The following is a 288,358-nucleotide window of genomic DNA, read 5'->3' as shown; positions in this document are numbered from 1 at the left end:
ATCACTTAACCTCTCCCAGCTTTTCCTTTGCCTGTAAAGAGAGAACAAACATGAGTCCAAACATGTCCTTGGTGTGATCCAAGCAGGATCTTCATCTACCCAACACAGTCTGGATCATAGGGAAGCAGGCAAATGCAGCAGGACCTGAAGAAGAACAGCCACTGCCACCTCCTGAAGTCATGGGGTGACTTGAACAGCTCATGGATGTGTGTCCAGGTCCTTTGAACTCTTGGCTAGACCCCAGCATGGGCTGGAAGCTGGAACACCAAACAGCCTCATGCAGACCACATCAAGTAAGGTGTTTCTTGTGTTTCCTGGATCTGTCTGTGTGCTGTGGTTGTATCTATCGTCAACTCAACCAGGGCTTGTTCTGTGGCCTCAAGTCCAACTGATCTTAGAATCATAGAATAGTTTGGGTTGGAAAGGACCTGAAGATCATCCAGTTCCAACCCCCCTGCCATGGACAGGGACACCTCACACTAAACCATGGCACCCAAGGCTCTGTCCAACCTGGCCTTGAACACTGCCAGGGATGGAGCATTCACAGCTTCTCTGAGCAAACCATTCCAGTGCCTCACCACCCTCACAGGAAAGAATTTCCTCCTTAGATCCAATCTAAACTTCCCCTGTTTCAGTTTTAACCCGTTACCCCTTGTCTTATCACTACAGTCCCTAATGAGGAGTCCATCCCCAGCATCCCTATAGGCCCCCTTCAGATAGTGGAAGGCTGCTCTGAGGTCTCCACACAGCCTTCTCTTCTCCAGGCTGAACAGCCCCAACTTTCTCAGCCTGTCTTCATGCAGGAGGTGCTCCAGGCCCTGAGCATCCTCGTGGCCTCCTCTGGACTTGTTCCAACAGCTCCATGTCCTTTTTATGTTGAGGACACCAGAACTGCACACAATGCTCCAGGTGAGGTCCTGCAAGAGCAGAATAAAGGGGCAGGATCACCTCCTTCGACCTGCTGGTCATGCTTCTTTTGATGCAGCCCAGGATACACTTGGCTTTCTAGGCTGCGAGTGCACACTGGAGCCAGCTCATGTTCATCTTCATACACTTCAACCCTCTCAACCCCTAAACCAAGCTCAAACCTTGCTGAGGAGCTGGTTCACTGCCTCTGGCATTGGCACTTTGGGCAATGACTTCCCAGTGGGTGCTTGAGTGCCTTGTGTGGATCCAGCGTGTCAGAGCAGAGACGCCACAAAAGGCAACATCTTCTGGATGCAGCAGCTGTGTTTCAGCATTGAAGATGATTCTGTATCCCCATCTGGTTTATTTTAAGCAGCTCCAGGGATGGAAAGAGCCACCTTAAGAGAATGCAGCCAGCGCTATCCTGCTCCATCCACCCACAGGCTAACAGATTAAATCTTGTCCGCTTGTGCCAGCAGTCTTGCTCACTTGTTTGTCATTATCTGCAGTTTTGTTAGGCCATGGTAAAGGGAAATCAGCACAGCAAAACTTCTTTAGTTTAATAGCAGGAAAGTCAAGGAAAGAGAGCAGCAGTGGTCTGGGTCTGCTGAGGACATGTGGAAGGACAGCTCTGGAATCATAGAATGGGTTGGGCTGGGAAGGACCTTAAGATCATTCATTTCCAGTGCCCTGCCATGGACAGGGACACCTCCCATAGGAGTAACTTATGGCCATGCCTCACCTCAGTTACCTGTCTCAAGGGCTTGCACCTCCTTTTCTAATTGCAGTCTTCAAAGCTAACAGCAAATTTGGGGAAGAAACTGGGGTTTTTCTTATCTTGCACATCTCTCACCCATGCTGGGCACCAAAACTAGGATATCGCAGTGAATGATACCCTCCTTCATTCAAACTCCAAAGGAGGACGTACAGATAAGAGGTGAGCAGGCACGTTTTGCCATCACACATCAGAGCTTTCCATGCTGATATTCACATCTCTCTTAACATCCTCTCCCCTCCTTTTGTTTTTTTCCTCTTCCTGCTTTCTCCTACTTGCTTCCCATCCTGATCCAGAGAATGCATCAGGTGAACCGGACTTCATTGCTCAGAAGACCTCCGATTTCCAGATAGATGTCAAATACCAGCTTTTCCTACCCTCTCCCTATGGTGCAGGGCTAGTTTTGACAGTAACCAAAAGCGCCTCAGCCCAGAAGAGCCATAAGGAGATGCTTCAGGTTCCTGCAGCTCATGCAGACCAGCCTGGCACATCTTTGGGTCCTGCAAGGTCATCTGAGCGGGGGATGCACATGTGAAATACAGTTGTGTCTTAGAGTACATCCAACATCCTCTTGCTGGCTGCAAGCATGCTTAGGGATGATATATTGGTAGAGAAAAGGTAAAGGTCTAAGGTGGGTGTAAGTTTGGTCTAGAACCACTAAAGGGACGTTATGGAGAACATGGAGCTGGACTCTTCTGAGGGGTGCATGGGGAGGGACAGGAGGTGACAAATCCAGTGGGATGCAAGGAAAGATTTTTCACTGTTGAGAGTAGTCAACCATAGGAAAAGGGGATCAGGGAGCCTGTGGATTCTCCATCCTTGGAGGTTTTAACAGGCCTACTGGTTGTGGCCAAGGGCAATCTGCTAAGTTAGAAGATGGCCCATCTTTGATCAGAAATTGAACTGGAGACCTCCAAATCCCCCTTCCCACCTCCATTGTTCTGCAGTTCCGATTGAAGCATGTTTCCCTGGGGTCCGTCTGGATCCTTCCTGCCACAGGACCCGATCTGTGCTCTTCAGCACCTTTCCCCTCCCAAAACCCTGTGAGGAAGGGGGATCCCTCAGGGAGGCTGAGCGGTGCCAGGAGACTCATCCATGTGCACCCACAAGTTGACCTCCATGCAGCCCACCAAGCACTTCAGTAACAGGCTCCTTTCCATTAGATCATTAGAAGAACTAGTTCACCAAGTCACTTTTAATGACTCATAACAGCGCTGCTATGCAAAAGAGGATGGCAGTGGATTTTCAACTGGTCCTCTTCCCAAATGATTCATGTTGGATCCCTCACAAAGTAAGACAGGCAAAGAAAGTTGGGACTGGAGAAGAGAAGCTGTGTGGAGACTTCAGAGCAGCTTCCAGTGTCTGAAGGGGGCTACAAGGATGATGGAGAGGGACTTTTCATCAGGGACTGTAGTGATAGGACAAAGGGGTGATGGGTTCAGACTGAAACAGGGGAAGTTCAGGTTGGAGATAAGGCAGAAGCTCTTCCCTGTGAGGGTGCTGAGGCGCTGGCACAGGGTGCCCGGAGAAGCTGTGGCTGCCCCATCCCTGGCAGTGTTCAAGGCCAGGTTGGACACAGGGGCTTGGAGCAAGCTGCTCTATGGAAGGTGCCCCTGCCCGTGGCAGGGGTTGGAGCTGGATGAGCTTTAAGGTCCCTCCCATTTTGTGATTCTATAATGGTGAATTTGGCCACCCCTATCTAAGCCTGGGTGACCTTCTCAGGAGTGTGGGGTAAGTCACTGTCAGGGCTGGCAACAGGATCCAGGCATCTGATTTCCAGCGGCCTGAGATGCTACCTGAGCTGGCAGTAGGCAATTTATCTAGAGCAAGAGCAAGGCCAGGTTTAAGCCTGTTTAACTGCCTATCGTACATAAGCTTCAGTAGCACAATCTGTAAATCATCCTTTTTCACTGAAGGATAGGAAAAGCCCACAACTAAAATCAACTTTTCCCTTTCTCACCCTTCCTCAAAAACCTCACCAAATTAATAAAGAATAACCCACACAAAATTGAAGAGATGGAGCTGCACTTATCTCCAGTCTGGCAGGTAATCTATTATAGCAAATGGCTTGAAGGACCTGGAAGAGTTACACTTTTATCACCAGTGATAAGAAAAAAAAGGGACAAAAGTAGCCTCTGGATAGACTTAAACAAGGAGCATCTTGTTTTGTCTTCACAGCCCATTTAAATGTTATTACATTGAATCAAATTAATTGCCCAACAATCAGCCCATTCCTTCTATTGACCTCTAGGGACTGAAGACAATAAAAGCTTTAGTGCTTAAATCAGGCCTTAATGAAAAGATTAATGTCTTTGGGAAGACTTGCCGACTGCTGCTTGGACCACTACGCTAGGAACTGGGGTTTCACGGCTTGGCTATGCAGAGGCTGCTCTTCTCCATGTGGCTTTCCTGTGATGGGGCTTACTGGGAGCAAACGTGCTCCAGGCAGCCTCCTGCTCTTGGCTGGAGCAATCCCAATGGGTTACACTTGAACTGACTTCCCTGGATGTGTTGGTGGGTGAAGGGATGTTTTTGTCATGTGTAGGAATGCTGGAAGAAACTCCCAGAAAGTGGCTTTGACTTTTTCTTATTATTATAGTTTGATCATATTTGAGATCATTTTGAGGGTTTTTTATCATTTTTGGGGTGATTTAAACTGATTTATGCCTTTCTCCATTGCCAGAAATGTGTTTTTCCCACCCTGTCCTAGGCTGTTGTGCTGTATGGATCCATGGCCACGTCCCAGCCTCCCACCAGGACTGTGCAGCCACCACTGCTGGAGATGTTCAGGTTAGGTAAAAGGAAGAAGTTCTTTACTGTGAGCATGGTGAGGCACTGGAACAGGTAAATGGTAAATGCTCCATCCCTGGCAGTGCTCAAGGCCAGGCTGGACAGAGCCTTGGGTGCCATGGTCTAGTGTGAGGCATCCCTGCCCATGGCAGGGTGCTGGAACTGAATGATCTTAAGGTCCTGTCCAACCCAAACCATTCTATGATTCTATGACCTGGACAAGGCTGTGATCAACCAGCTCTGGGTTTTAAGCTGACCCTCCTTTCAGCAAAGGGTTGGACTAGACACCTTAGATGTCCCTCTGAACCTCATTTCTTCAATGGTTTGTGAAGGTAACCTTGTAGGGCTTGGAAACAGCAAGAAGTCCACCACGTCAAGAGTATGAAGGGAAACAAGCACACAGACTTGCATTTAAATCCCTTTGAATTTCCTCAAGATTAGCCACAAGTTCTGATTTGCTTTGATTTTTGCCTCTCACTTTACAGCCTCGACTCACAGAACTGAACTAAAACCCTTGGAACTGTTAATTGCAAACTGAGTGTCAACAGCAGCTCAGTGCAAGAAGAGTTTCAATTAAAAGCAATCTCTTCTTGCCATCCGAAGGAATGTTTTCCCTCATGGCTAAATTTGAAGTGGGGCACAAAGTGGTTGCTTGTCATTGCTCTAATGGGATCGGAGCTATTGTGTGGGAAAACTTCCTTTCACTCAGAGGCCAAGGGGCTTTTAATTTATCAGTGTTGAAAGCAGGGGATTGCTTTTTGGTATGATCTGTCCCATTTGCTTCTGTCTTCTAGGCTGTGTGTGTGAGGAGTGAGGTAGGCTGGGGGTCACATGGAGAAGACTATCTAAATTCAGAGCTGGATGGGGCAGGAATCAGTGTTTCTCACTCTCTGCCCCTCCTAGACCTCCATCCATCCCTCTTCAGGTCAATGCTCAGCCTGACTGCAGTGTTTATCCAGGTTGGTTGAGCTGAGTGTGATAATTCATGGCCAGAAGGTCCTTGAATGCCCAGAAGCCTTGGCAAGCTTCATGTGGGTTTGTGGCTGATTGATGCGGACTGCTGGCTCACCCACATGGATGGGCCACCCTAGGGCATGAATGGAAGGCTCCCAAAAGAGAAGAGCAGAAGAGGAAGAAGTGCTATGAGGGTGGTGAGAGATGTAAGAGGGGAGCTGGGTCTGGGGGCATGGGGACGGCTGCTGTCAAACCTGGTGATGTCTCTTGGGGAAGGACGGCTTCTTGCAGGAGGAAGGTCTTGGATCAGTTTCCCTCATGTAACCTGGGATGGAGACCACACAGCAGTGAGTTGCGTGATTGGATGAGAGGAAACAGCCTCAAGCTGCAGCAGGAGAGATTTAGATTGGATATTAGGAACAATTTCTTCACCAAAGGGTGCTCAGGCATTGGAACAGGCTTCCCAGGGCAGGGCTGCAGTCAGCATCCCTGGAAGTATTTGAAAGATGTGCAGATGTGGCACTTAGGGGCATGGTTTAGTGGTGGCCTCGTCAGTACTGTGTTAACAGTGGGATTTGATGATCTTAAAGGTCTTTTCCAACCTATTCAGTGTGACGGAGGATGAGGGGAAGGAATTGGAATGGTGCTTGGATGGAAGTGGGTAGTGGTGGAGACAGAGGCGTGAGGGATGAAAGGCTGTGTGCCAGCAGCAGCCAAAACATTTGCAGTCCCACTTTGATAGTAAAGGAAGACTTGACCAATAAGGTCCTGTGGCTGGCACTGCTGGGAGTAACTTGGGAGCAGGGCTATGTCCTCGGGCAAGAGCAGAGTCTGTAATTAAACCATCCTCACAGCCTTGCATCCTGCTCCCTCCCGAGCCAGCCTGGATGGCCTTGCATCAATCACTCCTCCTCATGGCCCCAAGGCACACAGTGAGGATGTAGCAGGGTGTCACCTTCCCGGCTCAGTGTAATAACCGCTAATCAAGCGTGTGGGTTATGAAGAGCATTCCCAGATTTATTTTCCTGGAAAGGTGTCTAAAACCCCTCAAAAGGAAGTGATAAAAGGCGACAGATGATGAATAAACCTCTCTTCATCACTGTGAAATGGAGACAATGATCTGCCCACTGTTTAAGGGCTTTCACGTAAGAAGTGTTGGAAGAAGGCTAAGGGGGCTGTGTCTTTGCCAGCCATTCAAAACTTGCAGATCAATTTAGGAACTAAAGTAATAAACGCTTCTTTGTGCAGGAATCCCAGTCCCCACTTTGCTCTCTGATCAGCACCGAAATGTGCCTTAATGTGAAATTAAGGATGCGAGGTTCATATCAGCAATTGGCCTGGAGCAAAACGGATTTGCAGATGCTCTCAGTTGAGTCAGGACCCTCTTCTTCATGGTTTGACTAGCTCTGCTTTAGCCATTAATAGGGATATAAGGATGATGATGCCTCCTGCAGATCCAGGGGCTGAGGATGGTGCACATGGCCAATGAGGAGCACAGGAGTCACCAGACCAAGGTTGAGGAGCCTCCAGCCCCACAGCCCATCCTCTGTCCATCTCCGCCTGGGCTTTGCTCTGCATGCACAGCATGCTTTAGGCTGTCTGTTCTGAGCAGATGTGTTCAGCATGCTCAGATCTGATGTGGCTTTGGGCATCCAAACTTGTGTTTGTCATGGTGGCAGCACAGCAGATAGCCAGCATACGGGCAGTTACATCAGTGATAAAAGTCCTGGAGGCACCAGTTGGGGCTGCGTTGGCCAAAAGAGCTGTTTGTCATGGTGGGTGGCTTTCTGGCATGCACAGAGTAGCCAGTGCTGGATAAAGTGAGACTTGCTTTGCTATAAATGTGTGATCTGGTATTTTGTTCCTTTTTGTGAGAAAGGAAACTGCTCAGGTGGGCTGGGGATGATGTAGGAACTAGAGCTGAAGCATGTACCCGATACTGAGTCCTATTGCTTTTTGTCTTACACAGTGATGCAATCTCCAATACTGTGAAAATATGAGGACAAACACTATTATTAGGGCACTTTTATTATTCTATAAACGTATTTTAATCCGTTAACCCCTTCATAACCATTCACCTCTCCCTCCCTCGGCTTTCTCATCTGTAGAATGGGGAGATGGCAGCTACAGGTTCTCACACAGGTCTTGAGACCCTGCACAGGTTACCCAAAGAAACCCCTCTTATTCTGTGCTTACATTTATTCTAGTTTTATGTTTGTTTTTTTCCTCCTCCTTTATTTAAAAGGTGCTCAGGAGATGAGCCCCACGTTAACTGCCTGAGATTCCTCTCTGTGAACAATGTGTGCATTCAGTAACACCCATCAATCACTCCTGAAGTAGGTAAAGCAAGCAGAGAAGGAGCGTTTTCATCTTCATCTGCTACAAAAGCTCCTGGAAGAGCCATGGCAGGTTGCCTTTGTGGTAAAAGACACAATGAAGTTGATAAAGAACTGCCATGCACGGCTGATGTCAGGAGGAAATCTGTGTGAGACAGATGGGGCTTGGAGCGTTCAATGTAGATAAATGATAACAGCAAAGTTGAAAAGCAAGCTGAACAGCCACTGCCTGTCCTTATGACTTGTAAAGAGGATGCTGATGGCTCTGGTAGCCTCGAGTTGCATTTGTCATGGCAGACTTAACACTGGTGTTTGGCACATTGGGCTAGGCAGAAAATGATGGGGAATTGGACAACCCTCCTGTGTGAGTGTGAAATTCAGCCCCTCATCCTTCATGTTGATCTAACCTGAGCCCCTCCATGGGCATGGTTTACAGGTCCCTACCTGTAAATCATACGAGATGTTTCTGCCTGTTGTTTTGGGCAAGATTTGGTTGTGGTTTATTTCCATCTGTCCAGTATTATCCTTCCAGCATCATCTCTCCAATGTGCTCAGACATCAATCTAGAAGCAGTATGGCACACAACAGGGAAACAGACCTTGTGCAGCAAGGCATGGACTTTCCAGTCCTTTGAATGTGCCAAATTCTCCCGTTGTCCAGGAGCTTTCCATCTGACTTGCAGCACTCTCTGTGTTACTGACTTTCAAACAGGTACCTGTGCTTGTTAGCTGATGCACAAAGGAGCTGGGAGGCCTCCTGTGAAGCCCTCATTCAAAGAGTCTGAATAGAAAAGTGAAGCTAAATAGTAACACAGTTGTTCAAGAGTCTGTATATAAAAGTGAAGTTTAATATTAAGACAGTTGTACAGGAAAAGAAACCCAAACAACAGCAAACAAACAACCTAAATCCTCTCATTTTTGTGTTCTCCAGAATATTCATTTCCTTACAACCTTCATAGGACAGCAGGATGTGATCCAGCTGATGATTCACTGCTCTCTGGTGCTCTCAGCACAGCAGTTCTGTCTGCAGGAGGTCATGGAGGTGTAAAAATATGGAGAAACAGGTGAAAATAGGATCCCTTGGGCATTCCCATGCCTAATGGTGGTTAAGCATCTTTCCATCATCTGCCTCTATATATCCTGTCCCTGTGTTTCAGAAGGAGCTGGGAGAAGCAACCACCTTCCCTTTCCCTTTCTCTTGCCTTTCACTGCTCTGTGTTTTGTTGATGTAAGTAGGACCAAGGGGGAAACACTGCAAGACCTGCTGCAGGATGGAGATCATCAAACTGCTGCCTTGAGACATGGCTTGGAGCAAGCTGCTCCAGTGGAAGGTGTCCCTGCCCGTGGCGGGGGTTGGAGCTGGAGGAGCTTTAAGGTCCCTTCCAACCCAAACCAGTCTGGGATTCTATGATTCAACCCAATGCAGCTCCTGCTAATCAGACTCTACCTGAGATAATTTGCAGGGAGTTATGAGAAGGGAAAGAAGATTTGACCCTAAGCAACCTTGTCTTGACTCCTCTGTTGTAGATGAGCTATTGCAGAGCTCACAACATCCCTGCGCATCTCCTGGCTCTGAATATGCACATGAGAGGGACAAAAAGTGGTCAGATTCTCCCATGAAACTCCCCAAATGATTATCCTGGGGAACTTTTAGCCCTGTTTTATTCCAAGCATTCATGAGTGTTTCAGTCACAGCGATACGCCATCAAGTTTTGATGTCTAACGAAGGAACAATTGTCTCTTCACTTCCCTTTCATAGCAGCTTTCAGCAACATTATCCTGCCATGTTTTGACATCTGGCTTGTCAGTGAGAACATTATCTGCGACAATATGGTTTTTAACATGAGCAAAACTTTGACATGAATCCCCTGGCAGGCTGGGCTGATGCTGCTGTGTGCAACACCCACTGCTTCCAAATAGTAAACACAACCCCGGAGCTTGGAGCCTCTGATTCCCAGACAAACTGAGATGTGCCATGTTGCACCAAGTGACAACCCTTGAACTGTGCCATGAAATCCCAGGATTCTTATGTCATAGAATCATGGAATGGTTTGGATGGAAGGGAGCTTAAAGCTCCTCCAGCTCCAACCCCTGCCACAGGCAGGGACCCCTTCCACTGGAGCAGCTTGCTCCAAGCCCCTGTGTCCAACCTGGCCTTGAGCACTGCCAGGGATGGGGCAGCCACAGCTTCTCTGGGCATCCTGTGCCAGCGCCTCAGCACCCTCACAAGGAAGAGCTTCCTTATATCCAATCTAAACTTCCCCTGTTTCAGTTTGAACCCATCACCCCTTGTCCTATGGCTACAACCCCTTATGAAGAGTCTCCAGCATCCTTGTAGTCCCCTTCAGACACAAAGCTGCCCTGAGCTCTCCACGCAGCTTCTCTTCTCCAATGCCCTCAGGTGTCTGGGGATGCTGGCAGGTTGCACACAGATGGGCACGGTGGGTTTTCCAGCTGGGATTGCACATCCAGGTCCAGCTGCCATCTACAAGCCTTCCTGTGGCCATATTTTTTCCACCAGTGGTTGTCAACCTGTGCTCTGTGGATGCAGGTTTGTCCATGGGCTATTTCCCACCCTGTGATGGACCACCAGAAGAAGACCTGTTTGCTGACCCTTGTTTATGCTCCTTGTTTTACAGGATGGTGTGTACCATACAGACATCTTCCTGCCACCATGGTGTTCTCGGACTCGCAGCCATCCGCCTCCCTCCCTGGCTTCAGCACTGCTGCCAGGAAGGATTTAACATCTCTGGTGACTTCCATGGACTCCCAGAGAGTTTCTGGCCTCCTTCCACCCCTCTCCAAGCCCTGGGCCAAGTGCAGCTGAGTTGGTGTGTTTGGTCCATTGCCACTTTATCCTGGAAGGCCTCAGCAGTGCTGGGATTTGCCAAGAACACAGATCTTGGGAGCGTCTCTGCCAAGCCCAGATGGTGCTTTCTGCTTCCCTTCAAGCTCCTACCCATGCCCTGGCCAGCACAGAGGGTGGGTGTCTCCAAATCCCTTTTTGAAGACTGCCGTAGATTCAGGCTAATCCTCTTGGTGCTCCTAGGGTAAATGTCAAACTTTGCCTCTGAAATGAAACACTTTGTGCCCTCCAGAATCCAAACTCTTCCACTGCTCTGGCTGGGAGCGCTGATCCAGCTTAGTCACAAGGGGAAGGTCTGGCTCACCTCATTTTAAACCTTTAAATACTTACTAATCTAGTCATCCAGGTCTGTCTTGTTAGTGCAGAGACAGCCAGTTCTGGAGGTGGCTCAGCTCATTTTGACATTGACTTTAGAAGGAGATGATTTGCACACCAGAAGCATTTGCTCTTCTTTATTGACTATAATGGAACTACCCTGTAGATCACTGTCATGACCAAGCATATCTCATAGCGTGGTGCAGAGTCCAGCTTTCATAACTTCCTCACCCTCCCACCTTTCTGCCCAAAGACCAGCATGGTGTCAGAGCTGCTCTCAGTACTGCCCCATGCCAACCTCTCCGTCAAACTGGACTGCCCCTTGTTGTCCCAATAGCTTGAGAAGGAAGCTGGTGGATGCATCTCCCCTGGGTCTGATGGCTGACAGTGGTCTCTTTGCCAGCCCTCTCCCACTTGGGAGTGTAGATGCATCCCTCTTCATCAGGGACTGTAGCGATAGGACAAGGGGTGATGGGTTCAAACTGAAGCAAGGGAAGTTCAGGTTGGAGATAAGGAAGAAGTGAGGGTGCTGAGGTGCTGGCACAGGATGCCCAAAGAAGTGATAAATGCTCCATCCCTGGCAGTGTTCAAGGCCAGGTTGTACAGGGCCTTGAGTGATAGGGTCTAGTGTGTGGAGTCCCTGCCCATGACAAGGGGTTGGATCTGAATGAGCTTTAAGGTCTTTTCCAAACCAAATCAGTCTGGGACTCTATGATTCTATGCTTAGGGGAGAATTTCAGGGAGAATTCCTCATTCCAGCCTCACCCAGATAACTTGGCTGAGCACCAGCCTCCCACCCCATATCCCAGATGTTGAATAGCACTACGTTTGGGAGAGAAGTGAGAACGTGTCGTTGGGGGAACACAGCTTTTCATGAGAGATTCATTCCCTCCCTTGCTGCAGTTGGAAAGTGACACCCAACAGGAAGAGAGGGAGCAGGATGCGATCCTGCAGCGCGGTGCAGTCTGCAGTTTCCTTGAGCCTTGCTTTGCTTCCCCTCATCAGAAAGTCTCCTTGGTATTCCTATACACTGTGCCAGAAGAGCAGGAAGGTCCAAACTCAAAGAAGGTCTCCATCTCCTGTGACATTTCTTGTCATGCAGCCACATGCACACAAGGTTAGAGGGGGCTGGTGCCAGCCATAAATCACCTCCCTGCTCTCTGAGTGCTGTAACCAGCTGAAATCTTCATGGTGAGATCACACAATTGTTTAAGCCCAAATCTACTCATGAGACTTTGGTCAAACCAGCTGCTGGCCCTGTCTTTACTGATTAGAAATGGGGTTTGGGGATGGATTCGTGTTCTATTTAAAACCCATGACCACAAGCTGGCCATCGAGCTCTGCAGAGAGATGCTGGGTCAAAGCTAGTAAGGAGGAAGTGAAAATAGAGTTATCTATTAAATGCCAGCCTCTTGCAGCACAGATATCTTATTGTGTGCTTCTTATTCAAATACTGAACAACTCCAACCCCTCGAGGCTTAGGTGGGTGCTGCAGGGAATGTTTGCTGTTTATGTCATGGTTTAGATGGCTTATTGGGTGTTCTGCAAGGAACGTGTGTGGTCGGCTGGGAAATGACAGTGCACCTTTTCTGAGCTCCTTCTCTCAGTTCTTAGTTTTCTTTTCCATGGATGTCATGGATGCAAGGAAAGACTTGAGGAATATGCACTAGGACTTGGTCAAGGTAGTCAAGGCAGCCCCAAGAAGGAACTTGGAGGTGGTCCACACCATCCCTTGCAACACCCCAAAATCTCAGCTCAGAGCAGAGAAAACCCTTTTTCTCCTCCTGTCCTTCCTCTTCAATCTGTTGATCTGTTCAGAGTGGGGCTGCCAGAAGGAAACCGTCTTCTTATGGACAAATTGTGGAGTAAAAAAGGTTGGAAGCAGGATGAGGCAAAATGCTACTGAAGGCTCTGCAAGAGCAATGGGCAGTGGTCCAGAGGGAGCCAAAGGAAGCTGAGTTTATCTGCCCTGGCTGCAAGGGATATGGGGACTTGGGGCCGGGGACTCCCTCCAGCCCCTGCATACAGGGATGAGAGCACTCCTGTTTATTATGGAGACAAATCCCTTATGCTCATATGGAGACATCACCATTGTAGAGCTCCTGGGACTGCATGCACCCAATTGTCACCATTTCAAGGCACCCTTTTGGATGTCTGCACAGCCAGAGGTGTCCCCCCTGTGTCCCCAGAGGGTGACATGACCCTCAAGCATAGGGTTTTCAGTTGAGGACCACGTGGGGCCCGCTGTGTGTTTCGCCCCTGTATCACATTGCCCTCCAGCGTTAGCAGACAGGAAGATTTTGTTCTGTCTGCAGCTTCTCCCACTCACCAGCCCTGAGTGTTTTCTCTTCCTAACGAGATGTGAAGGCAGGCAGGCCCTTTGCTGGTGCACGCAGCTATTCTTGGCTGCAGAAGGACTTACTGTAGCTCCTTCTAATTGCATAAGCATTTGTATAATTCATTGGCATGGATTTCATCACTGGAAGCCCAGCACATGGAATAGAAAAGGACTTATGTGTTTCCTCTCCGCCTTTTCTCTCCAGCAACTGTTCTGCAGGCAATGGGTTTAGTACCACGGCAACTCCTCTCCATTAGCGGGAAATGCTCTGGTTTATCCCATTCCTGGTTTCTTGAGGAGTTCAGGAGAAGCCTAGGAGGAATGGAGAAGGCATTTCCTCCTGCAGATTGCACAGCACATGCCTAGGAGCATCGCATAGGGAGCTAAAAGCCAAACAGCAGGAAAGACTCCCAAGGAAGGGCTTATGGAATGACACGGGTGGGTGAGGCACTGGGAATGACTCACACATCCGAAGCTTTGGGATCTCCAAACCCTATGCAAACAACAGTGAAAAACAAACCCGTGGCCACCCCTTCCTCTCTGGTGACACACTGGCTGGGGACATGTGGTACCTATTGATGCAGAGGAAGGGTGGCTCCGGGGAGACCTTATTGTGGCCTTTCAGTACTTAAATGGGCTTGTAAGAAAGATGGGGACAGGCTTTTTAGTAGGGCCCTGTAGCAACAGGACAAGAGGTAATGGTTTTAAACTAAAAGAGGGGAGGTTCAGACTAGATATAAGGGCTAAATGTTTTATAAGGAGGGTGGTGAGACACTGGTACAGGTTGCCCAGGGGGATGGTTAATGCCCCATCCCTGGCAGTGTTCAGGGTCAGGTTGGATGAGGTTTGCAGCAATCTGGTCTACCTGAAGATGTCTCAGCTTATGGCAGGGGTTGGACTAGGTGACCTTTAAAGGTCCCTTCCAATCTAAACCATCCCGTGATCCTGTAACTGCTAGGGATGCTTTTGAGGAGGAAGATGTGAATCTGCCCCTGGGGAATGTGAGAAACACAAATGCTCTTTGCAAGCTGAAGTCCAGCTTGCCTTGACCATCTCCTGTGAGTGGTGGTGCCTGCAGGGGCTTTCATCTCCAAAAGAGCATCTTTTCCCTCCCAAACAGCATATTTTCACTCCTCTCCATTGAAATTGGTCAACAGGTTGTGAAGACAAAAGCAGAGGAGAGGTGTGAGCAGGAGGGGAGCGGTAGGCACAGACACAACCCTTGTTTCCTTAGGAACCTGGCAAAAAAATACCACTGCTGGGGTTTTTTCAGTCGTGTGACAAGTTGAGACAGCCTGTTCAGTGCCTGAATGCAGCAAGGTGGTGTGCTTGAATAGCGAGGGTGCTCTGCTGCCTTCCCTTTATCACCTCCGCCCAGGATGTGGCTGTGGCAAAGCCAAGGTTACCAAAAGCCCAGACTGAACACCTCCAAAGTGATGGGAAGGTCTAAACCAATCCATAACAGACTAAGCTTTGGGACTGAACTGAGACAAAATGCTGGTAAGCTGTGACTTGCTTCATGCTTAATAGCCGTGTTAGTTCAAAGTGTTCACTCTGTTTTAAGAAACAAGCTTTCCAAATCCAAAAGCAGTGTATTTTTAGGCATCTTGGGCAAATAATTGCTGAGGAAGAGAATTGCTTGTTCTATGAAGAAAAACAAAAACTACCTGGCTCTTTTCATAGCTGCCTCCATCTAATGCACTGCCTTATGCTGGGTAGACCTGAACAACTTAAAACCCCCCTCACCAAAGATACTCATCAGTAACCTAATTACACGTGGGCTCTGGTCATTTGGTTTCTCACACTTGAAGCCTTAATGCTCTATTTTATTATTGTCTCTTTCCTTCTTAGATGCACATATTGTTGCTGGAAACAGCCTCCACAATTAGAGGGAGGATCCACATTCAGGAATAGATGTATTAATTGCAGGCTCCACGCTTGGAGCTGAACAGGTCCCCCTGAGCTGTGCCAGGCATCCAAAACACCAGGTTTGTTAATACCTTGGGTGTGCTGTAACACTGGCAGAGGGCGTGAAGGGATCTACATCTTTAACCCTCTTTTTGCCATCTTTGGGCTGATTTCATCCATCTGCTGGGGGATCGTGATTTATTTAGGGGTACAGTGCTTTGAGCTGTGGCCTTTTGTCCTATTGCGATGCTGGTGGTTTCCCCTTGGTGCTTGTTGAGGTCAGATGGAGCCCAGAGGAGCTGGTTCTGCATTTGTGTGATCTCCTACACAGCAATTTGTCATCTTCTCAGCAGAAAATGTTGCTCTCTTCCAACTGTTTCTGCTGGCTGCTGAAGAGGAGCAGATGGAAAGGTGTCTCTGTGCGTGGTGTTTCTCCCTTCCCTTGCCAGACAGCAGGTGATTCAGGCTGGAAACAGCTACAGGTACAAGAAAACAAGCTCTGATCGCATGCCCATGTTATCTCCAATGTTTACCATGGACCCTCTCCTGTCTAGAAGTTAACCTGGAGCTCATCTGGCTAAAAACTACCACCAGAGGACATCTACCGCTACACTTCCTGTTCAACTTGAAGGGAAACCTTAGAGCAGCTCCAGTGCCTAAAGGGGCTGCAGGAAAGCTGGAGAGGGGCTTGGGACAAGGGCCTGTAGGGACAGGCCAAGGGGAATGGCTTGAACCTGCCCGAGGGGAGACTGAGCTGAGCTCTTAGGCAGAAGCTCTTCCCTGTGAGGGTGCTGAGGCGCTGGCACAGGGTGCCCAGAGAAGCTGTGGCTGCCCCATCCCTGGCAGTGTTCAAGGCCAGGTTGGACACAGGGGCTTGGAGCAAGCTGCTCCAGTGGAAGGGGTCCCTGCCTGTGGCAGGGTTTGGAGCTGGATGGGATTTAAGGTCCCTTCATCACAAACCAGTCTGGGATTCTATGGCTGTTAGGAAGGCTTTTCAGGAGGAAAATGTAAATCTCACTTCCAATCCACCTGAAGACCCTATGTCATCCCACCATGTGCTGGGGAGCTCTCTTAGTGTAACCAGCACCCCTGCACTCCATTTTTTGGCCAGCTGAGCTCATCCATCCATCTTAACAGGAGCATCCGAAGTGCTGAACCTTAATAACATGGCAAGGAGAGGGATCGTGGCCCAAAAAGCAAGTCTCCCTCAAGGTGAAGGGTTGCATCATGCTGCCAAAGAGCTCACATTGAGCCCACAAAGCCCCAGAAGGAGCAGGGCAGAGATCTGACTGTTCCTCCATCTGATGGCAGCGTTTTGGAGCCCTGCATCATTTCTGGTCCCTCTATTACTCACCTCACTGCAGATATGTGATTGTCTGGGCTGAGCCATGGTTCACCCACGTTAGCACAGCTAAAGGAGCCAGCCAAGTAAAGAGCTGCTGTTTCAGCTGCTGGAGGTGGTTGGGATTGAGGTGCTGAGAGAACATTCACAGGAATGGTCCTGGCAGCACCTCCTGGGGGGATATTGACCTCTAAGAGTTGGAAATGCTGCAGGCAGAAGCCCTGTACTCCTGTGGGTGTCTTCTTCCTCCACCTACAGAGTCTCTGCTCTGTTCTGAGTAGGGCAATGGGCACAGCAAAGAGGATGTGCCACCTCCTGGTCCAGCAGGGAATGTGGGTATCTGTGGGAATGCCTCTTCTGCTGGTGTTTCTATCCCTAACTTAGCCCTGCCTCCACCCATCTCATGACTCCAAAAGCTCCCACCTTCGCTTTGTTATCTGATATGACTTAGACCTTCCTGGAATGGATCTTAAGGAAACTCACCTCCCATCTCAGGCTGGTCCTCGCACCACTGAGGTAGGAAGGAAGAGCAGATAACTCAGATAGAGAAAAAGCCAAGAGCAGGGAATTGCAGAGATTGCTGCTCTCTATTTTCCCATGATTGCAGCCTGGATGCAGAGGTTAAGTCCCATCCCTTTGTCAGTTTGCTCCATTAGCATTGGTATAGATGAGGAGCAGAGAGATGCTCCCCCAGAAGCAGGGGAAACATCAGGATGCTTTTCATGGAAGACAGAAAACGGCTTTCCTGGAGTTAAACATCAGGTTTGCTTGTTAGGTGGTGGAAGGGGGATGCTGAGGCATAGCAGATGCTAAACTCAGCTTCGTTTGGGGGCTAAAACTAAAGCTGTATTTCTGGATGATTCAATGGGAAGTGGATATAAACAGACTGTCCTGGCACCCGAAGGAGGAGTAGACAAACCTATAGGTTTGTACAGGAAATTCCTGTATACAGGAAAGCACAGGAAATCCCGAGGCAAAGACAATAAAACCCATGGGAGGAGCAAGTGAGGAAGAGAAAAGAGCAGTCACTTTCTCCCTTGGCAGCAGGTTTATGCTCATCTTTTTCCATGTGCATTTTGTGAGACCAACGCAATACTTCAAGGTCACACAGGGGAACTGGTGAGAAAGATGAGAAATTCCTGGAAAACACAGGAACCCTCCTGCCGTGTTTCTGCTTTGCCCTTGCTCCAGCAAGTCCCACGTATTTTGGGAACGCTCGTGTCTGTAGGTGTGGTGGAAGCCTCGGATTGAGTAGAAGGCAACACAAACCGAATCGACGCATTTTGTGCCCACAGAGGACTTTTGTAACCTCTGTGGGGGGAAAAGGAGGCAAAGATGTAGCTGCTGATGCAGATGAGCTCAGTGAAGATGTCATTTTGATCTCTAGCAGTGCTTAGTAAAGTTGCAAACATGAGGAAGGAGGTGGAGCATAGGATGGGGAACAACACAGTGTCCTCTGCTCACTGAGGGGCACCTTCACCTGGAATAATGTCTCTGCTCATGGAAATAGGCTTTACAGGGCCTATAAATGACTGGAAAGAGCTTGTTCCTGTGTGGGAGAGGTGTTACAGGAAAGGAGGCTGGAGATGAGGTTTGCTGTGCACTAGGAGAGTGAAAAGATCTGAATGATTTGGTCTAGGTGTTTGGGTAAGACTGAGGATAGGACTGGGCTTCTGGAAGGGACATCTTGTAGTAACACCCTTGTCGTGTACTCATACCAATCCTTGGCTTTTTAAAGGATGAAGAGATGTCCCGTTGTCTTTGGAAGCCCATTACACAGGAGGCAAAAGGCTTTGCTGGTCCGTATCTGGGGGCAGTTCTGCCAGAAGTGATGGTCTCTGCTAATGGTGTCCCATCTCATCCCACTGTAGCCCCTGGTAGGGCTTCAAATGCTTCCTGGCCACAAACATGGGGACGTGCAAATATGTGGGAATCCTCTGTGATGGATGGCAGAGTCAGGAAGAGAAAAGAGATGTCCAAAGACACTCTAACAAGCTTCCTAGGTCTGAGCTGTGGGGCAGTCAGTGATAATCCATCCGGAGAGGTTCTGATCTGATTGTCTTATTAATAATACCTTTACTAATTAACTGTGGTCTATTTCCCTGCCTCGTCTGTGGACAGATCCAACAGTGCATTAGCAAACTCTCTGGCCTCATTAATCTCCTGTTTAAAGCAAGCAGAGAGAGCAAGGCTTTGCTGTCTCACCAGCCTCAGGGGAACAGCGATCAGAGCATCCCCCAAGAGGATGCAAGGTGAATCCTTCCATGGAAAGTCCTTCTTTCCACGAGGTGCTTGCATCCACAAAAAAACGCAGCATGAATCATGTCCAAATAGAGGCTTTATGCATATTTCACAGCAAGGATGTACCTTGGAGAGAGGACAATGTTGTATCAGGTGCTGGAGGCTATTTTTGTTGGGAAGCCGCGTGGTCCCAGTCGTCAGAAGAAGAACAGCAATCACAACTCCAGGTCCCCTTTCCCTCCTCCTGTCCCAGCTCTCCTTTGTGATGCTCTGCGAATTCCCATCTACATCCCAGGACAGCCTGGCCTCAGATGAACGCCAGGGAAAGACTCTTACATAAACCTCTTCATCCATAATGGATGAACAGCATCAAAATTCCACGGCAGCCTCCGGAGCCTTTCCGGTGCCTCGCCTACAAATATCTCCAAGAGGCTAAAACCCCCCTGATTTAGCTCTGCACGTTGATTAGAGAGAAACCCGGGTGTTTGGGCTCCCTCTTGCCTAGGGATTCTCCATCCTCCAAGGGTCTTTTAATGTAATCAAGTCCTTTTTACACATGAAAGCGATGCTCGAGCCTGGGCATACACAAGTCCAGCTCTGGGCTTGCTCAGCCCTGAAGAGGCTGGATGTGAGACTGCTGTTCGGAAAGATGGTACATAAAACTACCAATGACAGGAGCTGCTGGCACTTTCCCCTATGCGTTCAGCTGCTCTTTGGTCACATAGAGGCAGTCTCATGCCTGAGATGGTCCTTTATGCTTTAGGGTGAGATGTGGGGTGAGGGAGGATGGGGATTTCAGTGCATTGCTTGACTTTGAGAGCACAGTGGAGAGTCCCCATCTCCAGATCTCTCTCTGCTGGTCAAGGTTTGTAGGTAGAGGTGCTCTCTTTTGTTAAACCAACTGTGGATAAATAAGACAGGTTCTGGGTCTATGTTGGGGTTGGAAATGGAAATAGCAGAGCTCCAAAATGAGTCTGTTTGCCTGGTGAGAGGTTTGCACCTCTGTAGGAGCAGGTAATTGGTACCAATGGAAGAGGCCATGGAGGGAAAAGGGAAAAGGATAATAGGTAAAGAAAAATGATAAGAGATGGGAGGGAGATTGTAATGAAAGATAAATTGCTGAGTTTGTGGCTTTTGGTTTCTAGAAGATATTGATTTTAGATACTAAGTTCCTGACCTTTGGAGGTGTTTTGCCTGATTGCTCCAAGCAGCAGAAGGGCCAAATGTTTCCCTTTAAAACGCATCAAGGGAAGACATGTCCCTGCTGGCTCTGCAAGAGGTGGAGCAGAGGTCCAAGTCCATGTTGTTCACATGGCACTGAGGGCTGAGTCCATGTCTGCCCGTGGGATGGGATGCCATGGGACATACATGCAGAAGGAGATGTGCAGTGACCATTTCTCCATCACTCTAAAGGCTCAGAGCATGGCTGGGATCTGGCAGGTCAGGAAAGGGAACAGGGTGAAAACCCACTGCAGATGCTGTAGAGAGCATGCTGGTCATCTGCTGCAAGTGGATGAAAACAGCCTGCCCAGTTGTGAATGGTGAACTTGGATTGAAGTAATGGGGACAGAAAGAGCCTCCTGGGCTTCATTAGCTGCTGTTCCTCAAGAGTTTTGTATCCAAGCATCCCCTTTGTCCTCTCACATCAAAATCCACTGTTACTCAGTGGTAGATCAACCATTTCCACATCCCACCACATACAAATAAGGCTGAACTTCTGTGGGTCCATCATCTTCCTCCATTCTGTTTGTTGTCTGATTGGCCTGAATAGCACAAATTTTCCCCTTGATCTCCTGGGCCATGGGCGTACAGCACTGTGCACAACAGCACTCGTATTCTCTTATTCTAGTTGTGTTTTGCAGATCTGCAAACAACCCCAAGATGCTACATGGCAGTTCAGTGCCCAATTAGAAATGCATGATAATGGTTATTTCTGTGGATTATCCCACTTCAACATCTGCAGCGATGCTGTTGGCATAACGTGCAACAGGGGGGAGAACAGAGGTTTTAGCATCTATCAGTATGCAAGCTTGAGAGTACCCAACCTCCAAGGAAAAATGTGGTTTTGCTTCCTGTGATGCTGGAACTAGATGATTGCGTGGAGATGCTGCGTGGAGACCTCATAGCAGCCTTCCAGTATCTGAAGGGGGCCTATAGGGATGCTGGGGATGGACTCTTCGTTAGGGACTGTAGTGGTAGGACAAGGGGTAATGGGTTAAAACTTAAACAGGGGAAGTTTAGATTGGATATAGGAAGGAAATTCTTTCCTGTTAGGGTGGTGAGGCACTGGAATGGGCTGTCCAGGGAGGTTGTGAATGCTCCATCCCTGGCAGTGTTCAAGGCCAGGTTGGACGAGGCCTTGGGTAATACGGTTTAGAGCGAGGTGTCCCTGCCCATGGCAGGGGGGCTGGAACTGGATGATCTTAAGGTCCTTTCCAACCCGAACTATTCTATGATTCTATGACTCTATTAGATGAAATGAGCTAGGACAGGCTGCAGGGATGGGGTGCACTCTCTCCCATAGCAGTTTGTCCATTTGTTGGTGTGTGTGGACCTGCTGCATTTGGGGCTCTTGTTAATTCATGTGCTTAATGTCAGTGCTCAGCACTGGGAGACAGTAGACCCTTGCAGTGGAACACATCTCACTTGGTTTTAGCCATCTCAATGTTAGATGCATTGTCTTGACTTGGCAGCATAAGATTAATCATGGAATGGTTTGTGTCAGAAGAGATCTTAAAGCTCACCCAGTCCCACTGGAGCAGCTTGCTCCAAGCCCCTGTGTCCAACATGGCTTTGAACACTGCCAGGGATGGGGCAGCCACAGCTTCTCTGGGCACCCTGTGCCAGCGCCTCAGCACCCTCACAGTTGGTTGGAATTGATGGGTCTTTTCCATCCTAAAGGATTCTATGATTTTATGATTCCGTGATTCTGTCTCAGCCAGATTTCCAAGCTCCTTCTGTAGACAATGGAGAGACCTTGGTATCTGCAGTGACTCAGCCCTTCCATTTTACCTGCCTACCATAGGATGAATTGCCCCCATCAAAGCCACCTCTTACAGACCATAAAGGGAATCCAGGCAACACACTGAAACTCAGTCCTTATCCTAAGTGCTGGAGTTAAGCACAATATCCCCATCAGCATGAGCAGCAGGAGCTCAGGTTGTGGTTGCTGTCAGCATCCTTTGTGTTGCTTTTGACATTTTTTAGCTTTTTCATGTGTGATAAGCACAAAACCAGCTCCTTCAGGATGTGATGCTATTGGCACAGAGGTTTGTGGGTTGCAGCCTCACTCTCCAGGACAGTTGACAAATACTTGCATAAGAGGGCAAAAGTCCCAACTTGGGATGACGTGAGTCAGGTCTTGTCTCATCTCACTCCAACGTGGCTGCAATTGTTAGAGTAGCAGCTCAGGTTTGTGGTGGTGCAGAATCTGACCCATTCCCTTGAGAGTCAGGGGCAACAGGAGATGCAACCAAAAGAGCTGATCTGGTTGTCAGAAACACTTCATGAGCTCCTGTTAATTCACCCATCACTTCAGCTGGGGAGAGCACTGCAATAGCTGAAGCGTTTTGACAGTTGGAACGTTTTAACGCACTTGAATGAAAATCCTCCAATTTTGAAAGTTCTGTTTAATTTTTTCCAAACTTTTATTTGAAAAGATCCTCAAAATACCCTATTGAAAAGGTACAAACCAAAGCGAAACGTTCCTTTAGATCCCAGGTCCTTTTTAAGCACGCGTTTCTCAGTAGTATGAAGAAACAAACAATCTGTTTTTCCCCAAGTATGGTTACAGGCACAGCTTTGATAAAAACATTTAGACCAGAAAATAGCATCAGATCCTGTAGCCTTGTGCTGGTGCCTCACTGTTGCCTGTAAGACATCAGAAGGTGGTCCATGAAGTGGATATAAATAACCCTTTCTCCCCATGCGTTCTCTCCCAGGCAGCTGGTTGGTACGTGTTGCCACCCCTGCCAGGCAGCATTGGGAGAAGGCGTCAGTGCCTAGTTAAAAGCCAAATTATAGCAACAAAATTGCAGTTTTTGCAAACCAATTAAACTGTGTTTACCTAAAAGTCCCTTTATTTCCATCCAGCCTCCCAGCAAGTGAAATTCAAGCAATCTTTACTTTCTTTCCCAAATAAAGACAAACCATTAAGCCCTGAGCTATGATGCTAACACAGGATGCGGTTACTATTGATAGCTGGATGTTAGGAGGTGTCAGCCGTGGATGTAGCTACCCCAGTTCATTTGCACCATTACAACAAAATATGCACAATACAATAAGTTCATGGCCTCCTTATTTCTTTCCATCCATAAAATGAATCAAAGAGCTGCCCTCAGCAAAATCTTAGTTTCTAATATAAAAGGTGGACACCAGAAGAGCTTGCTCACCACCCTAGTTTGGGGGCATATGAAGAAAACTTGGCTGGAAAGGCCCAGAAGACCATGAAAGATCCACGTGATGAATGTGGGCATGGGCAGCCCAGAGATGAGCACACACTTGGTATTAATAATTCAGCATCCTGCCCAGAGCTGAGGGCTTTAAAAGCCATTTAGATCTTCCTGTGACTCTTTGTCTTGATTTTCTGGGGCGCTCTGGTCCCCTAGGGCTGATGGCAGCTCAGTGTGCAGTGGTGAAGTTAAGCACTATAGAGTTTGATGCCTGCATAGACAAACCATGACTGTTGTTCCTGCGGTGATGGGTTTCTCATGGGACCTGTGCTAAGTTCTGCCTCCTGAGGCTGCAGAAATCCCCTGCAAGGGCAAATCCTTTCTGCAGCTTTAGCTTCCTGCTTTTATTAGTTTCTAATAGCTACTCCTGAGACCGGATCAGGATGAAACAAAGCTTGAGTAGTGGGTTGAAGGTTGGGGCTGAAGAAAAGGAGCTTAAATATGACAAGAGCACTGAGGTGCTGGTGGAGAGTAAGGAAGTGGGGGTGGGGCTCCCCAGAGACAGAAATCTGCATGGAAGATTGGGAGGAGGCTGCATTTGGCCAGGCAGGAGCTAAAATTCTTCCCTTTGAGGGTGCTGAGGCGCTGGCACAGGGTGCCCAGAGAAGCTGTGGCTGCCCCATCCCTGGCAGTGTTCAAGGCCAGGTTGGACACAGGGGCTTGGAGCAAGCTGCTTCAGTGGAAGGGGTCCCTGCCCATGGCAGGGGTTGGAGTTGGAGGAGCTTTAAGATCCCTTCCAACCCAAACCATTCCATGATTCTATGAAATCCATTGAAGTACTGGGAGGGCAAAATAAAGCAAACAATCCCCGTGCTCTGGTGCCTTTAACACGTGTTTTGACACAATTGCTGCCTTTTGAAATGCAGAAAGGAATAACCAGATTCTCACTGGGAGTGTGTGTTGGATTCACATGATGAGCTGTAGGATTCTCCCTCACCAGTTGTACAGAGATGAAAGCAAAAGCACTCACAATCTTTTATTCAGGAAGGCAGTAGTAGTTAACATGATTAACTGTTCCTTATGAAACACCATCCAAAGGACTGTGCTGGTTTTATGTCCAACCCAGAAATGAGCTGGTAAGTTGTTTCCATAGGCCTGGTGTGATAAGGATAGCCAAGATGGGGGCGGAGAACGTGCAAGATGTGCTCTGATACTATATCAAGAATCTTCATGAATAGCAAAGACCCAAAGGGAAGAGAGTTTACATGTAAAATTATGCATTGCTTGTAATGAAGATGTTATATAGTGCGATGGATCATTGATGTGGACAACTACAGCATCCATCACATCCAAACAAGGGCCGCTGAGTGCTCTGCGCTGCTGTATGCGGTCTTGTTTCACCTTCTCCCTGCCTTCTGGCTAGAGTCACCATTTAAAATGGCACAAAATAGGCCAATCTTAAATCTGCTGTCCCCACAGGTCTGTGGTTTTTAAGGTTGTGTAGTGGGAGTCGCTGAGGTAAACTCATTTAGTACGGAATATCTGTAAATGTGAGGAGAAATAGGGCAATCCGATTCCTTGGAGGAAACAGCTATAATTGAGAATTTGATCCAAACTTGGTCCTGAGTCCATCCATAATGTGTGAAAAAGGCCAGGAATAAACGAATGAAGTGATTAAGCCCTAAAATAGCACTCAGCAACATCCATGGGGCTTTTGATAAGGGCATGTAGGGATAGGACAAGGGGGAACGGCTTGAAACTGAGTAGATATAGATTAGATAGAGGGTAGATTTATAGGAGGGAGGCTTGGCACATGGATTTTAAGCTGTAAATTCTACATTTCACAGAGAAATGGAGAGCAGAGGAATCCCAGAGCAGATGGGGATAAAATTAGGAAGAAGTTGTTCCCTGTGAGGGTGCTGAGGCGCTGGTACAGGGTGCCCAGAGAAGCTGTGGCTGCCCCATCCCTGGAACTGGATGAGCATTCATGGGAATCTCCCACCTTTATTAAGATATGCCTGGAGGTCAGCTGGGATAACCCATAGCATTTAGAGAGCTGAACCCACACTCAGTGACTGCTTATTATTGGAGTTAACGTTCATGCCTATTTTTATGATGAGTGAGTGTAAGTAGGAACCTGAGGTAGCACAATGTGATTGGCATGGCGTAGGAGACATGAATCCATAAATCTGTGCCTAGACATAATTGCTCCAGAGTTTTTCTGTCCTTAGCTCCATCTCCACGAGCATCCATCACAGTTTCTGGGTAGTTCCCTTGAGGACTTAGAAAATCACCTGCTGTGTGCTGTGGGAGGGCAGCACTCAGGGACCAAGAATCATGAGTGAAATACAGATTCTTAGGTGGGTGGCAGAAACAAGGTCCTGTGGCAGAAAGAGACGTACTGGGCCATACTAGGTATGGTGCATCTTTTGAAGGGAGCCTAAATGTAGGTGTTTGACACCAGGTCAAAGGAAACAAGCTCCTCTGAAGGGTGAATCCTTTCTTCTTAGGGTTTATCTTTGCATAGTGTGAGATAAAGAGGAGCCCAAACCTATCGTGCTGGAGATGGTGGACTGCTCCTTCCGGGACCCATGTTTGTCCCTGGGTACCAGCTGGTTCCATGTACCAGCTCATGGCTTTGGCCATGATGTGTCAACATGTACACGAGTCAAACTCCTCCATGACATCTTAACCATCTCCAGCCTCTATCAATTGCTTTTTGTTAGGGAGCCCTGTCTCTAACACAAATACCTGGCAAGGAGCATGCAGATTTATGCTCAGTCCCTCTTTGAGGAGCACTGCAGAGCCTGCAGATTTATGGAACCTTGTAATCTCATGTGACAGATGCTCTGAAGATGCACAAAATTGGAAGGTAAAACAATGCTGATGCCAAATTGGGTGATGCTGACAGTCAGAATTGGCCAAGATTTGGCAGTGACCAACAGCAGATGATTGAGGAAGAATGTCATCATGTGGTATGGATTATAGAGTCCTCCCTCAAAAGCCCTTCAGTCTTTAGCCAATTAAGGATGTCCTGAGGATGAATAAGGCCAATAGAAGAGAAGGACATAGGAAGGAAAAATACATTTATACATGTATAAATCCTACCTGCACCACCCCATCCTCATCCTATCCCTAGCACGTAGTAGAGCAAAACCCAAGTAGTATTGCCAAAAAGACTCTATGGGGGACTCTCAAGAGACCTCTTCCCTAAGCGGGAAGCTGTCATGAAGATGCTCCTCTTTCTTTGATTTTAGGCTGGTTTTCAGTGCCCAAGGATGTGCTTGAACTGTGGAACAAGCCACCATTCTTGAGTGCTTTTGTTGGATAAATGTATGTTTGGCAGACCTGATGTGGTTAGTCCCAAAAGCTGAAGAAGCATTCCCAGCTGGTTTCATCTTCTTTAGCTGGGCTGGAGACACAGCCCTGTCCTTGCACAGAGCTATAAATTAATCTTTCTAGACAAGAAAAAGCCTGTTCCCTCCCCTGTTTTTGCCTTCCTCCCTGTAGCATTGTCTGAGATGTGAGTTGCTGTGTTGTTGTTGGTGGTTTTGTTCCTTATTGTTGCAGACCTAAACCCTCAGAGGCCAACTTTGCGCTGTAACAAGCAAAATTCAGCTGACAGGTAAAGACAGGCTTGGAGAGGAGAGCTGGGTCATATGGACTCATCTGACTCATATTGTGAGAGGCAAAAAATCTTTCCCACTCCTTTCCTGTCTCATCCTCACAACAAAACACACTCCATGGCATCAAAATGGTCCCAAGAAGTCTCTTGTCAGAGGCACCCACCATAGTAACCAATGCATTTCCCATTGGGGGACCAGCCTGTCTCAGCAGGGACACTCTGAAAGGGCAGAGCTCTATGGGCAGCAGGAGATGTCTGAAGTGGCAGGAAGCATCTGCCCTGGAGATCTGCTGGGAGCCTGTGATTAATGATGAGATGGGGAAGAAACGAGGTATCCAGAAAAGCGTGCTATGGCTTCATACATACAGAGGGGGAAGACTGCGGTGTGGTAGAACTGTGTGCATGGTTAATGTGGGAAGGCACTGGAGTGGGTGCTGAGGCACTGGAATGGGTTTCCCAGGGGGGTTGTGAATGCTCCATCCCTGGCGGTGTTCAAGGCCAGGTTGGACGAGGCCTTGGGTGCCATGGTTTAGTGCGAGGTGTCCCTGCCCATGGCAGGGGGGTTGGAACTGGATGATCTTAAGGTCCTTTCCAACCCTAACTATTCTGTGATTCTATGGTAGCCCTCTGTATCCGCATTTGGGGTGCCTGCTTGTCTACATGTGAGAACTAAGCAGCCCTGATTTCTATAGGCTTTTCCAGCTAAGATGGATACTCAACTTCATCCCTCTCCTCTTTTCTCCCTGCAGATAATCACAAACATTTTGGATCTTGGGTGCCAGCTATGACTAAAATAAGAATGTTGAGTTCATATAATCCTCTAGCCAAGTCCTATGGTCACTGATGGAGATTGCTTGCCACTAAGGAGGCATAACGATGCTAGCACCAGAGAAGCATCTCATAGACCATCACAAATATATACCATCACAAACATATCTTTTCTACCCTGAACTTTATGTGTTTTCCTGCAAAATCCAAGTTTACAGATTTCAGATTATTTTTTAGGATACTTAGAATTAGAATTACAGAAGAGTTTTAATGCAACCCATGTACCTCATGTGTTTGTGATTTCCATAAGCAGCAGGACGTCGATTAAGTTGGGTGAGGAACTGCAAATGTCCATAGAAAGCAAAGCAAGTCTGTGACAGAAATAAGGCTGTGATGGATGTAGCACGAAAGCTCATCTCTCAGACAAAGCAGCTATCATTTGGGCTAGGATACCTGGAGGAGCAAAGACTACCAAGTAGAGAGCAGCAATTGGAGAGGAATAGAGTGCAGGGATGGTGGTGAAGTGTGGCTGGGAATGGCTGTAGAGGGAGATACCTCCAGGTTGGAAAACAGAGGCCAGGAAGAGTCAGCTTCAGTAGGAGGAGACAAAAGGGATTAAAATAGGGGGAACATGGAGGCTTGGAGCATTGATAGAAAAAAACATGCTTCTTCCCAGTTCCTTTGCAACCAGAGGAACATTTTCATCCCCATTTTGCTTGTGTGCAAGCTTCTGAAAGACCTCTTCTAATAGCTGCTTTATCCCACTGCAGAAGAGACATCAAGATCCTGAATACTGGCTAAGTGCTTAATCAAGAGGAGCTGCCAGCCATGGCCAAGCTTTCAGGGGGCTTGCAAGACTCACCTCTGCAATATGCTTTTAGATTCCTGGGTGGAAAAGGCCAGGTTAAGGAAGATGCTAAATGTACCTGATGATGTAGAGCATGAACCCAACTCCTGCTGTTATGGCTCCTGCATGAGCTTAGATTTCAACCCTGAAGCTTGGCTTTTTGCAGTCCAGTAAAGAGAAGAGTTCCCTTTTGGCCACAGCTTGCTCCTGTGCTCTGTAACTGAAAGTAAGATTCTGGGCTTAAGAATTTCATAAATAGCTGCTCTCAGACACAGATAAGTAGCTGAAATCTTGCTCAAACAGCTCCAAAAATACATGGCTTCCTGCTCCTTGAGCTCAAGAGAAAGTAAACAACTTGTATGGGTGAGTAAATGAGTTTTTACCACTTGCAAAGCCCGTGTGATGGATGATTACACATCCAAAAGCAGTACCACTAGCAGGTAGAGGGAGGGGTTCTCTGCAGGCTTTTGGCCAGGCTTCCCATCCTGCTGAGGTTTTCCTTGGCATTTTCACTGGAGTTAAGCAGCTCCAGGGAAGGAGTTTCCTTGCAGCTTTCCCAAACTGATCCCGCTGGGACAGTTTCATGCTGTTGCCTGTTTGTGAGTGCCCATGTCTCCAGTTTGGGGAGGTTGTGGTTGGATGATCCTCAGGTCACCTTTTTCCAGGTGCTGGCCCATTACTGGAGTCATCTCAGCAATAGAAAGGGTCAAATCAGGCTGCCCCAAGGGTGAAAGCCTTCACTGACCCTTGCATATGGCTCTATCTGCTTCTCTTCAAAAGCTCATGAAGCCTAAGGCATGGTTATCCCAGGCAAATCCTACTGATCTCTCTAAGCCTCCTCTCTTCACCCTTGGCAGCACTCTCCTTTTTCATAAAGGGAAGGAAATAAGGAAAGCAGAAAGTGCTTTGAGAGCACCAAGGTGTAGGTTCCAAGGGCTCTGCACCATGTTCGGAGCAGCAAGAACCCTCTTTTCTGTGTCCTCACAGGGTCTATGCTGTCCATGTCACCCCAATGCTCCTATGTACACTGCTTTTCATATGCCAAAGCACTGGGATCTGTCCTGCACTGCAACTGCCCCAAGCTGGCAGGCCCATGGCACATCTCGTGTGGATGATGGATATTCATGCCTTGCACCATGAAGATGCCCATGAGACCATGGCAGGCTTTTCCCACCATGATGAAGGACCCCTTAGTACAGCTGAATTATGCACTGTCTGCTCCAGTGCCACCAACAGCTCAGAAAGATGCAATGATTTTCCCTTTCTGCCCAGTATCACACATCGGGGTCAAGGCTTCCAAGGCAATGAGCATCTGCTGAGCCTCTCAGTGTCAGTAGGAGCTGCTGGCACTTAGTCCCATTGAAAATTTGGGCCATTTATCATGACTCAGCTGAAATACAACATTAGCCAGAAAGGTAGGGCTGAGTTGGATGACTGGAGCTGTTCTGCCTTGATATTAATTCTGGCCATGTATACGATTGCAATGATACAAATGGTATTTTACAGATTGCAGCAGGCAGAGACACATACGCATCCTATTTTCACAATAGGACAGCAGGCAAAAGAAAAAGCTGGGTCATTCTGTCCCCCAGAAGATAAGGTTGGCTTCCAAGTGACTCAGGAATGTCCTAGAGATCAGCTTTATCTATTTATGTATTTATTCTGGCTCGCATCCATGAATCACTTCAAATAGCAAAGGATTTCATAATTGTAAGGAAGATGCCTTTGTGATGCCTCTGACCAGAGAAAATACATCTATTTTTGCTTGTGTCTATGAATAGGTACCCTGCTCTGACTCTCTGCATTTGCAAACCACAGATACTACTGAAAATAAGATATGATTGGCAGGTACAACCTGATTAGCATATACAAATTGCTGTGGCCTTTTTCCAAGCAATCAGTTGTACAAATGGTTTCCTCTGTCTCCTAGCTGAAAAGAAACAGAGCTATTAGGTAAGTTGAGCTTTTAAAAGAGTCAGCACAAGGCTAATGCTCACATTACCTCATTTCACACCCTTTTGAATCCTCAGCTTTTCCTGAACCCTGTCTTTTTTCCCTTCCTTGAGAAAAAGGCCAGAAGCTGTGGGTTAAGAGGTGTTTTTCCTCCCCCTAAAGAAAATCCTTTCTTTTTTCTTCTTCTTTTTTTTTTTTCACAGCTTTTCTATTTTCCTTACAGCAACTGTTTCTAAAATATTTGCTCATTGTGGTTTTCAAACAGATGATAAATTTCTGTAACAGTTTAGGTTGTGTGTATTCTAAAAACCACATCAAAATGGAAAAAGAGGCTTGCAAGAGAATGAAAACCTCCCTGATGGAAAGTGCTTCCCAGTGGGCTGGGATTATATCCCTCCCTCCATATTCAAACCAGGAATAGGTCTTGTTACATTTATGGACTGAGTATATTACTCCTTTGCTATGTTTGATAGCACCAATCATGGAGATTCAAGCCATGAGTCAAATATGCCAACCATCTGGCTCCAAACATGGGCAACCACTCCTAAACACAGGAATCTTCTGGCTTTTTCACTTAGCTTTGTGCACATTGGATCTGGAGATGGTGTTGCACCTTCTGTGTAATCCAGAGCACTCCGATGTTGTTGCTTTCATGGCAGTGAAGGTTCTCCTACTCCAGGAGCCAGAGGCTTAAGACCTTCAAGACCTCCTTGGTCTCTGTAAGCAATACAAGGGACAACAGGAGAGTCAGTGGGTCTTTCTGAGTGAAGATATCACTCCAAAGACTTTATCCTCCCCAACTTACTTACAATAACAGCAGCCCTTTGCAGAGCAGCCCATCCACATTCCATAGGCTTTGGAATGGAATAATCAGGAATCAAATACAAACACCCGGCTGAGTCCTGGCTGCAAACGTCATTAAAAGCATCTCGCAGCAGGATAATTAAATAATTCCCTTTTAAGTTTGGGACCGTTTCGTGCTTCAGACCCTGCTGGGCTGGAGGAAGGCTGGTGTGTGGGAGAGGCGTGATAGCTCTGCCTCGATGAGCTAAGTGGTGGAGAGGCAGTGAGCATCCTCCGATGAGCTCCCAACCACAGCCCTTTCCAGGCTCTGAAAGCATTCTGGCCACAATCGCTTCTTGCTTTTCCTATGCTGCCTCAGAGGTATTTTTCTTCTCTCCTGGTTTGTTCTCTGGGGGCTTAAATAAATAGAATGTAAGTGGGTGGCTGGGTGAGAGGAGGAGGCACTGTTGGGAAACCAAGCTGAGCACGGCACTTGGTGCAGGAATGATGCGTGGTGCTGCCTGTCCAAAACTCATGGGTCATTCTCCAGCCCCATTACTACAAGGGAAGGGATGGGTCCTGGCTTTGCTCCATGACCCGGGCCCATGACTCAGTGCAGAGCTGAAGCTGAAAGAATGCATAGACATCATGGGTCCTCCTAAAGGGCTCTTTCTGGCCATGACATTTTTGCCAATAGCCCAGCCAACGATGCGAAAGCATTGACAGTGGTATTTTCAGCTGAGAAAGAGATCAGTGTAGAATGAGGCAGGGCACGTAACATCACAGTGAGTCACAGAGGTGAATGTATTTCAGACTTGATTTTGGAGAGAAAAGAAGAGGTTTTAGAGGTCATAAAAAGGGAGCTTGGCATCAAAGTGCTTATGTCAGATCAGATGAAGCTGGGCGAGGCAGGCAAAGCAGGACCTCAAACTGATGCTCCTTAAGAGGCAGCACTGAGAAATTCAAGTCAGTGAAACCATCAACAGGTTTCCAAAATGCTTTATTGCATGTTGGAAAAGCTCTGAAAATGGGTACCTGGGTCCAGAATTCACTGGACAAAGCAGAGCTTTGGAAAGGCAATTGATAATATAAGGAGTATGGGTCTGGGGAAAGTAAGTGATAGAGCCCACCAGCCTTCTCCAGGCTGCCCCAGCCCAGCTCTCTCAGCCTGGCTCCAGAGCAGAGCTGCTCCAGCCCTCGCAGCATCTCCATGGCCTCCTCTGGCCTCGCTCCAACAGCTCCACGTCCCTCTTGTGCTGCTGCCCCAGAGCTGGATCAGGGCTGCAGGGGGGGTCTCCCCAGAGCACAGCAGAGGGGCAGGATCCCCTCCCTGAGCTGCTGCTCACGCTCTGGGGGTGCACCCAGCACACGGGGGGGTTCTGGGCTCAAGTGCTCACTGAAGCTGGGTCATGGGGAGCTTCTCCTCACCCAGCACCCCCAAGTGCTGCTCCTCAGGGCTGCTCCATCCAGTCTCTGCCCTCAGAGCTGCACAGATTTTAGCTCCTGGCTCCATCAGCATCAGACTCTGGGACAAGGATGATTCAGAAGTGTTGGGCCAGGAGCTTCCCAGTGCCCTGGGAGTATGAGCAAAGCACGATCCCTTGCTCTCCCAACCCATCCCTTTGACACCACCCCTTGCCATCTAGCTATAAAGCTGAGCAAATCTCTGAAGGAAGGCATTTCCCATCCTTGCATGCTGATGAATCATGGAGCACACCGTATCGGTGCATTTTGCTGCCTATGGCATCAGTAGGAACAGTACTTCTCCCCAGCATCCACAGGGATTGGCAAAGGTTGGGACCATGCACACTGATGCTTTGGTCCAGGACCTAAAGGGGCCATTTTAAGCCTTTCCTGTGGATTGCAAATGCACACTTATTCCCCTGCAATATTTAATACCTTGCTATGGATCCTGAGGAATATCTGCCCGCTTGATCATTATAATTAATAATAACACCACGCTGCAGGGAAAAAAGACTTGTCTAAATGCTTTCAATTGTTAATGACTCAGAGCCTAAGGTTTAATTCATCATATCCCCTCCCTGTTAATTAAAGGCACTCAGTCTCTCCTTGTGTCAACCAGATTAAGAAGAGGAGATGCAGAACTGCTGTTAATGCCACGGCAGGGAAATTGCATATAAGTTATCTCAGCCCAGGACACCCTGGGAACGTGGATGGTTGCAAACAGTCGTTCAGCTGACAGCAAAGATGGAACATGTGCAATGTGGTGATAAACTCCCTTCCCGAGCTTCTTAAGCCCTTTTCTTTACAACCCAGGGATTATGGCAATAGCTTGATTTCTGCTCCGATTCCTTGATAGCCAGGAATTACTTATTTTGCTGCTGTCAGACTGTATTTGCCACATGCAGTGCTTTCCTATTTTATCTGTCTCAGATATCCTGGGGTTTTATATCTAAGTTTATGGCGTTTGTGGCTCTCTTAGAAATACAACAAAGCCAGAAAGAATTGTGTTCATTAAAACTCATGTTGGAGTCTTTCAGGAGGCAGCAGAATCCAGGATCTGGTGGGATGCTTTCCAGGAAGAAAAAGGCTCAAGTGACAAAACCCAATGTATTTTGAAGCATAGGTCATTTATTTGCAGCATTGCAGACCGTAACTTTCCAGATTCTAGAGAGAATCCTTCCTGGGATCTACTTAAAATAGCACTATTAATATTCATTAATTTATTTAGCACGATTAGGGTGGAAAACAAAGTCACCTTCAATCGACAGCAACTTCCCTGCCTTCCCTCAGGATAACCTTATATATGTTTTAGTCCTCCCAGCCTTGCAGTGGTTTCCTTCAGGTGCCAAGAAGCTGTTGAGTAATGGAAAGCTTAGTCAATGTCCTCCAGGGAATACATGTAAATAAGGAAGGTTTGGCATGGGGATGGAGTGAATGCACGTTCCTGGGGAAACAAAAAGAAGTCTCAATCAAGTAATTCTTCTGGTCTTGAAAGAATTGGTGCTTTCATGTTAGGCTGAAAATACCCTCCTGGTACCTTTCTATCTCCAAAGTAGGTTGGAGATGAAAGTGGCTTTGTAGAAAGGGCTTCTCAGGAGAATTCGTAGTGGTCTGAGTTATCTCCCTCGGTCCTGCCTGGATTCTGGCAAAATTTGGGATACTTTTTTACTGAAGAAGTTAAATTCTGCTCAGGGATTTGAACCTGAGCTCAGGGCCTTGAACCTCACCCCAGGCCCCTGCTGCTAAGGGAGAACTGTGGGCCCTTTCCCCTTTAAAGGCGAAGCAAAATCACACACACAAATCAATTCATCCTTTGCTGCTTGGAGGAGAAGGAGGAATTTGAAATCTCTGCACATTGCACAAGATGCCACTTTTCCTGTGTTCCCTCCCTCCCTGCAGCAACGGCTGCTGATAACGACCTCAAACCAGCAAGAGCCCAATGCTATCAGTGGTTATTTCTGGTAGAGCAGACACAAGCTGAGGGATAAAGTGGGTTTCTCTCCTCCACCAGCCACTGGAGTGCTTTCCAAGTCCCAGGACATTGTAATCTCTAAGACCTTTTTCCTTGTCATAGCATCATAGAGTCACAGAATGGTTTGGGTTGGAAAGGATCTTGAAAATCATCCAGTTCCAACTAAACTTGGTGGTCCATCAGGTTCAGTAGTTTCAGAATAGACAAATGGGCAGAGATTTCACCTAAACATCATGTCTTCATTTCTTTTTAAAAGAGGAAACAGAAAATGGTCAATGTTTGCTCAAGTTTGAGCTGGTCTGAGAGCACGTATCTGGAGTATTGCTTATACTTACAAGTATGTTTATAGATATGCCTACAAGTCCATGGTTTGATTTGCTTTAGGTTCATTATTCCACAATAAATAGCTTTGGCTTGGAGAAAACCTTTCTCAGCAAGAGTTCAACCATGATTTGATGCTACATACCACATTTTGAGTTCATGCCGGCCTTCAGAAATGCATGTTTTGAGTGAAACCTGATGAGTACAATAGTCCTATTCAAGATGCCTCTCAGTCCAGCATTTTGCATGTGCAAAGCAAATATGGAGATGCCTGAATCAAAGAAGTGGTGAACATAACCCAGGGAGAGATCTGGATAGAGCAAGGATCTCAAAAGAGCGCCTACGGCAGAACAGTAGGTAATGGAGAAGTCAACTCTTTACGCTGACCACAAATTACAAAGAAAACTTTTCTATGGAGGCAGAGAAATCCAGACAGAAAATGAGAAGGATTTTACTAGTTTGAGGTGCTTTTCTGGGATAATGACTTACTTGACCTCAGCAAAGAGAGGAAAAAAGCCCTGATAAAGCCTCCCTAGGCTAAACATCCTCCAGAGTTAAGAGTCTGTGGCTGTTGAAGATGAAGACAGGATGAGTTATCCTGTACCCAAGTGTTTGGGACACTCCTGTGCAATGAAAGGCGTTTCTGCCTGCTCATGTATGAGCTAAACAGGGCCTCCAGCCCTTTGATCCCCATCCCACTGTCCCCCCGCATCCTCAGATCCACCACATCCCAACAGATGATGCTTCTCAGGAGGCTATAACAATGTACTCACATGTTGCATGGGAGGACAGATGGAAACCCACCTACAACCTCAGACTCAATGGTGAGCTAAAGCAACTTCTCTCTTCAAATCCATCAGTGCTTGTGCCTATAACGTGCTGCTTGGTAATTCTTGCTCCATTCTGCGTCACACTGAACACACAATTCATTCCCAGCACTCCTTACACTTCAGTGGACATGAAAGGCAGATGCTACTATCAAACAGCCCCACTAAAGCCCCCCAAACTCGAGTATCTGCAGTCATTTCAGCAAAGGGAATGCATTTTTCACAGCTGTTTTAGTTTGCTATTGGGTGCAAAAGAGGTTGAGGAGAAAGAAGGATTTCTTTAAGGGGTTTTAGATGCAAGGGGAAGATGTGAAGAATTTAAGAGATGAACAAGGTGCATGTATGTGTGTATGAGAAGCTCCAGGAGAGAGCAGCAATCATCGCTTGGGCAATGTAGTGTGATGGGGGAGCTGATCCATCATCTGCCATCATAGAAAGAAGCCAGCATGCCTCCCTCAAGCACTGCAGCCTCTTTCTCCATTGCAGAATGGCCAGTGCTGTCCAGCATGGATATGTGGGAAGAGAAGGCTGTGAAGCCTCTGTGAGGACTGCATGGACTCAGGCTGGTAAGAAGAGGGGATGGGACATGACAATTCGATGATGAGCTGATTGCCTGCCTTGGGCCAAGGATGAGCTGGGATGCAGCCTCTGAAGAGGTTTGGGTCCCGTGTAAGGATAACAAAGGTATGGATTAGGACAGTTCAGATCCTGTGTGAGGTTGCCAGAAGAATCAATACTACTGGGAAAAGGGGAGATATTCAGTTTCTTAGATGAGTTCAGCAAGCTCTGGCTTGCTTTGCCACTGCAGTCCCAGTCTCACAGCAACGTGGGCATCCCCCGGGCACAAGATGCCCATGAAGGAAGGACAGCAGAAGTCTCACCACCATTATGCAATTCTCCTCAGGCCTCTTCTGCATTTGGCTTGTTCTCTCCACTGTAAATATTCCCAGGGAAAGGGAAAACATCCTTCTTCAGGATAAACTCTCCCCTTGCAAGACAGCAAAGCACTGCAAGGCAGGGAATCTGTTGGAGCCTGGTGCTGTTGTGCCTGCAGAGAGCTTGCAGTGCCTTGGGCATACAAAGGAGAGATGACTGCTATGCATCTGTTTCAGGAGCTGCTCAGCGTCCTTCTCCTTCATCCTCTTCTGAAGCACAGGGTGAAGACTGCAGTTTTTCAATGGAAGTTGGGAGGAAAGTTTTGCTGTGGAAGGATGAAAAGTCAAGATTTCCCTGTGGAATGAACATCCCAGCTTTGAAACGCCTTTAAACTACTTTATTCTGATAATGTCTAGCTACCAATAGCAGATAGACCCATATATATTAATTTGGCATCAAATGAGTATGATTCTGTATCTATTCTAGTATCTATTCTATGATTCTATAAAACCCAGAAGCAAGTAACTTCCAAGCAGTGGTTGTCCTTCATTTCATTTATAGGGTCAGCCATTCCCAGGGGAAAACCATCCCTTTTGATTTCCCTCCCCACAACGAACATCTGCAACATTTCCTCTGAAACAGCGTAAAACCCAAGCCATTCCCAAAGGGAAACCACTTCAGGAAATACATCTTGAAGCAGCTTTAGCGAGGAAGCTCAATGAGCCGACTCAGCTCCATCACATGCAGCCCGGGGCACTCAAACTCACCACAAGGTCCCAGCACTGTGTAATTAGAAGAACATACTTTGGAATCAAGCCCAGTGAAAGCAAAGATGCACTCCTTATGTGTATTGACATCTGTTCTAGTAAAACTCCATTTTTCCTGCCTCATGGTCCTTTATCCCATATTTCTACTCACCAGCGTCCCGGAGGCAGGAAGGGGTTGTTGTAGTTTGTACAGCAAGTTAAAAGAAGATAAGGTGTTATTTTATACATGAAGGCACACATATTGCTCTGTGGTCCAGCAAAAGAAGAGAGGTGGATGAAGAGTGGAAATAAACCCTGCCAGCAGCTCAGCCACCGTGACAGGAGAAGCTTGTCTCAAGCATTTAACAAAAGCATCCAAAGGCAAGACCTTGCTTTTCAGCAATTCCTGGACCTCTAGATCAGGTAGATGGTTGGACCAGCCATTCTGGGGGTGGTCTTCTGGTCCGCAAGTCCTTTCCTAAGTTACCAGCAGTGCTGATGAGCACTTTGAATTATCTGGACATCTGCTGCCAAAACAATACAGGAGGATTATGGCAAAATCCTCATTCCCAATCACCAGGCCAAATGGTGGAGGCATTCAGACTGGTGTCTGTTGGCTTCTTCTGAAGGGTGAGGTGAGGGGTTGAGTTGCTGCTGTGAGACATGGAGGACTGCCATGGGCTTCACACTGGACTGGTCTTGGATGCAGTTTGGTGTCTACACTTGGGTCCCTTCCATCAAAAGGGACCTTGAGAAGCTGGACAGTGTGTCCAAGGGGGAAGAAGACTAATACATCTGGACAGCCAAAGCATGAGGAATGGCAAAATGAACCGGGCTAGCTCATTTTAGAAGGGGCAGGACTAGGAGGTAAGGAAAAGATCAGCTTCCCAGCAGCTAAAGCGTTGTGACATGTAGGACTGAATGTTCTTGACATGCACGAAGGAAAGGAAAGACAGAACAGAAAAAGGGGAAGAGAAAAAGAAGGATTTAGTTTAGGAAGCACTAAAGGCTGGGAAATGTTTGGAGCTTGCTGTGAATATTTAAGACCCTCTCTGGGAGCGGGGATCAAAAATAGGTTTGGAAAAAAGCTAAAAAGGAGGGCCTAAGAATATGCTCTGCTTCTGAGCAGGTGCCATAGACCTCTCCTGCAGCTCTGCATATCTCTTGTGGTGAGCACTATCTTACAAGCTCCTCATACGGACACCTGCCTTCTCCAAAAAGTAGGTGCCTTTTCTCCTTCTGCCCCATTCCAGTTCCAGCCGTATGTGTATATATATATGAAGTCATATTCATATAAGCCCATGGGATCATCTTGTTGGGATGTCCTTCAGACCTGTGGCAGCAGTTCTGCTCTCAGGATGACAGTGCTCTCCCCAGTCCTTCTCCATTTGCTGGCAAAACATTCACTGATATCTCTGCCCCTACCTATTGACTTTGGGAGGAAAATTCCAACTTTTCCAGGGCATTTTCTTGTTTGTGACCAAACCTTTCACATGATGCTAGTTTGGAGTGATCATGCTGTGGAGTCAAAATTACAGGACAAACTCCGCTGGCTCTCAGCTTGCAAAGGAGCATCTCCATCCCAGCAAGAAACCAGAGTGAACAGATGCCTCCTTTTGGGCTGTCCAGATGGCTGGGTAGCTGCAAAAGGCATAAGAAGGATCATAGCCTATGGCACCTTTCAAGGGGCCAAATTGATCTGGGGTTAGCAACGACCTTCATAAACCTATTTAATGAAAAATGCCTCCTTGCAGCAGGAGGAATCTCTTTCTGCACCTTTTCTGCCGCAGATACTTCAGCCATGGAAGCATTTTGAAGTGACAGCAGCGTGCAGTTAGCTCTCACTGCTGGAAAATCCACTTTTCCACCCCATTCTTTTTGCTTCCTAGGCAGCTTGCCGGCGGGTACCTGGCAGCCAGCTTGCGGGATGCTGCTCCTAATCGCATTAGAGGAAAAACACTTCCTTGGGACGGAGGCAGACATTGCAAATAAAGGAGAATGTGGGCTGAAAAATAAATAACCCACCCCAAGTTAGAGGTGTGAAACTCAGCACTGCAAAAAATGGCATCTTTGGTGTCCTAATGGTAATTAGACTGAGTAAAAAGAGGGTCTGGAAACGTTCAAAGAGAAGATGGATAAATGGGACCTCTGGAAGGCTTGAATCCAACCTCCTGCTCAGAGCAGGATTATCCCAAACACTGGATCATGTTGATAAGGGCTTTGTCTTAAAACCTGCAAGGATGGAGATCCCACCAGCTTTCTTTTCCAAGTCCTCTCCACATCCATAGCTCTGAATCACTGTTTCTCCTTTTAGATGAGAAATCCTTGGAGCCTGGAGCTTTCCTATCTTTACAGAGGGGCTCTGGTCTTAGCTGGCTTGTTCAGGTTCCAGTACTAACACACAGCATCACACAGTGTGGATGTTATCAGTGTGTTTGGAGGTTTTGATTCAGTGGCTTGTTGTGTCATGAAATAACTCCAAAGGCATTTAAAAATACACATAAACAGAGCTTTGGGGTATCCTAAGTTGCGTGTTTAAGTATCTTCCATATCAAATATTTCTCATTAAAAACCAATTTCAAGATGCTTTCTCTGGAAGCTTTTGAATATAAGCTTTCTTTGCTGTAAGCCAGCATTTTGCATGGGAAAAATCCAGTCATTTCAGTGGAAGATGTCCAGCCATCTCCTGTGTCGAATCTCATCTGACTGGTCCATGTGCAATAAAGTGCACACTCATCTGCAGTGAAGTGCATGTAACTGAACTGGCTCTTGCAGAAGGGAAAGGACTGGTTAACTCCCCTGCCCATGGCAGGGAGGTTGGAACTAGATGGTCTTAAGGTCCTTTCCAACTCGATCTATCCTATGATTCTATGATTCTATGAAGGACTCCAGACTATCAGAGTGGATGTGCAGAGCAAAGTTGCTCCCTGGGAAGCATCAAATGATGAAATCCAAAGATGAACAGAGCTCCTGATTGTGAGTTAGGATTCCTACAACTGAAATGAACGAAGAGGTACATGACATGGAAAAGAGAGGATTATCCTTTCACAGAGAGGTGGGAAGAGCCTCTGAAGGTTTGGGTTTGCACAGCTTGCCCGTTGGAAGTGAAGCTTCCGGATGAGTGTTTTGTGATGTGAGCAGATTCATCCTACTGCTGCACTTGAAAGGCAGATGGAAAAACCTTAGTCTGGTCACTCCTGCTTTAAATTATGCATCCTCCATCTGCTGACTCGAGCACAGGCATGCTCACACAAACTGCCACGCTTCTTAAAATAACTGTCCTGCTGCACTGGCTGCTTGAGGAGAGGTTTTATGCATCCCTGACTTGCCTCCTCCATGCTTTCTCAGCTTCTATCTCTTGCTGATGTCCCTGCAGGTGAAGGTTTGTTGTCACCCTGGGGAAAGGGAGTGGTACAGATTCAGCCAGCTCCATCCACAGGCCAAGATGCCATCATGCCAGTGATACTGCTCCCTCTTCCAAGCTGTTAGGAATTTTCCGTCATTTACTTTGACTGCCCAAAGAGACCCTGTGTCGTGATTTAAGCCCAGCCAGCATCTAAGTAGCAGGCAGCTGCTCCCTCCTTCCCTCCACCCCAGTAGAATGGGGAGGAGAACTGGAAAAACAGTAAGAACCTGTGGGTTGAGATGAGAACAGTGTAATAACTGAAATTAAGTAAAATATAATACTAAAACTAATACCAATAGTACTAATAATACTAATGATAATGATGATGATGATGATAATGATAATGATGATCATGGTGGTGATGATAATAATAATAATAGTAATAATAATAATAGGAAAAAAGGAGAGAGAAAGGAATACCACTACTCCTCAAACTGCCCCCCAAGTGATGCACAATACAATTGCTCACCACTCACTGATCAATGTCCAGCACGTCCCTGAGCACTGATCAGCCTCCCCAGGCCAATTTCCCCCAGTTTATGTACTAAGCATGACTCGCTATGATATGGAATATGGAATATAGAGTATGCAATTTGGAATATGGAATATGGATTATCCTTTTGGCTAGATTGGGTCAGGTGTCCTGACTGTGCTCCCTTCTGGCTTCTTGTGCCCCTACTCACTGGCACAGCATGAGAAACAGAAAAGTACTTGATGAGAGTAAGTGCTGCTTGAGCAACAACTAAACCATCAGTGTGTTATCAGCATTGTCCTCAGACTAAAGCCAATCACAGCCCTGTACCAGCTACTAGGAAGACAAACACCCTATCCCATCCAAAACCAGGACACCTTGCCTCCATGGTGAGTGTCTACACACAGCACCTGAAAATATCCCTGGTGGACCAAAAGCTGAGCTCTGAGTTGACTTTAGTGCTGGAAAGCTCTAACCCCTGGACCACAGCCCTCCTTATGATGGGTCTTGGCACCCTCAGGACACCACTGCAGCTACCCTTGCTTTCCCACCAGCTTGGAGAAGTAGGTTGTCTGCCTGGAGCATGTTGTCTGCCTGGAGCAGACCCAGTGGTTGGTTAGATGGGGACACATGCTGCCACATTCAGGTAATTTCCAAACCACTCGAATCCCTGCCAGATGAGCTACACCTCAGTGAACATGTTGGATTCTTTGCCTCTTTCCTCAGACTCTAAATCAATTCTGTCAGCTCCTTAATTATTTTAATTTTCCTTCACTCTCCAATCCCTCAAATACATTTTATATATAGGGCACAGGCTTAAAAAAAGCTGTGCCCTTGCCTCTGAAATATTACCAGAGAAATGTGTGTATTTCATCTCTGCCTTTCATTTTTTTCCCCAGACATTTTCTGCTTTGAAGAAGCTTGGAACAGTAATAGGTTGATGGCTACATTCCAACTCTATTGATTAACAGTGAGTGGTCAAGCTCTTCAGTGCCTGAGAATATATCCAGCAATGGAGGCAGATGAATTACTGCATTTCCCCGCAGAGGGAAGAAAAGAGGGAGGATAAAACCTACAACAGGGAGATCAAAACACCAGCCTACCCCATCTCCAAATCCCCATTGGCATGGAGTCCTAATCTGGGGGAGAAGCAATGATTATTTTAGTGGCTCAGCACAGAGCTAAGTCATTTACAAATATTGCAACTCGAGATTGTCTCTACTTTAACAAGAGGAGAGCAGAAAAGGAAAGCAAGTGGGAGCACTTTTCTACAGCTCTATGCAAAAGGTCGGTGCTGAGAATAGAAACCTCTTCCCAGCCATTGCTCTCCTCAATGGTCCCATCCTTAGTGCATCCTAGAAGAAAAGGCAGAGACTTCATGACAAAGGAAGCAATTCAGGCTGCAAGGTTTGAAGGAGCAAAGAGGTTGTCCTGATGGACAACCATGACTCTTTGTCATGGGCACAAAGAGGTCCCATGTTTTTCTCACAGGAGAATCCCTCTTTACAACATTGGAAGCTTCTGGGACCAATAGGCTGCTCCCTAACAAGACCACAGGGTCATAGGATCATCAGATCACAGGTTGGAAGGGACTTCAGGAGGTCTCCAGTCCAACCTCATGTTCAAAGTAGGTTCAACTTGTGTGGCTGTACTGAGTTGCTCAGGACTGTATATAGTCTGGTCTTGAAAACATCCAAGGTAGGAAATGACACAAGTTCTCTAGGCAACGTGTTCCACTTCTTGACAGTCGTGATGTGGGAAATGTTTCTCCTCCAGTATGTAATCTTAACTTTTATTTGACTCAAAGGAATTGCTGGTGAGTACAAATGCAAAGGGAATGTCATCAAAGCTGACTTTTCAGAGTAGGACAATGTTGTACTTTCTCCAAAAAAGAGACAGGTTTGGGATGGGATCCCAGTCTCTGGATCCCTCCAAACTTGAGGCAAGGAAGAAGAGCAAAGCTTGGATGCAAACAGAGTGGCGACTACACTCTCAGTTTCCACCACCGTGGCCCCGTATTCCTCCATCTTACTCATTGTCTGGGTGAGATGCAAGTTTGCATCAAACATCAGAGAAACCAATTTGCCTTTTAAAAGATGGAGATTATGTTGTAAATCATGACTTCTGTGTTGGGAAAGCATTTTCTTCTTCTTACTTGAATTCAAGACCTGTCCCAAGACTGAAGAACAGGTCAGTCAGACGCCATGGGTGATGATGAGCTTGGATGGATGATGATGATGATGATGATGATGATGATGAGTCAGTGAGAAGCCAAAAGAGTTTGCCACTTCTCTCTGTACATGATGCAATGGTTGGTGCTAGGGTGCATTTCTGAACCATCTTTCAAGTGGACATCCAAGTGAAGTATTCACTTGTACGTTAGGTGATGCAACACCAGCCTCCAAGGCCACTCAGAGCATTACAAAACTGCCATTTCCAATCCTCATGCAGTTAATACTTTGTGATGCTTGCTTTTCTGATATATATCATGAAACTCAGATCCTGACAGGATTAATGCACTGTAGAAAGACTCAAGACCTTCAGTGAGGCAGGGTGCTCCTTTAATACATCAACTTTATGAGCCCATGTGTGGCCAGTTTGGGAAGAATCAGAAATCTTCCCATGAAAAGATATTTAGTGAGGAAAAACAGTGACAACAACAAAATCAATAAGCAGAAAGTAAGCTGTGAAGAAAGTTTTTCATCTGCAGATTTGATGAAGTCAATAGGTGGAGGAGAGGTACTAATATTAACACAGATTTGAAAGCAATGAAGTCCAAAGGAAAACAAATCTTTGGGCAAAATAAACTTATGGAGGTTACCATGATATATATGTCCAGGCAACTAAAACACTACAAGAAAATGTAGGAGTAAAGGCATATTGTTCTTCTTTCTACTTATCTTTTGATAGGATGAGATTTAACTTACATTATCCCCATTACATTCAAGAGAATTTGCCTGGGGGTTTCATCTATTCTGCAGAGATCTCAACTGCCATTTCCAGGTATAATGTTTCCCAAAGCTTTTTTGCAATAGGAACAAATGCACCTTCTTGGAGACTGGGCATCTGAGCATCACTGTGACAGAGGGTGAATCAGTCTTGCCAACTGCTCTGACCCTTATCTTGCCTTGTTCCTCCTCAATTCTGTATTTGCACATCTACTCCCTTTTTTCCTTCTGCACATTTAAATGTAGTAACTATCATTTTAAAAGCTGTGAAAGGACTATCTATTGAAGCATGAGAAATACATAGTCTAAGTAGCTTTCCTAGTAGCAAAATTTATTATTGGTGTTAATATTGATACATACAGAAATCAATATCTGCCATAGCTCTGCATCATCTGTTATATCTCCACACTCCTCAGGAGAGCATCTGCCTGTTTCCCACATGTACTGGTACCACAGTGAGATCAGGAGCTTCAATACTCACCCAGGTGTGGGGTAACTCTCTTCAATTCTGTCCATTGATTTCAATACTCAAACCTCCATGAAGCCCTTGGGAATTCCTCATGATAGACCTAAGATTTAGATCCTATTTAAACAGATCAAGGGTAAGCAGTAAGTAGCAATAAACTATAGCCATACAGCTTCAACATCAGCAGTTGAGAAGCATCCCAGAGTACAATTTCATTGATTTTAGTGGAATTATGTCATGCATTCATTTGAGCCAAAAACACGATATATATCTCAGTGCTCCCGAAAACCCTTTTGGAATTTATTCTCCAGTGGAGGTTCCATTAAAATAAAAAGATGCCAATTTCCACCATTGATCAGAACATATTGGAACGCATTTCAGCAGAGGGATTAGGGAAGACCTCATAGAAGTGTGACCTTTGGATGTGTGGCAGAAAGATTGCTGGAAACAAGGGAACAATTGGAGAGTTATTTGCTGAGAGCACCGCGGGGCATTAAAATCACTGCATTATGGCAGGCTTGGACTGTTTCTGTGCCCTTTCCATGCAGCGAGGAGAGACTTGCAAAAGAAGCTCCTCTCAAGGAATAGGTACAGTATTTCTGCAGCCGGTGACAAGAGAGCTTTGACAGATTTTAGATCAGCTCACTGGGAGGGAACAAAGGCTGCTGAAGTGAGTCAAGTTCACTGCTCAGTAGCCATGACAACACTTCCAAGAGCTCACAGTTTAGGGAAATAAATACTGATTGGCGACACAAAGCAATCCGTTATTTCTCGTACATTATCTCTATCCATCTGGATAGCTCTGGAAGTTAAGAAATGATTGGTGGTATCCCAGAGGATGTGGTACATCACCAGTGATGTCAAAGGCAGTGCAGAGAGTCCTGTGGTCAGAACCCAGGATGCTACAGACCCATCATGCATGTCATAGAATCATGGAATGGTTTGGGTTGGAAAGGACCTTAAGATCATCCAGTTGCAACCTCCCTGCCATGGGCAGGGACACCTCACACTAAACCATGGCACCCAAGCCCCTGTGACCAACCTGGCCTTGAATGCTGCCAGGGATGGAGCATTCACAACTTCCCTGGGCAACCCATTCCAGTGCCTCACCACCCTCACAGAAAGCCGAGGAAGAAGTTAGGACCAGTTCCCTCCAGCTCTTCACTGGGACCTTCCTGGGAGGCGTTGTGGCTCCAAGGACTGCACCAGAGGAACAAAATGACCGTTTTCAGATGCCTCAAGGTAAAGCATGGGGATAGGTTGGAGTTGCTGCAGGAGATGGTTTAAGCAGAGCAGCGAGACTTCATACTGAAGAGGATGAGGGTGCTGAGGCGCTGGCACAGGGTGCCCAGAGAAGCTGTGGCTGCCCCATCCCTGGCAGTGCTCAAGGCCAGGTTGGACACAGGGGCTTGGAGCAAGCTGCTCCAGTGGAAGGGATCCCTGCCCGTGGCAGGGGCTGGAGCTGGAGGAGCTTTAAGGTCCCTTCCAACCCAAACCAGTCTGCGACTCTATAATTCTATGATATGACGGGATATCCAGCATGCTCCACCCTCCTTTCCCCTTGTTCAGCCACAGAACAGTTACAAACAGCCAGAAGACAGGAATATCATAAATGGCTGCACCTACTTGCTAAATGGAAGCATAGCTTTGCAAGTGCTTGCTTTGCAAGTCACATCTGCTCTTTGCAAGTCTATTTCCCTTCTTTCCATTCCCCCAGGAAGTTTGCTAGTGCTTTATTAGGTCTTCATTTTTTTTCCCTTCTTCATCTTTTTGGATGTAATAGCCGCCCTCCAGCTATATCTCTTTGCTTCTCATCCAGACAGCTTCTGCTACTGCTAATACCCATCTGGACTACGGCAAAGCAGAACCCTCACTGGACAGTAATGGGCCAGTGGAAGCTTCAGAGTCTCTACAGCAGGGGAAAAAAGGATTAGGATCAATAGTTGCTATGCTCAGGCTCCTTTTGCAACCCCAAACTGTGCTCAGTGGGGCAGGAGACGGGCTAATGTCCCCTGTGCTGTCCTGGAAGTGTGTCTTATCCATCCAAAGGGGGTAAGCACAGTAAAGCCATTATTCTTTTCTGGCCAGTTTCATTAAGCTGTGGCTGCCCCATCCCTGGCAGTGTTCAAGGCCAGGTTGGACACAGGGGCTTGGAGCAAGCTGCTCCAGTGGAAGGTGTCCCTGCCCGTGGCCGGGGTTGGGACTGGATGAGCTTTAAGGTCCCTTCCAACCCAAAACTATTCTATGATTGCATCAATCCACTGTCATATGCCTTTGCATTCCCACAGAAACTTCTCATTTTGTCTGCCCTGCCTCAGTGCAGTGTTGAAATTTCCTTTCCTTGTGCTGGAACCTCTCCAGATGTAACTGCGATTTCTATAGACATAAATTGTATTCACCATTATATTGGTGCAGAACGTGAATTTTTCACTAATTCTAAAGTATTTACTGGGAAGGAAGTGAACCTCACCTCTCCTGAGGAGTCAACACAATTGGCTGTCCATGGAGGTAACTCTCATCAGCACCTCAAATACTAAGGGCAGATGGGATTATTGCTTTCAGTTGTGGTGGAATCTGTGATTTCAACAGTGAGATTTATTCCAGATAGGATCAACTTTCCAAAGTTATCCATGAGTAAAAATACAGGTTTTCCACCAGTCCAATGAAAAATTCTTCTGCTCCACTCAAATTGAAGTTTGAAACTCAAACTTTGTGTTTCAAACTTCAAAACTCAAAGGTTTTGTTTCAATTTTGGTATTTTTATTATTTACTATTTATCATAATAATAAGAAAATAGCCTATTCAAGAAAAGGCACAGTTTATCACCATTATAATGTCTCTGTTGACACCATAGAGGTCAACCATCTTCAGAATCACACTGTTTTCCAAAAAATGGTGATTAATAGCTATTATGAGCACAGCCAAAGGGACTGCTCATTTATCAAACACCACCTAATGAGGAGAAGATCTAATTTCCTTGAAACCAGCTTTTTGAGGGCAGTGAACACATTAGGGCTTTTTGTACCTCTCCTTGACTTCCCACACGCTTAGACCACTGACAAAACTTGAGGTAAGCATTCACCCATACACTGGTTTGGAAGAGGGAGCATTCCTGGAACCTTCACCTTTCTGATGCTTTTATTTAGGGAACCGGGCGAAACATGTAGAAGTGGAGCTGGCAGCCTAAAAATTGCCAAACTTCTCTGTAAATCAAAATAGAATAAGGAAAGAAGGGCTTTTCTCTAGCTTGGAGGCACAGCAATAATAAAGCCTAGACCAAATAGAGGGGAATTAGCTCCTACCTTTGCTGCAGGAGGGTGGGGTGGTGAGTCCACAGCTTTGATTTGCACCATGCCAAAACCTTGCAGAGCGAAGTCATGCAAAGCCAAACCCCATGTATGTAACTTCCCTGTGTGAGACTCTCTTGGTACACAGGACATTTCCACATAGAGCAAGTGGTGAACAGAAAGGCTTGATCCTTTTAGCCACAACTGCTCATTATTTCATCTGCCTCCATCAAATCCCCTTCCCCAGCACTTGTGGCATCCAGCCTCAGATGTCTCCAATGCTTCTGGGTGCATCAACACACCAGTGAGGCTTTGGGAACTCATTGTGGGGCCCATCCCATGTTTCAAAACCCATCCACAGGCTGTGAATTGGGAACCATCTCTTTAAGGAAAATACTCCTTGAAATCCCTCCCCACGCCCAGGGCTTTGCAAACCTCCACTTACTTTTGGCATCCATCTCCAGATTGTGCCACTTGCCAGCTTAGTTAAGAAGCTGATTTGAATATTGTTTTATCACACTGTGCTACGCAGACAGCATTGAGTCAGCTTAAAACCAGCGCAGTGTGTACTGGCTCCCAGTTAATTATAGGCATAAAACATAATTTACTCCAGTGAAAGGAAATACTTGGAATCCAGAGGGCTCTTCGCTGCAGACGCCAGTTCCTGAGAAGGGTTTTGTTTTCCCCTGTTATCACATAGGGCAGGATGCTAAAGAGGGAGCTTTCTGACTGTGGGATTGCAAATCACTGATGACCGTGTTCACGCTACCCCCAGTGCATGATGGGCAGTCACAGTGAGGATGTTTTGCAGGCAGTTCTTTCCAAACAGCATTAATAGAGCCTTTGGGAAAGAAGGAAAGAAACTGCACCTTTAGTAAATAACAGTCCGTCTCTTGGTTGGGATTTCTTTGGTACCCATTCTCCCTTCAGTGGGGTCTGGCTTGGTCCCCATTGGCTGGGTTGGTGTTTCCTCCCATTTCAGCTCTCCAGGTCAATGCCCTAATCTCAGCTTTGTGTTCCCACCTGCAGTGTGCCCCCTTTCCAACCACTTGTTGCATACTGGTCACTGTCTCTTCCTCAATGTCACAGGGAAAATTATCTCCATCATAGGGATTGGGTTGCCTTCAAGTCCACCTACTAAATCTATCTCCTACTAAATCCACCTCATCACATACATCCATCTCATTCAAACACCTGATGGTCCAAGGGCTGAAGGTAGAGACGAGGGGAGACCAGGACCTTCCTTACTATAGACGTAGCTCTTGGGCACATCCCAAATACAGAGCTTAGTTATTCTGGGAGCATTTGCATGTGTGTGAGTCTGTGTCCCATTGTCCAGGAGAGGGTTTCTGGTGAGAAACCAGGTTTGGGGTTAAGACAAGAAGTTCAGGGTTGCACGGTTCAGTGTTTTCTTACCAAGAGGTTGCCTTGGATGAGAGCCTAAATACATAGAGGAAGCTGGTGAAGGAGCATGGCTAGGGACATATGGTGGGGCTGCAGCAACACCAACCCACCTTCTTCTTCAAGCTGTTATGTCTAAAACTGGTGGGAAAAGAGCAGGTATAAGATGGAGTATCTAGGGAATGGCTATTGTTGATGAGCACTGGTAGGGCTAACCTTAGAAAGGGGGAACAACTTTGTTCCCAGCAGTACTTGAGACATCTGGGAAGGGCAAGAGCAAGGTGGAAATGCTTTCCTGATATAAAAGCATCCTGCGCTCACTTCTTTCCTTGCTCATCACCACTGAATGACAAAGCCACGTGGTGTTGAGCAGATCTGGCACAGAATTTAAGTGCTTTTAGGTTTCTTCCCACCATAACACGCCCAGAACAATGGGGAGGGAAGCGAGGGGAGGATATGTCTTAATTTGTCTGGCCAGATGCTCTCCTTGAAGTTGTGATGGTGAACTTTACCCTGTCTAAACATATCCCTGGGTTCCCTCCCTGGTTCTGCTCCAGCACTGATGCAGAGGCAAGGAGAGGGAAAGCAGCTCTCCTGGATCTGTTTGATAGATGGATAGAGGGTGGCAATGAAAGGCTGGTCTGAACTCCCAGTCTTTCAGTTGCCTCCCTTCAATGCAATGTGTGCTGAAGCATGGAGGTGACACATCTTGGCCAGAACCAAAGGGGAGTCTGTGATGTCCTTATATAGATGTGCATACTTTGCTCATGCCTCTAGATCCCCTCCTCATGATTAGGTTATTAATGATATGAAAAGGAAATACTCAGTGAGTACACTATCAGAGGGTGTGTAATAGGACTGCCCAAATCTGACAACTCTCAAGACTGAGACTTCATGGGGAAACTGGAGCACTGGGTGCACTAGGGATGTGACCCCAAATCCCAGGAAACCTTTAAGAGATCCCAAAGAGAAACCAGCGTCTCTGGTCCTACCAAGCACTTCCAGCCAGACACCTTCCTCTGGCTTTAAGTGCTAAACAACCAGAACTATGGTCCTCTTCCTCACTGCCACGTGTCTGAGTCCCAGAGCATCTCTCAGAGGAGACATCTTGTATCGGCACTGCTTCTGGGTGTCTCTGGTCAGTTACACCGGGGACATGAGCAGCAGGACCAGCAGGGGAATAAAAGCACTTAGGAGAGCAATTTGGCTCTTCTTTGCCTTCCACTTCTCTTTTTTAATGTAATGCAAAGAGATGGGAAGCATTGCTCCAGGCTGGGGCAGAAAAGACCCCAAAGGGGAAGAAAAGTCACACACAATCCTTGAAGGCACAGGCAGATGCATACAGCAGCAAAAGAGGAAAAAAAAGCCAAAAATGCCCTTGAAATGCTGGTTTGTTTCTCTTGCTGTTGCTTATTTTACTGCAGAGGAGTTTGAAGTTCTCCAGTTCTCCATTTCCTGGGTGTGTTACAGGAGCAGCAGAGTTGAGATATAAGCTTTTAATGAAGTTTATGTAAATTTGGTGATACTTATATTTAGCAAAACAGATTTAGGAGTACTAATAAAGCAGCAGATGAGGCGTAGAAAAGAGCTGGCGAAGTTTTCCACCACTGTTATTTTTTACCTTCCTCCCACCGTTTCCAACAAAGAGTCTGTTTCGGTTGCTTGTTTGCCTTCAAAATAAGAGCTTTTGAAAGCCAGTTTATCCCTAAGTGCTGCTGAAGATCTTCAGCAAGTTGCAGTTTGGTTGTACCACATCACCAGGGGCAATTGAGCCTGTATTTTCTTTCATTAAAGCAAATTGAATTGTCCCAACTCCACTGATAAATCCTTGTTCACAGCATTGAGACTGACTAAAGCAAGGCCAAGCTATTTGTTAGTGCTAGTCAGACTGAAGCTGAAACAGCCTTTTCCTTTGGAAGAAAGGTGAGGGTTGGTGCAGCCACCAAGATGTGCTGGGCTTGGATGCAGAGGTCTGCATCACGGATGCTGAGGATGCAGGATGAGCCTCAGCCCTGGGGATGTGATGGATGTGACTGGGTGGTAACTGATCCTGTGCCTGTGACTAGAAGAAGATCAGGGGCCACCAAGAGAGACCCGTGATGATTATCCTGTCTAATGCAATCTGTCCCCTGAGAAAGCATCAAGTCCATCTTCAAAGGGCATGGTGGAATGATACATAGAGAAACAGTAAAATTTGTGGGTACCAAGTGGAAACACGCAGTGTGGTGGGTCTCCAGGTCCTCATCTGTTGTGTGGAAAAGCTGGCTAAATAACCATGACTATTAACCTAGCAACAGACCTGATGTGCAAAAGGTAAAAGGTCCTACAGAAATACCCAGAAATGTTCCTATTTTGCCACCTTCCTGCTTTGCATTTCGTTAACAAAATGGATAAGGTCTAAATTTAGGACTGGCATGGTCAAAGCTTAGGTTTGAGATGGAGTTTCCCCATAACCCCACTGCCCCCCCCACAATGAAACAAATCAATGCTGTTCAGGTGGCCATACCAAAACAGCAAACCCCCACATCGTTCCCTGTCCATCTCTAAAGACTAAGACAAGGCCAAATTCCTGCCAGTTGGATAGAGAGCCAACAGATGGAGGTCTTGCTTCTTGTCTGCGTGATTTAGGGGGCAGCAGACACACTGCATGGGAAAACCACAGCCACTTTCCTTCAAATCAGTATGGGTCTCCTGTTTTCCTCAGGGACCCCATTCCTACAACAATAAGATAGTCCTGAAAACTAGGAAGAAACCAATATATTAGCAAGCACTCCTGATATTTATGGCATTTATTTTTTTTTCTACAGGAACCATTGATCTGTTTTATCAACATCCACCAGGGAGCGAGCTTGTGTATTAGGAAATCAATACTGCTGAGCTGAGCTTTTTATCTAGATTTTCATAGAATCCTGGAATCCCTGGTTGGAAGGGACCTCAAGCATCATCTGGTCCAAGCTTTCCAGGCAAAGCATCACCTACACTGGATGTCCCAGCACCCTGTCCAGCTTAATTTTAACAGTGTCCAATGCTGGGGAGTCACCACTTCCCTGGGAAGATTATTCCTGTGTCTGCTTGTTCTCAATGGGAAACATTTTCCTCTTGTGTCCAGTTGGAATCTCCCCAGCAGTAACTTGTGCCCATCACCCCTCGTGTTTTATATGGGATTCCTTGTCCAAAGGGAGTCTCCATCTTATTCGTAGACACCCTTTAACTACTGGACCATGGTGACAAGCTCTCCCTGAGCCTTCTCTTCTCCAGGCTGAACAGTCCCAGCTCTCTCAGCCTTTACTCGCACACTTCCCAGCCCTTGGATCATCTTTGTGGCCCTTCCCTGGACCCTCTCCAGCCCATCCACATCTTTTTGTACAGCAGGGACCGAAACTAACCACAGTATTCCAGGTGTGGCCTGACCAATGCTGAGCAGAGTGGGGCAATGGCATTCTTATCTCTGCTTGCTTTTCTTTTTGGCTGCAAGGTTATGACATGAGGAGCAAGGAAACGTGATCCACCAAGATCCATTAATTAGGGATGCATGCTAACCAGGGCAGTTTGTTTCTGGCAGGGCTTTTGGTCATGCTGGAGCTGCTGGGGGCATCTGAGACCATCTCCTCACAGGGAAGGCTCCAAAGAAGGCTGCGTGGAGACCTCATAGCAGCGTTCCAGTACCTGAAGGGGGCATATAGGGATGCTGGGGATGGACTCTTCATTAGGGACTGTAGTGATAGGACAAGGGGTAATGGGTTAAAACTGAAACAGGGGAAGTTTAGATCGGATATAAGGAGGCAGTGAGGCACTGGAATGGGTTGCCCAGGGAGGTTGTGAATGCTCCATCCCTGGCAGTGTTCAAGGCCAGGTTGGACAAGGCCTTGGGTAATATGGTTTAGAGCGAGGTGTCCCTGCCCATGGCAGGGGGGTTGGAACTTGATGATCTTAAAGTCCTTTCCAACCCTAACTATTCTATTCTATTCTAGTCTATTTCATTCCATTATATTCTATTCCAAAGACTCAGTTCAGTGCTGCAGAAGGGGCCCATTAATGGTCTTTATTTGGTCACCTCTTCTTTGTTGTTGCTTTCCCTCCAGCCCATCTGGGAGCAACCAACAGTCCAGCTGGATCAGACACTTATGGTGTTCCCATGAGCATCTACATGGCGTCTTCCTTGCCCTGGACATGGACTCCAGGTGTTTGCAGGCATTCCAGTTTCTAACCAGTTTTTCCCTGGGGAGGAAGGGACAGCCCAAAGGAGTCAGATGGAGCTGAGTGGGCACCTGGAGGGGAGATGTGGGAAACAGGGGTGGTTCTCACTTAATCAAAGATTCCTTTGGAAGAAATAGAATCATAGAATAGTTAGGCTTGGAAAGGACCTTAAGATCATCAAGTTCCAACCCCCCTGCCATGGCCAGGGACATCTCACACTAAACCACGGCACCCAAGGCTCTGTCCAACCTGGCCTTGAACACTGCCAGGGATGGAGCATTCACAACCTCCCTGGGCAACCCATTCCAGTGCCTCACCGCCCTCACAGTAAAGAACTTCTTCCTTATATCCAATCTAAACTTCCCCTGTTTCAGTCTGAACCCATTACCCCTTGTCCTATCACTACAGTCCCTAATGAAGAGTCCCTCCCCAGCATCCCTAAAAGCCCCCTATGGACCTATAAGCCCATAGGCCCCCTAAAGGGCTTTTCCAGACCACTGGCACTCAAAGGCAGTCTGTGTGATCCCATTGCGTGTGGTGACACAGGCATGGGAAACCAAAAGCCTCTGAGGACTGATGGATTCCCAGTGTTTTGACTTAATCTTCAGCTGCAGCTTGTTTTCTTTTCAAACTGGAAGGAATCAAAATATTCCTCACTTAAGGCGCTGGAGGAGGAGCACGTTCCTGGGAAAAAAGTGCTCAGTCCAGGAACCAGCCGTGATTGCTAAATTAGGAGATTGAGACACATGGGAATCAACAAAACACCGAAGAGCTAAAAATACAGCCTGAAACACGCAGTCTGCCGAGGAGATGCAATTGCACCCTTCTTTACTATGGGCTCTAAATCAAGGAAGAAGCCTTCTGCAACCATAGACCAGACCTACAATGTCAATACCTACATAAGCCTACAATGTCAATACCTACATAAACCTACAACATCAATACCTACGTAAGCCTACGTCAATACCTACATAAAAGATGTGAGACAGCAGGAGATAGGCCAGCACAAAGCTCTCCTTAGGTATCACACCTGAGCTTTTGTGAAATTAGAAACATGGGGAAGCTGTATCTGGGACAATGTGTGACTGGAAAAGGTGAGAGGGGCTGAGCACAGCCTCTCATGGTTGCCCAGGGCCAGGCCTTGCACCTACCACATTAAAAGGGGCTGCTTGAGGCACCCCAATAAGATGTTATCCTTGTGCTAGGTCAAGTACAAGAGGCACAGAAGATGCTGCTCAGAGAAGAGATGTTGTTCTGCTCTTCTGTTGGTCATCAGCTTCATCACAAGTTGATTATCCCACTAATTGCTGACCAGGTATGTAATGCTGAGATAACAAAATGAATGAAGACTTCTCCAGCTGAGGTCTTAGAGCCTTTTATCAGTCAGTTTGTGGTGGATCAGAAGGGAAGGAGCTGGGGGATCTGGTGAGCATATTGACCAGGGGATGCTGCAGGTCACCGCATCCAGCTCCTGGTGCATGGGTGAGTCTTGTTAATCCGAGTTTACATTTTAAAGAGAGAATGGGAACTTCCAGAGAAGAGGATTTATATGCAAGGACTTAACAGTTAAATTTATTCATGGCTAAACTGAGGAGCCCAGAGTTATTAAAGCATGAAATTGTGCCAGTCAATTAAAGCGTCAATCATAGCCAGCCTCATTTAGGAGAGCTGCTTTAATCCTAAGGAAGGAACATTTGTTTGGCCTGGTGAGAGAGCACATTGACTTGGAGCTGGTTTTAGTGAAATAGCAGCTCCTCAGCTACTGTTCACAGATTTGCCACTGGTTGCTTTTATCTATTGCTTTCTGCTGTGCTCTTTCCAAGGTGACTCGTGTTATGCTCAGGTAGACACAGATGCAATTGGAGCAGGAGATGGAGCAACTCTAGTGGGCTACACAGCAAACAAACAAGAAAACCTTATTAAAGAGACATTTAAACTGGCAAATACCAGAGTTTTGGGGCATTTCTTGCTTTTAAGCGTATAATGGCTCTCCTTTTGTTTTTAATACTCACCAATTAGGTTATTCTGCTTGTCACCTCCTGCAACATGTGCTTGTTTTATTTGCCTTTAAAGCCTTTTTGTGCTTTTGAACTGAAATCCCCGAATGCTGACTGAATTAGCGGTATGTTTTTAACAAATGGTGACTGTCCTTGGGTCATAGGCATATTACAGCTACATAGACCAAGTCTCATTCTTGATCACAGTGAATGTAGAGTCAGAAGAAACATCTCCAGAGATGGTTTATTCAAAGATGAATAGAAGCCTAGGTGCTGAACATGATCTTATACTCCTTGTCCACCAAAGCTCATGAAACAGAGGCAAAACAGACTCAGGGTTGGAGGAGAGACAAAGGCTCAGGGAGTCCAACAGCTTGTTCGGGTTTGCACTGTAAGTCATAGATGGAGCTTGGTAGAGAGCCCAGGTGTCCTGCCAGCTCATTAGTACACTTCATTCCCATTGGTGACCAGCAGCAGGTATTCCACTTGGGCTGGAGGTATTTTGGACATGGGGACAGCTTGGGTTATGCTTTCCAGTGGTGAAGTAGTGATGTGAGAGTCGGCAGGGTTGGTCAGAGGAGGTGGTGGCTGACTTGCCTTTGCACTCCCATTCCCCTTCCAGTGGCAATGCTGGCTGTGTCGTGAGCCAAGAGAAAGCTTTGTGTGATTTAAGAATGAAACCCAGGCTGAAGGCAGCTCCAGACCTGTCTCTGACTGCAGTGGATCATATAAGCTTTGCAGTTATTCCTGCACCATCACAGCTTCCCATAGTGAAAGCCCTGGGCGTATCATTACGTGGTAGGAGTGAGACTGCTCACTGCAGGAGAGGTTGGCTTGTGTCTAGCATGAGGCCAGCGCACATGCATAAGCAACTACTGGGTATGTATTAAAGAGCTGTCTCTTCCTATCTGGAGGATTCAGGAACCAGGGACATTTAACACTGGGAGAATGGGTTGGGTCCCTCTCCAATGGAAACACTCAGGGTCATGCTATCAACACATCACTGTCTGTGGGACAATCCTCACATTGTTCTGCATCCTCTGAAGATTGCAAACCATTGTGTATGCATTTAAGAATCTGTAAATATAAATATATACCCATATGTATTTGTGTATGTGTTTGTTACAGCCACAGCATTGCCCAGAGAAGACAGGGGGCAACAATTGTGTAGGGTAGACACAATCACCCTGACAAGATAAGCCTTGAGCCCTAAGGTTTGGAACTGGATGAGCTTTAAGGTCCTTTCCAGCCCAAACCAGTCTGAGATTCTATGGATGTGAGCAATGGGGTGAACAAAGACTTTGTTTTATAAGAGGAGACAAAAAGTTTTTTGGCTTATCCCACTTAGAGAGTGAAAGCTAAGACATCATATGATTGCTCTCTATAAATATCCTGAGCAGGGAGTGCAAGAAGGAAGAGCTAGAAACAAAGAACCATTTCATGGGAAACTGGAAACTGCCCAGACCTCGTGGTGAAGGGATTGAGCATGGGGTGGAGAAGGGAGATCTTGGGCAACACAGTTGTGAGGGTGTGAAAAACTTCTGAAAGGGAAAAACATTGGGAAGCTTATTCTTCATAGAATCATAGAATAGTTGAGATTGGAAAGGACATCAAGGTCATCCAGTTCCAACCCCCTGCCATGGCCAGGGACACCTCACACTAGAGCAGCTTGCTCCAAGCCCCTGTGTCCAACCTGGCCTTGAACACTGCCAGGGATGTGGCAGCCACAGCTTCTCTGGGCACCCTGTGCCAGCGCCTCAGCACCCTCACACTAAAGAACTTCTTCCTTATATCTAACCTGAGCTTCCCCTTTTTAAGTTTGAAGCCATTCTTCAGCTTGCCCTTGGTAAGGCCAAGAAGGAGGTTGTGCAAGGAGGTGTCTGGAAAGTACCCAGGAGGTCCCTCCACCCCTGCCTTTGTGATGCAGATAATAGCACTTTATGCCTTGCAGGGGGCTGAGAGACTAAATTCATTGCAGAGGGAAGAGCACTGAGGTGCGACAGTGATTGGAGCATTATATATACCTGAGACAGTTACATCGAGCTGTAATTTGCAGTATAAAAACCAAGCCTATTTAATTACTAGGCTGCAGACTATTTCACCCTGTTCCCACCTACTGTGAGATATTGTGAGGGGAAAAAATAGCACATGTGCTAAGAGCTTTAATGAAAACTTTGGAGCAATGTAAGTGGGTCTCGTCTCCTTAGGCATCAAGGTAACTTTTCTTGGTACTAAGAAGAAATTGTCCAAGGCTGATTGTTTGATCTTTTGTCCAGATCCTACAGTAGAACATTTCTGTCTTCCCTTTGGCAGGAAGAACAAAAGTACTGAGTGTAAGATGTCCACATTGTTTTTCATTTTGCTGATAGATGTTTTGACAACTGAGACTTCTTGCTGTGATCTCCTTTCTTCTATCAGTGATTTTTATAGGACATTGGGGAGTGGGGAGAGAACTGAACATCCCATCAGCTGGTGCCATTGTGTCAGTTGGAATTTTTTGTGTTAAATCCCAAATAGTGCCATTTTAGCTTTCTAAAAGCTGTGATATTGAACTGTCACCAACTTAGTCCTTGTGGCATGCGAAATGGGGTGTGTGTCTTTTTAATCACTGACTTAAAGCTTTCCCCTCATTTGAACCTGGTTGGACCCTCTTAGGTCAGTTTTGACCCTCATTTATCAGGTTACTGAGACTGAATAAGCTGAATTTGCCAGCAATGAGACTTCACAACCAATGTCTTTTGGGGCAGTGCACTGTTGAAGGGAAAGCTGATGTCCCACAGACCCTCTTGGTGCTTTAGCATGGCCAGCTAAGCATTTATGCATCCAGCACATTTAAATTGAACCATGAGACTGCTTTAAATGGCCATTTCAGCCCATGATCTTGAGCTGGGCAGAAGAGGGAAAAGCCCATGTGCAGGGTCAAGATCCTCCTAATACAGAAATAAGTAGAGGTGCACCAAAGGAGACCAAACTGCTATGGGATGGACAGTGATCTTATGCATCAGCTTCACCCCAGGTCTGATCCTTTATGAGTTTACAGCAAGCACTGAAATCCTCATCATTTTCACGTTGAGTTAAAGACCATCTTATTTCTCTTTACTTTTCTGTGCCAGAAATTGCAAGATTTCTAACCCATTTTGTGGTCTGATTTTCAATGGTATCTCTGCCACAAACCATGGCAGCCCCTGTATATGTGGGATTTCTGAGTCACCAATAGCCCGTTATGCTGTGTTCTGACCCAGCTTTCCAAGGCATAGTTACAACTCTAGCTCTGACCAATTTATACACAGCCATGATAGGATCCATCCATTCAAATGCAGATCCCTCCAGTGTAGACATCTGCTCTGAGCAAGTCACTGTGGGCACAATCTGTAGTGCCTAAAAAGAAAGAGCCAGTTGGTGAAATTAATCTCACCCAGAGCAGACATCTACATTTGGTCAAGAAAATAACTTCCTAACTGTTTATTTTCCCCCACCAGTGGCAATGGGAGCATTGTGTGACAACCTCAGGTATAAGCAAGGATCAAAAATAAGGTATTTCCACCTGTTTCTATGCTCCATGGAGAATTTTGAATCGAACCTTTATGGAGTGTTTTGGTGATTCTGGATACCAGAGGTGAGTGGAGATAAACTGTGGGTCTTAGTACTGCAAGGATTTGGGAATCCATCTCTGATAGGGCCTGTGAAAGGGTAAAAGAAACTAGTTCTTTATTGAGTCAGGTTTCTATTCTTTTGAAGTATTTTTTGAAAGGAATTCAAGGAAAGAGCTAGCCTTTTATGTCTAGACACCATCCCCTATAAAGTTTAGATCCTAAAATGCTCTCCTGGCAATAGGGTGCAGGAAGGAATGACTCTGCCATGCTGTGCCGTGACCCAGAAGAAGAAAGGGAGTTTGGCCTCTTCAAAGAACTGCAGCTCATGCCCTTTAGCTCCTTTTTACTCTGCTGAGTGATTGCTGCCAAGCTAACAAAGCCCAGTTTGATTGCCTGAACTGAGCACCTAAAACCTGCAATATGGGAATGGATTCAGTCACAAGAGATGCGAGTTGAAGAGTGGGTTGTGGCTGATACATGGGCAAGGCATAGTATGAGAGAAGCTAGCTCAGATGGACAACGTGTGCATGCCAATTAGTTCATGGGGAGGTTGCCAGAAGAATATCTCCTTGGGCTTAATGTGCCCTAAATATTGCCTTGCCAAGTTATTCATCAGAGCAAGGGTTGTTTTAGGTAACAACCTGCAATGGCCTTGCTCAAAAGTTGCTGCCCCTTAGGTTTCAGAACAGCCTTTTCCTGTCGCTTATTGCAAAGTGCTACTGGAGTAGGGGAAGGCACAGTTCCCCTCCTCTTGCAGCTCTATGTGGTGATTTAGGAGGCTAGGTAATAGAATTCAAACCTAATAATGGGATCGTGTTGATGTATTGATTTACTCTCCATCTGCTGGTTGTACTGCTTTATTCTTCTCCGGGCTCTGTAGTATTACGAGCAGTTCATCTTTGTTGATACGTCTTTCTTGAAGCTTTTTGTTTTTAAAGATATATTAGTGAGTATCATAAAATGTATGTGCTATATAAAACACAGAGGCAGAAAGGTGCTGCATCATCCTGATCTCAAAACCAACACACATCCTGAATTGTTACTTACTTCATTTTTCCTCCCCTGGTCTTTGGTTCTTGCAGCATTCTCTCACAGCAATATTACTTGCTTTCTCTGTTACATCTCTGTTTCTCCTGCTAACATCTTTCCAACTGCAGATGCAACCCTTGATTCTTGCTGGAAAAGATATTACTGGGTGTTGCTTACTAGCAAACAACCTTACATTGGAAACTAGGGGGGCAAGAAAAATCTGAATTCATTTTGGAGGGACTTTGGGCTAAAAATCTGATAGTGCCAGGGATTTTCTTGTCAAGATCAGTTTTCAAAACTGTATTAAATGTCCAAGGGAGAGGAATGCTCTTTAGTGTTCCTGTTGTTAAAATAAGGACTTATTGTCATTAGACACTTGTAGTCAGCTTTCATAGAATCATAGAATAGTTAGGGTTGGAAAGGACCTCAAGATCATCAAGTTCCAACCTCCTGCCATGGGCAGGGACACCTCACACTAAACCATCTCACCCAAGGCTCTGTCCAGCCTGGCCTTGAACACTGCCAGGGATGGAGCATTCACAACCTCCCTGGGCAACCCATTCCAGTGCCTCACCACCCTCACAGGAAAGAATTTCCTCCTTATATCCAATCTAAACTTCCCCTGTTTAAGTTTTAACCCATTACCCCTTGTTCTATCCCTACAGTCCCTAGTGTTTCACCTAATTGCCAGTGTTAAAACATAAAGGAATGAGGCAGAACAGTGAAACAAACTTTAGCAAATATGTTTCCCATTGTGGTTTGTAATTAACCTTCTATTTTGGCATCCAGACGCATACCTGAGTGGTGGGCAACACAGTCTATACCTGCTGGGCATGGATGCCTCTTTGGTGACTGCACCAGAAACAGTTCTTTTTCCCAAAGCATCATGAACAGCTCTCTATAGAGATGGGCATTCCCTGTAACAATCTAATTTCCAGCTGCTTTGAAAGCAACTTCAGCCCTTGATTTGACCCTGCAGTCCCAAGCCCCTGCTCATTGCTCTTAATTTATATGATGTATTTATTTCACATTGCTGCTGTTCAGATGGTGCAACCATGGCTTCATGATGCAAGGTTTGGCAGCACTGAAGACTCAGAGGGTCTCTGCACCCTTTCCAAGCAGCCTTCCACTGTATCAGGATGACATTATGTCCTGGCCTGCCTCCAAGAGCTACGACAGCCCCAGATCTGATCCAAAGTGCTGTTTGAGTTGTTTCCCCATGGACTACTGTGCTGGCAGGGCCACGGAGGCCATGCACAGGTTGTGGAGGAGGGCTGGTGAGCCATCAGTGGTCCCCAGGTTGCTGGGTATTTAGGCTGCACCGCAGGAACAACGTGCCTGCAGGCACCTATGAACACATCAGTGTTTGCACACTGGCATTGTTCTTGCTAAAGGCTGTTGGCATTTAGATGTCTTTTGAAGGTATGACAAAGAAATGACAGCACTAAACTCTAAATAATGTCTCCAAGGATAGTCAACCAGAACCATTTTCTTTAAGCTGCATCAATTTTGGTATGTGGTTCAGACGTTTTTGACAATGCAGTGGAAATGTAGTGCTTGGAAAGAGCGTGGTTTGTTAGGAGGAATATTTCCCCTTCAGCCTTTAAGAGATGAAAAAAACCCTGTCAAAGCTCTGTTTAGAGATCCTGCAATAGTGCTTTCCATAGTAATTAAGAGGTGATTGTCCCACATACTACCATGCAACCCAGACCTGAGGGTTCAGGTCCTCATCTAGGTCTGGCCATAGTCTTGAGATGGGAAGGAGCATGGCAATATGAGACTGATGGAAACCACAGATAATCCACATGCAGCTTTGCTAGGACATTGCAGGTTCATACACATGACCTGTTACTGCTTCTCATTTAGGGAGAGCATCTTCTGGAGGTATGGCTGCAGTTCATCTGGGTCTGCTCACACCAGGCACATGACGGGAGCTGTGGCCCAAAGCTTTAGTCTGTGAGCTGAATGGCGGAGGCTTTTCACAGTCTAAAAATGTACATTGGGTGTTCAGATTGTCTGCGTTGAAACAGGAAAATCACAGCCTTTGAGCAGAGCCCTCGTGAGCTGTGCCGATGGTTTACATATTGTCATCAGATGTCTGGCGTTTGGCCAGTGTCTTCCTCTCTCTTTTCCTTATTGCTGCATTAGCAGACCACTGACCGTGATCAAAGGGGCAGAGGTGTGAAGCTAAGAGTGGCGGAGAGGCTGAAAAAGTGGCTCTGAATAGTGCAGCGTTTATACATCCTTTCTCAGGATGAGAAAGAGTTAATATTCATTATCTTTTTGCATGGGCTGGAGCAAGTGTTGCAAGTTCCCAGCTCTCTGCTGGCACCACGCACACACGCATCACACACACATTGCAGCCTATAAAGATTTGTGCTGGTTTTAATTGCTCGAGCAGCTCTTTGGCAAGTCGTGCAGCAGCGGATGAGTCCGGGTGCTGCTGTCCAAGGTCCATGTGCTTGGTGGGGGAGCAGGAGAATGTACAGTGCATGTAGGCTGCCCAGAGCTGAGAGTAGCTGGAATAGCCTGAGATGTGGCTGCCTTAGAAGGAAGCAGGTTCAGGGCTTAGACTCAGCACTTTGATGGTGAAACAGAGCAGGGTGAGCACATAAATCCTGGGGGCTGATCGATGTGTAATGCTATGAATATATCCTGACTGTCAGTGAACAAGTCTCCAGGATGCTGTTCTTGCTACCTGCCCACTCAAGTGATGCTTTACTCTAGCAGTCAATGGACATGGGGCTCAACCAATCTTATGGTTGTCATCATCCATCAAGTTGGATGTCAGACCTTCTGTTAGTGTGGGGCTGCACAGGGAGCTCCTCTTCCACCTAGGCTGGAATACCATGCCATACACAACCTCAACCTTCTCCATGTCCCATGCCTGGGGATCCTATTCATGTCCATCATCAGCAAATCCTGTCCTGGTCCAATTTCCACCACCTATAAGCTGTTTGCACCCTAGAGTGAGCTGCTCTCATGAATCATAGAATCATATTTCCAGCCAGGTTGGAAAAGACCTTTAAGATCATCAAGTCCAACCTTTACCCCAGCACTGCCAAGACCATGACTAAACCGTGTCACTAAGGGCCTCACCTGCATGGTTTGTGAACACTTCAAGGCATGGTGATTCCAGCACTGCCCTGAAACCTCTTGGGTTCACATGCTCCTTCATAGAGCCACTTTTGGGGGCTACTTTCCATAGGAGATGCTGCCTTCTCCCCTTTATTTTTAAGGGAGCTGTGATACTCTTGTCACAGGGAAGCAGATATTTCAGCTAGGAAACATGTGGAAACAACCCAGATTTGAGGTTTTGTGCATTGTAAACGGGTGCCCACCTGAATGACCAAGGGGCCAAGTGCAAGGTTCACCCAGGGAAAAGAAGTCTCGATGCAAGCAAAGAGAGCTAAAGAAAACTGTCTGTTTGCAGGGTATATCCAGCTCTTCACAGAATAAAGCATTTGTACAACATCATCTTTCAACTCCCACTTTCTTCTTGCTCTCTTCTGAAATTGTGTGTTGTACGTGAAAGATCTTGTAGTCATTTAAAGAGAGTGGGACCATCTAAACAGAGCAATGTCTGCTTCCTTCCCTGTGTGCCAGTGCTGAGAATGGCTGGAACCAGCAACCCATTGCCTTAATCATGTGCCACAATGGCAATGACTTGCCCATTCATTTGGTGTTATTGGGGTTTTGCTTAAGATCAGTGGTGCACGAGATGGAGAAAAGGAATAGAGCCAGGCAAGTGAAGCTCTTGTGTGGTGAATACGGAATGTGTCCAGATTAAAATGGCAATAAACAACAAAGGAAAAGCATTTTCTAGCATAAGAACACAGGTGGAAAGTGTTGTGTGGCCGACTGTCAGTTTTATTAGACATGCAACTTCAGTGCTTTGAGAAGGTTCAAAATAGAAGGAGCTTTTTTCACATGGCAGGTGGTAGATCTGTGGATCGTCTTGCCAAAACACTATGGATGGTAAATATTTACATGAGTTTGAGTGGGGAACTTGACAAATCATCCGAATCATAGACTACTGAAGTTGGAAGGGAAACCTGGAGGTTTCTGAACCAACGTCATGCTCAAAACGAAGACAGCTTCAGAGGTAAATCAGGTTGCTGAAGATCTCATCTAGCTGAGGTTTGAGTACCTCCAAGGAAGGAGACACCTTTCTGGGTGAGTTTGCCTCCTGCTCCCTGTAATCCCTCTCAAAATACTGGTTGGCCAACATTAGCTCTCCCCTTTAGCCTTCTCCTTGCCAAGCTCAGCAGAAGCTCTGTGACGTGCCACAGCCTAGGCTGTTACATGGGGTTGTCCATCCCAAACACAAGGTTGGGCATTTGCTTGTGGAAAACAAGAGGGATACACTGCAGCTTGCACAGAAACCATGTCTGAGCAGGGAATTTCCTGAACTAAAAGTGGTTGGATGCTTTGAAAGTAGCGGAAGGTGGGAAAAGCATATGGTCCAAACTGTCCTTGTGCCAGTATCCTTCCCAAGGCATCTCCTTATGTCTGCTGTTGGAGAAGGACTCATGGGCTGCATAGACTTTATGTCAAAGAGAACATGGAAGAAGAAGAGATTTACAAAAGCATAACTGGCCTGGAGAGGGTGGATAGGGATGATTGCTCATTCTCCTTCCTAATGCTAGGATTAGCCAGCCCTTAATGAGCTCAGCAGATGGCAGGTTTGAAATGAGTGAAGGAAAATAGTTCTTTGCTTGAAATGTAATTAAACTGTGGAACTCATTGCCTCAGGATGGCAGAGTGGGACAGACATAAAAGGTGAGAACAAAAGCACCCATTGGACGTTATTAAAGTATATGAGAGGGCTTATGGCTCAGCAAGTTGATGAACCTTTAATTGCTGGGACAAGGAAGGATACTACAATAGGTTTATCTCTGTAAGAATCTGCCAGAGGGCTCTGCTCAAGGTAAGACCCTGGTCTAGATCAGCTTCCAGTCCGATGTGTTTCAGCTATGTTAATATTACATTGGAGATTATAGAGATGCAAGGGCACAAGTGGAGATGAAGAACACAGTGGGTTTGCTGAGCTGCCTGTGCAAATCTCCAGCACTCATCTCTATCAGCCAAACCCATCCACAAAGTGCTGGCTTCAGAGAGTGGGCAGGTTTCACACTCTTTGGGTAGAGACACATGGGCTTTTACAGGCTTTTACTGCCTTGGGCTCCTCATTACATCTCAAGCTGATCTTGCCTGGCTTTGCTCAATGTCACTATGAAGAACCTCCGTACCCCAGCTGGGACAGCCATAGGGGTTTGTCAAACACTGTCTTTTCTCCCCATGTCACTTCTGCCCATGTTTCTGTGTGTATTTCCCCTGCACATGGACTGGAATAAAAACTGAGTTGAGACCTACTTGTTTTATGCCTGAATTACTCCATTTTCCTCTGCCCGAGGCTCCTCATTCTTTTCCACTGTGTTTCTGCTCCCCTGCTGCGACTCTGATTGTCCACAAAAGTTTCTCTTGTCCTCCTAAATTGATTCTTTCCTCCATGAGCTCAGATTATTGCTTAACCAGGGACTCTTACAGAGCTGATTCCTCTCACATCTCACACAGTTTGCTTGGGCACACTGTGAGTGCTAAAATCAGCTTCAAAATGGCTCAGGTTTATTTTAAACCCCTTCTTTTTCTCAGATGCCAAATGCATTGATTCCTGTCTGATTAAAAAAGGAAAAACCCACTGAGTATTTTCAGCATGATTTAGCAGCTCATCTACAAGGATCTTGACTGGCTTTAACTAAATGGGTGGTGCTCACTCATGTATGAAAAAGGCCTTGATATCTTTGGCTGCACATTGTTTAATCTAAACACGATTTCATGTTGGAGAGTTAAAAAGCAAGAGTTTAAGCTGAAATCTCACAGCTTGAGAAAATAACTACTGGAAAAACCATGCAAGCTATCTTGGTTTTTCAGGGAAATGGTTTGGTTTAATGAAGTTATACTTACATATCTTCGGAAAAAAGCTCTTGGAATTTTTACTGGAAAATAAAGCTTTGCTTTCCAACACAACTACAGCTTAAAATGAATATATAAGATAAAAAAGAAGGAAGGATGACCATTAAGACTTGAGTGATTATAGAATGGTTTCGGTTGCAAAGGACTTTAAGATCACCCAGTTCCAACCCCCTTGCCACGGGCAGGGATGCCTCACCCTAGGCCATAGCCAAGGCTCCGTCCAGCCTGGCCTTGAACACTGCCAGGGATGGGGCATTTCCTACTTCTCTGGGAGTGATAAACATTGTCAAAGAAAACATTGATTTTTAAGACAAATGAACCATTTTGCTCAATTTCTTGCTTGGAAGACGTTTGGATTTTGGATCATCCAGAATCATATTCTTTACCCTGCTCTTTTTATTCCAGAAGAACCATCAAACCAGAAAAACCAGTATTCATATGACTTCATTTAAGTTTCAAACACGGTTTCATAGGTCTTCTGCAGAACACTTTAAAGCAGTGCTGGAAATGCCATTAGAATAGGGATGTTAAGTGGAATTAAACAAGATTATGAATTTTGAAGGCAGTTGAAGAATGCTTAATACAGAAAATAAGTAAAACCCTTGCCACTGTGACTTTAGACATATAAATATACTGCAGTAGCACAAACCAGAATCCTTTGTTATGTGCTGAATATGGAATGGGCTCTCCTGGGGGCTTTCACATCCTGATGAGACAGACTGAATTAGCAGCTGCTTAGTTTTAATCCAGACAGCTCTGTCAAAAGAACACCGTTAACTCAATGGCAGGGCAGGAGCTGGGGGAGCCTCGGGAGGAATCCCTGCAGGAATCTCATGTGCCTATGGCAGGCCAGAGCCAGAGACCAGCTGCTGCTAAAATGTTGTGACAGAGATGATGGCCCAAAGTGTTTTTTGGGAGGAAAGGGGCTGTTTTTGTTAAGCAGGTCATGGCAGTTGGACCATGCCCTAGAGGCTTGTGCGGGGAATTCTGGATGGGGCTTGGAGCAACCTGGTCTAGTTGAAGATGTCCCTGCTCATTGCAAAGGGGGTTGGACTAGATGAGCTTTAAAGTTCCCTTCCAATCCAAGCCATTCTATGATTCTGACTTATTGTATGGGCTTGGAAGCAGGAGCATCATGAGACGTTGCAACCAAGCTGGGGAAGGGTGATGAGGAGCAAGAGCACCGAGGTGAACATACACTTTCAAGGAGAAGTAGAGAGGTTGTGGCAAGGTTTAGGCAGTTCATGGGGAACAGATGTGAACACAAGAGGGTGAGGGTTGGTGGGGTCTCTGGTTAGCAGGATGCAAGACCACAGGGTTTCCCAGGGACCTCACTCAAGTTTCCACTGGCAATAGCATCTGTCCTGGTCAGGATGGCAGAGGACAGGTCCCTACTGCTGGCATCCACTCTAGGCAGCTCATCAAGGCTGGATTTTGTGTTTGTCTTGGACATAAATTAGAATCCTCTGAGCACAGGGACAAGGGGACTGAGTGTGGCTGCAAGGGATGTGATGCTCTGCCTTCAACAGACAGCCTGGGGCAGGCAGCCTTGCACAAACCCAACACCAACATACAACTGTAGGTAGCAAACCATGGGAGATAGAAAGCAAGCTGTTAACCATCTTAGCAGCATCACTCACTACTCTTCAAAGAGCTCTGGTGTGGAATAACAGGTGAAGGAGAGTTCTAGCTAAACTTCTATGATCTCTCCTCATTAAGTCCTCCTTCAAATCTCTTTGTTGTCTGCTCTTTAAGCATTTGCCACTGGAGACCCATACAACAGCTATAACCACCTCCTCTGTTCCTATGTGAAATAGTGGCTGTGAGGACACGAGCTTGGGGAATATCTGGACACACTGTTGTTTCTGTGCACAGTCCCTTAGGGGGGGACTGTGCACCCTTAGAGTCCCTCTCAGTCCCTTAGGACATTTCCACTGGGCTTTGCAGCATTTTTCCTGCTGTAAATTACCAGTCTAAACTGAGGACCTTGGACATCTCTAGAGGCAGCAAGTGTTAAAAGAAACAGAACATAAATTATTCCATTTCTGGAGTCTCTATCTAAAAGAGAAGTGAGACCACAAAAGATTTCATAGGACAAATCTTGATCGCTAAGCCAAACCGTGCCAGGTGTTAGCTGAGACATCCAACAACCAACTTAGCTATGCAAGGAGGCATCATACTGCATAATGCTTCAAGAGTTGGGACTACAGCCACTCACACACTCTTGCTTGATAAAGGAAACCTATAGTGGCAGGAGGGCTAGAAACTTCTTTCCCTGAGCCTCTGAACAGTCTGGCTTTGACTAGAAAACACAGACAGGAGATGTTGAAACAACTGACCCTGTAGAGAGACATCAACTTCATATGGGCAAGGGTTTGTGGGGTTGCAAAGCAAGGTTCGCGCAATGAAGTTGGTCAGGAACAAAGAGGACTGCAGGAAGACAAGTCCCACCACCACATAGAAGTAAAGGGATGCTTTGAAATCAAAGTAACGGAAGTCTTTACACCAAAATAAGGAAACCAGACAAGCTTTTTTTTTTTTCCCTTTTTTAAAAAAAGGATACATCATTGAGTGTATTTTTCCAAGCTTGCTGGACATCGTACTGAAGCACTGTAAAGCTGTCAGAGAAATCACATACTTTTTTCTGTTGTCAACCAAAGCGTGCTTTTATGGAGTCAATTAGCCACGAATTAGGAACACACATCACTTGTCTGAGAATGAATTACCATACAACCCAGTACACATAACTGTCATTGCCCCGATGAGGAGCCTGTCAGACTTTCCTCTCCAGCCATAAAGGAAGCTTCATGTTCAGTTGTTCTGCTCTGCAAGCATGCTTCTTTCAAGTGCTGCAGTGCTACAGTGTGAGGGGAAACGGGGTCATTGGTATTACTGCTCTGACATGCAAACCTGGACATGAGCCAGCATGTAAAATGCAGTTACATAGGTGGAAAGAGTTAATGTAAGCTGGGATGGCACAAGTGCTTGGATCTACAACAGAGCCTATAGCTGCTGTGATGTTTGAGAGAGAAGTGCAGCCAATGTCATCTTTACATAGTCTATTGTGTGCCCTTCACAGACCTTAGAGCCCTTTTTGAAGGCAGAGAGCCACAGTCTGATAAAGTTTTAAGGGTTTTTTGTCTGTTTGTTTGGTTGGGAGGGTTTCTTTTCCTTTCCTTTTAACAGATGGGGAAACTGAGGCACGGAAAGGTGGTGTGACTTGCCCACAGTCGGTAGTAGACCTTGACCCCCCCCAGTCTTGCTCACAGCTTTTCAGCTCCCACTTGGGACATGATGAGAAGGGGCTGCCCACTTTGTTCTTAATGCAGTAACCTCAGCTCCTGCAAGGGCAAGGGGAAGAGATGTCACTCTCAGTGGTGGCAGGGGGGACAATGGCACGCATGGTTTCCACCGGCCCCAGGAGGCAAGAGAAGCAAGGAACCTGAAATGGAGAGGCAGGGATTTGTTGGACAGGCACTGAACAAGAGAACACGGCTCTACAGGATGCATTCGTGCCTCTCTGTGGCTTTTAGGGCCTCGTGCATGCTGGCGGCGGAGAGCCTCCTGTTGATGTTCCTGTACCTGCACCTCAGGAGGTTCCAGAAAGTAGTCCTCAAGTCTCGGTTAAAGAAAGCGTAAATCAAAGGGTTGATGAGGGAGTTGGTGTATCCCAACCAGAGCAGAGTCCTCTCCAGCCTCAGGGGCATGCAGCTGCAGCGGATGCCACAGATGAAAGGCCGAGCTGTTGACATCAAGAAGAAGGGAAGCCAGCAAAAGGTGAATGCCCCCACAATAATGCCGAGGGTCCTGGCTGCTTTCTGCTCCCGTTTGAAGATGGAAATGTTCTTTCGGTCTTGCCGGAGCAGTTTGGAGAGCGTGGCGCATTCCTCCACCGCTTTGGTGCGCTTGGAGCTGTGGTGGTGGCTCCGGTTGGAAGCCTCCAGGCAATAGACACCTTCCTCTTCATAGTGCTTGGGGAAGTTCATGAAGCGGTGCTTCTCGGCGCTGACCTTGGCTGCTTTGTAGATCCGGCTGTACATGACGAGCATGACCGCCATGGGGATGTAGAAGGCAACCCCTGTGGAGTACACTGTGTACCCAAAGTCCTGGCTGATGAGACAGACTCTTTCCACAGTGACGTTCTTGGCCCAGCCAAAAAGAGGAGGAAGAGTGATGGAGGCAGAGAGGAGCCAGACGATGAAGACCATCTTGGCCATCAACTTCCCGTTTTGTCTCACAGGGTAGGTCAGTGGCCGAGTGATCCCCAGATACCTGGAAAAAAGAAGAGCTGTAAAGGGTTAGGAGGGTTGCAATGTGTGAGTGGTGTTGGGGTGGGTTTCATGCCCAATCACAAGTTAATGCTCCATCACAAGGCAAGAAATTAAATCACCAAATGAAAGCGTACACAGGGTTGTAAAGCTGGAATATCCTCTGTAGAGCCTTTCAGCTCTCTTTCCTGAACACCTTATTTCAGCTATTCCCCACTGCTTTCTTGTACCCCTTCCATACATGATGTGTCATCTTACTGCTGAGTGCAGTCCAAGCTCCACATGGCTTTCTAAGGGATAAAAATGCTTTAAAAAAGCTCAGTTTTCCATCAGAACTTGTTTGTACAGGGAACATGCAATAACTTCCAGACATGGGGTTGGATTAGATGACCTTTGAAGGTCCCTTCCAACCCAAACTATTCTATGATTCTATAGCATGAGACTCACTCCTGACTGCTGCCTTCCTAGGGAAGAACACAGGAGTGGAGTGGGTGATCCACAGAGTAATACTTGCACCAGGATACACCAGGACTGGCTCCAGATGAAATGAATAGACCCATATCAGTGTTTAATAGGAAGTGGGAAGGACAACACCCTTCTCTGATTTTTCCAGGCAATTTTGGAGCAATCTCACCTTTGTGAATACTTAAGGATGTGTCTGGGTGGGCACAGAAAGCAGAGCTAGCTATCAGGTGTTGGACTGAGGTGCAAGACTAACGGCTCTTCACGCACCCATGGGAGACACCACTGTCAGCAGCACACCCATCACTCCCATCTCCATCACAGAATCATAGAATAGTTAGGGTTGGAAAGGACCTTAAGATCATCCAGTTCCAGCCCCCCTGCCATGGGCAGAGACACTTCACACTAAACCGTGGCACCCAAGGCCAGTGTGCAGTATTAGAACAAACCTACTGTTCCTGCAACATCTACTCGTGATGACCTCTGGAAGCCAAGACAAGAGAGACATAAACAGCTTGAGCTGTCTGCTCCCTTGCATGGCCCATAGCTCCTGAAGTGATGGCATCCAGCCTTCCCTTGAGAGTAAAATAAGAGGAGTTCCCAGTAACAGAGTTCAAAAGCATGTAATGACCCATAGACCTGCACATCCTGACTCCTGGAGTTAGGTGTTACCTTCTTATCTTGACTGAAAGGATCTGGAGAGTGCATCAACCATCAGCTCCTGGTTATGGTCCTGTGGTTTTGAACCCCAGGCTACGGGGTGTGATTTTGAATCATCCCCAGCCTTGCTTGAGAGGGGTTTTGTGGCTAAGAAATGGTGTCAACTGTTAGTAGATTATAATTGCAAACCAATAAATCAGCAGGGGATTGGCCACTGTCAGCCAATGCTCCCTCTGAAAAACATCTGCCTGCTGGCTGTTCAGCATCAATCAATCCACCAAAACCCTCTTGCAACTCATACGGGTTTCTTCTATGCTATGGCCTTTTTGATCCAAACCTGCTGTCAGGAATATGGAGGCATTTTTAGGCAGGATCACATCATCTCTTGACTGCCCTTGGATAAACTGACAATACAAAGGGGCAGTGAGAACAGAAGCTGTGTGAACACTTTTTGAAGCTGTTCAAAAGCTTTTCTGCCCCAAAAGGAACATTTCTGGAGTGACTTTTACCCCTGTTCTACCACTGTTTCCTTTCTGAGAATCAGCCTCGTTGCAGGTGTTTGGAGATTTTTTATTCCCTGATTATTTCCCTTTTCCAGATCATTCCCCAAGATTTGAAATAAAGTAAAAATAAATCCAATTCACCCTCGCCTCCTGACTGCTAAATAAATTCCAAGCCCAAAGTGCTCTCCCCTGCCTCCCTGATCAAATGAATTTGAATTCATTCACTGACTTATTCTTTTCCTGTTTTCCTGTGTATTTTCTTTATCTGGCCTTAGAAACAAAACCCAAGCAAAACCCTCCATGACCACCTTTGTTGCTTCAATACCCAGCAGTGTGGTGAAGGAGGAGATGTGGACAACAGGTTTTGGTGCTGTTCTTCCAATAAATGCCATTGTCCCCTTGCCTGCCCATGGCAGGGGCTTGGAACTGGATGATCTTAAGGTCATTCCAACCCAAACCATTCTACGATTCTATGACTCTATATAGAATATATATAGAGAGAGTCATAGAATCATAGAATGGTTTGGGTTGGAAATCTTCCTCTTTGAGGAAGGGGCTATAGAGGAAGAAGAGAGTTGATGTCCTCTAATCTGGGAGAAAACCATGCCCATGCTGTTGCATCTGCAAATTCAGCAACTAAAAATATCACTCATCTCTATATCCCAAGCTGAGAACTTTGCAAACTAATATATGCTGTGTAGTGCTATATCCTTTATTATGCTATTACTGCGTTTCCTTTTAGAAGCTGATCCACTCGGGATTTGCCGAAAACTTCAAGGAATTTACACGCTAGCCAAGCCAAATGCACAGTGACAAGATTTAAAAAGCAGGCAAAGCTGACACATTTCATCTGCGGGTGGAGGAAACGGGGCTGTTTTGAGGTCTTTGCTTATCATTCCGATGCGAGCGGGAAGACCTCAAAATAGGCCAGCGTTTAGAGCAGTGCGGGAGGCGAGATTGCACAAGCGTGCCATGAAATTCAAATCAAATTCTCTCCCTTTGGCTCCTTTTCCCTGTTGTTTGTCTTCTGGTTGCGTCTGTCTTGTTGTTAATCAAGTTTACTGGTAATCAGGTAACGAAAGCCAGTTCCCGGAGCACTGATTTGTGCTGCTTTGTAGGATCCCCCCCTGCGCAGAGCTGATTGTGCAGCCACTTGCTCCTTGAGCAATAAACTCCTTCCATATCCTCGCTCCCATGGATGTCTTGGAAGCCTGAGTGCTGACCGTAGGGTAGGAGGCCTGCCCCAAGCTGTGCTCCACCATCAACCCCGTGGATGAGCCAATTCAGGGCACTTAGAGTAAGATCAACGTTAATTCTTGAATCCTTCTGTCAAGGATTAAATAATAAAGGAAAACAAAAGCTCTCCAAGGTTCCCTTCTCTCCATTCTGCTGCTGGTGAACTGGGAAAGGACAAAGATCCACTCACACAGGTAGGCTGAGCCCAAATGAACCCAGAGTTGGGGTTTCTTGGACCCCACTGTTTTCTGGCTCAGTTTCTCCTGGCCCTGTTTAAGCTCCACACCTGATTTCCAAGCTGATGCTATACCCGCCCCATCCTGATGAAGGAGAGGGAGGTGGAGAATGCAAAGGGCAACTGGAGGCTCCCTATGGCTTCATCTGCCCATGTCCTAAGACAAGCTTGGTAGGAGCATCCCATGGGTGCATCCCATCTTGCTGGAGATGCAGTGCAGGGATTTACAGGGCCTGGGACATGTTCAGATGAAGGAAAAGGGAAAGGCAAGCCAGCAAAATGCTGTGCAGGTTTCATCCCACCAGCTCTTTTGGGAGGCATCTTTTCTAGGGAAGGCAATGCCAATTTGGGTTAGATCATCTGATTTTGGGTAAAAAATACCTGCCAAGGAGATGGGAGAGCCCCAGGAGGGCTGCCTGGGAAATGGATGGAGACCTTTTCTCCATTAGGAAAATCTGAAGTGATATGTGGGCTTTGGGAGCTTCTTTTGTCAGCCACTTGGCATTTTTACAGAGAGCTTCATCAAAAGCTTAACAGCCAAAAGGGGATTTTTCCTTGTCATCTTGTTTTTGCTCTGTAGCATTAAAGAATCCATAGCTTTGTCAGGCTTTTCTATAAGAAAAATGTAAGAGAAAAATGGATGTTTCCAGCATATTTCTTCTCGGATTCAAAAGAAAATCAATCAAATCTGCCTTCAGCCCAGATTAGTTCTACCAGCTTCAATCAAGAGGCTTTTAGAAAGCGTTCTGCATTAATAATCAATAACAGCAGCCTACATTTTAATAGGGCTCATCATCTTGGGCAAACCAACCCCTTTGTATATCTGAGTTACCCAAATATGATGACACTTCAGCCATCAATAAAACCCGACCTCCTCTTTGGCAGAATGAGGCAGGTACCTACAGTGCTGACCAAGTTGGCTTTGAGGACAGAATGAGAGGAGATATTTATACTTCCGAGAAGCACCAGATCTGCTCCTTTTGTCTCTTGCAGGGCAGGAGGAACAGCTTGCCATCATCACTTGGGGGGGGGGGAATTTCAGTTAATGCCTTGCTGAGATGAAAAGCCATTTCATCTCTTCAGGCTCTCTGCAAACTCAGATATCTTTTCGTTTTAGCTCTGTGGTCGGCTTTGCTTTGTAGCATCGTAGGAAGGAAAAAGTGTGCTTTTGGAGATGGTTCCAGCAGGAACAAAAGCAAAAATCTTGCCCATGCCAAGTTTGGAGAAGGACATCCAGGAGTGGTCCTGTATCTGTGCTCTCCCTCAATCCATCTCCATGAACAGCCTTGTTGGAGCTGTGGGGATGATGGGTTGATGTGGAGCAATGGTGACTTACAGGATGCTCAAGATAGTGCCCTGGGATAATTCACACAACGCGCAGCCCATTCCTAGTGACTGTTGAAGTAGAAAGCAGCAGGATGGTGCCCCAGTCACCTCTTCCTACTTTGCACATCAGAGCGCATCCCAATTATTCCCATTACCTCCCGCATTTGGAGCATGCCCTTCTTGCCATCTAGAGCTGAGGTGGCACAGCGCACCCCTTCCTATGCCCTGCCAGTCCTCATTCTGCTCAAAACACAACCTTTGCTCTTTTCCACCAGCTAGGAACGCATCTTGGGCAATTGCCCTCTAACTGCACAACTTCCACCATCAGGTATTTGGAAGGTCTGGGAGCAAACAGCGATGCTGTAACCCGTCTGGGCTCCCAGCATGGTGCAGTTCCTGTGCAAATGCACCCAAGAACGAGCCCAGGAAGACACAGGCTCTATGACAGCTTCTTGTATCACAGATTCTTTCTTCATCACCCTGCTGAGAGCTCTGAAGGAACCTGCTCCCTCCTGCATTTCCTTTTCTGCAGCTCCATTTTCCTCTAAACCACCCAAGAAGGATGGTGGGGATCACATGGCCGGCAGCTGGAGAAGGTGCAGCATAGAATCATGGAATGGTTTGGGTTGGAAGGGACATTACAGCTCTTCCAGCTCCAACCCCTGCCACAGGCAGGGACCCCTTCCACTGGAGCAGCTTGCTCCAAGCCCCTGTGTCCAACCTGGCCTTGAGCACTGCCAGGGATGGGGCAGGAGATGGATGAGCATTTGAGAGCCACGGGAGATGGGGCTCAGTGTCACTGTGGGGTGGGAAGTTTTTCCCCCCCTGCAGCTCAGCACTGGCAGCAAGAGTTTTGCAGCAACGACTTGAATCTGCCCCATTCCTGGGCTCCTCTGAGCTGCTTCCATTTAAGCCAAGTTATGCAGATGCGGCTCATGACCATCCTCCATGGAACAGTTTCCTACCCATTGTCTTCCTAATGGCCATCAGCACTGGATCCCCCCCATGCTGGTAACCCAGAAACCTTCTGCCTGGTCCCATTTCAATGGGGAAAGATAAACTGATGCCAACCCCAGGCACCTGCCTGTGCACAGATGTGATGGACAATGGGAATCGATTGCAATGATGTTTCGATTGCAATGAAAGGCCAGTCCCACTTGTTTGCATATTTGCAGGAGGCTTTCTCCAGAGGATGGGATGAGATGGGATGGGGTCAGTGCAGGGAAAAGTCTTTTGCCAAAGGATGGGATCAGTGGGAAGGGGAAAGATGAAAGGGATGGGAAAAGAAAGGGGAAAAGGGAAGGGGAAAAAGGGAAGGGGAAAAAGGAAAAGGGGAAAAAGGAAAAGGGGAAGAAGGAAGGGGAAAAAGGAAGAGGAGGAAAAGGCGGAGGGGGGAAAAGGAAGGGGGGAAAGGAAGGGGGAAATGGAATGGGAAATTTTAAAGCACTTCCAGTCTGATCAGTGTGTAGCTGCCTCCCTGCTGCTCACTCATCAAGAGGAAGCATTGACATGTTCCATTACTGCATTTACTCTCTCCCCTCTACCAGAAACAGCCTCTGTCAGCTCTGGACCCTCACCTGCCTTCTGTACAGACAGGCTTTCCATTAGGAAAAGGCAGTTCAGCAGAAGGGCTGGACCTTGCCGTGGGTCCTGGGAGTGACTGCGCTTTCGAACCAGCAGTGCTGAGCTGAGCAGGGCAAAGGCAGCTCATAGGGGAGCTGCAGCTTATGGGGTGAGGACTTTGGGGCAGAACTTGCTGTTCACCTGATGGGGGTCACAGCAGTCACCATCAGCAGGACTGGCTCTGTCCTCTCTGCTTTGTCACCCCGTTTCACACCTGGGGAGGGTGAGCATCGCTAAAGGCACGCAGCTCGCATGCAGCCTCCTGTCCCTGAGCTGCGGTGCCAGCGTGAACCCAAACCAAGCCCCATGAAAGCCAGCACGTGCGTCAGCTCTGCCCCACCGGCTCGTCACCGCCATGGCCCTGGTGACGCAGGCTGCTATAATTAGAGCCACGGAGGTGCTGACTTGCTCGAGTCCTGCCAGTTTGTCTTTAGCCTTTCCCTCCCAGCCTCAGGTGTGGGAGATGAAGGCAGCAAAGCCTCACAAATGCCTGCACTGGGCTCAAACAGGGCTTGTGGGGATCGGAATGGCGGGGAGGGAGCTGATGATGTCCCTTAGAAGAGCTCTTAGGCAGAAGCTCTTCCCTGTGAGGGTGCTGAGGCGCTGGCACAGGGTGCCCAGAGAAGCTGTGGCTGCCCCATCCCTGGCAGTGTTCAAGGCCAGGTTGGACACAGGGGCTTGGAGCAAGCTGCTCCAGTGGAAGGGGTCCCTGCCTGTGTCAGGGGTTGGAGCTGGAGGAGCCTTATGGTTGTTTCCAACCCAAACTCTTTTAGGATACTATGATCCCCAGCAGAGACAAAACTCTGGGACAAGCAGAGCATCCCATAGGACCTGGGTCCAGAAGCCCCATAACCTGGGTTTTCTAGGTGCATCTTTGGGGTTTCTGTTTTCTTGAGTAATTTTATAGCCCGGTTTCCTTCCATGGAGAAGGTCAGATCATGGCTCTATCCACTAGCTCTGTTCCTCAAGCCAAGGAGTCACAGAATCCCAGCCTGGTTTGGGTTGGAAGGGCCCTTAAAGCTCCTCCAGTCCTTGCCCCTGCCTTGGAGAGGGACCCCTTCCACTGGAGCAGCTTGCTCCAAGCCCCTGTGTCCAACCTGGCCTTGAACACTGCCAGGGATGGGGCAGCCACAGCTTCTCTGGGCACCCTGTGCCAGCGCCTCAGCACCCTCACAGGGAAGAGCTTCTGCCTAAGAGCTCAGCTCAGTCTCCCCTTGGGCAGGTTCAAGCCATTCCCCTTGGCCTGGCCCTATAGGCCCTTGTCCCAAGCCCCTCTCCAGGTTTCTACAGGAAGGAAGAACAATGTGAAACAGATGCCTGGAGGGGGAGGATTAAGCCAGTGACTTAGAGAAGCTGCTTGAGAAAGCACCTTAAGGCAGCTCTTCCAAAGGGACTGAGGCACCTTAATTCCTACAGAAATCCCTCAGCAACCTCACGAACCTGAAAAACACAATCAGAAGCATGGATCCCACCAGGAACATGATTCTAGTGGCCCTGAACCTCCAGAAACGCCCTTATATTCGAGCCCACATGAACACAGGGCAGGTTCCATGCCCTCCCTTACCTGTCCACACTGATGATGCACAAGGTCATGATGGAGGCGGTGCAGCACATAACGTCCATGGCGATGAACACATTGCAAAACACCTTCCCAAAGAGCCACTCTCCCCCCACCAGGTCTGTGATGGTGACGAAGGGCATGACAGCGAAGGCCACCGACAAGTCAGCGGCCGCCAGGGACACCACCAGGTAGTTGGAGGGCTGCCGGAGCTTCTTGACGATGCAGACGGAGATGATGACCAGCCCGTTGCCAGCGATGGTCATGAGGATGATGATGGAGAGCACGGCTCCGATGACGATCTTCTCGGTGTCCCCATAGAGCAGGATCTCCTCGCCGCAGTCCGTGGCGTTGGTGAGGTTGGAGGAGGGCAGCTCTGGCTCCGTTGGGATGGAGGGTTCCTCAGTCATGAATGGGTTCGGGAGCGGTTTCTGCGCCGGGTGCTGCTGCTGCTCTGCGCTCTCCACGAAGAGAAGGGGATGCTCCAGGAACCGCCTGGGGCTGACCCTCAGCAGCATGCTCCGAGCTCACCGCAGCAGCAGGACTCCCAGCAGTGACACCTCCAGGGACAAACCAGAGCATGGTGTCACAGGCAGGATAAGCACACAAAATACCCCTCCTCACCCTGAGCCCAGCTCTCGCATGGGATGCGGCTGGGTCTCACGTGCTCGGCAAGAAGCTGCTTCCCAAGTCTGCCTTAAAGGCACACTGAAGGATGCTCGGGGAAAGCTCCTCTCCACTTGCCTGATCATCTGCCTGCTTTTCCAGCAGGATAGATACCAGCAGCCCATGGTATATGTGCTGCTGCTGAGCTGTGCCCTTCCACTGTGCATCCACACATTGAAATCCCATGCAGCCACATGCATATTCTCATTTGTGGCTATCAGAGAGCATGTAGCAACACAAGCCTCAGTTACAAACGTGTGCACACACATCACCCGCATGCCTTAACACAGGAACTTCAGAGCTGTGCCTGTAAATCCATGCACATGGCATGTCATGGAAACACACGACCGTTCGTACACACAGCAGCATGGTGCAGAGCTGCAGGGTGCAGTGGGAGTGTATTCATCACATGCAGCATCCCCGGGGTACCACACACGGTCGGAGCATCCCAGCCTATGCCTGGTGCTGTGAGCATCACCACACACACACACAGCAGAGGAGCACAGAGAGCAGGTACCACGCTTCCACCCTGGGGTATTCACCCTGTAAGTATTTCCCAGCCATCAACTTTAGGGCAAGGCTCACCCCTATGCCGGGCTCCAAGCATCATGCACATCCTGCATCCTCTTTCTTGTTCCAAAGCCCTTTTTCCCCTTGAAGGGAGTTTCGTTTAAATCAAAGCAGGATCCCAACCCCTTCCTCCCCTTTGTATCCCATTCCTCAGGCTGGGGCGATGGGGGTCCCGCAGTTACCTGTGCCGAGGGGGTGAGACATCCTCCAGGCGAGCCCCTGCGAGCTCCGGGCAGGGGAGGAAGCAAAGAGCCACCCCCGGAGCATCCTTCTCCCCTCCCCGCCTCGCCGGTCCCTCCTACCGCCCTCCCCTCGCCTCCCCCGGGCAGGGACCCAGATGGTCCCCGGCTCCCTCTGAGCCCTCGGGAGCCGCAGGGGATGGGGTCTGCAGACACCCCCAGCCCTGCAGCTATGGATGGGGGGGGACCTCAAAGGAAAGGCTGGAAGTTGGGAAGATGCGGAGGCAGGCGCAGGAGGAGCAGCCTGAAGCTCGGGAAGCAGGACACAGAGCGGGGGTACAGAGGAAGGCTGCTTCAAAGCACCATTCCCCATTACTTGTTATGATTGATATTTAACAGGAGAGGGGTTTATTCCTTATTCCATGCATTTTTCCAACCCCCTGCTTTTAAGCATCCCTGTCCATGGCAGGGGTTGGAACTGGATGAGCTTAAGGTCCTTTCCAACCCAAACCATTCTATGATTCATTCAGCTCCGTGCTGAAGAGCAGCAAGCAGCCAGGGAGAGGGAGATCCCTAAAGATGAGCCTTCCCTTATCCTAGAGGGAGCAAACCAACCAGGCAAAGAGCCTCCGGGAGATCCACATCCATTTCCCTCTCCACCAAATGCTTCACAGCGCTTTGGTGCTGGGATGCTTTGACCCAGGGCATCAAGCAGCTGCTGCTTGTTCCTCCCGGTAGAAAGAAGAGGAGCAGGGACATCTCCTGGATGTGGTTGCTCCTAAAGGCAGTTTTCCCAGGGGCTCATCCCATCTGCTGCCTCCCTAAGGAGAGGACAACAGCGTAGGGCTTCTCCCATTGCACATCCTGCACCCCTTGAGGTGATGGGTGTTCAGATACAAGTGACGCAAGCAGGCGGCTTTGGAGCTGTTTGCAAGCTCCTAAAGTGTTTCCCATTGCCCTGCCCCATGTTAAGCACTTTAGGAGCAGGATGCGCATCTCCGTCCCTGGTGCCTCCAGCTCCTTCATCCATCCCAGCACTGCACAAACACCATGGCACCCTCCAGCTCTCCTGGGGACATCATTGAAGGGGTGATAATGGCAAAGCCACCCTTAAACCTCTGAGGTGCAGAGCTCTGCATCACCTCGGGTCAGAGTAGGCACCAACCCCAAGAGGTTTTGGGGAGCAGTTGCTCCCTGCATCTGCAAGGAAAGCACTGATGAGCTGCAACAGGGCTCTTAATGCAGTGCTTAGCACCAGGGTTTCTCCTTTGCTGCTCAAGCAGCACAGCCTGTGTGGGAGGCTGGCTAAAATAGCTTCCTCACCAGGGCAGGCTGCGTGGCAGCGCCAGGTTTTCCTGCTCCTTGCATTAAAGGTGGGTTATATTCAGCCCCTCACGAGTGGTGACGTGCTGGGATGGATGGGGCTGATACACAGACACAGCCTGGTCCTTGTACAGAGGGGGCTGCTTCAGCAGCAGGTCTGAATTCACCAGTGTCTGGGCAGGAAAATGCACCCAAGGAGAAAGAAGGATCCAACCTGGCCTTGAACACTGCCAGGGATGGGGCAGCCACAGCTTCTCTGGGCACCCTGTGCCAGCGCCTCAGCACCCTCACAGGGAAGAGCTTCTGCCTAAGAGCTCAGCTCAGTCTCCCCCAGTAAACCATGTGTGTATGAGCTGCCCTGCTTCCCACCTCTGGGATAGGGCTTTGGCAGGGAGGATGCGGGGTGGGGATGCTCAGAAGGGGATTTTCCAGCTTCCCTGGAGGTTGCCTTTGAGAGAAGAACATAACATCCGCTCCTGTGCATTAGGAGAGAAAGGGAGTGATTGCTTCCCTATTGATGTGCTGCTGGGAAGCGGCCCCTAATGCACAATGCTCAGGTTCATGTCCTGGCAGAGGAAGCAAGAAGGTGCATATAAAGGTGATGAACCTCATGGTCCTTTTGCTCTGGCCAACTCCTTACACTGCTTACGGCAGAGCCTCAAAATCCTGCCACATGGAGCAGAATTAACCTTCCTTTATCCCATCCCACCCTCATTTCTGTAGATACAGCCTATATCTTCTCCCTCCCAAAACCCCTGTGGGCCTGGGGACACAAGAGGAGGGCTTTTCCCCACTTTTCCAGGGGAACAAGCTGCTCTGGTATTTTGGGATGCATGAAAATCCCTGGAGAAAGAAGAGCAGAAGGCCACATCCAGCTCATGAGACACACACTGGGTGCCTGGAGGGCACGTTCTCTCTATGGGCTCATTTTTGGGAGGCCAGAAGGGAGAACACCGATTTCTGTGTGAAGGAAGGATTAACAATAGCAATTCCTCTTCTCCCTAAAGCTCTTAGTGCAGCGCTTCTCCAGCTGCAGGCCATGATGACCTTCTTAAGGCACTCTCTCCTTGGGGAATGCCTGGAAGCACTGATTGCATTTAGTGGCAAGTAGGGGAGGAAGGCCAACGCACCTTAGCTCCATCCTTTGCTCTCTGGCTGATAAGAAAGCACTGATTTGAAGGTGCAGCGATGTTGCCGGAGCAGGATGGATGAATTCCAAAGGGAATTGCCCTAAAAAATAAAGCTGAGAAACTGAAGACACAAAATAGCCAAAGTTTTCCCCCTCCATCTGCAGGGGGAGACGAACAAAGTCCTCCCACTGGTTCATGAAGTCAGTGCCCAGATATAGCCTTCCATCTTCATATACAAATAACCATTAAAGTGGCTACTTTATTAACTATTAGTTGTTAATATTACAGCCTATTAACTCTAATGGCAGGGTAACAGGCACAGTTATTAATATGCAGATTCTGAGAAATCTCATTAACTCCAAGGTCCTCAACCTCTCGGTGTTTTCAGGACCTGCACCCAAAGTGATCTTCCCTGTACTGCAGCCAGAGCCTGCCCAGATGGGCAAAATGCATCACTCAATGCTATCAGTTCCCAAGGAGCATCGCTAAGGATTGCTCTTGCCTCCAGTGAAGTTCACCATGAAGTGGTCAGGGGTATCTAAACCCTCTCTTGTTTGGAAACCGAGGGGCTCTACCCGCTGTCACAATAGGGTGGCCAAGAAACCGGCCATGGGCAGATACTGTGGTGCTTGTCCATGGTATCTGCATCCTGGTTGTGATCAGGAGCAGTGATGGTCAAAGTGTTTTAGGGACCCAAATCACTCAAAGCACCATATCCCCTCCTTGGGCACGTGTCCTGCTTTCCTTCTGAGTCTTCCCCCTCCCCAAACCAGCCCCATCTTCTCCTGGTGAGCGTTAAATCTCAGCTCCTCAGTAAACATTACCTTAATGGTATCCAAGGGATGTTTGAGTCTCCCAGACGTGGACCCCCTGACTCAGGGTCCAGCCCAACGTGGCCAGTCTCAGCCCCTCAGCCCATGGGCTGGGTAATGGGGCTGACAGAGGTCTGTGGCGAATGAACCAGAGCTTAAGGGGAAACTGAGGCACTCAGGAAGTCCCAGAAGGCAGCAAAACTGCATTTTAGCTCTCAAAACACACACATCCTCTAACAATAAACACACAGTTTTAGAAAGGGCAAAAGTTGTTTAAAGAAGAGTCCTGAAATAAGACACAGTAGGGTTGAAGCGGACCAGTTTTGATTGGACCACTTTGGTTTGAAGCCCTGAGCCCAGCTGAGCATCCCTGCATCCTCCCATCTCTTTGGCATCCCTCTACACCACAGCAGCAATGGAGATTTACCTCCTTGCAGAAACCCATCCTCCAGGGCAGAGGCAAATAGCAAGGATATGGCTCAAAGGGCCCTGTGGGGACCAGGGGACCAGTACCATAGAGGTGGCATCGGTAGCCGAAGGATTTCAGCAATGGGACCCAACCAGCACTGACAAGTTACCTGTGACTTAAAACTCTCACAGCTGGGTCTTTGGTTGCTTTATTTCTTACTGGATCTCCTTAAAACAGAAGAAAAGATGAACTTTTCATCTATGTATAAAGGCATCCCTGGGTGAGTGCATAGGGACTAATTGGGAATGTGCAGGAAAAGGCCATCCAGAGGAGACATCCAAACAGCTCCTCTCAAAACTGTGTTTGATGGAGAGAAGCGGGTATCAGAGCTGCTGGATGCAGCCACACTCCCTCTGCTGGAGTCCGCACGGACAACAGGCAGCTTTTAGTGCCTGAACCCACAAGAGATTTGTCAGTTTGGGTTCTGAAAGGATTATCTCCATGTCCCATCACAGCTAACGCCCGGACAAGCACCAGTGCCTCATCCCTATGTCCTGCAAAGGGGGCATTGCCACGGGGGAAGATGGGGACGAGTTTGCTGCAGCATGGGGGTGAGGTGGAGGGAGATGAACCTCAACAGCGAACCTTGCAAACCCTCCTTGTCCACCCTCATCTGCCTATGGTGGATGCCAAAAGGGGAAGCTGATGAAGCCAGCAGAGGAAACCCTAAAGCCTGAAATAGGAGAGGAAAGGGTGAAAACCGAGTGATGTAGCTGAGGTTTCCAACACAAACCCTTCAGCTCTGCCTTACCCATTTGCCAGACTTTTGTTAGTGAGCTCATATCATTAGTGCCCATTATTGATTCAAAGCAATATATGTGCAGCGTTTCCACCTACCATGATCCCATCTGCCATCCCCAAGGCTTTGGGTAGAGCCTGACACTTCAGCGTATGCAGTGAGGTAGGTGCTGATTTAGTGTTTTCAGCTCAGATAAAGCCATGCAATGCCAAATCAGCCCCACTCAATGCGTGGTCCTGGTGTTACACCTCTGGACCATCCCTATTCAAGAGGGAGAGAAGTGATGCACATCAAGCACTCCTAGCCAAACCTATTCCACAAGCCAGCAGGATACGGTCCTCTGGAGAGCAGAAGGAAGAGGGCAGGTTGGTTGAGGACACGATGGCAAACACAGAGCTGTAAACATGAGTGATGCCTATAGAACGGTGAGCTCCCAGCTCTCTGTCTTGCTTGGGGTTTCTTCCTGCATATAGAGCAAATCACCAAAGAACAACCTCAGTGTGGACTTCTCTGGTCCATGGCTTTGGGCATGAGGGCTACATGAAAGCTTTCTGCTCAGGACTGGGGTTGGCTAAGCTTGCATCGATCCATGCACCCACCGGCTCCTCATCTTTCAGCCTAAGGGCTCTCCATGCTCGGTGCTGGAATGACTGGAAGTGAAGGTGCATTGAGGGTCTTTGGAGGATGGAAATGGGTTGGGGTGGTGGAGCGAAGAGTGCAGGTTTGGGAATGAAGCCTCTCCTTGTCTTCTTCTGTCTGTCCCCTAGATGGCATCTGCTCTCAGCAGATTAAATCCCTGATGAGAAAACAGAAGGTTTTAACGCATGGGAAGGCTCAGGGCAGCAAACTGCCTGCTGGAAAACAAATGAACAGAACATCCCATCCCAAACATCATCATAATTAATAATAGCAATAATAATAACAATAATAACAGTAATAACAATAATAATAATAATAAAGCAGCTACAATCAGTGGCTTTTTCAGCTCTTACACTGAGTGCTTGAGATAACTGACCCCTCACTGCAACACTGCAGCTGCTTTCTCTCCTGGTCCACCTCTGGGTCTTCAATCCCCCCCATAATGAAATAGACAGGAGCTAATGGGCTTTTCATCACCTCTTCTGCAGTAGAATACGCATATATGGGGACAGTGACAGACCCCATCAGACCTGGAGCACTTCAGGAAGAGATTTCAGTCCTTTACAGGGCTGGGAAGCACAGGGAGGAAGATATCAACTCCCTTTTCAGTTTAAATCAATGCAGGGCTCCCCTTTGAACCCTTTATCCATGCGATTTTTGGCCAATGCCTATTTAACCCCCTCCTTCAATGTCCTGGTGGGGAAGGAAGGACACAGTAGGGAAACACGTCCCCACCTGACCCCTTCCTTCCCCACCCTGGATCTGCACCAGCCACCGACATTTACACCCGCTATTATTAGACATCAAGCTTTGATCAGGGCCCTTTGCACCTCGTAGGGTTATGGCTTTGCCAGGCTGCCCTCAGTCACAAGCAGATGCCCATCTGCTAAACCTCCATGCAGTGACCTCCATACACGTGCTGCCCACCTCCTCCCTGCTCCTCAGTACCCATCCCAAGGTGCTCGCTGCATCCCTCTGTATTTATGGTCCTGGTGGAGCACTGAGCCCTTCGTTACACCCCACTTGAGCCCAATGGTACTGTGAAGCATCCCCAGCTTTCCAAGGCTGCTCCTGGGCACCAGGCAGGGACCTGGGGGCTGTCCTAGGGAGAGACCCTCATGGGCTGGAGAAGGACATTTACCATAGAGAGACCATGGGGTTGCTTGGGAGGCTTTACTCCAGGATGCACAAACCATGTCGTTCCCATTCTTTGGTCCTGCTCTTGGGCCTTCCAGCCTGACCAGAAGGGAGCAGGCTTGGGTAAGAATACTCTTGGTCTCCAGTCACATTGCAAGAGGTTTCCTGGGTGTTCAGGGCAATTCCCTCAACCAATGCAATCCTTCATCCCAGGCTGAGACCTCAAAAGGGAGAGATGCTTGCTACATGCCCCTCTCCCCTCCCACCCCAAGCTGCTTCTTGCTGCCAATGCAGAGGTCCTTGGACCAGCTTGAGGACCAGTATGTGGCTTCATTTTGGCCCTTGCTGTGAAGGGGCATGAGCAATCTACAGCCTGAAGGCAAAGTAGAGCTGCAAGAGGGGTCATGGGGCTCCCCAGGCCCTGTTCCTGCTTAACCCTGCTGCAGAAGGGGATGGAAGGTAACTGGGGCAGCAAACACAGCCTGACCACTCCTTGACTACCACAGGGACTGATGCATGGCAAAGGACCCCAGGCTAAAGCAGCTCAGGTCTCACATGAACCTACCACCATGCTCAACAGCCTCCAGAGTTAACACTGTAAGGGCTGATTCCCCCTTGTCCTGAGAGCCTGTCCACGTATATTTGATTTACTTCTGTGTGTAAATATATATATATGTGTATGTATATATATATGAGGGTCACAAACATTGCTTCTAGGACAGCTCATGCTGCTGAAGCCCAGAACTGAACCGCTCCATGCAGGAGGAATCCCACAGGACATGGAGATGCAGTGGATGGAGGCAAGGAGCAAATTTGAACCCTGGCTCCTCTCAGATAATACTGCCAGCCCCACATGATCATTCTCATTCTTACCCGTACCCCAACCCTCAGCTTCATTCACATGCAAAAAACCCCTCTTTCTGCCAAGTGAGCTTTTCCTGGTGTGTTAGAGGGGCTTGCAGAGCAGCAATCCAAGCCTGCATCCCAGTGGACAACTCGCAAGTTTACTCGTTGGAGAAGCGGATCCTTCTCAGGCTCCCATAAGACAAAACCCTCTGGGTTTTGGGCTCATCTCTGAGGTTGGATGATGCCAAGGAAGTCGCAGCCACAAGGTCCAATTGCTCTCAGAGCATCACATCCAGCAAAAACTGCAGTCATTTCTAACACTTTCCTATTAAAGGATGAAGGAATCACCTTTACAGCTCCACGAGATCCCATGGGTAAGAATACATGTCCTTACATTCTAAACATAGACTGCTACAAGTGTTGGGGATTACAGAATACTTCAGCTTACTGCAAGGACCCCCATCAGTTCACCAAAGAAATACACACATCAGCACTGGGAGACAAGTCTAAGCTACACTGGGAATGTCAGGTTAAATAAAGGACACTGGTTAGGCACAGAGTAGAAATATATAAACAGTATATTTCTTTTTATTTTGCTTTTAAATACAGAGTTTCCTTATCCAATAAAGGAATTCCCTCTCCCTCCCCCCCTGCCCCAAGCAACTCTTATCAAAAAGAAACCATTCACTGTAAAATCAACACTAGATAGAGGCATGCGCTTTAAGAGCGGGTTTAGCAAGTGCAATATCTATAGGCCATATCTCCCTAAACAGGAACATGTGCTTTCCCTCACTTCAAATAGTCCCCAGCAGCCTGTGATGCAAACCTCCTGGTCACCAGACACGTTTAACCAGTTACGTGCCATGGGACATGCTGAAATCAACCCACCGCTGGTCTTCTGCATGGAAAAGGGATGCGGGATTTGAGATGAGCTGGATCTGCTTCTGCTTTCTCCTTACCTGGAGTTTATCCTGCATTTAGGGAGGCAGGAGGGGAAAATGAGGGAGTATTGAAGGTACAGCCCCTTTTAGGTCAGACCAAGGGGAAGGGAGGTTGGTTTGCTTTAATATTCAAGAGCATGTACTTTGGAGAAGGTGTTTCTTTAGCAGCTGAGCTGCTGCACTTCAATAGGAGAATTCCTGCTTTAGTGGGTGACAACAACTGTGTGGGAACAAGGTACAGCTCCACATCAATAAAGGGCAGGGAGAACAGAGGGGCTAAACACCTCTGAAAATAACAGGGCACTAAGCCACCTTCCTGACTAAATCAGAGCAGCTCTGCCAAACATGAAAGGCTAAATCCTCAAAGGGTCAACAGCACGATAAGGTGACCACTTCGCAGCTGAATCACGCTTTGTCCCATGGGAATAGATCCATTTAGACCTAGCTGGGCATCAGCATATTCCATGCACATCCTGGTGGCCACAGCTTCTAAACATGGGCACTTCAATGCAGAGTTCTAATTACACTTTGGCATCAGAAGGGCTGGAAATGGGAGGTGGGTGCTAACACCTAGGTGGGCAAATGGAGCTCCATAATGAAGATGCAAATCACTTCTAAGAGCCAATTCATGCTGGAACTCTGCTGGGGATGCAGTCTGGAATCAGCAGAGCTGGTACCAGATTTGAGAGGTTCATAAATACATGATGCTTTAAATAATAGAAAGGTGGCTAAGCCAGCTGCTGAGGTAAGCAGTTCACTGGGAGCAGGGTACACACCATGAGCTCAGTCTTGTCAATCAGTTGCCAATCAGTCGCCTCCTGCAAAGAGCTCACCTTCAAACTGGAGATGCTGTCACTCATGGCACCAAGGGATGAACCTCCTGTTCCAGCCATATCCATCAGACACCAGTATGGCTTGTAACCCTGCTATCACTCCTATGGACACCTGCAGAAACCATCTAAACCATCCCATCATATGAAACTTACCTAAATTTGATACCTGGAAAGAGCATGCTGAGACACCCATGCTTGCTGATAACAGAGCAAGAACTGATCTCAGCCCTTCACCCGGCCTCCTAAGTACCGAAACTGATACTGCTGAATTTGATATGCTGATTTCCTGCAAAACCCTGGTCACGTAACAAATACTTCACTGCTAGAGAGCTCTTCTTTCTCCATGCTAAGAGCAGAACTCCAGCATAGCTCAGGTCAAGGAGGACAGAGTCAATTGCAAGCTGGTTTTTCCAACTCTTCACCGTTTTGTTCACCTTTCGGACTCCTGCAGCTAGAACAAGGGATACCAATCGCTTTTACAGCAGCAAGGATCTGACCAACTGAGATGCCACATGCATCCCCTCTTCTCCTCCTTCAGCTCTTCAAGCCAGAGAGCAGCTCTTTGCAGCAGAGATACAGATGGGGAGCAGAAGGCAGCATCTCCCCCAGGACAGGCTCTTAATATTTAATGCAACATCAGAACAGCGCCAAGTGATCCGAGCTCATGCAGAGTTTTCTACAAGGGAAAGGCAGGCACAGCCAAGGATTGTGTGTTTTCCTTTCAAACCAAGACAAAAGCTGAGGAGGAAAGTGCTAATTTGTATTTCTAAAGCCTCTACTCCAGCAACTCCCTCGTCTGTCTGCTCTTTACACAATATTGATGGTTTGCTCTTTGCAACCAGATCCGCAGCCAGTAAATGTAATGGACAGGGTTTGGTACTTAAATGCCTTAATTAGATATGAAAACAATTAGAGAAGACTATTCTCTTCTAACATCCACAGACCTCATCACAGATAGAAAATGGGGCAAACCCATCCCATTATGTCTATTTAAGTTGCTCTGGAAGCTTGACAGATGAAAGGAGTACAACCCAACTGGAACACTGCACCATAAAGTAATCATCTAAAGAGATGCAAGAAGACAGTGCAACTGTAGGACAATTATGAATCCTCTGTAATTGCTTATTACTATGGCAAAGTGAGTCCCAAGGGAGCTGACACTGCTATGCTGCTGCTCAGCCACAGGCTTGAGCTCTACAGAGAAAGATTCCCATTTTGGCAGCATTTCCATAGTGGGGATGTCAGATCAGCTTCCAGAGAAGGGCTGGGGAAGATGAGAGCTGGGTCAGGAGACGACAAAGTGACTGGCACTGAAGTTTGGGGACACAAACACAAGAGATGAGCTTGAGCCACCTCTGGTTCTGCCCATTAACCTTCCAGGTGGGTAGAAACACTGCAAAGGGCAGATATAAAACACAACAAACAAGATAAAAAGTGAACATGTGTCAACAGATAGCATAGATACATGCTTAGTGGGACACGAACTGGAAAAAGGCAGGTGCTTTTGGTGACATGGCATGTCTCAGGTCCTTTTTTTTGCTGCTGAGAACTCCACAAACAAGAAAACCCCTTCCCTCCCACCCCAAAGCATTCTCCAGCTATATCCAGGCTTTGGCCAACTTCATCTTTCTTCCAGGAGTATCCACAGAATGCAGTCCAGCAGCAGTTTCTAAAGCAGCCAAATACAACACACAAGTTTAGAGTTTCAGTCTTTTGGTGCAGCTGAGGATGTGGACCTTTGGGGAGAATCGTTTCATCTACAGTATATGGAAATGTGACCATCTACTGTATTTCCTTCCAGAGCATCCCAGTTCATGGAGGCCATCAGGAAGTACGCACCATGTCTCAGTCACTGGGCTCATCGTGAAGCACGTCACCAGCCCTGAGGCAAACCAGCTGAATTCATTTACTCCATGCCCATCCTCTCACAGCAGTGTACTGATGCATATCCAAGTAGAGCTTGACATTTATTAATAGCTTCCAATGTTGACGCCAGGGTATTTGGGGATTGTTGCTAGTGAAGTTGTCAGATTCGCTTCCTAAGCAATCTAGAAAGTGCAATGCTGCCTGATCAGCAGTCCATGTTTTCACCAGCTTCCCTTAATTTACATGGAGAAACACATCTATTTCCATACAGAGCGTGTCAAGAGTATTTTTGAAGGCAACAAAATCAGTCTCAGACCAACAAAGCTATTCAGGTATAAATCCAATTTTAATTGTAAAGATAATGTCTAGCTCCTACATTCAATGCAAGGATCAAAACCTACAGGTTTAAGGGTAGGAGTTTATCCTATCCCCAGATTCGGATCCTTTTGGCAGCTGTCAAAAGGTAACTTCCAAAACCCACTTGTTTCAGAAGCTTTTTACTACCTGTGCTTCCAAGTGAACATCGTGGACTCTTCTGATAGCCATCAAGATCTTTCAAACCCAGTTCTTTGGCAACAATTATACATAGCATTGTGCGTATATAAAAAGCTTATAATAAAACTTCTTTTACATTCTAATTGTCTTAACCTTCACAGAAGTATTAAAGTGCTCAATCGACTCTCGGCTCCTTCCCTAGTTAGCCTACTTCCTGGAAACGCCTACACTTAAGTCAGCAAAACCAGAAGCAAACAAGAAGAGAAAAGGTACTTGTATGAGATAAAATCCTCTGCAGGATCATTACAACCCTTATTAGGCAAGAAGCCTTGAGTCTCACGTCACCCTTCTACCCATATATTAAGACATGGGTCCAAATATTCAAGAAGTCTAAGCCAGCACAACTTCTCTTCCCAAGTTGTGCTGATTTCCCATCAGTTGATCCTTTGGCCCCTGACTTCTGTAGAAAGAAAACCCCATGAAACAGAATCCTACTGATGCTACAAAGCAAATATGAACACTGAAGTCATAGTGGTAAAGCAACTGCAATAAAAGATACAAACGAGTTGTGATGGATATTTAACACTCACACCCCCAAGCTATCTGCATTTTAAATTACCTCAGTTAGCAACATTTGACACTGTCTGAAATGGATGCTATCAAAACGGCTTTAAATAAGGGCTTTTTTGGTCCTTCTAAGCAGGGGGATAGAGGCTGCATCTCAAAGCTATTTCCTCTGGCAAGACCCAAACCCTCTGCTCTTCCTCAAAAAGGAGCAGATCTGCATTCCCTTGGACACATCCTCTCCTCCCTCCAGCCACAACATCCACAGTATGATTTAAACCATCCCACAGGGTGGCTTCTTCCTGCCAAGAGATGAGACACCAGAAATGCAGCGCCAGGACACGTGTGTTTAATAGCTTACTCAACCAGAGGATGCTCAAACACTTTTGATTCTAGTTTTGGTTAAATCTTTTGACATCCATGGGGAAAGAGCATTATTTAAGCATCATCAGGCCTTTGCACTTCCTGTCTTATAGCAGGTACTGAACTGTTTGCTGTCACCTAGTCTTTTTCTGTTGACTGAAGATCAGACATCCTTTAACCACCTCTGCCTTCACACTGCCCCAAAATCCTGTTTGCTGACTGCACCCTGCTTCTACATGTAGACCTTCATAACAGCTATTATTGATCTCACCACATCAATGACTCAAAAGCCAGGAAATATTGATGAAGGTGGTCAGAATCCACACACAGATTTGTACCTGCTGTCACACCACTTATCAGACATGGCATGAGTTACCCCTGCTGCCTTCAAGACAGACTGAAAGCCAAACATGGTGTTACCTGCTGATGTACTTGGGTGGCCAACCTGACCCTGAGACTCCCAAAAGAGTTGGTGGGTGCAATATGAACATCATGCTTTCAAGGTCATGTAATGCTGTTTTGCTTGCTAAGCTGAGTGCTCTCTCCTGTGATTGCTTGGCGATACATAAACCAAGGCCATGTTCTTGGGAACACTTACTGATCTCCTCCACCAAGTATCAATACAGAGATGAAGGGTTTCGTGAGAATCTAAAAATTCAGTTTTCCATACATGTTTTAAAGCCCTAAGCAGCTACATTAAGATGAAATAACACCTGATATTTAGTGTAAATACACCAAACCTTCAGTGGCTTGATTCTGGCTTAGTTTCAGCATAGTCCTCCCTCATAACAGAGCTGGTCTTTCTCATCATGCAGAGGAACACCAAATCAGTAGGGCATGTGCTAATAAGAACCCTGCACCATTTAGTGGGTGAGCAACTGGTAAGTAACACTTCTTTGTGCTAACAATATATTTGCATTTCATTTTACATTACTTTTCTTCCCTTGTTTCTACTCTTTTGAAAGTTCATTGCCTTCAGAGGTCCACATTTTTCGTTAACGCTTTACCTACGATCTGTAGTGTGCAGCAAAGGGCAAGCACTGAACTAAAGGGCAGCCTGTTTCACAGTACTCCAAATCAGAAAACTGACCATAACACAAGCAACTTTAAATAAACTGAAATATAAAAAGACAGCAGAAGTTAGATTCATCCAGAAATATAATATAACGCCTGGGAGTGGGGGAAACTGGAGATGAACTACAAAACAGAAACAAATGAAATGACTGACAAATATTGATTAGGCAAAAGAGGAAAGCTTTCATTGCATGCTGTACATTAAAATTAAACGCAAAATTCACACGTTGGAGCATCCAGACAGAGTGATGAAGGCCTCAAGCCATGGGAAGGAGAAAGCAAAAGAACACCTTGAACAAAGCAACACCTGAACAAAAACAGTAACTGAAAAGTGACCATATCACAAATGAGAAAAAGCAGCCCTGAAGCAGAGAACAAGTATGTGGTCAAGACATCATGGGTAACACTGCACAAAACACTTGATATTTGGAAAGAATCAGGCCTATTTGTATATCTATGCAAAATATATACACAAATCCATATGTATATATGTACACATAGGCACTACTGTACATATGTATATGCAATCATTAACACAACCACCCTTTGACAAGCTTCAGCATCTGACTCTGGGTGCAAGCAAGAACGTTGCAGTTGTGCAAAACTACACTTCTGTCTTTGATTACTGAGAAGTAATGGTAGAACCATCCAAAATAATTCCCAAATAGCTTAGACCCAGATGTGGTTTCAACAACATCTCCATGTGAGCCCAACTTCAGAACATTTCCAGCTCATTTGTAGGAATTACATATTCATCCAAAGCTGTGGATTGTATCAGTACAAATTAAATCTGTCTCCAGCCCTGCTAATCTGAAGAGATGGCCAGACATCTCTCCTGACATCAGTGGTTTAGCATGAGGCTATCCCACCCAGAATACTAATTTGGGAATACTGGTTGCATGGGAAATTGAACTCCAAGGCCAGAACAGGACTGGCATTCTGTAAAAGAAAGGTCAGTTGCTGTCCTTATAGTGTTTTAGAAGAAAGGGACACGGTGCATAAAAAGAGAGATTCCCCCCACCCTCAAACAGGGGACTACATCACGACTCTGAGTATGCATGCTCCAACCATACAGACATGCTGATCTTTGGGGTTTCCAGTTTGGGGATGTGAAAAGTAGCATTTTCCATAAAGCTTGCTTGCCTCACAGCTCCAAAGAGCATCGGCCTCCCAAGTCCAAGGCTGGTTTGGTCTGACACTTCAACGCTCAATTGATCTTCGATATGTGTGCATTACCAATACTGGATTAGAGCAGAAAGAAAGTGGTGAAAGAAAGAACTGCAAATAGATTGTTCTACGCTTCGGCAAAGCCGCCTTCCAACTCTAACAGAGCTGTCCTCACTGCTCTGTGTGCAGGGGACCTCGTTTAATGTTCTGCATCCATAGCATCCAAGTACTTGGCTTCGATGATCCTAGGGAGCAGGTTATACCTAGGATTGAACCAGAAAGACAGCATTAGTGCTTGCTTATAGTCGTGTAGCATTTTGTCTATCTCAAGACTCCCGGTTGAGTTTATCCACGGCCGTGCATACAACAGATTCACCCAACTGAAGGGGAAATGAAATGTGGCAAGCTAAAACCAGCCAATCCGGCAGGCAAACACAGTATTTAGAGGAATAACAGTGCAGAGCTCCTCCTGCAAGAAGCTCCCTCATTTCAGCTGAAGAAGAAAGAGAACATCGTCACCCTCACAGGAGAAAAGTCACTTGCCTAGAGCATCCTGTCACCATGAAGTCTTCAAGGGTCCAAAAATGCACCATCTCACCTAATCCTCTGCTATGCTCCTGGTTTGTGCTGAGGACCCAGTTAGTAGCTTCCCTCTGCCTCTGGTTTGCCAGTGGATTAATTACTTTGCCAAGAATCACCCTCTACTTCCAATTACAACTTTCTTCACCGCTTTCCCTATAGTGGGAATGTTGGCTCAAGGACCTGCATATACAAGGATTGTCTTGCACTTCCTCAGTTTTCCAAGTATGCCACATCACTCCCTTCAGCTCTCACCACAAAGAAGCTTTAACAGACAACCCTGAAGTCTTAATCTTTAGAGAAGCACCAAATATATTAGTAAGACTTAAGACCATGACAAGAGGCTAAAAAGGGGCTGTGATATTTGTTCCTCCAGCTGCTGATAACACTAGGTCCCCATCCAGTGTCTAGTCTCTATGATCCAACAGGGAATCAATGATTCCCTTACTTTAGGGGTTTGGGGTTACTCTCATTAAGTCCTGCTGCAAGTTTAGTTTCGAAACTTCTCCTTACTTAACAGGAAGCTATTTTTCAGCTGTTAGAAAAAGGCACAAAACACTGAAAAGCCTGGAAGGGCCCTTTCAATAGCTATGCAAGAGATCCTAAACAGCACTTACTACTGAGAATGCCAGCATCTGCTTAAATAGACCTGTCATGAGATAAAACTGAGAGCCATGGGAGAACAGATAAGCATCAGAGAACTTAGAGAGAAGATTCATCCTCTCTGAGCAACTAAAATCTAGTCATCCCAAAGTTTTGAATCAAAGCCAGGAACTGGTAATACCCAAAGAGATCACTTCTTCTCCCCTGCAATAATGAGAAGCCATTGAAATCCATTTACTTTCACATTAACACTACGCCACTGGTGCCTCACCACTGACAACACAAATCATGGGTCTAATACTGTTGGCCAGATGGAAACGTGGGTTTAAAATTGATAAGTAACATAACTGTTTTTCTGGACAGAACACTGAGCCATGACTCACTCATCTGGGTTTGATTCTAGATTTTGACCCCTGGCTGCTGTCCCATCTCCTCTTCCTTCCGTCACTTCTTCAGAAGAAAAGAGAGATTTAATTTCTTCTATTCTGTCTCATCTATTTATAGTGCCAAATGTTTGTGGAAAAGTCACTGTTAACTACAGAGCTACCTCATGGTGCTGCCTTCTCTGCTGGAGTCCCCAGGAACTACACGAAGGCAAAAGAAATCAGAGAGGAAAGCCGAGGGCAAACCTCTGTATTGTGCCTGGTAGCACCATCTTTCCCTTAGCAGCAGGGCTGATTATCCAGCTACTAGAAAAAGCTGCTCTGTAAAGGGAAATCAGTTAGCAGCAGAGCTAGGATAAGATGACAGGATCTTACTTACTTAAAAGGAGAGAGATATATGCACCACTAAATTGTCTAGCTCTTACTACAAAATAAGGTTCTTTGACAACACCCTTTCTCCCTGCTGATTTAGCTTATCACACTATGTCCAATGTGTGTGGCAAAGAGTGTCCTACATTTATTTCTATACTGAGCTGCTCTGTGCAGAGACCTGCAATTCCCACAAGAGTCAATCACCCAGCACTGCACACAGCTGAAACCCTTACCAGCAACTTCAACAGCCATCCAAAGTGATGCCTATGTGATGGATGGGTGACAGACTCTTACCACAGGAACAATATTTCCAGTGTTTTCCAAGATTGTTTATCTCTCAAAATCCAAGCCAAACAGCTCTAACCTGATCCTGCTGAAGGCCATGGTAAGCTTTGACATTTGCTTTTGTTTTGGAAAGAACTGGACTCATCTTTATCATCCGAGGAAAACACCGCAATAGCTGCTTTTGCAGATTATCACATTGGTAGCTCTGAACTTTGAGATCAGACAGAAAAATCTCTGAGACTGCAAGTTCAAAGACAACCAGATATTACTGGATGCCATCCTGGCCTAAAAATAATCGAATGGACTGGAAACAGATCTGTTTCTTCCAAGATCTTATTATGGCTTCTCATTACGGCCGAAGGATGGAGAGCATGAATGATTTAACTGAAGAATAATGGGCAGTCACTGTTAATGAACATTAAGGAAGAAATTAGTTAAATTTCTCTATGATTCTCTCTCAAGACTGCAAGATATTGGCCAGTTTGACCTCACTGATAATTGGCAATAGCATTCAGCAGTGCAGGAGGTCTGAAAGGTCACCACAGCTCTGGATAGGAGATAAGGAAAAGTTTCTAGCTCTGCTCCAAGCACAGGGCTTAGGAAATCAAATTACAAAGCAATTTGACAAAGAGAACACTATCAAATACCACCTAGGGCAAGGCTCAGCCTACAGCTTCTCAGAAGCACCAGGCATCTTAGAGGCACTGCAAAGGGAAACTTATTTGCCTCTCTGCTAGCTGGAAGAAGAGTCCATGGCCAGCACAGCATCTTGTTCACAACACCAGCATCAGTGAAATCACAGGCTCCTTACACTATTTCTCCTCAAGCCTGAGCAACTGGTAAAGAAGAGGTCACCATCATCCACCATTCAGGAAAGCACTGGTTGTACTTCCAGACCATTTAGACTTCCTACAGTTCAAGCCTGAAGACAAAAGGTTATGAGAGACAAAAAAAAGTGCATCCAAGCTTCATACCTGATTGGGATCATCCCTATCATGATGAGTGGGAAGATCATCTTCATGTAGGGCAATGGTGACATGCCAAAACCACAGAGGATGAGGAGCTGCAGGACCTGCAAGCCTGTGAAATAATGGATCTTCCTCTGGGGCACTCTGCGGATGTAATGTGTCGGAGGATAAGCAGTCTGGGAAGAGAAGAACTACATGTTAGAGAGGCAGAAACCTAGCCTTGTGACTGCAGAATGTGGCACAGGCTTTCAAACACAAGGGTTTTAAAGTCATCAGTTTATACACACACAGAAGGCATCAGCATCAACAGGTTCAATGGCAGAACACAGGATTTGTAGGGTTAAAGCAAGCGTCTTAAACCACAGCATTGGCAGCAACACACAGAAGATGACTGGCACTAGAAACCCACAGAAGAAAAGGCACACCACAGAACTAAGATTGCCTTTGGGAGCATCTGGAGCACAATAACATATCTTGATAAGTGCAGTAATAAGATTCCCTGGAGTAGGATTATCAGGGCTTTGCAGCAATAGGTGAAGTGCCTGTGGGCATGTGCAGGGGAGGTGATGGTAAGGAGATGCATTCAGGTTCTCTTACTGCTGGCTGGTTTCTCGACCTGAAAAACAGCTCCTCATTATTTTATAGCCTTCTGTCCTCTGCTGACCACACTCCATCTCCATGCTTGCCCCTAGTGGTCCCACTTGTTTAGCTGAACCAGGAGATGAGATTGGGGAGGTGCAAGAAGAGGCTGTACTCACTGCAGTGATTTTCTTCATTTAGATATCAGATATTAATTTTTGAGAAAGAAGGTGAGGGTGAAGTGACTTTAATAGGCTAAATATCACTCGTGGTTTCTTTTGACAGTTTTTGCTCATGTCTGTGCACAGGCTTTGACTCACTGTCTATACATCAATGAAGAGTATGAGCGACTGTCTGCTGGCACCGATACAGACTCAATGGATTTCAGATTGTGCCATGACTCATTAAAAGGTTTCCAGAAAAGGGAGATCTCCATATTTGAGAATAGTTTTTAATTTTCCTCCTTGGAAAATTCCACACTATTTCTAATAAAGGCAGAAGTCTCATTCTACACACATCAGTAACCATTCAATCCTCATTCAAAAATGGACATGACAAATGTAATCTTTACCCAGATTTCAGTTTTTGACCTCTGGGATGTCATATTAGAGATCAAGACAGATTAGCAGAGATACAGAGCCAAATGTTGGGCTTATTAAGCCCTTGACCATTGTTATATAAAAGAAGGCAAGATGGAAACTCACAATTGCTCCCAGGTACCGCCTACACTGCAAGCTAACACCTTCTTAGCACTTGTAACAGAGAAAGCTTGAAAACACATCTTCCAGATTTGTTTTCATCCCACATCAGAAGGGCTTCAATAATGTAAGTAATTTCATTTTGAGTTTAAAATCTTATCGTATGGCATTTCACACATGTCAAAATGAAAATGTAAAACACAGCAAAAAAGTCACCTGTTCTGAAGTTCTGTTGGGGAAACCAAAGATCACCGCTTACTGACATCATGACTGTGCTCTTTAATATTTGTTATTATTGGTTTTAAAACACACAGACTCTGCAGCTGACAGCATCACAGAGGGGTTTTAAAGCTTACAAACATCCTACATTCAGCGAGCAGCAGTTTGTGCAACTGTCTTCTTTCAAAAGGCATTGCCCATATCTCTTTTTGGTGTGGTCTACAACAGGGTCTTCACTGATAGCAGCTATCCTGGCTCCATCCATGCACTAACTTTCTGGAGTTAGAAGCCCCACAGCAATTCTGAGCAGACTGAGAAGGATTATATGTAATATAATGTCCTAGTTATAGGACAAGTGGGAATGGCTTTAAAGCTGAAAGAGGATAGACTGAGATGAGCTCTTAAGCAGAAGCTCTTCCCTGTGAGGGTGCTGAGGCACTGGCAAACGGTGCCCAGAGAAGCTGTGGCTGCCCCATCCCTGGCAGTGTTCAAGGCCAGGTTGAACACAGGGGCTTGGAGCAAGCTGCTCTAGTGGAAGGGGTCCCTGCTCATGGCAGGGGCTGGAACTGGATCAGCTTTAAGGACCCTTCCAACCAAAACCATTCTATTATTCTATATCTAAGATACCACTCCAAACAAGAAAGTTCAAATACTTCTGTGGCAGGGAAATGCAGAAAGCAATTAAAGCAGAATTAGAAGACAGATGAGATACAGTGCTGTTCTCCAAACAATTTAGCTACCACCTCTTTTTAACCCAAGAATAAGCATGCCACTTTTCTTATTTGATGCTGCATTAATCTCTCGCTTATTTGTCCCCTTTAATGGAAAAGGCATCTCTTGCTCTTGTCTCAGTGGCAGACCAGGCTAAACTGGAGACATCAAGTTTCATTCCCACTTTGCAGAGAAATGTGAAAGGGATGTAAAGTTCAGATTGGAGCTGGAAATAAGTCTGCTGAGAGCATGAGTTTTAGGGCTAGTCCCATTCCCAGCAACAGCACCTCTCCATGTTAGCTCCTGCCACAGTTTGGTGCTAAGGTGGTAAAATAAAGGTTGTAAATAACATTTCCTTTTCTGTTGCACCAGTCTGGTGCCCCAGTCTGCGTACCTGTTCTTTGAGCAGGAGTGCCACCCTTTCAAAGAGCTGGTTCCCATCAATGGAGGTCAACGCAATGTAGAGGAAGAGGCCATAGAGCACCGGCTTTGGGATCCACTGGAGAGGGAAGGGGAGGAGCAGAAGGGAGAGGCCAACAAGGAAGTTTGCCACTAGACTTGTCAGCCGGGTCTCCTTCACACTCACAATCCTGAAAGCAAGAGAACAGGGATTAGGGGAATAGGGTAATATTGCAGCATCCACATAAGATTATCGCTGGGGGTCACTGTGCATAGGTGCAGGACACGTGCCTCTCGGGAAAGGGAAACTCATCTCCACTGCACTGAGATCAGCACTTCTGGCCTCGTGCTGACACTGAGAAGGCAGAGCTCTGCTGGACCCAGGCCAGGCACTTAATCCACCGTTCAAACACAGCAGCTGGAAAAATGCCCAATTCCCCTTCTGCAAAGCTCCACAGACCCTATCCTGAACTGATTTGCCCTCTAAACTAATTCTGTTCAGCACATTGAAGAAAAAGAAACACCAACAAAACCAGAGCCCAAAATCAAACTAAAACCCCCAACTAGATAAGAATCCTTCTCCTGGGCAGTAATCCTTTCCTCGATTTACCCAGTGCATATGCAATTGGCTCCTATCCAGAAGAAAACTCATTGACTTCTACAGGAACTAATGAACCTCTTGTATAAAGAAGTCTGCATTTTATTGCCTGCGAGTCAGCATTTCTGATGTATATGAGCATCTCCTTGTTTATATGGAAGGGAATGCTGAGAGCACTATGGAGGGAGCTAGAAAGCCAATTCTGCTGTGGATAATAGCAGTTGCACTGCAAATTGCCTATTACCATGCAAAACATGTAATTAATTAATGCAAGTTTTCTGTAGCCGGCAGAGCACAGATTGATTTTTGGGGGGTGGAGGAGTGGGGGCGATTGACAGGAAAGCAAGCAGCAACTTTCAGAGCCCACATGGGGATGAGAGGAGGTTGCTCTGTTTTCTTTTCACTTCAGCTAAACCTGCGAGCATCTCCTCCTACTTTGAAGCAAATTACCAGAAACAACAGGAGGAAAGAAAAACCTCATCTTTTAAGACTACTTGTAAATAAAGAAAAGGAGGATTCCTAACTTCTTCTGAGAAGATAAATCCACCCCTTCAGTGGATAAGCCAGTGAGTAAATTCCCCTATTATCCAGAGAAATGAACATCTGTAGGCTGTTTTGGGGTCATCTAGTGGCCTCATTCCCTGAATGCAAGACTTTGTATCCCAAATAACCCTATACCCAAAATATCCTGAGGATTAACACGATAACCAGCCATGAGATCTATCGAAGTACATTTCCTTCTATTACATATGCACTGCTGGGACTTTATAATCCCTTCTGGCCTAAAGAAGATTGCTTCTCAGTGATTTCTTTCAATATTAATTTTTTGAGTCTTGCTTATAGAAGTAAGGCCAGGTTGAACTTCAAATCTGTGAATACATTCAAGAGAATGATGGAGCTGTGGGGATGAAGGAGACTTCCACACCTATACTTAGAGAGAAAGGGAAGGGTAACAGCCTAAGGCTCACTCTCAGGATTTGGATAACATGGCAGAATTAACATGAGTTCAAGAGCAACAGATATCCCAAACAGTACACAAAGTCCTGAGGACAAGGCTTGAATCTGTTGATGAGTAACAGAGGAGATCATACATATTATCTAGAATTACCAACAGAGGATGCACAGAAGAGTCACAGGAGGTGTTAACCTTTAAGTAATCTCTCCCCTCCCCTGGCTAGGTTCAAATAGCACAAACCACAGCTTTCCTCCTTCAAAAGAGATTTTATTCAGATCCTCTTGCAAGTCTCCTATGTCAAGGGGTCCCTGCCACTGCTTAAAGAAGCTGAGGGAGAGCAGAGCACTTGACTCTTATCTGCAGACTGCTCTTTCCAGCTCTGGAAGAACTAGGACATCACCCAGGTGGATATAGTTTGGCACCTTTTCCATTGTCTCCAGGTCTGGATCACCACAAGAAGAGAAGTCTCCGAGATGAACAGAGCCAAGCAGCTTAAAGTGCAATAGCAAGTGCTAAGTCAGAACAATTTGACAGTCTGATAAGGAGTGGTCAGACTACTTGAGAAGCTCATAGTGGTTCTGGTAGCTCTGAAGTGCCCAGTAAAGCAGGAGTGAAAGGATGCACCAACTGATTTAGCTTCACCCAGGTACAGCAAGAGTTTCCCTGGCTTCAAAATCAGGCAAGCTACAGAAGCAGCATTTCTGCTACTTCAAGGCAAAGATCTAACCTGCTGCTGGGGATGCTCATGACCTGCAAGCATCAGTCTGAGCACACACATCTGCTAGGTTCAAAGTCATGCAAGCTGAAGAGTTCAGGATCAAAATTAGATATGAAGCCACCACATTTCAGTCAGATACAAACATGCAAGTACAGAACAGGTTGTAGTAATAGCCCTCTGGTAATGGATCTTTGAAGTTCATGAAGTTTTCTACTGTAAACTCTTGGGATGCAGCAATCATGGCACTAAAGAGTGTTTGAGCACATATAAAATGTACTGCAACTACTAGTGCCAGTTCCTGCTAGTGCCACTTAAAGTAGTTTGGAACTTCTTATCAGAACATAGCTAAAATTACCCATAATTGACCAAACATGAGATGTTTAAAGCTAAAGCTCCAAGTCTCAAATTGGTTTTCTGCCAATTCTAACACGTTTCTTATTTCTAGGGTAAGGACATCACAGTCACATTAAGTCAACAGAAGAAACGCTGTAATTTGCATGTGTTCAGAACCCGTTTTAGCCCTGAGGAAGCAGCTCCAGAAAGTCTGCTGCAGTAGAAATGAAGTAATTAATGGAAATTAAAAGAGCATAATCCAGGCTCATTTCCCCAGAATCCTTTAAATCTGGCTAGCACAGGATTAGCCATTCCTGACCTCCTCCATCTGAGCAGGGAGAGACTATTTGCTGCATGAAACTCGAGTGGTTACTCTACAGGGGAGAAGAAAACTTTGCTTTCATTGAGACAGGTCTTTATCCTTGTTTATATCATTATCCTCAATAAGAGCTTTGATTTGAGTGAGGGAAAGGAGCCTGCCAGGGGAGCCAGCACTGAAAGAACTCCTGATTTTCTAACTGAGCTTCAGTACATTTCTTTTTGAGCAGAGCTGACTAGGAGAAAACAAAGCAGAAAGATGACAACGTTGCTTACAGCCTCCTGTTTATAGCTCGGTGCTTTGCAGAGAACAAAACCACTTGTCTCAAAGGGAGTTCAAATAACTAGGAAATCCTTGTTCTCTCTTTCACTCCCAATATCAGGCTCAAAGAACTCATTTACCTAATGACTTGCCTCCAGCAGAGAGAGCGCTGTACCATGGGGGAACATGCTTAGTGGGATGAGGGTGATATGGTTTAGTGTGAGGTGCCCCTACCCATGGCAGGAAGGTTGGAACTTGATGATCTTAAGGTCCTTTCCAACCCTAACTATTCTATGATTCTATCCCTCTGGCCTTTTGGGATAATCACTGGAGCTGTATCTAGCTTAGCATGGCCAAAGAGGGTTCTCTTTGACACCAGTTCTGGGCAGCTGGGTAAAAGAGAACAAGGACAGCAGGTAGACCTTAATTCAAGCTGAGAACTTGACTTTGTTAAGAAGCAGCCAGAATACAGAATCAAGACAGTGGGTGGAAAAACAGGGAAATAGCTACCAGGTATTAAAGCTGACAATGGAAGAAACAGGAGGGAGGCTTAGTACAGGGATTTCAAAGTGTGAATCCTGCCTTTCCCAAAGAAATAAAGATCAAAGATAATTTAGAGCAGATCAAGAAGAAATTAGGAAGAAGTTTGTCCCTGTGGGGATGCTGAGGCGCTGGCACAGGGTGCCCAGAGAAGCTGTGGCTGCCCCATCCCTGGCAGTGTTCAAGGCCAGGTTGGACACAGGGGCTTGGAGCAAGCTGCTCCAGTGGAAGGGGTCCCTGCCTGTGGCAGGGGCTGGAGCTGGAGGGGCTTTAAGCTCCCTTCCAACACAAACCAGTCTGCAATTCTATGATCAGGGACACGAGGATCAAGGGCACCCTACAGAACTCAAATTGCAAAGTTGTTGGGAGTTTTAAAATAGGGTTTAGCATTTATTCAAGCCAGATACAGCTGTGGGAACAACTAATACCAACACATACTACTGGGAATACAAGCCCATGGGACTGATGTCCCAGGAAAGGTCTGTAAAAGCACTGGAGGGAGCAGCAGGACAGCAGTTTCCAGATGTGGAAGGTGAAATCTGTACATCACTGACCCAAAAAGCTGCTGTGGCAGGTTGGGCTGGGCCAGCTGGCACAGAAAACAGCATGAAAGTGAGACTGAAATGAAAGAGACTGACCCACTCCATCCCCCAAAGTAAATGACCACTTAGCCTCGCTTTTGATAAGAGGCAACTCTGAAAATGGAAACCAAGGCAGGATAATTAAAACTAATGGCATGTGAGTGGAAATTACCACTTCTGAGGTAAAAGCACTCAACTGTAACATCTTGAGATCAAACAGACCAGATATTCCCTATTCTGGAGCAGGTTTCATGAGAAATGAGATATTTCATTTTACTTTTTCTTTAAATAGGTCTCTGATAAGAGTGTGTTGGACAACTCAGAACAACCAAAAAGCTGATCTTAAATAGGAAGTCACAACCTGGGCATGGCTTTGGAGTTGCTTTTGCTTAAAAGCAAGAGAATTTAATAAGCATCTCTCATTCCTGGAACGTGGTGGAAGATGCTATGGGAGCTCTGAAACAATGCTGCATTTTTCCTGCTCTTCATAATAACCACCAGACAGGTTTCAGCCAATGAATCAGACTGGATTTTTTCTGGTGGAGACATCTGGAAAGATGTGGCTAAAGCATTTCTCCTCAGCTTTCCACAAGGATAAACCTGAAAAAGGCCTTGGCTGACTCTTCCAGAGGACTATTTGCACTGGAGTGAGTGGAACCCCTGCGGACTGCATAAAGAGCAGAAACCTCTCTCCTAAAACCAAGCACTTTGGTGAAGTAGGATGAAGCCAGGTCACAGGTCATGGTGCCTGAGGTGGCTTCATTTGGCACATCTCCCCTCTACCTCCATATCTTGCAGGTCCTCAAGATGACAGCTAACTCCTCAGCAATGTAACCCCCTGTACCCAAAAGGATTAGGAAGCCACAAATAAACCCAAAGATATTCAAGACAGCTCTGTGGTTCCTACTTACGTCTCATAGATGTGTCCACTTTCAACCCTCTCCTCCACGTAAGCCAGGGCACGGACGTGCATTGGGGAATGAGGGAAGGCAGCATGGATCCATGGAAGGCCAAAGACGGACAGCCCTGTGTTAATCAGCGCAACAAGCAGGAGGTCCCAGTGGTAAGCTGTTCCCTTCACCAACCTGAAACGAGGTTTTTGTTGACAGCAGTTACATCCAGTGCAAGCTAACAGAGTGCCCTTGCTGAACCTGAGCTGCAATGCTAAACACCAAAGTGCACTTCCATGCACCGAGTGATTTCACACCTCCTGCCTTACAGCCTATGCTACATGAACACAAAACATAATAAAACTGGATAGCTTGCTCCCAAAGCAGTCATCTCTTGGAAAGAACAACACTGAGCAGAAAGGCAACCCACTCAAGTAAGAGCCCATGAAAATTTCATCAGCATTTTGCCCCTATGCTTACTGCAGTTCACTCAAAATACACATCTATACTTGTTAGAGCCCATGTAGGGAGTGGTTAGAAACCCGGGCATGGGTTGTCTAACTACTGAGGCTGAAGTTTCCCCATCTGTCTTGTTTTTAACTCTGGTCTCCTTCCTTCCCGATGAGCAGAACGTATGCTGCAGTAAAGCCCTGACTGTGTAATGTTACTGTGTGATAAGAAAATGAGGCATGAATTCACTGAACTTCAGCTCCTCCTTTGTAGCCAAATAAGGAGATATGGTCCTGGCTTTGGTGAATACTGGGGAACCTCTGTTTTGTTTCTTAGAGGACAGAGGAAACTGGCAGCCTTCATCATCAAAGAAGCTGACCTGCCCTTTGCAAGGACTACACAGAGAGCAGCCACTAGCATTGAACTCACATCTAGTTTAACCTTGCCTTTTTATGTAAGGTCTGCCCCTTTCCTCAATGTACCCATCTGGTACAACTCCTCAGATACCATAAGTTTAGAAAAAGGCTAGGGAAGTATTTAGCTCTCAGACTTTGACACCTCACTTAAAAGTCTAGAGCTGTTTTCCTGCCTGGCCATCAGACCAGACAGCAGTTGGTACCCTCACACAAAAGATCAGCTGAATTGCTCTCCAGGCACCATCAACTGGAAAGAGACCACCATTTAGGTGTCTTAATGTCACCAAGCAAGTTCCATTCAATAGGTAAGCAGAGACTTGGAGCCATCCAAGATGCTCTAAGACATGAGGTGCATGGAGCTAGTAGACATGACCCAACACATGAAGATCTATGCCTAGTTTCTACCTCAAAGAGCAGTATATGCTATTTTTTAGGCAGCAGAAATCTTGGGTAGGTTTGGTTTTGAAACAAAAAGATTTGTCTCATTGGAAGTGCTCACCTCCATTGACTGAAGAGGCCACAGGGCGACTAGGTCAGGTAGATGTCTACACTGCAATACCTCAAGCTGGAAGGTGCTGGCAGGAAGGGTGGGATTGTAAACACACTTCCTGTGTTGGCTCACACTTTGAAAACACTGCCCCTGCTCATGTGCTGCTTTCTCAGAGCAAAGGCATCTCCAGCATCCCCAGGGTTATCATTTGATTATCCCATCTGCCCTTTTCAGAGGGCTTTCTATGTACAAAGGCCTCATCATTTTAGCCTCCTTGGGAAGCTGTTTGGTCTCAGCAGCCTGGTAGCACTCTGTAGTATACACCTGCTTTGACCAATGGATAAAGGCTATGTTGAGACTGTCCAGCCCAACACACAAAGATGCCTTATCCTAGATTATCTTCACATAACCCATCCAGCCCAGTATTCCCTGGACTGTCCTACACCCTTGCTTTGACTATTAACAAAGCACATTAGTGTAGTTTCAAGCAAGCATCATCTTTCCCCTGTTCTTAATACAGGAGGAAATCACTACATTTGTTAAGACACCAAGAAGTACATTCTCCATTTGGCTGGTATAGACAATGGTATTTTCATTATGTGATGGTACCACAAACAGAAATTGTCAAGCCCTGTTGTTTCCATCTCTAAAAACCCATGCCCTGATTTCTGCTCAGTCCCATAACAAGGCATTATGAAAAACACTAGGAAAAACACTGAAGAATATTTTACATTCCTTAAAGATGCTTTAGTGGAAAAACCCCACAAAAGTTTAGAAGAATCTCATATCAGGAAATAGATGACCCAGTTACATTACAAATTTATGCAACACTTTTAAACAGATACAATAAAGATGAGAGGAACAAAAATCAAGTGGTCACAGAAAACCAAATTAGTATAGCTGAGTCTGAGCTTGTCTTCTCCCTGCTCAGTGTCACTCTAGCTACAGCATGTAGAATATTAATGTAGGTTATGCAAGGAGAGAACCCTCCCACACATTACATTAGCAAAAGAATCCTCTGAAACATGGTAGTTTCCCTGGAAAAGTCATACACGTTCAGTCTTGGTATCATATCTGATTGCAGCTAGCACAGAAACATCAGAGGGAATATTTTAATAGTGCAACATCTCGACTCAAGTTTGCACATAAATCAGACCTTTCAGACATTAGACATACTGTGCTATTTCCACCTTCTCAGCTGGAGACTAAGAGCTCCAAACACTTCTTTTTCTGATGCTCAGCTGCAGCACATCATGTTATGACATTTATGCAGGTCATTGACTTTTTCATTTTCAAAAAGTTCCCTGTAGTGCAAGAGCAGCACAAGTTTTAGACTCCCTAGATATCTGTAGACCTCAGACCATACAAAAGATCTCCATAATATTCACCCATCGGTAAAGAAAAAACATGCTGAAGTGATGAGCTCATAGATGCTCTGTGGTTTTGACTTACTGCCACAGTATTGGGTATTGGGGATGGTGAGGAGTTAAGTAGTAGAGTTATCCTCATCTGTGACAACAGACATTCTGAAGAATTGATGTTCAAACAAGCTTTGGACAAGCAGTGCTGGGAAGAGGCTAAGTATATCCCTTCACAGACGAGTACCAAAAGCATTACCTGTTCTCTGGTGCATTTGTGAGTGACGCCACAATGTTCTGCTCTATAAAGAAGAGCATTGACAGGAGAAACCCTAGCCCCATGGCGCTCATCACTGACCCAATGGACAGGGACTGGACTGGGGCCAGCACGAACAAGCTCTCAGATGGATTGTAGTTGAATTTGGACACTGGAAAGAGGAGAGGAATGATGTTAGAAGGCATCTTCTCATCCAACCATCCACATGGACTCAAGTAATGTTTTACACATCATGAGCTGTTGGGAACCAATGCAGCAAGCCAGACATGATGCTCTGGCATGTGGGAGCCAGAAGGCCATAGAAGACAGGCTCATCTGGCTGTTTTAGTTTATTTTTTTCCTCCATCCTCTTAGAACTTGGCTGCCATCCTGATTTGACAGATTACTGCTACTCCTAGTGAGGCATTACATATATTTGAGCAAAACAAAAGAGGGAAACTTGTTTTCCACAGATGCAAGGCATTTTTAGATTAGAAAACCTTATTTCTAACAACAGTATCATCCTCCTGCTCAGTTAATCAACCAACAGAGGCATTTCGAAACTTCCTCATATCCAACAAGCTGTGCAAGGCATTTGAGTATGAAATGCCCCTACTTTCCTGTCATTGGAAGAAATCCATGACTAGGGATAAATCACACATGGCCAAACATCATTTTACAATCCAACTGGATGGAATGGCCATCACAGAAAAAAAAAAAAAAGCCATTTCTTATTTGTTTCCATACATTTCCTCACATCACCCACTCACGTCACTACAGGACAATGCAATTCCTGTCCCCATTATCGCTTCCTGATATGGAAAAGCTGATCTATTTGGCCAATGAATGGTGCCTCATATTTAGATTTCCTTGTGTTAACTTCAAACTGCGCAGATGCTCTGCACCATTTCACCTAAATTAGGAAAACGTAAACTGGAGACAAAGAGGACAGACTGGGATCATCAACTCTACGCCTGTATGACTGGCAACAACCCTTCCTGCCTGCTAATTACTCTTCCCTTTGTTCTTGCCCAGAAATTGTTGATCCTCTTCATTGTAAGAGATACGTACCTTAAATTACATTGACATGAAAAGGCACACTGGAATAATTTGTCTAGAGGAAAAACTTCATCCAGGCTTATTTGATTAAGGGGTTTGGATTAATTAAATCTAATACTGAGGAAATCTGAGCTCTTTGGGTAGTGCGAGGCACATGCGGTAATTGTGAAGTTGGATGTAGTTATATTTGCTATTTCTTTTGCTTAGCAAAACCTTCCTAGGATTTAATTTCTCTTATTTATGCATCCTATTATTACAGAGAATAAAAATATAACTTACTTTCAATTTCCTTGAAGATATAGGAACCCACAGCAGAGAAAGTCAGAACTGAAATCGGTAAGGCACAGTCGGATAGAATTTCCCGTACTCTGGCATGCAAATAAGGGCTGCAATTTAAAGACAAATAAAACCTTCCATCAACACCACGCTGTAGGGACAATCATGCAATCCAGATAGCATTAATGCTCTAACAAGTGAAAATTCAGTCCAATCTTGCAATTCTGAAGAGATACTTGGAGTGAAAAATTAGTCTGCAAATCAGCTTTAAATCCTCTGGAATCTATAGCCTTTGAAGCTTGATGAATGCATATGCAAAACCCATAAAGAAAGAAGAAACTAAGATGCAAGCTAGAAAATAAGTCCTCCAAACACCAATTTGTGTCTCATTTCTACTTCAGTTTAATTGCTTACTCAAGCATTTCAAATGAAGAGCTTTAAAGGCAATAGGAGTAAATCCCAAACTACAGCCGGGCATTTGACACCCAAGAGTACACTGAAGGTACATTTCCAGTAGACCTGCCAGCACCATCAGTGATTTTTGCCCACCAAAATGAGTCAATGCCTATTTTGAGGGAGTTACAGGAGTTCCAACATGAAATACATGGTTCACCCAAAGCTTTCTAACAAGTCACTTGCGACGCCAAACCAAATACGGAAGGCCATCATTGAGTGACTGAACATTTTGTTCTGCTGCAAACACTTTCCAGGTGGCCAGCCAAGTTCATGTCTGGCTTTGGCTTCCACCAGCACTAATGGAAGAGTTCCATCTGATTTTTCTGGGTTACAAAGTTAAGATCTAAACCATTAGTGATTCCTCACAGGTAATACGAGATAATCAGTAGTCTGAGCTCTAAGACTGAAGTAACTCACCTTTTCTTAAACTGATAGAGCGTATGACCAAGCCAAAGGGTACCCAGCATCAACATGAGACTAAGGACGGCAGTTTCACGCCCATAATGCACATCATGCGTGCCTGTTTGATTCTCTAGGGACATGGATCTGCTCACTGATGAATTCATCAAGAAGGTGGTATTGATGCCGAGGCTTGGAATAGCATCAGTTGGTGCTTTTTCCAAGTAACTTTCTCCTGTGCGCCCACTGTAGTAATATTTCTTAAAAACTGCACAAACAACCAACAGGCAAAGCATTAGGATACGTTTGTGACAATCAAAGCAAGTAAAATAAAGTGGTTCTTCCTTGCTTGATCATGCAGTATTAATGTTATGCTTCACCAGGTTTATAGCTCTACCCTTGAACCAGTGAAAAGAAATCATGAGTGCTTCTCTTTAACAGCTAAGAAGTTGAGCTGATCTAAAGCAACATGTTTGAACTGTAAGGACTTTCAGTGCTAATTATCAATGTGATTTTGTTCCTAGCACTGGAATCACTGCTCTTATATATATATATATTTAACACTTACTTTCAGTAGCCTGATAAACAAATTCCATCAACATCTCTATAGAAATTAACAGCAGCTAGGCTGCACAGATACTTCAGTGGACCTCAAAATGTCCAGTAATTACTTTTCCTCCAGGGCTGGTCCAGATTATAAAGGTAAGTGTTGATGGCATGAAAAACCTGGCAGAACATTTGAATTTACACTGCAAATGGAAATTGAGTTAGAGAGTACCTGAAGCAAACCTGTACAAGCAAAACACCCATGAACACCTTTGGAACTATCCATAAATGTATTGGGTTAGCTCAGAAGCATTTATATAAGTAATTAACAGTTGAAAATGCACTCTTGCTTTTGAGCATTTAGGCAGCTGTGTTCCCATTTCTATAACGTTGGCTAGCTCCCAGCATATAAATGTGGGTTTGGAGTGATTGTACCTCTTTGGGAAGCAAGAGCTTGAGGTGCTACAAGGAGCAAATAAAAGCAGAAGATGGAAGTTGGGTTTTGCATCCTTGGTGCTCCCATGATCAGACAGCAGCAGGCAGCACCCGCTGCCCCCCATACCAGTGGGAAGATACAGAAGGATGGAAACCACCATATCAGAGCGTTGCAGCCTCTCTACCTTTCTTCTCTTTAGTCAAAATACCCCTTGAACTTTGCATAGAGAAACCCAATACTCTTGAGCCAAAAACACAACAATCTGAAGCTCAGGCTACAATACTCACAACATTTCCCCCCAACCCCAAATAACAACCAATTTTCTTATCCGCAGCAGGAAAAGCAGGCAAACCAAACTGGAATTCTAAATATTTGAAACCAAGCAAAACTTCAAGCATTCTTGCAAAGCACAACTGGTATTCTCAATCACCTTGATTTTGGCTGAAGCACAGTTTACTGCTGGTTTGGAGCTCACCCTAGTGTAAAATGCCCCGTGTTTAGCCGTAGTGTGATTTTAACAGCACTAATAATCTTTTTCTACCACCTGTATGTTTAAAAAGGAGTTAGGGCATTTGACAAGTGGATGGAGTCAATAGGGCATACAGGTCATGAGAAAAAAAAAACCTGGTTGCTTCATATTCAGTACTTCTGTATATGGATTATAGATCATAGAAGGTTTACAGTTCAAGATTTAACTTTTCAATTTACTCTCAGTAGCAGAAATAAGGAGACCATTGCACTATTAAAGCATGAGAAAGGTTCCCCCAGCAAGGAGCAATTACAGCCTCAGTTAGCACTGAGTATTCCCACATCGTGTGCTGCGGAAGATATTTTGCTATCATTTCCTCCCTCCATCCTCGCAGCTGCATCCAGCCCAGCAGGACACCCACACCTGCTTTGCAAAGAGGTAAACTGAGGCACTGAGCAGTGCCATGACCCATGTACCAGTACAGAATAGGTTGTTGGAGGATTTGTGGTTTCTGGCTCTAAACATGAAAGGACACTTTTGTCATAACAGAAGTGATTATGGCAGCATTTCCTGGGGATTAGCAGCTGGCCAGGGCTAACTGACTGTTCACCATCTCAACTGACCTTAAGTGTTACTAAATCCTAACAACATATACAGTTACTGAGCATGTGATAAACCAACAGCATGCACAACCCAGCAACTATGCAGAATGTATTTGCATTCCTCTGCATTTAGATTTGAACTAGAACAAATAAGAAACAAGTTACTTTGTTCTGGGTGTTGTGGATTTACTCAATTTCCCAACACTTACAATCATAGAATCAACCAGGTTGGAAAAGACCTTTAAGATCACTTGGCTATACTGCAATAATACATTAAGGGCTGAGCACATCTTTGGTGCCCTGCCTTCAGCCTCACTATACCTACACTCCCTCTCAGGCTGCAATTCAATCTGCAGCCACCTCAAAACCAGATAGGATTGCTCCACTCAATCCTGGATACCGAGAAAGAAAATTTGACTTTACTTTTTAGTTAAAGCATCAAAAACATGCCAACATGGCTAGTGGAGGCCTTCATCCTGCACCATGGACTTAATATAATGTGACTCCTGCAGATTTATAGCTTGTTTTTATAACAGAGAGAAGTGAATCTGGTTGCCCATGCTGAGAGAGAGCAGCAGAGCAGGTGGTTCCCTTGCTGAAACAGAGCCATACTCAAGCCTAGCGTGTGCTCAAGTTCCCTCCAACAACATTAACTCGCTTTGTTTGCTTCAGCCAGTTCACCACCGTTTCCTGCAGAGTGCAGATGTCAAGATCAAACAAACACAGCTCTGGTGGCTGGGCCACGCGGTGAAAACAAAGTGTCACCAGGACAGCATGAATGCACATGGCTGGATTCCTCTGTATGGTATCACATTCCTCCACCCTTCTTTCCTGCACATGTATGAGTACCTTGCAAAAAATCAAGGCTATAAACAGACTGAGGAAAACTTATCTGGGCAGGAGAAAGTGCTCTCTTGACATTAAGGAAGCCCAAAGCTGCTGTCAGCTGGCTAGCCATAACCAGAACACATTGAACAGCATGGAGAAAGTACCAGCTTTCTCTTTCTGCTTAACTGCTCAACTGAAGCTCTGAGTGGGAGGAGGAGGACGCGGCAGCAGCAGCCATCACCTCCTGCTATAAAACAAGGAGTGAAAGATGACAGACAAGCATGCAGACATGGTCTGCACTGTTATGTGTTTAAATATGAGCACCGAGGGGGTTAAGAACAGTCTGTGCTCGGCAGCATCAGTGCCCTCCATCTGAAGACATGGCAGGATCTGGGGTCCCATCTGCTGATGCACTGATAGTCCCAGATGCAGCTGAAGCCAGAGTGAGCTGGAAAATGGCAGGAGTGTTGGTTTGATCTCATTACCATTGGTCCTACAAATTCAGCCCTTCCCAAGTACAAGGCAGAATGGTGCTAATTCACTAATTATACTAATTAACCTCCAGAAGCCTCTCCTGTCCCCACTGCAATATTGTTGTATTGAGCAAATACTCATGTATTACTTGCATGTTCCTGGAAGTCTGGCAGCTGAGATCAATGGATGTTTTCTGTACCTTTAACCTGCATTTCATGCCCCTGCTATGGGAAATCAGCTCTCTCCTACAGAAGCACTGTGAACATTTGCAGTTGCTCACTTTTACAGAGAACAGGAACAGAGTTCAGGTACACCTAAAAAGCCACAGGGAGACTGTCCCATGCCTCCAGAACAGGGCACTAACAGTACACATTAAGCAAAGTTCACAGCTACACGGTGAGCGAGGAGAAAGCAAAGTATCCCAGGACAGCTTCTCCTTCACCAAGCTTTGTCTAAACAGGGTATCTGAGAGATGCAGGTGTTCTGCAGAGTCAAAACCCCCTTTCTATTGCACAATCAAAGCACATATAAGCCAAATTAAGGATTCCCTATGAAGCAAGGAAGTATCTCACTTCAAATTGCTTTGCAGTGTCAAACTTGCTCTTTGAAGGTGCTCTCACTGCATGCAAGATACCATAATGAGCCAAGCCCAAGTATCCTGAAAACAAGCTCAATGTGCTTAGGTATGTCCTGAAGGATTTCAAAGGATGGCCCAAGCTTGGTTATCCCTTAGGTTACAAAACCCAAGGAATGTAGACTTTGACAACTTCCCACTGGGATGCACAGACATATTGCCAACCACAAGGCATTTCTGCCAACATCTTCCACCTTCACAAATACATCCTGCCAATCCTGATGGGAAGAGAGGTACCAGAGAAATCCGTTACGCTCCAAGGCTGCTCACCTAGAACTTAACTAATGAGGACCAAGCAACTGGAAGGGCAGAATAGCTTTAGGAGCATGCTGGAAAGCACTAAGCCCTCCTGCTGCCATTAAGGAAGGGTCTCGCATTAGAATGGGCAATCTCAAGCCATATAGTTTTAATAATATGGTTAGGAGAGAGGTCTCAATGCCCTGCATTTAAAATGGACCTTTTTTTTTTTTTTTTGCCAGGACCAAAGAGACTGGTATCAAGAAAAGACTTCCAAAGTAATATTATTAGGGTTTTTCCATTCAGTAAAAGTTAAGACATTAAATCCTATCTCAGCTAACTAAAATTAGATCTGATAGAAATCCTGAACATCCAGGTAACCTGCTGACAAAGCGCTGTTTCAATCTCACACTGATTTAGTTTCACCCTGGAGACCCTGAATGAACACGGAACAAGCAAACATCATGCCTATTTGCAGCCTTGCATTTCTCTGACAAGGAAGCAAAGCAGAGATCTGCATTGAAAACATTGTTGGAAAACTTACCTTTAATAATGCCTTTGAAGGCATCAAGCACAAATGTGATGGATATAAAAAGCGCAATTATTTCTTCTGTTGACCTGTGGAAAAAATCCCAGGCATTAATGTAGCCATTAGAAGAGTCTGCATTCAACTCCATTCAAAGGAAAAATAAGCATATTCATGCATTTACATGAAATTATACTGATTTTAGTTAAACTCCAACTCAGGAAACAAAACCCAGTGAATCTTTTAAGCGCTTCTTTCAAGCTGGAACAATAAGCTGAAATGATACTAGCTTCATCTCATAAAACACGTTTTGCAGTAAGTTTGTAATTAAGGAGCTTGTGGAATGTGTAATTTTTCCATTTGCTGAATAATCTGATCAAAATATGACTTCTTGAAAATAGCTACCTTTTAAAGAGTTTCATCAGAAGACTGAAATTAAAGAGGGAGTACATCACAAGGAAAAAGCTGTTCCACAGTCCAATCCAGGCATAGAAAGCACTGAAATCCAAGTTGTAGTCATCACAGATTCCTCGGATGACTGCAAAAGTGAAGTATTCACATGTCAGATTAAACTTCTGTTATTACCACCCTGTGATCACCATCTGCTTGATGGCAAAATGCACCATTTTCAAGACTTCACCCCAATGGACTTATGGCAGATACCATTAGAGGCCTGTTCTTGCACATCCAAGTGAAGAGAGGATCAACCCAAACTGTTTTACTCTTCCCCACCCCTTTTCTCCACTAGAAAAGTGAAGAAACACTTGGAAAACTATTCTCCACTCAAAGCATCTTTCCTAGGGATTAAGGCCACAGAATCAGCCCTTGGAATTTGCTCTCACTGACATTCCAGGATGCTGTTGATGAAGGTATCTCATACGTGTTTTTGCACCCTGTGTACTCAGCCACTGCGTTATGGACAAAGCCTCCTGTTTTAAACCTTTCAAGCTTATCATAGCCTCTCTGACTGTTCCTATAGGTATTGAGTTTGCTCCTTCACACCTGTGGCTCAGTAGTATCAGCTTGCAACTGCAACCATAAAGCTATTAACCACATCTTAACAGACAAAACAAAAAGCTCCCAAACTAACTCACCTCACCCCCATAAAAACTACCAAACCAAACGACAAGAAACATTTTGTTTCAGGCTCTTAGCATCAAGCTTGTTAAAGGCAGTCACATAAGAAAACCATTAGACGAAAAATATTTCCTCCCTTAAGCATTTCTTTTCATTGCTTTATCTTACAAGTGTTTTTTCTACACAAAATGATTCCTTTAGAAACCAATTTTAACTAAACCTGAATCAAATTCCTCCCCTTTCCCTCAGCACCAGAAGCATCTCTTTAACATTGATTTATTAAACAAATGCAACTAAAGCTCTAGCAGGATTGTAAAGCTCTTGCACAAAGTCCCATTCCATCAAACCCAATCACACCAGTCCCATGACGTACATGTTTAATAGACTTACCATTAATGTAGAGTGCTAAAGGAGCTGTAGTTAGGAGTACAACTAGAGGCTGCCCTGAAAAGAGTGCATAAAGCAGCCCTCCAATACACTGGCCAACGATTGTCTTCTGCACATCTACAAGCAATTAGGAAGGAAGGAAATAAACAGGGTTTTAAACCAACACCTCCTTGACCAAGGAGCATTCATGAGGCATAAAAGCCAACTGCTAATGAGTAAGGGCAATATTCAGAGGGTATAGAGGTAAGACTGTGAAAGCAAGAAGTGATCCTTTGCCAACAAACTTGAACCAGTAATTTAGGAGGCCATCAGGTTTCCAGATGTTGAACTGTGAATGCTGGGGTTTTTATTTGATTTGGGGGTTTCGTTTCTTTTTTCCCCTCCTTTGTTTTGTTTTTTTAGCACCTATTTTGCATAGCTATAAAAACATAACCAGTGTTTGTGGAAGCCTTCAGGACAAGATTTCAACTAAGACTCCTATGGACTCTAACAGCAGTATGAACTGCTTCAAGGCCACAGCTGAGATAGAGCAAAGCATCATTTGCTACAGCAGTGGTTTGGATACTAGCAATCAGAATCAGATCAAAAGCACAGGAGCTTGTACTAGAAAAATGTGCAGATTACATAGTCAGAAAGTGAGCATCATTTAAAAACACAGCAGCACGTATCTAAGTTCAGGTCAGATGATACTATCCAAAGTAGTGTTAATTTTATCTAGTCTTTCAAGAAATATGTGCAAATATACAATTAGAAAACCTTCAGTTATGGGATTTTTTCAGTAAATAAAAGCTATCACAACTTTTTGTGTCCAGTGCTACCCAGTTTGGATACATGGAATCCTATAACAGATGCACAAATCCAACAAACTCACCAATAACTCCTCGGGTATTTTCATCATTGAGTGACCCAAAAGCAATGGATGGAAGGAGGCAGGCAAAGTACAGAAAGATCATAGTTGTGATGTACTTCCCTATAGCTTTGTTGTTTCCAATAATACCTAGTGTAAACCATAACAAAAGTCATGTTAGTACTGTCAATTTATAAAGCATTCAAACTCTACTCAAATCAGCCATATGTACCAATAAGTTCTTTTCATGTTGAAAGGCAGATGTAGAAATTCAGTCCATATTTAGTCTTAAACATATAGGTAGGTCTTTAACATTTGATTTTGTACAACCATGCTCTTTTGTTCATCTGGGACCATAAGGAGAAGCACCAACATGTCACCAGTTTGCTTGAACTGGCATTCCTGGCATCATAAAAGCAGGAAATACTCAAAGCCTTTCATTCAGTTTTGCCAGCCCCAAAAGCTTGGAATAGGATCAAAGCAGAAACCATAAGTTTAGGTTTTATAAACCCCCTATCCCTACCTTTTAATACCAATTTTATAGGTATTCCGGTCTATGCCACTAATGAATTTCATGGTGATCGCTCATCTTCACAACTCACAGTGCCTTGAGCAGGAAAACATGAAGCACTTCATTTTCCCTTAGGCAGAAATCTGAGATTATAGGCTTGAAATCAATAATATGGTATGCTGAGCAAATTAGTGCTAGCAGACTTACAAAAACAAATGGCACAAGAGGTCAGGAATGTGTATGTTAGGAGTTTTGTCCTTTAAAAAAAAGACCCTTTCTAAAAGAATGGCTTCTTTCTTTTCCACCCACTCACCCCTCTCATCTCTATCGGAAAAAACACACCAGGCCAAAACAAAAGCAGCCAGAGAGAGAATTAAAGTGTCATAATATGAATTTAAGGGCCTCTGAAGTAGCTTCCCTTCCCTTTCCTGTTTTCAGGCTGATGCGCATCCCCCAGTGAGCTCATATCACACAAGAGAAAGGATGAGAGATGGCCACAGCTGATATTGCTTGAGGAGAACAGTTTTTTCCACAGTACAGCCTCTTCAGAGAAAACCTTAAAGCAGCCTTCAAGCTGCTTGTGCCACCATCCTTGAGGGTGTTTCTGCTGTGAGACACTTGGACGAGATTGGAGTTGCCTAATTCTACTTTCTGGAAGCCTCTTTAGCAGTTAGCTTTCACACAGGCATCTGCCTCTAAGCTCCCAAAAGTCCATCTCAGTTTCTGCAAGCATCAGTCCCTTGCCAAGAGAGCTACAAGCTGCTGAGTTGAATCAGAGAAGGCAGGGCTTTGCATTAGAGGCTGTTGGGGCAACACAGAGAATCTGGACATTGTCACAACAGACTAACTGCATCCCTGTAATGAAATTTCAGTCAATGACTTTGGGATCTTATCTAACATCTGCTTTCTGCACCATTTGCTGTGCAGAGATAAGGAGAGGAGGAGGATGCAGAAACCAAAAATCAAAGATGATGAGTAATGAAAAGGCAGCCACATGAATAAAGGGACACCTTGCGATGGTTCCTGTTCACAGACACAAGAAACAGACAAAAATAGGACTTTTGATGCTCAGCAGCCTCAAAATAAATGGCAGGGGCTAAAACTTGACAAGAGACATCTCAAGCATGCAAATATGAGCCTGACCTTCCAGGAGTCATAGGACTGGCTGTTTCCAGGCAGATTCCTTTCAGTTTACTATGAAGATTCTGAAACCACAGACCACATTCCTGACCACACTTGGCAAGCAAAGGGCCTGAAATCTACTTCTTGCAGATGAAGCTTTCTCATGTGACCTCAAGTCCAACAGATGTAGGCTCCTACCTCACACTCCTAAGTGCCCAAGACCTTGAGGGAAAAGGAAAGACTTGGCCGGATAAACAGATTTATACAAAGAGATGATCACATCCTTGTTCAGAGGACTCTGTACCATTCCAGAATGCTGCTTTTTGGACAAAGGAGACTTTCCAACATGAATGGTCAGAGGTAACAATGCCTGAAAGCTTTGAAATCATTCAGAAGATGACAGGCAACCGGGACCGAGGAAACAACTAATAGGAAAAGAAAACCTCATTTGCTGAGCAGAGAAAGGTACATAAATGATGAGGTGCTTTCTAAAAACATCTTTCAGGTAGATAAACCGTAGTACGAGATGGCTGAAGGAAGGAAGAAGCCTTGAAGAGCATCACAAAAGCTCATCATGCGTGGCTTTTAGTTTCAGGCTCTGTCTTTGCAAAGCAAGCAGCAGGAGTCCTTCCTGATCAAGGGGGTCCTTCTGCCACATCATGGCTGGATTCAAAACTTTCTGTACAATGCAGTACTTTTGTTAGACCATGATCAGTCAGATGAGATCCAAAGAGCAAAGAATCCCTCCTGGTGGGCAGGAAAATTCACTTCACAATGGAGACAATAATTGAACATCCCCTTTCACAAACACGATTAATCACTTTAATTACAGTTGAAACCATGGTGAAATACAGCCTCATTGTACAGATACACCTGCAACAAGCACTAAAAATGCAGTATTTACCACCATTTACCTTTTGCCTTTTTAAAGTCAACATCTGGCTAAACAGATTGAGGGTCTATTTGCAATCTAGGGACTGACATGACTTCATTGAAAAGAAGGTGGGCTGCAGTATGATGGCATTTCATCTGCAGCAGGCTCATAAAGCCGTTGAATAACGTGTCACTCCAACTGCACAATCTAAATGTGTAGCAGCGAAATCAACTCTGGGTCCAGCTGTGAAACTAGAGTAGCTGACTATTACAGAAGCAATCCCTTGAAATTAAGGTACATCTACGCATTGAAATGGGAGGCAATTATGTGCATCAGTATGACAGTTCTATTTAACTTGCTTCCATTTCTAAAACGTCGTAGTTTTAAAAAGACAAGGTTAGAGCTGCAGAGAAAACTGAAGCACTGCTGGCCTCACTTTGCTTCATCAATAAATTAGCAGCCAAGAGACCCAGAGATTGGGACTAGAGCTCCTTAATCTACTAATTGTACATTTACTGGAGCAAAATAGAGACAGATGAACATTCTACGTGATGTCTATTAACATTCCTTCCCAATTCTCTGAAATATCCAATGCAAAGCAAGTTTAATTACACTGATCTGCAACACAGCAGTGAGGATGTTTCTATTAAAACCCTGATTTAAAAACACCACCTTTCAGTGCTAAAGCTCAGTAAGGATATCTGTTCACAGGTCTTGAGCCATAAAGCCTCAAAGCGTTACAAACTTCTGCTAATGTCCTTAGGCAGAGCATTAGCTTATGTCAATGGCTGCTAAATTCTGCCCAGTTTTCTGAAGATGAAGAGATCAGTCTCCCCTGATGTCCTGTGAAGAGTAAATCACAGTACAATTGAGACTAAGAACTGGAAAAGGAACTCCAGTCTTACTGATTTTGGAGCACAGAAGCCAAGCATGTTCTCAGACTAGAGACGTATGAACAAACAAATGAAGGGCTCAGCTTTTGTTTCCTATTTCTTTCAGCCCATTTGTCTTCCTCTTGGAAGGAAACGTCCGCAGACAAAACAAGATGTTTTTATGCATCTTTGATGTGTTCCCATTCGCCATGAACAAAGAGAGAGACTTCAAAAGTAACCCAGGTCATGATGACCCAGAGCAACCAAGTCTGTCTTCCATTGGCCACTGAACTGGTCATTCAGGTTGCAAAGTGATGCAAGAGCTGCCCTATCATCTAGCAGAGGGCAGCAGAGGCAATGAAGGGAAAAAGCCTATATGCAATCCTTTTGTTCTGATTCCTCATTCAAGGATACAATCCAGCCAAAGTGGTCAGTGCAATGAGGTGGGAGAGTCAGTGAAGGTTTGGCACATGCCACAGTCAATCCACAGCAGTTTAAGCTCTGTGCCATTGTAGACAACCAGCAAAACAAAACTTCCCTTTCACATCCAGTTTTCCAGTGCCTTCAAGCCTTCCTTCTAAGCCTGCTCACATTACAGGGAGGCTCAGGAGATCTCCCCCTCCTGCAAACCATCACCATCAAATCCCAAGGATGCTGCCAGCAGATGCCTTACTCGCAGGAGCTGGTCAAGGACCCTCTGCAGGACCAAGGACAGGGAGGAATCCACATTCCCAGCGGAACCATTCACTCACCACATCATGTGTGCTGAGGACACAGGTCCAGGAAAACAGAGGGAAGCAGAATAAATCTCAGTTCCCTTCACCCTCCCTCCGCAAGAGGGGAAGGGATACAACAGAACACAGCATCAAAGCTCACCATAAGAATCCCAGGCACATCAAATTTCCCCTCTGGCACTCCAGGCACTCCATTCATAAGTGTTTATTCCTCCATGTTGTAGCAGGAAATACACACTGAAGAATAAATGTAGCAGCTTTAAGGGGTTTCGGGAAACTCAGAGCTGAGTCCAGGCAGAATTCCTTCCTCCATTCAAACCAGCCTCAATAGTAAAACATTCAGGAAGCTCCTAGAGTTTTGACTAAGTTTTAAAGACTAATAGTATTGATACACACGTTTTGAGCCTATTTGGCAAAATCAGAATGACATTTGGTACCAGCTTTTTTTAAGGCAGAATCCCATAAAGAAAGGTTGTAGTCACTAAGAGGAAACTACATACCAAATGGTGTGAATCCTAAATTAAAAGGAAAATGACAGGTGTTCTTAGGCTCTGCATAGCCCAATTGTTCATCTTCAGATGCTTCCACTGGAAGAAACCTATTACAAGCCATACTTATCACTAGAAGTTTAGCAAACTCTTCCTTGACCTGTTGCACATTCAATAGAATGCACAAGACTTCACAACCCAAAGCGAAGTTGACGAGTTCCTAATCTGCAGGTAAAATAAATGTGAATGATTTCTTTCTTTCCTCTCCCAAATCATGATGTAAGGATAATTTAATGGTCAGATTTGTGCAATGCATGAAGACCACCAATCCCACTAATATCCAACTGACCAAATGCTTGCTGGATCTACAAAAGCTTTCTTATTTATCACCCTGTTCATCTGTCTAACCCAATACCCCAGGATGCTTCTCAGAGTGAGGATTTAGAGACTCCAACCATTGAAAAAGGCATCTTCACACGTTAGAGCTCTTTGATGGTGCATGTGTGGTTGTCTGGAGTGCAGGCATTTGGATGGCTCAAATCCCCAATGTTCTGGTACGCTGCTGCTTTGAGATGGTCCAGGAATTTCACATTCCTGATCACCTTCAGTCGTGGTGGTTTATGCAGATGCATTATGCTCCATCTGGTTTTCATTCCATGCTGATCCTTAAAAAATTCATCCCAATTTCTGATTTTGGGGAAGAAATGGCATATACTAACATATATGTTTCTGGAAAATACCCTCCTTTCTCCTCATCCTATTTGAAAGAGCACAATGGCTCCTAAGGAGGATATTTCACATATGAGTTTCACTTGGCTGTTTTTGTTTTTTCTTCTCTCCAGACATAGTATAACAATGCTCTGACACTTTTAATCACATACCTGCATTTTATACCAAAATCAGTTTTCTGGAATGTTTGCAATGCTGGATTCTCACTATGACAGTGTTTGATCACACAGGGCAGATGTATGATGGACCCAAGGGAACAATTATTTCAAGCTAGTCAATCCCAGCACCATGTTTATTCCAAGCCTGATCTGCTATGCACATCAGTTCACTGAAAGCTTGTGGAGCTGGATATAGCTGACAGGCAGCTTGCAGAGGTTAATTTGGATGCATAGAGAGCCAAAACATAAGTCCTGAAATGCATTTCCAAATTTGTTGACAGCCAAAGTTGGCCACAGGACCATCATATGATGCTTCTGTGCTTGTGAACCTACTGTGCTCAGGATACCAACAGCCACAGCACATCTGCGATGGGTCCCTACAAGGTGTTTCTGCAGCACTTCCCTTCTAAAGTGCTTCAATATCCCTTTATAATGAAAGGTTAGCACTACAAAGCAACAGCCATAGAGATGAAGTGTCTTGAACCCACTGCAGAGGTGTCCGGATTAGCAGAGTAAGTCCCCTGCCACATGTGGTGCCAATGATGCACATGCTATTCTGTTTTGTCAGACTCCCTATCCCCACTTACTCCTCAACATATCAAATCTCCCATGAATATAGTATTATCTTGACTTGAGACAGAGCCTGCCCTCCTGTCACCCCAAGCCTCCTGAGAATAGTTTCATCCCAGCAATTACAAAGCACCTGGAGAAAGCATCCAGCACTCAACCACTGTGCTAAGCCAGCATCTCATCCCATGTTATTCTTTCCAGCAGAGTGGATATCACTAACTGCAAAACACACTGTGATGGATGAAGCATTCCTAGTCAACAAAGCTGGATCTCTGTGGGAAGCAACTGCTTGGCAGCTCCCCCAGACACATGCATCTCCTTCAGCCGGGCAGCCATTAGCTCATTCCTATGTTTCTCTGCTGGTGATGATCATCCTTGTCAAAATGTGGTGAAGGACACACATCCATACCCTGCTCATGCTTGCTCTCAAGCTTAAGCAGCTGTGGAAGGTGGTTTTGCACTAGAAGACTTATCTACAAGATGGGGCTCAGATATGCATCTTCTTTCCTTATGCCAACTCCAAGGGAGAGAGCCTTCAGCAGAGGTGCAGGGGGGAAGGCTGGGACACTGTGCCTCAAGCTAAGAAGGATTTAAACAACAAGAAGGTGTCTGATAGAGCCCCAAGATTCTCCTTGCCAACACTTCATTTTATGGAAGCTTTCTGGGTTTGATACTTGGAGATATTAACCAACTCTCTAATAAGCTATGAGAACTGAACATGTTTTGATGTCAACCTGAGGCTCTATAATCATGGTTTGCCTTGAAGACTTTTCACAGCCTTTAAGAATCTCTGAAAGTGGAAGTTTGAGAGCAAAAAGGGAGAAAGTGACTCTTAAAACCAAACAAGGCCATCGTAGAAGCCAGATAAGCCTGAAACCTGAGGCTCAGTATAAACACTCCTGTGATCTGGCTACAATAGACAAGCTATATCCTGTTTTTAAAAGCGCCGAGATGAAGTTACTACAGCTCAGAAGTTGCTCAAGCATTCTCAACTCCCCCAGCATCACCATAATTGCTATTGATGCTGGCTTGCAAAGACAGCAGTAAGGGTCTATTAGCCCAGAGCTGAGTAATTAGGTTGCAATGAGTTGATTTGTGTCTACACACGACAACAATCAATCCCTTTAATCGCTTCATTGCTTAATAAAAATTAAGATCCTCATCTACATACAGCCAGCATCTTCATTAAGGGAAGACTGCAAGACCCATCCATAGTGTGCCACACTGCCTAGTCACAGGCTTTATTCAAAAGATGCTGTTAAATCAGGAGTTAGAGAGGTATTACACGTATCAAAGAACACATTCAATGCACACTGTAAACAGGACATCACATCACAAAAATTCAAGATCAGGCCAATGCTTTCATAAACATTGGCCAACATACCATCGGTGAAGTCCAAAGCGTACACTGGAAATCTTCGTGCAATGTCATCAGAAATCCCCTTGCCAACATTGAGAAACTCATGCAACTAAAGAAAGGAAGGAAGTGCTGTGTCAGTTGAAAGACTCATGTATTGTTAAAGAGATTAACCTCCTTATTCAATACTGATAGGAGCAAAACTGGTCATTTTGAATAGGGCATTCAAATCTGATTTTGTAATGATAATAACAATAAACTCATTGCACTTCAGTTTATATCCTCAGAAGCATTGTGAAAGAGAAAAATCCCCCAGACCACCCTGTTTTCCTCCCTTCCTTCCCTTTTTCCCCTCCCATTCATGTCTGCTTTGTAGGTGAGGGAGCTGATGCACAGTGTGACTCACTGAAAACACCCTGGCCAACAGCAGGATTAGACCTTGCACACCCTGGGGTTAAACAGCAAGTCAGAGATGCCTTTCCCATCCCTCTAGCAAGCTTCTTTTTCTTTGGATGCCACTGCAAAAACTCTTCCCCCAGATTCATGTAAAGCCTTTGAAAGGGGATCCCCAGCAAGTGCTCCCTTCTTTGGCATTGCCATGGGAAAAGGAGATCTCAAGTAGATGTTTGAGGCAAGTTGGACAGAGCCTTGGTTTAGTGTGAGGCATCCCTGCCCATGGCAGGGGGGTTGGAACTAGATGATCTTAAGGTCCTTTCCAACCCAAACTATTCTGTGATTCTAAGGGAACTGTCTAGACCTCAAACTCCACCAAAAGCTTGAATAACTTCATATAACCAAGCCATAATTACTACCCATTAAAAGACAGTAGGATCACTGTGAAAAGGTTTCAGGTACCCAACATCTTCTCTTTATTGCTGGTCTGGGGGCCTGCAAGGTGCAGTATGATTGTTTATAGGGTATGATGCTTGTCACAGGCAATAAGGAGCTTCACAGAAGTATGTGACAGCTGCTATTGACTTACAGCCTTCCAATTCTCACAACTACATCCTTACAGAAAGCACATGGAAAGCATCAGAATAGGCAACACTTGCAAATAAGGCACCTGTCAGTTTTTTCCCCTGTTATTCTCAACTCAGAGAACACATTCTACTCTGGAAATCAAATGCACCTTTATACAGTGCTAATTACTCCAGCTGTCTCCTCTGAAACATTCCTTGTTTGTTGAAGAACTAGACACACAAGACTGATTACCTCTGTAAGGGTGGGGAAAGAAATCACAGATCCAAAATTTACATCAACACATCATCTCAACACATCATGGACATCTTCCTTTGGATGGTTTATGTGGAAACTGGTAACTACTGCTTTGGAAAGGACTCAACATTACAATGCTTGTTTAACAGCCTACACACATGCTTTTTCTCATCGGATTCACCTGCTTTGCAGCTCCTGGAAGACCAAAGCCATAAGTAAAACACAGCAAGGAAACCTCTGCTTTAGAAGGAATACACTGGGCACATCAAGCACCAACATTTGGGGTACAGAAGATACCTTAGAGGACCAGCTCCTGCATCTGTCACTGATATCTCACCTTCCAGCTACTTAAGTCTGTTCTGTTGCATTTTGCCAATGCACCTGTATTACTTTCAGACAGTTTCAACTCTCTAACCTGAACAATCAGGATGAAAAGACAAACACCTGCATTTTAAGCATTTCCAAAAAAGCTAGGCACTTAAAACATATTTGGAGGCGCATTTGGACATCAAAGCCAAACGCACTTGAAAAGCAATTTAATTTCTACCCCCTAGAAAGAGATTCCAGAAGGCACGAGTCAGCCAGAGAATCACAATAGCTGTAATGACTAATATGTTTACTCATCTCACTGCAGTGAGTACATGGAAAACAATGCTCAGGGTATCTCTTCTTGTGCAGAAGCCACAGGCTCGCTGCTGGCCTGGGGCTGAGGGTGGGGTGGGGAGGGAAGGGGCACTCATGAACAGTGCCTGTCCAAAGGCAGCAGTGAGCGTGCAGAAGGGGAAAGCAGCGCCCAGCTTCTTGTTCTGCAAGGTACATCAAGGCAAATTTTGATAGAGGGGTGAGCAAATGAGTTCTGTTTGGGATACCAAATGCCTTCATGCATTTACTGCTTGCACATGTGTGAGTTTAGTGGAGAGCTAGACATCGGGATGTCAAGCTAAACCTCATCTAAATATGGGGAAACCTGTTTCTTCTGTACAGCTAATCCTCCTCTTAACTTCCCTCTCTGTTCTACTAACCTCACACTTAACTTGGGTTACACTGAGTAGATAAAAGACCAAGTTTACTGACCTCTGAAGTTACTGCTCTTTCTGGTTTCACTTTTATCCCCCAACCTATCCACCACACATCTTCATTGCCCAACTCCGCTCCAGACATGTTTCAGTCTGGCTTTTGCCTCCTGCCTTCTTCTTGCTCCCACCAAGTGCGAAGGGCAGAGTTGACACTTCATTCTTGCCCCTTTCTGATCTGCTTCCTCATACACTCCAGTGATGGGAATTTCTTGGACTGCCATTCCCTGCTTCCTTCTCCTTCAGTGGGTCACATTTGGCTGACCCATTGGTTTTCCACTCCTGTTCATGGTAGCACCTCTCTCATGGCCCTAGTGCCTTTTGATTTAGCATCCTGTGTGGCCCTAACCAGGAGGCCAAAGCCGCATCCCCCACCAACACCAAGCTCAAGGCTTATTAGCTTTTAGAAGCCACAGCTCAGGTTCCCAACACCTAACCCTCCCTCACTCTCCTTATTCTCTTCTGAAAGTCCTTCCAATGCTTTGCCCATGCTGCTCCTAATACATAAGGGAGGAAAGAACAGCAAAAGGACACACACACACACACACACACACACACACACACACACACACACACAAGACCTAGAGAAAGTTCATGAATTTCCACTTTCTATTTTACAAATCTTTTCAAGTCTCTTCTTATAAGGGACAATTGTTTGTGTTAGAAGAAGAGGCCAAGCCAGCACTTAGAATCATAGAATCAACCAGGTTGGAAAAGCCCTTTAAGCTCCTCCATTCCCAGGAGGGAAAAGCCCTTTAAGTCCAACCATTCCCAGCACTGCCAAGGCCACCACTAACCCATGGCAATGAGGCCTCATCTCAACACTGTGTGAACACTTGCAGGGACTGTGCCTGCAGCCCTGCCCTGGGCAGCCTGTTCCAATGCCTGAGCACCCTCTGGGGCAGGAATTGCTCCTCAGCTCCATCTAAACCTGCCCTGGTGCAGCTTGAGGCCGGTTCCTCTTGTCCCATCCCTTGTTCCTTGGGAGCAGAGCCCAGCCCCTCCTGGCTCCATCCTCCTGTCAGGCAGTTGGAGGCAGCCATCAGGTCCCCCCTGAGCCTTCTCTTCTCCAGACTGAACCCCCCAGCTCCCTCAGCCCTTCCCCATCACACTTGGGCTCCAGGCCCTGCACCAGCTCCACTGCCCTTCTCTGGACCTGCTCCAGCACCTCTTAACAGCAGTTAAGAAGTCAAACAGAAAATACCTGTTCCAATACCACCTACTCTTTCCTCAATCCTCCCCTAAAGTACTGGGGCTGCACAACTATTTTACATAGACCAGGGACACACACTATCCTCCCTCCTGCTAATGCTAAGCAAGTATAGCCCAGCCCTCTCAGGAAATCCACACAGGTATCAAACAGACACAAAAATCACAGCCAGAAAGCATCACAACTGTCAGAGGCTCCTCCATGAGCAAAATCACAATTAGATGCCTCAGTAAACAAGAGGATTTCAGGCTGACTTAATTATGACTGAGTCTGTAGACTTCCCTAAACAATCCTCAGACATGAGCCAAAGCAAACTGACTGTGCTGCAAGCACAGCATGGTACGCAACTGTCATGTCTCCTTCAGCATTTCAGCAGAGGTAAAAATAAGCACTTGCAAAAACCCCACAGTCAGAGCATTTGAGGCCCATTTTTCCCCCATCACTTCAGGACCAGTGGTGGAAAAGATCTGCAGGAGGCAGATTTTTACGCTACCAAGAGACTTTACCTTCCTGGTCCCTCCTTAGGGCTCACTTGTAATAATACAGTGGCTCTGGCTTCGGGTATTTATTTCACTGGGGGTGGTTCACAGGTTGAAATTACACCCCTGGTCTCATATGAGTTTGTGCTCATATTAAATGCTTCCTTTTAGAAGGCTATTGCACAGGGCAGGCAGAGGGGGAGGAGATGCTGGAGATGGCTCTCATAGGAACTGAGGGACACAGGCTATGATCTCCAATCAACCTCACTTCTCCAGGCAGATCTTTGCTTGCCAGGAAAAGAAATCCCCAAGGCAGCTCTTAAGGTCTATGCTGGCAAGGTGAGGTAGGGGACAGCTTCTTCCAAAAGCCATGAGAAAGCGGAGTTACTGCTAGCACAGGCTGTGTTTCCTGAGAGCTGTTTCAAAAACAACAGTTTACCTAATCCAGACCAAGAATGATCAATGCCAAGGGCATGCAATAAAGAAGCAAGCATCACTATGTACAGCACTGGCTCAGAACCATCAGAAGCCTGCCTGGCCAAGGCTGCGTGCCCAGCAAGGCAGGTAGAAGCCACCACTTCTCAGGGCCAACATCTACGAGCTCAGCGATGCATCCAGCCCTCCTGCTCACCAGACCAGAAAATCCTTACCAGGATTGTTTTAGCAGAAGACAGAGCCAGACCCTTCAACTGCTACAACAAAAACTCCTTTGAAAGACTAAGTGTAAAGGGTTAAACCTGCTTTACCTAAATGACACCTCAGCAGCTACTCTGAGTACTACCACTCTGCACAACCTCGGTTTAAAGAGGGCTTCAGGACTTGTTCTGCTATGTTAAAAGCAGGTATAGGGTGTAAGAAAGTTCAAAGCACTACCTATAAAGCAAGGGGATTGTGCAGGAAAAACATGAGGTTTGCTTATTTCCAGATGTGCAGATCAAAACCCAAGGGGGGAGAAAAAAGAAGTGATAAATTAACCAGCTTCTGCACCGCAGGCAACTCAAAGCTTTAAGGTTATTTGTAATTCAGGGCAGGAGCAGCAGGCTAGAGATGGCACACTTTGTTTTTCAGGTATGCTGTCTGCTTAAAGAATGAATTTCTGAGCGGAAAAACAAAGCAATGACCAACACACAGGAAATTCCAGGGGAAAAAAAGCAGGGTTACAGCATTTCCCTCGTACTTTAAAGTACGGAGCAAGTAATGTTTTACAGAGCTACAGATCAAACAGCGAGAAGTCAGGCCAAATACTGACAGGCAACTTTTAAGTGAAATTACTATGCAGAGATGGCCAAGAAGTCTTTTGGCTGTGGAAAAGACAAGCAGCAGTTTCCTTCAGAGACTGCTGATTCTAAGGATTAAGTACCTTGGACTGACAATGTACAGTGATCCATTAATCCCACTCTTGACTAAGCATCTGGAATCAAACTCTTGTAACCATTTCAACCCCCTACTGTTCTGCATCCCTTCAGCACCTGCCTCTTTGAAGTGGGTTTTCTCTTTCAGATTTACAGTAGGAGCTAAGGAAGGTGGACCTAGACACAGAAGCAGTGTGTACAAAGCTCAGTGCTGACAGCTTGATAAGGGAACCCAGTGAATGCAAGCAGCCCAAGTGCTTCATCTTCTTACCCAACCCCCTTGGCATTTATGCACTTGGGCATCTCTGAAGCAGGGGCAAGGCAGATGTTGGCCAGCCTTACCTTGAGTGGCTTAGAGCCATGCGACTTGTGCCCATCGCTTATCGAAGGTCTTTGATTCACCACCGTCAGTAAGTGGCGTTGGTGGACTAAGGCTTCCTTGAACTCCTCTTCTGTTTTGGTTTCTAAGAGCTTCTGGCGAAAGGTTATGTCTGAAAACATGGTGGCAAAGGTCCTGCCCACTTCAGTGGCTGTTTTGGTACTTTTCTGAACAGGAAAAAGAAAAAAGAGACAGAAAAAAAAAAAAACCACTTACAAAACTATTTCACTTCTATAACGTAAACCCACTGATTTACCCCATTACGGCACTGAAGAGCAAGCTCCTTGGCTTCCAGGACCTGAGACACCCAGTGGAAAAGGGTACACGTGGTTGCAAACAAACACACCAGCCACAGAAGGATCCTGTGAATTCATCAGCATACAGAAGCACTGATCCATCTTACCGGATCAACTTCCCAGGATTGATCCAAATCTGAAGTGTCCTAAACATGCATTTTATCCCTGGTTTTCCTTCTAAGCTGCTAAGACTAAACAAAGAGTCTTTACTATCCTCCAGCATCTCAGCATTACTGCTACTAAGGTGGAAAGATGCTGTAGTCAAGGTGCACTGCAGGTACAAGTGTCCTGATATATTTTCTGTAAGATTGAGATTATTGTGCGTATCTGCTTCATCAACTTCTCAATTGGGGGCATTAAAACCCAATTCAGTTGGCCTCTCTGGGGCCATTCTGGCAGCACAAGTGGAGATTTAGAGCTCTCAGCCGAAATAACTACTCACACATAGGAAAGCATAAGAAAGAAGCAGCTGAGCATGCAGATGAGCTGCCCTATCTTCATTAAATGCTTGGAAGGGACAGGAGACTTGTAAACACAAAAGAGAAACAAGTGCTATGTGCATGTTTTAACCTTTCTGTGAGCCACAGACTTGATCTTTGAGGATCCAGCTTCAACAGTATCCAAGCCTGCTTTCTTAGTGCTCCAAGCACATTGGTAATTAGACACAAAGGAACAGCAAAGGAGAGCAAGCTCCCCATCCCTGCACAAACCCACCAAATCCAAAGCTCTACATCCCTGACTTGCTCAACTGCTTTTACTACTTTGTTCAGGACAGATACTTGCCAAGGCAAAGTTATGTAGAACCATAGCTCATTAAGAGCTCCTCTTGATGCAAAGTTTTAACCCATCTGCCTTAGCTATGCTCAACACTCACCACGCAGCAACTGCCAAAGACACCCAAACAACCACCCCCCTTTGGACAGCCTCCAACCTCCTCACAGTACTGTGAAAAGTAGTAGCGAGCATGTGTGATTGATCTGAATTAGTTTGCATGATTCATAACAAAGCAGATGAACAAACTCTTCATGAACACAACCAAATAACTCATTGTTGCTTGGTGGAGACAGCATGGACATGTGGGTGGCACTGCACTAATCCCAACGGCATCACTAACACTATACTTCCTCGTCACTTGCACTGTGCTGCCTCCTCCTCTCCTCCATCACCCTCCCTTTGTCACAGAGAATATCCCTTGAGGGATTGCTAGGACATGTTCAAACTTCACTTTTTAGGGAAGGCTTTGGATTAAGACAGTCTGGGAGCAGAAACTGTAAGCTTGGTTCTTTCAGCTTGGATTTCCCATCACAGGGGAGTCTTCTCCTTTCACCTCTAAGCAGTGGCCCTTGGGCTGGATGCTGCAAGCAGTTACCCCAAGCTTCCCAATGCTGCTCCCTTCCTTTGCTTTCCAAGAGAGAAAGAGCAGAGAGATCTGCAGAAGAACAAGTTTTTTCCATTCTCCACATTAGAGAAGGCCAGGGATCTGGATTCCTTAGCACAACAGATGCCCATTTTCTGGGCTTTTTTTTTTCCTCTCCCCAAGCAAGGCTCATTTCATCTGTTACTGTCAGCAGGTTAATTATTTTAACTGCTGTACCAGAAATGCGTAGTTAGAGCTGGCTTAGATAAACTCATTTAAAATAAAAAGCATATTGGCAACTGCAGCTCTGCTTGGCCTCCACTCCCTTCCCTTAATTTGATGCTGTCCATCGGAAATGCAAACTTTGAGGCTACAAGCGGATGCAGAGCCGTTTGCTGGGTGCTTTGCACGTAGCTGGCCAGAGATAAGCAGACTGCCATACAATGAAAGAGAGATCAATGCAATTGCACACAGGTTCAGTTGTTTCCCTGCTGCTTTTCATAAGGAACATCAATATGTTTTCAGCCTGTTGGGTTTGAGATCTATGCCAAAAGCATTGAACTGCTCAGTTGGGAGAAATCTGCCAAAAATCCTGGGAAATAAGGAAACACCAGTATTTCCATTTAAACAAGTGTGGTGGTGGAGGGGTAGAGGAGACAGACCAGACTAGAAGGTCCCAAGGTCACACAGACAGCATTGAAGAGCAGGAAATTGAATCAGGATGTGTCCTGTTCCAGACAAGGTCTCCAACCTCTCCAGCACCTCCCAGAAGCAGAGACCTAGTAGACCCAAGGTGTAAACAGCCAGCTTAAGTGTGAAAAGGTCTTGAGCTTTGAACCGTTCAACCATTAGCTAGAAGAACACATCTTCATCAAGCCAGGGCTTTCTAGGAAGACAGGATGGTGATCCTCAATTAACCTTGATACCCCCCATGATATTACAGTAAATGTAATACCATGCTATTTGTTGGACTTGTCTACACCGATGTACTCTAGGTTACCCTGCTCTTGCAGGGGGGTTGGACTAGATGATCTTTTGAGGTCCCTTCCAATCCTTGGGATTCTGGGATTCGGTCAAGTATTAACCTTCCTGCTCTGACTGCCAAAAGCTATGAAAGCACATCCCAATGGGCCTCAGGACGGTCTGAGCTTACAGGCACCCCAGCCCCCAACTAGTCTTGCCCATACTGTAACAGAGTTCACAAAATTACATCTTCCTCTTGGTTACATCAGTCCATCTGCAACTGCTGCAACCACATCTGCAACATGACTCAGTGTTCCATTAAGAGAGCTTGCTGGGAAGCAACCCTGATCGTTGCAATGGGGTATCAGCTGCAGACTCACAGGCATGGCTTGAACCAGGACTGGCATTCCTTACCTCTGAAAGTAGTAGCTAAACTGGTAAAGCTGGAGGGGGGAAATCTGTGGAGTTACACATGCATCACAGCATGCAAAAAGTGCATTATCTGTGGAATAAAGCATCCATCACTGTAGCTCTAGCAAAAAGTATATGGGTACTAAGACACATTTGATCTGTAATATTTTCCTCCCAGTCAGGCTAGAGGCCATTCTTCGGGATGAGACTAGGATGCAGCTGACTAATCTACCCCTCACAAACACAGTATAAATCATCTTGACAGCTACTGAGATGATCTCGGGCTTTTTCACATCCCCTTGTGTTTAAAAGAATAATATGTTGTCATTAACCCTAAGGGACCAAGGAAAAGCAATCTTAGGAGAACACTCTGAAGCACCAGAGTAAAAGCAAACACAATACTCACCATTTTTGGAGGAGCCAGGACTAATATCACAAATCTCACTTCGCAGGAGTTCTCACCCCAATTCTGAGGCCTTTCCAGGCGGCTGATGCAAACGTGACGTCGCTGAAGGGACTTAATAGTGCAACTGTCAAGGAAGATGGCAATGTTATATTAGGCTCTCTGACACAGAGAATCATGGAATCAACCAGGCTGGAAGAGACCTCTAAGATGATCAACTCCAACCATTACTCCAGCACTGCCAAAGCCCATGGCACCGAGAGCCTCATCTACACAATTTGTGAACACTTCCAGAGATGGTGACTCCACCACTGCCTCAGGCAGCCTGTTCCAATGCCTGAACACCCTCTCCTAACATCCAGTCTAAACCTCCCCAGCACAGCTTCAGACTATTACCTCTTGTCCTATGACTTGTCACTAGGGAGAAGAGACCATGGCATGTTCTTTCCAACGTTTACACACACATTTCAACTTTAAGAAATACCAGATGTTGGTTCTTAAAGGGCTACCTCCGAACCCTTAAACAGTGCCTTTAACTTACTATCAGCCCAAATTTACATCCATGTTTTATGGGAAATAACTTTACAGATTTCAGTCTTCCCTCTTCCCCATCTGCTTTTTAATAGCCAAGAAATCAAAAGGTAGAGTGTGCAACATACCTAGTACTTACAGTGCTACAGAAGCTTCTACAGAAAAGCCCTCTTCGAAACAACCACCACCTAACCATTATTGGAAAGCAGTTTACACTTCATTTCATTTCACCCCATCTCCCAAAGTGCTTTTGGAGACATCAAGGCAAGGTGCCAAACCAACATATTTCCACTTTCGCCTTGGGCTGCTCTCTCTGTTGGAATGGTTTTCCCTCTTTGCTCTCAGCTGTTATTTTTTTCCCCTTTCTGGGACAGGTGAGTTATAGGAACCAAGCTGACCTCCTTGCTCAGGATCTACAGAGGCTGTAGCAGGCAGGATTACTGCTCAGAGGAAAATCCTTGGCTTCAATCCAGGCAGCCCTACTGGATGTGATGATTGTTTGACTCCCGTAACGAACACTAGTAACAAGTTGAAATAACACAAAGCATCTTTGGATGCTGTGAAAGAGCAGAATGGGATATTTAAACAGAGCTGTGATCTGAATAGCCATCTTTTTTCCTGCTGGGAAACTGGTTAAGCAGCTAAGTGGCTTGGTGCAGTTGCAGGAGGTAGCTGACACCAGACTAGACTGAACTCTGTTCCCATTAAAGCTACCTACTACTTCCCAACTCCCCTGAAAAGCACTGGTAAAACATGTACACAACACATGCCCATTGACATGAAAGAGGTCTGGAAGTGTTTTCCTACCTCAGAGTGAGTTTCCCTCTTTTTTTTCCTGGTTCAAAGTCACTTTGCTTGCTCTATTTTATTCACCTAGCAAGCACCTATCTCAGTCCTCTGTGATAGAAGGATTCATCTCTCCTTTAACTTCTCTCCTGCAGTCCTAGCCCCTTTCATTTCTTTCCTTTCAACACGTATCCCCACACCCATGTACCCTGAAGGCAGTTGCAGCAACGACTCTTGACAAGAGATAAAGAGCCATCTCTTTGGCTGGAGATGTACTCACCAGGAGCCTGTTGTATTTTCTATTCAGTTCTTAATAATTTGCATGCAAAAATCACACCACCAAGTGTTTTCTTATTGACTTCCTGATCACAGATTGGAAGCAGCCTACTTACACAAATTAATCTGACAAAGGCACTTGTCAGAGAACAACCAAACAGCTTAATTAGAACAATATAGGTCATGAGTAAAGATGACTGCATTTCATTTATTTCTCAACTCTCCTCCATCACAGTCCTTTGTGCTTTTTCTACTTGAATCAGCTTTGGAAAAGAGAAAGATTAAAGTAGGTCCTAAGGTTAGGAGCAAATCTCTTCTAAAGTAATTAGAAACAGAGCGTAAGCTATCTTCTTGACTAAACCCATAGTTTGGGTCTGCAACAACCCTTGTCCTTTCCTCCCAAGGGATCAAATGAGCACAGACAACACTATTTCACAAGCAAATCAAAGCTCTTAGTAGCAATCCTGCTGTGGCTGGACAGCATAAAAGTCTCCTTGTGTTATATTTCAACAAGTCAATGGGGAAGGTGCATGAACTCTGGGCTTTAGACTAGATAAGCACCTTCCAAGTTCTCTCACCTTCAGCCACCTGGTCACTAACAGTGAGTGGTTAATGCACCATGAGCACACATTATTCTTGTATTTTGAACTCTGTTCTCAGCATTGTCACACCTCTGCTGTTGAATTCATCTATTTGTTTTGAAAAGGAAGCCTTTCTGGGCATTCTGAGCATCATTTCTATTCCTGAGATGGCCAGAAGCAGGTATCAGACACCTACTGCTCACAGAGCCATACTAACTACACTTAGCTGTACTACACTTCCCAGGTATCATCCCTTTCCTACTATGTCTACTACGTTTCCTACCATGTATTTGCCCTAGCAAGAAACTACCAACATACAAAGTATGGACAAAGAAGACTTATTAAAGGGCAAGGGCTGATCACACCAGCACACGTCCCGGTGCCTGAAGTGGCGCAGGATACCAAGTTGTGCACATGAAGGTAAGGTTATGTATGTGTTGTGGAGGTACAAGTTATTGCAGCCATCTCTTGGCAGTGCTTCTTAGCAGTGGTTGCTCCCACCCAATTTGAGCAAATCTAAGAACAGAAACCTCACAAAACCCAGTATTCAACTGCTCCTACCTGAGGCAGGAAAGCCACTGTGCAAGAGCCCTGATCTTCAAGCTACAACACATGAAGTCATGCTGCAATTTAGCAAGTTATTTGGAAAAACCTATTACATAGTGCAATAATTAAGCAAGCCACATGCTCTTCTGTAACTAGTTTTCTTCCCAAAGTGACAGGGTTATGTTCCAGCACTGGTAACTAGTCCCTAAGGCTGTGCTCTCCAGAAATGACAGTCCTGCCAACAGTGCCAGTCCACAGGGCTACACCACAGTTCAGTTCAATAACTTCTTGGGTATGGAAGGGAAAACTTGACTGTAAAAGGCTGCTCTTCGTTACTGGATCGTTTTCACATACAACCTAATTTTCCTGGCAGCTAAACCAAAACCTTGTGTTTCAATGAATCAGGACTCCACTTTTTCCTTAACTGGAGGGACTGGGAAAGTGTGCAACAAGAGGATCTTGCAGCACTTTAAATCTGGAAGATTTAGCAACACTGAGCACGTTTCTAACACTCCAAAGAAACCCACTGTCATCATTACTCATTTTTATCTGAAGTAGTTTTATCTACAGTGCTGGAGTTTGAAACTTCTCACACCTATGAGGCAGTTCCTTCCAACTCATCTGTGAGGAGCTCTATTGACACCAACACATGCATCTGAATGCCAGCATCACTTACACCAGTAAAGCTGGTGGATCAGCAGCCTAGTTCAGGTCTATGTATGGACACAAGTCAATAATACCTTTATAAATTAGGCTGAGTTGGCTTCATGAGGCTAAACCAGAGTAAAACCAGACTTAAACAGGTGCCACAGAGAAGGTCTGAGAGGAGCAGCAGCAGTGCCTGTGTACAGAATCCAGCCTCATCTTCACTGAGCCTGGTCTCCCTCTGTTATTTCCATTTATTTAGGGGAAAAAGGTGTCTGGGTACTTTCAGTGCAAGGCCAAGTCACTTCTGCACATGCACCATTCAGCATCTCAAGCTTTCCTTCAAATCTGAGCCATTATTTAGCTGAGTCAAATCACTTTCTCTGGTGTAGCACTTAGAGCTCCCACTTTTCTTTCTCTTCCAGAATCCAGAAACAAATATAATAGAACCCAAACTGCAGTCCCTACCAGACTTGTGCAAATATTTGTAAAGCACAAAAAGAAATAAAGTTACGTGGTTCACATGGGGATATCCCATGTTATGCAAGAGTGCAGGTAAAACTCAGCACAGCTCAGGCCAAGAAGAGTAACTTTCAAAGTGAAGCACCTTATTTCAAATAGCACTTAAGTAAATTCCTACTAGGAAATAAAAGAAGGAAAAATCAGAAGGATAAATAGCCAAAGCTCCCAAAAGCTTAAGGACTAGCAAGACATTTTCAGCTGACTCTAAATCAAGTCTGGTTTGGCCAAAGTGTCCAAGTTCCCTTTTGGTTTGGTTTGAGCTAAATTTGATTCCCTTTTGGTTTGGCCTGAAAGCTGAAAAAAAATCTATTTTCATCAAGTATTAGTCACACAAGGCAAAGCTGGGCTATGATTTAATGAGATGCCAGGTTGTGTTCTCAGCAATTTCATCTTGATCCTCCAATAACTGAGCTCATAAAAAGGGCATTTAAGTTATAGCATTCATTCTGCTTCGGTGCGCTCCTCTCATTCCAGGCTGTGTATATAGCATCACTGAGTGTGGCACTCTGATGGTGAGAACTGGCAATGCTCCACCAAAATCACTGATACACCGAGTCGCACACAGCTGCAGGTCTGCCCCACACCCAAGATGTTATCAGAGTAATAACACATTTCTCAACCAAATCATCAAAAGGGTCAAACTATGGAGACCCAAGAGAAACAGAAACCCTCTTTAAACAGGGCAAGAAAGGAAGTTAATTCAGAAACAAACGATCCCCTGCAGTAAGAAAAAGTGCCCAGCAGAGGTAATCAGCTAGCCAGCCTTTTCCTGTCCTGATGCAGAACAACAATGACACTTCTTGTTCTCATCCACTGCACATAAATCTTCCTCCGTGGAGCAGCTCCAGGCACAAGCTTTCAGAAACCAGAATTTGCAAGTGAGGAATGAAGCTGTGACCAGCAAGCCAGCTCACCCGCAGCTTGGCACAGAGCTGGTACAGCAACAAAGTCGCTCCAAGCTGGATCATTTTGGACTGGTAAATGCACTTTCCTGGGCTCCAGAAAACCCATCCTCTCTAGCAGCTAATTTCTCTCTGGGAAAGCGTTTCCTATGGGTCAATGCAGAAAGAGACTCCTCATCCTCTCTGTACAGATGCTGCAGGCACTGAAAAGAGTCATCCTTCTCTCCAAGAGATCCATATTCCTAAAGAGGGGTCTGAATTTGAGAACACCCTTTCCTAATGCAGCACCTGCAAGAGCTTCAGCTCTCCTGCATAACCTGTGAGAGCCCAATACGGGTGGCCAGGCACTTAAAAGGAAATTAATCAGTTATTTGAACCCAAAGAACACTTCAGATAGACGATGGTGATAAATTTTGGAGAAGAGGCTCTTGTAAACAATACTCCATGTTTTGTAATCATAAATCTGAAGGACAATATTTGTTTTAAGCAGCTGACCTGTTTAATTTCCCATAGCACCTGATTTAGCTCTTTGAAAGAGGAGGCAGTATTCTGAGGAATACACAGTAACTGAAGGACTCTACTTGAAAGCTATTCAACATCTGAATCAGAAGGAACATGGCTTTTCTATAGACCCACACACCTCTGGATCTACACAAATCCTTAAAACCCAAAACAGGCTTTGCATTACTTACGTTACTAATGGATCTCTCTACGAGTTTCACACAACCATCATGCATTACATCTGAGAAGTTACTACCCCAAAGTTACTCTATTTGGCCAGCAGTGTTGCTTGATATTCAACATAGCCTTGCAATACCTGTTTTTGAAAGGCTACCTGAGTTTTTCCGAGTTAAACTCTTTCACATGAATCATTGCAATGACATGCTATATGAAAGCAAGCAATTTTATAGCAACACACACACTCAAACCACTAAACCACTCTTTGCTTGCAGAAAGGCTTTTTTTCCTCTGCTTTGCCTGTTAAAATAGCTTTAGCATATCAGTTTAATGCACTGCAAATATGTCCTTCACCAATCCATGTGCCTCAGCAATGCAGCTAAAGGATACTGCTCAATCCAGACTATGAAGCAGCTTGCTTTCTTGTTTTTCTAAGGATTCAGCTTTGAAAGAAAGCAATTATATGTATCTCCTGGTGAGAAGAATATAGCCTGGAAATTGTGATGCCTGGGGAATTCCACTCAGCTCAGGAAGCATTTGTTCAATAACCCATACAGCTGGTGTTTCTCCTAGAGGACTTCAAGGAGACATCCACCAGCAGTCAGTTAAAAGCTACTTTAACATTCTTATCATTAGGTTTCATTCATTAGAATTGAAAAAAATAGTTTAAAATAGGCCTTTGCATCTTTATATTTTGGAGAGTAAAAAAAGCAATTAGGTGTGATAGGGCTTAGCTTGTGATGAGAGCTACTTTTCCATATACTCTCCCCACTGGATAAGGGTAGAGGCCTTCACTGGGCTTTTTGAGCTATAAAACTGTGCAACCCCAAAACCTATAGCTTTCACAAGGGTTTCATCCCCACCTTTCATGATGCAGGCATGCAAAGCATCCAGTCTAAGTGCTCCAGACTCTGGATCATGGGAGGTCTGGGTGGTTCATAGGGAACTCTGAGCACCCTCTTACCAGTACACCTATGTGTAGCAGTCAGTGCATGCTGGAGGGGTACCAAAGTACATCCCTAGGCTCCTACCAACAGCAGAGCTTCCTCATGTTAAATAACTGAATAAGTCTGAGGATAACAGTTCCGCACTTCCCGTTCTGGGACAGGTCTGGTTATCCCTCATCCCATACATAGCAATTATTCCCAAGCTGAACACTGCTGGTTAGTGGGGCATGCAGGACTGTGCTACAGTCTCAGCTACATGGAATTCCACTGAAGGAGTCTCAAGGTTTCCATAAATTTATGTTCCCTGGTATGGCTTCAGCAAGAGCAGGTTTTGGTCATTCCTGACAAAAAAAGTCTATCGTGTGTCAGAAGCCAGTTGTTTCCCCGGACTTCAGTGGAACATTCAAACCTTGAGATCTTCAATTCCTCAACAGTTTGTTCTGTCATGTGGTTATAGCCCAGATCCATATAGCACATCTGACCTTGCTGGTGGTTCAATAGACCTGAAACCATCAGGAAAGAAACAATTCCAACAGAAGCAGAACAGCTATTTCACCCTTGGTTTTCCCCATCACTCTTCCCACTGAAGATAACTCAGTTAAAGGGCAGCCCTTTCTCCTGCACAGAAGAGAGAGGAAACCAAAGTGTCATGTCCTTTAGGAATTGTCTTTTGCAGCCAGGCTCTGCACAACTCTGAAAATCCTACACAAGTCTTGTCTTCCTTTTTCCCCTTGAAATCAGTGCAGAAGCAACACTGCCAAAACCGTATCTCTGAGCTGCTCTTCCTCATTAATATAATCCCAGAACAATACTCAAGCCTATCTCATCCACTAGGAATAGCAAGTTGGTTAAGGTGCACAAAACCCAGCAGTACTGGTTTAAAATACAGTCAAGAGTATAGGCTAAGTGCAAGAATGAAGAACAACAGATATCTTAAAGCTTCTCCCTGCTTTTTTCGTCAACAAATTCCTTTTACTTCAGAGCTTTGGAAATCGTTTTGCAATCTGACTTCAAGAAAAATGTGAGATCTAAAAATATGGTTCACAATCTGTTGCACAATAGCTACAGCAGTAATACAGTGCAATAATTAGATAATTATAGTTAATAACTCATCACTGCTTTCCCACCACTTTCTTCTCCCTCTTCAGAGTAACAAAAGGAAGAAACAAGGAAAGTTTTGCACAAGACACCTTCAGGCTGTAAGCTTAGTTTTCAAATCATGTCTTGTCATGGAAGCTAGTATTACTCACATGGATGCATTTAAAGCTTTGGCACACTTTCTACAGAGAGGCTGAACCTACCCTTTTCAGTTTCATGTATATAATCACAGCATTTGTATCATGATCTCTAGAAATGCTTTGTTATTAAGTCAACGCTCTCCAAAGCCCTCCATAGAGCCATGTCATATGCCACAGTAGAAACTTCCACCCTCCACCCTTCCTAGAGTAGGATGTACATAACCTTGTTTCCACTCTGCTACCTATGGCATCTGAAGTGGACAAAACTGCTCAAAAGCCTCTTTGTTGATCAGTATGGAAAGACCATTTTACTGTATAAACTCTTCCTAGTTTGTGCAAGCTGCTGTGTACATACCAGGCATAAGAGTAGAGCCAACAGTAGCATACGTAACATAGATGTTATCCAGTTCACTCACAAAGAACAGAGCCCTGATGTGCAAGTTCCCTTTTCACACAGAGACCATACCCTTGTCTTCAAAGGGTTAGAAACAAGGGTGGATTTTTTGTTGCTTCTTGGTCAATTTTTATTCTTTTTATCTTTTAAATCATCTATTTCCAAAGCAGAATACTCCACATTTTTTCCCAGCCATAAGCAAAGGGTAGGAGAAGAACTGATAGTAGAAGGAAAATTATTGTGACAGTTGTCCTAGCAAACTGGCTGTGAAGGCTAAAATATGTGCATGTACTCTCCAAGCCTTTAGGCCCCTATCCAACATATCCTAGTAATTTCCCTAGGAATTAACATCTTTCTTGACAATTCAGCTTAAGAGACTGCATATGCATAAAGCAACAGACAGAAGTCAAACTGCAATGCTTTGGTTGGCTCAGTGACTCAGGTTCTGGCACAGGGAAGAATGGGCAAGCCAAATTGTGAAGGGACAGTTTGGCTTGCCCAACATGCTTGACTTGGAGACAACAGTTTCAAACCCCACTTTTGGTCAAGTGGAAGCTGGGGTGAAGCCACCATGTCTCATAAATCCCAGGTGACAGTGTCCTTACCATCTTAAGTGTCTGCTCCAATGTTTAGCAGCGTTGACAATTAATCAGCGCCTGAATTAATTGCCAGACAAAGTAATCACTGTCTAAATAGTGTCAGAATTTCTGACTTCAATTTTCAGTTACAAAATTTAGATGTTCTCATCAAAGGACCTATGAAATCTTTTGGTACGAGTTCCCAGACTTTGGCAGGCAAAGTAGTCCATCAACCAGTCTGCTTGTCCCTTTCAGAAGTTCCTCTCATTAACATTTCTCAGTAATTAGGATTTTCTGGCTTGAATTTATTTTCAGCATTCTTAGCTTGTTAACACCAGATTTCTATAGCATCCAAAAGTTTAATGGCCTGTAGAGACTGCGGTCACCTCTGCCTAGGCTACCGCTTGTCCAAGAGGAGCATCCCAATGCTGAGACTGAGATCCCACAGGGTGGGTGAAGAGGGCATCACCATCCTGACCTACAAGGACACATTCTGAAGCATTATTCTTCCCAGCAGTAGCAAAAGTGACAAGTTTTGAGCAGAGGATTCTGTTAATCTAACCCAAGTACTTACATGATACAGAGCCAGGACTGCTGGTACTGCACCCCTGTGACTGTTGCTGTGACCCCTTGAATTGTATCTGATAAGAGGTGAACTAGGAGGAGAAGAGAGGGAAACATTACAGACTGTTTGGTTTGTCACCGCAAATAACATTTTCTCTCAAATGGAAGCTGAGTACTAATACAAAGCACACTTATCTGCACAGTGGACTGATGCAAGGGCAGGGGGTGACAACAAAGGTGGAAACGTTTGTCCTGATGCTTTTGAATTCTGCCCTTAAGCTATTCACAGCTTGGAAAGGCAGCTGTTTGCTCCTCCCAACTACTGCAATATTAGGCTATTAGATTAGCATTATTCAACACACGCAACACAGAGACAGGACTGGAAGAAGCATCTTCTGAATACCCTGCCCTCTCACCCCCTCTTCCCATTTACTGCTCTTATTTTAAGGCACTGCTTAGGTTTTTCTTTATTGGCAGAAAGCCTAAATTAAAGAGATCGTAAATGCAAAGCTTTAAGACAGGTAGCAAGAAGTAACCAAAGCATGAACATGCTTACTACATGCTCAGGACTTGACATATCTGTTAAACAAATTCACTCAGGCTGTGACAGTTACATTTGAGGTGCGATGTACATGTTTGTATATTCGCTCCTGTTGAGTCTGAAACATCATGGGTGCCTACAGAGAAATAACGCTTGGTTAAGCTTCTTTACACCTTGGGCTAGAAGGTAGTGATTTAGATTATGCTATGACATTTGCTGATAGCTTAAGGTAACATATTTCACAACGTTGGCTACAGCTGCCCCACTTGAGTTTCTGGGGGAAATAAAGTTCTTCTTGTCCCTTCTAGTGGGTAGCAACATGAAGGCTCAGCCTTCCCCAACCAATTACTCATCCAAAGCAGGCAAAATTCCCCAGCCTGTGTGAATTCAGAGGGAAAACAATCACAAGGCAAAGGAGCCACTTCTGAAGAGACACCACCAAGTGTCTCTGTGCTGAAGAGCACTGCAAACTTGTCTGAGGACAAGCACACCTAATGGGTCCAAACAGACAAGACAATCGAGTGGATAAACTTCTCACCCCGGAGAACACCACTATGTGTTATCTTCATGAAATAGGGATTCCACCAAAACATCAAAGCCCTGGAGACATGAGACCCTTCAGTCTAACTGACATGGAAAAATAAGCCCCCAGTGTCACAAGCAACATGCAAGGCTGGGGACCACACAGTACTGAATGTTCAACACACCACCAATGGAAAGGACAACAACTTAACAGTAACCCATAGGCAAAAGCAAGTCAAGAGTTGGTTACCATTCCCTTCTCGTGGGGTTCCTGAATCTGTGAATAAAGTGCTCATGATTTTTTCAAAGTTGCAGCTTGGCTCCATGTTCTCAGGATCTTCAGCAAAGTGCTTCAGCATCTCTCGAAGAACATCGTCCAAGGAGGTGGCCGTTTCATCGAGGATGATGCTGGCTCTGGCCAAGAACCCATCCAGGTCTCTGTGGGCTCTGACTTCCTCCTCAAAATTCTTTAATTTCAGATACTGTGTTAAGAAGAGGTCAGAGCATTAGAGAGATACATGCAACACCTAACAGCAAAGGCCTAGGATCTGTGTGGTTCACAAGCAGTTTTACTGATGTCACTGCCACCCAACCAGTGATTCTGGAACCAACTTGACCATTCAGATCACATTATAGAAGAAAAGGCGGTTTATGCATTGACGCATTGTGCATTAATACATGGAAGGCTTGCATTTTCAAGGCTTATTCTAACACAGTACCCATAGGCAAATGCCTAGACAGTATTAATTCTGCTTTCTATGTCAGGATATAAAAAACATTAGGTTTTCTTTCTGCCTAGGATAAAGCATATAAGTTAGCCTAAAAGAAAAATGCCTCAAGGTAGCATTTAAAATCCTCTTCAGGTTTAAATAATTCAGGAAGTTCACAGAAATGTAGGAGAAGTTATTTGGAAGGAAACCGAGCTCAGCAGCATGAAAAATTACCAGTATGCATCTCAGTGCAATCTAACCCAGTTCTGCTCAAACTGGGAACCATCTCTCCCCAGTGCCCCAAGTTAGGGACCCTGAAATGGGAGATGTCTTCTTCTTTTGTGCATAACATTTAGCTTTGAATCAAATAAAGAAGGGCATCAGACAGAAGCTGAGACTGTCTCAGCTCTCTGCTGGTTCCCTCTATTGTACCAGGCTCATTGGCCTTGAGATGGAAGAAACACCCATGCTGTATTACAGAATCGCAACTCCTTTCTGTATGTGTCAGCTGTGAAGTTTGTTAATTGAGTGATCAAAATGCAAATGCACGGTTCCCATTTCACAGTCCTTGGAAATCCACACATGGAATTAGCACTCACAGTGCTGGTCAGGAAGGACTGACAGTTCTGTCCTCTCCTTCAACAGCTTAAGATTGAGTGAGGAAATGGGAACTGCACTTTGTTATATGGATCTTCCTTCCGATGGGAAAGCAGCCAGGCTTGAATTCATGATGTTGAGGACCAGATTGTCGAGATACATTTAAACCTCAGCTCCCCTTAAGCTCAGTAACAAGCTCTGAATTGCTTTCACAAACCTGTCACCAAGTTGCCTTCACAACCTGGACCTTGGCACATTCTCCCCCCAAGTTAAAGGGCCACCCCTAAGCCTGACTCATGGATCCCCTCCTCTCACACGTACCCTCTCTACCTTTTCCATTTATAGCCTAGACACAGAGAAAAAAATGCTAACATCTCACTAATTACTGTAATTATCACAGCAACTATCAAGTTGTCAGTACACATCCATTGCAATTAGCACTGTTTTACTTTGCATCAATCACTTCTTACACAGCATTCTCGAGAGGGAGGATTCTCTGAAGTATTTCAGCTCCCACCCCCAAGGCTTTGTTACCATCTGCTCTTAGGAGAGGAGACAGTGACACAGCTTCATTAAACTCCACCTAAAAGAGACCATATAAATGCAAGCGGCAGAGTCAATCTCAAATTATCACAGCATGAGAGCAGATTAAAACACCTATCACCATCTGTAACATTGGTGTTCATGGGGTCACCATATGACCAGCAACCACCTCCCAAAGGTAACTCATTTTGGTTTGTCTGGCATGCAGAGTCCAAACTAGGCTGCAGGTTCAAATAGCAAAGAGGCCAAATGACCTAGACAGGATTTAACAAGGCAGATGGCAGAGGAGATACCCATGGAGGCACTGGGAATGTTAAGAGCATTAGGAGTGCCAAGGGGAAAGAGTGGCTTTTGTCACCAACTTCTCCTATGCGTTAGAGAAGCCACCAGAAGCAGAACACTGAAAGGAGAAAGTTGAGGGATAGCTGAGGGAGAACAGAAATGAATCAAAAGCATTCAGAAGAGGGCTATTATCTGCCCACATCATCTCAATCATTTCTGATCCTCCAGCAAGCTGTGCGTGACAGCACTGTTTGCTTGTTGTGGCAGGACAGCCCTGCCAGCAGCTTACTGCAAGTCATAAGGATGAGGCTCCAGCTCTGCCACAGGCTTCAGGCAATGCCTTGGGTAAGTAATTTTCCATGCTACAACTTTCTATCCTCCTGTTTTATTCCCCTGCTCCTTTACAGGAAATAGGGGCAATAACCATCCTTGTTATCACTCCCATAACATCGGGGAAAATATGTTCATTTAACATTACAAGGCAACTACCACGGAAGGATACAAATACATCACCCCCCTCCCCCCAAGACAACCCAAAATCAAGTTAGTGGGAGCATTGGTACAGCAACACCTCAGAGATAGCTCAGAAAGAACTGTTCCAGTCAGGACACTGGTGGTTTCCAAAGAGATTAATGGTTGCTCCCTCCTTAACTATCCTTAGATAGTTAAGTCACACCAGGATACCTGATGCTGGAAACTGCTTAGCAAGAAACCCAAGACAGCTACCCAATAGCCATTTTAATAGCACTGAGTATCCTTGATTGCAAAGCTGCACATTGCATGGCAACAAGAACAGAGGCTGTTGGCTCAAAGAGGAACATGTTGAAACAGCCACTATCAACTTCAGGCATCTCTCTTGGCCAAAGTCACACACTCTCTGTGCAAAAAAGAGCACTCAATACTCACCAAGAAGGTCTGAAGTGCAAGTTACCTGCTGGGTGGCTGTTCTGAAGACCACCTCCACTTACAGACACTGCAAGGACCTTACAAAATGGGTATCCAAAACCCATGTTGTCTCAGGCAGAGCTCTACCTGTGCTATTGCTGTGATCACTTGGGCAAATTTGGTCAGAAACACACCATGATAGCAATTAAATAGTTCAAATCAGACCAGCGAGCTGCTCTTTATTTATGCCTACCAAGTGCCACGCTGGACAGCAACTTGCCTGAGGCACAAATTGCCCTTTCAGCACTCCCGAAGGGACACAAGTACCACAGGGTACAACCAGACACAGGGACAACCTAGCAGGGAAACATCTCTAGACAAAGCTTCTGACTTGACCACTTTTCTGCTAGCAGTTTGCTCTTCACAGACACTTGAAGCCATCTCCTCTGTGGCTCAGGTCCCAATTTCCTTTGCATTTAAAGCACAAAATTTCCACTCATCCTGCCTGGAGACAAAACCTGGTGATAGCACCTTCTCTCAAGCCCTGCGCTAAAGCATGCTAGCTCTCTAGTAGTTGCCGTTCAACAGCTCACTACAATGTTCAAGCATGAACTGTAGGCCAGAAAAAGCAGGAATCCTACAGCTCTGAAAAGGAAAATTAAAACAGAAGAGACACTTCTGTGTTAGCAGTTTTAAAGCATTTCCTATGGGAGGCAGATCCTGCATTGGGTGTTAGAATTTGCAGTTTAAGTGATTAGGTTCTTAGGTTACTTTCAGTCAAGTGTATACAGCTCAGAACCACAGCACTAGTATTAGACAAGACAAATTACTGACAAAGGCATTCCCATTCTGGAGCACAGAATAACTAATTTTAACTTCCTTGGCTTAATAGGAAACAAGGTTTAATTTCTTTTTGATGGTGGTGGGTTTGTTTTGCTTTTCTTTTTGGGGGGGGGGTGTTTTGGGTTTTTTGTTTTAACTTAGGGGGAGAAAGGTTTCACCTACTGAAGCCATCACACATTTTCCTCCCCCTATTCATTCAGCCCACTTAAATACCTTTTTTAGGATTTCAGCTTAGAGGCCTAAAAGCAAAGCAGAGCTAAAGAGCTCTCCGTGATTCCCTAAAAAGCCCCCAAGGCTTTGATACATAGATTTCAGAACCCAAGGTAACAACCTTCAACGAAGCTTGCAATATGATTTACCAGGATCAGTGATGCTACAAGTTTTCAGGCAGGCAGCCAGCCCCTCCAACCAACAGATGAGGCAAGACTCAAGACAACTCAAAGCTTCACAACCCCTAACACTTCATGTGGTATTAACTATCAACCCATTTCCTCCCTGCATACTTTGTGTGCTTTCATAGTCAGAGATTTGTAATAACAGAGAGTTTATATGAGGGTTTTTTTGCACTTTCACCTTATTGTTATTGAGTTACAGTCTAAAGAGCAAGTGTAAACTAAGCGTCGTTTCCTAACGGTCCTCCTAGACTGTGTGTTTCCAGGGAATTCACTCCTGCTGAACCTCATGAAGGCAGACCTGATTAGCTGGAATAAACAGGAAACCAAAATCACAGCAATGTCTATTGGGTGTTTCTGCTTTCGGCTCGAGAGGAGCTCAGCAGCCTGAATTTCTATGGTGTATGCTTGGATCCCTTCGAAGGCAGCTGCAGAAAAGAAAGTGATGAATTAACATGTCAAGGAACTGTCTCAGACAAAAAGCAGTGAAACAATCAGAATTGCAGTGAAACAATCAGAATTACAGAGAAACAGGAGAATGGGAGACATATGGCTTGTTAGGTTTAAAGGAAGAGGAATTCAAGGAAGAAGACACTAACATGCCTTCTGTCTAGGCCAGTAACAAACATCTCCCCACTCCCACAGAGAGTTTTAAGGTCCTTTTCTCCGCTTCCAGATGACGTAAGAACAAACTGACCATGCAGCATCTCTACTTACCTTCCTTGATGTGTGCAGTAACACGCAGCCAGCACTTTCATTCTCATCTAGAAAAGGGAAAGATAAAATCCAATCAGAACAGTGTGGCTATCGCAGGTACCTGACAGGCAGCAGGAACCAAGCAGAAGGCTCAGAATGAGGTGTAGCATCACTTTTTTGGCAGAGGGTGATCTCTAGAGCAAAGCAGAGATTCAATTTTTACAACATTTACCATTCTGAAGTGTGAACCAATGCAGAAGCAGCATTTAGCACTATCTGATTAGTAGGGGGTTGTCTCTTGCAACATTGGGGGTTTTTATTTTCAGATTCTCTATATTTTTACTCTTCTCTTCCCTACCCCCCGCCTCCCCAAAACAACTAACTCCTAATCCTGTAGGTAATCATTTAATCCAATGCATCGTTGTTTGATAGATTGAGGCTAAGATTGCATGAGTCATGCTCAGTTGGAAACCATTCTTGTCCTCCTTAAAGAGTCAACAATAACACCCAGGCACTTCCAAGGGAGCAGGCTGTGAGAGATCACACGCAGTGACTCCAAGATGAGCAAATTAATGTCCTGTCAACTCACCATGCTGCCTCTATAAATCTCAGTGTAAAGCAACGGCGCTCTTGGGAAAGAAAACTGCTGTTTAGAGACTATTAAGTGTCACTTAACATGTGGCCGAGATACAGGGGCAGGGGTACAAGGAAATTCCCAGTTCAAACTTTCAGCCACCAATGTTAACATTTTCTTTGGGTATTTATGAAGCAACTTCTGAGGTATAAACTAAAAGACAAAGAAAAATCAATTGGTTTTGCCACAAGCCCATTCCATACTGCTTGCATCCAAGGCAGCTTTGCTGTAGCATCATTAGTAGCACAAGTACTGTCTGTGCATCCTTCTCCTTAAGTCCTCATCTTCACCCTCCAAAAAAACCCACAAGACTGAGCTGCTACCAAAGTAATACATGAAACACGTGAACAGTTGTTGTTCAAATGAGCATGGAAAAAACCCACTGAAGACCAAGAACTTTTCCAGAGGCCAAGCTGTGGAAAAGTACAGAGATTTAACACAGGGTTACAGCTATTCAGATGAGGGTTTTGCTTCCTTTCCAGATCTGGGTTTCCAAATCCTAACCTATAAGAACTGCTGCAATCCCTTTTCACAGGCTGAACACACACACAGAGGCACCTTCAAGGCCAGCCCTTGTACTCTCCAAAATATAAGCTGATTGAGGATGCAATTCACATGACAAGACCAGAACTCAAAAACAACCCAATTACTTTTTGCACAGAGAAAGCTGCTTTAACGAACACCATCCCTGATCAAACAGGAATTCAAGTCATGCCCATGGTAGGGTGAAAAGGCTACAACTCAAACTCGGAGCAGATTTGACTGCAGTAGAGAAGAGGGTTCATCTCCCTTATGTCCCACTAAACAAAATAAGCCAGTTCAGAGGCTTTGGTTACATCGCCCAGCTTTGGAAGAAGTTGGATGAAGCAGGATGCTGTACACGTGATTAAAAACATCACTTAACAAGTCTGCTGGTGCAATGGTCCCAACTATTACCGTGCTTTTGATGCATCTTTTGGAAAACACAAGCTGTTTCATCTAAAGAATGCTATTTATTATTAAAAAGCAAGCACCCAAATAAACCAGAAACATCAAGCATTTTCCCTAGGCTCTTATATTTGTAGCTGTCCATGGCTCACTTACTCAACTTACAGTCTAATTACACATGCAAAAGTATGCTGGAAAATTTGGAAGCCATAAATATTCAGTGAGGAGAAAACATGTTTTGGTTTTTCGGCTCTTGCAAGAAATAGTATTATAGAGACAAAGAATACTCCCAATCCTGACAATGGCAAGCACGTGCTAAAGAGATATCTGCATATCTGCAGTCTGTCCTTACAGATGCCTGCAAACACAACAAATTCATGCTGTCCTTTTATCACGCAGCAACTCTTGGTTCCTCTTACCAGTGTCAAGCATGTCTCAGTCTTCTCTACTGACAGCTCTCTCAGGTACTCATCTCAGATGAGCACGAAGTGCTGTTTTATCAACACAAGCAAAACCATCTAATTAAATTTGTTGGACTAGGATCTTTCAAGCTTCTCAAAAGAGCTGTTCTGGGTATGGAGGCAATGCTTCAGAGCCCCATTCATCATTTCATATGAGCAACATGCCACTCAGACTTGATCCACAGAAAGAAGACAGCTGGATATGGCCATGCCAGTTCTGTGTTGTTATCATAACGGCCCACTGCAGTTCTATAACATTACCCAGGGACAGTAGCAATTCCACTGAAACATGAAAAATAGGAGGAAAACACACACAGACTTGCCAAGTGCTCTCCTACCTCACTTATGAGCCACCCATTTACTTACTGTGGGGGAACTCATTAGGCAATGTGGGATAAAACCTTGGCAGCGCTCACGGCCAGGTTGGATGGGGCTTGGAGCAACCTGCTCTAGTGGAAGGTGTCCCTGCCTGTGGCAGTGGGGGTGGAACTGGACGATGTTAAGGTCCTTTCCAACCCAAGCCGTTCTCTGATTCTATGATGTTCCATGACACATCCACCGGGAGATAGCTTGGCTAAAGCCCAAGACCAACCACCATTAGCCTTTCACCCATTTTCTCCTCCTTCAAAGCACTATTATTGCTTCCTTCCAGTTACGGAGGAGCTGAAAAGATGCAACACCCTACAGCCTTGCCCCTTTGTGGAGGAGCCAGCCCTTCATGAGGACAAAATAGATACAAAAAGCCATGAATCCACCCTCTATGACAAAGAAGAAACTACCCATTAATCATCAGTTTCATCTCACTAACAAGGAGTAACAACTAGAATTCACACCTGAATGTCAGGATTAAGTGTACTTAAACAGAAAGAGGAGGTCAGAGCCATGAAAACTTTTCACTTCTATTTTTATGGTCCTCCTTGCTGGACAAAGCACACTGCAAAACTCTATTTTAGGTAAGCTAGCTAGCTACGGGCATTATTGTCTGTGTCCTCACACACAGTTAAAGGAGAGCTGCCAGGGGTGGCTGACCTTATCTGTTAGGCTGTGCTCCAGGTTCTGCCCAAGGGAAAACCAAAAAGCCAGCAACGCATCTCCAGCATCCCCTGGCAGGCACATCAAGGGGACACTCATATCCCGAATTCCTAGGACGCGTGCACATAGGCACGCAGCTCTACTCGCAGTGACTCGCTGGGAGCTCACTTCAGTTTTAGTGAAGCTGAGGAACTGCCAACATTGGACTTACACTTGTGGCCTCGTGTCAGCACATTGAGAGCCCTGCCAAGGCACTGTGGCACGTCTCCATTGTTTATTTCCCACCATTTGCAGAAGAACAGGACCCGTCCAGCTTTAAGATGAACAAGGAGGTTTAATACTTGGAAGCAAGAAATGGAGCAGGAAATTTGCTGTATTCCAAAGCAGTTTTATCCACACTGCCCTTTGAATAACATCCCTGACAGCAGTGCAGAGAAATGAAATCCCCTACTTGCATCCCTGTCACCCCCTGTTTAGACAATGCCATCTTCTATGCAAAGGCAACCCTGAAAACAAACCCGTGAAAGTCATATGCCAAAGTTGAAGGCCTTTCACTTTGCCTTAAGAGATCTCCTTTCACTTAAGATCCCCTTTCCCTGGTACAGGTCCCCAGTGCTGCCCTTAACACCTGAGAAGATCCAAAAGTCTTGGGAGTGAAGCCATCACTGGAGGCTTGCAGTATCTTAAGACCGTATCTTTCCCTGGGATAAAGGAGTGGAAATTAGAATGCAGAAATTTTGGCTGTGCAGGTCTCAGTGGACATTACTTTAGATCTATATTCACTTCCTAGTGCATCTGCATGGTAAACAGGCTAATAAATCAGAGCAGAATACATTAGCATTTCCATAGTTCTCTCAGAAAAATATCAAGCATCTGGTGTTAAGTGTAAATATTTAAGGTATGGGGAGCTTTAGCATAAAAAAAAAAGCTATTTTATCTGGGCTTTCTTCAGGGGTTTGAGCAAATCTAAGCTCAACCACTTGTATTGGATCATGTTGTGAGCAGAGCACTATTCTGCTTTTAGAATCTGTTGCCTTAAAAAACAAGAACAGCATCACATAGTGGGACAAGAGCTTGTTATGAGCAGTGAAGATACCTCTAACTCATCACAAGGAGGATCTCAAGGGGATCCTCTGCTTCGCTGTCCTGACATGGCTGTACTGAGTGTGGACTCATCCCCATCAGACCTGGGTAATTTAGGCTAAATATTGTTGGATAAATAACTGTGCCCCAGCTATCCCACAACAGGGCATTGAGCTGAGCTGCAGCAGAAAGCCTAAAATCAGCTGGGTTCATCCCTCTTAAACCAAAACCCAGGTTAAAGACAGGCAGGAATAAGCAACAAGCTGCAAGTTTCTGGAGCGGGCTGGGAAGGAGCAAGCAGGGCAAGAAGGAAAACCTCACCTGAGTAATGCTCAGCACAGACATCACAACGGCTGGGGGTGTGAAGGACTGTCGTCTTGCACTGCACTATGGACATTGTGTAGGAGCTAGAAGACAACAGTGCAGACAGACTGACCGGGGCTCTTGTACAGAGCCAGGACAAGATAAGGGTGCTGGGCGCTGTGTCACTTGTCACACGCAACTCCTCAGACACGCAAGCACTGCAAAAACAGCTTATTTGCTTTGTGCTTTTTAAAAGAAAAGCTGCAGTAGGTTTCACAGCATCATTAGGGTTGGAAGGAACCTCTGGAGATCATCTGCTCCAACCTCCCTGCCAAGGCAGGGCCACCTAAAGCAGATCACACAGGAATGTGTCCATGGTGGGTTCTGAATGTCTCTAGAGAGGGAGAGCCCACAACCCCCTGGGCAGCCTGCTCCAATGCTCTGAAACCCTTAAATGGAAAGAAGTTCTTCCTCATGCTGAAGTGAAACTTCTTGTGTTTTAGTTTATGGCCCCTGCTCTTCGTCCTGTCGCTGGTCACCACTGAAAAGAGTCTGGCACCATCCTGCTGGCACCCACCTCTGAGATGCTGATCTGCATTGATGAGATCCCTGCTCAGTCTGCTCTTCTTCAGACTGAAGAGACCCAGCTTCAGCAATCACTCCTCCCAGGAGAGATCCCCCTTGGAGAGAGAGATCCCCCTTGTCCATCCTTGTGGCTTCCACTGGATCCTCTCCAGTGGGTCCTTGTCTTTCTTGAACTGAGGAGGCCAGACCTGGACACAGCACTCCAGATGTGGGCTCATCAGAATCAAGTAGAAGGGGAGGATTACCCCCCTTGACCTGCTGCCACACTTCTCCTGATACACCCCAGGATACAATTTGCCTCCAACTGCAAAGACAGGGTACTAAAAAACCCAGGAGAAGTTGCTCCAAAGCAAACTCAAGGTGAAGCACCTAAAAGGAAGAACGCTGCCTTTGTGCAGAGCCACTCGTGCTCCCCAACCCCCCCTCACACACATACACCTCCCTTGGCTTTGTGAACACCACTTTGAAAACACCCTCATCAGGAAATTCGGAGGGAGGTCATCTCCCCCCCCACAACACAACCAGCGTATCCACTTTCCATTAGAGTATAGGAAGCTTCAGGAGCCCAACATCCCACGCTGACATCAAACTGCTAAAACAGGAGTTATCAGATGGAACGCGTGGGTCAGCATTGTGCCTCGAGACATAAAAAGGACCTTGGTATTAATGTGAGGAAATGTGACTATTGTGTGCAGAATGATACCCATTCAGGCCCAGACCACTTGTCTCTGGACACTACTCTCTCTGGAATATCCTTGGCGCCAGCATCTAGCATTTCTCCTCGTCCCCTTAAAGTCATCTCAGCAGGGGCTGGGCCAAGAGTGTTTTGCTCGGAGCAGCAGCGTCGGGCGTGCACGTGTGTGCCTCTGGAGTGGATTACAGGAAACTGTTGATTCTCCGTATCTAGGAATGATCAATTGTCCAGAGGGTGGAACAGGCTTTAATTTCTCATGAAGCGTAAATCGTGTTCCGTTATTTCCCCCCACACACACCCTGACAAAGCCACATCCTGCTTTCCAATTGGCTTTCACTGCCATCAGGACTTTGCTTTCTCCCCCCAAAAGAAACTGCTTCAGGCACCTCTCTGCAGCTAAACCCACTGGTACAAGCACCGGCTATAAGTGACAATGCATAGTGCAAAAGTTGAGCAGCTATAGCCCCACAAATCCCTGTTAAGTTGTGCCCACATTTAGGAAACCCCAGTGCAAACACCTCTATTGCAATCTGGTAAAAGGAGGTGACACATTGTTTTTAAGGCCTAAACTGCAAGAATGAGGTCCAAAGAACCGTTTTTAACCCCCCAACTGCAAGAATAAGGTCCAAACAATGAGAATATTTGCCTGGCTGATTTAAGAGGGCTGCCAAACAGATAAGAACACTGTGACTGACAGCAAGGCTGTGGCTCTACACACTTCAGAGACCTACTGCAACAAATGAGGGTTGCACTGCTTGTCCACCAACTTTGAGGGTTAACCTAAACCAAAATGCTAGATATAAATCCCTGTGAATGAACACAAGCGTGCTACAGATAAAGCAGCAAGTAGTTGAAATCACTAATTCGATGTTTCTGCGATAAGCTGAAGGGATGCAGGTACACACACCTGCAGCCCAGGCTCCAGAGGGATTTATGGGAAAGCCCATGTATAAAATACAAAGAGAGATAGTCAAATTGACAACCAGATAGCAGTAGGACAGAAGCGTTAATACACTTTTAGGTAAGCAACATAATGGGAAAGCAGTTGTAAAGTTATCCTGATCTTCCTCCACAAATGCAGATCCCAGGTCATAAAGCATCCAGCTTCCCAGGAAGACTCACCTTCATGTTGAAGCTGCTAACATTTGCTGAAAACACAAGTATTATCACCAAAAACTAAGCTAGAAAGACGAGAGACCAAAGAGAACAAAAAGCGCTTTTCATCAGCTACTGCAAAGAAGCAGCAAAACACGCAAGAGAAGGGACCCAAGTGTCAAGATTAAGAAGCATTAGTGCCTAGGCATCTGCACTGATTCTGGCCCAACATCCTATGCAACTGCAGCTAGTGTTAATTAAAAATGAGATAGGCCATACCTTAAACCCCAGATTTATTCAAGCTCTCCTGTTTTATACGCAGCTGTGTGCAGAGACCAGCATTTTATGACAATGGTTAATTGTCACAGTTTTATGGGCCGTGCTATGTTTTGTTGGCTCAACGTTTAATCCCACACAGTGATCTCTTTAAAACAGAATTATAGTAAAGTGCATCCAATTATGTTCGTAAGCAAGCTGTACATACATCATACAGAGACTAACAGCTTGACAGGATGATGGCAGAGCTGTCACCGCATCTGTAATTCCACTTAGTTTGCCTGCCAGCACCCGGACCCTGGGGTACCAACTTATCCTCTCCCCAGATGGGACTTTTTGGATCTTTCAGGCCTACACTACGGCAAGCAGCAACCTCACAGCAGCTTGCTGGAAAAGGTCTCAATCAGGAGAAAATTTGGATACCACCTTCAGCCAAGAAACCCAACTGTGATGCCTGGAACACGCACAGACACTCACAGATACCACATCTGTCTTGTTTCAAGTCACCCTAGAGGCTTTCCCTGCTGGAGATTGAGCAAATGTATTTCATGCAGCAAGTACATGTGACACTAGGGAGCAAATCAACTAAAGCAGAACTGGAGAGCCCTCTTTGTACAAGAGGGCCCATGTTCAGCCCATCTTTGCCCAAGCCCCAGGAGGTTTTACATGACACAACAGCATACTATCAAGCTCTCTGGCACAAGGAAGCCTTTCAGCTCAACACAGGTTTCACCCAGCTTGGAGAAAGGAAGAAAATGAGATGGTGATGGAAAGATGTCACTCTTAGTTTTGCTTTTCCTCTGTGTTTAAAGCGCACCAGAGGATCTTGTAGGATCCTGGTGCACTAGGTCCCTTAAGGAATGGAAATGAGGTGTTTAGGGGATGCTGCATTGTTGGGACAAAACCTGCTCTCTTTTCAGCTTGCTGGAGACAAGCACTGCAAGTGCTCAGCTCCATAGTTCTGTTCCAAGAATGCAAAAGCTCGAGTATAAAACAAACTCCCAGAGAGCAGCAGCAATGCAAGGGCATTTTTGGAAAGCATCCCCTTGCACAGCTCAATAAGAAACAACACGCTTCCAGGCACATCTCGGCCATAGCACAGTTAAACTTCATTTCTAGAATGGGCTTAGGAAGCTTCTGAAGAGGGTCTTTTTTTCAATGGGTCAGGCTACTTTCATTAGAAGAGCTTAAGGGGCTCCTCTCAGCCACTTTCAACCACCTCAGAAGTCAGCTTTCGGGAGGATCAAGTTAACTCTCTGCAGCCAGAGACTGACTTCGTGTGTATATATCCACTCTGGAAGATGCTTCAGCAAAACTGCTTTTGAGGAAGAGCTGACAGCACAGAAGACTCAAACACATGGGGTCTGAGGAATCCTATGCCTGATAGAGAAGAACCTGAGTTTTGGCTACCTGGACTGCTTTAACATGGAGACCTCATAGCAGCCTTCCAGTATCTGAAGGGGGCCTATAGGGATGCTGGGGATGGACTCTTCATTAGGGACTGTAGTGATAGGACAAGGGGCAGTGGGTTAAAACTTAAACAGGGGAAGTTTAGATTGGATATAAGGAGGAAATTCTTTCCTGTGAGGGTGGTGAGGCATTGGAATGGGTTGCCCAGGGAGGTTGTGAATGCTCCATCCCTGGCAGTGTTCAAGGCCAGGTTGGACAGAGCCTTGGGTGATATGGTTTAGAGTGAGGTGTCCCTGCCCATGGCAGGGGGGTTGGAACTTGATGATCTTAAGGTCCTTTCCAACCCTAAATATTCTATGGTTCTATGTAAAGCCTGAAAAATAAATATCATTTCAGACCTGCTCTTATTGAAAGGCTGGACCTTTATTCTGCCTGAAGCCCACTTTTAAAACCTGCATCCTCACATTTGTAAAGGAATTCCAGCACATCCGAAGTCCATTTTTCCCTAAAAATGCTAACCATCTCAGCTGAACAACACAACTAATACCACCATCACAAACATCAGCGCTGCAGGGAAATAAGGAAACCTTTTTTGTCCTGTTTTGAATAGAAGGGAAAGCAATTATCAAAAGCCCAGGAAGACACAAGGAAAGTCAGCTTCTTCAGACACTGAAGAATCCACAGCACTTGCATTCCTCATCCCAGAACAATGCACCCCACGGCATTAAGCCCAGACTTGCCATAGCAGAGCACAGCTCCCTTTAAACCTTTCCATTAAGATGGCATTTGTAAAATTGCAGGCTTGAAAATTGCTAGGTATTATTCCTAAGTCAAAATCATTGCTCTGGTTCAAAAAGTAGACTTCAAGTGGGCCAAGCATTCAAGAGGCCATCATCATTTCCAATAGTCACTCACTACAGGTCAACTGTAACCTAAAAATAACTTGAAGGACCTTCCAACACTGTGACTCCAGAGATAATCCAGAGCCCTTTCATTTACTATCCAAAACAGTGCCCACACAGGCTCCAGGATACCTCCAGCTGCTGGGATGAAACCCAGCCTGCTGCCATGTCCCAGAGCTGCATTTTCCAGCAGCTGCACCATTTAGCACATGCATTACAGAGGATGGTAAACAGCGTGCTAGAGGCAAAAGCAACCTTTAGAGCAAACCAGGGATTTCATCCCTTGATAGACAGTAGTTTAGGTACCTACACAATTTGCGTTAACCAGGCTTTGCCCTTCACCTTGGGCAAAGCTTCTAAAGGATGCTGGCTTGGTAGGGAGCACACAAAGAGCACAGTCTGGGGCAGATATGTCCATCTGCATGGTTACCTTTCTATTCTCAGTCAAGCAGCACAGTACCACTGCCAGCAGTAAGAGCCTTAAAGTCCCTGCTAGATGAAGCACTCCCTTCTGCTTGCTTTCTGATCAGCATTCCTTTACCCGCTCCCAAATCACTTGGCACATAGGAGCAAAGCCACCACTCCAAGCTGACACTTGCAGCTTCATGAGCATGGAAGCCTTAGGGATGCATTTCTCTGCTGGATTCACCCCCAGCACCAAACAGCACTGCAGGCCCCACCACCACAAGCAAACCCTGTACTCCTCCCCTGCATGAAGCTTGCAGCATGTACAGATCCTACTAAAGTGTATTTGGGGGAAGAGCTTGGCACATGGGCCCTCACCTGTACTAAGTAGCTTGTATTTATAGAGCATAACACACAATAGCAATGCCCAGACTGCAGACACAGCTGCCTGGCCTCCATCAAAGGTGTCTAACAGGATGGTTCTCTCCTCGTACCTGCTATCTGCCTCCACACAGCAAGTATAGGGATTACTTGCCTCCAAGCCAGGGTGATTAACCCCAAAAGGCACATGTCATAAGCCCCAAAACACCCTCTTCCTTCCCTTTCCATTTGCTGTGGAGAGCAGTGACTGCCCCAGGCCATCCATGGCTCCCATTCACCTCCAGCATTCCGAAACACAATCAAAACACCTCCAAAATCCCTGGGAAACCCCAGAGCAGTGTCTGAACGATCCATAGGGATTGCATGCACCACAAAAATCCCTATTGCCCAGCTAGAAATGGCTCTGGAGAGCTAGAAATGGCTCTGCAGCAACAGGGCAACAGCAGTGAGAGCAATGGCAGGGTGTTAGGCCCAAACCCGGGGCCTTGTTACCACAGGGAAGGGGGCAAAGGAATCAGGACACTTCATGCTGCTGCTCTGCAGATGGTTTCCATGATATCATTCCCAAGTTGCTCAGGGAGGAACAACCATATCCCACAGAACCCTTTTGGGGTGGTGGTGGTGGCACTCACCGGCGGCGTTCGGCGGCACCTCGAGGTTAACGTTGACAAAGAAGCGGATGCTGTCCCCCGAGACGACGGTGTTGTTCACAGCGTCAAAGAGCTCCTCGCCCCCCGTCTCCTCCTTGGCCTCGCAGCCATCATCCATGTCGCATTTGAGGTACCCTGGTGACAGTGACAAGACAGGGAGGGTGGTTAGGGAGAAGGCGGCGGCACCAGTGTCCTGGCGCTGGTTGTGCTGCGGCAGTACCCACTGGTCATGGCCGCACAGAGGCCTCAGCAGCACCCAGCGACGGGCTGCTGTATCCCCTTGTCTGGTGGAGGATCAATCAGCTGAGGTATGGCTCTGAAGGGCTGCTTATGGAGGTGAGACCACAGGCTTCACCCCGCTGGGGTGAGTTGCAAAGCCAAAAGTCAACACTTTGCTCCTCTCAGATCCAAATCCATGCTGGAAACTCCCAACCTGAAGCCATAAAGATCACCAAGCAGCCACGGCCGCCTCAGCCCACCCCAAACCCAACACCTCCATCCCCTCGGCTGTCACCAGACAGCTTGAAACTGAAGGAGGAAGGGAGGAAAAACAAAGGGCATAAAAAGTTTCCAAGGAGACACCTGATAGGGATGAACAGACCGAGAGCTGCCCATGGGGCAGAGGAGCAGTCACTGGAGATGGCAGTGCTGAGAAAGCGAGACAAGATTCTTAATTACAGCAGACAACTCCTTAGCCTTTTGCAAGGCTTCTAATGAGAGTTTAACCTAGCTTCACTCGACAGCAAAGCTGGCTCACTGCAACGCTGCCTTACGAGGCAGCTGGAGGACTCTTGTGGGGTGCTCGTGTATCGTGTTTAATTAGGAGAATTAGGAACATTATAGAATGTCAATTTTTACATTACCGGGATTATTCAGCAGCTTCTGACAAAGTCTTTTCCTGCCTAATTTGAAGCAGGAGGGATCCATTTCACAAGCAGCGCAATGAAAAGGGTGAGCTTCGAGGCTTCAATGGGAACTAAAATATTGATGCCTTTTAAAGGCTCGTATAAGCAGAAGGTGGAGGCGGCAGCAGCTGAAAGCAGCACACAGAGCCTCGGAGGGATCCCGAGACCACAGCTCGCCACCACAAAAACAAACCCGGAGCAGGGAGGCCACAAACAGGAACTCAGCAACACAGGACAGGGGCTGCAGCACTTCCTGCTGCGAGCAGCGAGATGACAGGCACTCGTGGTGTGCCCAGGAGGGCTCAGAGCTTTGCAAAGGGCATGTGGGGGATTCAAGCCTTCAGGTGGCTTCTGAGCTGCTTATTCAAGGTGTGGAAGACACGGCAAAAAACTCCTTCATAGAATATTCCCTCTCCTAATTTTTGCCTCCTTCATTTATCTGCTTGAAAGGAATAAACAGGACTCATTCCTCTCAGCATCCAAGGTGCTGCCATCCCCACCCAGCCTACCAGACAGCCAGCAAAATGCACCAAGGGTGCCATCCTCTGCTGCTGGTGGAGCTTAGGCAGCTGTTGCCATCCCTGCACGATGGAAACTTAGAAGCATAGAATCATAGTTAGGGTTGGGAAGGACCTTAAGATCATCCAGTTCCAACCCCCCTGCCATGGGCAGGGACACCTCACACTAAACCATGGCACCCAAGGCTCGGTCCAACCTGGCCTTGAACACTGCCAGGGATGGAGCATTCACAACCTCCCTGGGCAACCCATTCCAGTGCCTCACCACCCTCACAAGTAAAGAATTTCCTCCTTATATCCAATCTAAACTTCTCCTGTTTAAGTTTTAACCCATTACCCCTTGTCCTACCACTACAGTCTCTAATGAAGAGTCCCTCCCCAGCATCCCTATAGGCCCCCTTCAGATACTGGCAGCTGCTCTGAGGTCTCTACGCAGCCTTCTCTTCTCCAGGTTGAACAGCCCCAACTTTCCAACTTGTCCAAAGACAGAAAGAAGTGAGGCGAGGGAATGACAGGAAAGCCCTGAACACAACACCTGAAGCACCATGGCTCTGCAGGCACCACCAAGGATGAACCTGCACAAGGGTTGGCAGATGTGCCAGGATTGAGTGGCAGTGTGTCCTGGAGGAATGGAAAAACACCTACACAGGCTGCCTCCTGGCATTAGAAGTACTGCAAAGCCCTGTGCAAGCATCTCCCAAACAAAGCATCAAATCTGGGGGTTGCTTGCTCTGAAACACATCATAGACATCATAACCTTTCCTCATCAAAGCAATGGTCACAGTCTCCCTCGTGCCAGAAGAGCTTGGGCAGCCCTGGCAAAGCAAAAAATCAGCCTGGGGTAGGCTCAAATCCATGACCCAGCTTTTCCATCTCAGCCATATCCATGATTGCAGCCCCAGGGCAGTTGTCACAACTGATTTGTGCTTCTCCATCCTTCCCTCTTTGGGGTCAGATGGGAGGGACATGGGGGTAAAATGGTTTGAGCATGCAGCTCACAACATGGTTGAGTTTTTCCCCACTGTCCTAATGCAGTTAAGGTACAGATGGATAAGTGGGTAACAGCCAAGCAGTGAAGAGTATTTATTCACTTCTCAGGGCCACTGAAACTGGCTTGGTATAAGCACAGCAGCAGTGGTGGGCCCTGAAAGCAGAGAGAGCTGGAGACAGGCGAGAAGCAACACAGGAGCTGGAAGAAGGGCAAGGGTGGAGTAGGATCAGAGGGTTGGGCAGAGGTCAGCGAGGACTCTGGCAAGGGAAGCATCCTCTGTTCCTCCCTCTTTAGGGGAGGAAAGAGCAGAACAAAAGGCAGCCGAGCCTCATGTCCCTTGGGCAAGGGAACGGACAAAACACTCTGCTTGCAAATAATCCCAAACCTGGGCTGCACAGGAACTGCACTCCCGGGCAGGTGTCTGCTTTGTCACTAAACCACCTCAAGGCTTCAAACCCCTCCTGGGCTGAAGCCTTCAAGCCTATCGGTTCGTCAGGCTGTTTTAAAACATGAGCCAACTTCTGCCTGTCAAACGCAGGGTCACCTCGAGGTGAGGAGATAAGCTGTGTGCATGGCAGATGCACCTTCCCTTCCCTCTGAGCACAGCTCAACAGCTGCCTCCAGCCTTGCAGCTGTTTTCTTCCCCATGGCCTGATGATCACCAAGTGCCACCCCTGCTGGTTGAAGGGCAGCAGATGCCACAAGCGACAGCAGAAGCTGTTCAGCTCCTCTCAGAGCCTGACTGGTGTTCTGCAGAAGTTCAGAGTGGGATCTGATGAGGCCAGTGCATCATTTGTCTAAATATCAGTCAGGTTTCCGTATAGAAGCACTGTCTTAGGAATACATTATAGCCTGTGTTAGGAGCAGTTGCTTCAGTGAGGTGGAGGACCGAGTTAGAAACCCTTGCATAATGGCTCAGATCAGCTGGGGAAGAGTTGAAGATCTCCAAAGTGATGCCCCCCTCATCCCTATCACTGCAGATTGCTACCTTCATTTGAGGGCAACATTTGTTGAAGCTCCATGAGATACATTACAGGGCGAGTCAGACCTCTGAGCACAGGATGTACACCTTCAGCCTGAAACAGGGTCTAAAAGCACTACAGAAAAGAGATGTTACTGAGTGAGGAACCAAGTTAAGGTTGGTTGAGAATAGGTCCCGCCCTCCAGCACCTTTAAGAACACCATGATCATGACAATCCCCCTCACTCCACCCTGCAAGACAGTTTATAGCAAAGAGAAATGGAAAAGCACTGAAAGTGCATGAAGGCAAAGGACAGCATGGCAGTACCCTTCAGTGCTGCAGGAACTAAATCCACTCCTCACCCCATACAGCTGTGAGCAGCTCATGCCTTGACCCTAAGTCTTCTAATACCTTAAACCCATCCTATGCAATATTAAACCATCTCCCAGCAGGGGCTGGGAAAACAAATAAAGCTAGAAAATGCAATTTCTCTATCCACCCCCCCTAAAGCATCACCTTTTCCCCTGCAATTCATGGCTGGCCCAGTCCTGTCTTGCCCTAATATCAAAACACCCATCACTAGCCTGCTTTCCTTTCATCACCTCCTCAGATCCACTCCATCTCCCTGGTCCTGCTGCTATAAACCCTCTCACGGCTTTGACAACGCACATGCCCTGCAGCTGTTTTGCTTTTGAGCTGAGCTTTAAGAGCTCAGAGCTTTGTCAGGAAAGGCAGTGAATAGAACAGCAGCAATGGGAGGTGGCATTGCCTCTCCCACCACTGCTTTGGTGTCACTGGCAGCTGCACCTGGAGTGATAAAACTCATCACAGTAGTAATTAGCAGGAAGCACAGCTTCAGCCACATCGTATATGCTCCCTAGAAAGGTTTAAGTGCTCTGTGGGAGCAGCACAAGCCAAACCTTAATCAAACTCAAGTTTCCTGGGAGAGAAGCAGCTCTATTACTAACAACATCATCTTGCATCCCAGGTTATGAGGGTTACACCAGAGAGAGCGCCAGCATAACCTCTCAGTGAGCCTCAGAGAGGACAAAGCAAATCATGGTATTCTAATCAACATGTGAAAGCATGCACGCTAACCAGGAGGCTGGGAGTGCAAGTGCATCTACCCCCATTTTGCTGCAGACTCAGTTTAACACTCTAAGCCAGACAAAATAACTATGAAGGAGGTCACTCTAAGCCAGACAAAATAACTATGAAGGAGGTTTGGGGGTGGAGATGAAGCATTTTTCCTTTTAGCATTAGCATAGTTCTGGGCATACGCATGCTACACGTTTTATTTAGGCAAATATATTGCTGCTATTGTTTTAACAGCAAAAACTTATATGGGCGAGATTAAGGTACATGTTCATGTAGTGAGATTAGGGCAAAATAGGAAAGCTGAAAAATCAAAGCTTGTCAAAAGCTATCGACCTCTGGCAAGTCTCTGCAAGAATTGCTGCCTCGATTTCTGTAGGACCACATATGCTGCATTAACACTCTGAATGCTCAAAGCAGTCTTGTGGAAACCACTGGTTTTTTACCCTCCTCTTCCAAAGTAGTCTACACTAAGTCTGGAAAAGCCTTCTCATTTATAGCACCTGTTTGCAGCGCAACACCTATGCCCTCAGCCAAAAGCAAGTCCCTGCTTCCAGAACGACATTGCCTCCTCTCCAGAGGTGGTAGTTGCTTCCTCCCATGAAAAGTCTCTTCAACGAGCCCGAAAGCTAAAGTTACATTAAAAGATTTCTTTTGAGCTCTTGTGATTGGCAGTCCAGCTTTATCAACTAGCAGTTTCAGGTTACTCAGCCAAGTTTTTAGGCAGAGAAGGCAGCTAACTGCAGGACAGCCCTTTTTACTGACTATGTGAAACAGCATTTGTGGTCACCTTGCCAGAACATAGGAACATCAGTACATGCTGTGCTCCGGCTGGATTCAGCAGCCTCAGGCATTTCACCCTGGGAAAAGCAAAGGCTTTCCTTCTAACATCACTGCTTCTGCTATTTTTGTCACTCATCCTGATCCATTCAGAACTGAAATCCAGCAGTTGGCCCCACTCAGCATTTCCAGCTGTAAACCTCACACAGCTACATGAGCAGCCAGTCAAGTGAATTGGCAAGTCCTTGCTTTAGAGCAGCTCAAGAGCTATTTACATCAACTTTCTCAGAAGAATTACACGTCAAGTACAAAAGGGCAACTGAAGCAATAATATATTCAATAGCTTGTAGAGGTAAGGGGGCATCACCCTAACATCAGGTCTGGTTCTTTGAGCAACGCTGTAAAGGAACTCAGAGAGAATTAAATCTTATATCTACCTAAACCCTAGTCATGAGACTGGCATTAAGTTAAAAAGAAGTCAGCTTCAGCTGATTTTTCCACTCATGGATTTTCAACATGCTCTATCCAACAATAGACATTCACTTTCGAGAAAAGCATGAAGTTTTAATTAATCTGAAGTGATCAGTCTGAGCTTTCAGCTCTTGCTTTGTTCCCCAAGTGCTGCAGGCTTGCAGCCTCACTGCGTCACTCGGAAAATACCCAAATCCCCAACACTGGGTGCAAAAGGAAACTCAATTAATAGTGGAGCCTCCACCTCCATTTTGACCTTTACACTCTGCACAAAAACAGGGACTTGTGTTGCCTCCAAAGGTTAGATAACCTTACAGTTAGTTAAAATTAGCAGGGATCAAGCAATCAAAGGATTCAAGAGAGACCGGGAAGAACTTTGTACAAGTGTTAGCAGTCCTCCAGTCTGCACAGCATTCTAGGTAGAAAAGTTTAAACAGCATCCCACTCACACACTAACCAAGACAAGCTTCTGATCCCATCTCGTATGTCGATGCATCTCACCTACTTATCAAAATAGTTCTATTTTAGACAAAGAGAGCAAGCACATTGATGGAACAGCATCTTTTTGGTAAATATTCGTACATGCTCCTGCTGAGGGGTTTACTTATTGTTTTGACTTACAGGAGTCTGAAAAGCAGTTGTTTAAGATTCCTTCTTAACAGTTTACTCCATTTCACAGACAAGAACAATTGCAGGGCTGTACCCACAGTGCAATACCCTCCAAAGGCTGCCATCAACTCACATCTTGCAAAGCTGTCTCCCACAGAATTAAAGATTTAAGTGCTGCTGATTAAATAAAGGAGTTCTCTGCATACAGCTGGATGCTCGCTAGAATGTTAAGCTTTTCCTTTGGTTCACAGTCAAGAGATTCCCTGGCAAAGCTCACTATCTTTGTCCTAAGGAGCTTTGCCCATCATGCAGCAGGCAGCCACATGGACAGGGTTTATGTCTGCTCAGGAGAAGACAACTAGGGAGGGTAGGGGTCATCCACACACTCTTTTCTTGGACTGAGGGTTTGCTGCTGACAGCTTATGGGCAAAAGGGGTCCCGAACCTACCTCCCATGCTTTTGTTAGAGGACCTCCTTTATTAAACCAGATATTATGCATTGGCACAGGTAGACTAGTGAATTCTGTGGGTCATCTAGATGGGATTTACAGAGGTATCCTCCAATCCCAGCCCCTCCACAGGTAGCTTAATGGGTGGAAGATGTGGGGAACTGTTGGGTGACGCTTCTTGGCTCTTGAGCAGTCATTAGGAGCCCATCAGATAAGGGTTTGTACCCTTCTGGAGTAGTAGCCACCTGCTATGGAGATGTCAGTCCATTACCTAAGCTTTTCTTGCCAAAACAGAGATATAAAGAGGCTAGCAGGTGAGTCACCAAAACCAGATCTGCATCCTTGAAATAACAACTCCCACTACCATTGGCCATAACTTCAGATGCACGTTTCCAGCTCTACTTCAAGTCACACTTTCATCAGGAAGAGCCAGATGGAACCATAAAGTTTCCTCTGCCACTTCAGTAATAACTCATACCAGAACTGGAAGAACTGATCTGCTACAATAAAAAACAACACCCAGGCACTTTTGAATTAATTCCAGTATTGTATTTTTGCAGCCAGATTTCTAGGAAATGTTGTGAATAATCCAAGTAATTCAGTGGGGCTCTGTTTTTATTTCTTTGCTTTGTTTTCACAAAACACAGCAGCACGTGGAATTGAAGTTCTGTACCAGAACCCACGGAAACCAGGAGTGTTCATTTTCTTACAGGCCTCCTGATAGTTCTCAGCAATAAAAGCCTGCAAGAGACCTGCAAGCCTTGGGCTGTTTATAGGTAGCAGTAGTGCATCTCCTGCTGGTAAAAGGAGCATTTCATCGAGGAAAACCCATCACAAAAGGGTTTGTTTCTAAAGACATTTAGATTAATCTCCTAGTTAAGGAAACAATCCCAAGGCAGATAAAAAACAAATTTGAAGAAGAAAAAGAACACCCCATAGCACAGCATACCAAACTGAACAACAAAAACAAGCAGACAAAATACAGCCAAGCATCCCAAGCCAGACTGAGGCCTTGGGGACCTTCAACACAACTACAGTTTATTGTGCCAGCAAGACCAATTAAAAAGTCAGAGGAGACCAAGCAATGAGGGATTTTCTGTGGAAGAAAAAAAATCTATGCTGCAACATCTCTTGAGCCAGCTTTAAAACAATGCAGCAATTCAGACATCGCCAGCACTACAGCAGTACTCCTTCCTTTGGATTTTCCAAGAGGAACTAGAAAGACTCTGGTTTTGCATCTTATCAGGGAAAGTTCTTGGGTCAATTAAAGACCTCATCATATACTGACAGAATTTAATCACTTACAGCTAATACCAGTGCCTTCAGGGCTAATCCACTTGTAGCAGGCACTGAATACTCCCCCATCACCACCAAAGAGGGTGAAGGAGGCTGACAGCCAAGAGACAATGTGGGGCTTGATGAGTAGTTATTCTGCACATTGATTGCCAAGCTGCATTTCATCAGGACTCCAATTATCTTCAGGTCTGGATTGGGTCTACACAATCATCTCATTAGTCACTTAAATTTGCCAACTCATTTGAAAACTCATTTGACAAATCAACCTTGCTGAGGATTCAACTGAAAAGCACACAGCCTGCTCATGGGATGGGAAGGGGACACCAACTATTACTGGGCCATGCCAGTTTTTGTCCATTTGCATGTGCAACAGTCTTGTTCCAGACTCAGAAGTATGAGTAAAGGCCTAGATTTTCATCAGCAAGACATGTCAGAGGACAACTATTATAACTGACACTGTACATGGGTTGAATACAGAACACAGCCAACAACTGCCATCACACCTTCCTCCACCACACTCTCCAATCAGGAACTTCTAACTGCACAAGCACAAACTTGGTTCCTTATTTTTCCTCTTAATGTTGCCTCTACAGAACAAGGTACTAAAGAGCTTATTTTTTTCCCCAGTCATATTGCATGCATTTACCTTCTGCAATGCACTAAAGGCCACAAAACTGGCTTTCAGTCAAGCTCTTCCTAGCGATAGGGGAAAAGCAGCATATGCTGGAAACTGGAACTTTTAGCTTATGACAGGGACTCCTTTGATTAACTTTCCAGACTTTTAGCCATTTAAGAAGTTATCAAATAGGTTTTTACATAATTGGGACCATAACAATACTCTGACCTTCAAGAAGAATCATATATTAGCATCTGTTCACTAGAAAATCCTTCCTGGGCTTTCTTCAGCTCATCAGTAAATCAGCAGAGCTACAGATTATTAGATCCTTCAGTAAGTTTTTATGAACAGGAAATAGCCAAGAAATTCATACAAAGCACTGATCTGGTGCCCCAGCTAAGATGACCCTCACTACAACAACTTAAACTCAAACTGGAGCCTCAGCTTTTAAGTTATAGCAATGCTGCAACTGCTATTGAGAACACAACGAGAGCATGAAAAGAAAGGAGTGAGCTGGCAGAGACACACAGTCTCTGAACAGAGCCTCAGATATGGTCAGAAACAAAAACATCCTAATTACTAAGGATACAGAAAGCCATATGTATATGCAAGATCTTAGGGGGAGATAAAGGAAAAGCTCGACTGTGCAAAGAGCAATAGCACCAAAAGGTGTTTCTGTACTGAGAATCTAAGCACTAAGGGAATCAAAGAGGTTTATTGTTTTTTCTTTGCCTTCCCCCAACAGCTTAGGGGATTGTTTTTTATTTTACAGGTGGGACAAGTGCATCTCTTGTTCTCCATAACCAACTGGCAGATCTGATCAAATGATGCCAACGAGCAGTTAATGATTCCATAACTGTTTCAAAACCGTGTGTTTTGAAACTATGTGAAAAGGTGATTTCTTTCTCTGCTGGTTCCTCTAGCCCTGATTAAGCTTTTGGGTAAGTCTTTAAGAATCCAAGTGCATGAACCTTCTGTGCAGAAAGCACCAAAGCACTGCCTTGCAGAGGGATGTGAATATTCACACCAGCAACCCCTGAGATGTGCTGTCCACATATTCTGTACAGGAAAAAAACAAGCCCTGAGTGAAATCAGGCAGTAGAAGGTGACTCATCACTCACCAGCAACTCAGCTATCAAAAAAGGTCAGTTTATAATGAGAAACAAGAATGACAGCGGATTTGAGCATGAAATAACCAAGAAATGCACTGTATTTTCAATGTCAATTAATACAACATTCAATACCACATGCAGGCTGAAGAGGAACATGCAAGCAACCTTTCTCCTTCCCCTAAACCATGCAGAAACAGGAAAGAAGTATACAGAGATTCATTAAATCCTTAATAGTAGCTCGAAGGTAGTATCTCCTTAAGACAACAGAGGAAGCTGAGTAATAACACAAATAGGGCAGAAATAAATGCTCACTGCCATGGCACCAGGTTGACAAAGAAAAGCATATCTCACAGGAGAGTTTTGCACAACTACAAATGTGTGCTCTAAAAACATTCAGAGATCTGGGTTTGGATTTATTTCTTTGGATAGTTTGAGGAAGACAAGACTGACATAGGACATGTGGAACATAAGATGCTATGACAAGTAGCTGTGCTTGTGTTCTGAGTGGCAGGAGGGCTTGGGATGAAGTAGGTGGCTTTAGAAGATGACCACCTTTGTCTTTTCTTTAAACACAGCAGCATTTCTACCCAAGCCCTTAGAAGCTGGAGGTTTAGTCCTAGGTCCCAACCTGGATCACTCTTACATTCCCAGTCCTCAAGAAAGCATCAACATCCCAACGGGCCACAAGTAAGTTACAGAAGCTAGGAGCAGGGCTACCCATGCCCCACATGTCCACAGAAAGCCTCCCTAAGAGCAGGCATTATTTTCTGCCCTTCTGCAACTCAACCCAACCTTCAGAAAAGACCTCTTACTAGAGATAAGAGTATTTGCTTCCAATTTCATCCTTTTACTCCTAGAAATTGGCTCCATATAATGCTTTCAGAGAAAGCAGTGCCAAAGGCAGCACTGTCAACAGTGATGATGGATTTACTACAGCTGATGTGGCGGACATTCAGCTTCCCCTTCCCAAAGGTTAACCTAAGTCTTGGACCCCTGGAACAAGAAGGATGAGCCTTGTGACAGCTTACAAGCATCTAGAGACTTAACTGGAGCATTTTAGTCTTCTGCTCTCACCCTTTTAAAGACCCTGAACACTCCAAGCACTGCACCTTCTCAAGGGCAAGAAGGCAAAACCCTTAGAGACTACATCCCAAAGAGGCTGTTCTTGAGTTGACCACTGAACTTGATCTCTCCCTAACAACCCTCACATATACTATTTCTCCAAATCCAGTAAAGAAGCTGGGACTTCACTGCACTTCCAGTTTGGTTGCATGATACTTCGTCCCTTGATCAGTACATTATCTCCAAGAACCCATCCACTTTTGTTAAGGCAGATGATACACAGGTTTCTAAACACCAAAGCTTAATCTTGCTTCAAAGAAAACAAATCTTGGCGAGCACTTTGCAATAAATATGCATTTACCAGAGCCATCCGACATTTGCCTGATGCTCTTGGCAGGATGTCTCCAAAGGGATCTGACACCTACATCTGTTCTCCGCTCCAGAAACACAGACAAATACACCTGCCAGCCTGTATTACAGGAAAAACATAATGAAAGAACTTGAAAAACAAGGAGCCACCCAGAATAGTCACTGATGACAACATGAAGATGATTATTTACTGCTTTGAATATCTACATCATCTACGGGATTTAAAAATGCAGAGTCTGCTTCCAGTATGAGATTACACAACCTCCATGCAAGACTGTCTTTGCTTGCTGCTTAAGCTAAATAGATATATCACCTCTTTCAAGTTCTCCTTCCACTAAGGTGATATACTAGGCACAAATAAGACAAATAATACTTGCCACTTTCTTCAAAGAAGTATCCATTTCTTGACATTGCTGCTGGTGGAGACTCTAAAAAGACAGGAAAGAAAGGAAACATAAGAATCATAAAGACGTAGAATGACTAAACTCACCGTAAGCCTAGACTACAACAAAGCCAGTCACAAAATACTGCAGTCATTAGGTTTTCCTGAATGTGGAAACTTTAACCTTTTGATTATTGACTTTAACATCTACAGGAATATTCCTTACAGTCACAGTCACTGCTTGAAAATAAGCTAAGCAGTCTCAGGCATCCTGGACTGGGACCACAACACTGCAAGACTAAAGATCAGGACAAGGCTTGATCATCTTGGTGACTTATCAAACCTGAACAAGTGCATCCAAACATTAATAGAAGCTAAGTATCTGCAAGGCTTTTATATGCCATAATGAAGTCTAAAGCTCTACCTTATACTACAGATAAAAAGAACCAGTTTAATTTAGAAAACAATTTAGCTGGGAATAGGATTTCGCATCCTTTTTTGCTGCTCCCTAATCATTAGGATATCCCCCAACAGTGCTTGGCACTTGAAGATAAGCACCCGAACACTGCAGCCTTCCTTGGCTCGCTTCCTGAGCTGGGGTCCTGCAGCAAACACCATCTGCACCAATGGGGTCTCACAAGGAAGCCACAAATGGGAAGTGACGCTGACCAAGACTGAACCCACAAACACAGCAGCACCAGGACTGAATGCCCATGGAACACACTTTATTTGCTGGTGAGTCATTTCTGCAAATAACTGCTGGCAAACGGGGTATTTATTATGCAAAGAGATGATCCAGCAGCAGAGGAGCACCTGCTTGCAGGTGTGATCAGTCTGGTACCCAAACCCAGCCTGGCTGTTTTTAATACTAACAGTATTTAACAGTTCAGACTGTGTGGGCTAGAAACACCAGCTTTCCAGTACAGGTGCATGCCCTATTTTATGGTGAGATAACCATAAAATCAGACCAGAAGAACTCTTCATATCAAGCCTTGAGCAAGAGTCACCCAAGCAGCCCCTTCAAAATCTGCTCCTAGATGCTGCCTCTTGACATGCTTCTTCCCAGCCAAAATGCAATCAGAAAGAGGAATAGATTTGCTCTGTCTTTCCCCACTTCATTAGGCTAATCAAACATTACCTACGCAAGCCTGGGATGAATTTGGGCCAACAAGGAAAGAGGTTTTGCCTGCTTTATTGTTCTACAGATTAGGCTTCCTGCTTTTCGCTTGAGGTATGAGACTGTTTCCCAAAGACACTTTCTCTACCCCATAACTTTTGGCTTACAGATTATAGGGGTGGGTTTTCCCCCCTTGCTTTTACAGTGCACTGCATTTTCAAGCATCATAATTCATCCTGGTCCACCGGGAGCCTTTGTTTGTCAGGCGGATACAAGTCACACACTGACGACAGCACCTTCCAGCCCTAGCACTTGTCACAGCCCAGTGTGGCTCAGACCTTTCAGTGCAGACAGCATTTAACTGCACAGGCTCCTGGAGGGACACCCTGATGACCACTTTAACACCAACAAACAAACCACACAAACCCGAGGGCAATTCAAGTGTCTGGTCCAAGAGAGAAACACGATGTTCCAAGTCCATCCCAGAACAATGGGTTGGAGGAACAAACGCGCAGTGGCCAAGGGGCACCCATTACAATTGTTTCCCCCCACCTGGAAGGGAAGGAGAAGATCCATCCAGGCTGATTAGCATGGTAATGATCAAAGGAAAGTTCTCTAAAGAAAGACACTCTTATTGTGTAATGATTGCATTTACGTATTTCAGAGAAACAAACAAAATACGCCTAAGCAGACAGATTACTCAAGGAAGTGACATTCCCACCAGGATGGCATACCCATTTCTCATTCTACTATGGCTTCTGAGAAAGCCTGAAGCAACACATTCATCCTTCACTAGGCAAAATGAGACGCTCTTTGCTTTTCCTTTAACCAAACACACTTATTTCTATGGGTTGATGACACCCAAGGAGCAGGAATTCAGGGTTGGCTCACTGGTTTCTTCATTAGAAACATCTTCTAACTGCAGCATTGCCTGGATTGACTTCACGCCTTTATGGGAGACTCTGGTTTGGTCGCTGCATGGACTAGGCATGAAAAGGGCAAGGCTGGGGTATTACAGCAGGCAGTGCCATTTCATTAGGTGGCACTCGTTGCTTTGAGTCACTAATGAGCAATAGTCCCCTAGGCAACATGCTCAGGCAATTATGTTGGAGGTGCTGTTTTTTCAGATGAGTCATAAACCAGAGGTCTTAACCTTGTAATTAAAAGATGCAATGGCACGTTTGGGATAAAGAGTCAGGCGTCCACCCTACCATGTCCTGGCTAAAGTCCAGCCCTGGTAATTTGTCTTCTCCCTACATAATCCTGTCCCATTGCAGCAATGGGATTCAGACATCAAAACAGGCTTGTTGGAGCCTTTTGAGAAGTTGTTACAACCCCCACGGAAGGGGCCACACACATTAACATCAGGAATGGTGTATAACATGCCCAGGAGGTAAAAGGTGATGGGGTGTATACACAAGTCCAGACACAAGCATGGAACTATGGGACTAGCTTAAAGGTCATCACATTAGCAGAAGTGATGGTAGGAAGGGTAACTTGTGGGCTACATCATCTGCATCTGAGAATCTAGAGAAAGAGGCATCCCACTATTTAACTGAGCAGAATAAAAGGAGACAAGATTTGGAGAGTGTGATTAATCTTTCCTCCTGCTCTTCATATTTCCTCAATCAGTTTAGCACAAGCAAGCATAGCTTATGTTTATGGGGTGCTAGCTAAGGACAAGGCCAGCCAGACTGCGCTTAAGTGCATGCTCAGTAGCAGCCAGCAAGGCAAACATATCAGCAGGCTCCACGTGCCTCTCCTTTCACAAGGCTTAGGGGATTTTAATATCCAAGGTCTTGGCTCCTTAGTCATGTTTTGCTGGAGAGAGGAGCAATGGGTTCGAGTTATGCAGCACAGAGCAAGGCAGCATCCTCTTTTCTCCAGCAATAAGGTACAGGCTCACAGCCTGATGCACACACACACACAAACCCACGTTTCCTCTCCCCATCTCAGCTCCACTCCTGAAATTAAAAGACCTCAACCAAGGGGCAGTTATAAAACATTGCAATAACCAATGCAAGTGTTTAGCTCGGGGAAGCCTGGGCAGGAATACAAGTCTCCAGACACATAAGAGATCAACATTACAGTGCTCCAGGGTTTGCCTGAAGTTGCAGAAGGGATTCCATGAAGTATGAATCAACCCCTGCACTAGCCTTTATAGGCAGGAGGAAGAGAACTACAGCCCAGGGAGCACTTTATTACCATGGTGTGGGAGTTCCCCCTCTCCACACTGGCACACCACTTCCCTCAATCCACCAGTTCCTTTCCCCCAGGTTTTCTTTCTAAGACTTCATCGCTTAAAAGAATGCAAACAAAGCAATTTCAGCAAGACAGAAGGTCAGGTTTCTAGAGACAAAACTGGAAAGCATTACCCCAAGAAGCTAGGATACATAGCGCAGCAATCCACATTCATGCCTCTGATATCTCCCCAGGTCCATGTCTTCACTCCCCAGACTCTGCTTTCTCATCCAACACCTACAAGGACAACCAGACTTCCCAATTTCTCTCCCTCTCAAAAGGCAGAACAAGAAGCCATCTTCCATTATGTGCCAAACCCCATGTGGTATAGTTCTTCTGACAGTTTAAACAGTGCTCTTAATTTTTATGAGTGAATTTACTGCAGCAAATAAGTTTTGACTCCCACCCCCCCTTATTCTCTACAGGGATATCTATTAGATGAGACTGAAGTGAAAGTGTCACTGCTTAGCTGCTTTCTCAAATGAAAGCTTCTGACTAGATTCTTATCCCTTCATGAGCACTGAATTAAAAGGTAGAAGAGCTGAAGCACTGAATTACTGCAGAGTGGAAAACAAAGCCTATTTCTCTAGACTCAGGGATACAGCTTAAGACTTCAGAAATAAGCCACTGCCCTTTGAAGCAATTGCAGTGACTCCAAGAGCCACCAAGGGGGAGGTACATGAAGTTTACTCAACTGGTAACTGCATTTGCTATAGGTTAAGGTTCTTGGTCTCAGGAGTAGGATGAATCAGATGATCTCTAGCAGGACACAGACAAAAAGTGGGCACACTTCCTGATTTCTTACATTCTTACCATTTTTACATTTACATTTAACAACAAAACGAGACCAAAGCCCACCATACCATCCTCTGTTATTAAATTCCTGCGGGAAATGTGTCTCAGAGCTAATAACCCGGTTTAACTTCTCTTGTTTTAAGGTTTGTAATAAGTTCCCTTGAGCTTTGCAATATTAGTGGATTACAAATAAAAACACATTCTCTGGATACTCCAGTAACTCAATTACAATGTTCTGCTGCTGGCATCTTCCAAGTAAACAGTCCTCTGCAGCACAAGCCTTATATTGAAGCAAACATAGCTCTGGAACAAGCTTTCTACAAGTGGCAGTACAGACTTTGGCTTTTATGATTTCCCTCCAGTAAATCTCTCCAATTTCTAGTGTCCTGATGTTTAATTGGAGTTCACTTTGAGACAAAACCACTTTTAAAGGAGTTACTGGAAAGGTTTTTGCATTTACAAGCCCTTTAATATAGGCTGTTCTTGGGTTGTCTCTGAACATTTAGTTACCCTATAAGTAATGAGAAAACATTATGTACCCCCATAATATTTTACTGCGTGTGTGCTCCAGTATCCCAATTTCCACTGCCTTCCTCAACACTGTTTTGCTGGCCCTTTGAGGACATTTCTGAAGCTCCTCAACTCATGCAGTGCCTTGCCTTAAATTTGATAAAGCAAACCACTTGAGCCTCTGAATGAGAAGCTAAACAAAAATCACTTGTTCAGCAGAAAAAGACTTTAGACTTTCCCAATTTCCTCCCAGGAGGAATTACCAGCTCTTAGCATGACAAACTGAACTGCCCAGTTATCTGGAAAGAACTCTGCTTCCCAGAAGACACTTAGGGCTTGAGCTTTGAAGCAAGGTTTTGGTCACTTCAGGCTGACTTCCAGGAGTTTGTTAGTCAAAGCCAAAAGTGTCCATCACTACCGTTAAACAGTTGGGCATCAGTTTCCCTGCATGATTGGGAACATTGCTCTTAGTGTCAGTACCTCAAATAGGTTCAGCACCAAGTCCAGCTTAACCAAATACATGGTCTCATCCAAGGGAAGATGACAGAACCACCCCTATCCAAGGCTTCACAAGACCTGGTGTTCAATATTAAATTCCAAGCTCACTTCTTACTCTTAATTCTCTCCCCACTACCATGAATTAACATCACAGGACAAGGAAGCCCAGAGCTATGCAAGTAACCAGAGAGCTGCACCCAGGATGGTGCAGTTTGGGGCAGGAGGAGAGCCACAACTTATGTGCTTCAGATACCTAATAACCACCCAGTGCTTCTTCCTCCCTCCACCCAAAGTCAGCAGAAAACCAGACAGACTTAACAGAAAAAGCCACACACACAAGGAACATCCAAAGGGAAATCTGCAGAGGAGGACTTTTTAAAAACAAATTATGTGGAGCATCATCTGAAAGGAATCCACAATTGAGAGTTTAGTGTTTTCTGTATGCAGCAAGAGCTCAATTGCAGGAGGATGAGGAAGCCTCAAACTCCTTTTGTAATACAACTACATCACTGCAGAAGAATAGGGAAAGAGCTCGACAGGCAGCAAATCTGATCAATTCCAAAGACAACAACATTGCAGGATTGTCATTCAGAGCATCACTTGTGCTTTTAAAACATGAAATTTTGGCAGTTTTCAGGAAGCAACCAAGCAGCGAGATCTGGTGGAGGCATTTGCTGCAGAGTGGAACTTGGACCATCCAAGTCATCAAGAATGAATGGAGAGCAGCATGCAGAAAGCCATTTTGCCTGAAGTCACCATTTCTCATTTCTATCTACGCCTCAGTAACTGATCCCTTTCCCACAGCATACTTGAACTGGAAAACACTGGTGAAAGCACAGCTCATCCCAACCCAGTCAGAGATGTGAAACATGCCCCTCTGCTTCTGCTTGGGGCAGTAACAACTGACAGGAGAAAATCTTGACATTTTACTGGGTTTTCTTTACACCTAGAGAGGCATGACAAAAGAAAGCAAAAAAAACCAAACCGTGCAAGTCAGGATTGAAAACCAGTCACTGTAATTCAAGGAAGTGTAAGACGAGTAAGATGTGCTTGTTAATACCTGGGCAGGAGAATGACCAGGTACATTGCTGCCTGTGGCAAGCCCAGTTTTAGACCTTTCCCCTCAGACCAACACTTCATATTGATAAAGGTAAAGGAAAACTTAATAGAAAGCAACTCAAGGGGGTAAAAAGACCTTTTGTAAGTCATTAAATGGGAAATATCAGCACTGCTACATCACAGGGAGTTTTAACTTCAAGTCATGATCAACTAAAGGACTTATCATCGCAGCTTCACAGCTTAACTACGCGTGCTTTCTCAGTGCATACACACATCAAATCATAGGAAAGTTAGGGTTAGAAAGGACCTTAACATCATGTAAGTTCCCCATCCATCTACAGTTCATCCCAGCAGAGGCTGGCAGGGATAAACCCTTTCACGAGGCACACCAAAGCCCTATCCCTCCCCACTTTCCCCTTTATTTATGTCAGTGGCATAGCTGCACAGCCCCATGACAAGCTGCCCAGCTCCACAAAGAACCAGCTGTGTTCCTCCTCCCCTTGATTATATCCACATGCCCATCACACATGTCTAAATATCTTCCTGTCAAGCCTTTGGAAAACACAGCCAGATGCTGAAGGATGGGTGAGGGACGCATCCCCACATGGCATTCCTAGAGGTTTAATGCAGGCAGCAGTACCAGCAGGTATTGATGCCACGCTGTAATAAGGCAGGGATTTTTGTTGGAGACCTTTACCTAAATGGATTGATTAAAACATTGCCTGCATGTGAGCACCTATAAGAAATCAGCTTTTGAGATCCTGAAAACGGTCTACAGGACATCCATGACCCAGGAAGATTTAAGTCTATACTCCAAACCCCTTCACCTTGGTAAGCTTTCAGGAGATGATAAAGTAGTTGGCCAAAGCAGGCACAAAGAAGGAAAGTGCTTTTAAAGTGACCCAAAATCCAATGGCAAATTGCTCCTTAGCCAGAGCACTCAGCCTTGCAGGGGCACAAGCTTTGCTCTCCTTATGTGTAGACACAGCCAAGTCCTCTGGCAAAGCTTACAAGAGCGGGTGTTGCTGTTAGTAAAGAGCACTCTTGATAAGTTACGTGCGTTGAACACACTCTTCTTTCATGGAATTGCATACATGCATCACTTGTCTCCCCTGTCCCCTTGCTATAAGTATCCCTAAAGGATCTTCACCACCTTTTTGCTTCCTACCATGGTTTCATTTCCCCAAAATACTCACTTTTAGGACTAAGAGGCCTGGGTTACAAAAACCAAGCATCTCTAACGCACCTGAGTGGTGTCCCACTTCTAGGACTTTTGAAAGGTGTGACTCCAACCCTCTGATATTTCCATGGTGCTCCACCATAGTGCACTAGTCACTTGGACATAAAGCTTTGCCCCACGGATCTATCCAAACAGTATCCTCCACCACAGTGTGACCACCCTGGCCTGCCAGGCAGAAAACACACCTTTACAGCTTCATGAGAGAAGCTGTGGGTGGCCCATCCCTGGCAGTGTTCAAGGCCAGGTTGGACAGGGTTGGTCCAGTGGAAGATGTCTGTGACAAGGGGTTGGAACTAAAGGAGCTTTAAAGGTCCCTTCAAACCCTAACCACTCTGTGATTCTAAAGCTGAGGAAGCATTGAAACATCAAATCAGGGATTATAATGCAAGGGGCTGGATATTCTTCTGATGAAAGCAAAAGGTGTGAGGAGGTCTTCAATCATGCCACAGTAAATGAAATCCCAGAACTAATTTTCACAGCTACTGGCTGTGAAAATCAAAAGCATCATATTGAAAGGATGAAGCAGGAAGCATCCTCCTGCCTGCTCGCTCCAGGCAAACACACACCCACACACAGGCTCAGGGATCAGACATGTCTGCTTTCAAAGCATTTCCCTCAGTGCACTGAACAATTCCCCTCTTCATCCCTTCCCCACCTTCCTCCAGAGCACCCATCGCAATAAATCCAGCTAATAAAAGATCACTGGCTGCAGCAGCAACAGCTATCAGAGACTTCCCATCTCACACACACTAATGGTTGGTATCAGTGATGCTTGGATGTACCAGCAGCAACAGCCTGTCCAGCTTGAGTCATCACAATATAGCCCACCCAAGCAATCAATATCCAAGGGTGCCTCCCAGAGGTGAGCTGCAAGAGGAAACAACTCTGGAAATGGAAAGCCATGCTCTCTGCTAACAGGATATAGCTTCTCCTCCTCCTCAGCTGGGTTTCTTGGTGAGTGTTTTGCAGGTGAGCAGGACAAGCTGGGCAGCAGGGGAACAACCACACTTTGGGATTTGGCTGCAGGACAGAGAATTTGGCCTATCTGCCTTTCTTCTTGTCCACGTTGAAGGGAGAGGTTTTATTTGTCTTCCTAAAGAAAAAGTGATTTGAGACTTGCAAGGATTTCTTGCATAAGTGCTACATGGAAGGGAAACGAAAGCAAATACCTCCAGAGATCCCACAAGCTGGCAAAGGCTCAAGAACAGACCGGTTGAGGCTTTTCACTAGACTTTTCCTGAAGCATTTAAATAATTTAGAAAGCATTAACTCTTCCTGACAGCTTTTCAGACAGCTCTTTCACTTGCAGGGCCCTGTCCAAACCCTCATAACTCTTAATAAAATGAAATACCACAAAGGTCCCAAATGATGGTGAGGGTTGACCATGGATTCAAAAAAGTGCCCGAGATGCGTCTTTGTTGAAATGCTTCCCTTGGACAGGGCAGGTCTTCCAGAGGCCACCACCTGCCACTTATCTGCAAGGGTACTGTGTAAAACATGCAAGAATGGTTATGAGACAGTTTATCAATGTTTCACTTGCTTGGGGCTATTCAGAGGAAAGGAGCTGTTCTCTGCAGTGGTCCAAGTGTCTTAAACTAGAGCAAGGTGTAAGCTAGCAGCTATAAGATTAGTTAGGGGTTAGGTGGAAGAGATGCTCCAATATCAGCAGGTTCACACTCCAGTATCCCACCAGAGCCACATTTTGGAACAAAGTGCATTTGTATGAAGCAGAATCTTGGTTGGACAGGGCTTGGAGCAACCTACTCTAGTGGAAGGAGTCCCTGCCCAGGGGTTGGAACTGGATGAGCTATTAAGGCCTCTTCCAACTCAAATATTTTATGGTCTTATTATCACCAGAAATGAGAACAGCAGCAGTGGCCAGGCCAAGCTTTCACAAACTAATTCCTACACCCCTTCCCATCACCACCCCTCAAAAGGCATCTGGATGAAACAGGAGACCAGCTCCAATTCACACAAAACCAGAAGTTATGGCAAAACCCAAGCTCTGTACTGGAAACCCAGAAACACACAGAAGTAAAGCAGTGAACTCAGCCACCTGGATCACCAAACACATTTTCAGCTGTGGTTCCAGGCAAGACAGAAAGAAAAAGCCTCCTCCTGCTATTAAGAGTAAGAACAGTCCAAAGGATGCTCTGCAACCTCAACCATCCCCTCAGAAGCAGGCATTTTGGATCTCAACAGGCTTGACAGGATAACACACATCACCCCATCCAGTCTTTATGTCTAGGAGCCACAGAACAGCAGCAGTGACAACAACATAGGAGGAGGCAGAAGCAGCAGCACCAGAGCTGATTTTGCTGTCCATCATCAACCCAAAATGAAGATGCCCCTTGTCCAGTGGTGAAATAATTGCAGTTTGACAATGAATGATGAGGTGTAATTCATTAGGACCTTGTTTATGGTCTGTCTACACAGCTTCCATGGCTACAGCACCAGGGCTGGTGTTTGCTAGCATTTTAGATTACATACATGCATTTTGTTTTCACTCAGCACTGCACTCTCCCCACGTGAAACATGAGCATGTAAAGCCTCGCAGCCAGGCTGTGAGGATGTTTTAGCATTAATTAGACAAAAACCAGAACCAGGTAAGGATCTCTTGTGCTCATCTCTCCCCACTGCGTATCTTGAAACTAAATTCAAAGCCTGACAGAGAGCACTCTGCTTAATGTAAATTGAATTCAAAAGGTATTCTCCAAGCCTTAAACACACCAGCACTGAGACATCCGGCACAGGCAATAGATGTTATCACTGAGCAGCAAAGCCCACTGGAAACACATCAAGTACTGCCTTATTTTAGCGAATTAAATAATTCAAGAGCTGGCAGAGCTGGGTTTCTACATTTCCTGTCCAAACGCATCACCCAGCAACAGTAGCGCTCCCGTTTGGGGCTTTTCCCCCTTAAGACTACAACTTACCTGCACTACTTTTGATAGAGGTGCTGTTCCAACAGCCTCCGCTCCCCTCCTGGCTGCTGCCCCCCCGGAGCCACCACACTTTTGTCGCCCAACACCACTTGCTCAGGTGGCCACGGTGGCAATGGCTCTTGCTTTTCCAATGGCTCCAATATTAATCCATCCAGAGCATCTTTCTCCCTCACTTCCAATTGGTGAGCGGCGGATGGGTGGAGTGAGAGCACAACCCATTAGCTCCCAGATGGACACCTCCAACCCGGCTCTCCCAACCGGAGCAGCGATGCCGGCGAGCCGCTAACTTCACACTGGTAAAGCACTGCTCTACATGCCACCACGGGCTGCGGCGTTCGGGTTTTCTCCTCCAGCCACCCAGATCCCACTCCCTGTTGGAGCTATCCGCCTCTGGTAGTGAGGAGGAAGGATAGAACGCTTAAAGTGCCCCTGCGCTTCGGAGCCGGAGGGTTTTGCTGGATGCTGTGCGGAGAAAGCCCGTGTGCCTCCTTAAGGAAGGAAAGAAGCTTTGTGGCAGCCAGGCTCAACTGAAGTGAGAGGATACTGTACCTTACAGACAGAAGTACAGGGGAAACGAGAGGATGGGAAGATGCAGGAAGAGGAGAAAGAGGAGGGGGAACAAAAACCTGCTGCTAAGAGGTAGATAGAACAGATTTCTTAAAGCTATAGCTGCTGTACTTTCTCAGTGTGGTGCCTGCCCAATACCGGGGCTCTGGTGTTCTCTCCATGCTACTCAGCATGACAGTTCACTGGCAGCAGCAGTGTAAGGGTTAACGCATGCATTCGGTGAGGAGCCTGCCTAAGGGAATGAGAAGCAGGGCGGTAAGTCTGTGTTCTAACAGCAAGTCACAGAGAATAAGAACTGAAAAGACCTCACCTCATCGGAGACTTCTATCCAAGCCCTTCTGCCCAGTGCCTAAAAAGCTTCGGAGGGAAGATGCCACATCCACTCCCCCCTCCTCCTCCAGCCTATTCTCCTGCTTCACTTTCCTTACAATGCAGGATTTTCATAACAATAAGCCAAGTCTCCCCCAGCTGGGTATTTAAAGCCCAGAGGAATGGTCTACCCTGGCCAAAAATAAAGGAAACCACCCCACCCCCCCCAACTCCCCCCAAAGCAACATCAAGTCAGCCTTAGAAAAGGCAGAATCCTCAAGAAGAAATGAAACGGAAACAAGCAGCGAGTTATCCGCATGCTGGCAAGAATGGGTCAGTTGAGTAAAGGTTTCATCCTATTTACCAGGAGGCAGCAAACGTTTCCCAGCACAAAGTACGGCTCGGGAAGCAGCATCTCTTGTAGCAGCGGGATTCAGTCAGAGCCACATCGCCCCGTTTTCAGTCCCTGCCTCAGACTTGTTTCCGCTGCATGAAACCACAGGCAATGCATGTTTTTAAACACCTCCTACACGTTTTCTCTGCTGAGACTGCTCATCCAGCCTCCTCCATATTCTTCTTTTTGCATGCCACCTGACGAGCTTTGCCAGGTAAGCGCATCCTATTCAGGCTGTTAACAAGATGTAAAGGAGGTAGGCTGTGGCTCATAGAGTGTCTGAGAGCGGGAGCTTGGAGGTCTCCAGCCCACTCCTTGCTCAAGGCAGGATCACCTTTAAAGCTAAATCAAGCTGTTCAGGATTCCATCAAGCCTGATACCTTCCCAAAGAAGTTTCACAAAGTCAATGCTCCCATGCTTGGCGTCAGCACTTACAGCCATGCTCAGCTCCTCAGCCAGGAGGATTTACTAAGTCTCCCCATATAGATGCCTTGCAGTAAAGCAACATGTAAAATTCCAAGTGAAGCTGATGCTTGTAAGGTACTTCTTTTAGCAAGACAAATCTGCTACAGAGAATCTTAATACCTTCTCCTACATACCCACACTTGGTACCTTCAACAACAGTTTAAACAACAGAGTCGACAGCATCACAACCCTGAAGGTGAAACGAGCCTCCAGCAGGTATTTCAGGTTCCCAACCCCGGATTCATTTCAGCAAGAGAACTGGCTTATATAACAAGACTGGCTAAGATCAGCTTCTATTTTTATTTTTCCCATGCTGAGGTTGTTTATCACCTCTCCCTGGCCATCCTGCCTGGGCACAAGGGTGTAGCAGGGACCGGAGCTGCCCCTTAGTGGAGATGACAGCAGCCAAGCACCATCAGGAGAGGTCCAAGAGGAGAGTGCATCAATACATCCATACCAATGCACCCACCAAGTCCTACCTGCGTTGCTTCCCTCCTTAACCACTGCATCCAGAACCTCCCCTCAATCTCAGTGGGCTTCTCTGCCACCCCAACCCTTCCATCCCCATTAACGCACCGTCCACTGGCCTGGTCCATCTCTGGGTCACCAAACGTTGCGGCCATGGAGCCAAATCTTGGGAAGAGCCAGCACTTGCCCCAAACTGGCCATAGGGCGAGCGGAGAAAGGTGAGCCGGGGGTAGCAAAAAGAAGCTGGCTCCATCAGGACGGAGAAGAGAGGAGAGCCAGGTACGAAGCAAACCGCGTCTCCCTTCACCTCCTTCAGCGGGTACTGTTGGGACATGCAGTCTCACAGCCTTCTCCCCAAAAAAGTTCCTTTTTAGAGAGGAATTAGTGCAAAAAGGAGGAGAATAAAAGCCCCTCAAGCAGCCCCGCTGCTGCTGTCACAGCCCAGCAGAGCACACTGGAAAGGCTGCGTCTCCAGCCTGTATTTAAACGCCCCTCTCAGAAAGCAGAGATGCAGCACAGGAAGAGACAAATTCCAGCTCTGCGTCGGGCTGATAAGCCAGGTTTATAATATTCAAGAAGTATTGGCATTACTACAGTTCCTCCTCCCCCCCCAAGCGAATGTCTTGAGCAGGAGCTTCTTGTGCACAATAAGCAGAGGAAAGGAAAAAAAAAAAAGGAAAGCTCAATCCCTAAAAAAATCAGCGTGTTCCGGTGGGAACAGCCAACACGGTGGAATAAAACAAACACACGCGTGTTAGACCCTGGGGACGCAATTAGGCTCGGAGCAGGGAAGAGGCGTTTAACTCCAGCAGAAGGAGATGGCAGCGGGCAAGAGGAAAAGGAGAATAAAGCTGATGCCTGACACTGTGCTCTGTGGGATGCTTCTTCCCCCCTCCCCGGGGTGAGCCCACGTGGCTGCTCCTACCGCTGCAGGGTGCCAGCTCCAAAGGGGGAGGAAGGCTGCCTCATCCTCAGCCCAGATTGCCCCATCCTCCTGACTTTCCACTTATTATGGTTTAGTGTGAGGTGTCCCTGCCCATGGCAGGGGGGTTGGAACTTGATGATCTGAAGGTTCTTTCCAACCCCAACTATTCTATGAATCTATTATCTGCCCCCATGCGCGAGCAATAAGTCGTTCCATCACCCTCATTGTTCAAAACCCAATCTGCAACACACTGACATGAAGGTTGCCCAGCTCCAAGCACTGGACAGCCGAGATCTTCGATCCATGACCTTCACATCTAACTTTTCCCACCCTGCTAAAGCCCACATTATCACTAGTCTCCATCCATCCCACCGTGGTATGGCTGCTAAGATGCCCCCAGGGCACCCACAGCCCCACAAGCACTTCTGCTGCCATTTCCATCAGCTCCTTCAAACATGGTGAACCAAAGAGCATGGCATAGGGAGGAAAGGTTCCTGCCCAACACAAGTATAAAGTCAGTATTACCCACTCCAGTGGCTTGTATCAGGTTTTCATGCTTTGCTTCCCATCTTCATGCAGTTTTTCAGCAAGGCATCCATGAGGATTGAAACTGGACTCTATTACGTGTCCTGCCCAGATCACAGCTCCCACTGGTTCATCACAGCTTGCAGACCCTTCCTGTTAGAATCCCAAAGTGGTTTGGGTTGGAAGGGACCTTAAAGCTCATCCAATTCCAACCTTTGCCACAGGCAGGGACACCTTCCACCAGAGTGAGATGCTCCAAGCCCTGTCCAACCTGGCCTTGAACACTGCTAAATATAAGGCAGCAACAGAGTTAGGCTGCTCAGCCCTTAGTACTGCCTTGGTTTTTAATTGCAAGTCAGAGACACAGATGAATTTAGAAACAGGGAATAGAAAAGCCACAGAGTTACAAGTGATAGCTAAGTGCTTTGATATCAAAGCCAGCAATGACAGATGCAGAAGCCCACAGTGCTCTGCTCCGGGCCAGCATGTCACCATGCTCTGCAGACAGGCTTTATGAGGAGCTTATCCTAAATCATATTTAGTAAGTTATATTGCAATAATAAAAATAAGGAGAAAAAGATGCTCTTCCACCAGATCCCAGCACAAACTCCCATAGGAGCTGCCTTGCAGATTTCCTGCCCACAAAACACTGCTTAGACCCAAATGAGGACGAACTTGAAGGAACTACCTCAGCATTCCCAGCTTTTAACCTTTCTGTACTGCATCACTCCCAGCAGGCTCCCTACCAGCAGCGACAGCACCATGCTGTGCCCCAGCTGCTGCTAGCAGCAAAGGTAGCTTGGATTTAACGTATGCTGGGTATCTGCTGGTGTGCTTGGCAGCTATTTGCATATTTAGAGGGGAGATGACAGTTTCATGATGATGAGTCATTAAAATGTCCCAGAGTTGTTTACTCCCAGAGAAATCCTACATAAGGAAACGGGACCTTTCTGGAAGCTGTTTTGCATTAGGGAGATGCAGCTTACTGGGTTTGCATTAGGAAGAGGTAAGTCAAGGGCCACCCAAACTACAGCAAGAGAAAGCTTGGGTGACATGGTTTAGGGTGAGGTGTCTCTGCCCATGGCATGGTGGTTGGAACTGGATGATCTTAAGGTCCTTTCCAACCCAAACCATTCTATGATTCTATAATAAGCACTGGGGCTTCACAGAGAAGCCTAAATCACAGCACAGTATTATAATTACTCACTAAGAAAAGCTTTCCCAAAGGTAATGTGATTTAGCACCTCTATTTAGACATAAAGCACATACACAGAGCATCACCTCAGCTCTGCAAGGACAAGGCTTGAGGTTTGGGTCTCATAGAGGCAGATAAAACAGCACCAGGTTAAGTCTGATAAAACTCTGGACTAAAACCCAACTTCACAGCTCACCTCAAGCTCCATTCTGCAAGAAATAACCAACTCTTAACAGGCACTTCTAAGCCAATAAAGAAAGCTTCCATTTCAGATCCTTTCCCTTTCAAAACCAAGACATCTTTGTTGTGACATCCACTCAACATAAAAGTGAGCCTTGCTTTAACAACTGCTTACATCCTCAGATGATTTACTACAGCTTCACTGGAAGTCAAGGCACTGCGAGTTTACATACAGCTATCTTATGCCACCAAGGGAGTCAAACAAGTGCTCCATTTAAAAGCCCAACACATCTCTAGCACTCTGTTGAACAAGCTGACGTGTTCAAATCACCAAGGAACAGCACAAGAGCTGGAGAGGAACTTCCTCTGTGGTCCTTAATTCTTACAGAGCAGCAACTGTATAAAAGCCACTGATATTTCGGAAGTTAAGGGCTCTGGCTGGTATGGATTAGCCAACACATCTCTAGAACAGGGAAACGGTGACACATGGTTCATAGGGTGGTAGGAATCATAGAGTGCTCCGTGTTGGAAGGGACCTTAAAGCTCCTCCAGCTCCAACCCCTGCCACAGGCAGGGACCCCTTCCACTGGAGCAGCTTGCTCCAAGCCCCTGTGTCCAACCTGGCCTTGAGCACTGCCAGGGATGGGGCAGCCCCAGCTTCTCTGGGTGACTGGCAGTGAGTGAGGTGACTGCAGAGAAGGCTGAAGCTTTGCATTGAGGTTTCCTTCCAGCCTCCAAATAACCAGCCACAAAAACCAACAACAGCAACTCTGGTAAGAAGGGTGAATCCGCACTGGATTTATCCAGTCCTGCATCAAGCAGTTTACCCCATACTTTAGGTATAGCATTTGAGGGGGAATAACTCTGCAGAGGAGGGACAAGGATAGGTTCATAGAGAAAAGCCACATGAGAAGTCCTGCAAACATCACAAGGTGCAGTAACCTGAGAACAAAGTTGTGTATTCCCAGATTGTTCCCATGTGCATTGCTGCTGGACAGCCAGCCTGCACTGTCTAGACTAAGAGGGAGATGGACAGACGTGGCCATGACAAAACCAGGTTGGACAGGGCTTGGAGCAACCTGATCTAGTGAAAGGTGTTGCGGGTTGGAACTAGGAGAGCTTTAAGGTCCCTTCCAGCCCAAACCAGTCTGGCATTCTATGACAAAGCCACACAGAAGAAAGCTTTAAGGAAGAACATCAGATCCAAAGCAGAACTTTTCCATTAAACTGGAAGGGGGGAGAAAACCCCAAGGGCAGAACTCTCCCGGAGAAAAGATCCTCAAGTCAATCCGGAGGAGCAGCCTCTCGCTCGCTGCTCGGCGGGCAGCAAAGCTGTTGTGCCACCTACAGTTGCTTTTACTCCAGAGCAAACCCCGGCTTTCCTGCACAAACCCAAGTCCCTGTCACTTCGCTTCGTGTCAACCCCGTGCTCACGCAGCCATTGCTGATTAAGGAAGTGCTTCCTTTGCTAAGGCGAGAGGGGAGGCACTCCGAAAACAACTTGTAAAGTTCAGTGTAATTCACAGCATGCGTTTCAACCCACCCTCTGCCCTCCTTCCAACGAAAAGGAGGGATCACTGAGCCTTTTGCCAATGCACACGACTGCCCAAAGCCCTTTACGTTAGTTCAGCTTGAGCCACAGTGTCACCTTTTTAGTTCTTCCCCCTTTTCATCGCAGCCTTTACAACATGAAGTCAGGCAACCGCATCCGCAAGTGCCGGGAGCGGAGCTGAGCCCCTCACCGTGTCCTCCTCCCATCATTAAGTATAATAAGTATATAAAGAGGGGGAAAACACACCCAGAACAAACAGCTCTGAAGTTGCCATCGCTCCTTCACTCTTTGGTGGTACTTTTATGCTGTATGTGGGCTGACACATCCCGCTACAGCCCAGATTCAGAGGTGTCCCCCGTCCCTGCAGCCAGCAACAGGCTCAACCAAAAACCCTTGAAGCAAAGATCCAAACCGAACAGTTCCCACATGTTCCCCTCCCTTCCAAAAAGGGAAAGCAGGCTACATCCTCCCCATCGCATCCTATCCCTCCGCTGCTGCATAAGGCAAAGCTGGAGTGAAATAAGGGGGTGGGAAGGGAAAACCCCGCAGGCTGCCGGCCAAAACTCATCACACTTGTGCCCCCCTGCCCGCGGAGGGGGGACAGCGTTGCCTCTCACCGCATGGCTGGAGGTGGAACAGCCTTCTCACTGCCATGGCTGCCTCGGTTCCTCCGCTCATCCCGTTCTCATCATCATCCTCACGACGGTTTTCGGGCTTTCTTGTGGTTTCAAATGGGGGTTGGGGGGGGTCAGTTATTTATTTCCCCGCCAAACCTCATAAAGGCAAATTAAAGGGAGGCAGCACAGCCCCCCAAATTAATTAATGAATTAAATGAGCTACCCGTGGAGTGGGAGGGGACGGAGCGGGGTCACACCCCCGACCGGGTCCTAGCGCCCGCCCCGCCGCTGAGCCGCATCGCGCCGCGTCCGGCTCCTGGCGCGCTCCGAAGGGGAAGATGTGAAGTCAGTTCTCCCTGAAGGGAGGCTGCTCACTTCAGTTAAAAGGAACAAATCAGTTTTCACTTCTCGAGAGATGCTTTGGGAGACACTGCAACAGGGTGCCCAGGGAAGATGTGCCTGCCCCATCCCTGGCAGTGCTCAAGGCCAGGTTGGACACAGGGGCTTGGAGCAAGCTGCTCCAGTGGAAGGTGTCCCTGCCCATGGTAGGGGTTGGAGCTGGGTGAGCTTTAAGGTCCCTTCCAACCCAAGCTATTCTATGATATCAGAAGCTTTATCAGGTGAGATGCTGCTAATAGCTTTGGAGCTGGGGAAAAGCATTGAGCTGACAGATCTTGCTTGTCCCATGAAGTGTGCTGATGGTCACCACAGGGTCCCATCATTCAGACAGCTCCTCTCTGCCCCTTTAGAACTCCCACTGAAATAGCCTGGCACAGGGACATTGGAGCCCAGGATTAAAAATCACCCCTGGGGCTCAGCACAGGAATGCAACTCAAGTTCCTTTACAACACCAAGCAACATCACCACCACCACATTTAAAAGTGGGCACAGAATGATGCTCTCAATCTGCAGCCTTGGCCTGAAGAACAAAACAAGCACGTTTCTTAGGGTCTTGCACTTCACTGCTCTTTTTGTGTGTTCTCCCCAACTGTTGCCTGGTTTGCTCACAACCCACACAAGACCTGGTGAGGGGAAGCGAAGCAGTGGGGGAAGTGGTGAATGAGGCTTAACACTGACATTAAAGCAAGGCAACAATTAGAGAGCAGCAAGAGGACATGCATAGCCTCTGGTCTATACACTGTATCATATTAGGATCAATAGCTCTACTATCACGAAGACTGGACTTGGACCATCTTGTTTCTCCATCTTTCCTTCCTCCAGAAGGGTCTAAGCTGATCCAGCTCCAAGAAGCAGTTTGGAAGTTAGGAGTGAAGGAGATTTAAAGAAATCTTAAGAACATCTTGACATGCGATTGTTGCAGATTTTTGTCTCATATTTGTGTATCTGCATATCCATAGCAAACCATCCCCATCCTCTAAATCAGCAAACCACATCCAGAAACATGCACCTAGAAAACCATCTGACATCACTGCAGGTAGAGATGGGAACCCCCTTTCAAGCTTTGGAGGCTTAAGCTACTGTATAGATCAAGCAGATGCTGGAAAAGAAAAGAGCATCCATGCTTATTTAGCACCTAAATTCATTTCAAGGGCTTATTTCCCAGTTTCAAATGCTATGTTCCACCTTTGAGCTCACAAGAGAAACCCATTCCCACCCAAAAATTATCATAGGAAGAAGAGCGAGAAGATCTGGTTCAAATTCAGTTATGGTGGGCTGGAAAACGCATGTAGTGCAGAAGTTAATGCTTGGTTTAGTGGCTTAGACTGTGTACATTGAAGACAACACATTGTCAGGAACACGCTTAACACCTTGCCAGCTCCTTCTGGAAGAGGACAACCAGGAAGGAGACTGCTATGGGAATACATGCGAGAGCAAGCAAGGACAGCTTTGCAGGGCTGCATTTCACCCATGTCTCCTGCAGGATGTTGCAGGATTACTTCAAGACGTACGTCCTATGGGCACACAGACAATGGTGGGAAACGGGATCTGTAGTAATTCCCTTTTATGTGTCAAACCAAACCATGTTCCTCTATGAAGATGAAGAATCATTACAGCAGTAGGTGCCCCTTGCTAGTAATAGTACCCCCATGCCAGTATAGCTTTCTGCAAGGTATCAGCTTATCTGCTATGGTGCCAGGCACCAGAGATACCTTCTGTTTGGCACTCTCTGGTCAACCCCTGTGTCTCCAGACCTCCTCTTTACAAGCAGCCTCCACTGGCCCAGCTAAGCAGAGTTACCCAGAGGGAGCTGGATCCAGGAAGCAGGAATTACACCCTATCCCAAGCCCTTCAGCTTCTGAAGGGCCTCACTGAGTATTCTCCTCCAGCCAGTTACTAAGTTAATGCACTCCCTTCAAGGCAGATGTTCATTATCCTCTCCTAGCAACTTGTTCCTTACTGACTGTCTCATTGGCATTAAGCAGCTCTTTGTACCAAGGGTGGTTTGTGGCTAGGAACCAGTAGGAAGTGGATTTGTGCTTGCGTTCACAACCAGATCATACAGGACCCGATTGCCTGGTCCAGCAGGATGAGCCGTGTGTCTGAGCAGAAGGCACTCAGGTATCCCCCTAAGGCAGAGACAAACCCCAGGTATATTTGCTTTCTAATAAGAGGCTTTTGCCAAGACCGATATTCCTGGTGGGCTGGCATTGGAGACTGCAAGAGTGTGGAGCAAAGAAACACTAGGTGGACCCAAGCATTGCAGAGAAACCCTTGTCCAACACTCATGCACGAAGCAGCGCTGGGATCCCCATGCCTGTGACACAGCCAAGACTAAACAATAGCAAAGGGATCACGGGATCAAAAGTCACCATACCTGCAGTCAGAGGCTGTTCATTCTGTTTTAAACATGCCCTGAATTCCTTAAATCATAGAATGGTTAGGGTTGGAAAGGACCTTAAGATCATTCAGTTCCAAGCCCCTGCCATGGGCAGGGACACCTCACACTAAACCATGTCACCCAAGGCTCTGTCCAGCCTGGCCTTGAACACCACCAGGGATGGAGCATTCACAACCTCCCTGGGCAACCCATTCCAGTGCCTCACCACCCTCACAGGAAAGAATTTCCTCCTTATATCCAATCTAAACTTCCCCTGTTTCAGTTTTAACCCATTACCCCTTGTCCTATCACTACAGTCCCTAATGGATAGTCCCTCCCCAGCATCCCTATAGCCCCTCTGGCATGCTTATAACCCCCTATAAATCCCTTCCCTACCTCCTGCTGCTTTGACTGTATCTGAGGTGAATCCTTTGCTTGCTTCCCAAGTGGAGCCCCTGCTTTGTGCCACCCGCTCTGCCTGCAGGACAGTGCAATAAATGCTGCAGCACAGCAGAGGGAGCAGTGTCCTGATGGGAACCCCCCTCTTGAGGGGGAAACAACCGCCAGGTAACAGCATCCCTTTGAGTTCTTACCATTTGGAAGGGGTTTAAGTGTTTTATCACAGCACTATTTGCTGGAGCTGAATCCCACAGGTCTCAACCACAGCATTAAGTATCCCACTTCAGGACATGCATTTCCAGTTGCTCTGCAGAGACCCAGGCTAGTTTGTGGCACCAGATTTGCTTTTAGAGTCAAGAACATTCAATACTAGAGGCTAAGGCTGCTACAATGACCTTGTGATTCAAGCAGTTGCAGCCTGCAAATGAAGGCATTGGGATGAGCATAGCAACTACTGCCTTACTCTTTGGTGCCTGTCCTCTAGCTCACAAAGGCACAAATCAATATCAGACTGAACAGTGCTGGTCCATCCAGATGCAAGGGAGAACATCTCAGTATAACATAAAAGAGTCCCATCTTTTAGGGTTGCCCCATGCCTGAGAAACTCATCCAAATAGGAGAAAGGAGCACAGGAACAGTCACAAAACAACTCCAAGGAAAGGCATAGCAGTCTCTTTAGCACAAGGAAGGAAATGAGGGGAGTTTAAGAAGGAGCAGCACAAGAAGCTGACCCATGAGTCTAATGCTTTAAGGCAAAGACACAACACTCTGCTTCTCCTTGCTCATGTTCACAACTAAGTTGAACAACCAGTCATGTCTGACAAAAGAAGTTAGCTGTATTTAAGAGGTACATTGTATGTATTCACTAATGTATTTGTATGTACAAATACTCATTCCTTTGTCTCTTCTGTAGTTTCTTCTCCTCCACCTTCCCACACCTCCTCAAATCACTGCTGGCTCTCATCCTCAGATGCTCAGAGCTACACAGGGCCAGCAGGGACCAGAGCTGGTGCTCCAACCCCGGCCTGCTGGGAAGGTCAGGCTCCTTTAGATGCAGATTGCACCCAGATGGTGATTTCCTCCTGGCACTGGTAGGAGCTGGGAAGGCAGCCAGCCCCTCCAGTGCGCGCTGCCAGAGCTAGAGGCAGAAACTCCCTGGCAAGAGTTACGCCAGCATGCAGGTTTTATTAGGCCAGGACTGCACAGCCAACTCATGTTGCCACCAGCCTGAACAGGGAGAGGTGAACAGGACTGAGTGCTCAAACACTGTAATTGTGTTTGCTGCACAGTCCTTACCCTAAGCCCAAGCCCCCGTCCCCAAAGCCAGCCCGAGCCCCCGTCCCCAAAGCCAGCCCGAGCCCCCGTCCCCAAAGCCAGCCCGAGCCCCCGTCCCCAAAGCCAGCCCGAGCCCCCGTCCCCAAAGCCAGCCCGAGCCCCCGTCCCCAAAGCCAGCCCGAGCCCCCGTCCCCAAAGCCAGCCCGAGCCCCCGTCCCCAAAGCCAGCCCGAGCCCCCGTCCCCAAAGCAAGCCCGAGCCCCCAAAACCGGATTCATTCTTCTTGGGAAAAAGATACTGTCACCTGCAGGAGATATTTAAGGTCTCTTGCAAGCACATAAAGGGAGCAGCTCTCACACAACCATTGTCTTCATGGGAAAGAGCTGAATGCCACAGGAAGGAACTGCTTGGAGGGGATCTGACTGCAAAGCCCCTGCTCCCCCTCTCCTAAGGGACACGAATGTGGGGAAGGGATAGCAGGAGGAATAAGTCTTTTCCTCTTTGGAGGAGCTTCCAAGTGCATCTCACATCAACAGGAGCAGCAGGAATATGGATTCCGTAACAAAGCTAAGCATCCCAACTGGAAGGTCTGCAATATTAAGCTGTGGTTCATATGATAGACACTAACACAGCCTGGGCTTTTATCTCCTGATTGATTAGCAGGGACTGAATGAGCTCTGTTCTCCTTATCCGGTGCCCTAAGGACCAAAAGATTAACTAGAGATTACTTGGGTCATCCCTGGAAGCTTCATAGACCACACAGTGAGGAAACCACCCCCTTAGCATGCGTGCAGGAACCAGGGATGCTCAAGCCTTCCCCTCAGTAGGGACATACAGAGATGCTCCTCATCCAGCCACCTATTTTCACAAGCCATGGTTGAGATCAGGTAGCCTGAAACCAGCCAAACTCACACCTTACTACCAAGATAAGGGCACAACACTAAGACAAGACTCTGTCAGACTTAGGTCCCCACTAGCTGGGTTTAACTTGGACACAAAGGGAGCAAGAGAGACATTTGGAGGTCTAATAAAGAGCTATTTCCCTATGGAAGAGCCAACACAAAGCCTTATCTAAATCTAATCCAGACCTCGGAGTTCTACAACACACCAACACCATCTCAAGTCTTTCCGCCTCTTATAGGAAAGGAGAGATTGATCACACCTAAATAGGGTAGGAATGCTGAAGGGAGCTAAGGGGGATGATGCAGAAAGAGCAGCACAAGAGAGAAGCAATAGAACACGGACTTCATTGATCTTGCAGCTTTGGTCTGGCCCTGGGCCCCCGAGGTCATTCCACCCCAGGGCAAGATTTGAACCAGAGACTGGAGGAACATTGGTAGTGGTTATTTTGGTCTAGAAGAAAGGGTTATTCTAAGGAAACATGGGGCTGAAATCTGTTTTCCAACCATCAGCTTAAGCTCCAGCCTGCCACTTCAACACAGGAGTGTCAGTTTGCCTTCCTGTTGCAATTAAGCAGAGGATGTCTCCATGTTTGTCTTTATTTCATAGCTCATTGACAAGGGGGCAAAGTCTCTCTGCCTGTGTCATTGCTCCCTGGACCCAAATCAACCAAGGATCAGAGCGCCCAAGCTCCATCTCCCTCCTGCTACAGCACACCTGAGAAGCAACACATAATCCTTACAGGACACAATATACTTGTACAACAGGATTAGCAATCCTGGCTGTGCCATTTGAGAGGTGACATTCAGAGGATGATTTTCTATTGCTTTGGTTTCTACAGTGGTAAGATCATGGGAAAAGCCTACCCTTAAATGACATTACAACTACCCAAAGAGTCCTACAAGCATAACAAGCAGGTCTCAATCAGAGCTAAACACAATGGATTTGCACAGAGCCACCCCTCAATAGCTGACTTCAGCCTCTGAGCATGAAGAGGTTGTTGATTCCAGTAGAGAACACACTTGCCAGGCGTTTATTTGTGCAAGAGTACAATCTAAACCCCAAACCCCCTCAGTTACTAGAGCAGGCACTGGGAAGCCAGCCTGTCTTCTGCAGCATGCAGCCGCTCAGACAATGTGAATGTTTTCACTGCTGCTGGAGGCAGCGTGCTGGCACCGAGGGCTTTAGCACGGCGTTTATTTATTTGCAGAACTCTAATGGATTTAGACATAAATTACGGCCCTTACCCAAGACTCAGCTGAACGTGTTATGAAGCTCAAAGAACAGACTAGAGCAGCAGATCCAGATGATGTCATGTAATAGAGCAATAAGGAATTACACAACTGAGGGCAACAGATAAAAAACAGGAACGCTCAGCAACATCTGAAGATGCAATAAGGAATAACCTTCAGTCTTAGCTATGCACACTTGCAAAGCCCCTTGCCTAACACATGCACTTAGATCACACCACAGAAAGGGATGTAACTATTTACCTGAAACCTCCATGACCAAGAAGAGGAGGGCACCAGGCAGCAGCACAACTTCGTGCCAAGCAAAACCACACGGGAAGCAGCAGAGATGGAAACAAGCTCAACAAAGGCAAGCCTAACAAAGACCAACATTGCCCAGGTAAAGACTCAGCAGCAGGTTCACAAGGACTTGCAGCACAGAGGAACCGGCAATAAGGAGCTGCTCTAACAGCTTCCAGAGCAGCTGAAGTCACCACTTTTAACACAAAAAGGGTTCATCATCTGGGATGCGGTTTTGAAGATTCTTCACACTTTGGGATGACGCCTTTCATCTCACTGAGCAGATACAATTGCTAGCAGCAAACACACAAGAACTGAAAAAAGCCCCTCAAGTCCCATGATGAGCTTCAAAGCCCAAACAGTGTTTTACTTGCTGCTGAACTAGATTCAGTTTGCTAAGCTTGTTTAACTGGAGTGGAGTTGCATGAAAAGCACCTTTCTTTTCTCTTCTTTGAAGGCCACCCTCTCCCAGTGATGGGACAGTAGGGTACAAGTAGCAGGGGTGCGCTGGTTTTTCCAAGTGATTACAACTTGACACCTCCAGCTTTGACACTAAAGAATGTGACCAGAACTGTGGATGCCACAGAAGAGGCATTTCAATAAACATGTCAAGTAGCCAAAGGGTCAGAACTGAGTGTGAGAAAGGCATCATCCCTGTCCAGGTCCTTAGAGAATGGGCATTGTATCCTTCGTGGATTCACCAAGAGCAGCAGGTATTCGCATACTCATGGGTTATCACATCTGCTCAGGGCTGAGAGCACATCACTTCAAAGCAACATCAGTTTTAAGTAGACACCCTCCAAAACGAGTAAAGTAATGGTAAAAGCTAATGCAACAGCACCCGCCAATAGTGGAGCAACACTTCGGGACTCAGCTTGTTTTAACAGATGAGGAAGGGAATGCAATTGCCAATACCTGGCTCCTACTGGATTATCTCTTGGACTACCTAGATAGAGAGGTTTATGGTGAGCAGAACGTCCCACCAGCAATAAAGCTGTGTTAGAACCGAATTTAGTAATAATGCTCAGATTAAGCCAAGATTAATCTCAGCTCTGGGCAGAACTACTCATGGCTTCACCATCCCACCATTAGCACACACATCTTCCAGGCTGCTGTAAGAAAGCAACCAGGGGAACTGTTTTCCTACTGTTAAGTGGAAGCTGTAGCAGTTACCAGTGCACCCCAACAACACAGATAGGACAAAACCCTTTTGATAGCAGCTTCAGTTTGGTTTGGGGCACTAAGGGATGAGCTTAGAGCTGCCTTGCTTGCAGTCCCGTATCTCCACTAAGGAACGAATGACACTTAGGTTATTTACAGAACTAAGATGTTAGCTGCCTCCACCACTTTCCTTGGTAGGAAATGTTCTAGCACAGAGCAGCCAGGCAGCATTTATACATGTAAGAAAAAGCCAATAAAATAGCTCAAGTTTTATAATTATAAAAGATTTCCATCCTATTCCAGCCTTAGAGATATCAGGGTAGAAATATTCCCATTTACAAGTCAGCCTTTCAGAGCTAATTAGAGCATGAAAGCAGTAGCTGGGTATGCACGTACTGAAGCACAGGCCATTAAAATAGTGCTCTCAATCAAAAACTTAATCAACTGCTTGATGATTAGTGGCATAATAGACTGCAGGAGCCACTGCCTGAAGGTGAAGCCCGGGTTTTACCTATTTCCACACACAGGTAGGTGATGTGGGTGCAGAGGGACCATCACCCAGCATTGTTTAGGATGCTGATACACACAGACCTTCCCATCACTCCAGCAGCAACACTAGTAGCACCCTTCAACAGCAAAGTCAGCATTTTGTAATCCACCTCCCATGCAAAAGTTATTTTCCCTAATGCTATATTAAACAAAATCAACCTCTCCTGATGTTAAAAGCTTGACTCAAATATACAAGCTATTAGGACTTGTTCTTAAAACTAGTTTGGATCAGTAGCACCCAGAGAACTGGATAAATAAACCCCTTGATGCTGTTATGAAGGAGCTCAGTACCTGTATAGTTGTATTTTTGCATGAAATGCCATAGACTGTTGATGCCATCAGGGACTTTGCTACTCCCTCTGTGAACAGTGACAAAGTATAAGACCAAGCAGGAAAGAGTCTGGAAGCATTACAAATAGCCTTCTTATTCAAGCACACACTTGTGCTTTGTTGGTTAATGCAAGTAGTCAGGCTCTGAAGTTGTATTTTAAGTGTAGGTGAAGTTAACGCTCAGGGCTTTCCTTCTTGACCTTGCATTTCAGTTCACCATTCCACAGCAAGCTATCCATGGCATGTGTTGAACCAGCCGCTTCTCAGTCAACCCAAGGCTTTCCTAACTGAAGCAACAGCAAGACCAAGCTTGCTTTCAGAAGAAACCACCTGCAGGAACTCAAAGGGTCTGCAGAGAAACACATCTACCTAGCTGAAGGTGATAACCATCTGCACCTTCAGCATCAAACACCACCTCAATGGTTGGTTTGGGGTTTCTTTTCCCCCTCTTTAACACCAGCTACACACTTCATTTTCCCATGAGAGGGAATAAACAGTTGGACAAGCATTTTTGAGACAGAGCATTTGCAGTTGGAAGGCACCTACAGTGATCATCAAGTCCAACTGAAAGATGATGAAGTCTGCTTTCTACAAGCATTTTTAAAGGGATAAACTGCTTCAGAGTGGTTTGGAGGCTTGTAGCTTTCTTAGTCTTTGCAAGACACAAAGGGGAAGCTCTTAAGCATTTGATACCCAATCAAAGATGCTTGAAATCACTAGCTACTCTATAAAAACTTCAAGGAGAAGCTGTTCTGTGAAAAATTCCAGGTAGACAGTAAGATTCTGTGCCTGTTTTGTGCCTCACATTTGTCCCATTCATATCCATAATCAAGCAGCTCTACATTAACAGTTGAATAATTCAGCTCCATTGCTTGGCATGAAGCATTGGGCAGGTAGATTTAGAGCCTGCAGCTGGAATCACTCATTCCAGGCATTGTTGGCAGAGATAAAGAGGATACTGAGAGCAAGCAATAAAATTATTATGGTTTCTCAGCAAACCGACCTGAAAACAATTGAGGACAAGCTCTGAGACAGAGGAACTGGGAAGGAATGGAGCAAAACCAAGCAAGGTGATTCTGGCTCACAAACAAGAAGGTTTTCAACTATTACGCCACACAGACCACAGCTCAATCATCCTCTCCTAGGAGAACATTATTCCTACACACACTGGAAAAACCTACAGGTTGCCATAGAGCAAACAAAGGCGTTTGGTGTGGTCATGTTTTTTTTTAATAGCAGAGATTTGCAAGAGAAACAAGTGGCTCTTATCTCCGAATTCAGTGTCTTACCTTCAACCCTGTGCCAGAAGAATGTCAAAGTACTTCCTTGTCACAGGAAAAATCCCTCCACATAAAAGGATGCAATACATTCAATGTACAACTAAGTTCTTAAACCTTGCAACTGCACACAACGATTCAACCATGTTCAGATGCACAGACACCACAAGGCAACTGAAAGCTTTTCTTATCTGTGCAAGAGCTCATAATCCATCCAGGTAATTTCGGCTCATATAGATGTGAATGAGCACGCTCAGTCTCAGTGCACAACACCAAACCCACAGTGTCCAGCCAAGCTTGAAGGCTTCAAGCTGATGTCTCTAAGACTCCATCACTTCATTTTTTTAATCTACTTTTTAGATAGCATATCCATATTCCCCTTTCCTCCTTCTCCACTTGAGATTACAGAACTATGTGACAGGTCTTAAAGTAGAGCTCTTCCCCCGACAATGAGCAGAAACAAGACTTGGACACCAACCTGACAAATCCCAACCCTTATTTGCTGGTTTGAGAGCTGCATTGAGAATCGTTCACCATGACAGACTTGTGTATGCCAAGCTGCAGATCCTGTTCTGCAGACAGATGCAATTACGACACCTACAACACCTACCCCTTGTCCTTCACTGCTAGGTATTTTTTGGGTGCCCTAGCTGAAGATAACAAGTAGACTTCAAAGAGCCACCTACAGAAGCACTGGCATGCTGTCATCCATTTGGATGGTTTCCTCTCACAGACAGACTGGCTCCTGGCTAGGAATCCTGAGAAAGTAGGTAGAAAAGACTCAAAGCAGAGTGTAGCTTGACAGTAATTCCCTTCTCAGGAGCTCCCATATGCTGTGCCCTGCCCTTTTCCAGCCTCACAGTGAGGAGGAATGGTCCTGAAGTCCTAGGATGCAGCAACTGATACACACAAGAAAAGAGATTGAAGCATGTCAGGAGAGCAACTCCATCACAACACCATGCCCTTCCTCTTATTTTGAAGCATCCACAAGGAAGGAGCCTCACCTTAATTCCTGATTTCTCAGCACCAGAACCACTAAAACAAGGGTTTCACTTAGAATCATAGAATAGTTTGGACTGGAAAAGACATTAAGATGATCTAGTTCCAGCCCTCCTGCCACAGGCAGGGATACCTTCCACCAGAGCAGGTTGCTCCAAGCCCCATCCAACCTGTCCTTGAACACTGCCAGGAACAGAGCATTCACAACTTCCTTTAACAGCCAGCTCCAGAGCCTCACCATTCGCACAGTAAGGAAATTCTTCTTTATATCCAACCTTAATGTCCCCTGTTTAAGTCTGAACCCATTACCCCATTATAGGGAGGGAATATTCCCTTGGACTGGTTTAACACCCACTACAGAACAGCCATGTGGCCTCTAAATAAAGCCAAATACTCTTGGTAGTTTAAGGGGATTGCTCCTTTGCCTGATAAAAACACAAGATTTAGGTGCATCTCAGATCTGAAAATCTCTGGTGTCTGGGGAACTGCTGCTATGAAGAGAGGCAGCTACACTCAGCTGATCAGACCGGCCTGCAGAACTGCTATTCCCACAGGACAGTATCTTTACACCCCAGTAAGGTGGACAGCACTTTGGTTTTAAGAACATTTTGGCTCAGAGCTAGGAACAACTCCTCTATTCGCAGCATTCTCTTTCCCAAGACAGCACCATCCTCAGATTGTTTTGTCTCTGAACATTGAGATCTTGAACTTGAGACCTGCTGGGAACCAGAGAAGTAGCGAGAATTGGGGTCATAGAGTTGATGTTATTAAGCCAACTAATGCATGATGATGTGGAGGATGTCCTTAAGCAATCATGTTTACTGTAACTCCATACTGCTCTAGGCTTTAGGGAAAGAAAGGTTCAATGATGCCTTCCCTGGATCAACCTGCCTGCAGGGCAGCAAGAGGCTGACCTTCCATCCCCTTCCAGGCACGCAATCTGCTGATCCATAAAAGATGCCTTGTCAAAAATTCCTGCAAGTATATTTGCCTTTATATACAGCCATTCCAAACACATATTGCACATCAAACAATGCTCATCCCCAAAACAATGATTTAGGTAAGAAGCTGCATTACATCTACTTCATCTTCTTGGCCATGAAGCTGTTTCAAGATGTTTGTCCATCTGACCTTACAGCTGAGTCATGGTTGACATGAACTTTATTCTTTCAAATCTTTCTCTCACCGTCAGACTAAGCAACCATCAGGCTGTAATGCTGTCAGCTGGTGAAAGAGGGGAGCATAGCAAGGGAGAAACTCAGGCAGGCTGTTTTCAGCCTGGAGATACAAAGCAGATACCCATGAAGCATTTCAATAGAGGGCTTGCACGCCATTACAAGTATTTTATTGATTATACACTAAGAACATCACAGCAGTTAACTGCCAGCCATCTTCTGTCAGCATGTGCTCCAGGACTCCTCTCTTGCTTAGTCAGGCTATTTTGATGATTGCTACCTGAATTATCACAGTCTAAATACTTTATTGTACTCTGAAGCAATGCCATGGGGATTACAAAGTACTAAGAGCCAATGGTGGTCGTATTTGCTGGGTAATACAACCTCCCCAAGCCTTTTCTCACCTCCTTGGGTTACAGGCATTCAGTGCCCAATAGATAGGGATGAACATATTCCATCTTGGTTCATACTTATAAATTAGGCTCTTATAAATCACTCCTATTAAGAAATGCTCACTAAAGATTTGACCCAGGTTTGCTACCCAGCTTTGTGTATCCACCTTCACCATGAGCTATTCTCCCCAGGCAGCCTGCTTAGACAACACGTCCCTGGTTTTGGTCCCCCAGCAGCAGACTGGAGAAGGAATTCTTGGCCTCATCAGAACCAGGCTGGTTATGTTCCAATACCAAAACCCACCAAGGTTTCAAGCTCTACCCCAAGCAGGGTAAAAGATCTGACAGCTGTAGAGCAGTTCATAGCCTTACTAAAATCCTGTCCCTTATTGCCCAAGGTACATGGTCCAGCTCTGAGCAGTTTAGCGCAATTAGCAATTGATTTCAGACTATATCAAGCTTATCACTGGCTACATCTGGTGTGGGTTGAGACTGTTTTGAAGCCTCACTCATTAAAAAGGTTGAAATCACTAACTAGTCCCACAAAGCATACTGCTGAGAGCACCATCCTAACCAGATTCAAGGTTATGATCTGACTTTCTGATAGACTAAGAGGTTCACCTGGTACATTTCCTCCATAAGAAGGGTTATGATCATCAACAAGCAACAGAAACTATGAGGAAAGAGTTTAGCAATTCCTATGAAAAACAAAGAACAGCTTAGTAAGAGCTAGGGAAGAAAGGTAAAGACTCAGCCCATCTTCCTTACATCATCCATGAGTTGTGGGCCATGCTTCCCACACAAACATCCCATTAAGGTTTTGGTTCTGCAGAGAAAACTGAGGCCTGGAGCACTGCTGCTATCAGTACATTAACCTTTGAACACAATGGGAACTGCTAACGATGGGCATGGTAACCCTTACACTGAAGAGTTCACTTAGTCTTTGAGGTCATCTGCTTTTCAGCATCTCCAAAACCCTGCAGCAGGGAGCTCCACAGCTTAGCACAGTGCACAAGAAGAGTTTCCTTTTGCTAAATCTTCAATGTACCTTCATTTCCCACCTTGGTCTGCACTCTTCAGTCTCTTCCCTCGTGACCTTTTCCAAGTTGGAGACAATCCAACTTTGCATTATTCTTTGTACAGAAGCTGTTTCTGACCTTGTCCATCCCCGTTACCTTTCTGACCTCCAGTGATGCCAAGGGACAGTACAGGCACCTCTGCATTTTGAAGCATGGCATTTAATAGGAGTACAAGCCATGTTTAAAGGAACAAGGGAATCAAAGGCATGAAGACGCCTCTCCTTGCCTACCAGAGGTCACAGTGCTTCTCCTCCATTGTCTGCACAAGCCAGAAACTTCTCACTGCACTTCCAGTAACCAAGAGAGCTTAAATCAAAGGGAGATTAGATCATACAGAGTCATTCAGATCTTCAGCCACACAAACAGAATTAGTGATGGCCTGGAGGAACACAACTTCGACAGACTATTTTAGGTAGGTTAAGCAAATTTAGCTCAATAACACAAGTTGATGTTCCAGTCCGCTCCGTAAATCATGCCCCAGTAATGACACTGGAGCACAGTTTAATGAAGATAGCATGGATTAACGGAGAGCACCACAGAGCTAAAGCTGGGAGTTAAACTGTCCACTTATTATCCCAATGGAATACTTGCTGCTAACACAAAAGACTTTCAAAAACTTGGTGCCTGATGAAGTAATAGCACCTCTGCTCCTGAGTGAGGTGATTTGCACAGTGATTACAGCCATCTGGAAGAGGCTGTTGGAAGGCACAAAGCATGGCAGTCCAGAACAACAGAACAGTTAGCTCTATGGGGAAAGGAGCCAAGATGCTTTGAAGCAGGCTTCCTGCAGGTAAAGGCTTCCCTATTAGAGGGAGATACACACAGATGTACTTCCAATCAACCATCCCTGAGGACAGGGTGACTGGGGAGTGGGATCAGGACAGGAGAAGCAACAAATCTACCTGTAAAGTAGAATTCCTGCACTTAACAGTAGGGGCTTTCATATTCCTTGAGCAGACAGTGCTCTCAGTGTGGTATTCCCATTGCCAGACTGTCACGCTGGTGTGAGAGGGGTACTCGAGTTCTGGTAAGTGTTTGGGGACACTACATCTGTCCAAGATGACCAGAGCATCCTCCAATATCCAAGAGATTCCAAGGCTGCCAAAAGCTGCCTTTAACACCATTACAGTCTTGGAACACGGCTCCTTGGCACATGAAAACATGACAGCAACTCTTTTCTACCTGCACTGCTTTGGAGCCAGCTCCTTAGAGCTGGAAGCTCTCCATAAGTTTAAGACCAGCAATTTTTGGGTGGGTTCCAGGTACTTTTCATGAACAGCTCCCAGCCAACCCATATTCCTGAGAGCTGGAGAGGGCTGGGAAATCCCAGCCTTGGCCAACTTGAGCTGCTGCCTGTGTACCTGTTCTAGGAGCACAAATGAAGCTGCAGAACCAGCAACACTGGAGCTCTCCAGGGTATACCAAAGCCTTCCATTTCCTCCTTCATCCACTTTGCAGCTCTACAGGGCAGAGACCTCATCCCCAACGGCATTCTGCACCACATTGTGCCCCATCTGACCCACAGGATGCTCACCCGCTTAAATACATCTTGTTTTCTACTTTACCATCATAGATTCAAGTAGGTTTAGAAAGACCTTTTAGACCACAAAGTCCAGCCTTTACCCCAGGACTGCCAAGGCCACCACTAACCCATGTCACTTCATCACCCTAATAGTGAGTCTGAAAGCAATAAGAACCAACTTGCACTAGGACAAGCTCTCACTATCTGCTTTACAGCCCCCTCAGGGCCTCTTGTCCCAAGGGGGAGGTAGAAAGACCTAAGCTGAGCAGATTTCCTACTGATAGCCCTTCCTCCATCCTCTCCATCCAAAAATCAGTGCTAGTTTGCTACATGAACTGTCACAGTCCAAATACCTCACTGTACTCTGAAGCAATGCCATGGGGATAACTCAGAATCAGTGGCAGTCATATTTGCTGAGTAATGCAATCCCCAAGCCTTTTCTCACCTCCTTGGGATACAGGCGTTCAGAGCCCAATAGATAGGGATGAAGATATGGGCCCTGCCACCACCACCTCTGCTGGGGGAAGCCACACCATGGCCATGGGCTGTTCCATCACCTTGCCTCCTGCACACCTGCTGCTTCATCCTAACCCATAAATGGGGTTTTCTCCTCTTCACTGCAGCAGCCCAAGGCTGGACCAATGCAGTGAATACACAGGGCTGTGCTGCACAGCTCCTCCAAATATAGCCGGGAAAGGGCTGGCATCCCCATGCAGGAAGACCCCCTGCCTCCGGAAGGAGCTCCAAGGGGAAGTGCTCACTCAGTAGCTTCCTGGCTGGGCTGGCCAGGGAAGCTGTTTGTGCTGCTCAGCTTTAACAATCACCCATGGCCAGGGACAGCCCCAGGGGCCGTGCTTGGGCACTGGGAGCAAAGCCACAAGAGCAGATAATAGCATCCAAAAGCAGTTCATCCTTTCAGCATCTCCTGAGGTGCCCCAGCTCCTGCATGGGCTTCTCCTTACTCCCTTTCAAAGAAGAAAGGTTTGGGGGAGACTGAAGCAGAGATAAACCCACAAGCCCAAATTCAAGAAGGGAATAGAGCAATAGGAGCAAAACTGAGGTCTCTCCAGTCCCAGCCACACATCTGGGCAATCCTTCATCATCTCAATGCCCTGTGGCTCATTTCTTGCTTGGATAAGCCTGGCACCCTCATCCCTGTTCCTTTATTGCCCTCAGAGGGGCTATTTCTTGGAGAAAGGCTACTCCTACTGGGAACAGCAGGGAGGAAAAACTACAGCTGAGAACAGCACATGCACTTCAAGCTTCCTGGCTCAAGGGGATAAGGGAGGATAATAATAATTATCATAAAATATTTAAAAAGTTCAGAATTGTGTGCAAAAGCTGGGTTCTGTTACTGAGCAAGTTTGTCTATAAGGCAGAGCCCGATTGAGTCACTTGAGTGTGACACCATTCCCAGCACAAACACACTCTGCTCGCAGCACTCAGTTCTTAGAAGTATTAAAGGAACAGGCCTGCAAAGCCTGCTCTTGAGGTTTCCAGCTATCCAGATGCACATAGAGTGAATGCAACATGCTTAAACGCAGCAGAATATCTGTAATGGACTTTAAGGTGCTCAATAAAAGCAATCCAGCAATCTCCAGAGACATCTAACCAGGTGCACACAGAAGCAAATACTCTTCAGAAAAGCTTCTGCAGATCAGTTCATCTTCATCTGAAATTGCTCTCCTGATTTACCCCAATTTCTATAGCCTTTACCCCAACATCACAGTACTAAAACAGACCTTGGAGAAATCATAGCATCCCAGATTGGTTTGGGTTGAAGGGAGCTTAAAGCTCCTCCAGTCCCACCCCCTGCCACGGGCAGGAACACCTTCCACTAGAGCAGCTTGCTCCAAGCCCCTCTGTCCAACCTGGCCTTGAACACTGCTAGGGATGGGGCAGCCACAGCTTCTCTGGGCACCCTGTGCCAGCGCCTCAGCACCCTCACAAGTAAAGAACTTCTTCCTCGTATCTAACCTGAACTTCCCCTGTTTCATTTGAACCCCAAGTCATTTGGGCTGTGTGCTGTATTGACCAAGGCTGGATGCCAAGCGCCCAAAGCCACTCTGTCACTGTGCTTCTCAGCTGGATGAGGAGAGAAAAAAATGCACTGAAAGGTTTATGGGTTGAGATAAGGGAGAGATCACTCATCAGTTACCATCATGGGCAAAACAGGCTGGCCTTGGGGAAATCAGGTTAATTTATTACTAATAAAATCAGAGCAGGATAATATGAAATAAACCCAAACCTTAACACACCTTCATGTGACCTGAAGGCAGGGGCACAGCCTGCCCTACTACGGTCTACACCAAGGGCTGCAGAAGAACCTCTTCTCCAGCACCTAGAGCACCTCCTGGCCCATTCTGTACTGACCTTGGGGTCTACAGGGCTGCTCCTCTCGCATGTTCTCACTCCCCTCTTCCCCAGCTGTCATTGCACATTTCTCCCTTTCCCCTCTTAAATCCATTATCCCAGAGGCTCTACCACTGTCACTGGTGGGCTCATCAGCCTTGGCTAGTGGCGAGTCTTTCTTTGAGCTGGCTGGCATTGGCTCAACTGAACAAAGGGGAAGCTTCTGGCACCCCTGTATCCCTGCCTACCAAAACCTTGCCATTTAAACCCAATACAAAGCTTTTCCTCATCTCAAGAGCATGGGGCACCAGTTCTACCAACACCTTTCTTGACCCCTGTTTATACCCTTGCCTCTGAATGGGTCCCTCATCCATCTCCAGTGCATTTCACTTCCCTAGCTGGAGCCGGATAAGCTCTCTGGTTATTTTCCTCTTGGTTATGTCTCCAAGGAAAACCAAAAGGCACTTCAACAACCTGAGGGTGTTTTTTCTAGAGGCAGGACCCACAACACAGCCTGTTTTGCTCCCTCACTTTGTTAGTGACAAGTGTTTCACATCCAGCTCCCTCTGCCCACTCCATCCTTGCACATAGACCCTTGGCTCCTGGGGTGGCCAAAGCCAAGCTGATGACTAAGGCCACTTCAATAGGTAGCTGCACTTTAATGCAGTCCGTAGCAATTATGAAACATCTTGAATTAGTCAAAATGGACTTTTCTACATCTAAAAGACCCCTGCAGTAACGTAAGAGTTTCTTTTTAGAGAGAGGCACTCTGCAACCCAGCCATTTAGCAAAAGGATAGCTGTGTTGCACTCCATGCAGTCATTCTGTTGTGCTGGACTGGTTTTGTGCTGCAAAGTTAACTCTTCCAGACAAAGAGGGAACACAGAGTGGGGTTAAGTCATTTAAGAAGAAAGGAAACCCCAGCAGAATACACAGCACAGCATGTCCTGCTTTGTCTTGCACCATAGGATTCCTGTTCTGAACATCTTGAATCGGACTGAATTTAATTGCAGAGTTCTGCTTTTCTTCCCCCCAAAAGAGCATTTTCAAGAGCTGACATCTCCCAGCATGAGTGCCTTTGAGTGTCAGAGGCTTTTCTGGGGATGGCATGTTTGTGCAGCCAGAAGAGCCAAGGGCAGCTTGAAGAGGAACCCCAATCACCATACAACAACCATGCTTTTGTAAGCCAACAAAATGAAGTCCAGAATAGGTATGTATGGTGTGCTCTGCTCAGTTCTGGCCAGCATTCCTGTTGGCCTTGCTGTGACATCTGTTGCTTCATAGCAACGTTTCATGTGTGTAATCTCACAGGATTCAGCCCTTGCAACCTTGCCAACCTCACACCTCATTATCACAGCCACTTCTCATGCTCCTCTATGACACCACCTTAGCCTACAGGCTTGCAGCATGATTTGGCCATCCAACCCATAAAGTAGGATTGCTCGACTAAAAGCCCTCTGAAGTGGGCCTGAACTCCTGGCTCTTTTGGATTGTGGCTGGATAAGTTCTGGATTTGCTTTCACACACTCCAAGTTCGAAGTTAGGCAGATGTGAAACTGGACATTGAGCCAGAAGGAGCTGCCGGACCCAAGTTCAAAAGACTCTCAGGTCTGCTATAAATGGCCAAGTGTCCCAAGGAAGAGTCTGTAGGAATTAGACACTCGGTGCCTTAGAAAGAGATAAATTTGTTCTCTGGTTGTAACATCAGGGTGTTATCCCAGGGGTTAACTTTAGCTTTTTAATAAGCAGAAATTACTCACATGGGAGACTTGTTAGGAAGTTTGCAAATTCAGACCTACCTTGCAACCCAGCATGACTTTAACAGTGCTTTAAGCTTAAGAGGCTTTAATTTCAAAGAGTTTGTTTTCATTTCATCCCAAAGTTCATTTGTTTTGAAAGAAACACCGCTGCCAGAGATGGGAGGAATGCATTAGGCTAACATGTATGAGTGCATTAGTTAACCAAAGGCCCATGCAAGATGTGCAACCACAGGCAGCTCATCCACCTTATACTCTGTGAAGGGTATGTCCTGTTACAGGCAAATCTTCCTTAAAGCAGCCGTCCTCCCTCATTTTGCAGGTGAGGAATGCTCATAGGCAGAGTAGAGCATCCCAAAGCCTCCCCAGCGCTGACAGAGGAGAGGTGAACAGGGAGCACCTCTGCTCTGCAACGCAAGCCACAATCATAGAATCATAGAATAGTTCGGGTTGGAAAGGACCTTAAGATCATCCAGTTCCAACACCCCTGCCATAGGCAGGAACACCTCCCACTAGACCATGGCACCCAAGGCTGGCCAGACCAAGCTGGCCTTGAACACTGCCAGGGATGGAGCATTCACAGCTTCCCTAGGCAAGAAGATGAAGGACCAGAAGGCCACATATATTGTTCAAGAGGAGAGGCCAAAATAGCCAATGGCATTGAGGGAAGAGCTGATTTAGATGGATCAGGCTGGTTTTGGGTTAGCAGATTCTTGCTGCAGTAACACACAGAATGAGCCAAAGGCTTGGCTAACCCACAGGGAATTTCAGATACCTTAGACAGGATATTTTGAGTACTATGTAATAGATATATTCCATACTGCCTTATCCTGAGGGGAACCTTAAGGCAAATTTGATTTCAAGTGCTCAGATGATACCAGTATTTCTGTATTAATATAATGACTGGTAATGCAAGCAGGTATTAGAATGTTGTTTTAAACACTAACAGCCTTATACTTTTTCCAGTGGCAATTTCAAGCACCCTCATTAAGATCATCACTAGTGGCCATTTAACATAAGCCTTACTAACATCACAGTACCCTGATAGGTAAACCTCACAAGAAGGCTTGCCTCTTGATTTTGAAAGCACTGTCACCTCAGGTACGAGTGACTAGAACGGGTTTACCTTAAGACTACTAAACCCACCCTTATGGAGGGACCATCAGGCAGTCATAGCATCACATCACAGAATCACAGAATGGTTTTGGTTGGAAGGGACCTTAAAGCTCCTCCAGCTCCAACCCCTGCCACGGGCAGGGAACCCTTCCACTGGAGCAGCTTGCTCCAAGCCCCTGTGTCCAACCTGGCCTTGAACACTGCCAGGGATGGGGCAGCCACTGTTGCAGAGCTCATTTTGGGCAGGCTCATGGACATTATTGTCCTTTTCATGTTAAGGGCATTCAGGGACCTACAGCCAAGTGCTCTGGATTATCCAGTTTGTGCAGAAGTCAAAGAGTTCAGATGTTTTATTCTTCCCATCCAAGCAGCAATGAAAGACTTGTGAATAATTCAGTCCATCATGCAGAACTGTATTTTCTAAGAGGTTTTCAGGCAAAGTGAGGTGGGTATTAACTTCTTTTAATCTCCTGTTCTGCTTTTGCTAGTGCTTGGATAGAGAAAACCAATTTTTATTTATTAATAGTAAGACAGAATACAAAAAGCTCCTACCATAGATTCATTTTTAAGCTGTCAGTGCCAGGCTGGCTCTCAGTTTGACTATAAATGCAGTTAAACCCACATTCATACAGCATGTTGCATTACAGATGTATTTAATGCTGCCTTTCCATATGATCAGTCAGGCAGAGCAGACCCCATCACCCCATCTCAGCAATAACTCTGTGTGAAGAGCTGATGGATGGCTTATTACAATAGGGGTCAAGGTCACTCCTTACCCCATGGAGGCAAAGAGCAGTACACTTTGCTTTTATACACTTAAGCAAAGGCTTCAAAAGCCTACAAAACCCATCAGAAGTGAAAAGGGAGATCAAATTTGCAGTGCTGCCCCTCCAGGACTTCCCAGGATGCTATTTTCAGTGTTTCCCCCAGTTCTTTCACACAAACCCACTCGATATCACTAAAACTTACAATTAAGTGAGAGTCCAACAGTCAAAGGCCTTGTAAGGGTTACAGAGGATGCACATGCATAGCTGTGTTCCTGCATTCAACCTTTAAAACAGAAACATTAAACAAGCACTGGGGAGAGCCTGCCCCACACCACATCTCCTTCAGTCACTGGAGCCACTGTTAGTTGCTCTTCGAATTCATATTTCCCATTGCAAATGGTAGTCAAGCAGTCATCCAAGAAAGGAAATAAGCTTGCATTCTCCAAGACACACAGCCTGCCTCCACAGATGAATGTTCAAGTGTTCCATCAGCGTATCCTTTAAGACTAAAAAGATGTTCTCAGATTCTTTCATCTGCAAAGCTGGAGACACCGAGTGACCACGGTGCATTCATGGCATATGAGATCTCTCCACTCAAAGTTCACATGCAGCTAAAAGAACTGACTCAGGTTAAGATATACATGCACAGACCACCTCTTCTCCAAGAGTCTTTGCACTACTGGATACAGCACCAGCACCATGCCTTCTGACAGCTGTGGGAGAAGGCGGCCCAGCATCAACACATCAGGATCCATCTAACTATTCATATGGCATAGGATGGCAACAGAGCCCCCACAGCTGGAATTTGAGCATGAATGAAGTCACCCATCTCCCAGACCAAGCTTTAGGATTTCTAGTAGAACTTTTATGGATGTATTTTGTTAACACACACCATTTCCTCCGCCTCATGGGGAAATACTTATGTTGTAGAGACCCCAGTCTTCTAAAGAACTTCTGTGGAACTTGAAATACACTTTCTTGATGATCTATGCACAGACTGATTAATTTGAGCTAGAGCTGTCACCTGTTGCCTTTAGAAGGTGAAAGCAAAGCTACTCCTATTTCTATGCAATTAGGCTTTAAGAGGTTCAGCTTCCAGCTGCTTTGTTTTCAGAGTCAAGTACCACTCCTGATAAGCACTATCCCAGCTCCTAAAGGAACTGCATACATCAGGCATATATCATAATTAACCATCCTCCCAGGTAGAGCAAGATTGAAACACCATAAGCAGATGCTTGTGTATAAAACCACATTTAGATCTGTGAAAAAAATCCACCTTCTAGGAGGTGAAAATTGGACAAAAGCAGTCTCTTAGACAGTCAACAAGCTATGGGAGACCCATGGCACAGAGGATACCCTGGAACAGTTGAAAAGGAGGGTTGGGGCATTTGGTGATGAAGAGGGTACCACAAATGAAGGTTAAGCTACACTGAGCTCCGGTTGATACCCAGCTTCACAGATCAGAGAGATTTTTAGTTCTGCAGGAAAATGACAGCTTACTGATGTACGTCAGCATGAAGAGACTGAATTCCTGCTTGCAACTAATAGCAGCTAGAGGAAAAGCAGAGGGACAGAGCTATAGTGCCCTCACAGAAATCAGTAATAGGAACGAGGTACCCTTGATGTATGTTGGTAAGCACAAAAATACAATAAGAATTCATGATGAATCTGCTTTGCAGCTTGCTAAAAGAACTCAAAAGAGTGTTTTCCAGAAAGGAAAAGGATAAACCAACTTAACAAGACATCAGTATCAGCTGAGCAAGAGGGTAAAGTGATGGCAATAAAGAAAACACAAAACCAAGATGTGTAATCATTACTCATACCTTCCTTCCTTCAGGAGAAAGGAGCTGTCACCCATAAATACACAGTGCTGATGAACTGCTGAGGATGCCACTTAAACCAAGAGCCTTGTTATTTTAAGACATCTTTTCTTCCCCCCATCAAAGAAGTTTTGCTTAAGAAAAACCCCTTTTTGCTTATTTAAAAGCAACTCGAGTGAAACCAAAAACATCCTCCCACAGCCAGTCTCTATCTTTGTATTTTGGCAGTCCTGGTTATAAACCCGTACCTGCTAGGGGAAGAATCCACATCAGTGTGGATATATCCCTTCCCTGTGGCACATTTCTCGGTCCCTGGTACACCATGTACTCATAGAAGAGAGACAAGAGCTACAGCTGAAAATTACTCGAGAAACAGTCATGTTAATAGCAACCTGCCTCAGAGAATTAGTGCTCATCATTTCAATCTTCTCATACCCATCTGTATTGGTCTCCTTACTATCTGTGTCACACTTGGGCTACATAACTGTCTGCCAGACCCCCATCTTTTACTGTTTCAGGTGGTAAATGACTCCAATAGAGAAGCATCCCATTCATTTTCTGCCAGTAGCCAGAAGCTTTATTTCCTAATAGCTACAGTAGAATTTAATGCACACTCAGTACTTTTGAGATATAAAGTGTTATTTAAGTGCTATCATAAAGTATTAAAAAAAAAAAAAAAGCCATTTTAAGAAAAGCTAAGATAATTCAGCAGGGAAAAAGCATTTAAGTTTCTCATAAAGAAAGGGTCTTTTCTCCCAAGTGGTTTTCCATCAGCAGTATCTTATCCATGGAGTTTTCCTCCCCTAATCAGCAAGATGGGAGTCATACGTACATTAAAACAAAATGCAGTGGGGAGCAGTACTTGTTACAGCTCTTCAGTCAGCCTTGGAGATCTTTGTTACCAGAAACAACAAAGAAAAGGGAAACCCTAACTTGTAAGAAAGAGGCGATTAATGCTTCAGCAGCAATGCTCCCATCATTCAGGTTTAACTGTCTCTACTCTGAATGAACAAAACGATGGAACAAGAAAGAAAATCAGTGACTGGATTCTGCTGTTGCCAATAGAAATTCGATGTTCATAAGAAATTCAATGTTCAAAATCATTCCCCACCTCTGCACAGGGGACACAAACAGTCCTTTCCTTGCCCATGCTTATTCTTAACCTCCTCCATACAAGCACACAACATGGGAACATGGCCAGATGTACCACAGTAACTCCCTACATGCCAGGCCCACCAAGAGGGAGAGCGACTTCCAACAGTTTCCTTTGCAAACCACCATCCACACACGTATGGGGCTAAATAGTTTAGTTTGAGCTAAAGCATTGCTCAATGACTGAGCACTTACAGGGGCTGTTACTTTCAGGAGTGCAGATTCCCAAGTTTAATGACCATCAGTGATAGAAACCAATACCCAAACCCTTCTCAAATTGATCCTACGTCATCTACCCAAACCCAGGCTGCAATTTCTGTACCCAAACTCATTGGTTGCTGTGCCTTGTGGTCCTATTATTTTCCTATTAGATTATATTCATGCAGCTCTCACATGCAGTAGGTAAAAGATGAGCACAAGGACTTCTCCCTTTGGGAGTATTAAAGGCTGAAGCAACACAACATTTCCAATGCACTGTTAGCAGGAAGCCTCCAAAACCTGTGATAGCTCGTGTTGCCTGGTCAGCTCAAATCTTGGCCAGTTTCTAGGCATTGAACAGCGTTTCCAATAGACATGAACTGATCTCCTCCAACCTGCTTGTGTTCACCTTCAGGTAGAGATCACTCTACACATAAGGGAGATCCTCAACTCTTTCATCACAGAAGTTGAAGCCTTTTAAGGTGGCACTCACGGACACAAATTGGAACTCCTGAGAAGCCAACTACCTTCAAGAGTACAAGATGTACTGTTAGAAGCATTTTAAAGGTTGAGGAGACGAAACAAACAAATCCTAACCAATGCCTGCCAGCTATCACCACCCTCTGATGAGAAATGGAAATCCCGTGGCTTTGGGAAAATCCAGTTTCATTAACCTTTGTCCTTTGCTCCCCATCCCACATCCTAATGGCAAGACCCTTAAGATGGTCACGCTGAAATCCAAGTCAAAGAGCTTTCTAGCTACTCTAAGGAGTCAGCAGTAGCTGGAGTGCATGTGAAACGGATGCCTATCACTATGCTCACTGCCTGCTATTTCTTGATCCCTTTCTGAACTTACTCCAGCTCCAGAGGAGCCCTGCAGAGCAGACCAAGGGCCTATTAGAAGAACAAGACTTGGGTTGTAGGTCCATGAAGTGGCATTAGAATCACAGAATACTTAGGGTTGGAAAGGACCTTAAGATATCCAGTTCCAAACCCCCTGCCATGGGCAGCGACACCTCACAATAAACCGTATCACCCAAGGCTCTGTCCAACCTGGCCTTGAACACTGCCAGGGATGGAGCATTCACAGCCTCCCTGGGCAACCCATTCCAGTGCCCCACCACCCTCACAGGAAAGAATTTCCTCCTTATATCCAATCTAAACTTCCCCTGTGTAAGTTTGAACCCGTTACCCCTTGTCCTATCACCACAATCCCTAATGAAGAGTCCCTCCCCAGCATTCCTATAGGCCCCCTTCAGATACTGGAAGCTGCTCTGAGGTCTCCACGCAGCCTTCTCTTCTCCAGGCTGAACAGCCCCAACTTTCTCAGCCTGTCTTCATACAGAAGGTGCTCCAGTCCCCTGATTATCCTCATGGCCTCCTCTGGACTTGTTCAAACAGATCCATGTCCTTTTTATGTTGAGGACACCAGAACTGCACACAGTGCTCCAGGTGAGGTCTCATGAGAGCAGAATAAAGGGGCAGGATCACCTCCTTTGACCTGCTGGTCACGCTCCTTTTGATGCAGCCCAGGATACGGTTGCTTTCTGGGCTGCAAGCACACACTGAAGCCGGCTCATGTTAATTTTCTCATCCACCAGCACCCCCAAGTCCTTCTCCTTGGGCTGCTCTGAATCTCTTCTCTGCCCATCCTGTAGCTGTGCCTGGGATTGCTCCAACCCAGGTGTAGGACCTTAGTGGCTACTTCAGTTCGAGCTCAGGTCACACCTGAGCCAGGCATCTGCTCCTCCAGCTTCAAAGCTATTTTATAAGAGCTAGTGAGCAGAAGTGGCTATTTTCCTTGTTAATCCCTTTGCTCGTTACCATGGAGCTCTGTTGGGAGTTCAGCACTCGCCCACACCAAGCACTGAGGAACATTATTCCAGTCAAGATGCTTCAAGAACTGGTCAGGGAGATACTCAGCTCACCCAAAATGCCACGAGCAATTTAAGTTTCCATCAACAAGTGTAGCTTGAATTCAAAGCGACCCATTAGAGGGGTGGAGAAAGAGGTGGTTGACTTCATTCATGTCAAAGTTCAGCACCCACATTCATCCCAGGTTGAATGTTAAATGCTCAACTGCTTTTAAGGCTCAGAGCATGAGAAGCTTGGAAAGTACAGAGGAAGGAAAAAGACTGATGCACTTAGGAAGAGATGTAGGGCTTCAGCTTTACAGATAGCAGCTGTACACAGCAACAGCCTGACTACTGTACCCAAGCAACCAAAGCATCAGGGAGCATTGAGGGACAGTTCTTCTGATGGGGACTAAAGCAGCTGAATTAACCTAAGACTCAAGACCATTTTAGCAGAGACAGATCACACTGCAGTTCATCTTCCCTACTGCAAACCCCAATACCCAGCTCTGTTGGCAGCACCATATCTTGCTTGCCAGCATAATTCAGGCCTGGGAAAAGGAGTCTAGAGCTGTTGTGTGAAAGGATTAGTCACACATCGGCACTTCCTAGTAAGGAAGGATTAAGGCAGAAAGGCCTGGCATAGAAAAGGATCTAAGCAGAGGTCCCTCATACTCCAGTACTACAGATGTGGCATTAAAAGAAGAGCAAAGGCAGAAGAGAAGCCCTAGTTGAGCATCACAACTCCATTCTTTTCCATCCAGGCTGAGGGATGGCAAGGATCCTCTGCTGTGGGGAGTCTGAACTGCAGAAGGTGCCAACATGCTACAGCCCTTACACACATGATGGCCAAACCAATGGAAATAAAGACTTAAAATCACTCTGTCAAAGCGCGCTATGAAGCACAATATACCATAACCCCTTACCCAGGCAGAAAAAGCCCCAGAGCACTCTTCTGTTTTCCCCTTCAGCCCCCAAAATAGGGGCAACACAGCCCCATCTAACACACAGGCATTCATGCTGAGTATCACAGAGCTCACACATGGATGTCAGGCTACACAAATGTCACTGACCTCTCACAGGAAACATCTCCATTGCTCGAACAAGTCAGACGAACACACTGTGAGACTGCCAGTAATAGAGAGGCCAAGGAGCAAGTCTTGAGAACCCAGACACTGGGATAACATTGACAAAACGCATTCAAAACAGTGAAGTCACCCAACTCCAGCTTCCCATTTAAAGAATCGCTAGATCAACACCAGGCTTATTCCTTAAGATACAGACAGTAGGAGATGAAGTTTTTAAGAAGCTGTTGAATCACACCCATTCTTAAAAATAAATCAACTATTAAAAGACACTCTGTTTTAGAGATACGTATTCCTCATTGTCCTAATTGCAAAGTTGGCTGAATGCAGCTCTTTGAATAATGAAACACTTCTGTTGTCATGCTGTTTCAGCAGGGTGGTGTGGCAGAGGAAGTCCTCCAGCAGACAATGTTCTTTCAGGGCCTGATTGTATATCTAAGGGAGGGCCACATGGCCCATGACCCCTGAAATGCATCCATTAAAGAAAAGAGACTTTGCAAGCACACAAGCGTTTCCATTTGTCTTTTGTGCTATTGTGGTGGATTCAAGAATACTGGGCTGTTTAAAGAGGAATGATGTGGGGTCCGCGGAGGTCTGCTAAGAGCGTGGCAGGGCTGAATTAAACCCTGCGTGTTCTTATGGGAATTCAGCCGGGCTTCATTTTCTCATTTATGTTTCTAAAAGGACACATTTTAAAGAGATAACCCTCCTCCCAATCCCGTATCTTTAGACAATATTATGAATGTTGCCTAGCCCTTCCCAGTACTGTTTTCAGTTGCTTATAAATTCACCAAGTCCTGGCTGTTCATGATAGGAGTTTGCATGCTAGCTGGGTCTGCCTCGGGCAGAGTTGTTTTGGAACATGTGAATTCAACTGCTTCTCAGAAAGCAGCATGGGAATAAACACATTGTTTTGTTCAATTTCTGGTGACTTTTTTTCCCCCCCTCTGAAAAGCCTCGGACCCATGATTTAGAACTGGGATTTTAATGAGCAGGGGATGGCTTTGTGTGTCCAATTTAATTTTTGTCATCGCCAAAGCCTAGGCAAATTATAAGGCTTTTGAGGGGAGAAGGAAAAGCAACTAAATTGCATATGCTCAACAACCCTTAGACATTAGAATTTAAGACTCGAGGGTTTTGGCTTTGCTGAGTGAAATTGGAAGCAGGTATGGGGCACGCAGAAGAACAGGGGCCAGTGAAAAAGAGAAGAGAAAATATGCAGCAGCAGGAGATCTAACAAGATAATTGATGATTGAAGGAGGTTGAAAACCCAGGTTTGAAGCCAGCAGGCCAAGGTAGCAGCTTGGGAAGACCAGAGTTGTAACAACAGATTGTGTTGGATGGATGTGACAAGAAAACCTCTGCTAGGTCCGCCACAGAACATGATTTCTCTATCATGGTGGGGGGGATAGTCATTTCACCCCTTCTCCTTGTCAGAAGAGCTGTTGGCCAAAGTACATTGTGTATATCCAGTGCTGCTCAACTGGAAAGCCCTTTGCTTTCCAGGAGCAGAGCCTGCTCGGCAGCTCTGGAAACGCAAAGCTAGTGATGGACAAGGCTGCCGCCAGAGGCACACTGAGAAACACTTTCATAGAAGCAGGCAGGAATTAGCTTCTGCAAGTTTTTCTTATTTTGTGAGGGAAAGAGGGTAAGTCAGTCTTTAATTATCCAACCATAAAACACACAGCATTAGTTCCATTATGCTGTGCTTTCGAGCGATGCTTTTGTGGCCTGCGCGTTTTTAGCAGCTTGGCATGAAGTTGAGTGTTGGGCTTTATGCTCAAGGGAAACAGATCCAAAGCAGCACTGTTTGCTGAGCCTTACTGCACATTTGTAGAACCTTATAGCTGATTATTATTCAGTTTGCCTTTATGTTTTGGAGCAGAGATGAGCTATGGTCACATCTTCCTGCATGAAGTCAACAACAGATGACTGCCCAAGGAAGTCGTGAACACTCCATCCCTGGCAGTGTTCAAAGCCAGGTTGACATGGTCTATTGGGAAGTGTCTCTCCCCATGGCAGGGGGTTAGAACTGAATGATCTTAAGGTCCTTTCCAACCCAAACCATTCTATAATTCTAGCACCATAGATTGCTCCAGAGATTTCTAGCTCTCTGGAGAGGGATCTACACAATACTCAAAGATAGAAACCAGTTGTATGTTGTAAACTACCCATGCAGGGTGCAAAGGTTATAAATACAACTACCCAGTGAAGTGTCTAGCTATCTAATGTCTAGAACATGGAGATGAAGGATACATCTCCAGTTCAGATCTTACATCAACGACATTCGCACAAGTTTCAAGCAGTCTTACTTGTGTGGTAGAGGCTTTATGAGAAGTCAGAACTCTGATCTTTTCTTCCTTCAAAGCAGCTTCAAAGTCTGGTAACACCTAATTGTGATTGTTCATGCTTAAAATGAGTCTCTAATGCAACTGGAAAGGGTTAACTGCAGTATTTGAGCATTTCACCATTTACTGGCAAAAGCCAAGTATACCTGTTTTTAACCAATGACATCTTTAAGGCAGAAACTCTGCCTGTGACCAAGAGTAACATACACCTCTTTCTGAAGAGACTGGGTTTCCTCAATTCATACAGTGTCATTTTTGAGCTGAAGAGGGAGAATCCTGTCAAGTGTTTTGAGGTTTATGTTGGAAGTGTAAGCAACTAGAGGTACACAGCTTATGCAAACTTAACCTTCAGTTCTGACCCCAGCAGCTCTTTCTCCCCCTTCCATCAGCCTACACTCTTGAGGTCAACTTTATACATTTTTACTTTGTTTTTCCAGCCCCTGCCAGCTCTTCATCCACACAAAGTTTTTCATAACTTATTCAGGGTACAGTAAGCATATGATAGCATCTGAAAACACTGCAGAAATGGATCTGTTACACAGGTTTATTGAATTAATGCTTTGCTGAATGGTAATGAAGCCTGTCCAAAACAGGAGTCTACCCCTAAATGTTACCCCTTGCAGTTCAGTTTCACCATTTTCAATTTCACAGCACTTAGTGTCTATTTACTGAGACAAAAAAAGGTTGTTTACAATGGGATTGCTTTCACAAATAAGGTTTTTTGGATCCCCAACCTAGGCAGAGTCCTCATTAGCAGTTCTGTAATCCTACTGTGCTTTAGACAGCTGTGCTTACAGTACAAGCAGTCATTCTGCCAACCTCTGTCAAGGCAAGTGCTTGTTAATGATCTCAACTAAGACCCAAATACGTCAAACAACTTTGACTTGCTCTGCAAGATCCTTATAACAACTGCTGGGCATAGCAAAACTGTTTTAAATTCTTGGAAGTTGAAGGGTAATAACAACACTAGCAGAAAGGTAAAGAGGACACCCTCCAAACCTGATGATATCAAGCTAGAGAATGGGTCTCATCCAATTAAGGTGATGATCTCTTGGCTTTCCAGCCATGGGGAGTAATTGGGATACTGTTTTCACTCTATACAGTCTTTTTCCACAAGATGCTTCCTCAGGAGATCCTGAAGCTTTCTTAAAAACCCTAATCTCATCCTCAAGGATCGGTTCTTTACCTACAGAGGTAAGAGCTTTCTAACTAAGCTTTAAGGAGTCCAATATAAGCTCCCCATGTATGTCACATCTCTCCCATTTCAACCACAAAGAGCAAGCGCAGCTCTGCCCAGACTCAATAGCTCCATGCTTGACACGAAGAACAATCCTACATCCATCCTCTCATGCCAATATGAATCACTGCAGCTCATCACAACCTTTTCCTCACTGGGAAGGGACTGAGTAGCAGGTCCTTTCCCTCCAGCCATGCTTTAGCATTGCCTCATTAACCAGGTTTGTGTTTCAGAGGTTTATGAACAGATGAGCTAAATGACACTCACTAAGTGACAGTATCACTTCCTCTGTGCTTGTGCAGTAAATGCCTGAAGGCACATGGTCCTGCAGGATAGGCAGCTGCAGAGCTCTTCCTTTGCTTTCTTGTTTCTTAGAAGTGCGCTGCTGCCCATTTTAGCATCCTAATCACAGGAAGTTATCTCAGTCTTAAGAATAACCTCACCCACATCCACTTTTTCTTACACAAACTGATAGTGCCTTAACAAGTTGAGAAACTGGTCAACACCAACACTGGGGAAGGTTCAGCTCTCAGCTCAGCCACATGATGTTTGTGGGTTCTACGTGTACACACGGGCTTTGCTTCAGGAGATATCAGCAAGCCCTCTCAGACCTTGAGTCTCTCAGCTTCATACATCTGCTCTCAGGTCTTAAATAACCAGGATGTATCCTGTTTTCCTGAAGCAACAGAAACATGGCTGTGTGTCCAACAAAACATCCTTCTTCCAAACAGCTCATTTTTCCTGAAAGTAAATAAACTTAAACCCGATTGCACAAGTGCTTTGTGCTCATGCTCCAATATGAGAGTAAACAGGATTTTGGTGAGGATTGTACCCACTGCCAGCATCGCTGTCACCCATCTCATGTCAGCTATGCTACACTGCCAGTTTTGCTGTGGTGTCATGAACCATCGCTCATCACGAAATGACAGCCAAGGGAAAAAGGTTCAACTGTACAGAGTTAAGGAGCTTGTCAGAATAAAAGTTTAATACAACCATTATCCATACAACCATTATTTAATAATGCTTTTATTTCCTTTTATTTAATAATACAATATTAATGAGACTGCAATGCTCTGCAAAGGGCAGCCTCCAACCCTCTCCTACATCAAGGAATAGAAAGGAGGGTTAGAAGCTAGTTAGAAGCAGCTACATAATCCAAGTTGGACAGGACTTTCATGTATGAGACTAGCACTGGATAACTCTTTCCTTGGGAGGCAGAACAAAAGTCAGTGACTTAGATTTACCGCTGGAATCAGAATCACAGGTGGATTCCTCAGTATCCACCATAGCACAAAGCAACTCCTTTAGCAGGATGCTAGTTAGTTCTTTGCCTCTTTGCACCCCTTCCCTTTCAGTCTTGTGAAAGGCTTTGAAATCACCTGTCAAGTCCGGCTGCAGCTGGTTGTGAGAGGAAGGACACACGTGGTACCATTACATAAACCCTGCTTCCTTCAGGGGGTAAAGCAGCTAAAAGCATCTCCTCCATAGTTATTAGCCTACTTCCAATACCCAGTGCAGAGACTACAATAGATCTCAGAGTGACAAGATCTGGATGCAGACAGTGCTGGGGGCTCAATCAAGTTTGATTCTTCAGGGACTGTGACAGCTCATGGTGCACACAAGTCCAGGGGAGCATTTCTGAGGACAAAGTACCTCCTTCAGTCGCAACAACAGCTTGCAAAAGATTTGACATTTATTTCTACTTTGGTTCGAAATAAAAGGCATCCCCAGGCTGAGCAAGCTGTCAGCTACAAGCCTCCAGCACACAAAACAGCCATTTCATCTCTGCTGCACAAGGCATCGCTGTGCTGTTTTGTTATTATAAACCCAGTCCTTAATTCCCTTCTCCTGGGGGGGGGGGATGCCAGCAGGCTGATGGGGCCTGGAGAGCCAAAGCCTCCTATTCATAGAGATACACTCCTGCTTTTCAGGAGAAGAATAGCTAATTTGAAGGGAAGCTATAACTGCAAGAACACAGGAATCCAGAGATCAGTAAACCAGCAGCCTCTAGGATCAGCCTAAGGATCATTTTGCACAAGCAGACACAGATGTGCAACATACATGTAGATATATGGAGGCTCTGACTATTCAGATGTTAGACTCTAGACCCAGACCTTACTGCAAATAGATATTGCCATTACCAGCAGAACCAGACATATTGGTGGAGGGGAATGGTATCTCCTACCACTTCCACCCTAGGGACCAGATGCAGTGTTCTGCCCCATTCCCAAGAGCAGAAACCGCATCTGAACCCACCAGTGAGGGATAGGAAAAGGAAATTTGGGATCTGGACTAGTGATAGGCCAAGGGGAATGGCTTGAACCTGCCAGAGGGGAGGCTGAGCTGAGCTCTTAGGCAGAAGCTCTTCCCTGTGAGGGTGCTGAGGCGCTGGCACAGGGTGCCCAGAGAAGCTGTGGCTGCCCCATCCCTGGCAGTGTTCAAGGCCAGGTTGGACACAGGGGCTTGGAGCAAGCTGCTCCAGTGGAAGGGGTCCCTGCCCGTGGCACAACTGGATGGTCGTTAAGGTCCCTTCAAACACAACCCACTCTACAACTCTATGACTGTAGCAGTGTTATGGACAAACACTGGCAGAAGCTCCATGTGATAGAAAAGCACAAAAATCGCAGCACTCACTTATTTTACCTTTTGCTGCTGATTTAGCAAGATGACTTAGCTATCAAGCTTGTAAAACAAATAGTCTTGAGGACAGCTTCAGCAGACATATAGCATTGTCCAGCTGTTCTGATCTAGGGAATGACCCTCCCCATGCAATAAACTGGCTATCCCAGAAAGACCCACTTCAAACCAAACAACATAGGCAAATCTCCTGTGTAACCTCATCTAGGTGTTCCTGCTCCGGCAGGGGGATTGGACTAGATGATCTGTTGAGGTCCCTTCCAATCTCTAACATACTGTGATACTGTGAAATACATCAATGCCTGAACTGCTCCCACCAGAGCAGAGCTGGACCTATAACAAGTAGTAGTAATATAGTAGCCTGACTTCCTAACAAGGAATAAGCACAGGCAAACTTTAACAGCCACGGGTTCAGACCTCTTGTTAGGGCAAGACCAGACATTTGCGTAACACTGCTGAAATCCTACGGAGACGTCAGATACAGACACTTGTACTTGAAAGAAGCGTTTGTCATGACAGAGTTACCAGCAGATTAGGAAACAAGGCAGTGCCAAGGCAGAGTTGCCACATGAACAAGCCTGGCCACATACAAAGGAATCCAGGAAATCACCCCAGGAGTCCTCTGGTCTCACTGTCTGTGCAGGTGAAAGCCTCCAACTCAGAAGTCACCAGGCTAATTGCCTGGAGAAGCCCATTGTTTTAGTGCTAAAGCAGCAGCTGGTGCATGAAGTTTTACACCTTTCCATTATGAGTCATCTGAGAGCTGATACCAAGCTTCAGCCTGCTTGCTGCAGCCTTAAACCTTTTGTTTATCACCTTAATGCAAGACAAGAAGGAGCCTGAGCATCAGGTCGCCTCCCTCACAAGCAAGTGCGTCATCTCTCCTAAAGGAACAGAGGAGGAAGTGAGTTATTTGGGGAAATGCCAATGTTTGGAACTATTGAAAGAATGTACTTGTACCAGAGATGTGGGGTGGCTATTGTTATTCTTGAAATAACAATAGGAGCCTGCAAGGATGCTGGGGATGGACTCTTCATTAGGGACTGTAGTGACAGGACAAGGGTAACGGTTAAAACTGAAACAGGGGAAGTTTAGATTGGATATAAGGAAGAAGTTCTTTACTGTGAGGGTGCTGAGGCACTGGAATGGGTTGCCCAGGGAAGCTGTGAATGCTCCATCCCTGGCAGTGTTCAAGGCCAGGTTGGACAGAGCCTTGGGTGACATGGTTTGGTGTGAAATGTCCTTGCCCATGGCAGGGGGTTTGGAACTGGATGATGTTAAGGTCCTTTCCAACCCAAGCTATTCTATGGTTCTATGATTCTAAATACTTTAGGGGATGCTATCAGCTACATTCTTGAGCTAGCATGATCCAAAGAAACAGCTAAAGCTGTGTGTTTCATAGAATCAAAGAACAGTTCGGGTTGGAAAGGACCTTAAGATCATCCAGTTCCATCTCCCCAGCCGTGGGCAGGGACACCTCACACTAAACCATCTCACCCAAGGCTTGTTTGCTCATCAAGGATGAGGGGTAACTCAGTGGGACATCTCCTTTTAGCAAGCACACGTGAACCAGGTTGCAGTAGAGGAACACTTTTCTTTCAGACTACCAAGAGCCCATGGTGTTTAGGTCAAGGCAAGGTAGCATTACTGCCATTCCTTTGTAGATTCATAGCAAGATTTAAGCTCTTAGTTGTCTCATCTTATGCTATTTTGTGTTCTGCCTTTCCTCTTTTGGACAGATAACCAACCAGGAAAGCTGCTGTGTGGCTTTTAATCATTGCAGATCTAACAGTGACTAAGAGTCAACACAGAGCCGAATTCAGGTTTGCTACTTGACAACATCCCGGACAACCTGTGTTTGAGAGTATGCTAGTTCTGACCTCAGGAAGCAGTAGACATTGTCTTGGCATCTTCTGCCAGGTATCATGGATGTAAAAGCTCTTCTATAACTTGCTGGCAATTCTTCCTCTCTGGTCAGGACTGATGAGACCACATCCCAAGTGTTACATCTAGTCCTGGGCTCTCCAGAACTAGAGGCAATTGAAGTGAAACCAATAGGGAAATACCAGAACCACCAGGGACTGGACCAGACAGTACATGAGAAGAGTGGGAGAAATGGATCTGTTCAGCTTAAGAAGGTAACACATTGCTCCATACAGCTGCCTAGCATAAGGCAATAGAGAAGACAGAGTTCAGAGGTGCGCAGTAAGAAATGTGAGCTGTAAAAACCAGAAATGCCAATTTAGTAATATTGTGGGGTTCTTTATTTCTTCCTTAATGGCAGTGTTTTAGCAGAGGATCAGCATGGCAGGAAAGTGGGAGAGTCTTCCATCCTTGGAATTACTCATAGCTTGACTGGGCCAAGCTCTTAGAAACCTTGGCTTTACAAACCACTTGGCTTGGAGCAAGGGGTTGGACTGGAGACCTCCAGACTTCCCTTCCAACCTCACTTATTCTACAAATAAAACATACATTTTTACCAAGATTGCCAGTCTTTGCTCAAGAAATTAAAGGTGCTTTCCCCTTAGGGCAGCATCCACACAGGTGGAGTACAGTTCCACTCCAGACTTCTCTATCCTGTTGTCATGGTTTAACCCCAGCCAGAATCTAAGTACCAGGCATCCATTTGCCCACTCTAGTGGAATGGAGGGAGAACTGGAAGAAGAGAAATCCCATGGGTTGAATTAAGAACAGATTAATAAGTAAAATAACACTACTAAAGAAGAGGTAGATTGAGAGAGGAATAAACCCCAAGATGGACAAGTGATGCACAATACTACTGCTCACAACCTGCTTGACTGATGTACAGCCTGTCCCCAAACAGCAATCGGTGCCTCCTGGCCAGCCACCTCATCCAGCTTAGATACTGACCATGACATGATATGATATGGAATATCCCTTCTGGAATATTATGAAACATACCTTTGGGTCTGACGTCCTGTCTCTGCTCCCTCCTGACTTATTGTGCCACTCCTCACTGGCACAGCATGAGAGACTGAGAAGTCCTCAATCAGGGTACGTACTACTGAGCAACAACTAAACCATCAGTGTATTATCAGCACTGTCCTCAGACTGAAGCCAAATCACAGCACTGTACAGTGACTAGGAAGAAAATTCACTATCACAGCCAGAGCAGGACACCTGCACAGATTAAGACTAAGCATTATAAGAAACACTGCCTAAGTCTGCCACTGTTGATGCTGAAAGCGCCAGTGAGTCATGTCACAGTATGAGACCAAACAACTGTTCCTGAAGGAAGCTTAGAACAGGCTGGGAAGCTTACCCAGAGTGACCTCAAGACAGGTATTTCTATGCAGAACAGGGCTAAAGTGATGCTGCAGTTGGGGTTTGCCTTTCAGCTGCAAGACAGCCGAGGCAAGGATCTCCCACACTTGCTCCCTTTGTATGGGTAACTCTTGAGGTGAGACTGGAGTAACTGAATTGCATATTGCCCATGGCAGGAGGTTGGAACTGGATGAGCTTTAAGGTCCTTTCCAACAAACCCAGGCTGGGATTCATGGATGAAATGAAATGTACACATTTTCTGTTAAAGCCCCATCAAACACCCTCTGTTTCATCTCATTCATCTCCTCCTAACCTTTCTCTTATTAGGACTGCAAACAGATACGGCACACACACACCTTCCCATACCAGCTCCTCCGCCTCCAAGCACTCAAATGTGAAGCAAGTGGCATTTCTGACAGCTGCCAGTCACAAGCTTTCCTTGCAGAACTACAGCTCCCAAACGCAGTCAACTCAAAGGAAACCCTGATTTGCCTGCCAGGAGATAGCAATCAGAGGCAGACAACAAGCAGTACTCTGGGAGAGCAAGAGGAAGAAAATACAATCCTTTTGCAGAGAACACAGCAAAGCTGTAGGGGGGTTGTTAGTTTTGGTGTGGGTTTTTATGTGTGTTTTGGCTTCCCCCTCTTTTTCATTCCAGGATGACAATTCTATTTATAAGATGCAAGTCTCCAACAAGCAACACTGATTAGTCCGCTAAGGAATGTTGGGGATAGGGGAGGACCACTCAGTAAGGAAATACGAATCTGGACTAGTGGTGTTTGCCCATCCAAGTTTATCAAGCCAAGGCATACCCTGCAAACAGACTGTCTACACATCAGTGGCTTACTGAGAAGCATTTGAACAGCTTCCCCTTGCCATATTGTGTGCCTTAACCAAGGCATAGTAGCAAAACATGTACTTTCCTACTGCCATCATGACCACACTTTTACCAGCAGGAGTCCACTGTCTTACCTCAAGGCTTTTAACAACAGATTTATAGAGCCCCAAAACGCTAATGAAAAACAGATGGGTCTTTCAAAGAAAGCTACACCCAAGCTGGTGTTTTCCTTTCAACTGTCTTTGTGACTTGCATTTCAAAGCCTACAACCACCGAGTTCAGCAGCAGTGACAAGGTAACTGTGCCCCCCCCTCCATTAAACCAGATGCATTCAGTTGAGATTTCAGCAGCCTTCTCAGGCAAGAGGAGAGTCGGTCCCTGGAGATGCTTATGGTCACACTGGGAGCATCACAGCCTCAGATCAAAGATCACAAACAGCAGCCTAACTGCAGGCTGCTGTGAACACAGACATGAAACAGAAAAGTGTTAACCAAGGCTAGACTGTGGCTTGTTTTCTGTCCTGGAGCCACTCTCCACTGGTCTCTTGGGCATTGGTTTAGAGCACTGCAGCTGGCAAACCGGATGCCAGCAAGGGCAGCTAGCTAGGACTCTCTGCAGGGTTTCTGGAGCCTACCTATCAGATCTTATCACCTAAAGGCGTCAGGGAACGCAGGAGCCTCAGCCAGATGATGCATTAAGCACATCCACTTCGGTCCCTCCCTCCAGGTGGGAAAGGGACCAAAACATTTCTCTGCTGTCATGCAAGCCATTTCAAAAGCAACAGGAGATTGTATCTGCACCGAGAGCCAGTCAAAAGGAAGCACTCCTCTTCAGGCTCCAGCTATCACACATCCCAGTTCCTTCAGACTGGGAGCTGATGAGATGGGAGTTGTGAAACACAGTGTCTCTGTTGAATGTGACCTCACCACATCCAAAGGGGGAATCAGATTCTCTCTATCCAGACTCACCACGGCTGCACATAACTACCCTGGGCAAGGGATGGGATGCTGTCAGCACCTACCACCAGCCTTCCTCATGTGCACTTCAGAGGCAGGGAGCCATCTCCAACCTATTTGAGAGGCTCTGAACCCAGAGAGCCCAACCCAAGCTCAGATTTGCATAAACCAGCAAGCAGTCATGCATGCACAGCAACATCAGCCTGACAGCTCCACCTCCAGCAGCTTTGCTGCCTTGTCTGTTCACAGCCTGTCCACTTTTATGAGATACAACACATACAGAGTGGGAGGCATTATCTTAAGCCTGACCTTTATTTTTAATTATAATGGCACAAAGGAGCTTTAGAGCAATAAAACAGCATTTGTGCTAGAGGCTACTTGTTAAACTCATCTCCACTCAGTCTCTCCCACGCAGGGCGAAACACAGAGGACATTACCTGTAAGGTCTCATCAGAGCAGTCATTGTAGCTGAACAGCAGGGGCTCTCTTGCAAGGGAAAAGGCACATCCAATGCAGTTGCCTACTGGAGGAAGAGTCAGAAATATCATAGAGGATGGGAGAACTAGGTTTGCCCTAACTAAGCTTTGCAGGCATAACTTCTTCAGCAGTCCATTGCGCAATAGGAGCACAAGAGGCTGAGTTATATATTCCAAGCTTTAGGTGGAGAAAGAAAAAGAACCTGGAGGAAGAATAAACCTGACTTTTAAATTCACCATATCCATTACTAGTATCTCAGCTACAGGCAGTTGTGAAGCTGGGGTCCTTTTTAACCTTGTTTGAATAGACAAGTCAAGTTAGAATTGCTGAGCAGAGACAGCCACTGGTGCAGGAGCCCTGCAAATCAGAACTGAGGTTGCATAGAATAAAGAATCTTACAGAATCAGAGTGGTTTGTGTAGAAAAGGACCTTAAAGCTCATCCAATTCCAATCCCTGACACAGGCAGAGGCATCTTCACTAGACCAAGTTGCTCCAAGCCCCATCCAACCTGCAGCCAGCTACTATCATTATTGTCAGGAAATATCTTCCAGAGCATCAGACAGTTTGAAACAGACTACTGTCATCTTAAGATATGATACAGGCATACACACAACCACTAAGAAATTATCATTGTTTTCCTTTACCAAGTCATCTTCCTTGCTTCATAGATCATGTGTTAGCTGCATTTGTTAGGTGATATTTCACCTGATGGAGGAGAGTAAAAGCTTGAATAACATCTCCCAGAGGGGCCATTCCACTCAACTAAAAATAGTACTGTAGAGGTCTGGGATTAATTAAAAATAAGGGTTTTTTTATAATATATATTATACACATATATATACACACACACACACAAGCAGAGCAAACTCAAAGCCAATACCTACTAGACACACCTGCCAACAGCACACACAAAAGGAAGAGCAAAGACAAGTCTCTGACCTGCATCACCTCATTTATACCTGCACCCACCTTTGGCCTAGGGTTGCCTTGGCCAAGTGCAGGCAGACGCTGGCAGCACAAAGCTCTTGCTGGTATCAGACTGTTGCCAGCCATGAGCCTGTGCCAGATTTGTCTGTGCCAAATGCAACTTTGCAAAGTCATGCAAAACAGGAACCTGCCTACCTCTTTGAATAGAAATGCTTGCCGTATTCCACGCTATTAAGATGCCAACCACGATCAACAAGAATCAACATCAGCAACAGAGCAAACAGAGCTGAAAAGCACATATTTTTTCAGCCCTCTCAGATTCAACAACTGCTCTCAGTTTACATAGTAATTATTCAGATTTCATTTGTCACGCTGAACAGCGGCGAGAGAGAAATAAGCTGGGCGCTTGCTTTCCTCACTAGGTGCAGCCCAGCTTACCCCATGAGCTTTTCCATCAGGATCTGAAGCCCAGCTGGCTCCAAAAACCAATTTCAGTATGCTGTGTTAGTGCATCATCTATTCAGCGTCGCTGAGAGGAAGACACAAGTTTATTTTCTCTTTCAGTTGGGCTATTTTCTTTCTACTAGATGAGTTTTGATATCATGCTTAGCAGGGAACCAGAGATAAGCCATGTGCCGGGCGAGAGATCCGATGTTTTTATAAAGCATCTTTCATAAGGCAGCGAGGCAGACGTTAAACAGGAAGTGTTTATTGACTTTATATGCACTTCATAAAACATTTGCATGGTTAAGAGGAGAAACAGGAGCTCCCAACAACCCGGCCTGGGTTAAAACAAATACCAGTTCACGCATTGTTCTAGCGTGTAAGTGACCTCAAACACCAGGCAGCCTGAGCTAACAAAGCTGCAAGGCACTCCTGGAAGTAGCAAGAGAAATGGAGCCATCCCAGTCAGGGTTCTCACTACTCTGCCACTAAAGTATAGCTAGAATCACAGAATGGTTTGGGTTGGAAGGGATCTTCAAAGGCCATCTAGTCCAACCCCCCTGCAATCAGAAGGGGAATTTCAACTAGATCAACTAGTTACTGACATTTTCCTTTCAATAACTTAAATCAGCATGCAAAAAGCTTGTGCCATTTCCAGTTTTAAGGAGATGTGAACATCACAAAATGAGTGCATGGAGGGGAAAAGAGTTGCTGGTGCAGGTAAACTGAGGAGTTCACCTGCAGGTCTGCCCATCTGCAGCCTCCCAAGCTCTGATCACACCAGTCTCCCATGCCTGCATCATTTCAAGTGCTGCCAGCACTGCCCTGTAGCTTGCCCATGTTGATTGCCCACCACAAAGCTGCATTTCCTGTATGTGCTCTACCATCCTCATCCACAGAGCAGCATCTCCCAACCCTGCATCAGGAGCCATCAAGTACGGAAGCATTAAGGGAAGCAACACTTGAACCAGCTCTATGAAGAATCCACGTTCAGTGAAGCATTTGCACGTGTCATTGCACATACTTCATTGCAAGCAAAGTTCAACTCATGCAAGTTCAATTTCAGCTCATACTCAATGACTCAGGAAGGCTGGCACACATCACAGACCATGCAAGTTCAGGCTGGTGGGACAGATACACCACATCCACCAGCCATGAGAGCTGCAAGTCCCTCGGCTCTCAAGTCTTCCATTCATCTAAGAACAAGAAGCTACTTAGGTATATGAGCAGCATTTCTCGTGCTACCCATTTAATTGAGGCTTTTCAAAGACTTTAGAAGGAAGCTGAAGCCTCAGTTTCCCTTCTGCCCTACAACAAAATGAATAAGGCAATTGGAAGCAGCTGTTATGCAGTTCAGTTCTGCACCACCACCATGTTCAACAGCAGAAGCTGGATCCTCCAATGGCATCCACCAACCAGGGTATTAACATTTCACGGCCTTCATCTTCCTTGTATCACTGGCTCCAATTCCAGTCAACACTCTGGGTAGGAAAATCACCTGTCAACCTCTCCTCTAAAACCCTCTTTATATGTTTGCAGTAGCCCTGTGCTACAAAAGCTTTGGGACTTTTTCGTTACCAATTATACATATATAATTGTATACCTGCATAATAACCATGCTTAATGTCAATGTACACATTTTGAAGAAGACACCACGGAACCAGCTATGAAAACAGAAAGTTTAGCCAGGTAATTGTTTTATTTTATACAAGCTTATTTCTCTATTAACTTGACAAAGGAGCTATTCCATCCTGGCATCAAGCTGAGCAACCCACTTGCAGTCTGGTAAGGAAGCATGGAAATATCCAAACCCAATTAAAGGCATTTCCCATGAAATATGGCATTCTAGGAAATACTTCAAATGCTCTTGCCTACCACACAAATTGCATCCCTACCTCCTTCTGAAGTTGCTGACAGATGCCACATATCAGATCCCTCTTTGTTTCAATTAAATTAAGCAAAGAGCTTGATTCGATTAGCATGAGGAAGCCAGCAATCAAGATGTTCTCACAGCAGGAGCAGCGGGTCCTGACCAGTCAGTCTTCCAGCTAACGGGTTTAGACACACATCACATTGCCATCGCAGGAGCAAGAGCACAACAGCACAAGTACCACCCGCAGGAGGAGAGTTGCCATCAGCAAAGATGTTCTGCACATGCTGAGAACGGATGTTTCAGATGGAATACCTATAGGCTATTTTAGATTGGTCATCCAGGCACCACTCACAGCTTCCATGTGTTATTAATACACCCCTTGCCTAGATGGATACAGCCACAAGCCCTAACACACCCATGTCAACATGCATTATGCTTTTAAAAACACATTCATTTCTTTATAACCCAGTGCAGATTTCTGCATTTTGTTCTATTCATTAGCTGAGAATTATGAAGGAAGGGTTCCTATAGTAAAATGAAGATAAAAAAACCCCAATGCATGACATCTGGAGGTTTTGGCCTTAATTCCATTTAATGAGAACAGCTGATGTAAGTGTTTTTGTTCTGGGAACTTACATTCATTAATTCCAACTGCACCAGAGCTTCTAGAAAGAGCCACAGTGAGATCAGTAAGCCTCAGATATGAGAATGAATCAGCCCCTTGCCAGGGCTTATGGGGGAGATCAGTGAAGTGGTCTCTCCAAACTTCAGCAGACCATTCCACCTGCTTTATCATAGCATTTACACAGCAGATTCAATTCCCACCAGCATATCATCTTGTCTATATACCAGGTGTGTGGCTGGAGGATGCTGCACCCACATAGCTTCCTCACTGAGTACTGCTGAGCCATTATACCAAGTACATCCATACCCTCTCAGTAGGTGCTAGCTACAACAGCTTACAACACAGCAACCTTCATTCCACAAAAGAGCTTTCTCCTGGGGAATACCCCCCTTTAAAAAATTAAACGATGAAGATAACTTTTTATTTAAAAAAGATAAAAATCAAAAGATAAAGAAAATAAAGCAAAAAGAACTATGAACTGACTTCTCAATGATAACACAATGTGGCTTGGTTTTCCTCCCCAAGAATCATTTATTTGAGGTCTCACAAGAATACCAACCTCTATTTTTACCCAGAGGCCACCAGTATCCCACACCAGAGGCTATTAAGTGTTTCTCACTCTAATGTTATAAAGCAAAACATCAACCATCCTGTTGATGCTTTGCTTTATGAAGAGTCTCTGTTCCTCTCCAAGCTGACCTCAGATACCACACACCTGTCCAAGGTATAACACCAGAGATATCAAGCAGACACAAAGAAATACCTAAGTGTAGGCACTGTTTCTGATGATGGGAGCCCCTCCTGTCCTATCTATTATGCAAATCTGTCCCCTACCAAGACCAGGAAAAGCCTATGGCTAAGGTGGACTCCATGTCATCCCTCAGTCTCCTACATTAGCATATATGTTGTATGGTTGAGGGTATCAGCATGTCCCTTACCTCAATTCCTGCCATGAGCATGCAGATGGGATGATTACCATTATATCCTACTTCACCTGATTCTGACCCTGCACTCTGATGAGGGGAGGAAAACTTGAACAGTCAGTTCTACATCAATACCAGCAAATTATGGGACTGAACAAGGGTTTGGCAAAGGGCAGCTCACTCCATGTGCATATACCTGTGTGAAGTAGAAGCTTCTGGCAGGTAACTGTAGCTGCTGAACCCTCTAAGGCACTGACTGACTGGGTAACTGTACTTTAGGTTGGTCACTGGGATGAAGGGTCAAAAGCCCAATTGACTGAATTATCACTTCTCAATGATAAGCAGTAGAATGTGGCTAGTTTTCCCCCAAAAACATTCTACCCAAGGCCTCACAAGAACACCATCCTCCATTTTTACCCAGACAGGGTACCAATACCCCAATCCAGAGGCTATCCAGTGTTTCTCACTCTTATCCTATAAGGCAAAACAAGCATCCTGTCTGTTTCTCCCTCAAGCTAATCTCAAGATACTACACATCAGTCCAAGGTAACTCAGACAAGAAGGTTTACAGCATCTGCCCTTGGTTCTGACATGAGAAATCCTTCCCTAGGTTTGCAAACCAGAATGTAGTCAAGAAGCCAACTCCAGTTTCCACCCCCGTCTCCTTTGCTGGCAGGTTTTGGGAACTGAAGATTCCCATTTTACTAGAAATAATAATTACAGAAGTGGTTGGAACAAGGAACCAAAAAACCTTCAGGCTGCCTACTCCCACCAAACACAGTCAAGAGTGATCAGTGGGTTTAATAACAGAGGACTTAGGGTTTGGTTTCTTAAGGGTGGGTGACAAAGGGCAACCAGGGAAATAGGAATGCAACTTGCAGACTAAGCAGATGATGCAGCTCATCCCATCAAGAAAGAAAGGATGATTTTAAGGTCTGAGTTGAAGCTTTAAGTTCCAGTCCTTTTTTAGAGGAACACTTGCAGCAGGGTAGAGTTCCAGCTAATGTCACCTTCAAATACCAGAGAACTGTGAAGTTCAGAGTTGAAAGGCACCCACTGAACCATGGCTTTCCCAGGAAGGGGAAAGTGGGCACACTTCATTAGAAGATTCCTAACCACTGCTTCCCCAAAGGGAGCTCTTCTATCACGACCAATTGATTTATGAAAGGGAAATGTCTTCTCTGCTCCCCAGAGTCTCCCATGGGGCTCCCATGTGAGTCCCACCCCACAGCTTGACCTGCAGGGACAGCATATGGCATCACAGGAGACATTCATCAGGAGGGACATAATAGAGGCCTTCAGCTTTTGAACTGCAGCTCCTATTCACTGCAAGGAACAGGAGACAATTTCGTATTCTGGGTCAGTTCCATGTCTTAGTTCAGCAAATGAGATTATTGCCTTGAAGATCAAACTGCAGGGAAGTTCACTCTCACATTGTCTCCCATGGTCATGCAGAGAGAAGTTTTCCAGCTCCCAAGAGGAGGACAGTTTGCTCCTCTATAGCCTCTCCCCTACTATAGCAGAGGGCTCAGCAACATACCTAGATCCCCTGGGATGGAGGCAAAGTGCCTCCTTTCACAGCAGTCACCCTGTAATCAAGTCCTAAGCAGCAGAAACAAGTATTGGATGACTGGGTTGCAGAGTACCTCTGAACTCCAGAGCAGGAGTGACACACGGGTGGGTGCAGCAGGTGACTGAATTGACTACTATGTACGAAGACACATCTGAGCCTCCCACAGACAGGAGCCCACCAGCTACAAACACAACCTTTTAGGTAGGAGAGCACCCCACATCAACAGCAGCCTCAGGGATTGAGGGTATTTTCCTAGGCATCTAGTTGCATTCCTGGGAACATTTTCCCTTGAGCTCATCCCAGCTGCCTGTACCCCAGACCTGATGCATGGATTAAACAAAGGACCAGACTTTCAATCCCCTTCATGTCACCTACATACAAGATCCCACATCCCTCCTTTTTTCTCTTCAGGAGTAACCCAACCCATCAAGATCTACTTATTGTTTCTTCTCATCAAGATAAAGGAAGAGAAATCACTCTTGGAACAATGAGTCTCCCCATTGCTCCATCATCACAGTATTCACATAAAGGTGGCTCTTTAGCCAGAGGTAACATGCACAGCCCAAAGACTGTTCTCGTAAGTGGATGAAGGAATAATCACTGCACAGGGTCCATTCCCATAGCTTCTTCATCTCTGTCTCCCAAGGCAGCTGTGCCAGGTCCCCCAACACAGCATTACACAGGTTGTGGCCTCATCCCTGGTGACCAAGGGATTGTAGCTTTCCACTCAGTTTATTTCATCCTTCCCCAGCCCAGGCTCTCGTTGGGCATTGCGTGAAATCCCCAAGCACCACCGTTGCCTGGTCTCCAACCCATACACTTAGCATCTCCCAGCGAGGAGAAGCTTAGCATTAACCCAGGCAGCTCATACATCACCCTGTCCACAAGCTAAAGCTACCACAGGAGACACAAGGAGCTTTGCTGGCTGTTCCTCTGAAGAACAGCAAGCCAGGAGCTATTGGCAATAGCTGCCTTTTCTCTTGAAGAGCACAGTTAGAGATGCCACCACTTAAGGGAGAAGAGACACACACCTTGGCTTCCCCACTGTCCAGGCTGTGGTGTAGCCTCTTTGCCAATGGCTTTTTACATGCTAAAAGTACAAGTCACTTGTGGGATGCGTAATAGGGAGGGTTTTTTTTAATAGGAATTTAATGTTAGAAGATTAATAATAATTGAATAAGCAATCCCCTACATCAGCCTTTGTATTCAAGGGAAAGAATTTACTTCACACCTCTGTCTCTTTCTTTGTTTCACATCATCCCACAGCTTTGCCCATTCACTCTCCTCCCTTTACAGTGAGGCCTCTACAATGACCCCTGAGCATTGCTGTTCTCAGGAAAGGCACAACAGACAAACAAGGCTCCTCAAAAACAGATTAAAACCCCCCAAATCCTTAAAAGGAAAATACAAAAAAGTCAGAAACCAGATGCCCTTTAACCAGGCTGTTCAACAGCATTCCACTTGCTCTACCAGCCTCACACAAAGCCCAAACACTCACTGCATTGCTTCTATTGTCTCCCTTCAGTTAAACCAGCCACAAAAAGACAAGAAAACAGCAAAAGACAAAAGGCACAACTTACCTTGCTGGGCAGAGAGCCCGTTTTCATCAATCAGAACCTCTGTTGACTCGGTTTTCATCTTCCCAGGGCTCAGGAGGTGGAGGATGCAGCCCCCTCCTTCTCCTCCTTTCCTGCTGGCTCCCAGAGGAGTCACCCCATTCATCACCCCACCACAAGCCCTAGAGAAAGAGCTTCCCTCTACCACGAGAGAACTAAAAAGGGCACAGGGTAAGGTGGCCAGGTCCCCTAATGAGGGTGGGGAGGAAGATAACCTCCCCACCCACCCTAGCCTTTACCCTCAGCTGTTTCCTATAAGCTGATTTACACTCTATCATGGGGAAAGCTCTTCAGCTCACTGGGTTAAACTCAGTGGTCCAACAGCCCAGGCTTGACTCACCTGGGGAGGTTAAACTCAAGTACTTAGTGTGCCAGACAGCATCTCTCCTGCAGGCAGTAGTGGTGGGTCAATGAGGAGTAGCTGGAGATGTTCAGCTTGGTGGGTTGTTGGTGAGGCAGTGGTGATGGGTTAACTGCTGCTCCATGGGATGGGGTTTGAAAACACAGCAGATACTGGGGTGGGATGGAGGCTACACAGGTGATGCTGGGCAGCCTGATGGGGAAACTTGGTTCACCTGGAGGCAAGAGCTAACCAGGCCTCTTCTACAGGGGGACCCTTTGTGGAAGGGAGAGGTTTAGAGAAGCCATAGGTTTAGAGAAGCCATAGTGAGTGATAACTAAGGGGAAAGATCCCCAAAAGAATTGGGATATTTGGCGGACTACCTGAAGGTATATAAATGGAAGTGGATATATTTAAAAATATATGAAATATATGAAAGTATATATTTTATATATTCAAATATATTTACATATATTCAGATATATTTCATATTTTCATATATTTCACATGAATATATGAAATATATGAAAATATATTTCCCTATATCTATATATACATACAAGGAAAGCTTAGACCATACAGCGAAGTTTGCATTTAGTTCTTTCTCATTTCCCTGCTTTTTCAGTGTTATTCCAATGGGTGTTTTTCTAGATTCAAAATAGGGTTTCTGGTACAACTCCACCCTCCTGATACTTCTCCACAGTAAGATTCTTGTCCTGGTATTAGAGCATGTTTCTTTATCTTTCTCTCACAATAGTGACAAGATATTGATACGATAGAAAATGTCAAGGAACCAACTAAGAGAAATGAGACTCAGCTGGTCAGTATCATTACAGATTCTGTATCTCGGGGAGGCTTTAATCCCAGTTTCTGAGGAGAAAAAACGTACACACAAATACCTACTCAAGTGACAGTAAATCTCACTCTTTTGTACTATACGGCATCTATTTCATTATTTCATTTTTTTGTATTATATTGTCTCATTCTTTTGTATTATATGATATAGGGCTGTGTCACACAGTCCTCATCTTACCAGGTGCAAATGTTCATCATTTGCTTCTTTACACAATCCCAGCCTGGTTTGTGTTGGAAGGGACCTTAAAGCTCCTCCAGCTCCAACCCCTGCCACAGGCAGGGACCCCTTCCACTGGAGCAGCTTGCTCCAAGCCCCTGTGTCCAACCCGGCCTTGAGCACTGCCAGGGATGGGGCAGCCACAGCTTCTCCATTCAACCCATTCCCATGTCCCACCACCCTCATAGGGAAGAACTTCCTTGTATCCCATCCAACTCTTCCAGCCTGAAGCCCAAACTCCTCATCCCATCCCTGTATCCCTTGTCCCAAGCCCCTCTCCAGCTTTCCTGCAGCCCCTTTAGGCACTGGAGCTGCTCTAAGGTCTCCCCTTCAGGAGCCTTCTCTTCTCCAGGCTGACCCAGCCCAGCTCTCTCAGCCTGGCTCCAGAGCAGAGCTGCTCCAGCCCTCGCAGCATCTCCATGGCCTCCTCTGGACTTGGCCTGACAGCTCCATGTCCCTCTTGTGTTATTATATTGGGTCTTACTTTGGGTCTAAAAAAATAACCAAGAAACGTCATTAAAGTTGGAAATTTTTGAGCTTTACCCAGCTGTATTTTCTCATCTGTTCACTGTGATCCGGATTTGCTCAATTACAGATATTAGGGGTTCCTCCTCTCACTAAAAAGAAAACTATTTGCTACGTCTTTATAACCTCCATACTCAGTGTGGAGCTGGTCTTACTTAAAGACCATCATTCAATCTTGGCTCTGAAGATGGCACAGCTTCTTGGAGAGCAAAATCCATGTTGGTTTGCGTATGGTAGTATACATGGACCTGCAAAGAGCTCTGAAATGATGGGGATAGTGTTATTACTCCCTCGGAGTAATAATCAGAGCCCCTGTTTTCTGCAGGTGACTGTATTTTGTGGCAAACTTCTACAAGGACTGACTCATCGGCAGGCATGGGGCCAGGACTGCACACCTCTGCCACACTGCCCAGGAATGGGGAGGGGATATCCTCCAACCCATTGGCTTTGTAAAATCACTCTTAATTAATGAGATGCAAGAATTCCACTGTGAAAATAGTTTCCACCCAGCATGGAAATTACCTCAGCTCTCAAACACGTTGCCCCTGACAGCTAGGTTATACTATACAACACAACTGGTGCCAGCATTCTGCTGCAGCGTGTTAGGGCTCAAGTCAGAGATCAGGTCACCCATCAAGTGGGATTTCCTCTGGCTGGTCTCATTTACAATCCCTAATTGGGATCTGTCTTGCTATTTTTGATAGTAAAAGCAATAACTTCACAGAGGTGTTGTCAGTGTGAAAGATGGAGCATCATTCATTTACTCTTTTAAAGACATGTAGTGGCTCAAGAAGGCGGGAGGATGTCATCACACACGTCTTGGTAACTGAGTACCTGAGCTGCCCTTACATGAACACCTACATCCAGAGCAGAATCTGGCATCCTCAGCCCTTCTCACTTAAAACCAGATTGAAGAACCAAGTAGTTGTGGCAAGAACTGAACACAGATGTCTGCTTTCCTATGGGTTTGGGGCGAGGAGATGTGTCTTGCTATCCTCAAGGACATGCCATGCGAGCAAGAGTGCATAGGAGATTTCTGTGGTCTCCCACTTCTGCTCAGCTGTTCTAATGGAACTTGCAGAAAAACAGTAGTCTTATGGTTCTGCTGGAATCAGGACGAGGAGTAAAAAGTTACACCAGGGAGGAGTAGGGTGGGAATAACATGTACGTTCACACAGGATGCTCCTATGTACCCCATTGCATTAATAAAGGAGGCTGCTAATGTTTCCTATTTTCCATTCTTTACACCAGAAACACCATTGTTTCCTGCTGGAAATGTCTAGAAACTACTGTTATCTGCTCCTGTAGTGCAGAGGATAAACACCACTGCAGCAGAGAAATGAGAGTGGGATGGAATACATTAAGCTCCTTCAGCAGTCACCCTTACAGAGCCAGGTGAACCCCATCCCTAGTCCTGCTCTGCTCTCTGCAGGGACTTTGCCTGCATGAAACATATTCTGCTGAGGCTGATACTGTCCTGACAGTGATTTCACCTTAAGGTAAAGCAGACTTCACTTCTATTACTCTTTTTTATTTGTGGGACTCCAATGGATTTGTCTGGTTCAGATCAGGGAAAAAAGACACTGGTTTTTCCTTATCAAGGAAGGAGAGAAATGGGTAGAGGATATTTTTCCCCCTAGAAACCCGTTTCCTAAGGAAATGAGGCCTGTGACATGAAGCTGTGTGTGGAGGGGGAGGTCAGACAGTCACACAACAAGGAAGTGCAGTCTGATCAACATAGCACATTTCTGAGGTGAAGGCTGGGAGCACGCTGTCAAGATCTGACAATGAGGACAGACAAGGATTCACTTTTTCTCCTCGGAAGGTGATGATTTGTGCTAGAAGAGCCTGAGAGTATGGAGCCAAAATTAACTGAAACTTGTGGGTTCCAAAAACATAACATTTCTTAAGGACAGATAGGGGTGACGATGCTGGTGAGGAGTTCAAGCCTTTTGTAGCCACCCGAGAAGCCACACAGAGCGATGTTACTGTTGATCATAGGAAGAGCTTCAACTGGATCTCTTGTGTGACTAGACGTGAGAACTCAGCCATGAGATGCTAATCCATATGCCAAGGACAGGAGTTAATCTCTCTGCTGTTCCTTGAACTCCTCATTTTCTTCTTCAGTTTCACCATACTGCCCTGGAATGGATAAATTCAGGGAGCTAACTGAAAGACAGGCACTTGAGCACTTAAGAGTAATGCACATTTACAAGAACTGGATCACATAATAGCTACCCACGCATCCAGGGCCATAATCTCAAATGGCAACAGCACAAGGCAAGTTAGTAATAGTCATTGTTACATGATTAAATTAGGTAGACAGGAATAATCTTTGCAGGATTCGTAATGGTTCTAATGATATTAGTTAGTTACCAAGAACAATATATCTTCTCTATTCATGAGTTCCTGGAAATCAAGGGTGTTGGGCTGTAAAATATGTTTTTAAAGACAGAGTTGTGAGCTACAGCCTCTCTAGAAGTTAGTTATATACTATAAAGCAGTCTTACTGCTCTTGCATTGTACTTACTTAGCCAGTAAGCAGGAGCAAGAAGTGAATGGGAACAGTGGTTCTGTGTGTGATGTTTTGGTGAAGTTTGGCTTTTAAGCCAGGATCCAAACTCTATGGAGGGATTTCAGTGGGTTAAAGCACTTGCAACCCCCTTGCTGTCATTGCTTTAGAGGAAGTGGTACCATCATAGCACAGTTTGATACTGATGTCCTGCTCTGTGTCTGCACTGTATCCTGGACCTATCAGAAGCAGACCAGCCCCACTTGGATGTCCCATGACATAGGCTGGTGATACGGCTTTTGGAATGCCCTACATGGCATTTCACCTTGGCTGATGTGGTGGCAAGATGGAGCCGAGGCTGTAAGTGAGACAGGAGCACGATGCACACAAACTGGACTTGCTCTGGACCATGAGAACTGGATGTGCTGAGCATAAAACATTTCTTTCATTTTCCTAGAAAGCCTTTGCAGTTTTGTAGCATGCGTTCTCCATGAACCACATAAAACACCCAGAGAACCTCCAGCTGTAGTGACGCTGCTCTGTTGCAGTGCTGGCATTTGTCAATGTCTTCACACTGCTGGGAGTTATTTCACAGGGCAGTTTGCTGTGGAAATGCAAGCTGAAAATCAGGATGGCCTACAACAACAACAACAAATGGACACTGAGTTGAATCAAAACAGGCTTCACAGCTTTTTCCTCATGCTGCTCACAGTGAGACACATCTGAATTCATGGTTGGCTTGAGCTGGACTGCACCAGCAGACACACAGTGTGTGGGTTGTTCCATCACTATAACAGCAATAGTGTTATAAGCACATCACTATAAGCCCAGTGGGGTGAGAGCTGAAGAAAAGCAATTGGGAAGCAGAATAGAAAGCGTGGAGGAGCAGCTGACTGTATCTCCCCAGCGTGGGATCAACACATGCCCCTTGATAGGACAACATTGAGAACAGAACCATAGAATCATAGAATTAACTTTGCCAATGCTATCAAGAGACCAAGATGACATTCATGCTGGAAGAATATGACTGTGCAGGTGGGTTTGTCGAAATAGATAGCAGCTGAATCTCCATCCTTGGGAAAAACATCAGGAGGGAAGTAAAAGCTACATGGCCAATGAGTGGCAAGGAGCACAGAAGATGCACACCCTGACATTGGAGTAAAGAAGCAATTTCACCATGTACTTTGGAGAAACAGTGAATGGCAGAGAAACATTTGTGGCTCCCAAACTCTTCCTTTTATCACCTTCCAGAAAGTCTGTGTTTTGACAACATCTGTCCCAGTCAGCAGCCTAGTCAAGGCTGTGGATAAAGACACCCAGCTTTCAGCTCTTTGTATAAACTCATAACTTCTCCCAAGAGTAAAACCAACTTGCTTTTGTTGTATTAACTCAAATAGACATTCTCTCATGGAGCAAGGCTGACTGGATGTATCAGTGTGGGCACCTTCTGATGCCAGCCTTCACTGGCAAAATGGAAGAATGTCATATAAGGCTACATGTAGATTTGTCATCAGCTTTCAATGAGTTAACAAACTACTCTGATATATATATAGCAAAATAACTGTTATATTAATTTCACTATTAGATTTAATGTAATCCCAAAGCTGCTTCCAATAGGAAAAAAAAATAAAAGGAGGAAGTCACAATGAAAATGTTCTTGACAACATTTGCAGATGTCTATTGCATGGGGTGTGTAACCCTCTCCCAGTGGCACCTGCGGAAGCTCATGAAGCAAAGGATGAATCCCCCTCTGTGGCAGTTTGCAGGGTGCCAAAAGACTGGTAGTAGATTGTCTATCAAGGTTCCAGCACAACGTGTGGGGTTCTTTTTCTGAATTCAGCCAAAAATTCTGCATATTCTCAATAGCCAAGAGACTAGTTTCTGAGATAAAGAGAATTAGCTGCAGCCATCAGCTGCTAAGCCCTTGCAGCATAGACCAAACTGAGTGAATGTAGCCATGTTTCGTTTTGACTATCTGAATTATTTGTGTATTTTAAGAGCTTCCCCCCTTTCCCAATGAGGACTAAGCCCTTTGTTCCACCAATTCTTCCCTGTGAGGGTGCTGAGGCGCTGGCACAGGGTGCCCAGAGAAGCTGTGGCTGCCCCATCCCTGGCAGTGTTCAAGGCCAGATTGGACACAGGGGCTTGGAGCAAGCTGCTCTAGTGGAAGGTGTCCTTGCCTCTGGCAGGGGTTGGAGCTGGAGGAGCTTTAAGCTCCCATCCAATACAAACCAGGCTGGGATTCTATGATTCTACATATATGATTATATAATATGCAATTACGTTGTAGAGAAGACGCTACCTTTTACAAGGAGACAACAGTCAATAGGTGATGGTGGGAATAACCCTTTTCTATCTCTTACCCCTGAGCTCAGTGGGCTTGTTTGAAATGTCAGTACTGGATAAGGCACTGTTAAGGTGAGTCTCCCATCCTAGAGAGCTTGCCCCATGCTGGAGTAAACTGAGGACACAGCTGGAGCTGAACATCCAACCTGAACTCTGCAGCTGCAAGCTCTGAGTGCCTGATCCTTCTCTCAAGCTGAATGAATGTTATTGTGTCTTGGGTTGATTAAGCATTATTAAAAGAAACCACTTATCCCTAAGAAAAGGGAAGCAAAAAAGGCAGCAGAATAAAGAATTTGTCAAGCAGATTTGGATCTGCCATTCCTGTCCCTACTTGAGAAAAGCTTGAAGAGGCAGCTAGAAACCCTTCAGGTGTTGATGACAAAAGCTCTTTGTGATGGCCCACAAAGCAGAGACCACAAAACATGCTACATAAGGTTTAGACATCTGACAGCATTTCTGTTTGATGCTGTATTAATCTGCCTGCAAACAATAGTCACATTCCATTTCCCTCCCCTGCTTTTCTGTCTGTATTAACACTCTCACTGTGATCTTCTTATCTTACCTATTTATTTGTGAAATCACATATATCAATCTGATAAGCAAATGAAAGCAAGAGATGTCCCGGTGGTGATGGAAAGAATGAGTGAACAAGGCTAGCTGGATGGGGCTTGAAGCAAGCTGCTCTAGTGGAAGGTGTCCAGGCCCATGGCAGGGGTTGGAACTGGATGAGCTTTAAGGTCCCTTCCAACGCAAATCATTCTAGGATTATATGATGCTATGGACTCTAGCATGTTCTCCAGTGATGTCCTAGCAGGTTAGTGCAATCAGGTCTAACATCCACTGGCCTCTTCAAGGTCTTTACATAGACTTTGGTGAATCTTAGGTAAGGCCTTGCCCTGGAGAAAATGGAATATAACTGGTCAGTGATATGAGATCTCTCAGCTACAATGGGTCAGAGGAGAGAAAGCGAAAACCACCAGTTTGTCTTTGCTTTACACAATCAAGCAATGTGGCAGTAGACACTGTGCTGCAGTTTGGGTTGTGTTTAAATCTCGTATCTGGACTAAGCTGGAGCAATCAGACCTTGTGACCATATTCAGATCTTGAGATCTAGAGCTTTCTCACTGATTATTAAGTCATTTTGGGGAGTTGGGTGCCCATCAGCCTTTTGAAGGAATGGGATCGAACTCCACCTTGAAGCTGTGGCTTTCTATGTCAGACCTTTTCTTGGCCAACGAACAGGACTGTTGTGTTGTTCACTTTTGTGCTGACGTGAGAGCATATTTTGTTGGCATAGTTTTTGCCGTCTTTCACTTGATCCATACAAGCTCTGGTAGGAAACACCAAGGAGAAAAGAGCTGATTCCCTTGCCTCCCAAGTAATAAGACCTAAGGAGACCATAGGCAACTTCAGTTGAAGGGAAACTTCTTTGCAGCACGTACTGTCTCTTCAAAACGGGTCTTTTCTATTGTTTGTAGGGCACTTGCATCTCCTCATTCTTGAATTCAAGAAGAGCCAAGGGCAGGTCGTTGTTCAATACCAACCCACAATAACATCCTCTCATACCTCCCCACCCCTTCACAACCCATTTCATGGCCCTCATGAACTTGGCCATCTTTTCCTCAGGACAAAGCTCTCCTCTCGAGACAGAGGATAATGTCTGTCATGACTCACATTGTAGTTGGAGGTCACAGTGTCTGATGCAGTTCCCACCCCGCCGCCTCTGGAGCACAGCAGGAACCATTCTGTGTCTAGGAAATAATATCTCCACCCCTTAATTCTGAGGCCATCTCAGACAGAAAATCACAAATACCGTAATGAATAACCACAGGGCTGAGGAAATGTCCCAGCAGAGGCAGGCTCCATTGCTTGTTAATTAGCCCAATCATTAGGGTGAATTTAATGCTGTTTTTGAAATCCTGTTGCCTGGTACTTCCAGCTTTGTTAACTGAGAGCTCCAGAAGAGATGCTTCACCAGCTGAAGAAGCTGAGAGCGGGCTTCCTTGCAGGAAGGTTTCTATGTTAAGTCATAACGATGCTGGTTTGGGCTAATGGTGTTTGCAAGAGCTTTCTCACTTGGAGCAATCCCAAACACGGAAACAGATTGGGCAATGAATGGACTGAATGCAGCCCTGAGGAGAAGTACTGGGGGTACTGGGTGAGGAGAAGCTCCCCATGACCCAGCTTCAGTGAGTGCTTGAGCCCAGAACCCCCCCGTGTGCTGGGTGCACCCCCAGAGCGTGAGCAGCAGCTCAGGGAGGGGATCCTGCCCCTCTGCTGTGCTCTGGGGAGACCCCCCCTGCAGCCCTGATCCAGCTCTGGGGCAGCAGCACAAGAGGGACGTGGAGCTGTTGGAGCGAGGCCAGAGGAGGCCATGGAGATGCTGCAAGGGCTGGAGCAGCTCTGCTCTGGAGCCAGGCTGAGAGAGCTGGGCTGGGGCAGCCTGGAGAAGAGAAGGCTCCTGAAGGGGAGACCTTAGAGCAGCTCCAGTGCCTAAAGGGGGTGCAGGAAAGCTGGAGAGGGGCTTGGGACAAGGGCCTGTAGGGCCAGGCCAAGGGGAATGGCTTGAACCTGCCAGAGGCTGAGATTAGGGGAAGAAAGGGAAAGGTAAAGAAAAAAGGTTTCCTGCTTGGTTTGTTGTTGTTGTTGTTGGAAATATATGTATAATGGGCAGCACTCATAGGTCCTGGGCAGCACTTCAACAGAGTTTTAGACACTCACGGAATCAGACTATTTCACAGCAAAAGGGCCAGGGACAGCCCAGGTACGAGCACAATCTGTCAGAAAATACACCACTTCCCTTGGTTACCCGGTATCTCTTTGATGTAGAACAACAGTCTTCAGGAAAGCTTGTGCAACCTTGGCAACAACGAACAGAGACCTGAGGAACAGGGTTACAAGAGCCCCGTTTTGATGGTCCTTGCTGTTGAGCCACTTTGATTTCCTAATGCAACTGATGCTGCTAGGGCTGGCTGCATGCTTTTAGGGGTCAGCATCTCCCTGGCCATCCAGGGAGGGCCAAGCATTGATCTGCTGCCCTGTGTTCAGAGGTCAGTCAGAAATTGGTGTGACCTCCTGCTTCTGCCCAAAAGAAATGCCTCAGTGAAAGAAAAACTCAACTGTGCTGTAGCAACACTGGTTTTGTCATCAGGGACAAAACCCTGTTGCACTGCAAGTCCTCTCCATGGAGGGCCATAGGTACGCTGTCATTCAGTTTCCATTGTCTCAGTGTACAGCACTGATGAGAGGAAAGCTGTGCCCAGCAGCATCTGGTCAAACGCTTGGTATAATAATCCTTCACTCAGGACTCATGAACCTGCTTCCCATCCCTTATTCTTGGTCTGTCCCCCTCCAGCCACTGTGTTTGCAATGGTTTGTTTATACTGAGGAGGCTTCTGCTGTCAGACCCCTCTTTGCTACACGATAGGGGCTTTACAGATTGGGATTGAGTTGCATTTTAATGTTCATTCTGGGCTCTCTGAACTCCAGACCATTCTCTAGTTCTGGTTTCAGAAGGACTAAGTCCATAGTAAGCACAATCCTCCCATTCCTACTTCATGTTTCCATACTACTTCCACATGCCGTGGTCACTTCACTCCTCTGCTCACCCAACAGCAATGGGAACCCGAATTGAAATGATTCCCACCACACCCCCAAAATTCCCAAAGCCCATGCCCATGGATTACCGCTGTCTACCCACGTACTTGGCCATGCTCAAATGCACCCTCCTTGCGTGGCAATAAAAGAATCAACATTTTTCTGTACTGCACAATTCCTTCCTCCATCGTTTATGACTTCCCTGCTCTTTGGGTCACCTGGAAGGTTTTATCAGCAGTGAATGTATGTTTTCTTCAGGTCATTAATTCAAATGTTAAATAGTGTGGAAATGCTTTCTGCCCAACCCCAGTGGAAACATGGCCACTACATTTATTACTGCCTTTACACTTACCCTTTGAATCCTGTTCATTAGCTAGTTTGCAAGCCATTTAATGTCTTCCACGCTATTGTAACTCTAATTCAAACTAAACACAGGTCTAACTTGAAGCACCAAATAACTTTGACAAAGCCAATGAGATCAGGCCTTACAATTCAATAAAATTTGATAATGTTATTTACGAAAGGTACCAAATTCACTCAACAGCGTTACTACTTGTTCTTATTTTGTTACCCTCCTTTAATTTCCTTCCTCTATTAATGATCTTCCCTTAATTTATTGCATCCTGTGTGAGATTCTGTATTATTTTGCCTGGGATTAATGCCAGATTAATGGATTTACACTTTCCTAGGATATCCCATTTACCTTTTGGAAAACACAGTTATGACATTGGCCGGACCCTCATCTTTCAGAACCACCCAAACCAAGTGAAAACAAACATCATTAACGTTCCACAGACCTCCTCAGGCAGCTCTTTTAAAACTCCTGAGTGCAGTTATCTAGATCCAGACGTGTCAGGAATTAATAGCTGCTGCCCAAACGCCCCTTAGGGGGTTACTGTTGGAATGGAAAGCATTTCACCATCTAGGCTGTGATTACATTATCTGGCTCTTCCCAACTACAGAGCAGAAATACTTAGGGAACTTTTCTGCCTTCATCATTAGCAACCCTTTTTTTTGTTCCATTTCAGCTTGGTAATGGCTCAATACCATTGTGAACACTTCTTTTGCTTTTAATGGCATTTTAAGACTCCCCATTGTGCTCAGCCCTCCTGGCCACAGATCTCTCTTTGCATTTTTTCTCTTTGTGACCATGGGGCTCCCCCCATTTTTTTCCTGCTTTTGCCAGCCACAAGACCAATGTGCAAGACACGTAAGTGGCATCAGGTCCACCACCAGACTGTGCTGGGCTCCATGACAGAGGAGATGCCAATTTGCTCCCACAAAGCCATGCCCTGAGGCTTTCACCTCTGCACCTTGATGGGTCCAGTTCTGGTTCTCAGCTTTTTGCAACAACAGCAGTGCAAATGTACTGTCTTGCATGAGGGACTATGATGCCATCAGTACAAGGGGCTTTACAGACAGTCCCAAAGTCATGCATGAGATGGCAAGAATGATTATCCTCACTTAGGAGTGGAAAGGGCAGGTGTGGGCAGGGCATGTAGAATCATAGAATAGAATCATAGATTAGTTAGGGTTGGAAAGGACCTGAAGATCATCTAGTTCCAATCCCCTGCCATGGGCAGGGACACCGCACACTAAACCATGTGTCACCATGTCACATCCTTATCCTAAGATCGGAAAAGTTTATTCAAGCTGCAGAAGCAGTTGGGCAGCTCAAAGGGAGAAGCTTCTTTGCATGTTATTAAATACAAAACAACATCCTTGGATAAAGGCATCAGTTGCAAATCACCAGAGGCAGGAGAGCAGAACCGGTCCATTGTGGCCCTGATCTGATGGATGCAGCTCCCCAAACAGCTGCTATGGACTGGTGTTACCAGCTGGAGCACTGGCCTTGCTCTGATTCCATTGAGCTGGTCTGCACCCAGACCCAGGGTGTCTGTTCAGAGTAAATATCCTCCAGTGATTATTCCCTTACATTCCAGTTTGGAAAAGGATATACCAGGAAAAACATCCAAATGCTGTACTGGAAAATGATTGAGCTGCTTCACACTCAGTGCTCATCCTTTAAGAAGGTGCACTATGAGCAAACAAGGTAGGAGCAGAGATGTTAAGAGGAAGGGTTTATTTGTGTTCAAGTAACATTTGATCAAGCTAACAACCAAATTTGCTTCAAAAGCCTTGGAAGCATTTGAAGTAAAAATCTTTTTTTATATGTGGACACCATTCTCCAATAATAACTGCTGTGAATAAATAGAATATCTGCACTTAGTCCATCTCTATTTTTCTTTAGTAATGAAGTGCTGCAATATGTGGAAAACCCAATTCTTTATTTATATTAGAGCTCCTTAAAACTCTCAGGATAGCATTGTAAGGGAAAAAGCACTGTAAGCTTTTGCTTCAAATCTGCTTTCATCTTTGTGGGCTTTTTCTGAGCCCTTTCATGCTCAGGTAACGTGGGTAGAGCTGTTTTGCGTCTTTCACAACCCTTCAGCCTGCTCTTCCCATCTCTGGCTTGCATTAAAATAGTCTAAAACCTCCCCTTGCAGCATCACTCCCTCACCCAGTGCTTTTACTAACATAAAGGAAAGAGATGCTAAATGAAAGGAGAACAAAACAATGGCCAAAGACAAAGTCACGCACCCCACTAAGAGCTCTGGAGAGGTCACTTAGCTGAAGCAGCTGCTAAAATATCCCCTACAACTCCCAAGCTAACTGGTGCACAGCGAGCTTGAGCTGGATGAGAAAACCACCCTATGCGTTTGAATTAAAAAGGAACAAGCGATGTTTCATTCCTTTTCCAATTAACTTGGATGTATAGGATGGATTTTAAGGTTTTACAAGATTTCCTACATTTCGTTGCACTTGATGCTGTAACATGACTAACATACAGTACAGGACTTCTCAGCCTTGTTTATTGCCATAGTTTCTTCCAATTAGGACAGCTGTGAAATCAGAACTAAAACCACAGTGAAACTGGGATAGTAAGAAATGAGAACCAATTTCTATTCAGAGTATTTATAAACCTTTGTTTCAGCAAAGTGTTCATTTGCTCAGAAGTCTCCTTTAGGAGAAAGAAGGGGGTTCTGGTAAGATAACATAATTATCCTTTCACCTTAGGGACTGGAAAACTTCTAGTTCACGTGAAAGCTGGTTAGTGCGACTAGAAATGTATGGTGCTTCTGTTTCTAAGGCTAAAAACAAGCAAGCAAAAAGAGGGGCATGATGCAAACCCAATAGAGAACATCAAACACAGCACTAATACAATACAAACACCAAACAACATAAAATACACAATTTTAATCTTAAACTAAATAAGCAGAAGGGAAAACACGCAAGGGAAGGCTTCAGCTCACCTCTTTCTAGGTCCTTGCAAGCTAGTTTTAATGTACTTGAAGAAACACAGACCTAAGCCCACATTAAAGGGCAGCCACAGCAGCTGAGCCAAGGTCCAAGTAACCTCACGTCCTATCTTCTGGCCAGGGCAATAGCAGTTGATGCCTAAGGATGAGCATAAGAAAAGGGGCAGTGTGTAGCAACACTTGCCCACAACACTCGGTCAGTCTGCAATTACAGCTCAGAGGCTTCCTAAGCCAAAAGTGAGGTCTTTGTGTTTAAGTCTTCAATGGAATTCTTTTTCTTCTCTTAATTTGCCCAGTTGTTTTCACCCCACAGAGAAAGCTGCAGGGCGAGTTATGGAGATGGGGCACCCTGCCAGGACCTCGTGCTGATGGGGAGAAGCTGACTGACAAACAGGAACGTTTCTCATCGGGAGGTGGTTAAGTCAAGGAAAAGATTTCCACCAGCTGGCACTGTTATTGCTGCAAATCCCAGGGGAGTGTTTGGTGGGGAGCTGGCTGAATGCATCCAGGCCAGCCAGGCAGCAGGGAGGAGAGGAGATGGAGAGGGCATCTCCACAAAGGGCAGATATTGCTTTCCCTATGGAGACAGGTTGCAAAATACATGGTTTGACACAGGGAAACACTGCCTGATGGACCAGACTGACCCTCAGCACGTGGGGTTCACCTCTGCTTGAACTAGACCCACATCTGGATCTCCTTTTGCCAGGGCAGAAAAGCCCATCAAAGAACATGGGAAGGATTCAGGGTTTCAAAGAGGACATGCAAGCAGTACATCTGCTGCTGTGTTGGATTCTCTGTCTAGTTTAACACCCTGACCCATGGTGAGGATACCTTGTGAGTACGGGGAGACTATGGTGAAGGTGAGGAGTATCCTCCTACGCTTATTTTCCTGCCTTTCCTAAAAGGAGCGATCCCAGGATTGTGGGAAGAAGAATGTCTCAGGCAGATGAGTGAGGATTCGGGCATAAACTTTATCTACAAAGCCTTTCTAATGTGAAAACAAACACCAGGCTGGTAAGAAACCCAGGGTATGGAGCAAGCTCTTCCTTCTTCTGACCTTCCCACCTGAAAAGCTCAGAGTTAAAAAGAAATGGCAGCTCTGCAGGTGTCTGCTCCCTTTCTTAGCATGAAAGATGAAAGAGACAGTGAGATTGGAAACACAAAGCTCAGCAATGAGCTGGCTGCTCAGGGCAATAGGCAAAACCAAGAGACCTTACACACATGTGGCTACCAGCCCACAGAGCAATCAAACCATGCAGATAAAATCCAGCCTTGGAAACTGGAGAACTGATGTGCTGAGAGGTGTTTTCTATGGCAATTGCTTTATACATTCATTGCAAAACAGAAGCTGGACTTAGAATCATAGAGCAGCTAGGGTTGGAAAGGACCTTAAGATCATCCAGATCCAACCCACCTGCCATGGGCAGGGACACCTCACACTAAACCATGGCACCCAAGGCTCTGTCCAACCTGGCCTTAAATACTGCCAGGGATGGAGCATTCACAGCTTCCCTGGGCAACCCATTCCAATGCCTCACCACCCTTACAGTAAAGAACTTCCTTATATCCAACAAATGGGAAGGAAATGAGTGCTCAAAATGCTTTGCAGTATTTGACTAACACCCTGTCTCCAGCCTCATCACGGAGTGGCCTCTGAGATCCCTTGTGCAGCACCTAAACTGCACCAATTATGCATTTAATGACTGCCCAAAGTCAAAAGAAACTCCAAAGACCCACTTTTTCTCTGTCTCGCACTATGAGGATCACTGGTAGGGCTGGAGCTCATTCCAGCTAGGTTGAAGAGAGAGGGCTGGGTGGCAGGGCAATTTCTTTGCCTCCACTGAGACTCTAAATCTTGGTTTTCCTGCACTGTCCTCCCTGCATTTGGACCCCCTGCACTTGTGGATGTTCTGGGAAAGTGGCAAAAGACATCTATTCACAATAGGATTGCTGGAGACAGCTGAGGGACTATTTCCTGGAATGATGGAAAAGGCTTCTTTGTGGATATCTGGCTCGACTTTTTCTATTTGAGTGATGATTTGATTGCTCCTGGGGTTTTGCTGAAACATTCGTTATACATTAAGACAAGCTGACCCTTGCATGAGCATCTTTTTAGTATTATTTGAATAGAAAGAAGCTGGTGAATACTTGGACTGAATAAAGGCAGAAGTATGAGGCTGAAGGCAAGGATATTTGGACTGGGGAAGAGCCTGGGTCAGGGATATCATGTCATTTCTTTTAATGGTTGAGTTTTGAAGCTACAGCCCATGGTGCTGCTACAGTGCTGTGTGCCATAGATACTGGTTTTGGGGTGAGATGGAAAATGATGCCAGGCTTCCCTTTGGGATATATAGGCAGAGCCATATCCATAGGCAGGTGCTCTGCATGGGGAGGTACTGACTATGGTTTGGGGATGGGGGATTCTCTCATCCTATGACAGTTTCAAGCAGGCTGCTCAAAGCAATGACACTAAAGCCTCGCTGCATCTGAAATTGGGAAATTACCCTGCTCGGAAGGAAGAGGACACTCAACTGCTCAGCTGTAGACTTGCCCATGTTATCTGATCCCCTTCTTTTTCCTTTCTTCCTTCCCTCACCCCATTGAGCAACCTGGTCTAGTGGAAGGTGCCCCTGCCCATGGAAGGGTGGTTGGAAATGGTCTTTAAGGTACTTTCCAACCCCAACCAATCCATGATTCTATAATCTCTTGTTCCTTTCTTCTTCATACACAAGCGCATCGCATCCTCACTCCCTGCAAGTGGATCTTGCACCATCCCTTCCTCTACCTCTCTTCTTGATGAGCAGTTCAACCACCATCTCACATCCAGCACAGCCAAACCCAGCCTCAGTGGGATCAGTCACCGCTCTGCAACATGAGGTCACCTCCATGGTGTCACCATAGACCCAGTCCTCTCCTTTGAACCACTCACTCCACCTCTGTCCAAATCTTACCACTTCAAAACCAAATCAGACTTCCCCTCCTGTTTGCTTGTGGAAGCAAAGACCTTGCTTCAACCCTCCTTGTCCTGTACCTCAGCTTCTAAGCGTTGCCTGTTGTCTGTCCTTGATGGCAACAACTTGTTCCCCTCCAGCTGGTGTTTCCAGGAACATCCTTTTGGCTCAACCCTACCACTGCCTCTTTATGGACCTTTTATGCTCACCCTCCTTTCCAGGGATGACAAGAGCACCGCTGTCTATGTCAGCCCATCCAAGCTTCAAGGCATCCAGCTCTCTGCTACCAAAGACAGCAGATTTGGGCACCATCCCCTCACTTGAGCACCTCTGTGCTCTCCATTGACACATCCCCTCTTCCTTCCCCACCACCTCATCCAGCAGGATCTAACAAAGAGACAAAGAACCGGTTTATGAAAACAAAGAGGGAAAGCCAGCAGCAGCTGCTTTAAATCTATTGTAATGCTGGCAGCAATTGCATAATGCAGAGGTTTTGTTGATGTCCCCACCCCATTCCTGAGAAATCATTTATTTTGGTGTCACTGTGCCCGCTGCCCATGCCTTCAGCAGAGCGCAGGAACCACCCGTCCACATCTGCAGCACGCTGCCAGCAAGTGGCAGCATCAAAGACCAGCTCTGGATTCACTTCTGCCCCGACGCGATCCCACAAGAAAGAGGCAAGATTCAAAACAGCCTCCTCAAACCAACCCGGCCAAGCTCCTTGTCATGCCCTGGACAAGCAGGGCTCAGTAAGCAGATGGGTCCCACTATTCCCAAGGGACTGGTGACTCTAGACTCTGATAGAGCAGCAAGCTTCAAAACTTCAGCAAGAGACAGCAGTCACCACCAGCTTTTATCTGATAGGAAAATACATTGCTGAGCTCGAGGCGTGCTGGAGTGAGGACCTGTTTTTGGTTTGTACTAAATATTTAGAATCATGGAAACCCAGACTGGTTTGGGTTGGAAAAAACCTTAAAGCTCATCTGGTTCCAACCCCTGCCATGGGCACGGACCCCTTCCACTGGAGCAGCTTGCTCCAAGCCCCTGTGTCCAACCTGGCCTTGAACACTGCCAGGGATGGGGCAGCCACAGCTTCTCTGGGCACCCTGTGCCAGCGCCTCAGCACCCTCACAGGGAAGAGCTTCTGCCTAAGAGCTCAGCTCAGTCTCCCCTATTCTGGCAGGTTCAAGCCATTCCCCTTGGCCTGTCCCTACAGGCCCTTGTCCCAAGCCCCTCTCCAGCTTTCCTGCAGCCCCTTTAGGCACTGGAGCTGCTCTAAGGTCTCCCCTTCAGGAGCCTTCTCTTCTCCAGGCTGCCCCAGCCCAGCTCTCTCAGCCTGGCTCCAGAGCAGAGCTGCTCCAGCCCTCGCAGCATCTCCATGGCCTCCTCTGGCCTCGCTCCAACAGCTCCACGTCCCTCTTGTGCTGCTGCCCCAGAGCTGGATCAGGACTTCAAAAGGCAGTGTTCCCTCTGAAGAAATATGCCAGTTTCAACAGTCCTGCCTCAACTGCGAAGTCAGGTCTCCCATCTCCAGCCCTGGCAGCTGGGATCTGCAGCCTCAGGCAGTTTGTCTTAAACTTGCCTGTAGGCTTGTTTTCAGCAGGTGGGAGCAGGATCAAGATGCTCTCCCATATGCGGTACCCAGGTTCAGCGGTGGCATCAGTCCATGGATAGTAGGAACAGCTAACCATGTTGCAATGGGAGAACAGTCAGATTTTCCTTTCCTATCCATCTCTGCAGGATATCTTTCTCCCAAGAACATTTTTCTGGTATGAAAAATCCACCACCATAAAAATGGTGGCAGTTCTTAGAGACCATCTACTATTTCTGCAGTGAGCTTCGTGGCTGATCTTGGGCATGCTCATCCTATAACTAAGTGTATCCTCCCCTTTGGTTTGAAAACCATCTGTGGAGGGGTAGGAAACCATATTCCTGAGACATTAATGCAGGGGAAATCCTGCAGTTGTAGAGGAAAATACTGTTTCTATTTGGAAGTGGAAGCTGTAATACCTGCAGGAATCACAGAAGGAAGTCAACAAAATCCCCAAATCCTAAAAATCCTATTAACATAGAACCATAAAATCACAGAATGGTTTGGGTTGGAAGGGACCTTAAAGCTCATCCAGTTCCAACCCCTGCCATGGGCAGGGACACCTTCCACTGGAGCAGCTTGCTCCAAGCCCCTGTGTCCAACCTGGCCTTGAACACTGCTAGGAACAGAGCATTAATCTAAAGCAAAGAGATATCCAAGAGGAATATGTTGCAGACCCCATTATGACTGCAGGGCAAAACCAATCTCTCCCAGCATTTCAACTATCTGTGCACAGATTATACACATAATACAGTTTTGTTCATCCCTCTGCATTGTAAGGACCCCGGGAGGATGGGCTTTTTCTCAGAAAAGGGTTGCCAGCTTAAAACAGATGAAGCACATTGAAAAAGAAAATCTGGTAGACTAAAAATCTGCTCTTCCCATATGGATGCTTTCCCTGGCCTCCATTCGTTTCTCTGCAGGGACTTCAGTCCCACTGCAGGCAGCAAACACCTCAAAAAGCAGTAATGAAGCACTTAGAACTATGATGCTTAAATCTGTGGTAAGATGTATTTCCAAACGGCTTGTTCAAAGCTACAGGGTTGACTTGTAACCATGCCAGGGAAATAAATCCACATTCCCTAAGCCCCAGTCAGTTTTCTGAACCAGAATATAATTCATTCTATCTCCAGATAGGGACATTTGAAGGTTTCAGTCTGCCCTTTCTGGGCAAGAAGGATATTTGTTCCTCCAAAAAATCTAAAATCTCTATCAAAAGAAATATGAATTCCAAGCTGAAAGTGTGAAACCTCTTTTCTTTTTTTTTTTTTTTTAAATCTCATCACTATTTGGAATGAAAGAATTTTATTCAACTTCTCAGCATCTTGCTTCATCCTGTTTTGACTTGGTTTAGCCCATAAGTCAAAATAAAACGGGATGATGACGCCTGAATGCAGCTTCTCTCTCTCTCTCTCCTCCTTCTTTCAGAGCAAAAACTTGGAAGAAAAGGGTTTGTCTTTCTCTGTGGCAAATAGGGTGAACCCAATGTACCTCTATGAAACCATTCTGATCCTGCAAAACTCCTCCTGGAACCAAGAGTCCTGCACACATCAGACGTTTCATAGAATCATAGAATGGTCTGAGTTTGAAGGGACCTTGAAGCTCATCCAGCTCCAACCCCCTGCTATAGCCAAGGACACCTTCCACTAGAGCAGGTTGCTCCAAGCCCCTGTGTCCAAACTGGCCTTGAACACTGCCAAGGATGGGGATATTTTCTCTGGCTCCTCCCCATGTTCACATCACTGCTGAGAAAGGTGGATTTTTTTTGCCGCATTTCAGAAGAATTTCAGATCAGAAAATAGAACAAGGCTTTCCCCTGCCTTGGGGACTTCACAGCTCGTTGAGCAGAGAGGGAGAAGAGGGGACATGAAAGAAAGGCACAAAATGATGGATGCTTCTGAGAAAGCAGGCTGGGAATCCCTTATTTTACTGTTTTCATCATATCTAGACAAAAAAAACCACAACCCAACCCACCCAACTCAGTTAAAAGACAGAGCACCTCATCAATTTAAACTGTGTGATTTCAATGAGCCATTAAGCAGTGGAACACATCACCAAGAGCTGTTATGCAAGCTCAGAGGTTAGAAAGATTGGAGGGAAAGAAAAAGAATTAAAAATGAAAGAAAATGGCATTTGTTTGGTTATTGGAGCATCTTCAGCTATGTTAGATGGGTCTGAAAAGGGATATCAATTCTCATACTGCAGAGCACAAACAAGCTACCAACAGCCCATTAGGATGAAACTTCTCCTGTGGGAAAATTGCACAATTTATCAAGTGGAGCGTTTCTTACATCTTCCTTTGAAACAGCTGGAAATGATTCATGTCAAAAGCAAAGATCGGGAGCAAAACTGGCCACTGGTTCTGGCACACTTTGGCTGTTCCTGCGCTCACGTGTAATTAAAGCTCAGAGAAATTCAGCAGGTTGGGACAGAGTTAAACCATTCTCTTATAGTTTGAAGACTTCCCATCTGGGTGCAGAAAACTGCCTTCTCCAAAGGGTTATTTATCCCTGGAAAACCAGACCCTCTGATGGAAGTATTGGAGGCAGTTTTATGAGGTGTTTCAGAACCAACAGGCAAAGCTAAAGCAATGTGCACCCGGATTCCCGAAGTGGATGCTGAGGTTGCCTTGGTGACAAATGATGTGGTGATTGCAATTCAAGAGGATGTTAACCCAAGGGAGTAATCTGACAACAGAGAGGAGAGGTTGCTCTTAGCCATAAATACAAGGAACTGCAACGATCTTTGTATTTTCCAGGCCATAACAGCCTTATAAATTGGATAGAAGAACCCATGATGTCCACCAATAAAGGTGCCAGCCTCATTATCAGCGGTAGCAGTTGGGAACCTTCCTGGAAAACCATTTTAATGTCTCCTGTCTTGCACATCAGTTGAAAGCAATCTGGGACAGGGACTGTCTTTCTCTCCTTTGCGCAGTACTTGGCATAGACTGAGCTGTATCCACAACTGGTACTTTTGAGTTTCTCAAATACTACGAATAATAAAACTGGACAAAAAGATAGTAACCAGTTTTTTGTTTAATTCCATTTCCTGGAAGCAGTGTTTTAGTGTTTTACTTCTCATTGAAAGGACTTCAGTTGGACAAAAGATTCCCTGACGTACCACAGCCACAGAAACTCATCATGTACCCTGAGGGGAGCTGGCATGGGAAGGGAAAAGCCATGAACTGTGGCAGTTGAATGGTGCAGAAGGCCCACAAAGGGACTGCTTTCAGTGATATTTCCAAACATTGGGATTTTTTTTTCCAATTAAAATATTTAAATATTATTTTTAATGGAAAAAATCCCCAAGTTTTTCATGGGGAAAAACTGTCACACTAGTCACAAACAAGATACTACTGTCCTTGCTTCAGCTGTTTGTGTAAACTGATGTACACATGGACTAAAGCTGCCTGCTGTAGTTATTGATTCCAGTTGTCACAAGCCTACATCCCACAGAATTGATCTTTTTCTCACTTCCATGTAAGTGAGAACATAGATCAGGAGCAACACAGTGTGTTCACTGCCACAGTTGCAGTACATGTAGGAATCCATACAAAATTGCAGCCCTTAACTGTGAAGCAGCATCATCTAATCCATACAGGGAAACACGTGGATATGTACTCAGTTCTGGGACCACAGTGACAGAAATGAAACAGTAAGTCCCAAGATCCTTCCAGAAGCAGCTTAAGGTCACCCTTAATGTTACAGGAGATCAGTAAGGCTTCTCAGATGACAAGTTGTCATCAAGAGCCATCAATCCAAGATGTAAGTCCATGCCAAAGCGGGCAGATACTCGCTTAATTTAATTCAAGGATGCCAAAAGTGCAGGTACAAGAGAGTACTCTCTTTGTATGAAGTGTCCTGCAACCTGATGGAACACAGTGTCTCGGGTATCAAGGAGGACAAAAACATCAATAGGCTCCTAGGGGAATTACCGAATTGCTGGAGGATGGCTCTAACACTAGCAACAAAGCTTGATGTTCTAGCCGTCATCTCTAACCTGCTGATTGCTGCAAGCTTGGTGGGTGCCGCAGGGAAAAGGGACTGCACTTCTCATCCTTCTTTCACTGTTTATCTAATGATCCCCTCCTCGCCTTCTGTGGACTGTGCTAGATGGACTTTAGGATGAATGAGGTTTGACATCCTTTTGCTCTGACCTTTTCTTTGGTGTTGGCCAACAATTTCTCAGGTGTAGGGAGTGCTTTTTCCCCATCAGATTGGGGTCTGTTTTCTTTTTGTCCTTGTTGCAACCTCCACCAGACACTGAGTCACTCCTCCCACTTCTCCCCAAAACCTTGATGTAAAGCCAAGAGTCAAAAGCCTGCTGAAACCCCTGTCCTCTTCTACTGCCTTTCAATTTTCCAGAGCTAGCTTTGCTCCTTGAATGAGGAGACAAAGCCACATGAAAGCCTGTGGTGCCTGCATGAAAGTCCACTTAGACATGAAATCTGGACTCCTCAACAAGGAGGGAATCACTCCAAGGTGCCTTCTCTTGCTTAAGACCCCACGCTCAGAAATATCAAATGCAGCTGACTGCAGGAATAACATTAGCATGGGCTCCTACTCCAGCTAAATAGGACACTTAATTCCCATTAATGCTGAACTAATTAGACCATGGTGAACAACAAAAGAGAAAACACAATCTTCCTATCTGTGTAAAACTATTCATGATCTCCCATACAGAATATAGGCCATCCTTTCCTTCCTCAAGCTCAAAGGAGGGTGTATATTCATTGGCTGGAACAATCAGCAGCAATCCTCCAGATTTCATCTTTCATCTTCAGTTCAGGGATAAATTTATCTACAAAGAGGAATCTGTAGATATTAATGAATGCAGGCAAAGACAGTCACATTAGTCAAAGAGCCTGCATCGCTAAATACAGTCTGTGCACCGAGAGTGACCTAAATTTCGGTACAATTACCCTGTCTAATTTCAAGCAAGGAAAAGCTACCCAGAATTACTTTAATTAGCTTAAAAGGATGCTGTCAGCCACTTTCTCGAAGCAGATTTAATGTTCTCTGTTGTTTGTTGTACACATTGCAACCTATGGTAGGAAAACAAGACACTTTTCTATTCACCATTGTTAATGTTCCCATTATTTCTTCTTACCCAGCCCTCCTTAGGAAAAGCAGTTTGTGCTCCATGGTGTGCTCATCTGTTTACACCCAATGTGTTTCAAAGCCACTTGTCAGTTCTAAGAAACTGGAGGAGAGCTAGCAATCATTAAATTCCACATTACACTCCAGAAAGGTCTGGATCCTCTTGACTGCACAGCACCGTGGTGGATTAGACCTCAGCATCCTAAGTTGTGCTCACTGGAGGCAAGAATATGTGGGCAAAGTTTGGGCGGACTTGCTTACAACCTTTCTATATTTCCTATATTTTCCTATATTTATTTTCCTATATTTTCCTATTGCACACTGGTAGGAAAATGAACAAAGTGACATTTCAGTCCAGGACAGATGACCATTTTTATGTTCCTTTTTCATGTGTTAATAACATTGCACTGGGCTGGAGCTGGACCCCATTGGGATGCCAACATTTTAGCAAGATGGGTATCTGGGACTAAATCCAGCAGCTCCTTCAATGAGGTGGTGGGTCCTTCAGCAGCTCTTAGCCTGTGGTCTGCAGTCACAACGATTGTGAAGCTCTTGATAACTGTGGGCAAACAGGGGGAGCTCCAATACCCATCCATGAGGTGTCATTTCTAGTTCAAGAGTGCAACAGCTCAGTTAGAAGTCTCTATTTTTGAGTTCTGGAAGGAGAAGGGATGACTCGTCCTGCTTTCCGCTCTGGCTAAGGAAAGGATCAGAGGAATTCCTGAAGTGCATTTGGCGGGGGAGAAGAGATGTCACACTGATCAACAGCAAACTGGAAAAGGCTGGATAAACAAGCAAGCTTCAAAGAGAAGCGTAGCCTTCAGCGTTCCAGAGATTTGGAGCATCCTTCCTATGCTGGGTCTGTTTCCTGAAGTGCAGCACAGTGACTATGGCAAGGAAAATGGACTTGGAGCACACGAGGCAGCGGAGAGGCTGAGGAGGTGCAGACACTGCTGAAAACAGCTTAAATGAACCAGCCAGAGCCTCCCTCTTTGTCACGGGAGCTGCATTTCAGCCAAGAGAACAAGAGAAACCCAGACCACAGCCTCTGCCAACCTGGACAGCTCAGCAGGACACAGCAGGGGAAGGAGGAGAACTTCATCTCTTTAATCACTTCCAACTGTGAGAGACGGGCTAAGGCAGGCCCCTTGCCAAGGCATCACTGGGTTTCCCGACCTGACTCTATTCTCCCCACTCTTTGGTCCCTGCTGCCTCCCTCCTGCCTCGGGTTCAGAGACAACGATGCCCAAATTCAGGCCTTGTGAGCAGGGGCAGGTTTTGACCCTTAGAAAAAGCCAAACTACATGCTATCCTGATCGGGACTCGAGATAATATGTCCTTTAAGCTTTTAGAGGATGCTCACTGGCAATTAAACCTGTCCCAGAGCTGATGATCATAGAATCATACAATAGCTAGGGTTGGAAAGGACCTTAAGATCATCTAGTCCTAAACCCCCTGCCATGGGCAGAGACACCTCACACTAAACCATCTCACCCAAAATAGGTGTACACAATCCAGAAAGTGACTCCTTGTCGTGGTGAGGAGATCGGAGCATAGCATTAAGCTCATCATGCACACAGAGAAGAGTGATAACCCCATGTGTTAAACCTGCTATAAAGACATGAAATACCTGGTTGGAATGTCCTGGGAGGCTGAGGGACTCACAACTTTTAAGTGCCTACCACACTGCTGATTTCCCATTATACTTTAAGGACTGGAGTGCAATTAAATGGGAAATAATCACCTTATGTGGCTATACCAATGCTGTAATGCTGGGTGACATTAAACACTGCATATCCCCATCACCTGCAGAGCCCTGGAGCTGACTCAGTTCCTCTCCCATTCCCCAAATCTGGCTAATGGCTCAGGAAATGAAGGAGAAGCTGTGAAATGCAAACAGGACCAGAGCCCAACAGAGCCTCCCCATGCCCACAACACCCCTCTGCTTCAGAGTAAACCTGATAATGGCTCCCCACTTCAGAAACTCAGGAGGGGTCTGGGGAATGACTCAGTGTACTACTACCCCCCTTTGCTTTGCTTGTGATGCCTCCTGCTTGCTCCAGAATTAGGAAGCCTTCCAACTGGAGATGTAAGGAATGTAAATTGATGTCTTCTCTCTGACATGAATTATCTGACTCCTGCGGCTGTCTCTGCAAGATTATTTGAGCTGAACTCGACTGTTGGAGTAATTAATTTCCAATCAAGCAAATTTGCGTAAATCTTCCCTTTAGAATTCTGCCTTAAATCAAGGGTTTAGGCACCACATTCCAGCTTGGTTTCATTAAAAATAGATTGCTATTGAAAGCTGCCAGCGCTGTAAATACAGGCACCACGCCACCCTGCAGGACAGCTTGGATACACACTTCCCACATAATGAAAACCTGCCTTCAAAACCATCTCTGCAGCGAATGTCCACAGGAACCAGGGGTTGCTATCACCAGCCCTGACATCCTTCTCTTGTTGACAGATCCAGTCTTGCAGGGACGGCTTTGAAGCAAGGAGGGTAAGTGGGACAAGGGCTTGAGGAGAAAGAGAGAAGGTCTAGCCAACTTGAGAAGTCATCTCAGGGGTAGTTTATGTGCAACCCACAAGCCAGAGAACAGTCTTTGCTGCTCTGAGAGGAGTCACAGAATGGTTTGGGTTGGAAGGAATGTTTAAAGGCCATCTAGTCCATCCCTCATGCAATGAGTAGGGACATCTCATGGCTTATAGCCTCATCCAACCTGACCATAAATGTTTCCAGGCATGGGGCATCTACCACCTCTCCAGGTAACCTGGTCCAGGGATTCCTCATCATAAAACAAATCTTCCTTATATCTAGTCTGAATGTACCCTGGTTTAAACAATTTTAAGCAATTAATCATTTTCCTACTGCTACAGGACCTACTGAAAAGTTTGTCTACATCTTACAAGTGCCCTTTAAAGAGAAACCCCTCTCTGTAAGACATGAATGGCATAATGAATGCCAAGTGTTTGAATGCATTACCAGCAATGACAGTGGCTGAGAGAGGAGAGAAAAGAAACAATAAAGTTACAGCCCTCCAAAGTGGTATGATTTGCAGAGGGGAAGGAGTCATGGGTGCTCTGTGTTGGGAGGAAAGGGGTGAAAAACTGCACTCTTGCAACCTACATTGAGCTTGCAGCAGCCTCCTCAATAGGGTGCTTGTGGAGATGCCATACCCTTGGGAAGGCATGGGTGGAAGCTTTCTTTATAACCTCTGTGCCTTCCCTTCCTGTCCCAAATGCTTGGCTTTACCTCCATGCCCTTCTTTTAGTAACTCCACAGAAGGAAGGGTGCCTTGACCAGCTCTAGTGCTTTTAAAGGACTGTGAGTACTCACATCACAGAAAACAGTCCTAGCAATGTGAGAGTACATCCAAGCCACCTCTAGGGACTGAGGCTTGACCAATCCCACTGACATGCCAAGAGAAGCCAGTTCCCTTTAGGAGTGCTGAACCCTTCGTAGGACCAGGCTGGGTTATATAGAAATTCATCAAAATGCCCTGGAAAATAGAAATTCATTCACCTATTGCTGTCCAAGTCTTCACCTGGGTTTTAGAGTTGAGGTCTTCTGCACACAAGTGCTCCATCCAACACTGAGGTCCTCATCTCTGATTTGTCTCCAACCAGCTCTGAAGTCCTTAAGGGGGTTGTTGCCTCTGGTTGTTGGTGGTGCTTTTTTAATGGAAGAGATTGCTGCAGGGAAAGAGCAGGACAATTTGGAGCTGGGCAGAAGACTATCGAGTAATCCTGATTTCCAGCTTCTTCAGCCACCAAAACCACAGGGAGGAATGAATACTTGACAGTACAAGCCTGCCCAGTGGTTGAAGCATGCCGTGTATTCCAGGCCTGTGAATGAATGAGAAATCTCCCGGAGAAACTGGCATCTCAACATGCTGTTCTGAGACCTACCACTGGTATTTTACAAGGGAAAGAATCTGTCATCTTTTCTCAACACCAGGATTACAGGAGCGGATAAAGCTCGGTTCTGGAGGGACCTTTTTATTTTCTGTACACAACTTCTCTATTTTTATTTGTAATGACTCATTTGGTTGCTTCTGCTTTAAAGACAGGGAAAAAAGGAAATCAGATATTCCTGCACCCCTTGCTCACCACAGACTCCCACCTTTCTGAGACCCCCAGATGTAGAAAGCCAACACCAGCTTCTCCTTTCTCTTGTTGTGAGATGCTGATTGCATCAATGGGACAAGCCATTAAATATATTCTAAATGCACTGACTGGGCTTTGGGGCAGGTACCTCTTCAGTGGCCAAAATTAAACACTCAGAGGAGTCTTACTCGGTGGGATAGCCAGAGGATTTTATGGGGAGTTCTTGTTTTTTGCTAATGCTCTTCAGTGTATACATGTTATAATCCAGAATAATGTTTATGTGTATATATATGTGTATAATACACATATACACAGTGTATATGTGTATAAACCAGAATCCACCACTTCAGGCTGCTGGTTGGTAGATAAGTATCTTGGATAAAGACTAAGCACTAAGATCAGTATCTTAGGTAAAGACTAAGCACATTCCTCCCATTTATAGTGTATTTATAGTCCCCCCCCTACTTAGTCCAGGATGTAGCCTAAGGATCTGACTGATGCTGGTCTTCTCATCCAGAGTGTAAAGGTGGCTAGGATCAGACTTCAGCTCAGCTCTGCTGTGAGTCCAAAGATGCTCCCTAATGTTTCCTGGGTCTGAGAGGAGACAGACTCCCTTCATCTCTGCCTTTCTCCAGCTCGCTCCTCTTCTTCCTTTAGGACATTCCCCTATAGAATCATAGAATCAACTATTTTGGAAAAGACCTTTAAGATCATCGAGTCCAACTATTAACAGCATTTTGCAGGTGGTCCTCTCTTCTATTCCTTTACTGCCATTGCCTCCAACTCTGATGTTGTGAGCTGGTTCTAGCACGCATCACCCCTTTTTCAGGCTAGGTGTCTGTGAGGTCTTTCTGCTGTGCCTAACACCTTCTCATCCATCACAGCCTGACTCTGGGCAAGGGGAGAAGATGGTGTTTCAGCTGAACTGAGTTTTAGTGAGACACTTTGAAGCCTTTTATCTTTAAAGTGTATTTACCACTGATAAAAGGTGCTGTTGAGAAGGCTGGCAGAACCAGTCCTGGGCAGCTGCAATGACACATCAGTCTGTTATTACCCCATGTACCGTGGTGGGAGGTAGGCAACCTGGTGAGGAAGAGCATCTCTGGATGTGGGATACTGACCCCATATGTAGCTTCCTTGTCCAAAAAGACAACACAGAAAGGCATTACTGACCAAGGATGACCAGGACAGCAGTGGCAAAGGACAGAGTCCAGCTTCCCCTCATTCCTTGTCAGCAAAGACTGCCAGGGCTGTCATTCTTCTCCATTGCAATTGAGGCATGAAGTATCTGCCCTGGGAAGAAGTCTAGGCAAGCATAGGCTGATGGCACATCGAGCAAAGGCTAAGTTATGGAGGTATGAAGTGAATTTCTCCCCTGCCACAGAGAGGACAATTTATTCTCTCCAGTCACCACAGCATTTCTGCTCAGAGTGCTGAGACAGGGGAATGGAGGAGAAATAGAGAGAAAGCATCAGGAAAAAGAAGGGAATCGGAAGGATTTTGTTTTCCCAAAGCTATTCACCACATTCAACACTTCCCCTGAAGGAGCATCGCTCCAAAGAGGTATTTAAATCACTGTGCTGAAAACTGGGGCTTCTCCTCTGCCATGTGCACTGTCAATACTTCATAAATAATGGAGATGTACGCTGTAGGCATTCCTGCCATTAATCAGTAGCAAACCCACATCCCTAGTAAATGCATTGATAGCACATCTACAATCCAATTCCTGTTTCAAGATACTTATAAAACCCCCTAACTATAAGGTTTCTTGTTTTTCTGGCTTCTGCCTGCCTGGCTGGGTTAGGGGATGCTTAAGAGACTCCTGCAAAATTACTTTCATCATCTCCTGTTCTGTTGGTCTCTGAATCTATTTTCCAGACTCCGAAGCAAAATTACAGTCATTCAATATTGAAGTATTTGCAGCATGGCATTAAGAAGGGTTGCTGCTATTTTATTTGCCATGGCAACTCAGGATGCTCATTTTTCTTTTCCCTAAATGTGGAAGAGCCAAGACACTCAGAAATACCCTGCCCTTAACATGACAGAAGACACTGGTGTTGCACAAAGCATTTTAGCTAATCTGAAAAGCCTCCCTGTCACGCCAGGACAGGCAGAGCTGGGGATGGGAAAGGTGTTTGTCTGCTCATCAGATGGCACAGGATAGCCTGGAGGCATCAGGCCCTTTCATCCATTACTTTCCCTCTAGGACTGGACTGAGAGAACTCCAGGAGGATTTGGACCAGAAGAATCTGGATATCTCCTGCAGAATAACATGGGTCACTGCTGTAGGGAACCTCTCCCTGGCTTTTGCTTGAAACCGTGTCGTTTTGAGTATTTTGCAGTGAGTGTTTCCATACTCATGATGTTTCTATGAGCTCTCCTCAGGTCAAGTACATCCTGGAACAACATGCTCCAGTGCCTGAACTTCTTTTCATTTGCTTTAGCTCTGCCACCTTTCAGTTGCATCAAGCAGTTTGTTGCTCTCCATGACTGCTGTCATCATTTGTGGTGCATAGCAGGACATGTAGGTACAGAAATGGGGACAATCTTGCTGAAGGAGGCAGTGATGTCCTTGTTCCACTGAGGTGACACAGGGTGAAACAGTTTATTCAAGAGTTCGTGAGGGAACTTTGGAAGAGCCTCTGAATCCCAGCCTGGTGGATAAACTACCCCTGTGGTATCTAAATACAACTTACCATTGGCCCATGTGCTGCTTTGGACCCAACAAAGCTTCCCATTACTTTTGCATCCTAAGCAGTCTTGGTATCATCAGATTCTTCTCATAATGAGCTTTTCCCTGCTCATTGTGTCTGTGTCTAGAGAATAGGAGCACGTGCTAGACCTGTCCCAGGTGTCCTTTAGAGCATGCCCTAGTCCTTCCCCTAATAAACCCCACTGGAGGATGCACTGCAATGCACTGAATCTCATCCCACACCCGCATACCCAGATCTTCCTTAGAAACTCAACTGGACAAGGCCTTGCTTCGTGCCATGGAGTCGAAGCATGGCCAAGATGCACTAAGGAGCCTGAGGACTTCCATGAACCACTGCTGCCCCATAGAGTCAATTCAGTTTCTGTTCACCCCTCCCAGGGAAGGGGGTCAGGACAGCCTGTTCTGTGGCAAAGAAACACAGTTTTGCAGCAACGGCATGATAATATCTGCTTATTAACAAAGCTCTTGTCCACTCTAAATATCTGGTGTGGTTTGTGTGGTGCTCTCCTTCCCTTGGCTGCTGGTGTCTGAGGATTAGGCTGACATGTTATTCTTAGCTAGTTCAACATTTACTTTGGATTTGCATTGTTTATTCAATGCAGAGAGACACAGCCCAATGGTTCATGGCACTGAACCTTGCATATTCCTCTGACAAAGCCTGGGCCAAGTTTTCAGCCCTCCCTTCGTGGTTCAGCCCAACATCATCTGCTCTGTGGTCCTATCACCACTACCACCTTGCAGCTTTCCGACCAGAAACGAGACACACAGAAGCTGTCAAATCACATCAGCTTCATCACATCTTGGATGTGCTTTTCAGCCAGGGCCAACCACAGACCCCTGATTGCAAAGTGGTCCTTTGCCACTCCTGCAAAGTCAGTGGAGTTCCTTGTAGTTATGTATACCCAGGGCTCTTTACACGTTCCTGTGACTCATCACCTCTTGTCCATCAGCATTAAACTCCTAGGGGTCATTCAGCTGATTCCCTACTACCTGTCACCCAACATTAACCCAAACACCTTATTCCTTCCCCAGTGGCCTAAAAACGTTGAGATGTGAAAAAAGACCCTGGAGTTTACTTGTTCTGCACACACATGGGGTGACCGATGGGTTTGGGCAAGTAAGTGCCAAACAATTCAAGAGTCCATTAGCATGCTCCTAGTTTTGGATGAAATCTTCAAGGAGGGGAAGGGGAAGAAATAGGGTTGGTGTAGGAAAGCCTGCTGTGGATGACAGCAAGTGTTGTAGGGCCAACTACAAAGGACAACCCCTGCCCCGAGGGAGCAGGGTTCCTCTCTCCAGCTCTGCAGGAGGGGGAATGTGGAGGCACTATGTCCACAGTGTTTTTGTAGGATTCAATCAGCTTTCTTCCTATATCCCATCCCATGCTGGCCATGTGAAACACAGACCCTTTCCCAGCTCCCTCCTTTTCCCACTGTCCCTTACCTTAGTCTCCAGCAACAAACATCCCCATCCATTCCTCATCACTTCTCCAGTCTTCACATTCATCTCTCATCCAGCCTATGTCCTCTTCTCTGAGGTCTTTTGCCTCAAATCCCTTCACCTGCCTCTCTTCTCTTCACTGTAACATATTGCTTTGATGACACAGCCCTTCTCAAACCCTTCTCCTCTTACTCCTCTCTGAATCTTGACTCAGCTTTTCGCATTCCTTCCTTTTCACTTAACAAGCAGCCCTGCTTCAACTCTGCCTTTTATTGTTTCACTCAAGAGCTCATTCTCTCTCCCTCTCTGTCTCCATCAGAGTCTCTCTTGGTCACACCTGCGCACATTAATGACCTCTCCCCCTCCTCAGCCCTGGGCTCCCTTGATGTCCTCAAGCATCACAATCATCTGCTCAACCAGCCCTGTCTCATAGCCTGTATGCATCTCTGCTATTGACATCATTCCACCCATATGGCCTTAATCCTGCCACCAGGGTGGCTTTCCTCTCAGCAAATCCATCTTCCTTCCTCCAGATCTTCCACCTTCCTCACTAGACAGCTCCACAACCAAAACTTCTTTCTGGCAAGTCCCACCCCAGCCCCACACTTCTTCACCAGCCTAAATATCACCTCCTTTGCACTATTCCTTCTCTGCTGCCTCATCTCAACTGTGTACCCACCTCATCCATGCCCTTTTCAGTCTCAGCTGGAGCATTCCTGTTGACAAGCAACACAAAGCCCTTTTACATCCTTCCATGTGGTGGCCAGGAGGGACTTGCTTGGGAGAAAGGCAACAAAGTCCTTCCTTATGGGATCTACATACACATGGCCCTCGCAGCACTGCCAAGCGAGTGATGTGAATGGAGATGCCCCTCGCTGAATTACAACGGCACTACAAACCCCAGCCCGCAGTGTCTAATGTAGAACTGTAATCGCCTCTGCAGAATGGAAGGCACGTTGCCAGCCCGCACACAGCTTGGCCTTGGACAATAAAGACATAATTACGGCTTCAGTGGGTTTGCTTTGCTTTGAGGTTTCCACCAGTGGTGAAATGTTGCTCCATCCCAACCTTAGGGAAGCAGATGATCTCATGAGCTGAAACTGCACAGGCCGTGCTTACCAGGGAGCCTGTGGAAATGGGATAGCTGGTAGCTCCAGTCCCTTTCCAGTGAGCTGGAGGAAGCAGTCTGCCCTATACCTTGACCTCTAGAGAAACCTGCTTAGTCCTGGTTTATTTGCTAAGGTGCAGATTTGGTGCTGCGACTTCTGATTTATCCTAACCTGGGAGGTGATGAAAGTCAGCTTCCACTCTGCCCAGGTGGTTGCAGTTCAGCAGCAGTGTCATTGCAATGTATCACTTCAATCCCGTGTGCATTCACATAACAGTGGTTCCCTGAGCATGACAGCACTGTGTTCCCATCAGATTATGCCTCCATTAAGCTCACAATGGGCTTGACATCCAGTTCTGTCTCTGATCACCCAGAACAGCTCTTTTTGTGTTTCTGTTTCCAGGTTTATCTTCTCTTCAGCACAGAAGAAAAGGAAATACACTCAGGATGCACCAGGAGCCAATCTTCATCTCCCAGCTTAAACAAGGACTTGCTGCTCGAAGTCAAACTGATGAGTGTAGGATGAGGAAGGGCACTGTAAAGTAGCAGTAGTGGGGTTGGCATGAATGTGTCCACTCAAGCTCTCTCTAGGCACCACTCAGACCAGCAGCCTGTTCACCACCTCATGGTTGTGGTGTGAAAAAGCCACTTTCTAAACCCCATCCTGAATTTATTCCTCCACAGTTTATACCACAAGTGTTTGTGCAGACAGTCTGGTATCTTCCACAACTCTTCTTCCTTGTTATTCACCCCAAACATACCCTCTCAGCTCAACCAAGCTCTATAAATACAATGCATTAGGCAGGGGAAAGTGTGGATTAGCAAATTAAACAGGGCTAAGGTCTCTTCTCTGCCCCTGAGGGTGAGTGGACCAGCATGGCTTGTGATCACAGCCTTCCCGCTTACTGCAAATTAGGACAGGGTTTCCTACCTTTGTTCCTATTTCCTCCTGACTCTTGCTGTCCCCTGCAATGTCTCCACACTTTGTTAGGGACTGCACTAGGTGGCACAGACCAGACCAAAACCTACTGAGGAGATGAAACTATTTAGGTTATATTTTGTCCTTTATTTAACTCATTCTGCATCCTATTTATTATGGCATTATATCTACTTAGTGGCAAAGCACACATTGTAGACCAGCCAGCTGCTGGGATGTCTCTCATGGCTTTCTGTTGGCCAGCAAAGATTCTTGTCCTTTTTCTTCTTGTGTTTTTCAGGCTATTGGGGTTTTCTTGTATTATAGGCTTCCTTTAATGTTGTCCTGTTACTGCCTCTTTCCATTTCAGTCCACCTTTCTTGAACATGGAGAGGAGGAAGGAAGAGGAGGAAGGAAAAGTAGGAAGCCAAAGTTGATCAATCTGCCTAAGTGAAAAGTCTCCAGGACCTTACTAACTACCTGGTCTGGTAAAACCACTTATTTGCTGGTTCTATGATGAATTTACTTGTTATGGATTATTTACTATGAATTATTATGATGATTATTTGTGATGACTTGCTACTCTCTGCAGACCTGCAAGTGTTTTAATGAGTCTTGACATTTTTTCCCTGTGTCTTCCCTTAGGTTTCCAAAGGGAAAAACTATGAGCCAATGGCTTGGAAAGCTGTGACTGGTGCTATTTCTCTCTATCACAGCCCAGGCTAAGTTTTGCACTGTCTCAACAAGCCATGGGATTCAACTGAGCTTATCTTCATCATATCACTGACAGATTCTGCTTTCCATCTCTGCAGCTGCTGTGACCTGCCTGCAGTGGCCTCTTTTTCTCCCCGCAGGGAAAACTGGAGGAATTAGTTGGATTACATGGCCTGATCCCTCAGGTATTGCAGGGAGCCAAGGGTTGAATCCAGTTTCTTCTGCTATGTAAGGATCCTGCAAAGGAAGATGGTGAGACATGCTGCATGACAAAAGCCCATGGTTTGTAACCTGGTCTAAGCAACACCAGTTTGTTTCTAGGCTCTACATTCATTTTCAGTTTTGCCCTAAAAGACATCTTGCAAAGCTTTTTATTTTATATGACACTCAGGGAATTTTAAGAGGCTACAATTAAACCCAGCTTTTACCAACAGCAAACTATCTCCAACAGCATGTTCATATACTCCAGCAGACATTCCCCAGCTCCAGTTCTCATCTTTGGCTGCCTAAATTTGCTCTGAAAACAGTATATTTGTCATGATAAACCATTTCTAAGCTCTTCCCTTCCTATGTATTTGAGTGGAAACCCCCAGAATAACAACATCAAAACTCCCAAACACAAAGTGGGCCGAAGAGAACCTTTTAAGACCATCAGTCTAGTGAGTACATTTCCAAACAAGAAAATACTTCTTCTTTTAATTCTTTCTTTCCCCACAAACCCAAACTTCACATCTAAACTACCCAGGTTGGTGAGGAAGAAACCATGGTAACTGCACATTTTAATTGGATGGTTGTTGGCTAGAGAGAAGGGGAAAGATTGCATAACTGGTGCTGGGGAGTCTACATAAACATGACGTGGCTTGGAGAGCCGAAGGGTTCTGCTAAAGGAGAATGTGATACAGCACATCTGGCACTGGGGTGTATCTATCTCCTTTACGTAACACAAAGTCAGAGGGTGTCAGGAGCTCCGTATGGCTTCTGTGGAACAGCACAATGCCTCATGGGTCAGGCCTGAACCCAGGACCAGACTTAGAAACAAAAAGCAGTAGCTTCTCCCAGGTCTTCCCCTCTCCAATGAGCCCTGTTCACTTCCCAGTGAGGAGAAACGATGCATTGGGCATTCTCAGAACTCAAAACACAGCTGCCTGGGAGTTGGATCTGAGCATGGCCAACAGACCTCAAACGTTCCCCCTTTGCAAGATGAACCAACAAGCTTTTGGCTGGCTTAGTGCTCTGTCCTTGTTTCCTGTAAATGTCTCCTTTTCCCCATGTTTCCCTATGCTCAAGTTACAGGCTTCAGCCCTTATTTCTCAGGTTTCCCCATTGAATAATATCATCTTGGCTAAAATACAGCATTGACCCATCACTGTGACACTTGTGCTACAATTCTTCAGCTTTTTGTACACCACCTTCTCATTTGCAGCACCCATCAATGAACAGGGTGTTATCTTCAGCTTGGTCTTCTCACTTAAGTGGTGTCTAAACCTTGTAGATGAACTCTGAATAAAAGATCTTAAAGATTATGTCTGCAGTGCTGGTTGGGTCATAAGGACCAATGTACTTGGTAGAGCTGGTAGCTGTCTGTACCACTGCTGGAGCTCGGCACAGAAGACCAGTCTAAACGACCATCTGGGACTTATTTAGGCAATGGGCAGGTGAAGTGCAGCAATAACAGCTCCTATAGGCTGGATACTGTGTCCCTTCTTCCCATAACTGATAATAAACCCACAAGGAGCATTGAAAGTGCTTCCAGACACGGATCTGATGATGGAGTAAACAGCACAGCAACGGTGGCTTTAGTGCACCACTATAAATAACAGAATCATAGAACCATAGAATGGTTTGGATTGGATTGGAAAGGACTTTAAAATCATCTGTTTCCAACCCCCTGCCATGTGCAGGGACACCTTCCACTAGAGCAACTTGCTCCAAGCTTCATCCAACCTGGCCTTGAACACTGCCAGGGATGGAGCATTCACAACTTTCTTGGGCAGCCTGTTCCAGTGCGTCACCAACACACATTAAGGAATGGCAGCATGAGCTGTTCATAATGGATGAATGTGATCCATCCAAGTTGACCCTACATATCCATGTAAATCTTCTCAGAGCTAAAACCTTTCATTCATCTCCGCCTTCACAGACTGAAACTGTCTTTTGGGCTCTCAGGGTCTTTTCTGCAACATTTGGGTTGGGCAAAAAGGCCTAGAGGAGATGGAGAGAAGGCCAAAATGAAATGATGGCTGCGTGAGTCAACAGACACCATCAAAACCATTAGCAGAACTGGGAAAGGGTAGCTGATCACTTCAAGAACATGAACTACAGCACACCCCTGACCTCAACACAAGCATCAAGCCCATTCTTGTCCCAAGGTATCTCACAGGTTCCCAACCACCCTTTAACCTGCTTGTGACTCTCCCACATTGCTCGCTGTGCTGAAGGAGCTGCTGGGAGTGAGCTGGAGTGCTCCTAGCCAAGCCTTGCATGTTTGGGGAGTGAGCAAACCCTGCTAAGTGGAATCTGGCTGTGCTGTTTGTGTTGCTAAAGAGCAGCACATGGGCACGGATTCGCTGGGCTCCGCCAGTTGGTGAGGGGAGGCTGGAACCCAGCTGATTTCGAAACACGAGACGTAAACAATGATTTGCTAATGAGAGTAAAAGTAACTGCTTCTCAGCAGAGGCTATAAACAGCCTTGCACACTGTATCTGGAACCATAGGGCCATTACCCTTGCTATTGATACCCCAATAACGTGAATCGGGGAGGAACCGCTGCCAAACTGCCCTTGTAGATGCTCTTCTTGTAAAGGCTCTTCTCTTCCTTCCATCAGCAGAAACTGACCTTTTCTGCTTTCCCTGGTGCCTGGGGTTGAGTTCCCCAATGCAGTTAAAAATTCACTGCAAGGTCTTATTAGATCTAAACTGAAACTGATCCAAGCAGAGGCACCCAATACCTGTCGGTGGAGGATCTGTCCTATATTGGAGAGGAAAAGGCTGAACCCTTCCACAGTACAGTGGATGTTAAGACAAATGTTAGCCTTGCAAGCATGGTCAGGACATCCTGGCTTTCCTGCAGCACTTAGCCTGAAATCCCCACACTGCAGCCTTATTTACCCTTGCACTTGGATGTACAGGACACATGGGCTTCCCAAACCTCATCCATCTGCCCATGATGGTGACAGTGCAGAAGGGGATTTCACAACCAGGTGTTCACCTGAACTGGAACTGAGGATGACACTGGGCTAAAGGGAGTTTCTGATTAGCTCTGATTCCTGAGAGCTCCCTTTTTGTTGGCCTCTCCTCCTCTGTTGAACCCTAGATCTTCCCATTCACGCATGGGAGCATCCTCCCTGCTCCTCACATCTACTTCCTTGCCAGTCTCTCTGCTTCATTTCACTACTTACTCTTGGCTTCTGGCCCTGTGCTTCAAGGCAGGGTGGGGGAGCAAAGAGGCAAGGGCTGCTGACAGGGAGATGTTCAGCTGATGTGAGACCACCAGCATGATGCACCTCAAAGGATGCTGCTGTCCATCCCCCATTCCTTCTTCAGCAGGTTCTTCATCAGAGATGGTGCATTTTCAAGCCTGGCAGAGAATACACTGACTTGAGGGATGCAGATGCATTTAACAGACAGAGGAGCGAAGACTTGCTTTCTATTAAAGCATCTCACTACAGAAAGACACACATTGGTAAATTGCATGGCTCCCTCCAAGCAGCTCCAAAAGGGATGGGCAAAGCTTGCACAGATTTATTTAGGACCAAGCATATCCCTTCATCAAAGAAGTTTGCTTTTAATTTTTCACAGCAGGGCTTCAATTAAAGAAGAAAGTAAACAATAAACCAGAAATGGTGTGCATTATCATCTGAGAAGAAAGAGACCTGCACAAATGTTTCCCCTCACTGCAAGATGTAATGCTTTGTTATACCTTGCTTAGAGGCCAAAACAGATTACAGATGAAAGTCACCTATTTCCTGTGAGAGTAAGACACTTACCCCTTGTGAAATTGTGTGGATTTTGGTTGTGTCAGTCACCCTGTGGCTCCTTTAGGCTGAGAGAGCTGGGCTGGGGCAGCCTGGAGAAGAGAAGACTCCTGAAGGGGAGACCTTAGAGCAGCTCCAGTGCCTAAAGGGGCTGCAGGAAAGCTGGAGAGGGGCTTGGGACAAGGGCCTGTAGGGACAGGCCAAGGGGAATGGCTTGAACCTGCCCGAGGGGAGACTGAGCTGAGCTCTTAGGCAGAAGCTCTTCCCTGTGAGGGTGCTGAGGTGCTGGCACAGGGTGCCCAGAGAAGCTGTGGCTGCCCCATCCCTGGCAGTGTTCAAGGCCAGGTTGGACTCAGGGGCTTGGAGCAAGCTGCTCCAGTGGAAGGGGTCCCTGCCCGTGGCAGGGGTTGGAGCTGGATGAGCTTTAAGCTCCCTTCCAACCCAAACCACTCTGTGATTCTGATTCTGTAATCCTATGATTTGGGGATTGACCCATTAAGTCCCAGTGCCCAATGTGATGCTATGACCAAAGTTATGCTTTGTATGTGTGAAGTGGGGCAGCTCTTCTTCCTAAGATCTCATATAATATGTGTTGGGTTGGGGTTGTTGTTTGTGGGGGGTTGTTTTGGTGTTGTTGTGGGGTGGGTTTTGGTTGTGTTTGGGTTTCTCCTCTCTGTCAGTTTATATCCATTCCCCTGATCCTGTCACTATCTGCCCTTGTAAAATCCTTTTCAGTTACTGTTTCTCAGGCAGCATTTCCCACCATACAGACGTGTCTTACCTGATGTTTCCTGGATGTCCAACATCATACCTGACAGTATGGAGATAAAGAAATTTTGGCCTTGAACTTGTATTTCAGTGGCTTTTCTGAGGTCTCTGAGCCCAGTCCTCTGCACAGGATCATTTGGTGTATTGTAGGACACCAAACTCTTTGTGGAAGAAACTTGTTTCACTCCGTTTGTATCATGCACCTTCTCGGGCTGGGTAGAGGTATGCTCTTTGAGTGGAAGAACTTGAAGCATTATGGGTTGGTTAAACAACAGAAATCATATCAGAGAATCACAGCTCATTTGGATTGGAAAGGACCTTGAAGCTCCTCCAGCTCCAACCCCCTGTGAAGGGCAGGGACACCTTCCACTAGAGCAGGTTGCCCCAAGCCCTGTCCTGAGCACAGGGTGAGTACAGAGCATGTGCTCATGTTTCCTTCCACTTCCATGTGTTTTCTCATCACCCAACCCTTAGCAGATGTACCTCCTGCTCAGCAGAAGGTTTTCAGTTCCCAAAACATGCAGCCAGAAAGAGAATTACCCAAAGCCACGTCTATTCACAGCAAAGCCCTGTGTCTTGTGCTAACATCAGCCTTCTGCTTCCAAACCCTGGGAGATGCTGCCCCTTTTCAGTAAAACCCACCTTGACCCTTGGGCTGAGCTCATTTTGGTACCTCAAAAGAGTGAAAGGGTTGAGCAAGGGATGATGGGGGAGTGGGGGGGTAATCCATTCATTTATCCCTTCATCTGAAGCATTCAAACCCTTGTGGCAACCAGGGGTGCAGGAGCTCACAGGGAAGAGAGAAGTTCAAGTTCCACTTGCTGGAACTCTTCATCATGAGGAGAGCAGAGGAGAGAGAAGAGTAATGGGAGAACTGATAGAAGAGGTAGAAAGAAAACAGGAAGAGGAAAAGTGGAAGAGGAAAGGAAAGGGAAGGAGAAAGAAAAAGAGAAAGGGAAGGGAAGGGAAGGGAAGGAGAAAGGAAAGGAGAAAGGAAAAGAGAAAAGAGAAAAAAAGAAAAAGAAAGAGAAAGGGAAAGGGAAAGAGAAAGAAATCAAAATAAAAAGAGAGAGAAGAGAAGAAGAGAAGAGGAGAGGAGAGGAGAGGAGAGGAGAGGAGAGGAGAGGAGAGGAGAGGAGAGGAGAGGAGAGGAGAGGAGAGGAGAGGAGAGGAGAGGAGAGGAGAGGAGAGGAGAGGAGAGGAGAGGAGAGGAGAGGAGACGAGAGGAGACGAGAGGAGACGAGAAAAGAGAAGAGGAGAAGAGAATAGAAGAGAAAAGAGAAGAGGAGAAGAGAAGAGAAGAGAAGGGAAGGGAAGGGAAGGGAAGGGAAGGGAAGAGGAAGGGAAGGGAAGGGAAGGGAAGGGAAGGGAAGGGAAGGGAAGGGAAGGGAAGGGAAGGGAAGGGAAGGGAAGGGAAGGGAAGGGAAGGGAAGGGAAGGGAAGGGAAGGGAAGAGAAAAAAGGAAAGGAAAGGAAAGGAAAGGAAAGGAAAGGAAAGGAAAGGAAAGGAAAGGAAAGGAAAGGAAAGGAAAGGAAAGGAAAGGAAAGGAAAGGAAAGGAAAGGAAAGGAAAGGAAAGGAAAGGAAAGGAAAGGAAAGGAAAGGAAAGGAAAGGAAAGGAAAGGAAAGGAAAGGAAAGGAAAGAAAAGAAAAGAAAAGAAAAGAAAAGAAAAGAAAAGAAAAGAAAAGAAAAGAAAAGAAAAGAAAAGAAAAGAAAAGAAAAGAAAAGAAAAGAAAAGAAAAGAAAAGAAAAGATGTTATTTCCTTGCAAGTGTTCAGCCTGAGTAATTCCAGTTCAAGTGTATGCACAAGCCTTTGTTTCCTGGGTGGAAATCTTGTCCTTGATTTTCTTTCTTTTCTTTAGAAATATCCACTGCTTTGTGATATCTGCAGTAACAACAGCGCTTGCTCTTGGTGGGGGGCTACAGACCCCAGGAATAGCACGGATATTGTGGAAGCACTCTGTCCTCCACCTCCCATTGACGGCAGGTGCCCAGGAGAGCATTACACCCTGCTGATAGTGGCACAAATTCATCAGCGGTCTGTTAATTAACTGACAACCAGCCAAATAACCAGCCCTTATCTCATAGGACACAAATGAGGCTGGTGAGGCAATTCTGCCTGGGAGTGGGCTTTGTTAAAGCGATGCTAAGAAGCCAACCTCGGGAGGAAAGCATCCAAGGAAATAGGAGAGAGAAATTCACAGTGGTGTCTGCATCTTTTCCACCTGGGGTGGCAAAATACACCTCAGCTTGTGTCCGAGAGATTTGATAGTACAAGAGATACTTGCAAACACGTCAGCATAGAAAAAGTGCCAATTAAAGACAACTCAATGCTCTAAGAAATTCAGTAAGTCTTCCCTAACTCTCGTCTTACCTTTGGCAAGGGATTTCTGACCCTATAAATTGGTCCATTCCCCAGCGAACATCTTACTTGCATTTCACACACACACATTCAGTCTTTTCTTCTCTGTCTGGGGCTATGGCTCCTTGTGGGAAAGCTTATCTGGAGCCTGGGTGTAAGTCTGGAGTTGCACTAGAGAGACAGAAGCAACCCGTGGCTACAGCCTATTGAAACACTGCAGGATGCAAAAGGACATAAAACTACAGTGCACATTTTATAGGTATTATGTTCTTTTATAACAGGCATCAATAAAATCTCCAGGGTTTTTAACTCCCTCATACAGCGGAAAGACTGGATGAAAAATCTGAAGAGCCAGATGATTCAATTAATTCTTCTATACCAACAAAATGGGAATTGGTTCATATGAAAAAACACCAAGGACACAGGGAAGGCTGAATCCAGATAAAGACAGTGACATTGGGTAAGCTAAGTTACACATTTCTCTGCCTGTAACCTTACAGTATTCTCATCCTTGACTGTTTCTGATCTACCTTGTATCTGTTGAGCCCCTAGTTGAGGCTAGCTGGCCACAGAGCCAACCCTGTTGGAACTAGATGATCTTAAGGTCCTTTCCAGCCCTAACTATTCTATGATTCTATTCTATGATTCTATGGGCTCGTACATACCTTACAAGCTGCAGATGCGTTGTGTTGGCCACCTCCCATCTGTGTCCCGCCAATATGCAATGACTCCCTGGTCCTTGCATGGTTTGGGATCTTTCTGAGTTATTAAATCATCTTTTAAATGTTCCCATGCCAAGGTATTTGCCAAGACTCAGCCTGGAGCAGTTACTCCCTGCAGCTGCAGCTTCAGTGTTCATGACGCAGGGGAGAGATTAATCTCGGGCATCGCGTCCATAAGAATCCTCCAGTGACAGAATGGGTCCAGGACTGGGTCCTCAAAGACTTTGATGATGGAAGCTCTCTGGAAAGATGGATATCCTGCAGCTCGTTGTCAGGGCTGCTGTGCAATGTCTGGGTGGAAGTCTGCTGAGGAGGAAGGTGATTACCACATTGGGTTGAGGGATCCACAAGCTAATCAGAAGATTACTGTTTATCACAACATCTTTTCCTTGCATGCAGCTCATCAGACCTACTGCTGCCCACCAGCACCTGCTCTCCCTCCTGAGCACAAGGGATTCAAAGTGATACATTCATAGAATCCCAGCCTGATTTGGATTGAAGGGACCTTAAATCCCATCCAGCTCCAACCCCTTCCACTGGAGCAGCTTGTTCCAAGCCCCTGTGTCCAACCTGGCCTTGAACACTGCCAGGGATGGGGCAGCCACAGCTTCTCTGGGCACCCTGTGCCAGCACCTCAGCACCCTCACAGGGAAGAGCTTCTGCCTAAGAGCTCAGCTCAGTCTCCCCTCGGGCAGGTTCAAGCCATTCCCCTTGGCCTGTCCCTACAGGCCCTTGTCCCAAGCCCCTCTCCAGCTTTCCTGCAGCCCCTTTAGGCACTGGAGCTGCTCTAAGGTCTCCCCTTCAGGAGCCTTCTCTTCTCCAGGCTGCCCCAGCCCAGCTCTCTCAGCCTGGCTCCAGAGCAGAGCTGCTCCATCCCTTGAAGCATCATTGGATGATTGGATTGTGCCTCTGCACCATACACATTGAAAACCAGATAGGATGAATCCTAAGTGTCATGGTAGGAAATCAGCTGTTGCTCAAGAGAAGGATGTGCTACCTGACAGCGTAGTTGCCATAAAATCGTGTTTTTCACGGAAAAAAGAAATTTAAGAGGTCTTCTCTCTGAGCACCTCACTGATCTATTTGCTGCCATCATGCCTGGCATCTTATTTATTCAGTAACTTCCTGAAAAAGAACATTAGTTTGGACTCTGTGAAGATGAGTAAGCACCAAGCTGAGGACTGGATGGAGACAACACCAGGCTTTGATGGAGGGGAAACCTATCGGTGGGAATAAAGTTTCTAAATGGAGTTGTTAGGTGAGAAATTTGTCCATTTTTAAAGTATATATGGATTTCCAGTAAGAGTTTTGACTAAAGGAAGAGCAGGGAGCTGATGATACCTGAGTCCAGAGATAAAGACTCTGCAGAGGGAAGAGGTGGAAATTACCATAAAAGACAAAATACCTGAGCCTGAGAGCTAAAAAGGGTGGAATTAAATAAGGTTGGAGAGTGTGAATGGATGGGATGAAACAAAAAGTTTGACTAAAAGGGACAAAAATTACAGTTTGGAAATAGTGGAATAGCAGAAAATGTGGAGATATGGGGACTTTATAACCCAAGTAATGGAACCATCTGTGGAAATGTCACTGTAGGATGTACCAGGCAAGGAGTTTCAATGCTGGTAAGGCAACTTTGATGCTGTTGCATCAGACTTGTGAGACCATAACAGGAGTATCCTGATAGTTCTGATTATTCTTACTTTCAAAGGCTGCACCCAAGGTGTAATTCTTGGAGGAAAGAGATGCTGTAGCGGTACTAAAGTGAGCAAGAAAGGAAAAAGATCTAGGCTTGCAGAAAAACTAAGGGACTTGTAGGAGCCAAAGCATGTTATCTCTCCATTGCACAGTGTCTGGCATCCACATTCATGCTGCTGGAAGAGAGATGCACTGGCTGGGAGAGGCTGCAGGACATCCATCCCAAACGTCCTAAATAAAGACTTAGAAAGGACTCTTTTGGGTTTCTTTTTCCCCCAACAGTGCATGGAAGCAGTTCTATGCCAGCTAGGGTGAAGGCTCATTTAGCTGTGAGCAGGTAGGAGTGAGTGTGATGGCAGGGTGGGAATCTGCTCCAGGGTAGAATATAGCCAGGGATTTAATTGGCAGGAAGTTAATTGGGATCTTACATCCAGAGCAGCGAATATCCTTAGCTCCCCTCCAAGCCCAGGGAGTGCGATACGACCTGAGTTGCTTTCAGCTATGGCACGATGCCTTTTGGTTTGTTCAGCACTATGACAGCAGGGTCTCATCCCACCCTATTTAATCCAGTGTTTCCCATGACAGGGCAGATTTAGGATTGCTCCTTGCTGCTTTGAACAGCAAAGCTGTAGCTTTGGCATTGTGGCTGCACCATTGCCTCTGTTACCTGCCTTGGCCACAGCTCTTAGGGGCAGCAACAGCTTCATCTGTTCTGCAGATGGTTTGTGGGGTATCTCCCATAGCAAGGCTTTGCAGTGCTGTGTTGCAGAGATCTACCCTCATTCCTGTACATATAGCACTGTTTCTAGCTGCTCTGTCTGTCTGCACCACAACAAGGCTTCTTCCTCTGTCCCATAAATGTATGACTCTTGCACACCAACAACACGGAAGTGCAGCTCATGCCTCGATGCCTGAACCAAGTGCTGGTTATAAAGGTTAAGCAGTACCAAATTCTGCTGTTGAGGGTCCAAGCAGGGCTTTTTTCCCAGCACAGGAGTGGATGCCAATAGCATCCCGAATTAGATGTGGAGAAAGCCATCTCCAAGCACATCATATGTGGGGAAGGGGCAGGAAGAAGACAGACCTTTGAGAAGGGTTAACACTGCACAAGCTGAGCTTTTGCAGGAGAGGAGCTGCCACATCATCCCAATTCACAAAACAGTAAATGGAGATCATGTTTTTCCTCCTGCTGGGATGGACAAAAGGGGAGCCCTTTAAAAACCCCTGAGAACTGGTCAGAGCTTAAATAACCCATTTGGGTGGCAGTTCCCACAGGCAGAACCACAGCAGAGGACTCCACAGGAAAGGCCACAAGATAGCTCCCTAGGAGTGGTGGGGAAGAGAGATTACAGATATTTCCTCTGTTTGTTACTCAAACAAGATAAAGAGACTTGGTTTCACTCCTAGCAGCGATGCACAACTGCCCTTTATTTATGTGCACTGTGCACCCTGCTTGTCCTTGGGTTCCTGACTCTCCCATGGGGATAACACGGAGCAGAGATGAAGATGACTGTAGTGATTGCATGATGACTTGTGACTGGTTCCAGTGATAACAGCTACCCTGCAGACACCCGCACTTGTGGGCTAAGCATCCCACAGCGACCTGCCTACATCTGTCAGACCCTGAGGAGCTGTAAAAGCCGCCCCACTCAATGGAGGTAGGAAAACTCCTCACCGCCTACAGGAGAGAGCTCTCCAGCTGGCTTCCCAGCTTCTCCCATAACTTCCAGCCAAGTAAAACATGTCTGTGCTGCTTCCTCCTACCTGTTTTATCACCCAATCTGTGGTGCCAAAACCCCTCTGACCTTTGCTGCCCACATTCCCTGCACAGGCAGGTAGAAACTATCCCGGTTTGGAGGGGATCAGGAATCCCTCAAGTCGTTTTAGCCAGAAAACCTCAACTTGTCAAAAAAAGAAAGAGAAAAGAGCTGGGAAAGCTCTTTCACACTGCTATGGAATAAAAAGGTTGTCAGGCTGTGGGTGGGAGTGTTTCTGATCCATGCCAGAAATCCACCCTCTCTTTCCCAACTCAACGCATGGCCATGTCTGGAGCAGCCACTGGACACCAAGGGTCAAGCCCCATCTCCAGAGCAGAAGTCCAGGTTCACCTTAACAAACACACCTAAATTCCTATTTTAACACAGTATCTACTGTATTATCCTGTTTTAGATGTTTTGTATAGCCGTGTCTCTATAAGGCTGAAGTTCTGCTTGTCACCTTAGGGATGCATGCAAGGCTTGGAGATTCACTGGGGTGCCTATTTCAGGAATACCCTAAGGGAAAGTCTCCACCCATTAGCATGCCCATAGGGAATAATGCTGCTTTGTTCATATATCACTCTTGCTTTAACACCTGACTATGCTTAAACTTATACTGGGATTTATTTAAAGTAGGGATTGTCTTTGTTGAATGTTCAGAAATGTGCCATAGCAGGAACTGCAGTTCCTACCAGACAGATTAAACTCAGATTTGGACTAAGCCATACCTGGCTTCTTTCTTTGTGTGTGAAAAGGGTAGAAAACGGAATCATAGAATGTTTTGGGTTGGAAATGACCTAGATTATTTAGTTCAACCCCACTGCCATAGGCAGGGACACCTCACACTAAACCATGTCACCAACTCCATCCAACCTGGCGCTGAACACTGCCATGGATGGAGCATTCACAACTTCCTTGGGCACCCTGTGCCAGCGCCTCAGCACCCTCACAGGGAAGAACGTCTGCCTTATATCTAACCTAAATCTCTTCTGTTTAAGTTTTAACCCATCACCCCTTGTCCTATCACTACAGTCCCTAATGAAGAGTCCCTCCCCAGCATCCCTATAGCTCCCCTTCAGATACTGGAACCTGCTCGGAGGTCTCCACACAGCCTTCTCTTCTCCAGGCTGAACAGCCCCAACTTTCTGAGCCTATCTTCATACAGGAGGTGCTCCAGCCCCTGATCATCCTCATGGCCTCTTCTGGACTTGCTCCAACAGCTCCATGTCCTTCTGATGTTGAGGACACCAGAACTACACACAGTGCTGCAAGTGAGGTTTTGTCCTATCTATGTCCTCTGCAGAGGAGGTGCATGTATGTACTTTACTGCAAACAGAGTTCCCCTGTTGGCTATGGGTTCATCAGGACTGCAGCTTCTCAGGAAAATTAAGTTTTGGCAAGACTGAAAATTTCTCTTGGAAATCAGTGAATTTGTCAGAAAATATAAGAATAAAACTAAAAAAAGGAGGGGGGAAAAATCACACCTAATGGCTCTTCTGGGACATCAGCTGCATGCTGACTTTATCCAGGATTTCTCCTGCCTGCCAGTCCAGCTCCGTATTATTCAGCTTTTATTTCAGCCTGCAATCAGTTTTGCACAATACTGAAAGCAGCTACCGCTCTAATTCAACATCTTATCTGCTTGTCTGAGGTGTGTCTTGCTGCTGGATGGGAATTGTTTGACATTTGGAGTTAGGTGGTAAAAGAAGTTGTTTCACTAAAGAGTAATTAAAGGAGCAGCTGGTTTATGGTGTTGTGTTGTCTGGGGGTTTTAGCATAATACAGAGTAAATGAAAAGAGAAGCTGATCTCTCCTAGAGAACCTCAACATGTAGGTTTTGGTATAGCTGAGAAAGAGGCTTTCTGAACTGTGACTTCAGGATTCCTCTTTTCTGAATCACTGCTTCCCAAAGAATTGGGCTTTCCAGCAAAAAGGACGTTCTGAGTTTTGCCTGGTGATAATTGCAATGCATAGGCACTGCTATTAATTTTCCTGTACTCCAGGGATCCTGAAGATTACAATAGGGTTTAATGGGTCCATGGAGATCCATGAAGTACAAGAGTTACGATTACAGAGCTGCTCGTTACACCAGCAACAATAATTAGCCCAATGAAAATAGTCCTGGGGTGTGTAATATTGGATCCCTAGATGATGCCAGCTGGAATCAGACTATTGCTTTCAAGCACCACACACACAGAGTCCTTCTAAAGGGGGAAAAAGCCCTGGAAAACCTAAGCAGCACTCATAGGTTTCCACAAACCTGCATGACCCAAGAGGAAAGGAACAAGGAACTACAATAAACTGAAGCTTATTGTATGTAAGAACAGTAGGAGCACCCCTTTGCTCAGCTTGTTGGCCAGGAGTTCTCAATCCCAGATCTCTTGGACATTGATGGGACCACCAGGAGAATGTTACTTTGGTCACATCTCAGTAGTGCACCTCAGTCCTACAATGTTGGTAGCATATGTACAGTCCTTAGTCACCAAACCAGGAAAAGAGCAAGTCTCTAGTTTCAGAGCAAACAACAGCCCCACAACTGCTAAGACGAACCAGCCATGGCCTTTGCTCTTCTCCTTTGCCCAGATACAGCACCAGCAAACCACTGACTGCTAAGAAGTTACTCTATTTTGTTGTTCTGTTCCCCAAAGGGGTATGATTGAGTTGATGTTGATGTTGAACACCCATACTACAGCCTGTGCCTTTGCCTATCCCTGTACAACAGAGACAAGACACGTTATTACCCACCACTCCAGATGGAAGTGAATTTTTGAGCAGAAACATCCAGCCCGTTTGCAGTGGTGTGGTAATGAAGCCAGCTTGTCTTCTTTCCTACACCTCTCCAATAGATGGCATCCAAGGTCCCTTCTCTGTTATTTTGGGACAGCCAGGCCATAAAGGAAAATGAAAGTCGACATTACAGCCCAAGCACAGCCAATGCATGCTGTGTTGATGGCCAGGCTCCTGAGGAAGGTGAATCCCTCCTCTTAGCTCTTGGAAAAGAGCTGGCTACTTGTCTCAAAGCTTTCTCCTGCCTGGTGGTTGTTCCAGAGGACTGGAAGCTGTCAATCTTCCTTGCAAAGTCACCTCTGAGCCCAATTCAAGGCCTAAAATCCAGGCTTGGTGGCTTACAAGCATAATCTTGCATTGATTATCTTCTCCCTTTCAATGTGCAAGGATAGATCACTTGTTCTTCCCACACACTCCATCCTTGCAAAGCAGGGAGGAGTAAAAATAAACAAGATGTATGCCTAGGAACACACCTCCTGTAACAGCCATCCCTGTCTGCTCTGACTCAGGTATGACCCACAGTGGATGGAAAGGAGACAAGGACCAGTGCAAAACCAGAAGACACAAGACATTGAGCATGGTTAATGGAAGCTGGGAGGTGCATTTAACATTACATCCTTGTCTCTAAATTAGAAAGACATCAATTTGATGAATGGACCACTTGGTGGATAAAGAACTGGCTGGATGGCCACACACAAAGAGTTGTGGTCAATGGCTCAACGTCCGGCTGGAGACCAGTAACGAGTGGTGTCCCTCAGGGATTGGTGGTGGTACCGGTCTTGTTCAACATCAGGGATTGTAGTGACAGGACAAGGGGTGATGGGTTCAAACTGAAACAGGGGAAGCTCAGGTTAGATATAAGGAAGAAGCTCTTCCCTGTGAGGGTGCTGAGGCGCTGGCACAGGGTGCCCAGAGAAGCTGTGGCTGCCCCATCCCTGGCAGTGCTCAAGGCCAGGCTGAATACAGGGGCTTGGAGCAAGCTGCTCCAGTGGAAGGGGTCCCTGCCCGTGGCAGGGGTTGAAACTGGAGGAGCTTTAAGCTCCCTTCCAACACAAACCACTCTGTGATTCTATGATCATGTGCTCTGTATAGCAAGACATGCTATAGAGCAGCAAATCATGGCAATGCCCCAAGGAGGGTGTATGCTCTAATCCTTGGCTGTGCTTCCCCATCACTCCAGCCTCCTCTAAGGAGAAAGGTCACTTACTTTGTTCCTTCACTTTGTCTGCAGCAGCCTGACAGCTTCAGCACGATGACACCGGGCCAGCTCAGTGATGTCAATTAAATGCTTGCCCGAGCTTCAAAGATTTTCGTGTAAGATTAGTGCCAGAAAGCAGGCTTCAAAAGGGGACAGCTCTCTGTAGTGCTATTAGGGGCTCATCAAACACATTGTTGTTGTTGTGAGATGCCAGCACCGTGAGTTCAGAAAGCAGAATGTGCCCAGTCTCTGCGGGATGGTTTGTGCTTTTGATCAAAATAGGAAAAAAACCCAGATTTGACTCATTTCTGGTTCAAGTATTCACCTGAAAGAAAACCAAACAGAGAAGAGAAAAGGAAACTCTGATGGAAAGGAGCTGTCAAAAGGCCTGTGTTCTTCCCCAGCCTGCAAAAAATAACTATTCATTAAGCAGAAACAGTTGAAAAAGGTCGTTAAAGACAGTGATGCACGAGGTGAGGCTACTTGGTGACAGACATGCCTGATGCATTGTTTCCTGTATTGCTCCTTGAAGCGCACCTTTGCACCACAGCAGCTCCAGCTCCCTGGCACAGATGGATGAGCTCTACCAGAGAGGAGCTCACCCCCATCAAGAGGTCTTTTTATGGCACTATAAAAGGGGTCCTTGTGCTGCAGCAAGGGGGAAAGGTCCCAGCTGACACCGAGTTCCATGTGCTGAGATTGTGAGCTCGAGTTCCTGTAAGCAGGTCAGACAGAGCCCTGGGTGATGTGGTGTCGGCATGGGGATTGGAACTGGGTGATCTTAAGGTCCTTTCAACCCAAACCATGATTCTATGATGAGAATGCAGAAACTGAGGAACGTAGGCATTTTTACCTGTGATCCTCATTTGATTAGGAGACACCAAGTGTCCCTGGTTTATCTGACAGCCTCAGAGAAGCAAGCAGAAGCCCCAATTTTCAATTTCTTTTTTCTGGTCTCCTAATTTCTTACCTTCACGAATACTGTAACAAAACAGCTAAAATAGAGTGTTAGAGAGACCTTTAAATCAGAAAACATGCTGGAGTGCCACCTGTTTGTCTCATTTTTTGTTAGTTCTTTAAACCTTATGCTCTCAAAGGCCATCCAAGAACACAAATACTTCATTAGCCAGGGTTGCTGTGTACTTCTTAGACATGAATCATGGAATGGTTTGGGTTGAAGGGGCCTTAAAGCTCCTCCAGCTCCAACCCCTGCCATGGCAGGGACCCCTTCCACTGGAGCAGCTTGCTCCAAGCCCCTGTGTCCAACCTGGCCTTGAACACTGCCAGGGATGGGGCAGCCACAGCTTCTCTGGGCACCCTGTGCCAGCGCCTCAGCACCCTCACAGGGAAGAGCTTCTGCCTAAGAGCTCAGCTCAGTCTCCCCTCGGGCAGGTTCAAGCCATTCCCCTTGGCCTGTCCCTACAGGCTCTCATAAGAAGCATAAACCCCTCAGACATTAACCCCAGCTCAGTGGGTGAGGTGTAAAAAGTGGCCCTGACCCACAAAAAAATGCACATTTTGGCCAGTAACTTTCAAATGAAGCAGTGGACGGGTAAGCAATGTCCCTTGTGGACTGGAAAACTGCAGAGTCAAGTTAAACCAGGGGTTTTAGCTGCAAGAACAACACCGTGTTAGCTGCTGAGTGGCTGGGGTGAACTCAGCCCCTCCTGGATGCTTTGATTTCAGTTGGGGTTCCCTCCTGAAAGACACCCTGTCATTCAAGCACAGCTCACTGCTGGTTTCCAAACCAGCCGTGGATCTCCCTGCCTGCTCTGGGATTAGGATCTGCCAGGTTAGGAAGGTAGGAAAAGCCAACCCACACCTATCAGCAGGTGAAGGTGCTTGTCTGGAGGATTTTCAAATCCAGCCTTTGCTTTATTTCCATGTATTCATCCTCTCTTTCCAGGGAAATCAACTGGAAAAGCCGCTCGCTGCCAATATCTGCAGAGTGAGCAATTCTCTCTCCTCTCTTAAATTCTGGATTCCTGCTGAGTGCTTTAAAAAAGGGGAAAAGAAAAAAAAACCAGGCAAAAAAAGCAAACCCCAAACCAGCTCCCGGCTTTCGAGCCAAGAGACTCCCTGAGCCTGGAAGGCTTTGCAAGTAAAATAAGAGCTCACAATGAAAACTGCTTTCTCAACCATACTCTGCAGGAGAAGGCTGCCACGATCCATCCGCCTTGGTCCGGAGCCCATGGCCAGTGCCTCTCCCAGGCCCAGCATTCAGCCCCAGTCCCATATTGCTCCACAGAGATGAAGCAAACAGTGTGAGATCAGCCCTGGTTCAGAGGTAGGTACTTGTCTGTCTGAAGTTTCACCTTGCTCTGCAGTATTAGCAATGCCATGCCTTAGCAATGGGTATGGCCTGGGGGATACAATCCAATCAGTGGGGTAGTTTTAGCTCCTCTCCACAAAGGTGGGGACAGCACAACTATTAGACAAGAATCATAGAATCATGGACCGGTTTGGGTTGGAAGGGACCTTAAAGTTCATCCAGTTCCAACCCCCTTCTATATCTGTCTTGCCCTGATCTGCAAGCACCCACTGACAGCTACAAATGGGTACAGAAATTGGCCTTTCCTGCTATACACGGACAACAGGGAGCAAATATATTGAACTTTTAGTTGGTGTGGGCAGTTTTCCTTGCATAGCTGCACCATCCCACCTGGCATTTCAAAGCAGTGCCTTCTGCTGCC

The 288,358-nt window shown here is 45.9% G+C and overlaps 2 protein-coding genes and 1 long non-coding RNA gene across 11 annotated transcripts; all 3 read right to left on the bottom strand.

The window, feature by feature from the left end:
- Positions 1–68,768: 68,768 nt before the first annotated feature.
- LOC133211510 (5-hydroxytryptamine receptor 7-like) lies at positions 68,769–79,517 on the bottom strand. Of its 2 annotated transcripts, none has more exons than XM_061351910.1 (3): positions 79,405–79,517; positions 77,993–78,546; positions 68,769–70,387 (listed from the first exon to the last, which is right to left on the bottom strand). In XM_061351910.1, the coding sequence occupies exons 2-3, from the start codon at positions 78,502–78,504 to the stop codon at positions 69,613–69,615; spliced, it is 1,287 nt and encodes a 428-aa protein (XP_061207894.1). In that variant the 5' UTR covers positions 78,505–78,546; positions 79,405–79,517; the 3' UTR covers positions 68,769–69,612. The 2 variants fall into 2 exon arrangements, with proteins under 2 accessions (XP_061207894.1, XP_061207893.1); XM_061351909.1 differs by lacking the exon at positions 79,405–79,517 and adding an exon at positions 79,238–79,375.
- An 11,858-nt stretch (positions 79,518–91,375) lies between these two features.
- On the bottom strand, positions 91,376–236,233 carry SLC4A11 (solute carrier family 4 member 11). Of its 8 annotated transcripts, none has more exons than XM_061351932.1 (21): positions 236,010–236,233; positions 171,214–171,264; positions 159,586–159,738; positions 148,787–148,833; positions 144,068–144,299; positions 143,369–143,431; positions 142,765–142,846; positions 133,570–133,693; positions 130,100–130,303; positions 124,456–124,540; positions 117,038–117,163; positions 116,170–116,283; positions 115,108–115,240; positions 114,721–114,794; positions 109,969–110,218; positions 109,099–109,205; positions 107,764–107,932; positions 104,812–104,985; positions 99,591–99,786; positions 96,996–97,165; positions 91,376–94,062 (listed from the first exon to the last, which is right to left on the bottom strand). In XM_061351932.1, exons 1-21 carry the CDS (start codon positions 236,149–236,151, stop codon positions 93,999–94,001), a joined length of 2,760 nt encoding a protein of 919 aa, XP_061207916.1. In that variant the 5' UTR covers positions 236,152–236,233; the 3' UTR covers positions 91,376–93,998. The 8 variants fall into 8 exon arrangements, with proteins under 8 accessions (XP_061207916.1, XP_061207919.1, XP_061207912.1 ...); XM_061351935.1 differs by lacking the exon at positions 236,010–236,233 and adding an exon at positions 188,821–188,980; XM_061351928.1 differs by lacking the exon at positions 236,010–236,233 and adding an exon at positions 183,935–184,338.
- A 36,067-nt stretch (positions 236,234–272,300) lies between these two features.
- On the bottom strand, positions 272,301–275,352 carry LOC133211502 (uncharacterized). The gene is made up of 3 exons (XR_009725214.1): positions 275,158–275,352; positions 273,906–273,979; positions 272,301–272,604 (listed from the first exon to the last, which is right to left on the bottom strand). It is a non-coding gene; the product is annotated as an uncharacterized LOC133211502 (long non-coding RNA).
- Between the last annotated feature and the right edge of the window lie 13,006 nt (positions 275,353–288,358).

The sequence above is a fragment of the Neopsephotus bourkii genome, unplaced genomic scaffold (assembly GCF_033783945.1).
Source record: "Neopsephotus bourkii isolate Nb327-2 ecotype Australia unplaced genomic scaffold, CSIRO-AGI_Nbou_v1 NB_616, whole genome shotgun sequence".
Classification (NCBI taxonomy): domain Eukaryota; kingdom Metazoa; phylum Chordata; class Aves; order Psittaciformes; family Psittacidae; genus Neopsephotus; species Neopsephotus bourkii.
Note: the sequence above shows the minus strand (reverse complement) of the source record. Positions and strands in the feature narration are given on the sequence as shown.

Excerpts from the sequence above, each read along its gene's own strand:
- LOC133211510 (XM_061351910.1), bottom strand. The coding sequence starts at position 78,504 with ATGCTGCTGAGGGTCAGCCCCAGGCGGTTCCTGGAGCATCCCCTTCTC. Across the intron at positions 70,388-77,992 it reads TGCATCATCAGTGTGGACAG|GTATCTGGGGATCACTCGGC; the intron begins GTAAGGGAGGGC and ends TCTTTTTTCCAG.
- SLC4A11 (XM_061351928.1), bottom strand. The coding sequence starts at position 184,160 with ATGTCCCAACAGTACCCGCTGAAGGAGGTGAAGGGAGACGCGGTTTGC. Across the intron at positions 171,265-183,934 it reads ATGGACCAGGCCAGTGGACG|AGTCTCCACCAGCAGCAATG; the intron begins GTGCGTTAATGG and ends CTGTCTTTTTAG. Across the intron at positions 104,986-107,763 it reads ACAAATGCACCAGAGAACAG|GTTGGTGAAGGGAACAGCTT; the intron begins GTAATGCTTTTG and ends ACCTCGTTTCAG.